We start from the raw sequence: 265259 nt of genomic DNA on the forward strand, positions 1-265259 counted from the left end.
GGAAAAACTAACTAAAATAAAAACGGAAAATGAAGGGCCCTAATGATCTGGAAGCAGTAAAAGGCACAACTCCAGTTTCTAGGAAGTGGGAGATCAGGAAAACAAAGTTCTTTGCAGGGCCTATTAAGAAACGGGAGTGAATCCAGCTTTCAGAATTGCTGACTAGAATTGCATACATGGAGAAAGGCAAACGCTCTGGACACAGCAGTTGCATGTGGAAGTCCGGGATTCATGTGTCTGATGAATCTATTTGAGGAAGTGCCATTGGCGCAGGCAAAATAGAATTCAGAAGGAGAAAACCCACAATCATGGTGCATGCTTAGGGGTCCCAGTCCATCGAAGTCTGTGAATGGACTTTTAAAGGTGCAACTACAAAGAACTGCATGTAGAGCTCGACTAGGGATGGCAAAGTGAGTCATCCATCTCCAGAGCAGGAGCGATCCCAGCTTGTGGCACGTGGGACTGAACTCTTTTTTAATTTTTTCCCTCTTTCTCTCTCCTAGGACATCAGAAGCACCTGGAGCAGGTACGTAGCTCCTTTGCACTCCCCCTTACGCATCATGATGTTGGAAGGGGATTGGACCCCTGGGGTCAGATTTTGCAGGGTATTTAGACACCTGACATGTAGCTAGGCACTTGGTGGAATTTTCCAAAGTGGCTAAGCGAGTTAGGCACCTCCTATTCCAATCAGTGGCAGTTGGGAGCCTAGCTTGGTTTAGATGTTTTTGAAAATCCCAGGACTGTCCTTTTAAAAATCAGGCCTTAAGTGACTTGCCGAAGGTCACGCAGGGAGGCTGTGGCAGAGAAGGGAGTGGAACGTAGGTTTCCAGAGTCCTACAGCAACCAGGTAACTACTGGAGCATCCTTTCCCAAAAGATTAGGCCCTTCTTTCTGAGGGGGCAGCTTGTGGACCCCTTACTCTCTTTAACTCCCATTTGAGGATTTAGGCATTTAAATACTCCAGTGAGGAGGGCAATTGACTCACCAGTGGGAGTCAGAGGCTCACAATGAGCTCACGAGAGAGCAGCCTCTGGTAGCTCATTCTCACAAAAGACAGAACAGATTTAGAGAATGTTTGGGGTTTTTCCCCTCTAGGTGTGAGAAGCTGAAGTTCGAGAAACCAGTGGCTGTGCCAGAGGACCTGAGAGAGAGAGTCGGCGTCTCTTCCCAAAGAAATGTTTGTCTGCAGGAGCCTCTGAAGAAATTCAGAGGTAACTTAACAGTTATCTGGGTTCATGCTACAGTGATCTGCAATTAGGATACTCACCTGCTATGTGGGAAATCCCCAGTCCCCGAGAGAGGAAGAAGGGATTCTAACAAGGGTCTGACGTGGGCCTCTCTCTGTCTCCCGTGTTAAATATTGAGCAGGGGGACAGGCTTCTGGGTCTCCCACCTCCCAGAGGGATGCTCTAGCCACCTGGCTACAGAGATGTTCTCATGAGTTCTTCCCCCACCCCCCCATTGAATCTTTGATTATCCCCAGTGGAACATCTCCCACAGGAGAGCATGAGGGCACCCATGCAAAGGGAGGCACCTACCATGCTACGAACATCCTGAGACGGACGGGGCCTAGGACAACCCCACACTGTGGTACTTCCTGCTGGCTGGCATAAGCAGGGAGTCACCTAGCATGCTGGCTTTTTTGAATCCCATCCCAAGGCGCATCTCTGTCCCCGTTCATGGTACAGGGAGCCTGACTCAGGCTTTGTGAATCACAGTGACTGTCCGAGTGCCTAAATATTGGATGTTGTGATACTGAGTGTCACCTCGCCTGTTTGTGTGAGAATCCAGCCATCCCTAAGTTTTCATGAGGCTGTTTTCGTACAAGAAAGGGGGAAATCACCTCTCTTCTGCTCTTTTCTTTCTCCAGAGACCCTGCCCTATCAACTGAGCTTTCTGATCTCAAAGGCAGAGAAAGAGGGTAAGTTTCCTTGAGGATATTTTTCTACAATTATTAATTAAAATCTCAGGATTAATTTTTAGAAGAAGCTTCTGAAGGCTTTTAACTAGAGTGGTTCAGCCTGCGTCCTCGCTGCAAAGTGGGCAGGTCACGAGCCCGAGTGAAAGTAGAACCTGGCTGTACCTCAGCTCCCCATCCAAGCCAACTGGCCTGGTTGGAAAGCGCCACTGAACTCAGGTGAGGGGTTTGTCTGGACAGGAAGGGCATCAGGGTTAGCAGCCGAGTAAGAGCCTGCGTTACCTCTGCAGTGAAGACAGACCATAATACTCCTCCTGTGTCTCTCTCCCCTCTTGCAGTACAGGCCACTCCGGATCCAGTCCTGGCAATTCCGTGTCCCATCATGTCCACAGATGAGTGTGATATACAAATACCAACACACAGAATTTCTGGAGAAACAGAACAGGTTTCACCCTGCTGCTTGTGTGCTGGGCCATACGGGCTTCACCTCAGGGAGATGTTACTGGGAAGTGGAGGTGGGGAACAAACATCTTTGGGTTTTGGGCATTGCTAAAGAGTCTGTGATACATGAGGGAGCGATAAGCTGTACACCAGAGGAGGGGATCTGGGCTTTGCAGAGTACAGGGAATGAGTACTGGGCCCTCACCTCCCCTAAGACTGCTCTGGACCTACGTCGTAGCCCCAGTAACATTGGAGTTTATCTGGATTATGAAGGGGAGAAAGTTACATTTTATGACATTACATCTTCTGGCAGAGAGCCAATCTTTACTTTCATATCCTCTTTCACTGGGAAGATCGTCCCCTTCTTTGGGAGCCGGCGTGTCGAATATCGGAATCAATTTGTTGTTTATCCCCATCATCTATTCGATTAAACCTGTGACAGAGGTGTGGGTATCACTCTCAATATGAGATATCTAAAAAAGAGCAAAGATGTGGGAAATAGATAAATTATGGCTATCACACATTGCCAGCCTATGAAAATGATGTGTCAGGCTCCCCAAAATCATGTTTCTCTTTAATCCTTTCTACACAAACATGAAGGCTGGAAATGTATCTGTAATATAATCTGATCTCCCTCCAATCTATCCACTCCAGCAGCTGGGACTGTAAGAAAAACACTGAGTGCTGCAAGACTTGCAATAAATTGATGATGAGAGAGGACAAGACTGACTTGCTCAGCATTATACTGGTGACAGGAGTTTCTCAACCCTTTTCCATGCCTGTCTCTGTAACTCTGTGATCCTCCAGGCACACATGGACTGGCCAACCAGGAGCCACTCCCAGGGTCACAGCAGAGCCTGCCTGTCTTAGGGCAGGTCTACACTTAAAATGCTGCAGCGGCACTAACCTACTGGTGCCGCTGTAATACTTAAGTGAAGACGCTGCTATGCTATGCTATGCTTCTCCCATCAGTGTAATTAATCCACCTCTGTAAGAGGCCGTAGCTATGGCAAGGGGAGAAGCTCTCCCATCAATGTGCTGCTGTCTACACCCGGAGTTCTGTTGGTATGACTGTGTCACTCAAGGGTGTGGATTTTCACACCCCTGAGTGACAGTTATACCAAAGTAAGCTTACAGTGTAGACCTGGCCTAAGTTCTGACTCAATCAGGGTCATCTATCAAAGTCCCCTGCTCTTTACTTATGGATGTAACAAGCATAGTGATGTTCTGCATAGCTACCCCCTAGTTCCCTAGCTCAATGCTCCTATTTTGCTGTTTAGTTATTTGGATGCTGTAGATTCAGATGAGAAAATTTACAGAATAAAGTTTACTTCTATCTTCTGGTCTTGGACTTTCTTCCCTTTCGTTTCTTTTTGGTCTCCAAGATCATACCTTAAAACTGTGCCTTTGAAAGCCAATAGATGGATTTAATTAGATGTCATTTCCCCCCTACCCTTTACATAACCTTCCAGTTTACTGAACTGCAAAGAGAGCAGCTCAGATGCACAAAGGGACTTAAACAACTAAGGTCTGGTCTATACTTCAGAGTTAGGTCAAAGTCAGGCAGCTTACACTGACCTAATACTGTCAGCATCCATACTGCAGTGTTCCTCCCACCAACATAACTCACCTGCTACATCCACTGAATAGCTCCACCTCCAAGAGAGGTGCAGCACTTATGTCAACATAGGTCAACGCAGTGGCAGTGTAGACGCTGTGTTGCCCACACCAGCTTAAGTGGCCTCCAGGAGGTGTCCCACAATGCCCCATTGTGACCCACTCTGGTCACTGTTTTGAACTCCGCTGCCCAACAGCCAGGTTCACAGGAACAAGCCCCTCCTGTGTAAAGACTGGGAATATTTGAAATTCCATTTCCTGCTTGCTCTGCATGGAGAGCTCCCCTAGCAACTGCCCAGCTGAGCAGGCCGGCTCCAGGCTCCCAACGCTCTGCGGCCTGCACTGCACAGGAGGTGGTGAATCCCCTGGGTCCATGGGGAGAAGAAGCTCTGCAGGCCCGGCTCCGATCCAGCTGTAGAAATGTGGGTGTCTCTGAGCAGATGGCTCGGAGCGTGGGGGAGAAGGGCTGCAAGAGGCTCCCGCAGCTCTGCCCGGTGAAAGCCACGGAGCTGCGCCAGGCGCACCAGGAGGCGAGGGAGGCCAGCAGTCGCTCAGGTGCGGCTCCACAGACATGCTGCTTTGACAAGGAGCTGCACGCTATCCTCTGCAGTGATGCCGTGCCACACCTGAGCCCCATGGATACTGGAGGAGTTGGAGTCATGGGCCACCGCAGGGAACCCTGAGGATGAGAATGGGAGACAGGCGAGCAGGGGATCAATTGTTGGATTCAGGGCTTAAATTCAGCTGGAGCTGTCCAGAGCGGAACGCTGGTAAATATTTTCAAACCCCCCTCTGGAGTTTTTATAGCATATTGGAAGAGGGTCTGGGGGGGCTCTGGGAAATGCTCTATAAGAATTTAAGCCCTGATCAGATTAAACTCTGTGGCCCAATCTATAGTGGAACAAGACTAACACTAAATAACACCACCTTCATTCTGGGGTTTACATACAGTAGCCCTGAGGTTTAATGCTGTAGAACACTTTCCCCAATCACAAAGGTACTTTATTTGTGTCCAGATTTAAAAGAGAAATGTCACCCTCCTAGCAAATGGTGACAGGAATGCCTCAGTCTGTCATAATGTGCTGCCCCTGGCCCAGAGCGTGAGAAAAGGTAGAGGTAGCACCACTGGGATAGGGGAACCCCTGTCATCACAATTTGTTACCCTGGGACCAGGAGATGGGGAAAGGTGACAGGTAGCAAATTGTGAGGGGAATGCTGCCTCTGGAGTACAGGATGGGGCAAGGCGGAGGCAGCACACTGTTTCATGGCAGTAAAAGAGAGACTAGAGCTGTCAGTAAGTACAGGTAGCAAATTGTGCAGGCAGCAGTTTGTAGTGTTACATTGGCCAGGAGAGGGGCGGTGGGCAGCCTTCAGAGCAGATGGGATGGTGGACTTGGGGTGGGTTACCCAGGGTACAGTGCTGGGTTAATTCAGCCCAACAAATTACAAGAGGAACCTAGGTTCACCCTGGACGCACATGGCAGAGCCAGGTCTCCCAGGCTAGCACCCCAACCCTTGGACCTGCCCTTTCTCTCAACAGGGATACTCAGAACAAGTAGCTGTACACAAGGGAGTCAAAGATAGAACAGATTTAAATGCCCCAGCATCAGGGCACAAGCCAATGACTGACTGAGGGGGTTGGAGGAGTGAGGAGTATGGATTTATTAAGGGGGGACTGGTCGGCCTTTAGCTTGACCTGGGCTGGTATCCACCACCCCGCCCCACTGCCAGCTTCTGGATTCCCTGTTGTTGATGGAAAGCAGGTTCTAGTTCTGGTGCCTGGCCCTGGAGGATGCTGGGGCATCTAGGGACCAGCCCTCAGTGGGGCTCAGAGTCCGCTCCGGCTGTCTGGGGAAGAGACAGCCGAACCGCCCACCTTTCCGTGATATGTATTTTATCAGCTCAATAACCGAGCAAAAGCGTCAAAAAAAACCTCACATAAAAATGAAAAAACATGAATGAACCTGAGTACAGCAACAAGATAATTTAAACCATCCCAAATAAATTAAACGGCACCTTCTAAGCGCTACATAACACTCTGGGAAGGCGGTGAATTCATGGAGCTAGCAGTACCACAGTCCCAGGGCATCCTTCACCTCAAACACCAAACATTTCGGTCCCAGCCAAAGAGTTGATAGAGGGAGGGTCAGACAAGTCTCTGGTTGAAGGGAAAATTGCCTCAGAGCTGTGGGTAACAGCCAATCTCTTCCCCATGTCACACAATGTCATGTTCCAATAAGGCTGGTTGCACTGAACGGTCATACGACAAACGTAGGTGAAAACAACAGGATTTCTCATGGTTAAACGCCTGAAATACCTGCATGCCTGATACCGAGGCTGTTTGACGTAGGGTTGTTTGAGGTACCCGAGCAACTACTCTATAGGCGCTATGCTCGTGAGCTCACATGCACAGGCACCAACTTTGTCATTTCCTGCAGGGTGCTCGACCGCCGCTCCGCCCCTTCCCACCTTCGTCACACCCCTGCCCCATTCTGCCTCCTCCCCTGAGCTCGCCCTGCCCCCTCCCACCAGCGCCTCCTGCACACCACTGAACAGCTGATTGTGGGAGGCGCAGGGAGGGAGGTGGAGGAGCTGATCCAGCCCCAGAGCACCCACAGAGTCAGCGCCTAGTTCACATGTGTTAAGGTCAACGGACTTGCAGGCTCGCTAGCGGTGACTCACTTGTAGGTGTCAGATCTTGGATGCCCCACGTTGCTGACTCCTACCTCTAAGTGGCCAGCTGTGGGGTGAATGAAGCACAGGGCACTTTGTATGGCACGGCCAGAGGCCAGCAGCCAGAGCAAACCAGCCTAACAAGCCAGAACAAAGGTTTCTTCTTTTCCTTTGGCTTTTGCAGATGATGACCCAGCTGACCCCTCCCCCTTGGAACCTCAGGGCTCCTGTGGCCAATCAGAACAGGGCACTCTCCTTCTAAGGTCACTGGCATCACCCAAGGGGGTCTAATTAGGACATATTTATGCAAATGAAGGAGCTCCTCACTCCAGTAATTTCAGGTTGCAATACCTTTGCATCCAAAAATACCTACAGACCTGCAGACTGCGTGTATCTGAGGTATTGGAGGTCATGGGTCAGTCCCCAGAAATCATTTCTTAAAAATGCAAAGCCAGCAAAAGTTGGAACTGGAAAAGAAATAGGGAAAAACCCATTCCACATCCTCTCAGCCACAGCCAGAGAGGGATAGATCCTCATCTTTCCGCAGGTCCTGCTCCACAGAGAGACACTAACAAACCACACTCTGATATCTGGAGACTCAGCAGTTCATATTGGAGCAGATTTTTGTGTGTCACAAAAGCAGGTGGCATCTCAGACTGGAGCTCGGTTAGAGCAAAGAGTCTCCTTCCTACAAACCACAATTTTTGCATTCAGTTTTTTCAAGCGGGCCCATCTGCCTCACAGATGGAGGTGGCATCCCATAATTCCTCACTGGATGGGCAGGGTCACTCTAGACCTAGCTCTGGGCTCCCACGTTCCAGGTGTCTGTTCCTGATGAAAAGTTGGAGGCAGAATCTTCTCCGATTTTTGCTGCTGTACAGAGAGAGAAGAAACTTGTTCAGAGGCGGCTTTACCTGTAGGGAGACCCCAGCTAGGGAAGGAGGATGGGAATTCAGCTCTGGGTTTCCCCCCATCATGCCCCCGATGGACCCCAAACTACACTCTGCACAGAAACCCCCTATCCTGACAATGGGCAGGCCTCCAGGAGAGAGCATAACAACCCCACGCACCATGTTCCAGGGCTACGGGTGCAGGCCTGCACTCCCGTCCCCAGAGTCACACTAAGGGGCGCCCAGTGCGTGCTGAGACGCTGGCCGAGCTTTGGTCTCGGGTGACCTTTGGATGCTGTTTCAGCTCTTTGGGGTTCCCTGGGTTTTGAGCAAAGGCAGTGCGTATTAGAGATTCCCAGGGAGCCAGGGAAGGGTGATGGCTGGGGACGGCATCGCAGATTTCCACAGGCCCAGGACTTGTCAGGCCCAGAGTAACCAGCAGTCGGCGCTCATCTCCAGTCACTGCTCCCCTCCCCCTATAATGCACTGGGGCATCTGGGCTCAGGACACCGAGGGGAGTATCCGCTGGGCCATCCTCTTGGGGCAGCCACAGACCTTTGCCTTGAATCTCTCCCCAAGAGCCTCTGCAGAGGCCTGGCCTCCAGAGGAGAGGAAAGTCTGAGCCAGGAGGTGGACAGGGATGGCGCACAAATGCTGGGCACTCTGCCAGGCACTGCCAGCCCTGCACGTCACACAGCAGCTGGGCCTTTCACTTGTAATGTCATCAGCCTGTGGAACTCACTGTCACTGGATACCACCATGGCCAGAACATCAGATTCTCTGAGGGAGCGGCCATTTCTGTGGGTCACACAAATACCCAGACTAGAACAGTTCACACTGATGATGGGCAGGGATATCAACCCTTCTGCTACAGGGCCTCACCCCATCTCTGAAATTCCTAGAGGGCTGTGCCTTCCCCCTCCTTCCCCCTCCTGGTTAAGGCAGGCTAGTCCCTACCTGTTCTGACACCGCGCTGTGCCCTGGAAGGGAGTGGAGGATGCACACGGGGCTCTGCGCACTGCCCTGCCCCAAGCACCGGCTCCGCATTCCCACTGGCTGGCTCCCGGCCAATGGGAGCTGGGGAGGGCGGTGCCTGCGGGGGAGAACTCGTGGCACTGCTTATGGTCATCCACCTAGGAGCCGGATCTGCTGCTGGCCGCTTCTGGGGTGCATCACGGTCCATGGTGCCAGAACAGGTGAGACGCCTGCCTCTGCACCCCAGCTGCGCCACTGATCAGGAGCCATTGGAAGTAAACCTGAGGCTCTCCCCAAGCCCACCCCAGCTGTAAGCCCCCCCAAACCCAGAGCCCCCTACTGCACCCCAAAGCCTTCATCCCCAGCCCCACTCCAGAGCCTGAATCCCCAACCCAGAGCCCAAACCCACTGCCCCAGCCCAGAGCCCCCTTCCATACCCTGGACCCTTCATTCCCGGCCCCACCCTGTGACCCTCACCCTCTCACCCCAACCCTCTGCCCCAGCCCTGAGCCCATCCCACACCCCAAACCCCTCATCCCCAGCACTGCTGAGTCACAGGCATCGTCAATTTTTTTCAGCTGGGTTGCCAGATAAAAGTTTGAAAACCACCAACCTAGAAGAGTGTGTGCAGTACTGGTCACACCATTTGAAAAAGGCTATTGCAGTATTAGAGAGGGTTCAGAGAAGGGCAACGAGAATGATGAGGGGCCTGGAAAACCTCTTTTGGTAAGAAAGATTCAAAAGAACAGGACTGTTTACCTTGGAAAGGAGATGACATAAAGGCTAAAAGGGTATAAAATAATGAATGGGCCAGAGAAGACTGGGAACGTCTTTTCTGCCTGTCTCATAACACAAGACCAAGAGGACAGTGAATGAAATGGAAAGGGATCAAATTCAAAACCTTTAAGAAATACTTTTACACAAAACCTATAATTAAACTGTGCAACTCATTGCCACATGGAGTTTTTGAGGCCAGTAATTTAGCAAGATGCAAAAAAGGGATTGGATATTTGATATGAATAACTAGAAACCCCAGAGTTATAACAGTTAAGTTAATGCAAATAATGTTTTTGGAAGCAATACATTGATCAAGGCTTTAAATGATCTCTAACTATTGCGGATTAGTAAGGCTCTTATATAGCGTTGTCCCTCACTAGATCTCAAAGTGCTTTACAAAGGAGACCCGGAAAGCGTCTTGGCCTTAAACCTGAATCTGAGCCTGGGTTTATTCTGTGATGTAGAAAAGAAAGCTGCCAAGCCTGCACCCAGCAAGCCTCTGTTGGCTTCTTTGTCTATGTAATTGCCTAGTCATTTCTTTAAGTAGCATCTTGCTTGTTTGGCGGCTTTTCTGGGGGATGGGGGTGAGGAGCTTCTGGTGTGTTGTGTCTGTTGATGGGTTGTTTGTTTGTTTTTAATTTCCCGCCGGAGAGCGTGATTGGCTCCCAGCTGGGCAATCTGCTTTGCAAGGCTGTTTGCTGGGTCTGGCAGGAAACGAAACTTACCGTGTTACACGGTCTGCAGGGAGTCATGGCTGCAGCACGGAATCCTCTGAAAAGACTCCGAGACGAAGCTACTTGCTCCATCTGTCTGAGTTTTTTCACGGATCCAGTGACTATAGACTGTGGGCACAATTTCTGCCGAGCCTGCATCGCCCAGTGCTGGGCGAGACCAGACCCAGACATCGCCTGTCCTCAGTGCAGAGAGACCTTCCCCCAGGGGACCCTGAGGCCGAACAGGCAACTGGGGAACATGGTAGAAATAGCCAAGCAGCTGAGTGTCCCGGCGGCAGCAGCAGCAGCAGGAGGTTTGTGCCACGCGCACCAGGAGCCTTTCAAACTCTTCTGTAACCAGGACCAAGTTCTCATCTGTGTGATCTGCAGGGAGTCCCAGGCTCACCACGCTCACAGGGTGGTCCCCACAGAGGAGGCTGCCCGGGAGCACAAGGTTAGGCCACGGCTGGGCACGGGGCTGGGAGCGGGGCCGGGGGGAGCCCAGGCCACAGCAGATGGGGCTGCAGTGGCGCTGGGACAGTTTTTGGAGTGGGGTGGGGGGTGCTGAGCTACACCCCCCTGACCCCTGTCCGCGCCCCACGGCCCCCCCCCCCCAGAGCTGGGGCCCGGAGCAGGGCCGTGGCTGGAGGGGGGACGTGGACAGCGGTAAGGCGGTCGATCGGGCCCCCGGCGGAGCACCCCGCCCCCGCCGAGCGAAAAAGAGGGACAAGAGGGACGGAAGGGGCAGTGATTTGACCAAGCTCACAAAACAGCTCAGTAGCAGAACCAGGAATGAAACCCTGGCCTCCCAATGCCCAGCCTAGTTCTCTAGCCACTAGACCGCACAGCCTCTCACCGCTCCCGGCAGGCAGGGCTTTACACTCACATTATAAACCGCCCAGCACGGCTGAGTTTCGGCAGAGCCGGTGCTTGCCAGTGCCCGACTTGAGCATTTCATATCTGATGACCGCTGGCTGCTCCCTGGAAGCAGCAGTAAGGTACCATTGTCAGCAGTGTTCTCAGTGGGTTCGTTTTCTGTTACTTTCTGATGCATAAGATGCACTGAAAGATTTCTGCTTAAAACATGATGGTTAATCTGCTTCACTTTTTCCTCAAGGAAAAACCAGGATGATGAATTCTTGTTTTCCCTGTCTTGCTGAATGCTTCAGGAGCAGCAAAATGACCAGCCCAGTGGGGAGTCGGGGGAGGCACAGCCCTGCGTGGCCCTGCCCACCCACCACCCCCAAACCCCTCCTGATTCCCACCAGCGTGCTGCATCTCTTCTCTCACTCGCTGGGCTGGGGCTAGTGGGCGGTTGGCCTGCAGCCCAGGACTCTGGGCACCTGGGGCTGGCGTTGTCGCTGCCTGGGGCTGGGGACGCTGAGGCCTGTGCTGCCTGCCTAGTGCTCTGGGGAGGAGGGACCAGCTGTCACAGTGGGGGGGGGGGCTCTGGTAGGGATGGGGCCTTGGGCAGAAGGGGCTGAACTGGCGTCTAGCCTCCCCGAGCCAGTGATTCACGTCCCACCCGTGCATACATCAGAGTTTTGCTTTGGGTTTACGCGTCCATTTGAACCACACACTCGATGCAACATTCTAGAGCCCATGAAGCCCAAGTGGATTGGAACCTTAAAAGGCCTGTTGGACAGAGCAATCCACTCAGGGCAGAATCCACTGTGCTGTCTGCCACTCTCGCTTTAAGGACAAAGTGGACTGTATTAATGCCACAGTAAGATTAAAGGAAGAAAAAGGCTGATTCCCAGGACCATGTTGAGTCTCAGTACTGGAGCACCTCGGAAGTGCTCCTTTTCCCCCATGCCAAACAATCAAACACAATATTTATGAACCTTGTGAGTGTGTTGGATTTTTAACCAGGAGTCCCTTTCTCCCAATTTTTCATTAGGCTCCAGAGTTTAACATACACTTTTTTTTAAAAAAGTGTTTAAAACACTCTTACCAAAACTCCCTTCCCTGTAAGTGGCTCGGCTCCCTGTCATTGCATGGGAGCAGAACACCCTATCCTGTACTGCTGGAAAATGGATATGACTTTAAGCCCATTGCCCTGCAGCACTTGGCAGTTAGAGGTTTAGGGATCTCTGGAGCATGGGGTTGCATCCCTGACCATCTTGGCTAATAGCTATTGATGGACCTGTCCTCCATGAACTCATCTAATTCTTTTCTGAACCCAGTTAGACTTTTGGCCTTCACAGCATCCCTGGCAATGTGTTCCATGGATTGATTGTGTGTTGCATGAAGAAGTCCTTCCTTTTGTTTGTTTTTAAACCTGTTGCCTGTTAATTTCCCCTGGTTCCTGTTCTGTGAAGGGGTAAATAAACTTCCCCATTCACTCTCTACAGTGTGAATCTGTTAAACAGCACTGGTCCCAGTAGAGATCCTTGGGGGACCTGGTATTTACCTTGCTCCGTTGTGACAACTGACCATTTATTCCTATCCTTTGTTTCCTGTATTTTAATCTTATCTCATGGATCAGTAACCGGTTATCGCTTATCCCATGACTGTTTAGTTTCCTTAAGAGACTTTAGTGTGGGACCTTGTCAAAGGCTTTCTGAAAGTCTAAGTACACTATATCCAGTGGATCATTCTTCTTGATAATAGATTGGTGAGGCATGATTTCCCTTTACAAGGGCTGTGTTGATTCTTCCCCCAACAAATCATGTTCATCTGTGTCTGACAATTTGGTTCTTTACTATAGTTTTAACCAATTTGCCTGGTACTGAAATTAGGCTTTGTCTGCAATACAGCCTATGTCGCCAAAACTTATGTCGCTCAGGCCTGTAGGGCTGAGCTCCATAGCTGGCTCCATAGCTTTTGCCGCCCCAAGCAAAAAAAAAAAAAAAGCCGCGATCGGGAACTCCAAGGCTGCCGCTTCATTCTTCAGCGGCAATTTGGCGGTAGGTCCTTCCCTCCAAGACGGACTGAGGGACCCACCACTGAATTGCCGCCAAAGAGCCAGACGTGCTGCCCCCTTTCAGGGGCCACCCCAAGCACCTGCTTGGTGGGCTGGTGCCTGGAGCCCGCCCTGCCTCCCTGAGTGACATAAGCGTTCATGTGCACAGTGCTATGTCAGTAGGAGAACTTCTCCCGCCACCCTAAGCTTCTGCCACTCGTGGAGGTGGGTTTATTATGCTGACGGGAGAGCTCTCTCCCATCGGCATAGAGCGTCTCCACTGCGTGTGCTGCAGCAGCACAGACATATCGGTACAGCTGCAGTGCTGTACTTATCCACAAGCCTTTAGCCTTACTGGCCTGTAATTGACAGGATTACAATGGGAGATGCTGCTGAGAGGGGTGTGTCCTAAGCCCCGCCCCCTCAGAGTTTGGTGTAGGAATGTGCCTGTCTCTGTGCTCCACACCTGGGAACCCCTCTCCTGGAGTCAGGCGGCTTAGGCATCTAAACTGTTTCTTGCACGATGGAGTTCTGCACTTGTGTCACTCCACACAAATCACCTGGGGAGGAGGCAACAGAACCTTCTTCATAACAGTTAGCCTGGGGGAAGGGCGCTCGCCTGGGGGAAGGGCGCTCACCTGGTAGGCGGGAGACCCCTGGTTCAAGTTCTCCCTCTCCCTGCTGAGGGGAAGGGATTTGAACCGGAATCTCCCACCTCTCAAGAGGCAATTGTGACATTGCCATGACCACTGTCTGTGGGACAGCCTGAGAGGGACATGCAATGTACATAAATGTATCTGTGAGGACAGACTCCTCAGCCCCCTGACCCTCCCAAACATTGTTTGTCTTGCCTCAGGAACAAATTCAAACCCTATTGAACACCCTGATGCAGGAGAGAGAAGAACTTCTGGAGTGGAAACAAGGTGGAGAGATGCAAAGCCAGGAATATCTGGTAGGTGCCCATTGTTATGGTCCAGCAGTTCCGTCAGTCAGAGTTGGTATCTCTGTGTGGGAAGAGTGTCAACCCTGGTCTGTACACAGCACTGCCTGATTTAGCTATGGCTACATCTACACTGCACAGCTCTGGGGGCGACCTGCAGGGCATCTGTAGCTACACAGCACAGGCTGTGTCCCTGCCGTGGTGGGTGAATGAAAAGGCTCCAGCAGAAGAAGGCAGCAGAGCTGCCGGAGCCTTTCCCCACTTCTGGAGCCTTTATTTGTGGTGGGGAAAGGCTCTGGTGGCGTGGGGGAGGGGGCAGCGGGACACTATTCTGCTATTTTTAGCAGTGTAGATGGGGGAGGCCCTGCTTGGGGGTGTATAGAGCCATGTCTGTAGGGTTTATACCCAGAGGGTTCAGGCATATCGCGACTCTACTGGCTTAAGCAATGCCTCACCATCTACACTGCTATTTATGCCCATGTTAGCAGAGGCATATAGTGTACGTCCTCTACACACCACCATAACATTTGTGTAGTACAGCTGTACCTCAAATCACTTTTTAATGTAATGTCTTTATACTGGTGTAAACCCCTGACATGCAAACATTTCAAACCTAATTTAATTTGACCCTAGTGTGGCGTGTAGGGTTCTCCTTGTCCAGTTAAACTGTGATAAAAGGTGCTAACTAGGAGCAAGGTCCAGTTTAGATCTAGGGTGACCAGACATCCCGATAAAATCGGGACAGTCCTGATTTTTAGGCCTTTGTCCCACGTCTCAACGCCGTTTGTCCCGATATTTCGCACTGTTTTTTTGGGGGTTCTTTTGCTCCGCTGGCGACACTCCGTTTTTGGGGGGGGGGGGGTTGGCTCCACCGGTGACTCCCCACATGCGTCCTGATATTTTCTTCCTCTCATCTGGTCACCCTACTTAGATCAGGGTTAGCTGTGATGTTGTAGATAACCTCAAGCACTTTGCCTCTTGTAGACACATCTTTACCGGGTGTGATCATGTTTGTCTTTGTTTATCATCCCTCTGGGCGGATTCCTCCACTAGCTTCCAGTTTCAATTCAAAGCACTGATCTTATTCCCCACACATCAGTGGGTCCAAATCCAGCTACAAACAGTGATTTGAGGGGAAATTGTTTTCAAAGGCATGTATGGTGATTAGGTGCCTAATTCACATTGACTGTCAATAGGACTTAAAAAGAACAGGCGTACTTGTGGCACCTTAAAGACTAACAAATTTATTTTAGCATGAGCTTTCATGAGCTGCAGCTCACTTCTTCGGATGCATAGAATGGAACACACAGACAGGGGATATTTATACATACAGAGAACATGAAAAGGTGGAAGTATGCATACCAACAGGCAGATTCTAATCAAGGGAAAAAAAAAACTTTTTGAAGTGATAATTAAGATGGCCCATAGAAGGTGTGAGGAGAACTTAACATAGGGAAATAGATTCAATTAGTGTAATGACCCAACCGTTCCCAGTCTTTGTTTAGGCCACAGTTAATTGTATCTAGTTTGCATATTAATTCAAGTTCAGCAGTTTCTCTTTGGAGTCTGTTTTTGAAGTTTTTTTGTTGCAAAATTGCCACCTTCAAGTCTGTCACTGAGTGGTTAGAGAGGTTGAAGTGTTCTCCCACTGGTTTTTGAATGTTATGATTCCTGATGTCAGATTTGTGTCCATTTATTCTTTTGCGTAGAGACTGTCCGGTTTGGCCAATGCACATGGCAGAGAGGCATTGCTGGCACATGATGGCATATATCACGTTGGTAGATGTGCAGGTGTACGAGCCCCTGATGGCGTGTCTGATGTGATTAGGTCCTATGATGGTGTCACTTGAATGGATATGTGGACAGAGCTGGCATCGGGCTTTGTTGCAAGGATAAGTTCTTCTTCGAGTGATTGCTCCAATGCATTCCAGTTAGGTGTGCGCGCCGCGCGTGCACGGCTTCTCCGGAACTTTTTTCCCTAGCAACTCCGACGGGCCGGCTGGCGCCCCCTGGAGTGGCGCCGCTATGGCGCTAAATATATACCCCAGCCGGCCCGTCCGCTCCTCAGTTCCTTCTTACCGCCCGTGACGGCCGGTCGGAACTGTGGAGTGCTCCTTGGCCTCCACTGCCCTAGCTCTCCTATTTTGTATATATATAGTTAGTTGTTTAGTTAGTGATTAGAGTTGTTATAATTGTTATAGTATAGTTATCTAGGTTTTAGTAAACGGTTAAGGGGGGTTTCCCCCCCCTTTCCCTTCCCGGTGCGGGCTCATGCCCAGGGCACCGGGCTTTAAGCCCTGCGCTGTGTGCCAAAGGCCGATGCCAATTGGCGATCCACACGACGCTTGCCTCCGTTGCCTCGGAGAAGGACATCGCACCGACAAGTGCGTTATCTGTTCTGCTTTTAAGCCGCGGACACGCAAAGAACGGGACTACAGGCTTAAGCAGATCCTTATGGAGGCGTCGCTCCAACCTTCGGCACCAGCGGCGCCGGCGCCGAGAACCTCTTCGGTGCAGAGCGCACCAGCGGCACCAGCCCGCTCCGGTACCGAGGCCCCGCAGGCTCCGCCTCCGGCGCCGAAGACCCGGCACCGCTCACTTTCGCCGGCAAGGAAGCGCAAGGTCGCTAAGGCAGTAGCTAAGTCCCGGGCTGCAGACTCAGCTAAAGTGCTCGTGCCGCCTGTGCCCACAGTGGTGACTGTGCGCAGGGCAGACACCGTGCCGTTGACTCCGCAAGAGGCGTCGAGTCCGGCACCGCCACGCTCCCCGGCACCGTCCGGTGCTGAGCCAAGACTGCCGACGACGCCGGAGACGTACTCCTCCGCGCGTGAGCTGATACAGCTCGTAGAGGCACCGAGCCTCCGGCCCCCGGCGCCGCCGGTGCGGGCTGTCCCGTCGGCAGGAAAGCCGGCGATGATGGTCCGACCGCCATCCACGGACCGCCGGCACGGTCGACGCTCTCGGTCCCGCTCAGGCTCCAGGAACCGGCGTCGTTCACCGTCTAGCCGTTCGAGATCTCGGCACCGCTCTCCGTCGCGGTACCGATCGCCATCTCGCCGCCGGTCGCAGTCCCGGTACCGATCGTCATCTCGGTACCGGTCACACTCCCGGCACCGGTCCAGGTCTCGATCGCCGTCGCGTCGACACCGCCGGAGGTCCCCGTCTCGGCACCGTTCTCGCCACCGGAACTCCCGCAGCCGCTCCCGGCACCGCAGGTCCGGCTCCCGGTCGAGCTCCCGGCACCGCGGGGACCGATGGTCGCGGTCACCCTCTCGGTACCGGACGGACGGACATCGGGCCTCCATACCGCCTGGTGATATCCCACGGGCCTCGATTTCGGGCTCCGCCCCGCCCTGGCCGTCTCGCCCGGCATCTGTCGCCTCTGGCGCGGACGGCACCGGCTCATTGCCACCAACCCCACGCGACCACCCTCAAGGGGCTCAGCAGTGGGGCTTTTGGGTGCCCTGGGGTCACCATGAAGCGCAAGTCATTCCGCTTCCCCCCAGAGACGTGGCCGCGGAGCGCAGAGTTCCCGAAGCGACGATCAGTCGCCCCCCGGAGTCACCTCTCCGCGAGCCCTCAATGCCGCAGGACCGCCAGTCCCCGGTACAGCCTGCCCCAGCCGAGGCGCCTCTAACGGCCCCTCCCATGGAAACTATTGGACAGGCTATGTCCTCGTCATCGTCCCCGGACGAAGCGGTGGCTGGGACTTCTGCCAAAGACCCGCCCCCCATAGACCTTAAGGCCCACCAGGAGCTACTCCGTCGGGTCGCGACGGCCATGGGCCTCCCGGTGGCAGAGGTCCAAGAGGATGAGGACCCCATTACTAATGTGGTCGGCTGGGACACTCCTGTGCGCATGGCGTTACCTTTTGTTAAGACTATACAGAAGAACGCTGCCACGCTCTGGCAAACGCCCGCGTCCATCCCTCCCACGGCTCGAGGGGTAGAACGGAAGTACTCAGCCCCCCCCACGGGCTATGAGTACTTATACTCGCACCCAACCCCGGACTCGCTTGTTGTGCAGTCTGTGAACGGCCGAGAACGGAATGGCCAACCGGCCCCGGCGCCCAAATCTAAGGACGCTCGGAGGATGGACCTGCTAGGCCGTAAGGTCTATTCCGCGGGCGGCCTGCAGATGCGAATAGCCAACCAAATGGTCCTTCTAGCCAGGTATGTGTTTGACATCATGGCATCCCTGGCAAAATTCACCGAGCTCCTGCCGAAGACTGACCGCCAAGAGTTCTCGGCAATGCTCGAGGAAGGGAAGAAGTCCTCCCGTTCGTCCATTACGGCTGCCCTCGACGCGGCGGACTCGGGAGCGCGGACAATAGCAACAGGGGTGGCGATGCGACGCATCTCATGGCTGCAATCCTCCACGTTACCACAGGAGGTGCAGTATACGCTGCAGGACCTGCCGTTCGACACGAAAGGCCTGTTTTCCGAACAGACCGATTCGCGCATACAGACCTTAAAAGATGGGCGTATTGCCATTCGAACCCTTGGCATGCACACGCCGGCTCCACAACGCAGGTCTTTCCGGCAGCAGCCCCCTCGGTCCTTCCAGCAGCAGCGTTATCGACCGTATACGCCCAGACGTCCTGGCCAGAATCACAGACGGCCTTCGGGTAACCGTCGGAACCAGTCCCAGGCCTCTTCCAAGGGCCCTCAGGGGTCCAAGCAGGCCTTTTGATGGGACGCCCGAGGACGGCACATCACTCTCCCCCTCGGATCCTCCCCGTTTGTTCTCCAACCGCCTCTCCTATTTTCGTTCGGCGTGGTCCCGAATAACATCGGACAGCTGGGTTCTTCAGACAGTCCAGTCGGGATACCGTCTACAATTTGTTTCGCCCCCTCCTTCCCACCCACCCTCCCTGTTCCTCTTCAGGGACCCCTCTCACGAGCAAGTCCTTTTACAAGAGGTACAGACTCTACTGAGCGTGGGTGCCATAGAGGCAGTGCCTCCAGACAGGCGGGGCAGGGGATTCTATTCCCGTTATTTTCTCATCCCCAAGGCGAAAGGAGGGCTGCGTCCTATCCTGGACCTTCGAGAGCTGAACAAATACCTGCTCAAGCCCAAGTTTCGCATGGTCACCCTGGGGACCATCATTCCCTCTCTGGATCCGGGAGACTGGTTTGCCGCCCTCGACATGAAGGACGCTTACTTCCATGTCGCAATTTATCCCCCTCACCGGCGTTACCTTCGCTTTCTCGTCAACAACGACCACTACCAGTTCGCCGTGTTACCTTTCGGACTTGCCACGGCACCGCGGGTATTTACAAAGTGCATGGCAGTGGTAGCGGCGGCCCTCCGTCGTCGTCAGATGCATGTCTACCCCTATCTGGACGACTGGCTGCTTCGGGGGCAGTCACAAGGGCTGGTGCAGCGCCAGGTAGCGGAAATCCTGTCCCTCTTTCAACACCTCGGGCTGCTTGTCAACGCCGAGAAGTCTACCTTGCTTCCGGCACAGCGGGTGGAGTTCATTGGCGCGGTTCTCGACTCCTCTGCGGGCCGCGCCTGCCTGCCGCGGTCTCGACACCTGACAATGGTCTCCCTCATCCGGGAGCTCGTCAACTTTCCGACCACGACGGTGCGGTCGTGCCTCCGCCTCCTGGGTCACATGGCATCGTGTACTTATGTCACCGCGTATGCGCGGCTCCACCTCCGTCCGTTCCAGTCGTGGCTGGCGTCGGTGTACCGCCCGCATCGCGACCACATCGACATGGTGGTCACGGTCACCAAACCGACCCTCGAGTCCCTTCGTTGGTGGCTCGATCCGGAGATCGTCTGCGCCGGAGTGCCGTTCCACCTGCCTCGTCCGTCCGTGACACTGACCACGGACGCCTCGGCACTCGGTTGGGGGGCTCACCTGGGTGGCCTTCACACTCAAGGCCGCTGGTCGCCCCAGGAGCTCACTCTCCACATCAATGTCCGCGAGCTCCGAGCGATCCGCTTTGCATGTCACACCTTTCGGACCAACCTGCAAGGCCGCTGTGTGACAGTGTGCACAGACAACACAGCGGCAATGTTCTACGTGAACAAGCAGGGCGGAGCCCGCTCGTCCCCCCTCTGCAAGGAGGCGATCCTCTTGTGGGACTTCTGCGTGACCCACTCCATTCACCTGGAAGCGTCCTTTCTTCCGGGAGTGCAGAACACGCTGGCCGACCACCTCAGCAGGTCGTTTCTCTCCCACGAGTGGTCCCTCCGTCCCGACGTTGCACACACGATTTTCCAGAGGTGGGGGTTTCCCCGGGTCGACCTCTTCGCCTCCAAGGCGAACAGGAAGTGTCTCCAGTTCTGCTCGTTCCGGGGGCACTCGCCGGGCTCTCTGTCAGACGCTTTCCTCTATCCGTGGCAGACTCACCTCCTCTATGCCTTCTCTCCGTTTCCACTCGTGCACAGAGTGCTCCAGAAGCTTCGGAGGGATCGAGCCACCATGATACTTGTGGCTCCAGCCTGGCCGCGGCAGCATTGGTACACCCTGCTGCTCGAGCTCTCCGTTCGGGAGCCCATCGCCCTCCCATTGTGGCCGGACCTCATCACGCAGGACTTCGGCAGACTCCGCCATCCGAACCTGCAGTCCCTCCATCTTACAGCTTGGTACCTGCGTGGTTGACCCACGCAGAGAGGGACTGTTCGGCGGCAGTACAGCAAGTCCTGCTAGAGAGCAGAAAGCCTTCCACCCGCACCACCTACATGGCGAAATGGAAGAGGTTCGCGCTCTGGTGTGACCAGCAGGGGCTCAACCCTTTCGTGGTACCTGTCACTACCATCCTAGACTACCTATGGTACCTCAAGGAGCAGGGTCTGGCGGTTTCCTCCTTGAGAGTCCACCTCGCCTCGGTGTCCGCCTTTCGTCCGTCGGTGGAGGGTCGAACCATCTTTTCCGATCCGATGGTCTCCCGCTTCCTGAAGGGCCTCGACCGCTTATACCCGCCAGTGCGCCGCCCGGCACCGACCTGGGACTTGAACCTCGTCCTGGCCAGACTCGTGTCCACCATTCGAGCCTATGGCCACGTGTTCTCTCCTCTACCTCTCCTATAAGACGGCCTTCCTGGTTGCCATAACATCGGCACGGAGAGTCTCGGAGCTCCGAGCGTTGACAGTGGGCCCCCCCTACACCGTCTTTCACGCGGATAAGGTGCAGCTTCGTCCTCACCCGGCCTTCTTACCAAAGGTGGTCTCGGCCTTCCACCTTAATCAGGACATCTTTCTCCCGGTCTTCTGCCCGAAGCCCCATGCTTCGCCCCGGGAACAACAGCTCCACACCCTCGACGTCCGTAGGGCGCTGGCGTTCTACATCGACCGGACAAGGTCCTTTCGGCGTTCCACCCAGCTCTTCATCGCAGTCGCTGATCGCATGAAAGGCGAGCCGGTCTCTACCCAGCGCATTTCCTCCTGGGTGACTCAATGCATCAGGTCATGCTATGAGCTGGCTCATGTGACACCATGCCGACTCACCGCTCATTCTACGAGAGCGCACGCATCGTCTGCCGCCTTCCTGAGCCATGTCCCCATCCAGGACATCTGCAGAGCGGCTACCTGGTCTTCGGTCCACACCTTCGCCTCCCATTACGCGTTGGTACAGCAGTCTAGAGACGACGCAGCCTTCGGCTCTGCGGTATTGCACTCCGCCACGTCTCACTCCGACCCCACCGCCTAAGGTAAGGCTTGGGAATCACCTAACTGGAATGCATTGGAGCAATCACTCGAAGAAGAAAAGACGGTTACTCACCTGTAGTAACTGGTGTTCTTCGAGATGTGTTGCTCCAATCCATTCCAGACCCGCCCTCCTTCCCCACTGTCGGAGTAGCCGGCAAGAAGGAACTGAGGAGCGGACGGGCCGGCTGGGGTATATATTTAGCGCCATAGCGGCGCCACTCCAGGGGGCGCCAGCCGGCCCGCCGGAGTTGCTAGGGAAAAAAGTTCCGGAGAAGCCATGCACGCGCGGCGCGCACACCTAACTGGAATGGATTGGAGCAACACATCTCGAAGAACACCAGTTACTACAGGTGAGTAACCGTCTTTTCCTGGGTTAGTGTTTATGTTGTATGGTGTGCGGTTGCTGGTGAGTATTTGCTTCAGGTTGGGAGGCTGTCTATAAGCGAGGACTGGCCTGTCTCCCAAGATCTGTGAGAGTGAGGGATCATCTTTAAGGATAGGTTGTAAATCTTTGATGATGCGCTGGAGAGGTTTTAGTTGGGGGCTGTAGGTGATGGCTAGTGGTGTTCTGTTATTTTCTTTTTTAGGCCTGTCCTGTAGTAGGTGGCTTCTGGGTACTCTTCTGGCTCTGTCAATCTGTTTTTTCACTTCAGCAGGTGGGTATTGTAGTTTTAAGAATGCTTGATAGAGATCTTGTAGGTGTTTATCTCTGTCTGAGGGATTGGAGCAAATACGGTTGTATCTTAGAGCTTGGCTGTAGACAATGGATCGTGTGGTGTGTCCGGGATGGAAGCTGGAGACATGTAAGTAAGTATAGCGGTCAGTGGGTTTCCGGTATAGGGTGGTATTTATGTGACCATCGTTTATTAGCACAGTAGTGTCTAGGAAATGGACCGCTTGTGTGGATTGGTCTAGGCTGAGGTTGATGGTGGGATGGAAATTGTTAAAATCACGGTGGAATTCCTCGAGGGCTTCTTTTCCATGAGTCCAGATGATGAAGATGTCATCAATGTAGCGCAAGTAGAGTAGGGGCGTTAGGGAACGAGAGTTAAGGAAGCGTTGTTCTAAGTCAGCCATAAAGATGTTGGCATACTGAGGGGCCATGCGGGTACCCATAGCAGTGCCACTGACTTTAAGATATATATTGTCCCCAAATGTGAAATAGTTGTGGGTGAGGACAAAGTCACAAAGTTCAGCCACCAGGTTAGCTGTGATATTATCGGGGATACTGTTCCTGATGGCTTGTAGTCCATCTTCGTGTGGAATGTTAGTGTAGAGGGCTTCCACATCCATAGTGGCCAGAATGGTGTTTTCTGGAAGATCACCGATGGATTGTAGTTTCCTCGGGAAGTCAGTGGTGTCTCAAAGATAGCTGGGAGTGCTGGTAGCATAGGGCCTGAGGAGAGAGTCCACATAGCCAGACAATCCTGCTGTTAAAGTACCAGTGCTTGAGATGATGGGGCGTCCAGGATTTCCAGGTTTATGGATCTTGGGTAGCAAATAGAATACACCTGGTCGGGGTTCTAGGCATGTGTCTGTATAGATCTGTTCCTGTGCTTTCTCAGGGAGTTTTTTGAGCAGATGGTGTAGTTTCTTTTGGTAATCATCAGTGGGATCAGAGGGTAATGGCTTGTAGAATGTGGAGTTAGAAAGCTGCCTGGCAGCCTCTTGTTCATATTCCGACCTATTCATGATGACGACAGCACCTCCTTTGTCAGCCTGTTTGATTATGAGGTCAGAGTTGTTCTTGAGGCTGTTGATGGCATTGTGTTCAGCACGGCTTAGGTTATGGGGCAAGTGATGTTGCTTTTCCACAATTTCAGCCCGTGCACGGTGACGGAAGCAATCTATGTAGAAGTCTAGTCTGTTGTTTCGACCCTCAGGAGGAGTCCATGCAGAATCCTTTTTATTATAGCGTTGGTAGGAAGGATTCTGTGGGTTAGTATGTAGTTCAGAGGTGTGTTGGAAGTATTCTTTGAGTTGGAGACGGCGAAAGTAGGATTCTAGGTCACCGCAAAACTGTATCATATTCGTGGACTTAGGTTCCCAGTGGCTGTTTTGTATCTCTGAAATCCTCCCCCTGAATCTCCATCTATAACCACCAGACACGACTGGCTTCCTCTGGGATGATGTAATGTACAAAATGCCAGATGGAAACGTGTAAGAGCTGGAGAAAAAGCATTTTGCACAGTATATGTTGTACCTGGCGTTTTGTGTGGATAACCAGCAGAACTTTCCTTCGGTCGTCTCCGCAGCTCTCTGCCAATGTATTCCTGATACGGAGTCAGATCCCCCCCCTTCCAACCTTTCTGCTATTGGAAGACTCTAGATAATCAGCAGAATATACTAAGCCGCTCAAACCTGAAGACTCATCATTTTAGAGATATTGGGTGACATTTTCAAAAGTGCCTCAGTGATTTTGGAGCCTATAGTTTACAATTTTGCAAGTTGTTAAGGGCTAGATTCTCACAGGTATTTAGGAGCTTAAAATGCAGAGAGAGGCCTATTGAGATTTTCAAAAGCAACTAAGTAGCACCTAACGTCCTCTGTAGTCAAGGGGAATTAGGCACCTAAGTGATACTGAAAATCCCTCTAGAGCAGGGGTAGGCAACCTATGGCACAGGTGCCGAAGGCGGCATGCGAGGTGATTTTCAGTGGCACTCACGCTGCCCGGCTCCTGGCCACCGGTCCGGGGGGCTCTGCATTTTAATTTAATTTTAAATTAAGCTTCTTAAACATTTTAAAATCCTTATTTGCTTTACATACAGTAGTTTAGTTATATACTCTTTCTATAAATCTATAATATATATTACCGGCACACGAAACCTTAAATTAGAGTGAATAAATGAAGACTCGGCACAGCACTTCTGAAAGGTTGCCAACCCCTGCTCTAGAGGCTTATATGCATCTTTAGACACCTCAATAGCTTTTAAAAGCAGCTCCTTATACATTTTTTTTAAAATGGGTTTCAGCTCCTAAATGATTTTTCTGTTTCTGAAAATTTACCCTAAGTTCTATTTTCAAAAGACATTTTCAAACAAACTTAGGCTCCTAAGCACCAAAAGCAACTTTGAAAATAGAAATTGGACTCCTAAGTCACCAAGGTGCTTTCAAACGTGTTATTCATTCAGGCCAGCTGAATCTTCTCTCTAATAACTATCAGGCATATTCTCCTGAAATCTCATCTGTATGTTCGTAGTAGGGTGAAATGAAAAGAGCTGGAAGAACTGTTTCCAGTTCCAGACTCTCTCCATCTCCCTGACAGGCTGTTCACCTTTTTCATTTCTGAAAACCGGACGCTGAGCGCTGGAACCTGCCCCGTCCCAGGCTCTGCCTCTTTCCCTCCAGGCCTCGCCCCCCACTCCTCTTCCCCCGCTCACTGTCACTTGCTGCTCTCTCCACCTCCCTCCCCCTGCCAGCTGAGCGGGGCTCTAGGGTGTGGAGGTGCTTGGGGCAGGGAGAGCCACGCTGCAGGGGTAGAAGGGTGTTTGGGGCAGGACAGGGGAGCTGCCCGTACTATCCTCCCCCAGAGCCATCCCTGAGTGCTCCTCCAGGCTCCCAGCAGCAACTGCTGCTCTTCCCACCACCTGATGGTGGAAGCCAGTTACTGTGGAGAACCGGACTTGTACTGCCAGGTTCCCTTTTCGACTGGACTTTCCGGTCGAAATCTGGACATCTGGCAACCCTAGTCCCTGACCTGTCCTTTCCCTGTTTGTCCCTTCGTTACAGGGAAAGATAGAAGCTGAGAGGCAGAAGATTGTGTCTGAATTTGAGCAACTGCGGCAATTCCTGGAGGAACAAGAGCGACTCCTGCTGGCCCGGCTGGAAGAGTTGGACAAGGAAATTGTGAAGCTACAGGATGAAAATGTCACCAAACTGTGTGAGGAGATTTCCCGTCTCAGTGACTTGATCAGTGAGATAGAAGAGAAGTGTCAGCAGCCAACAAGCCAATTCCTGCAGGTGAGACAGTTAGAGACACCCAGAGCCCTGCCTAGGGAAGGGAGAGATTCTGAGTGATTAACTTTGGCATTTACTAAGTTCTTGGAGAGCTTCCACTCCATAATGGAGACTGTCAGCATGTCCTTTAGCAAAACGAGGGAAAACAACGTTTTGACATTTCTAATATTTCCAGTGTGGAAACAGTTTTGCTATTTTAAAGGCAGATGTCTCGGGCCTTTTTGATACATCATACATAAACCCCTTTGTTTTCAGTTTAAACCAATTTTTACCAAAAAAATCCCGGGTTTTACAAGAAGTAGTAGTCATTTTTTTTCTGATTTTTCATCCTACTTTTGTATCCTTCAAATATATAAAACATACAATACGTTGCATGAGATCTCTGTATTCGGATAATACATTAGTCAGTGTGTATATGCAAAGCTGCCTGCTGAAGTAAGAACATATTGTTCTAGAACAGGGGTGGGCAAACTTTATGGCCCGAGGCCCACATTGGGGTTGCAAAATTATATGGAGGGCTGGGTAGGGAAGGCTGTGCCTCTCCAAACAGCCTGGCCTGCACCCCCTATCCACCTCCTCACACTTCCTACACCCTGACTGCCCCCCGAGAACCCCCAACCCATCCAACCCTCCCTGCTCCTTGTCCCCTAACCACCCCCCCGGAACCCCATCCCCCATCCAAACTCCCAGTCCCCTGACTGCCCTGACTGCTATCCACACCCTCGCCCCCTGACAGGCCCTCCAGGACTCCAACGCTTATCCAACCCCCCACCTGTTTCTTGACCACCCCCCAGAACCTCTGCCCCTTCCAACCGCCCCCAGCTCCCTGTCCCCTGACTGCCCCCGGGACCTTCTGCCCCTTATCCAACCCCTCGGCCCTGGCCTCCTTACTAGGCCACTCAGAGCAGCATGTCTGGCAGCCAAGCCACACAGCCGCAGCCAGACATGCTGCTCCACTGTTCGGCAGGTGCGCACAACACCGCTGCCCATGTGGCGGTGTGGTGGCAGGGGAGAGAGGACAGCAGGAGAGGGGCCGGCCAGCCTCCCCAGCCGGGAGCTTAGGGGCCAGATGTGGCCTGCGGGCCGTAGTTTGCCCACCTCTCTTCTAGAAGATGCACACAATAAATCAACAGGCAGGCACACAAGCTCTGAAGTGTGTGTGCATCTGGACGTACTGATGAATCTGACGCCCACCACGTACGTGTTTCAAACTGTTAGCAGACAATGGGTAAAAGATTTGACACACTAATATGGGAAGAAAATGAAAATCTGTAGCAGAATACGTTTCAGAACACAAGGAAGTATTCAAAAGGGTTAAAGAAACGAAAACAGGAGCCAAGGATGAAGTTGAGTGTATGCGCTGCAAGTAGTGTGGCCCAATTATCAAATGTGAATATTTATAGGCCAATAGTTCTAAGTCTACACCAGTAAACTGTTGGTTCAAATGAGGAGTTTTATTTGGGGATTAGAGATCTATTGTTTTCTTAAACTCAGAGGGGCATTGTGTTTTGAGCTCTGTTTTAGTTCTGCAGCAAACCACAGTGATGAATGGAATTCAAAGCATTAATCTCTTGAATACTCTTTTCCCATCTTTCCATCCACCAAAACAAACCCAGATATTTACCCAGAAAAATTAAGCCTTTTTGCACTGATTTTTCACCTGTTTTTGTTGTGGTAATAAACACTGATAAATTCTCAGGAAAAACTAACTAAGATAGAAACTGAAAATGAAGGGCTCTAATGATCTGGAAGTAATAAAAGGCACAACTCCAGTTTCTAGGAAGTGGGAGATTAGGAAGGCAAAGTTCTTTGCAGGGCCTGTTAAGAAACGGGAATGAATCCAGCTTTCAGAATTGCATACATGGAGAAAGGCAAACACTCTGGACACAGCAGTTGCATGTGGAAGTCCGGGATTCATGTGTCTGATGAATCTGTCCGAGGAAGTGCCATTGGCACAGGCAGAATAGAATTCAGAAGGAGAAAACCCACAGTCGTGTTGCGTGCTTAGGGGTCCCAGTCCATCGAGTCTGTGAATGGACTTTTAAAGGTGCAACTACAAAGAACTGCATGTAGAGCTCGACTAGGGATGACAAAGTGAGTCCTGCATCTCCAGAGCAGGAGCGATCCCCAGCTTGTGGCACGTGGGACTGAACTCTTTTTTTTTTCCCCCCTCTTTCTCTCTTCTAGGACATCAGAAGCACCTGGAGCAGGTACGTAGCTCTTTTGCACTCCCCCTTACACGTCACAATGTTGAAAGGGGATTGGACCCCTGGGGTCAGATTTTGCCGGGTATTTAGACACCTGACATGTAGCTAGGCACTTGGTGGAATTTTCCAAAGTGGCTAAGCGAGTTAGGCACCTCCCATTGCAATCAGTGGCAGTTGGGAGCCTAGCTGGGTTAGGTGCTTTTGAAAATCCCAGGACTGACCTTTAAAAATCAGGCCTTAAGTGACTTGCCCAAGGTCACGCAGGGAGGCTGTGGCAGAGCAGGGAGTGGAATGTAGGTTTCCAGAGTCCTACAGCAACCCCTTAACTACTGGAGCATCCTTTCCTACAAGATTATGCCCTTCTCTCTGAGGTGCAGTTTGTGGACCCCTTACTCTCTTTAACTCCCATTTGAGGATCTAAGCATTTAAATACTCCAGTGAGGAGGGCAATTGACTCACCAGTGGGAGTTAGAGGCTCACAACAAGCCCATGAGAGAGCAGCCTCTGGTAGCTCATTCTCTCAAAAGACAGAAAAGATTTAGAAAATGTTTGATTTTTTTTTTTCCCCCTCTAGGTGTGAGAAGCTGAAGTTCGAGAAACCAGTGGCCGTGCCAGAGGACCTGAGAGAGAGAGTCGGCGTCTCTTCCCAAAGAAATGTTTGTCTGCAGGAGGCTCTGAAGAAATTCAAAGGTAACTTAACAGTTATCTGGGTTCATGCTACGGGAATGGTACATCGAGATGCGCCTCTGACTGTGGAAGGAGATGGACTCTGGCCTATTAGTTCTCAGCTTGTCCCAGCTAGATGTCTTTGTGGGTGGGATGGGGAGGGCTCAGGGCTGATGCCAGTTCTCCAGGCCTCCACTTGGATTGTCTCAGACCCAACCCTCGGTGCCAAAATGGGTCACTCAGAATTTCAGAGACACAATGTCACCAGATGTTATAGAAAATATTGAATTTAACCTCCCTGGCTGGGATTTTCTAGGGGACCTAAGGGATTTAGGCACCCATCTCTCTGACTGTCAATAGGAGTTGGCCACCACATGGCCTAAGCCCTTTTGAAAATCCTGAGTCTGTACCTCACGTTCCTCCATCTTTAAAAAGGAGGAAATAATGACCAACCTACCTTGTTGTGCTAATTAGTGAATGCCCCCCAGTGCTTTGAGATCCTTGGAGGAAGGCGGAAGATGGAAAAGTGCAAGATAATATATTCTGGATGATGATTTCACTTTAGTTTCCAATCTGCCTCTCGTTCTATGGTCTTTTCCTTTGGGCTGTCTCAGCATTACAGCACGGTTCCATCCAGTGCTGCTGTAGCCATCTCAGTCCCAGGATATTAGACAGGGTGGGGGAGGTAACAGCTTTTATTGGACCAACTCCTGTGGGTGACAGAGACAAACTTTTGAGCTCCACAGACCTGAAGAAGAGCTCTCAGTAAGCTCCATTCCTCTGTGATTAGGGAACAGACCTGCAATGTGGGAGACCCCCCAGTTCAAATCCCCTGCCCCCCAGAGGGGAAGAAGAGATTCTAACAGGGGTCTGATATAGGTCTCTCTGTCTCCCCTTTTGAATCTGATCCACTCTGTATCAATAATTGAGCAGAGGGACAGGCTTCTGGGTCTCCCACCTCCCAAGGGCGCGCTCTAACCACCTGGCTACAGAGACGTTCTCGTGATTTCTCTCTGCCTCTGGCCCAATGAATTATTGATTATCCCTGGTGGAAGCTCTCCCCCAGGAAAGCATGTGGGCACCCGGCATCAGAAAATCCTGCAGCCCAGAGGTTAGGGCACTCCTTGAGAGGTGGTAGATCCCATTTCAGACCTTCGCTCCCTCTGTGGCACAGGGTTAACTTGAACCAGGAGTCTCCCCAAGGCCAGCTGAGTGCTCTAACCATTGAGCTTAAAGTTATGAGCAAGGTGGGTTTCCTCCCCCCAGGCTTCTTGCAGAAAAAATGGCACAGGTGCCGGACACCAAGAGGGCTCACAGCTGAAAATCCCACACCAAGGGAGGCACCTACGGTGTTGCCCAGACTCAGTTGCAGATACTCCCTACAAGGGCCGGGGCTTAGCACCCCTGCACCCGCACCTTGGCATTTCCCACTGGCTGGCGTAAGCAGGGAGTCCCCTAGCATGCTGGTTTTTATGAATCTCATTCCAAGGCGCATCTCTGTCCCCGTTCATGGTACCGATTGCCTGGGTGCCTGACTCCTGCTTTGTGAATCAGTGACTTTATAGATTCTTCTAGGACTGGAAGGGACCTCGAGGTCGAGTCCAGTCCCCTGCCCTCATGGCAGGACCAAATACTGTCTAGACCATCCCTGATAGACATTTATCTAACCTACTCTTAAATATCTCCAGAGATGGAGATTCCACATCCTCCCTAGGCAATTTATTCCAGTGTTTAACCACCCTGCCAGTTAGGAACTTTTTCCTAATGTCCAACCTAAACTTCCCTTGCTGCAGTTTAATCCCATTGCTTCTTGTTCTATCCTTAGAGGCTGACACCCTTTTAGATACCTGAAAACCGCTATCATGTCTCCCCTCTCAGTCCTCTCTTTTCCAAACTAAACAAACCCAATTCTTTCAGCCTTCCTTCATAGGTCATGTTCTCAAGATCTTTAATCATTCTTGTTGCTCTTCTCTGGACCCTCTCCAATTTCTCCACATCTTTTTTGAAATGCGGTGCCCAGAACTGGACACAAACACCAGCTGAGGCCTAACCAGTGCAGAGCAGAGCGGAAGAATGACTTCTCATGTCTTGCTCACAACACACCTGTTAATGCATCCCAGAATTACGTTTGCTTTTTTTGCAACAGCATCACACTGTTGACTCATATTTAGCTTGTGGTCCACTATAACCCCTAGATCCCTTTCTGCCGTACTCCTTCCTAGACACTCTTCCCATTCTGTATGTGTGAAACTGATTGTTCCTTCCTAAGTGGAGCACTTTGCATTTGTCTTTGTTAAACTTCATCCGGTTTACCTCAGACCATTTCTCCAATTTGTCCAGATCATTTTGAATTATGACCCTGTCCTCCAAAGCAGTTGCAATCCCTCCCAGTTTGGTATCATCTGCAAACTTAATAAGCATACTTTCTATGCCAATATCTAAGTCGTTGATGAAGATATTGAACAGAGCCGCTCCCAAAACAGACCCCTGCGGAACCCCACTTGTTATACCTTTCCAGCAGGATTGGGAACCATTAATAACTACTCTCTGAGTACGGTTATCCAGCCAGTTATGTATCCACCTTATAGTAACCCCATCTAAGTTGTATTTGCCTAGTTTATTGATAAGAATATCATGCAAGACCGTATCAGATGCCTTACTAAAGTCTAGGTATACCACATCCACCACTTCTCCCTTATGCACAAGGCTCGTTATCCTATAAAAAAAGCTATCAGATTGGTTTGACAAGATTTGTTCTTTACAAATCCATGCTGGCTATTCCCTATCACCTTTCCACCTTCCAAGTGTTTGTAGATTTCCTTATTTACTTGCTCCATTATCTTCCCTGGCACAGAAGTTAAACTATCTGGTCTGTAGTTTCCCGGGATGTTTTTATTTCCCTTTTTATAGATGGGCACTATATTTGCCCTTTTCCAGGCTTCTGGAATCTCTCGTGTCTCCCATGATTTTCCAAAGATAATACCTAGAGGCTCAGATACCGCCTCTATTTATTAGCTCCTTGAATATTCTAGGATGCATTTCTACAGGCCCTGGTGACTTGCAGGCATCTAACTTTTCTAAGTGATTTTTAACTTGTTCTTTTTTATTTTATCTTCCAAACCTACCCCCTTCCCATTAGCATTCACTATGTTAGGCATTCCTTCAGACTTCTCAGTGAAGACCAAAACAAAGAAGTCATTGAGCATCTGTGCCATTTCCAAGTTTCCTGTTACTGTTTCTCCCTCCTCACTGAGCAGTGGGCCTACCCTGTCCTTGGTCTTCCTCTTGCTTCTAATATATTGATTAAAAGTCTTCTTGTTTCCCTTTATTCCCGTAGCTACTTTGAGCTCATTTTGTGCCTTTGCCTTTCTAACCTTGCCCCTGCATTCCTGTATTTGCCTATTATCAGAGGGGTCGCCGTGTTAGTCTGGATCTGTAAACACAGAAAAGAGTCCTGTGGCACCTTGTAGACTAAGAGACGTTTTGGAGCATGAGCTTTCGTGGGTGAATACCCACTTCATCAGATGCATGTAGTGGAAATTTCCAGTGTGTGTGTGTGTGTGTGTGTGTGTGTGTATATATATATATATATATATATATATATATATATATATATATATGCAAGCAAGTAGCAAGCTAGAGATAGAGGTTTTTGCCTATATTCATCCTTTGTAATTTGTCCTAGTTTCCATTTTTTATATGACTCATTTTTATTTTTTAGATCATGCAAGATCTCGTGGTTAAGCCAAAGTGGTCTTTTGGCTTAACTATGAGATCTTTCTAGGTGTCTAAATGTTGGGTGTTATGATGCTAAGCATCACCTTGCCTAAGTTTCTTTGTGACTCAAGTCCCGTTTTAATGAGGCTATTTTCCTACAAGAAAGAGGGAAATCACCTCTCCTCTGATCTTTTCTTTCTCTAGAGACCCTGCCCTATCAGCTGCACTTTCTGGTCTCAAAGGCAGAGAAAGAGGGTAAGTTTTCATGAGGATATTTTCCTACAACAATTATTCATTAAAATCTCAGGATTATTTTTTTAGAAGAAGCTTCTGAATTCAAACTAGAGGTTTCTACCAATACAGAGTTATGGATTCCAAGGTTAAAAGGAATCATTATATCATAAGATCAGCCAGACTGGATCAGACCAATGGTCCATCTAGCCCAGTATCGTGTCTTCCAACAGTGACCAATGCCATGTGACCCAGAGGGAATGAACAGAACAGGAGATCATCCAGTGATCCATCCCATCACCCATTCCCATTTTGTGATGTATGAACGTGCACATACTATTTACATTTGGAAAGTAGGGTACTTTTTTTAGGTCTGTCATGGGATCTCACCCCCACTTTGAGCTTGTGGGTTCAAAGATGGGGACCCGCAGGTATTCTCCCCCCACCCTAACCCTTAGGGTAGGATTCCTTCTCGCTGCCACCAGTCAGGTTAAAGTGTCTGACACACTGCCTGTTCCCCAAGCTTCCCCTGGGGAACCCAGATTCAAACCCCTTGAATCTCTACACACAGGGAAGCAGCCCACTTCCCCCCTCCCTCTCCTGCTCTCTCTCTGCTTGGAGACAACCCTTGTCTCCACAGAGTGGCGCCTAGCTTCCTTCCCCTGAATCCACAGGTAAGGAACTTAACCAAGTCCTGAACTTAAAAGAGTTTATTAAAAGAATAAAAGAAAGAAGAGAAAAAATACACAATCTCTATGAATCCAAGATAGACATTCATAGGGTCTAATCTTACTAATCCCTGGAGAAATTTCTCCCTTTTCCTCAGTACAAACAATACAGGCAAAATTACGAATAATCAATACAAACACATAGAATTGCAGACACAGGATTCTTATATGAAATTACCCCGTACTTCTAATACTCACTAGTTTGAATAGAAGAAATTAGTTCAGAAAGATGAGCAGACTTGGTTAAGCGTCTAGACTGGTGTAGTTCCAGGCGGCTAAGAACTCAGAACAAAGAACACAGAGACCCAAGTTCCCGCTCTCTGGGATTTTCAAATTCTCTTCCCTGATTGGTCCTTTGGTCAGGTGTTTCACCAGGTCTGTGTTAACCCTTTACAGGTAGAACTTAACCCTTAACTAACTACTTATGACAAGGTCCAATAATCAGTCTTTAGGGCACACTCAGGTTACATTTTGCTGCTTCTCTCAGTAATTAGAAGGACTAGAAATTTCCTCTATTTTTATTTTTTATATGAAAGACAAGCTTCGCTGCTGGAAAATGTCATTAACACAGAGTGCAGGTTGACCATCAGTGCCTTGTACTCTTCCAGAATGTGAAACTGGCCTAAGGAAGTGTCTCCCACCAGCTCCTGTGCTATACTTCCCCCTCGCCCTAGTGTCAGGAGCATGGACTCATGTGCTGGGCTCCATCCAGCCCCAGCTGGTGGAAGGTCCCTTTAGGGAGACCATGCTCAAGCCAGTATTGAACCAGGCAGAGAATCAGGACTGCAGCGGCAGTCAAAAAAAGCAAACAATGTTGGGAATCTTTAAGAAAGGGATAAATAATAAGACAGAAAATACCATATTGCCTCTCTATAAATCCATGGTATGCCCATATTTTGAAGACTGCGTGCAGATGTGGTCTCCCCATCTCAAAAAAGATATATTGGAATTGGGAAAAGGAACTGAAAAGGTTAACAAACGATTAGGGTATGGGACAGCTGCCATATGAGGAGAGATTAATAAGATTGGGACTTTTCACTTGGGAAAAGAGATGACTATGGGGAGATATGACAGAGGTCTATAAAATCATGATGGGTGTGGAGAAAGTAAATAAGGAAGTGTTATTTACTTCTTCTCATAACATAAGAACTAGGGGTCACCAAATGAAATTAATGGCAGCAGGTTTAAAACAAAAGGAAGTATTTCTTCACACAACGCACAGTCAACCTGAGGCACTCCTTGCCAGAGGATGTTGTGAAGGTCAAGACTGTAACAGACTTCAAAAAAGAACTGGATAAGTTAATGGAGGACAGGTCCATGAATGGCTATTAGCCAGGATGGGCAGGGATGGTGTCTCTAGCCTCTGTTTGCCAGAAGCTGGGAATGGACAACAGGATGGATCACTGGATGATCAACTGTTCTGTTCATTCCATCGGTGGCACCTGGTATTGACCACTGTACTGGCCTAGATGGACTATTGGTCTGACCCACTAGTTACCTAATGTTCTCTTCTCTCTGCTCCGTGGAGCTGTTGTGCACCAGAGAAGCCAGGCTACTGTCTCTTCTCCGATGTATTCAGAAGGTGAATGGAATTTAACAGCAGGGAATAAGGAGCTCAGTTAGATACATGTATAACTAGATTCTCTAGAGAGCCGTGGTCTGGCAGGGGAAGGCTTTTTACTGGATGAATGGAGAAAGGACCCTAATTGCGACCTCCTTTTCCCATCCATTGACCAGATGCCAGTCTACTGCCTTCCTCCATAAGGATCCCATATCTGCTTCCCTCTGCAACAAATCCCCAAATCAATACTGTAAGAATAATCCACCAGGCACATATAAAACCCCAGTTACATGCAGTGATCATCTGCAATCTGGACTGGGGAAGGAGGAAACACTCTGGGGCCTGAAGCCCCTTTTTGGTGTGTTAGAGAATCTCCAGGAGTCTTAATAGCCCCTCTGAAATCAACAGGGGTGTCGGGATGGACCCCCCACTCCTGGTCCTCACCAGACTAGCTACCACATTAGGTGTGACTAGCGCAGACACAATTTAGTACTTTTCAAATGCATTAGCTGGTGTCCCTGTTACCTTCCTCTGCCTGGTGTCTGCTGCCTCCCCTGCTCTGTTCTATTGCTGGACGTGGAGCACCTCCAGCAAGGGAGAGGGATCGGGGGAGGAGACTGAGATCCCCGCTGCCACGGATCCACAGGATTGGTGTTACTGCCCCAGCTTTGGAACAGTCTCTGGGAGGAGCCCCTTCAATGGGCCAGACCCCCAACATTAGCCCACTCTTCCTGCAGGGTAAGCCACCCGGCTTCACCGACTCCTGAGGCTGGACCTCTGGGCCTTCCGCCCTCCTGCCTCACAACCTGAGCTGGGTTCAGTGCATCCAACTGAGACAGACCCCTGAGGGAGACTTCTGTGATCTTAGGGAGCAACACACCTCTGCAAGCACCTGCAGTGACACTCAGCCGCCGCTGTCACTGTCAAGTCACTGGGTTTTAGTCCACTGCTCTGCACCACAGCACAGGGAGACCTTGGTTAACACAGAAATGAAGGTTACAGGATAATCCGTTCTGGGTAGCCGGTGCCCAGCCCTGCTGTGCAAACCCATTGTTCTAGCTCTGTCTCCCTCCCCATCTGATCTGCTTTTTTAGACTCCCAGGTGTGCCCCCCACCATAGGCATCGTGGGGCTAGAGAACCCACGGAAAAAAAATAGTGGCTCAGCACCCACTGGCATGGATCAGATCCTCCCTTTCCTCCCCTCCCACCCGCCGGCAGACCCCTCCGATCAGCTCCTTCCCCTCCCTCCCAGCACCTCCTACCCACCCCGATCAACTGTTCTGTGGTGGGCGGGGGAGCAGGGGCAGGAAGAGGTGGGGTAGGGTGGAGAGGTGGGGGAAGGGGTGGGGTCGGGGAAGAGCGAGGGTCAAGCACCCCTCAAGAAGTCAGCTCTTCTGCCCCCCGCTGCTTCCTGCAGCCAACACGTAACTTCCACTTCACCCCTCCCCCACCTCTAGTCCTTTGTTCCCGAGCTGGGGCGATGCAGCTCAGCCACAGAGGTGGGGAAGTCCATAGCTCTCCGGGGTGCTGGTTGCTATGTTTCCCCCAAGAGCAAATACTCCCTTTTCACCCACTGGGTAACAACACTGCATATAGGGAAACTGAGGCACATATAGGCTTCATTAAAAAATCCCAGTTTGTCACCCCCTCTTAACAATACCTCCTAGATACCTGGTGGGAACAACAGGGAATTTCCTGCTCAGCTTCAGCCAACAGGCAGCTCCCCAGGACTGACTCTCAGGGCCCAGCCCAGCCAGCCCGGGGCTACTGGGGAGCGTGATAAATGGTCCTTGCGTCCCCCAGGGCTGAGCTCTGCCTGGAAGGGTCTGTCTGCACTGCAGAGTGAACCCTGGGGATCGGCACCCAGGTTAGCCTGGGCGGGGTGCGGGGAGCCATGCTGCTGAGCCTGACCTCACTTACTGTGTCCTCACTGGTGCTGCTGAGTCTCTAGGACTTCTGGGAGCACATCCCATGGCTGATGGAGCCACCGTAAGATGAGCTATTCTGTGTTTCTTTCCCAGTGATTCGTGGGGTACCCGGTCTGTCTTTCACAGGGGAATTGTGGGAAGGCCCTGGAGGGCTATTTTCCCTCAGGTCAGACTGGCAGTGACGTTGTGGGGGAGGGTTTTCACCTTCCTCTGCAGCATGTGGATGCGGGTGACGTAACAGGATTGTTTGGGGGTATCCCACTGAATCATTTCCCTGCATTGTGGGGCCTCGGGCACTGGTACCTCCATCTGTGGCACATAAATAGTCCAGTCTGCTGTAGGCTGTCATGCTTTGGGCTAATGTTGGGGGTTGGGTTAGGTGGGTGCTGGGTGCGGTTGGTGGCCTGTGCTATATGGGGGTCAGATTAGATGACATGGTTCCCTTCTGGCATCGACTTCCCCAGTTCCTGGAGTGGGGGGGTGCTTGATCCTCGCTCTGCCCCAGGCCCCGTCCCAAGCCCCCACCCCTCCCCCTGCCTCTTCCTGCCTTGCTCCATTCTGCCCCCTCCTCTTCCTGGCCCACTCCTCCCCCTCAACCCCAGAACCTCCTGGCCACCTCTGAACAACGGATCCGTGGCAGGAGGAAGGCGCTGGGAGGGAGGGGGAGGAGCTGATCGGTGGGGCTCCTTGGCAGGTGGGAGCTGCTGTGGGGAGAGGGGGAGGAGCTAATCAGCAGGACCTGCCGGTGAGTGCAGACAGTCAGTGCCTGTGCTGGGTGGAAAGCACCCCTGAACTCAGATGAGGTGTTTATGCATCTCTACAAGAAGGCATTAGAGTTAGCAGCTGACTAAGCACATGGGTTAACTCTGCAGTGAGGACAGACCTTAACATTCTCCTTCTGTCCCTCTCTCCCCTCTTGCAGTGCAGGCCGCTCCGGATCCAGACCTGGCAATTCCCTGTCCCGTCCTGTCCACAGATGAGAGTGTGATACAGAAATACCAAGACACGGGATATTTAGTGCCACAGAACAGGTTTTACCCTGCTCCCTGTGTGCTGGGCTATACGGGCTTCACCTCAGGGAGATGTTACTGGGAAGTGGAGGTGGGGAACAAAGATGAGTGGGTTTTGGGCATTGCCAAAGAGTCTGTGACACACGAGGGAGCGATAAGCTGTACACCAGAGGAGGGGATCTGGGCTTTGCAGAGTACAGGGAATAAGCACTGGGCCCTCACCTCCCCTAAGACTGCTCTGGCCCTACCTCGTAGCCCCAGTAACATTGGGGTTTATCTGGATTATGAAGGGGAGAAAGTTACATTTTATGACATTACATCTTCTGGCAGAGAGCCAATCTTTACTTTCACATCCTCTTTCACTGGGAAGATCGTCCCCTTCTTTGGGAGCCGGCGTGTAGAATTTCTGAGTAGGAACATATATAATCGCTGGTAGGTATGCAATTAAGACCTGTGACAGAGCAGCAGGGATTATTCAATATGAGATATCTAAAGTAGACCAAAGACATGGGTAATATACACATTACAGCTGTCACACTTTGCCATTCTCATCACAGTCTTGCCAGCCTCCAGCATTCAAAACCTGTGTCAGGCCCCCCACAATCATGGGATTGGCTTAAACATCTTTTTATATATTATGTTATTTTTCTTTGCTTTCTGGCTTCCCAGCTTTCAGCATGTTCTTGTTTCCAGTTTTCAGTCTTTGCTACACAAACATGAAGGCTGGAAATGTATCTGTAATATAATCTGAGCTCCCGCAAATCTATCCACTCCAGCAGCTGGGACTGTAAGAAAAACACCAAGTGCTGCGAGAGTCTCAATAAAATGGGGAGGGAGAACAAGACTGACTTGCTCAGCATTATTCAGGTGATGGGAGTTTCTCAACCCTCTTCCATGCCTGTCTCTGTAACTCTGGGATCCTCCAGGCCAACCAGGAGCACTCCCAGGTCACAACAGAGCCTGCCTGTCTTAGGGCAGGTCTACACTTAAAATGCTGCAGCGGCACAAACACACTGGTGCCGCTATAATACTTAAGTAAAGACGCTGCTATGCCAACAGGAGAGCTTCTCCCATCAGTGTAGTTACTCCACCTCTGTAAGAGGCGGTAGCTATGGCAAGGGGAGAAGCTCTCCCGTCAACGTACCACTGTCTACACCGGGTGTTCAGTTGGTATGACTGTCACTCAGGAGTGTGGATTTTTCACACCCCTGAGTGACATAGTTATACTAAGGTAAGATTACATTGTAGACCTGGCCTAAGTTCTGACTCAATCAGGGTCATCCATCAAAGTCCTCTGCTCTTTACTTACGAATGTAACAAGCATAGTGATGTTCCACACACCCACTCCCCAATTCCCTAGTTCAATGCTCCTGTTTTGCTCTGTTTAGTTATTTGAATACTGTAGATTCAAATGAGAAAATTTACAGAATAAAGTTTTATTTCTATCTTCTGGTCTTGGACTTTTTTCCCTTTCGTCTCTTTTTGGTCTCCAAGACCATACCTTAAAACTGTGCCTCAAAGCCCCCACTTCCCCAGACATAAGGCTCCCTGTGACCCTGACTGCACCTCGCCCAGGCCAGCCCTACCCCAGTGACCCCCCCACAACAAGACGCCCAGCCAACGACAGAGCCCACTGTGCCCCCAGCAGGGCCAGGCTACGGTGATCGGCCCTGCCCACCTCTCCTTGGGGCTGGGGGTGGGAGGAGCCATTCCCCCTTGGGCTGGCTGGGCTGCCCCATTCCCCAGCCTCCACCCTCACCCCTCCCCACACACACATGCATCCCAGCTCCGCAGGGACCAGCTGTCACCTGCTGATTTTCTCCTCCACAGGGTAACGCTGGACTCTACGGCTCCAGCCAGAACCAGCACAGCCAGGGCGATGGAGGCCAGGACCCAGAGGGGCAGGGGGCCTTCTTCCCAGGGGCTGTGGGATGGAGAAGGGCTCAGGTCACCGAGGGGAGCACCCGCTGGGCCATCCTTCTGGAGCAGCCACAGGCCTTTGCCTGGAACCTCTCCCCAAGGGCCTCTGCAGAGACCTGACTTCCAGAGGAGAGGAAAGTCTGAGCCAGGAGGTGGACAGGGATGTGGCACAAAGGCTGGGCACTCTGCCAGGCACTGCTAGCCATGCACATCACACAGCAGCTGGGCCTTTCACTTGTAATGTCATCAGCCTGTGGAACTCACTGTCACTGGATACCATCAGATTCTCTGAGTGATCGGTATCAGAGGGGTAGCCGTGTTAGTCTGGTTCTGTAAAAGCAGCAAAGAATCCTGTGGCACCTTATAGACTAACACGTTTTGCAGCATGAGCTTTCGTGAGTGAATACCCACTTCGTCGGATGCAAGAGTGATCGGCCATTTCTGTGGGTCACACAAATACCCAGACTAGAACAGTTCACACTGATGATGGGCAGGGATATCGATCCTTCTGCTACAGGGCCTCACCCCATCCCTGAAATTCCTAGAGGGCTGTGCCCCCCCTCCCCTCCCCTCCCCTCCCCAGCCCTCCTATTCGCCCCACCCTTACTCCAGACGAGTGCAGGCTCTGACAGGCTGCTGTCCTCTACTGGGCAGGGAGATCTCAAGGGACGACTGCGTATGGTAGGTGCCGTCAGCATCTTAAAGTGCTTTACAAAGGTACAGAAAGGGTCTTGGCCTTAAACCTGAATCTGAGCCTGGGTTTATTCTGTGGTGTAGAAAAAGAAAGCTGCCAAGCCTGCTCCCAGCAAGCCTCTGTTGGCTTCTTTGTGTATGTAATTGCTTCATTTCTTTAAGAAGCATGTTGCTTGTTTGGGGGCTTTTCTGGAGTGTGTGTGTGGTATGTGGCTTCCAGTGTTTTCCCCAGGAATTGAAATTGGGGGGGGGGGTGTTTGAATTTATGGGGACAGGAGTCAATGCTGGTATGGGGTGAGGGGCTGTATGGCACCATATTAAAAACTGAAAAATGTTTCATGACCATTTTATTAGATTTGACTCGTTTTAAATTCATCACACAAATTAAAGTTGGCTACTCAAGCCTTCTATGGAGCACGACAGCTACATCCTTATTGGTTTCTTGTTATAATTTTGCACAACTCTGTTAATGAACTTCTTGAATGCAATGCTTTCATCTTCTCATGTGTCCAGTACTTCCATTCCTTCACTTGATATGCTCATTAGTTCATTCACAAGATCAGGCAGAAGGCGACTTCTTTCAGAACACAAAATTCTATTCAATGAGGAAAAAGAACCCTCAACTGTAGCTGTTGTGACAGGGAGTAGCAAGAAATGAATTCCTACGTCTTTCATCCCAGGAAACTGCACAAAGATCGGGTCGAGCCACTAGTGATGATAAAAAAGAAATTGAAGTCAAATCTTCATTCATTTGTCGTATGACATTCCACACTGTGTTCAAATTCTCTATTCTGTCCTGAGCACATGGCAGCCCCGTTGCTGGTAGTGCCTCACTCCACTCAACTGTCGGTGTTTTATAGGACAGGGATCTGTAAAAGCTACATAGAGTTTGAGTAGAAGTCGCTGTTGTGGATTTTTAAGAATCAAGTCCATGTACTTTTTCAGTTGTCCAAACACTTCTTGTCCTCTTCACTTAAGGATTCAATATAAATTAGTCAACTTCTGGACTGAAGTCTTTGCTTCTTCCAGTACTTTTTCAGTGGCTAGCTCTCTGATTGATCCAAATGTTGCTTCTATTGCTGGACAAAGATCTACTACTGTTGTAGAAGCTGCCTGGATGCCATTGTTTAATGACCCAAGTGCAGAGGTAAAAGTAAGCCAGTACGCCCCAGAGCCATGCACCATACCGGGGCGGATCAGCTTCCCCTGGTGGCGATTTAAAGGGCCTGGAGCTCCCAGCAGCGGCTGGAGCCCCGGCCCTTTAAATCGCCGCCGGAGCCCCACTGCTAGAGCCCTGGGGAAGCGGCGGTGGGGCTCAGGCAGCGATTTAAAGGGCCCAGGGCGCCTGCCACAGCTACCGCCCTGGGCCCTTTAAATCGTCCCCAGAGCCCTGGGGTAGCAGCAGCAGGGCTCCGGTGGCTATTTAAAGGACCTGGGGCTGTGGCAGGCTCCGGGGATGATTTAAAGGGTCTGGGGATCTGGTAGCCACTACTGCCCTGGGCCCTTTAAATCCTCCCCGGAGCCTGCTGGAGCCCTGGGGTAGCGGCAGTGGGGCTCTGGCGGCGATTTAAAGGGCCAGGGGCTCGACCACCACTACCGCCCTGGGCCTTTAACTTGCTGCCGGAGAACTACTGCCACTACCCCAGGGCTGCCGCTGCTACCTTGGGGCTCCCACTGCCGCTACCCTCCGGGGCCCTTTAAATCGCCACCTGAGCCCTGTTGCTGGAGCCCTGGGGTAGCGGAGGTGGAGCTCTGGTGGTGATTTAAAGGGCCAGGGGCTCCTGGCTGCCGCACCTTACCCCAGACCCTTTAAAGCTCTGCCAGAGGCCAGGACCTCCTCCAATGGTGATTTAAAGGGCCCAGGACTCCGCTGCGGTAGCAGCAGCTGGAGCCCCAGGCTCTTTAAATCACCCCAGGGGCTCCCAGCCGCCTCTGCAGCTGGTAGTTCCAGGGGTGATTTAAAGGGCCCGGGGCTCCCAGCTGCTGCTACCACAGCCCCAGCCCCAGGCCCTTTAAATCCTGATTTAAAGCGCCTGGGGATTTAAAGGCCCCGCCTCTTCTAGTTGAGGCCCTGCCCCCTCCCAAGGACTCCGGACTACCAGCACGTCCTTTAAGTTACTTTCACCCCTGCCCAAGTGGTTTCAACAGACTTACGAGAGAACGTAGTAGCAAAAGCCTCCCTACTTAGATCCATCCTATCTTGGTAGATACTTTCCAAAGCCAGTAATAACGTCTTGAGTAATTTTAAGACAACAGCCAAGGATCTCCCATGAGAAAGCCATGAGGTTTTCCCAGGTTGGACTAATTTGAACTTCAGTCCCAGTGTATCTGCTATATTTTCCAAAATGGTCAGTCTTTTTGGACTTTTGCTGAAGAAAAAATATAATTAAGACATTAAATTTATAGCTTTTTAAATGTCTTTTGATGAGTCTGCAGCTCGTACTAGCGCTAGTTGGAGTAGATGCCCTCTGCAGTGTGTATAAGAGAGATTAGGGTTACACTTTTCTCTGAGCAAAGCTTGTACTCCACCATGTTTTCCAGAGAAGTTTGCAGCTCTATCAAATGCACAAGCAACCATCTGTTTGGGGTCCAGTTGACAAGCATTTAACTCTTCCAAGATGTGGGTTGTCACCCAAGCAGCCGATGTGTCTTCTATAACTTGAACATCTAGAAATGCCTACCACTCACATCAAGATAACGTACACAATGACTTAATACTTGATGCCCATTTGCATCGGTGCATTCATCAGCCATGCATACAATTTTTTTAATGTGGTGAGAGAGTTCTTCACTTTTTCAACTGTTGAATCTTTCACTGTTGCATCACATGTTTCTAGCCAGTCAGCTGAGTTTCTTGTTCGGAACCAGTGTTCAACTTCAGGATGAACAAGTGACAATGCACTTAACATTGGCCTCCAGTTTGTAATGTGTGGTATTTCTTGCTTAAAAGAAAGTATGATGTCACAGCCATGTTTGTTCACATAAACTGTGTTGTGTCTCCAGCATTCTTAACAGCTTCATTAACACTCACCGGTGTTGTCCTTGGTCAGTGGAGACTCAGAGTTCAGGGGTGCTTTCACATGAGTTCACCTCCTGGTGGGGAGCAAGAAAGCACCTTGCTCATTCCTCCAGCTGCTCACTGTTCGTTCTGGCCACTGTTGTTCATTCTGCCACCGTTCACTCCATCGCTCTGTTGCCAATGGCCCTGCACCATCACCTTCTGCTGCCACCTGCGACTGTGACCTCTGTGAGTTGGTCCCTTGAGGTTCCACCAGCTCTCAGTGATTTCAGCTGAGCTCTCAGTGGGGGAACCTTGCAGCTAGTGCAGGCTGGGCCGTCTCTTCCACAGAAACACTGTCCCACAGCAGGACTAAGCACTTAGACCTGATTATCAGTGATTTCAGCTGCAGTGGTCACTTAACAAAACAAAAGACTCTCTATGAAACCTAATCAGCTCTGTCTTTAAACAGTGGAGAGGGGCAGGTCAAATAGTACCTGTGACTCAGGCAGACCATCAAGCAAAACACCTGTCCCCTCCCTCTCTCTTGACGCCCTAAATCATCACAGGCTAAGTACAGTTCTACTGCCCTTTACTCATACAATAAGAACAACATTTCATTACCCCCTCTCATTCAAGTGGTTTGTAACCCAACCCCAGCCAAAAATCGATCACTTGGGCAACACAGCTCTGTTTGTTGGATACCTAGGTAGATTAAGTGTGAATGTAAATACAATCTGGTCCTGAAGCCTTTTCCCCACAGCCCCTAGCTCATCACTAGCTGTCAGGGAGAGCTTATTGAGACTTTGCTTACAAATCATCATTTGAAATTATTAGGCTGGCCAACATCACCAAAATCAATGCACTGACATTGTCATAAAAAACAGCAGCTGTAAAAGGAAGCTAGTCTATGTTCATACTTTTCAAATCTATTACACTTTTTCAGATACACATATTTTATCAGACACTTTATATGCTTCTAAAGTGTGTATTAATGTCTCAATTTCAATTCAAATTTCCAAACAATCACCAAATTGGCAACACTGTATGTAACTAGTTCACAAAACTGGGAAGTTGGGGGAAATTCAGAAGGGGTGTATACACCCCCTGAGGGGGGAGGGGGTGTAGGGAAATCCCTGGTGGCATGTGCAGTTGAGTGTATGCACCACAAAGGGTGTAGCCCAATTATTAAATGTAAATATTTATAGACCAATAGTTCTAAGTCTACAACAGTCAACTGTTCATTCAAATGAAAAGTTTTATTTGGAGACAGATTGTTTGTTTTCTTAAACTCAGAGGTGCCACTGTGTTTTGAGTTCTGTTTTAGTTCTGCAGCGAACTTTGCTGAATGGAATTCAAAGCGTTAATCTACTGAAGGCTTCCCCCCAACACCCCACACCCCGTCTTTCCATCCACCAAAAAAACCCCCAGATGTTTACCCAGAAAAAGTAATAGTCTTTTGCACTGATTTTCACCTGTTTTTGTTATTGTGGGAATAAACCCTGCTAAATTCCCAGGAAAAATTAAATAAAATAAAAACTGAAAATTAAGGACCCTAATCTGGAAGCAATAAAAGGCACAAGTCCAGTTTCTAGGAAGTGGGAGATTAGGAAAGTAAAGTTCTTTGCAGGGCCTTTTAAGAAATGAAAATGAATCCAGCTTCCAGAATTGCTGACCAGAATTGCATACATGGAGCTTTTAGCTTGAGAAAGGCAAATGGTCTGAACACAGCAGTTGCATGTGGAAGTCAAGGATTTGTGTGTCTGATGAGTCTGTTTGGACTAGTGCCATTGGCACAGGCAAAACAGAATTTAGAAGGAGAAACCCCACAATCATGGTGCGTGCTTAGGGGCCCCTTTCCATCGAAATCTGTGAATGGACTTTTGAAGTTGCTAACTACAGAGAACTGCATCTCGAGCTCAACTAGGGATGGCAAAGTGAGTCCTCTTCAGAACAGGAGCAATCACTAGCTTGTGGCACATGGGACTGATCTCTCTCTCTCTCTCTCCCCCTCGTTTACTTCTAGGACATCAAAAGCACCTGGGGCAGGTTTGTGACTCCTTCCCACTCCCCCTCACGCGTCATGATGCTGGAAGTGGATTGTCCCCCCGGAGTCAGATTTTTTCAGGGCATTTAGACACCTGAGATGTAGCTAGGCACTTGGTGGGGTTTTCCAAAGCAGCTAAGTGCTTTAGGAACCTCCCATTGCGGTAAGTGGCAGTTGGGATCCTGACTTGGTTAGGTGCTTTGCAAAATCTCAGGGAAGCACCTTTAAAAATTGGCCCTTAAATAACTTGCCCACGGTCATGCAAGGAGGCTGTGGCAGAGCAGGGAGTGGAATGTAGGTTTCCAGAGCCCTACAGCAACCCCTTAACCACTGGAGCATCCTTTCCCACAGGATTAGGCCCCTCTGTCTGAAGGGGCAGCTTGTGAACCCCTTACTCTTGTTAACTCCCATTTGAGTATCTACGCATTTAAATACTCCAGTGAGGAGGGCAATTGGCTCACCAGTGGGAGTTAACGAGCCCACGAGAGAGCAGCCTCTGGTAGATCATTCTCCCAAAAGACAGAAAAGATTTAGAGAACGTTTGGTTTTCCCTCTAGGTGTCAGAAGGTGAAGTTCGAGAACCAGTGAACATGCCACAGGTGCTGAGAGAGAGACTCTGTGTCTCTTCCCAAAGAAACGTTTGTCTACAAGAGACTCTGAAGACATTCAAAGGTAACTTAACAGTTGGTTCATGCTACGGTGCTGGTACATTTAGATGTGCCTCTGACTGTGGAAGGAGATGGACTCTGGCCTATTAGTTCTCAAATTGTCACAGCTGCAGCTGGTGGAACTCACCTGGGATGTGGGAGACCCCCCAGTTGAAATCCCCTGTCCCCCCAGAGGGGGAAGAAGGAATTCCAACAGGGGTCTGATGTGGGTCTTCCTCTGTCTCCCCTGTTGAATCTAATCCATTGCGTATAAATAATTGAGCAGGGGGACAGGCTTCTGGGTCTCCCACCTCCCAGATGGATGCTCTAGCCAGCTGGCTACAGAGATGTTCTCATGAGTTCTCTCTCTCTCTCTGGCCCAATGAATATTGATTATCCCCAGTGGAACATCTCCCACAGGAGACCATGAGGGCACCCATGCAAAGGGAGGCACCTACGGTGCTACCCAGCTTCAGTCGCCAAACACCCTGAGAGGGCCGGGGCCTAGCACAACCCCTCACTGTGGCATTTCCCACTGGCTGGCGTAAGCAGGGAGTTGCCTAGCATGCTAGCTTTTGTGAATTCCATTCCAAGGCGCATCTCTCTCCCTGTTCATGGTACAGGGACCCTGGGCACCTGATTCAGGCTTTGTGAATCACAGTGACTGTCCAGGTGCCTAAACATCGGGGGTTGAGATGCGGAGCGTCATCTCACCTAAGTTTTCCTTTGTGAATCCATCCAGCCCTCAGTTTTCCTGAGGCTATTTTCCTACCAGAAAGGGAGAAATCACGTCTTTTCTGCTCTTTTCTTTCTCCAGAGACCCTGCCCTATCAACTGAGCTTTCTGATCTCAAAGGCAGAGAAAGAGGGTAAGTTTCCATGAGGATATTTTCCTATGACAATTATTAATTAAAATCTCAGGATTAATTTTTTAGAAGAAGCTTCTGAATTGAAACAAGAGAGACGTTTACCAATACAGAGTCATGGACCCCAGACTAGAAGGGATCATATATCTTAAGATAAGAACGGCCATACCGGGTCAGAACAAAGGTTCATCCAGCCCAGTATCCTGCCTTCCGACAGTGGTCATTGCCAGGTGCCCCAGAGGGAATGAACAGAACAGGTAATCAAGTGATCCATTCCTATTAGCCAGGATGGGCAGAGATGGTGTCCCTATCCTCTGTTTGCCAGAAGCTGGGAATGGGTGACAGGGGATGGATCACTTGATCATTATCTGTTAGGTTTACTCCCTCTGAGGCACCTGGCATTAGCCGCTGTCGGAAGACAGGATACTGGGCTGGATGGACCTTTGGTCTGACCCAGTCTGGCTGTTCTTATATTTTTATTCCCTGTCACCCATTCCCAGCTTCTGACACTATCCACGTCCATCCTGGCTAATAGCCATTGCTAGATAAATTCATGGAGGATAGGTCCATCTGTTAAAGAAGCATGGTCTCTCCCTGGGGGTCAGACATGCTCCCTGTGGTACAAGAGGGTTTCATTCAGGCACCATGCTCACAACTGTGTCATGTTTCCTCCCTCCTTTTCCCATGAGCACTGCTGGAGGCTGAGGAAGGGATTCTCGTCTGCTCCCATAGCTACCTACCTACCTACCTATGTCCTTGTACGGTCGCCCAGCAACAGCATCTGAAAGCCCAGCATCTTTTATTCCCATTGGATAAAAAGGGAAGCTAGAGCATGGAAATAGTCATGGACGTGCCTGAGGTGACACAGCAAGTCAGTAGCGGAGCGAGGAATAGCGCCCAGCAGTCCTGGCTTCTAACCTCGACCATGTTCCCTCCCACAAATCACTGTCGTGTGTTGGATGGACTTTACGCATCCAACTGGTGCAGACATTTAGTGCCACCGAGATGTCTAATTCCCATTGTGCCAGAGACCCTGGTGTCTCTCCAGCAGTGCAGCCCACTCCATTCTCCAGCCCCGGAGCACCCACGGAGTCAGTGCCTATGCTGGCTGGAAAGCACCACTGAACTCAGGCCAGGTGTTTTTGTATCTGGACAGGAAGGGCATCAGGGTTAGCAGCTGTGTAAGAGCCTGGCTTAGCTCTGCAGTGTGGACAGACCTTAACACTCTCCTCCTGTCTCTCTCTCCCCTCTTGCAGTGCAGGCCACTCCGGATCCAGACCTGGCAAATCCTTGTTCCCTCCTGTCCAGAGAAGAGAGCGTGATCTACAAATACAAACACGGAATTTTTGGAGCACAGGTTTCACCCTGCTGCCTGTGCGCTGGGCTGTACGGGCTTCACCTCAGGGAGATGTTACTGGGAAGTGGAGATGGGGAACAAACGTCTTTGGGTTTTGGGCATTGCCAAAGAGTCTGTGATACGTGAGGGAGCGATAAGCTGTACACCAGAGGAGGGGATCTGGGCTTTGCAGAGTACAGGGAATAAGCACTGGGCCCTCACCTCCCCTAAGACTGCTCTGGCCCTACCTCGTAGCCCCACTAACATTGGGGTTTATCTGGATTATGAAGGGGAGAAAGTTACATTTTATGACATTATATCTTCTGGCAGAGAGCCAATCTTTACTTTCACATCCTCTTTCACTGGGAAGATCATCCCCTTCTTTGGGAGCCGGCGTGTCGAATATCCGAATCTACGCAGAAGTGATCCCTGGAAAGCATACCATTAAGACCTGCAGCAGAGGAAACACTCAATATGAGATATCTAAGGTAGAGCAAAGAGATGGGAAATGTATAAATTACAGCTGTCACACCTTGCCATTCTAACCACAGACTTGCCAGCCCCAAGCATTCAAAAACTGTGTGTCAGGCCCCCAAAATCAGGAGATTGGCTTAAAAAAATCTTCTTTAATATTGAGCTATTTTTCTCTGCCTTCTGGTTTCTGGATGTACTTTGCTTCCTGTTTTCATGCTTTTCTATGCAAAAGTGAAGGCTGGAAATGTATCTGTAATATAACCTGAGCTTCCCTTGCAATCTATCCCCTCCAACAGCTGGGACTAAAGAAAAACACCGAGTGCTACGAGACTCGCAATAAAATGGTGAGGGGAACAAGACTGACTTGCTCAGCATTATGCTGCTGAATGGAGTTTCTCGACCCTCTTCCATGCCTGTCTCTGTAACTCTGGGATCCTCCAGACACACACGAACTGGCCAACCAGCAGACACCAGGAGCCACGCTCAGGGTCACCGCAGCATCTGCCTGTCTTAGGGCAGGTCTACACTTAAAATGCTGCAGTGGCACAGATGCAGCGGGGCAGCTGCACAGCTGTAATACTTAAGTGAAGACGCTGCTACGCCGACGGGAGAGCTTCTCCCATCAGTGTAGTTAATCCACCTCCGTAAGAGGCGGTAGCTATGGCAAGGAGAGAAGCTCTCCCGTCAACATACCGCTGTCTACACCGGGAGTTCAGTCGGTACGACTGTGTCACTCAGGGGTGTGGATTTTTCACACCCCTGAGTGACATAATTATATCAAAGTAAGTTTACATTGTAGACCTGGCCTAAGTTCTGACTCAATGAGGGTCATCCATCAAAGTCCTCTGCTCTTTACTTACGAATGTAACAAACATAGTGATGTTCTGCACAGCCAGCCCCCAGTTCTGTAGCTCAGTGCTCCTATTTTGCTCTGTTTGGTTATTTGGATGCTATAGATTCAGCTGAGTAAATTCACAGAATAAAGTTTATTTCTATCTTCTGGTCTTGGACTTTGTCCCAGGGGTAGTAGATCCGTACGGCTCTGCCCTGACAGGCTAGACACACTCACAAGCAAATGCCTGAGGGGGCTTGAGGAAAAGCAGCTGGGTAACCTCTAAGCAAAAGCTCTAAAGGCGAAGCTTGAGGACTGAGTAAATAAAATAAAATCATCAAGTGATGCTTTCCCCGGCATCACTAGCCTCCTCCTTAAAGAAATCTGTTAGCAACCTCCAGCTGCCAGGGAAGAGAGAGAAATTTGCAATCAGGTAGCCAGCTCATATCATCAACTGTAGTATTATGGGCTAGCACCTTGCTGCACCATTGTGTTGCAGCAGCATTTCTTTCCCAAACCAAGTTATCCCTTTTTCTTTAAATTCACACAGAGTCTGATTGGCTAGAAACCTGATACGCCACCCAAGGGCACAGTGTAGTGTCAGGGGTACAAATCTGGAGTCATTTGGTCAAGGGGGAGCCCCTCCCTACACGAGCTGTTTTTAAAACACAGTGAGCTAGGCATGAAATACCAGCAGAACCCTGTCCATGATTGTTGGAGGGGGACTCGTCCAATGCACCCTGGAAACTGCCCTGGGCTGGGAGGTAGAAAAACACAAATTAACCTGTTCTCCTGCGGCTGACCCCTGTTAATATGTCTGTGTATTTCTCAATCACTGAACCCCTTGGCCTTTTGAAAGGAACCTACCCAATCAATTAGCCACACCTGCTGGAATGTTAGGCTTGGTGCATGGCCGAGCCGCACAACACTGATATAAAGATGAATTGTTTCAAGCTTGGAGCATGGCACAGACACCCAGGCCTGAGACTGGCTTGACAGCTGAGACCAGGCAGGTTCAGTGCATGGAACAAGCACAGCCCTGAGACTGGGTGCAGGGGAGAGGTCGGCTCTGTGCGTGTCACAGGCACACAGCCCTGTGAGCGGGCTGGGAGAGCTGACAGCCGGCCAGCGGAGTGTGCACACAGCTGGGGCATGACACAGAGGTAGCACTGACTGGGTCAGGGAAGATGCAAACATGTCTAGTACACAGCAGTGTGGGGGCTGGGGTGGGAGCTGGCACGCTCCCCGCATGGTGCGCACGGGGAAGGTTATATAGCTAAGAAGCAGAAGAAAAAGGATAAGAAATCTCTACCAGATGCAGTCTAAAAGGAGAATCAGGTGAGATTGGGGCATCTGGTGAGAATGGGCAGGCTCGGTGCGTGACACGGACGGTGCCTCGGTTTCCCCATCTAAAATAGCTGGGCTCTTCTAGGGTAGACCCAACCAACCTTTGGCTTGCTTGGAGTTCAGTAAATAAGTTTGTCTTGTACGGGGCTCTGGCAGGGGTTCCACAATCGTCCCCCATGAGGGGCAGACGCTGTGAGGTGCGTCAGAAAGGAGGACACTGCAGGGTTGTGCTTGGTGAGACGAATTTTGGCTGATCTTCATGTGGCCTTGATTCATAGTGGCTAGGAAGGGGAATGACATCGTGTTGGAACATTGTGTCCTGCTGCAGAGCCGGCCTTGTAACCAGCCACATCCCCAGCAGAGCTCCAGTCTCTGTGCTTTTCCCACCACAGTTACATTCCCTGGTCTGGTCCCAGGCAGCTGCCTCTACCTCAGTCTGTGCCCAGATCACCCTCCTGCAGCCAGGATAGACAAGGGGCCTTGGAGACTCTGTGTAACCCTTTACCCTGAACAGGGCAGGGGACCCCACTGCCAGCTCCCCTCACACGCTGTCCTGGGCCATTGGTCCTCTGCCCTGACCTGGGATGAATCTCTCTAAAGGGAAGAGAGAAGCTCCCTCTACACTGTCCATTGAACTCCTGGCCTCTCTGCTCAGCCTCACGTGGAGGGGGACGACCAGTGCAGACTTTACTGGTTACTTCAGTGTGTGATGGAGACGCTTACACCCCGGGAACCAGGCTGGGATCCCAGTGCATTTCACACAGGCCCCCTGAGCAGCTTCCCAATGGACTTTCAGCCACTGCCCCCCTGGACAGGATGTGGGTTATTAATCTGAAACAGACCAGCCGGAAAGAAGCATCGTTACTTGACCCCAACCCCAAGGCTTTGACGCTCACATTGTTCGTGAAAGCCAAGGAGTTGCAACAGGTGTATCAGAAGGTGAGGGAGGCCAGCAGTCACTGTGACGTGGCACCGCAGACATGCTGCTTTTACGAGGAGCTGCATGCTATCCTCTGCAGCGAACCCCCTCCGCACCCCCCAAGGGATCTCGATAGAGACATCAGAGGAGTCGGCAGGCCTGGCTCTAACATTTCTGCCGCCCCAAGCAAAAAAGAAGAGCGCCGCCCTGCCCCACCCCAACGTCGCGGCGCCCAAGTCCCCGCCCCCCCCCGAGCGGCGCGCCGCCCAAGTCCCCCCCCCCCCCGAGTGGCGCAGCGCGCCGCCCAAACCAAAAACAACAAAACCAAACCCAGATCGCCGCCCCCTCCCAAGGTGCAGCCCCAAGCATGTGCTTGGTAGGCTGGTGCCTGGAGCCAGCCCTGGGAGTCGGAGTCATGGGCTGAGGAGGATGAGAATGGGAGACAGGGGAGCAGGGATCCATTGTTGGATTCAGGGCTTAAATTCAGCTGGAGCTGAGGAATGGAGCTCTAGTCAATATTTTCAATCCCCCTGGAGTTTTTATAGCATGTTGGAGGGGGGCACGGGAGGTTCCAGGAAATCTATAGGAATTTAACCTTGATCAGATGCCTCTCTCCTTTGTTTGTGCTGCTTCTGCCTAATGCTATAGAGATCAGCGGCAGGCAGCCTCTTGGAGCACCGGGGGAGGGGAAGGGGGAGAGAGGAGGGGGAATGAGGCACACACGTGCTTGGGGGCTCTCTCCCCTGCCCCCCCGGCACTCACAGGCAGCAGCAGGGGAGGCCACACATGATGGCAACCCCCCCCCCCCCCGCCCAGGTACCCACCTTAGGGGAGGCGAGTGGGCTTTCTGGACTTGAGAGATGCCCTAGGAGCATGTGCAGTGATGGTGGTGCAGAGTGAGTGTGCTGTGGGGGGGAGGGGAAGGGAGAGAGGAGGGGTCCCTCCCCTGGAGCTTGCTGCTGCCAGTAAGGAGGGGGGAGAGTCCTCTCTGGCCCTAGCCCTGGGGCAGCCTGTCTGCATCCCAAGTTCCTTATCCCCAGCCCTGCCCCACCCCAGAGCCTGCACCCCCAGCACCCCAACCCTGAGCACCCTCCTGCACTGTGAACTTCTCATCCCCAGCCCCACCCCAGAGCCCTCACTTGAGGGGGAAAACGTGCAACTTAAATTTGGTGGTCAGTTTGGCGTATCATTGTGTTTAGCACAATACTTGATTATTTTACACCCCTTTAAAGTATATAACTAGTCATATACAGGTGATATGAAGTGGGAATGTTCTTAATGTTTTCTCTGAATACTGTGTGGGTGCCTCAGTTTCCCCTATGCATTTCTCAAGGATCTAGATGGTGGGATAAGGGGGTGTGATTGTTGTAGAGCCCTAGAGTGCCAGTGTGATGCCGTCTGCACAGAGAATGGCCGAAACCCTTTCTCCGGGCAACTGATGGCCTGGGCTGCTCTCCTGCAAGCTGCCAACTGAAGGTGTTGGAGAACAAAGAGATCAGGTGGCCTCCTAATGCCTGGAAAAGAGACAAAGGCCAGAGGAGGGAGTGTCAGTGCCTGTGCGGACTCCGGGAAGCACATAGTGTGGAAGGGGATGCTGGGATGCTTTGGAACTACTCCATACAAAGCCAGTCAGGACTCTGGGGGAGCCTCCTCTCTCTGAGCAAACTGTCTCCAGGGCAAGAAGCTTCCACCTTCCTGGGTCTGACCTCGGAGCATTCAGCATGCCCTTCCACACCGTGTGCTTTCTGCAGCGACTGTGCCCAGGTATGTCCTGGAGCAACCAGAGGTCCCTGCACCCCAACTCTGCAGTCAGATGTGACTCTCAGCCAGCTGGTAAAACAGAAGGTTATTAGACGACAGGATCACAGTCTAAAACAAAGCTTGTAGGTACAGAAAACAGGACCCCTCTGTCAGGTCCATCTTGGAGGGTGGGGAGCCTAGACCCAAGTTCTGGGCCTCTCCCCATTTCCCCAGCCAGCTCCAAACTGACACTCCCTCCTCTGGCCTTTGTGTCTCTTCTGGGCAAGGAGGCCACCTGATCTCTTTGTCCCCAACACCTTCAGTTGGCACCTTGCGGGAGAAACTGAGGCACCCACACAGGAGTCAGAGAAAACATTAAGAACATTCCCACTTTGTCACAACAGGTGCAACAAAATTTAATACCGTATATTGAAGTAGGCAAGTGCTGCTTCTGACTTTCCACTTTTAATTGACCCTTGTAATCTTGTGGTGCCGACGCGTTGTAGCTTCATTTTATATCAGCTTACGGGGCGGGGGGGGGGACCACCATTTTGGGCACCACCAAAAATTATACAAACCTGCCGCCTGTAACCCCAGGTCCCCCAGTGCTGATGGAAATAAATGATCGACGCATAGGTCATCTTTCCTTCAAAAGCCAGCAGGTTCCACGTCCGGTGCCCGTTCCTGGAGGACTCGGGGACAGTTCTAGAGACCAACCTTCGGTGGAGCTTGGATTCTCCTCCAGCCCCTTGACGTCTGGGGAACAAACAGCCAAGCTGCCCACGTTTCCATGGTACGTATTTCGGCGGGTGCTGCACCGCCACCACGGTCCTTCGTCTGGCGCCCACCAGATGAAAAGGTTGGAGACCACTGTTCTAAGGTCACTGGCATCACCCAATGGGGTCTGATTAGAACATATTTATACAAATGAAGGAGTTCCTCATTCCTGTAATTTCAGGCTGCAATACCCTTGCATCGAAAAATACATGCAGTCCACAGGTCTGTAGGTATCTGAGACATTACAGGTCATGGGTCAGCCCCTAGACAATATTGGACCCAGCCTGCAAAAGCAAATTGCCAATTCTGAAACCATTTCTTAAAAATGCAAAGCCGGCAAAAAGTTGGAGGAGCAATACCAAGTTCTCCATGCATCCAGGTCACTTTCCCCCAGGCCTGTGCTGTGAGGCATCAACTGATGGCTTCCCTTCACCTAGAGCAGTGGTTTTCAAACTGTGGGTTGTGACCCAGAACTGAATTGCGGAATGGAAAGGACTGGGTCACAGCCGCTCTGGTCAGCACCGCCAACCGGGCCATTAAAAGTCCTGTCGGCAGTGCTGCCTCGCTAAGGCAGGCTAGTCCCTACCTGTTCCGACACCGCGCTGCGCCCCAGAAGTGACCAGCAGCAGGTCTGGCTCCTACACTGGGTGGGGGGCCACGGGGCTCTCTGCACTACCCTGCCCCGAGCACCGGCTCTTCACTCTCATTGGCTGGTTCCTGGCCAATGGGAGCTGGGGGGGGCGCAGAACCTCGCAGCGCCGCTTGTGACTTGGAGCCGGACCTGCTGCTGGCCGCTTCTGGGGCACATTGCAGTCCGCAGTGCCAGGACAGGCGGGAAGCCTGCCTCTGCACCCTGGTTGCGCTGCTGACCGGGAGCTGCCAGAGGTAAGACTGAGGCATTCCCCAACCCCGCACCCCAATCTCCTGCACCAGCCCTAAGACCCCCCCAACCCAGAGCCCCCTCCTGCACCCCAAACCCTTCATCCCTGGCCCCACCCCAGAGCCTGAACCCCCAGCCCAGAGCCCTGACTGCCCCTGCACCCCAACCCTCTGCCCCAGCCCTGAGCCCATCCCACACCCCAAACCCCTCATCCCCAGCACTGTTGGGTCGCAGGCATCAACAATTTTCTTCAACTGGGTCACCAGAAAAAAAGTTTGAAAACCACCAACCTAGAGTAGTGTGTGCAGTACTGGTCACACCATTTGAAAAAGGATTTTGCAGTATTAGAGAGGGTTCAGAGAAGGGCAACGAGAATGATGAGGGGCCTGAAAAACCTCTTTTGGTAAAAAAGATTCAAAAGAACGGGAGATGACTAAGAGAGGATAGGCTAAAAGGATATAAAATAATGAATGGGCCAGAGAAGACTGGGAATGTCTTTTCTGCCTGTCTCATAACACAAGACCAAGAGGACAGTCAATGAAATGGAAAGGGATCAAATTGAAAAACCAATAAGAAATACTTTTACACAAAACCCATAATTCAACCGTGCAACTCATTGCCACATGGTGTTTTTGAGGCCAGTAATTTAGCAAGATTCAAAAAAGGGATTGGATATTGATGATATGAATAACTAGAAACCCCAGAGTTATAATAGTTAAGTTGATGCAAATATTTTTTTTTGGAAGGAATAAATTGGTCAAGGTTTAAAATGATCTCTAACTATTAGGGATTAGTAACACTCTTTGTGTATGTAATTGCTTCATTGCTTTAAGTAGCATGTTGCTTGTTTGGAGGCTTTTCGGGGGGGCGGGGCTTCTGGTGTGTTGTGTGTGTGTTGAAGGTTTTTTTTGTTTGTTTGTGATTTTGCCGAAGAGTGTGATTGGCTCCCAGCTGGGCAATCTGCTTTACAAGGCTGCTTGCTGGGTCTGGCAGGAAACGAAACTTACCTTGTTACTCGGTCTGCAGGGAGCCATGGCTGCAGCAGGGAATCCTTTGAAGAGCCTCCGAGATGAAGCTACTTGCTCCATGTGTCTGAGTTTTTTTAAGGATCCCGTGTCTTTAGATTGCGGGCACAATTTCTGCCAAGCCTGCATCACCCAGTGCTGGGAGGGATCGGATACAGACATCTCCTGCCCTCAGTGCAGAGAGACCTTTCTCCAGAGGACCCTGAGGCCGAACAGGCAACTGGGGAACTTTGTAGAAATAGCCAAGCAGCTGAGTGTCCCAGCAGCAGCAGGAGTTTTGTGCAACGCGCACCAGGAGCCTTTCAAACTCTTCTGTAACCAGGACCAAATTCTCATCTGTGTGATCTGCAGGGAGTCCCAGGCTCACCACTCTCACAGGGTGGTCCCCATAGAGGAGGCTGCCCGGGAGCAGAAGGTTAGGCCACGGCTGGGCACGGGGCTGGGCATAGGGCCGGGAGCAGAGCCCAGGCCACAGTAGATGTGGCTGCAGTGGTGCTGGGACAGTTTTTGGAGTGGGGGCGCTAAACTACACCCCTCTTACCCCATCCACGCCCCCTCACCGTCCCTTAGAGCCAGGGCCAGATTAATCGTTTGTGGGCCCGGCACCAAACATATTTGTGGGCCCCCCCTGGAGGCAATGGAGCATGGCACGGGGAGGTCAGTCCCCAGAGCGAGGGGCCAGCCAGAGGCAATGGGGTATGGCATGGCAGAGGCGACCCTGCTCCTTTCAGTCCCAGGGCACTATTTACAAAGCGGCAGTTGCCAGATGCACAGTGGCCTGCCTAGCCATGTGCTGCCAGCCTGCCCCTTCTCCTTGGGGGTGAGCTATGCCGTGCCACAGAACCCCCTCTCCCCCTGCCCAGCACCCCCTGACTCCCTATGGCCAGAAAGCCCCCAGACCCACTATGCCCAGCGCTCCCTCAAGATCCACCCACAAATGCAAAGCACCCTGCACAACACCACCCCCAACAAATCATGTTAATCTGTGTCTGACAATTTTGTTCTAAATTAGGCTTTGTCTGAAATACAGCCTATGCCGCCAAAACTTATGTCGCTCAGGCCTGTGAATGTTTCACTTCCCTGAGTGACATAAGCGTTCGTGTGCACAGTGCTATGTTAGCAGGAGAGCTTCTCCCGCCACGCTAAGCTTCTGGTGCTCGTGGAGGTGGCTTTATTATGCCGATGGCAATGGGAGCGCTCTTTCCCATCAGCATAGAGCATCTCCACCGCATGCACTGCAGCAACACAGATGTATTCGTACAGCTGCAGGTTTACAATGGGAGATGCTGCTGAGAGGGGTGTGTCCTAAGACCCGCCACCTCAGAGTTTGGTGTAGGAGTGCGCCTGTCTCTGTGATCCACACCTGGGAACCCCTCTCCTGGAGTCAGGCGGCTTAGGCATCTAAGCTGTTTCTTGCACGATGGAGTTCTGCACTTGTCAGTCCACACAAAACAGCCGAGGAGGAGACAGCAGATCTTCTTCATAATGGTTGGCCTCGTGGAAAAAGTGCTCACGTGGTATGCGGGAGACCCTGGTTCAAGTTCTCCCTCTGCCTGATGAGGAGAAGGGATTGGAACTGGAGTCTTCCACCTCTTAAGAGACAATTGTGACATTGCCAGGAGCACTGTCTGTGGGATAGCCTGAGAGGGATATGCAATGTACATAAATGTATCTGTGAGGACAGACTCCTCAGCCCCCTGACCCTCCCAAACATTATTTTTCTTGCCTCAGGAACAAATTCAAACCCGACTGGACACCCTGAAGCAAGAGAGAGAAGAACTTCTGGAGTGGAAACAGGATGGAGAGACGCAAAGCCAGGAATATCTGGTAGGTGCCTATTGTTATGATCCAGCAGTTCCATCAGTCAGAGCTGGTATCTCTGTGTGGGGAGAGTGTGAACCCTGGTCTGTACACAGCACTGCCCGATTTAGCTACATCTACACGGTACAGCTCTGGCAGGGGTGACCTGCAGGGCATGTGTAGCTACACAGCACAGGCTGTGTCCACGCTGTGGTGGGTGAATGAAAAGGCTCCAGCAGGGGGAGGCAGCAGAGCTGCCAGAGCCTTTCCCCACTTCTGGAGCCTTTACCTGCGGTGGGGAAAGGCTCTGGTAGTGCAGAGGCAGCAGGACACTACACTGCTAAAAATAGTGCAGATAGGGGAGGCCCTGCTTGGGGCTTATAGAGCCATGTATGTAGGTGTAGCAGACCACTGACTCGCTGTCGCAACGCCTCCTGCTGGTCACCTGGGAATTAGCTCTTTCCAGCACTCAGAGCGCCTCCTGCTGGCTAGAATCTCTCCTGCCTCAGGTCCCTGTGTCTCTCCTGGACCCTGGTACCCCTTACCAGGGGGTGCTGCCCCACAGCAGTGCCCCCCCAACCCACTCCCCCTATCCCCACCTTGCCTCAGTGGCTTCTGCCAGTTGTCATCTAGCCCCCACTCACTGGGGCAGCCTGCAGTCTGTAATGGCCACTCATCATCAGCAAGGGGGTTGGACCCTCTGCCTCTGCCTCTCTCCGGGCTGCACCTCTGCAGCCCTAGTACCTCCATAGGCCTTAACAAAGCCTCAGCCTGGGGAGTTGCCAGGCTGGAGCTCCCCAGCTCCTCTTGCACTTCCCCAGCACTGCTCTGCTCTGCTCTGCTCTGCTTCTGGTACCCTGAGCTCCCAGGCAGCTACGTCCCTCCCACTCCAAGGCTGGAGTGAGACTGACCCAGCTCCTCCATTAGCCCTTATATCAGGGCCAGCTGTGGCCTGATTGGGTGTGGCCACAGCTGTGGCCTCCTCCCCAATCAGCCGACCTTTTCCCCCAGGAATGGGGTAGCTGCCCCACTACAGTAGGTTTTATACCCAGAGGGTTCAGCCATATCACGACTCCACTTAAGCCACGTCTCACCATCTACACTGCTATTTATGGGATGTTAGCAGGGGCATATAGTGTACATGCTCTGCACACCACCATAACAGTTGTGTAGTACAGCTGTACCTCAAATCACTTCTTACTGTAATGTCTTTATACTGGTGTAAACCCCTGACATGCAAACATTGTAAACCTAATTTAATTTGACCCCAGTGTGGTGTGCAGAGTCACGTTGTCCAGTTCAACTGAGATAAAATGTACTAATTAGGAGCAAGGTCAAGCTTAGATCAGGCTATTTAGCTATGATGTATTGGGGACCGAGAGACTTTGTCCGTTGGACCTTATGAAATGGAACCATAAACTTACTGAACGTCATATCTCACAAAATGAGGGTCAATCCATCATCATCATCATATCCACTCATTATACTCCACACCTGAAGATAGCTATTATATGAACAACATACCCTCATATCTCAATGTCTGTACATTGACCCATTAACCTTTTACCCCCAATCGGGGATATTGCAGATTATTTATTCCTTATGCCACCCGATCTTAAGCTGAACTTCGCACCCCTTGATAATCTGTACGTTATTCCCTGATATCCAGAAACTTCTACTCCAGGGGTTCTCAAACTGGGGGTCGGGACCCCTCAGGGGGTTGCAAGGTTATTACATGAGGGGTCGCGAGCTGTCAGCCTCCACCCCAAACCCGCTTTGCCTCCAGCATTTATAATGGTGTTAAATATATTAAAAAGTGCCTCCCCAAACAGACTGGCCCCCGCCCTCTATCTGCCCCCTCCCACTTCTCACCTCCTGACTGTCCCTCTCAGAACCTCCAACTCCCCCCCGCTCCTTATCCCCTGACTGCCCCCCCCCAGGACCTCCTGCCCCTAACCACCACCCCCAGGACTCCCACACCTATCCAACCCTCCCCCCGTTGCCCGTCCCCTGACCGCCCCCCCAAAACCTCCACCCCATCCAACCGCCCCGTGCTCCCTGTCTCCTGACGGCCCCCTGGGACCCTCTGCCCCTTATCCAACCTCCCCGCTCCCTTACCATGCCGCTCAGAGCATCAGGAGCTCGCAGCCGCGTGACCTGGACGGAGCCAGCCATGCCACCCAGAGCGTTGGTGGCATGGCAAGCTGAGGCAGGGGCTAGCCTCCCTGGCCGGGAGCTCAAGGGCCGGGCAGGACGGTCCCACGGACCAGATGTGGCCTGCGGGCCATAGTTTGCCCACCTCTGATCTATAACCACCAGACATGACTGCTTTCCTCTGGGACAATGTAATTAACAGAATGCCAGATGAAACATAAGAGCTGGAGAAAAAGCATTTTGCACAGTATATGTTGTACCTGACGTTTTGTGTGGATAACCAGCAGAACATTCCTTCAGTTGTCTCCACAACTCTCTGCCAATGTATTCCTGATACGGAGTCAGACCCCCCCCTTTCCAACCTTTCTGCTACTGGAAGACTCTAGATGATCAGCAGAATATACTAAGCCACCCTGACCTGAAGACTCATCATTTTAGAGATATTGGGTGACATTTTCAAAAGTGCCTAAGTGATTTTGAAGCCTAAGGTTTACAATTTTGCAAGTGGTTAAGGGCCAGATTCTCACAGGTATTTAGGAGCTTAAAATACAGAGAGGCCTAGTGAGATTTTTCAAAAGCAACTAAGCAGCACTTAACGTCCTCTGTAGTTAAGGAGACTTAGGCACCTAAGTAATACTGAAAATCCCTCTCAGGACTTTTATGTCTCTTTAAACACCTAAATATCTTTTAAAAGCAGCTCCTTATACACTTTTTTTTTAAATGGCTTTCAGCTCCTAAATGATTTTGCTGTTTCTGAAAATTTACCCTAAGTTCTATTTTCAAAAGTCACTTTCAAAGATACTTAGGCTCCTAAGCACCAAAAGTAACTTTGAAAATGGGAATTGGACTCCTAAGTCACCAAGGCGCTTTGGAACATGTTATTCATTCAGGCCAGCTGAGAGACTATCAGAAAATCTCTCTAGAAACTATCAGGCATGTTCTCCTGAAATCTCGACCATATGTTTGTAGTAGGTTGATATAAAAAGAGGGCTCTAAGAACTGTTCCCAGACTCTTCCCAACTGGACGCTGAGCGCTGGAACCTGCCCCATCCCAGGCTCTGCCTCTTTCCCTCGAGGCCTCGACCCCCAATCCTCTTTCCCCCTCTCACTGGTGCTTGTTGCTCTCTCCACCTCCCTCCCCCTGCCAGCTGAGCAGGGCTCTGGGGTCTGGAGGGGGTGACTGGGACAGGGCGTGGGAGGGAGAGCCGTGCTCCAGGGGTAGAGGGGTGATTGGAGCAGGATGGGGAACCTGCCCATACTTCTCTCCCCCCAGAGCCATCCCTGAGTGCTCCTCCAGGCTCCCAGCAGCAACTGCTGCTCTTCCCATCTCCTGGTGTTGGAAGCCAGTTACTGTGGGTAACCAGACTTCTAGTGTCCAGTCAGCAGTGCTGACCAGACACTGCCAGGTTTCCTTTTCGAAAACTGAACATCTGGCAACCCTAGTCCCTGACGTGTCCTTTCCCTGTTTGTCCCTTCATTACAGGGAAAGCTAGAAGCTGAGAGGCAGAAGATTGTGTCTGAATTTGAGCAACTGCGGCAATTCCTGGAGGAGCAAGAGCGACTCCTGCTGGCCCAGCTGGAAGAGTTGGACAAGGAAATTGTGAAGCTACAGGATGAAAATGTCTCCAAAGTGTCTGAGGAGATTTCCCGTCTCAGTGACTTGATCAGTGAGATAGAAGAGAAGTATCAGCAGCCAACAAGCCAATTCCTGCAGGTGAGACGGTTAGAGACACCCAGATCCCTGCCCAGGGAAGGGAGAGATTCTGAGTGATTAACTTTGGAGTTTATTAAGTTCTTGGAAAGGTCCCCCTCCACAATGGAGACTGTCACCATTTCCTTTAGCAAAGCGAGGGAAAACAACATTTGACATTTCTAATATTTCCAGTGTGGAAACAGATTTGCTGGTTTAAAGGCAGATGTCTCAGGCCTTTTTGATACATCATACGTAAGTTCCTTTGTTTTCAGTTTAAACCAATTTTACCAAAAAATTGCTGGGTTTTACAAAAAAGTAAAATTCATTTTTTTCTGATTTTCATCCTGCTTTTGTATCATTCAAATATATATAAAATACTTGTTTTATTAGGAAAATACAATACAGTGCATGAGATCTCTGTATTACGATAATACATTAGTCTGTGAAAGCTGCCTGCTGAAGGAAGAACATATTGTTCTAGAAGATACACACAATAACCAACAGGCAGGCACACAAGGTCTGAAGTGCGTGTGCATCTGAGTGTACTGATGAATCTCACACCCACCACGTACACATTTCAAACTGTTAGCAGACAATGGGTTAAAGATTTGACACGCTAAAATGGGAAGAAAATGAAAATCTGTATCAGAATACGTTTCAGAACACAAGGAAGTATTCAGAAGGGTTAAAGAAACAAACAGGCAAACCGGATGAAGTTGAGTGTATGCGCTGCTAATAGTGTGGCCCAATTATCAAATGTGAATATTTATAGGCTAATAGTTCTAAGTCTACACCAGTAAACTGTTGGTTCAAATGAAAAGTTTTATTTGGGGATTACAGATGTATTGTTTTCTTAAACTCAGAGGGGCATTGTGTTTTGAGCTCTGTTTTAGTTCTGCAGCAAACCACAGTGATGAACGGAATTCAAAGCATTAATCTACTGAATACTTTTTTCTCCTGTCTTTCCATCCACCAAAACAAACCCTGACATTTACCTAGAAAAATTAATAGTTTTTTTGCACTGATTTCCGTCTGTTTTTGTTGTGGTGGTAATTTTTCCTGGGAATTTATCAGAGTTTAACTAAAATAAAAACGGAAAATGAAGGGCCCTAATGATCTGGAAGCAGTAAACGGCACAACTCCAGTGTCTAGGAAGTGGGAGATTAGGAAAGCGAAGTTCTTTGCAGGGCCTATTAAGAAATGGGAATGAATCCAGTTTCCAGAATTGCTGACCAGAATTGCATAAATGGAGCTTTTAGCTTGAGAAAGGCAAATGCTCTGGACACAGCAGTTGCATGTGGAAGTCAGGGATTAATGTGTCTGATCAGTCTGTTTGAGCAAGTGCCATTGGCACAGGCAAAATAGAATTTAGAAGGAGAAAACCCACAATCCTGGTGCGTGCTTAGGGGCCCCATTCCATTGAAATCTATTAATGGAAGTTTAAATGTGCAACTACAGAGAATTGCATCTCGAGCTTAACTAGGGATGGCCAAGTGAGTTCTCTCCAGAGCAGGAGGGATCACCAGCTTCTGGCTCGTGGGACTGAGCTCTTTTTTTTCTTCTTCTCCCCTCTCTCTCTTCTAGGACATCAAAAGCACCTGGAGCAGGTACGTAGCTCCTTCCCACTCCCCCTTACGCTTCATGATGTTGAAGGGGATTGGATCCCTGGGGTCAGATTTTGCAGGGTATTTAGACACCTGACATATAGCTAGGCACTTACCTGCTTTGGAAAATTCCACCAAGCAAGTTAGGCACCTCCCATTGCAATCAGTGGCAGTTGGGAGCCTAGCTTGGTTAGGTGCTTTTGAAAATCCCAGGAGGCACCTTTTAAAATCAGGCCTTAAGTGATTTGCCGAAGGTCATGCAGGGAGGCTGTGGCAGAGAAGGGAGTGGAACATGGGTTTCCAGAGTCCTACAGCAACCCCTTAACCACTGGAGCATCCTTTCCCATGAGATTAGGCCCTTCTCTCTGAGGGGCAGCTTCTGGGTCCCTTACTCTCTTTAACTCCCATTTGAGGATCTAAGCACTTAAAAACTCCAGCGAGGAGGGCAATTGACTCACCAGTGGGAGTTAGAGGCTCACAACGAGCCCGTGAGAGAGCAGCCTCTGGTAGCTCATTCTCCCAAAAGACAGAAAAGATTTAGAATAGCTGGTTTTGTTCTGACTTGTTTTGTTTTTCCCCCTCTAGGTGTGAGAGGCTGAAGTTCGAGACACCAATGGCCGTGCCAGAGGACCTGAGAGAGAGAGTTGACGTCTCTTCCCAAAGAAATGTTTGTCTGCAGGAAGCTTTAAAGAAATTCAAAGGTAACTTAACAGTTATCTGGGTTCATGCTACGGTGATGATACGTCGAGATGCGCCTCTGACTGATGAAGGAGATGGACTCTGGCCTATTAGTTCTCAGCTCGTCCCAGCTAGAAGTCTTTTTGGGTGGGATGGGGAGGGCTCAGGGCTGATGCCAGTTCTCCAGGCCTCCACTTGGATTGTCTCAGATCCAACCCTCGGTGTCCAAATGGGTCACTCAGAATTTCAGACATACACCGTCACCAGGTGTTATAGAAAATATTGAATGTAACTTCCATGCCTGGGATTTTCCAAGGGACCTACGGGATTTAGGCACCCATCTCTCTCTCTCTGACCGTCAATAGGAGTTGGCCATCACATGGCCTCAGCCCTTTTGAAAATCCCAGAGTCTGTACCTCAAGTTTCTCCATCTTTCAAAAGGAGGAAATAATGACCACCCTACCTTGTTGTGCTAATTAGTGAATGGCCCCCCAGCGCTTAGAGATCCTTGGAGGAAGGTGGGAGATGGAAAAGAGCAGGATGTGTATTTTGGATGATGATTTCAGTTTAGTTTGGCCTCGCTGGAAAGGTCTCCCCATTCCAATCTGCCTCTCAATCTATGGTCTTTTCCTTCGGGCTGTCTCAGCATTACAGCACGGTTCCATCCAGTGCTGCTGTAGCCAGGTCAGTCCCAGGATATTAGACAGGATGGGGGAGGTAACAGCTTTTATTGGACCAACTCCTGTTGGTGACAGACAAACTTTTGAGCTACACAGACCTGAAGAAAAGCTCTGAGTAAGCTCTAAAGCTTCTCTCTCAAGCACAGTTACATTAATTAACGGTAGGAATGTCACCAGAGTTAATACAACATGAAATCACCTCTTCCAGTCCTTCCTTTCTCTAGAGACCCAGCCCTCTGAACTGGCCTCTGAGCCCAAAGGCAGAGAGAAAGGGTGCAGGCTAGATTCACAAAAGCACTTGGGTGTCTACCTGCCATTTTAGGCACCGAAATCCCAGAATCAGACCACACTGGGATTCACAAAGCCCCCCGCTGAGCTGCCTAAAATCACTCCTCACCTCTGTTTTTGCAGTAAATGTTCCCTAGGCATCTATGTTTCTGCTTCTGTGCATGCGCACTGCAGTTCCAGTTTAAGCTGTCCATACACGTAAGTCCCAGAGAGCTACATGAACTGGGGAAAGAAAGGCGTTCCTCCTCCTAACTCACCTACAGGGCCCCAATCTGAGATGCCTGCTCTGAGCACACTTACTGGCTCAGGCCCTGTATGTGAATTTAACCAAAAGAATCAGGCCCTAGAGACAGGTAAGTTCCCTTATAACATATAGTTCCGTGATTAGGGTCAAGAGCTGGGACGTGGGAGACCACCAGTTCAAATCCCTTATCCTCTGAAGAAGAAGAAATTCCAACAGGGGGCTGATATAGACCTCTGTCTCTACTTTTGAATCTGATCCACTGCATATAAATAATTGAGCAGAGGGACAAGCTTCTGGGTCTCCCACCTCCCAAGGGCGTGCTCTAACTACTGGGCTACAGAGATGTTCTCGTGATTTCTCTTTGCCTCTGGCCCAATGAATTATTGATTATCCCCGGTGGAACCTCTCCCCCAGGAGAGCATGTGGGCACCCCGCATCAGAAAATCCTGCAGCCCAGAGGTTAGGGCACTCCTTGAGAGGTGGTAGATCCCATTTCAGATCTCACCTCCCTCTGTGGCACAGGGTTAACTTGAACCAGGGGTCTCCCCAAGGCCAGCTGAGTGCTCCAACCACTGGGGTAAAAGTTATGAGCAAGATGGGTTTTCTCCACCCCTGCAAGCTTCTTGCCAAAAAAAAATGGCACAGATGCCGGAAACCAAGAGAGGGCTTGCAGCTGAGAATCCCACACTACGGTGCTGCCCAGACTCAGTCGCCGAACTCCCTGAGATGACCGGGGCTTAGCACCCCCCTGAACCTTGGCATTTCCCACTGGCTGGCGTAAGCAGGGAGTCGCCTAGCATGCTGGCTTTTGTGACTCTCATTCCAAGGCGCAACTCTCTCCCTGTTCACGGTACGGGGAGCCTGACTCAGGCTTTGTGAATCACAATGGCTTTCTAGGTGCCTAAATGTTGGATGTTGTGATGCTGAGTGTCACCTTGCCTAAGTTTCTTTGTGAATCCAGCCCCGTTTTCATGAGGCTGTTTTCCTGCAAGAAAGGGGGAAATCAGCTCTCCTCTGATCTTTTCTTTCTCTAGAGACCCTGCCCTATCAACTGAACTTTCTGATCTCAAAGGCAGAGAAAGAGGGTAAGTTTTCATGAGGTTATTATCCTACAACAATTAATTATTAATTAAAATCTCAGGATTCATTTTTTAGAAGAAGCTTCTGAATTCAAACAAGAGGTTTCCACCAATATAGAGTCATGTATCCCAAGGTTAGAAGGAATCATTCTATCATAAGAACGACCATACTGGGTCACACCAATTGTCCATCTAGCCCAGTATCCTGTCTTCCAACAGTGGCCAGTGCCAGGTGACCCAGAGGGAATGAACAGAACAGGGGATCATCCAGAGATCCATCCCGTCGCCCATTCCCATTTTGTGATGTATCAACGTGCACATACTGTTTACAATTGGAAAGTAGGGTACATTCATGTCACATTTTGCTCTTCTCTCAGTAATTATAAGGACTAGAAATTTCCTCTATTCTTATATGAAAGACAAGCTTCGCTGCTGGAAAACGTCATTAGCACAAAGTGCAGGTTGACCATCGGTGCCTTGTACTCTTCCAGAACATGAAAGCAACCGGTATTTCAACCTCTGAAAACTGGGAAATAAAGATTTAAGAAAGCGTCTCCCACCAGCTCCTGTGCTATACTTCTCTCCTCCCCTAGTGTCAGGACATGGACTCATGTGCTGGGCTCCATCCATCCCCAGCTGGTGGACGGTCCTTTGGGGGAGACCATGCTCAAGCCAGTACTGAATCAGGACTGCAACGGCAGTCAAAAAAGCAAACAGAATGTTGGGAATCATTAGGAAAGGGATAGATAATAGACAGAAAATATCATATTGCCTCTCTATAAATCCATGGTACTCCCAGTTCTTGAATACTGTGTGCAGATGTGGTTGCCTCATCTCAAAAAAGATATATTGGAAAAGGTTCAGAAAAGGGCAACCAAAACAATTAGGGGTATGGGACAGCTGCCATATGAGGAGAGATTAATAAGATTGGGACTTTTCAGCTTGGAAAAGAGAGGACTAAGGGGGGATTTGACAGAGGTCTATAAAATCATGAGTGATGTGGAGAAAGTAAATAAGGAAGTGTTATGTACTTCTTCTCCTAACATAATTACTAGGGGTCACCAAATGAAATTAATAGGCAGCAGGTTTAAAGCAAACAAAAGGACGTATTTCTTCACGCAACACATAGTCAACCTGTGGAACTCCTTGCCAGAGGATGTTGTGAAGGCCAAGACCATAACAAGGCTTCTTTTTTGAACTAAATACATTTCTGGAGGACAGGTCCATGAATGGCTGTTAGCCAGGATGGGCGGGGATGGTGTCCCTAGCCTCTGTTTGCCAGAAGCTGGGAATGGGTGACAGGGGATAGATCACTTGATCATTATCTGTTCTCTTCATTCCCTCTGTGGCACCTAGTACTGGCCAGTGTCGGAAGACAGGATACTAATAACCATTGATGGATAAATTCAATGAAGATAGGTCCATCAGTTCAAGGAGCATTGTCTCTCCCTGAGGGTTGGTGCTCCCTGTGGTACTGGGAACTGTACCTTTCAGTGGTTTGGCTTCCCAGTCAGGAAGGAGGAGCATGGCAGAAGCTCTGTGATACAGAACCCTGGATAAAAAGGGTTTCATTCAAGCACCATGCTCCCAGCAGGATCACTGAACACCACAACCGTGTTGTGTCTCCCTCCTTGTCCCATGAGCACCACTGGAGGCTGGGGAAGGGGTTCTCTTCTGATCTCATAGTCACCTATCTGTGTCCTTTTATGGCCCCCAGCAACAGCATCTGAATACCTGGCATCTTTTATGCCCATTTGACAAAAAGGGAAGCTGGAATGCAGCGAGAGGAAGGGACATGCCTGAGGTCACAGAGCAAGTCAGTAGAGGAGTGAGGAATAGAGCCCAGGACGCCTAGCTTCTAACCTCTAGACCATGCTCCCTCCCCAAAGTGAGTGTAGTGCACTGGGTGGACTTTACACATCCCTGTGGTGTGGACATTTAGTGCCACTGAGAAGTCTAATTCCCAGTGCAATTGGACTTGCCATTGTCTTCTGAGGACCTCAGGCCGCAGACAGCGACGTGGGCAGCTTAGCCTGTCCCGAGAGCAAACACTTCCTTTTCACCCACTGGATATAGGGAAACTGAGGCACATACAGGCTTCCTAAAAAAAATTACAAAAAAATCCTGGTTTGTCACCCCCCCACGAACAGTACCTCTTAGATGCCTGGGCGGGAACAACAGGGAATTTCCTGCTTAGCTTCAGCCAACAGGCAGCTCCCCAGGACTGACACTCATGGCCCACCCTAGCCAGCCTGGGGCTACTGGGGAGAGTGATAAATGGTCCTCACCTCCCCCAGGGCTGAGCTCTGCCTGGAAGGGTCTGTCTGCACTGCAGAGTGAACCCTGGGGATCGGCACCCAGGTTAGCCAGGGCTGGGTGCAAGGAGCCATGCTGCTGAGCCTGACCTCACTTACTGTGTCCTCACTGGTGCTGCTGAGTCTCTAGGACTTCTCAGAGCACATCCCATGGCTGATGGAGCCACCGTAAGCTGAGCTATTCTGTGTTTCTTTCCCAGTAATTTGTGGGGTACCCAGTCTGTCTTTCACAGGGGAATTGTGGAAAGGCACTGGAGGGCTATTTTCCCTCAGATCAGGCTGGCACTGACAATGTGGGGGAGGGTTTTCACCTTCCTCTGCAGCATGTGGATGTGGGTGATGTAAGAGGATTATTTGAGGGTATCCCACTGAATTATTTCCCTGCATTGTGGGGCCTCGGGCACTGGTACCTCAGTGTCTCCTCTTCTCTGCCTGTGGCACATAAGTAGTCCAGTCTGCTGTAGGCTGTCATGCTTTGGGCTAATGTTGGGTTAGGTGGGAGCTGGGTGGGGTTGGTGGCCTGTGCTATACCGGGGTCAGATTAGATGACCTGGTTCCCTTCTGGCCTCTGACTCTCAGCACTGGAGCGGTTTAGCCTGCACAGAGGCACCGACTTCCCCAGTTCCCGGGGGGGTTCTTGATCCTTGCTCTGCCCCAGGCCCTGCCCCCGAGCCCCCACCCCTACCCCATCTCTTGCTGCCCTGCTCCATTCTGCTCCCTCCCCACACCTCTTCCTGCCCCTACTCCTCTCTCTCACCCCCGAACCTCCTGGCCACCTCTGAACAACAGATCCGTGGCAGGAGAAAGGCGCTGGGCGGGAGGGGATGGAGCTGATCGGTGGGGCCCGTTGGCCGGTGGGAGGTGCTGTGGAGAGAGGGGGAGGAGCTAATCAGCAGGACCTGCCGGTGAGTGCAGACAGTCAGTGCCTGTGCTGGGTGGAAAGCACCCCTGAACTCAGATGAGGTGTTTATGCATCTCTACAAGAAGGGCATTGGAGTTAGCAGCTGACTAAGCGCATGGGTTAACTCTGCAGTGAGGACAGACCTTAACATTCTCCTTCTGTTCCTGTCTCCCCTCTTGCAGTGCAGGCCACTCCGGATCCAGACCTGGCAATTCCCTGTCCCGTCCTGTCCACAGATGAGAGTGTGATACAGAAATACCAAGACACGGGATATTTAGTGCCACAGAACAGGTTTTACCCTGCTGCCTGTGTGCTGGGCTATACGGGCTTCACCTCAGGGAGTTGTTACTGGGAAGTGGAGGTGGGGAACAAAGATGAGTGGGTTTTGGGCATTGCCAAAGAGTCTGTGATACGTGAGGGAGCGATAAGCCGTACACCAGAGGAGGGGATCTGGGCTTTGCAGAGTACAGAGAATGAGTACTGGGCCCTCACCTCCCCTAAAACTGCTCTGGCCCTACCTCGTAGCCCCAGTAACATTGGGGTTTATCTGGATTATGAAGGGGAGAAAGTTACATTTTATGACATTACATCTTCTGGCAGAGAGCCAATCTTTACTTTCACATCCTCTTTCACAGGGAAGATCATCCCCTTCTTTGGGAGCCGGCGTGTAGAATTTCTGAGTAGGAACATATATGATCGCTGGCAGGCATACAATTAAGACCTGTGACAGAGCAGCAGGGATTATTCAATATGGGATATCTAAAGTAGACCAAAGACATGGGTAATATACACATTGCAGCTGTCACACTTTGCCATTCTAATCACAGACTTGCCAGCCTCCAGCATTCACAAACTATGTCAGGCCCCCCACAATCATGGATTGGCTTAAACATGTTTTTATATATTATGTTATTTTTCTTTGCTTTCTGGCTTCCCAGCTTTCAGCGTGTTCTTGTTTCCAGTCTTTGCTACACAAACAGGAAGGCTGGAAATGTATCTGTAATATAATCTGAGCTCCTGCAAATCTATCCACTCCAGCAGCTGGGACTGTAAGAAAAACACCGACTGCTGCAAGACTCACAATAAAATGGTGAGGGGAACAAGACTGACTTGCCCCGCCTTTTTACTGGTGACAGGAGTTTCTCGACCCTGTTACATGCCTGTCTCTGTAACTCTGGGATCCTCCAGACACACACGAACTGACCAACCAGCAGACAACAGGAGCCACTCCCAGGGTCACAGCAGAGCCTGCCTGTCTTAGGGCAGGTCTACACTTAAAATACTTCACCGACACTGCTGCACCACTGTAATGCTTAAGTAAAGACGCTCCTACTCCGACAGAAGAGCTGCTCCCATCAGTGTAGTTAATCCGCCTCTCTGAGAGGCAGTAGCTATGTCAATGGGAGAAGCGCTAGTGCTTACTTACTCTCACTGTTAGAAATGTACACCTTAATGCTAGGTCTCTGGCTGGGTTGACAGCTGAGAACAGGCAGATTCAGGACATGGAACAAGCACAGCCCTGAGACTGGGGGCAGGGGAGGTAGCTGAGAAAGCTCGGCTCCATGCATGTCCCAGGCACACAGCACTGAGCGGGCTGGGAGAGCTGATCTGGCTGACTTGGGGCATGGCAGACACCCAGCGCTGAGAACGTGCAGAGTTGGGGCATGACACAGACATATCACTGACTGGGGAGGGGAGCTGCAAACAGTCATGCCTAGTACATGGTAGAGACACGCGGTGCCAGGACGGGTGGGAGCAGGCACGCTCTGTGCATGGCGCAGACACCCAGCGCTGACAACAGAGAATCAGGTGAGACGGGGGTGTCTGATGAGAATGGGCAGGCTCAATGCATGACACAGACTCTGTACCTCAGTTTCCCCCTCTGTAAGCTAGCTGGGCTCTTCCAGGGCAGGGCCAACCTCCTTTGACTTGCCTGGAGATCAAGAAACAAGTTTGTCTTGGGCGAGGGTTCCAGGTTCACAATCGCCCCCTGTTGGGAAGTGAGGGGAGGGCGCTGTGGGGTACATCAGAAAGGGGACACTGCAGTGTTGTGCTTGGCCAGATGAATTTTGGACGATCTTCATGTGGCCTTGATTCAGAGTAGCGAGGAAGGGAAATTACAGCGTGTTGGAACATTGTCTCCCATTGCAGAGCCGTCCTTGTAACCAGCCACATCCCCAGTGGAGATCCAGTCACGGCTCTTTTCCCACCATGGCTACATTTCCTGTTCTGGGCCCAGGCGGCTGCTTCTCCCAGGCCCCCTCAGTCTGTCCCAAGATGCCGCCTCCTGCAGCTGGGCTAGACAAGGGGGCTGGGAGATGCTGTGTAACCCCTCACCCTGTACAATGCAGGGGTCCCCGTACCAGCTCCCCTCGCACACACTGTCCTGGGCCATTGGTCCTCTGCCCTGACCTAGGATGAATCTCTCTCTAAAGGTCAGGGAGAAGCTCTGTCCGCATGATCCATTGAGTCCATGGCCTTTCTGCTGAGCCTCACGTGGAGGGGCACAATCAGTGCAGACTTTACTGGTTACTTCGGTGTGTGATGGAGACGCCTACACCCCGGGAACCAGGCTGGGATCCCAGCGCATTTCACACAGCCCCCTGAGCAGCTGCCCAATGGACTTTCAGCCAGTGGGTTGTTAAACTGAAACAGACCAGCCGGAGAGAAACCTCTTTACTTGGTCCCAACCCCAAGGCTTTGACACTCACTTAGTTTCTCCCTGGAAGAAGGGGTTTGGGGACGGCTGAATCTTTCTCAGGTGCCTCCCTGAAGGGAATCCAGAGAGAATCAGGTCAGATGTGAGCAGAGCAGGGGAAAGGAAGATGAGCCCAGGAAACTCCTGTTTACAGATTGGCCTTAACAAGTTTATTTGGGCCTGCAGAGCTACGTCTTGGTGCCCTGTGCTGTCACCATAACACTATTGCCTGGTCCTTCTAAGGCTGCTCTGCAGATGGATGAACTAATGATTTTGCATCTACCCACACAGCGCTCACTGAGGCCTCGCTGGTGTAACTGTTCTGTCTTTTCTCCTGGCTTTCTAATGAGTTTGTCTTTTAAAAATGCCAGCCTCCTAATGGGGATTTTCTGAGCTGTAGCTGACACTAGAGATTGACAAAATTAGCTCCGGCATTTAGTCAAACTTTTGCCTGTGAATTTCACACCACTCCTAGGACATGCTGGGTTACAATTCTTACCATCGCCTGCAGGGGCTGTAACTTTAACAATGGACTGACTCCAGCTCAGGAAATGTGAGTCTCTTCCAGGGTGTGGGGAAAGCCCAGTGTTTACTGCATATGGCGTTTGTGTCCCCAGCACAGGTTGCATGGGATCCAGGAACAGCTCACCCTGACTTTAACCTGTCTGCAGATCAGAAAAGTGTCAGATATGAACACACACTACAGGACCTGCCCAACAATTCTGAAAGATGAAATTGTGCTGTGTGCACTGGGCTCTGAAGGATTCCTGGCAGGGAAACATTACTAGGAGGTGGGGAATGGGAAAAGCCGGACCATTGGTGTGGCCAGAACATCGGTGAAGAGAAAGGGATGGTTCTATCTGAAACCTGAGGAGGGCATCTGGGCTATGAGGTTGTGCTGGAACCAATTCCAGGCTCTCACCTCCCTACAGATCTCTGTGACCCTGAGCATAAGATTCACAAAGATCAGGGTTCATTGGGGCAAGTGGCACTTTATGATGCTGATAACAAGACCCCGATCTTCATGTTCAATTAGTCTTTCACTGAGAAAATCTTCCCTTTCTTTTCTCTTTAGCCTCCAAGATCAGACCTTAAAACTGTGCCCCTGAGAGCCAATAAATGGATTTCATTGGGTGTCCTATTCTCCCTACTGTTTACACAAGCCTCCAGTTTACTAAACTGGAAAGAGAGAGGATTTGAGCAAACTTAAAAGAAAGGCTCAGATTCACAAAGGGCCTTAAGCAACTAAGGCCTGGGCTACACTACAGAGTTAGGTCGAAGTCAGGCAGCTTACACCGACCTAATAATGTCAGCGTCCATACTGCAGTGTTCCGCCCACTGACATAACTCAACTGTTAGGTCGACTGAATAGCTCCACCTCCAAGAGAGGTGCGGCGCTTATGTCAACATAGTTAGGTCAACGCAGTAGCAGTGTAGATGCTGCGTTGCCTACATCAGCTTGTGTGGCCTCCACGAGGTGTCCCACAATGCCCCATTGTGACCCACTCTGGTCACTGTTTTGAACTCCGCTGCCCAGCAGCCAGGTTCACAGGAACAAGCCCCTCCTGTTTCAGGACTGGGAATTTTTGAAATTCCGTTTCCTGCTTGCTGTGCATGGAGAGCTCCCCTAGCAACTGCCCAGCTGAGCAGGCCGGCTCCAGGCTCCCAACGCTCTGCTGCCTGCACTGCACAGGAGGTGGTGGGTCTCCTGGGTCTGGGGAGAAGAGGCTGTGCAGGCCCGGCTCCGATCCAGCCTTAGAAAGGTGGGTGTCTCTGAGCAGATGGCTCGGCGCGTGGGGGAGAAGGGCTACAAGGGGCTCCCGCAGCCCTGCCCGGTGAAAGCCACGGAGCTGCGCCAGGCGTACCAGGAGGCGAGGGAGGCCAGCAGTCGCTCCGGTGCGGCTCTGCAGAGATGCCACTTTTACAAGGAGCTGCACGCTATCCTCTGCTGTGATGCTGTGCCACCCCGGGGCCCCATGGATACCAGAGGAGTTGGAGTTATGGGCCACCGCAGGGAACCGTGAGGATGAGAATGGGGGACAGGCGAGCAGGGGATTGATTGTCAGATTCAGGGCTTAAGTTCAGCTGCAGCTGCCCGGACAAAGCTCTGGTAAATATTTTCAACCACCCTGGAGTCTTTATAGCATATTGGAGAGGGGTATGGGGGTTCCAGGAAATACTCTATAAGAATTAAACCTTGATCAGATTAAACTCTGAGGTCTAATCTAGAATGGAAGAAGACTAATAAATAACACCACTTTTATTCTGGGGTTTATACGGTTTAATGCTGTAGAACACTTTCCCCAATCACAAAGGTACTTTATTTGTGTCCAGATTTAAAACAGAAATGTCACCCTCCTAGCAAATGGTGACAGTCTGTCATAATGTGCTGCCCCTTGACCAGAGCGTGAGAAAAGGTAGAGGTAACGTTGCTGGGGTAGGGGAACCCCTGTCATCACAATTTGTTACCCTGGGACCAGGAGATGGGGAAAGGTGACAGGTAGCAAATTGTGAGGGGAATGCTGCCTCTGGACTACAGGATGGGGCAAGGCGGAGGCAGCACACTGTTTCATGGCAGTAAAAGAGAGACTAGCGATGTCAGTAACAACTACAGGTAGCAAATTGTGCAGGCAGCAGTTTGTAGTGTTACACTGGCCAGGAGAGGGGCGGTGGGCAGCCTTCATCACAGAAGGGATGCTGGACTTGGGGTGGGGTTGCCTAGGGTGCAGTGATGGGTTAATCCCGCCCTACAAATAACCAGAGGAGCCTAGGGTCACTCTGGAAGTGCATGGCAGAGCCAGGTCTCCCGGCCTAGCACCCTACCCACTGGACCTGTCCTTTCACTCAACAAGGATACTCAGAACAAGTAGCTGTATATGGGGATTCAAAGATAGAACAGATTTAAATGCCCCAGCATCAGGGCACGAGCCAGTGACTCACTGAGGGGGTTGGAGGTGTGAAGAGTACAGATTTATTAAGGGGGGACTGGTCGGCCTTTGGCTTGACCTGGCTGGTATCCACCACCCCACCCCACTGCCAGCCTCTGGATCCCCCATTATTGATGGAAAGCAGGTTCCAGTTCTGGTGCCTGGCCCTGGAGGATGCTGGGGAAGTTCTAGGGACCAGCCCTTGGAGGGGGCTCAGAGTGTGCTCCATCTGGGGAACAAACAGCCAAACCACCCACCTTTCCAGCTCAATAACCGAGCCAAGCATCAAAAAAAAACCCACATAAAAATGAAAAAAACCCATGAATGAACCTGAGAACTGTAACAGGATGATTTAAACTATCCCAAATAAATTAATGGCACCTTCTAAGCACCACATAGCACTCTGGGAAGGTGGCAAATCTGTGTAGCTAGCAGTACCACAGCCCCAGGGCATCCTTCACCTCAGACACCAAACATTTTGGTCCCAGCCAAAGAGCTGATAGAGGGAGGGTCAGACGAGTCTCTGGTTGAAGGGAAAATTGCCGTCAGAGCTGTGGGTTCCATGAAGGCAGCCTGCCCAAATTATGGCTGATTAGGTAACAGCCAATCTCATCCCCATGTCACACAATGTCACGTTCCAATAAGGCTGGTTGCACTGAACGGTCATACGACAAACGTAGGTGAAAACAACAGGATTTCTCATGGTTAAATGCCTGAAATACCTGCATGCCTGATAGCGACTGCCGGTTCCTGATGCACCAGAATCATTCTCACTTGAGTCAGACGAGGAAGAGGAAGAGGAAGAGGATGAAACTTCTGGTCCTGAACCATCAATGTCACAGGACCCACATTTTCTCCCATCCTCCTCCTCTGAACCACACCTCATAACACAAGGTGAACTGAATGACCTTGTCAGGGATTTGGAACTACCCAAGAGTAAGGCAGAGCTGTTGGGCTCCAGACTACAGCAGTGGAATCTCCTGGCAGGTGATGTTAGGGTTTCCGTGTTCCGTGACCGTCAAAAGGATCTTGTCCCATTCTTCTTCATGGAAGGTGATCTTGTAGCCTGCAACAACATCGATGGTGTGATGGCAGCCCTCAACATCATTCACGATCCAGATGAGTGGACACTGTTCATTGATTCATCGAAGATGAGTCTTAAAGCTGTTTTACTGCATAATGGCAATGTTTTGCCATCAATTCCAGTTGGTCATGCAGTCCATATGAAGGAAACCTATGACAACATGAAACAACTTTTGAGGTGCATAAACTATGACCAACATCAGTGGCAGCTTTGTGGCGATTTGAAGGTTGTTGCTCTCTTGCTTGGTCTGCAGACTGGATACACAAAGTACTGCTGTTTTCTCTGCGAATGGGATAGTCGTGCAAGAGATTCCCACTACATCAAGAAAGATTGGCCACTCCGACAGTCATTGGAGCCTGGGAGGAAAAGTGTTCAGCATCCACCACTTGTTGAATCAAGGAAGATTTTGTTACCACCCTTATGCATCAAGCTGGGTCTGATGAAGAACTTTGTCAAGGCCATTGACAAAACACAAGCAGCTTTCAAGTACCTCCGTGGAAAATTTCCAAGGTGAAGTGAAGCTAAGATAAAGGAAGGTGTCTTTGTTGGTCCTCAGATTTGTGAACTTCTTCGAGATGATGCATTTGACCATGCACTGCGTGGCAAGGAAAAGACGGCATGGAAAGCCTTCCAGTTAGTGGCAATAAATTTTCTCGGAAACAACAAGGCAGACAACTACAGGTTGTTGGTGGAAAACCTCCTCAAGGCATACAAAAGCCTTGGTTGCAACATGTCACTAAAGATATATTTTTTGCACTCTCATCGAGATTTTTTTCCACTGAACTGCGGAGCAGTGAGCGACGAGCAAGGCGAGCGATTTCACCAGGACATTGCAACAATGGAGAAACGCTATCAGGGCAAATGGAGCCCATCAATGCTTGCAGACTATTGCTGGACAGTGACAAGAGATGCTCCATTTAATGAATACAAGAGACAAGCCAAGAAGCACCGAGTATACACTGAATAGGACTAAACTATGTACATAATAGTTTTTTGCCTTTTGTTTCATAATAACTTTTATTTATATAACCCTTTTGCTGATTTTTAAAGTGTTACATAAACAGGACAGGTGAAATATTATCATGTAAAGCAACCATAAACACATGAAAAGACCTAGGTTTACAATTTATGATTAAAACTCTACTATCTACACAATATACATAGACATAAAATGTAAAAACTTAAATAACTTAGAAACAGTAACCAATCCGTTGTTTTAATTGTCATATTTGAATTCAGCACATCAAAATACATAATAAATAGCACATTTTATCTCTGAAGCAGACGACTTCTCAAAAATTGTAGACCAGTGTTATGGCTGATTAGGTATGTCGGAGAAAAACTCAGTTCTCGCTTTTTCTTTGGGTGCAGCAAAATCAAATACTTTATTATTTCTTTAGTAATTACAATAGAGGGAGGGAGTGCCCTAGGACACAGGGTTGCCCTAGTCCTGGACAGGTCTCTCTACAGGTAAACAATTACAACAAGCATTTATACCTTTGTTACAGACAATAACAAGCAATAATACAGACAATGAGCAACAACTGCATTTTGTTTATACATAAGCCATCCTGCTATCTAATTTTTTTTATTTTTAGGAGACGCCAGTCTACATATTTGGTTTTTAGTTGCAAGGTCATAATAACTTCTTACACAGTTTTTTCCCTCTCGCCTCACACCATCCTCACTTCTACAAATCTTACGTCATTAGGGTTACAGTGTGGCCTAACTCTTGCTAACTACTAGCCTGACTTTTGCTAACTGACTGACATGCATTAAAATCCCCTTCAAATCCTTGTTAATTCTTTCCCTACTTCCACAGGTAACAGCCAATCTCTTCCCCACGCCACACAATGTCACATTCCAATGAGAGAGCATAACAACCCTACGCACCATCTCCCAGGCCTACGGGTGCAGGTCTGCACTCCCATCCCCAGAGTCCCGCCAAGGGGTGCCCAGTGTATGCTGGGACACTGGCCGAGCTTTGCTCTCAGGGGTGATCTTTGGATGCTGTTTCGGCTCTTTGGGGTTCCCTGGCTTTTGAGCAAAGTCAGCGTGTGTGTTAGAGATTCCCAGGGAGCCAGGGAAGGGTGATGGCTGGGGACGGCATCGCAGATTTCCACAGGCCCAGGAATTGTCAGGCCCAGAGTAACCAGACATTGGTCCTCATCTCCAGTCACTGCTCCCCTCCCCCCATAATGCACTGGGGCATCTGGGCCCCGTACCCCGGATTTACTCACCGGCTGCCAGAGCGTAGCCCAGTTTCCATGGGCCTGAAACACAAGCAGAGAATAAGGATCAGTGCAAGGTAGCAGAGTAACCCCTCCCCCATGGTTACCCAACCCCCCACCCCTTCCCCAGACACAAGGCTCCCCGTGACCCTGACTGCACCTCGCCCAGGCCAGCCCTACCCCAGTGACCCCCCCACAACAAGACGCCCAGCCAACGACAGAGCCCACTGTGCCCCCAGCAGGGCCAGGCTATGGTGATTGGCCCTGCCCATCACTACTTGGGGCTGGGGGTGGGAGGAGCCATTTCCCCTTGGGCTGGCTGGGCTGCCCCATTCCCCAGCCTCCACCCTCACCCCTCCCCACACACACATGCATCCCAGCTCCGCAGGGACCAGCTGTCACCTGCTGATTTTCTCCTCCACAGGGTAACGCTGGACCCTACGGCTCCAGCCAGAACCAGCACAGCCAGGGCGATGGAGGCCAGGACGCAGAGAGGCAGGGGGCCTTCTTCCCAGGGGCTGTGGGAGGGAGAAGGGCTCAGGTCACCTAGGCGAGCACCCACTGTCCATCCTCCTGCGGCAGCCACAGGCCTTTGCCTGGAACCTCTCCCCAAGGACCTCTGCAGAGACCTGACTTCCAGAGGAGAGGAAAGTCTGAGCCAGGAGGTGGACAGGGATGGGGCACAAAGGCTGGACACTCTGCCAGGCACTGCCAGCCCTGCACGTCACACAGCAGCTGGGCCTTTAACTTGTAATGTCATCAGCCTGTGGAACTCACTGTCACTGGATACCACCATGGCCAGAACATCAGATTCTCTGAGGGAGCGGCCATTTCTGTGGGTCACACAAATACCCAGACTAGAACAGTTCACACTGATGATGGGCAGGGATATCGACCCTTCTGCTACAGGGCCTCACCCCATCCCTGAAATTCCTAGAGGGCTGTGGCTCCCCCTCCCCCCAGCCCTCCTATTCACCCCACCCTTACTCCAGACGAGCGCAGGCTCTGAGAGGCTGCTGTGCTCTACCCAGCAGGCATAGCGGTGCCTGTCCTCCTCCTGCAGGGAGATCTCAAGGGACGACTGCGTGTAGTAGGTGCCGTCAGTGTTGGGCAGGATCTCGCTGGAATCTTTCCCTGCCAGGATGTCTTTTCCATCCCGCATCCAGGAGATGTGGATGGGACGCAGGTAAGAACCCCTGTCATGGCAGGAGAGGTTGATGGAGCTGTCGGGGGCGTCTCTGCGGGAAACCGAGACCTTGGGGGGCACTGGGAGGAGACCTGGGTTGTTAGCCACATGCCAGGGGCTGAGACCATGTAACAGAACAGGTAAAGGCCCTGCAGTGTGTCTGATAGACTTTAAGGTCAGAAGAGACCTTGTGGTCATCTAGTCTGACCTCCTGCACATCGCAGGCCACAGGACCTCCCCACCTGCTCCTGCAAGTGCAACATGCCCCTAACCTCTGGCTGAGCTATTGGAGTCCTCAAATCATGAATTAAAGATTTCAAGTTACAGAGAAATCAACATTGACACTAGTTTAAACCAGCAGTGAGTCGTGCCCCATGCTGCAGAGGAAGGTGACAACCCCCCCACATGAGAGTCTCTGCCAGTCTGACCCAGGGGAAAATTCCTTCCCGACCCCAAATCTGGGGATCAATTAGACCCTGAGCATGTGGGCAAGACCCACCAGCCAGACACCTAGGAAAGAATTCTCTGTAGTAACTCAGGGCCCTCCTCATCTAATGTCCCGTCTCTGGCCATTGGGGATTTTTCCTACTGGCAGTCGCCGATGGGCCACACACCATCATAGGTGGACCCATCATACCCTCCTCGATTAGGCTAAACAAGCCAAGCTCTTTGAGTCTCTGCTCATAAGGTAGGCTCTCCATTCCTCGGATCATCCTAATAGCCATTCTCTGTACCTGTTCCAGTTTGAATTCGAGTAGTATTCACATGCGTGAGAGACCTGCTGTGCAGCCGTTTACACTGATTTGTAATTGGAGTTAGTTAATCCGGTGTCAATCCTCTCTGTTCTAATCCTTGCTCATATCGGTGTAGCTGAACTGGGTAGTTACCAGCACAAGCCTTTCCCTTCACCTAGAGCAGTGGTTTTCAAACCATGGGTCGTGACCCAGAACTGAGTTGTGGAATGGAAAGGACTGGATCTCGGTGGCTCTGGTCAGCACCGCCAAGCAGGCGGTTAAAAGTCCCGTTGGCAGTGCTGCCTGGTTAAGGCAGGCTAGTCCCTACCTGTGCTCCAGAAGGGGGTGGGGGATGCACACGGGGCTCTGCGCATTGCCCTGCCCCAAGCACCGGCTCCACATTCCCACTGGCTGGCTCCCGGCCAATGGGAGCTGGGGGGGCAGTGCCTGTGGGCGAGAACTCGCAGCACTGCTTGTGTTCATCCGCCTAGGAGCCAGACCTGCTGCTGGCCGCTTCTGGGGCGCATCACGGTCCATGGTGCCAGAACAGGCGAGACGCCTGCCTCTGCACCCAGCTGCGCCACTGACTGGGAGCCACTGGAAGTAAGCCTGAGGCGCTCCCCAACCCCACCCCCCCAAACCCAGAGCCCCCTACTGCACCCCAAAGCCTTCATCCCCAGCCCAACTCCAGAGCCTTCATACCCAGCCCAGAGCCCCCTTCCATACCCTGGACCCTTCATTCGCAGCTCCACCCTCCAACCCTCACCCTAACCCTCTGCCCCATCCCTGAGCCCATCCCACATCCCAAACCCCTCATCCCCAGCGCCGTTGGGTCGCAGGCATTGGCAATTTTCTTCAGCTGGGTCGCCAGAAAAAAAAGTTTGAAAACCACCGACCTAGAAGAGTGTGTGCAGTACTGGTCACACCATTTGAAAAAGGACATTGCAGTATTAGAGAGGGTTCAGAGAAGGGCAACGAGAATGATGAGGGGCCTGGAAAACCTCTTTTGGTAAGAAAGATTCAAAAGAACGGGACTGTTTACCTTGGAAAGGAAATGACTAAGAGGGGAGAGGCTAAAAGTGTATAAAATAATGAATGGAACAGAGAAGACTGGGATCGTCTTTTCTGCCTATCTCATAAAACAAAAACAAGAGGACAGTCAATGAAATGGAAACGGATCAAATTCAAAACCAGTAAGAAATACTTTTACATAAAATATGTAATTTAACTGTGGAACTCATTGCCACATGGAGTTTTTGAGGCCAGTAATTTAGCAAGATTCAAAAAAGGGATTGGATATTTGATATGAATAACTAGAAACCCCAGAGTTATAATAGTTAATTTAATGCAAATAAATTGTTTGGAAGGAATAAATTGGTCAAGGCTTAAAATGATCTCTAACTATTAGGGATTAGTTTTCCTGCACTAGCTCTCAAAGTGCTTTACAAAGGAGGCCCAGAAAGGGTCTTGGCCTTAAAACTCAATCTGAGTCTGTGTTTATTCTGTGATCGAGAAAAGAAAGCTGCCAAGGCTTCTTTATGTATGTAATTGCCTAGTCATTTCTTTAAGTAGCGCTTGTTTGGGGGCTTTTCTGGGGGATGGGGGTGGGGAGCTTCTGGTGTGTTGTGTCTGTGTTGATGGGTTGTTTGTTTGTTTTTAGAATTTCCCGCCGGAGAGTGTGATTGGCTCCCGGTTGGTCAATCTGCTTTGCAAGGCTGCTTGCTGGGTCTGGCCGGAAACGAAACTTACCCTGTTGCACGGTCTGCAGGGAGCCATGGCTGCAGCAGGGAATCCTTTTAAGAGCCTCCGAGATGAAGTTACTTGCTCCATCTGTCTGAGTTTTTTCAAGGACCCAGTGACTATAGACTGTGGGCACAATTTCTGCCAAGCCTGCATCGCCCAGTGCTGGGCGAGACCGGACCCAGACATCGCCTGTCCTCAGTGCAGAGAGACCTTCCCCCAGGGGACCCTGAGGCCGAACAGGCAACTGGGGAACGTGGTAGAAATAGCCAAGCAGCTGAGTGTCCCGGCGGCAGCAGCAGGAGGTTTGTGCCACGCGCACCAGGAGCCTTTCAAACTCTTCTGTAACCAGGACCAAGTTCTCATCTGTGTGATCTGCAGGGAGTCCCAGGCTCACCACGCTCACAGGGTGGTCCCCATAGAGGAGGCTGCCCGGGAGCACAAGGTAGGCCATGGCTGAGCACGGGGCTGGGAGTGGGAGCGGGGCCGGGGGGAGCACAGGCCACAGCAGATGTGGCTGCAGTGGGGCTGGAACAGTTTTTGAAGTGGGGTGGGGGGTGCTGAGCTACACCCCCTGTCCGCCGCCCCCGGAGCTGGGGCCCCAGGGCCGTGGCTGGAGTGGGGACGTGGACAGCGGTAAGGCGGTCGATTGGGCCCCCGGCGGAGCCCCCCCCCTCCACCGCCGAGCGAAAAAGAGGGACAGAGAGGGACGGAAGGGGCAGTGACTTGACCAAGCTCACAAAACAGCTCAGTAGCAGAACCAGGAATGAAACCCTGGCCTCCCAATACCCCGCCTAGTTCTCTAACCATTAGACCACACAGCCTCTCACCGATCCCGTCAGGCAGGGCTTTACACTCACATTATAAACCGCCCAGCACGGCTGAGTTTCGGCAGAGCCGGTGCTTGGCAGTGCCCGGCTGGAGCATTTCATATCTGATGACCGCTGGCTGCTCCCTGGAAGCAGCAGTAACGTACCATTGTCAGCAGCGCTCTCAGTGGGTTCGTTTCCTGTTACTTTCTGAGGTATAAGATGCACTGAAAGATTTCTGCTTAAAAAAATATGGTTAATTTCCCTGGCTTGCTGAATGCTTCAGGAGCAGCAAAATGACCAGCCGAGTGGGGAGTCGGGGGAGGCACAGCCCTGCGTGGCCCTGCCCACCCACCACCCCCAAACTCCTCCTGATTCCCAGCAGCGAGCTGCATCTCTTCCCCCACGCACTGGGCTGGGGTTAGTGGGTGGCTGGCCTGCAGCCCAGGACTCTGGGCACCTGGGGCTGGCGTTGGCACTGCCTGGCGCTCCGGGGGTTGGGGACGCTGAGGCCTGTGCTGCCTGCCTGCCTGGCGCTCTGGGGCAGAGGGACTAGCTGTCACAGTGGGTGGGGAGGGGGCTCTGGTGGGGATGGGGACTTGGGCAGATGGGGCTTTACCGGCATCTAGCCTCCCCGAGCCCGTGATTCACGTCCCACCCATGCATACTTCAGAGTTTTGCTTTGGGTTTATGCGTCCATTTGAACCACAAACTTGATGCAACATTCTAGGGCCCATGAAGCCCAAGTGGATTGGAACCTTAAAACGCCTGTTGGACAGAGCAATCCACTCGGGGCAGAATCTACTGTGCTGTCTGCCACTCTCGCTTTAAGGACAAAGTGGACTGTATTAGTGCCACAGTAAGATTAAAGGAAGAAAAAGGCTGATTCGCAGGACCATGTTGAGTCTCAGTACTGGAGCACCTCGGAAGTGCTCCTTTTCCCCCATGCCAATCGAACACAATATTTATGAACCTTGTGAGTGTGTTGGATTTTTAACCAGGAGTCCCTTTCTCCCAAGTGTTCATTAGGCTCCAGAGTTTAACATACACTTTTAAAATACTCTTACCAAAATTCCCTTCCCTGTAAGTGGCTCGGCTCCCTGTCATTGCATGGGAGCAGAACACCCTATCCTGTACTGCTGGAAAATGGATACGACTTCAGCCCATTGCCCTGCAGCTCTTGGCAGTCAGAGGCTTAGGGATCTCTGGAGCATGGAGTTGCATCCCTGACCATCTTGGCTAATAGCTATTGATGGACCTGTCCTCCATGAACTCATCTAATTCTTTTCTGAACCCAGTTATACTTTTGGCTTTCACAGCATCCCTGGCAATGTGTTCCATGGATTGATTGTGTGTTGTGTGAAGAAGTCCTTCCTTTTGTTTGTTTTTAAAGCTGCTGCCTGTTAATCTCCCCTGGTTCCTGTTCTGTGAAGGGGTAAATAAACTTCCCTATTCACTCTCTACAGTGTGAATCTGTTAAACAGCACTGGTCCCAGTATAGATCCTTGGGGGACCTGGTATTTACCTTGCTCCGTTGTGACAACTGACCATTTATTCCTATCCTTTGTTTCCTGTATTTTAACCGGTTACTGATCCATGAGATAACCTTATCGCCTATCCCATGACTGTTTAGTTTCCTTAAGAGACTTTAGTGTGGGACCTTGTCAAAGGCTTTCTGAAAGTCTAAGTACACTATATCCAGTGGATCATTCTTGTTGATAATAGATTGGTGAGGCATGATTTCCCTTTACAAGAGCTGTGTTGATTCTTCCCTCAACAAATCATGTTCATCTGTGTCTGACAATTTTGTTCTTTACTATAGTTTTAACCAATTTGCCTGGTACTGAAATTAGGCTTTGTCTGCAATACAGCCTATGTCGCCAAAACTTATGTCGCTCAGGCCTGTGAATATTTCACCTCCCTGCAGGGCCGGCTCCATAGTTTTGCCGCTCCAAACAAAATAAATAAATAAATAAAAGCCGCGATCGGGAACTCCGAGGCCGCCGCTTCATTCTTCGGCGGCAATTTGGCGGTAGGCCCTTCCCTCTGAGACGGACTGAGGGACCCACCACTGAATTGCCACCAAAGAGCCGGACGTGCCGCCCCCTTCCACGGGCTGCCCCAAGCACCTGCTTGGTGGCCTGGTGCCTGGAGCCGGCCCTGCCTCCCTGAGTGACATAAGCGTTCATGTGCACAGTGCTATGTCAGCAGGAGAACTTCGCCCGCCACCCTAAGCTTCTGCCGCTCGTGGAGGTGGGTTTATTATGCTGACGGGAGAGCTCTCTCCCATCGGCATAGAGCGTCTCCGCCGCGTGCGCTGCAGCAGCACAGACGTATCGGTACAGCGGCAGCGCTGTACTTATCCACAAGCCTTTAGCCTTACTGGCCTGTAATTGACAGGATTACAATGGGAGATGCTGCTGAGAGGGGTGTGTCCTAAGCCCCGCCCCCTCAGAGTTTGGTGTAGGAATGTGCCTGTCTCTGTGATCCACACCTGGGAACCCCTCTCCTGGAGTCAGGCGGCTTAGGCATCTAAGCTGTTCCTTGCACGATGGAGTTCTGCACTTGTGTCACTCCACACAAATCACCTGGGGAGGAGGCAACAGAACCTTCTTCATAACGGTTAGCCTGGGGGAAAAGGTGCTCACCTGGTAGGCGGGAGACTCTGGTTCAAGTTCTCCCTCTGCCTGCTGAGGGGAAGGGATTTGAACCAGAATCTCCCACCTCTCAAGAGGCAATTGTGACATTGCCATGAGCACTGTCTGTGGGACAGCCTGAGAGGGACATGCAATGTCCATAAATGTATCTGAGGACACACTCCTCAGCCCCCTGACCCTCCCAAACGTTGTTTTTCTTGCCTCAGGAACAAATTCAAACCCGACTGGACACCCTGAAGCAGGAGAGAGAAGAACTTCTGGAGTGGAAACAGGATGGAGAGACGCAAAGCCAGGAATATCTCGTAGGTGCCCATTGTGATGATCCAGCAGTTCTGTCAGTCAGAGCTGGTATCTCTGTGTGGGAAGAGTGTCAACCCTGGTCTGTACACAGCACTGCCTGATTTAACTACATCTACACGGCACAGCTCTGGGGGCGACTTGCAGGGCATGTGTAGCTACACAGCACAGGCTGTGTCCAGACTGTGGTGGGTGAATGAAAAGGCTCCAGCAGGGGGAGGCAGCAGAGCTGCCGGAACCTTTCCCCACTTCTGGAGCCTTTACTTGTGGTGGGGAAAGGCTCTGGTGGCGTGGGGGGGCAGCGGGACACTACACTGCCATTTTTAGCAGTGTAGATGGGGGAGGCCCTGCTTGGGGGCGTATAGAGCCATGTCCGTAGGGTTTATACCCAGAGGGTTCAGGCATATCGCGACTCTACTGGCTTAAGCCGCGCCTCACCATCTACACTGCTATTTATGCCCATGTTAGCAGAGGCATATAGTGTACATCCTCGACACACCACCATAACATTTGTGTAGTACAGCTGTACCTCAAATCACTTTTTAACGTCATGTCTTTATACTGGTGTAAACCCCTGACATGCAAACATTTAAACCTAATTTAATTTGACCCTAATGTGATGTGTAGGGTTCACCTTGTCCAGTTAAACTGAGATAAAAGGTGCTAACTAGGAGCAAGGTCCAGCTTAGATCTAGTGTGACCAGATGTCCCGATAAAATCGAGACTTTCCCGATATTTAGGCATTTGTCCCATGTCCCAACGCAGTTTGTTCCGATATTTTGCACTGCGGTTTGGGGGGGGGGGTTGGCTCCACCGGTGACCCCCCCCCAACATGTGTCCCGAAATTTTCTTCCTCTCGTCTGATCACCCTGCTTAGATCAGGGTTAGCGCTGATATATTGGATAACTCCCAGATAACCTCAAGCACTTTGCCTCTTGCAGACACACTCTTACAGGGTGTGATCATGTTTGTCTTTGTTTATCTTCCCTTTGGGCTGATTCCTCCACTGGCTTCCATTTCAGCTCTAAGCACTGATCTTATTCCCCACACATCAGTGGGTCCAAATCCAGCTACAAACACTGATTTGAGGGGAGATTGTTTTCAAAGGCACTATGGGTGATTAGGTGCCTAATTCACATTGACAGTCAATAGGACTCTGTTACCCAGAGGCTGTTTTGTACCACTGAAATCCTCCCCTTGAATCTCCATCTATAACCACCAGACACGACTGGTTTCCTCTGGGACAATGTAATGTACAAAATACCGGATGAAACATGTAAGAGCTGGAGAAAAAGCATTTTGCACAGTATATGTTGTACCTGGCGTTTTGTGTGGATACCCAGCAGAACTTTCCTTCAGTCTTCTCCACAACTCTCTGCCAATGTATTCCTGTTACGGAGTCAGACCCCCCCTTCCAACCTTTCTGCTATTGGAAGACTCTATATGATCAGCAGAATATACTAAGCCACTCAGACCTGAAGAGTCATCATTTTACAGAGACTGGGTGACATTTTCAAAAGTGCCTAAGTGATTTTGAAGCCTAAGGTTTACAATTTTGCAAGTGGTTAAGGGCCAGATTCTCACAGGTATTTAGGACCTTAAAATGCAGAGAGGCCTAGTGAGATTTTTCAAAAGCAACTAAGTTGTACCTAACATTCTCTGTAGTTAAGGGGACTTAGGCACCTAAGTGATACTGAAAATCCCTCTCAGGACTTTTATGTCTCATTAAACACCTAAATATCTTTTAAAAGCAGCTCCTTATACACTTTTTTTTAATGGGTTTCAGCTCCTAAATGATTTTGCTGTTTCTGAAAATTTACCCTAAGTTCTATTTTCAAAAGTCACTTTCAAAGAAACTTAGGCTCCTAAGCACAAAAATAACTTTGAAAATGGGAATTGGACTCCTAAGTCACCAAGGCGCTTTGGAACATGTTATTCATTCAGGCCAGCTGAGAGACCATCCGAAAATCTTCTCTCTAGAAACTATCAGGCATTTTCTCCTGAAATCTCAAACGTATGTTTGTAGTAGGTTGATATGAACAGAGGGCTTTAAGAACTGTTCCTATCAGGGACATGGGGAGAGTCTGGGATGTCCAACTTTCTCATTTGTGAAAACCGGATGCTGAGCACCAGAACCTGCCCCGTCCCAGGCTCTGCCTCTTTCCCTCCAGGCCTCACCCCCCACTCCTCTTTCCCCCTCACTGTCGCTTGCTGCTCTCTCCACCTCCCTCCTCCTGCCAGCTGAGCTGGGCTCTAGGGTGTGGTGGACGTTACTGGGGCAAGGTAGGGCGGGGCAGGGAGAGCCATGCTCTGCGGGTAGAGGGGTGATTGGGGCAGGACGGGGGAGCTGCCCACATTTCTTTCCCCCATCCCAGAGCCATCTCTGAGTGCTCCTCCAGGCTTCCCTGGTGTTGGAAGCCAGTTAGTCTGCGTAACCGGACTTCCAATATCCAGTCGGTAGTGCCGACCGGACACTGCAGGTTTCCCTTTCCACTGGACTTTCTGGTCGAAGTCTGGACATCTGGCAACCCTAGTCCCTCACGTGTCCTTTCCCTGTTTGTCCCTTCGTTACAGGGAAAGATAGTAGCTGAGAGGCAGAAGATTGTGTCTGAATTTGAGCAACTGCGGCAATTCCTGGAGGAGCAAGAGCGACTCCTGCTGGCCCAGCTGCAAGAGTTGGACAAGGAAATTGTGAAGATACAGGATGAAAATGTCACCAAAGTGTCTGAGGAGATTTCCCGTCTCAGTGACTTGATCAATGAGATAGAAGAGAAGTGTCAGCAGCCAACAAGCCAATTCCTGCAGGTGAGACAGTTAGAGACACCCAGATCCCTGCCCAGGCAAGGGAGAGATTCTGAGTGATTAGCTTTGGAGTTTATTAAGTTCTTGGGAAGGTCCCCCTCCACAATGGAGACTGTCAACATTTCCTTTAGCAAAGCGAGGGAGAACAACATTTGACATTTCTAATATTTCCAGTGTGGAAACAGATTTGCTGGTTTAAAGGCAGATGTCTCAGGCCTTTTTGATACATCATACGTAAGTTCCTTTGTTTTCAGTTTAAACCAATTTTACCAAAAAATTGCTGGGTTTTACAAAAAAGTAAAATTCATTTTTTTCTGATTTTCATCCTGCTTTTGTATCATTCAAACAGATATAAAATACTTGTTTAATTAGGAAAATACAATACATTGCATGAGATCTCTGTATTACGATAATACATTAGTCTGTGAAAGCTGCCTGCTGAAGTAAGAACATATTGTTCTAGAAGATACACACAATAACCAATAGGCAGGCACACAAGGTCTGAAGTGCGTGTGCATCTGAACATACTGATGAATCTCACACCCACCACGTACACATTTCAAACTGTTAGACAATGGGTTAAAGATTTGACATGCTAAAATGGGAAGAAAATGAAAATCTGTATCAGAATATGTTTCAGAACACAAGGAAGTATTCAAAAGGGTTAAAGAAACAAAAACAGGTGAAAAGGATGAAGTTGAGTGTATGCGCTGCAAATAGTGTGGCCCAATTTTCAAATGTGAAAATGTATAGGTTAATAGTTCTAAGTATACACCAGTAAACTGTGGTTCAAATGAGAAGTTTTATTTGGGGATTACAGATGTATTGTTTTCTTAAACTCAGAGGGGCATTGTGTTTTGAGCTCTGTTTTAGTTCTGCAGCAAACCACAGCGATGAACGGAATTCAAAGCGTTAATCTACTGAATACTTTTTTCCTGTCTTTCCATCCACCAAAACAAATCCCGATATTTACCCAGAAAAATTAAGTGTTTTGCACTGATTTTTCACCTGTTTTTGTTGTGGTAATAAACACTGATAAATTCTCAGGAAAAACTAACTAAAATGAAAACTGAAAATGAAGGGCCCTAATGATCTGGAAGTAGTAAACAGCACAACTCCAGTGTCTAGGAAGTGGGAGATTAGGAAAGTGAAGTTCTTTGCAGGGCCTATTAAGAAATGGGAATGAATCCAGTTTCCAGAATTGCTGACTAGAATTGCATAAATGGAGCTTTTAGCTTGAGAAAGGCAAATGCTCTGGACACAACAGTGGGAGTCAGGGATTCATGTGTCTGATGAGTATGTTTGAGCAAATGCCATTGGCACAGGCAAAATAGAATTTAGGAGGAAAGCACACACCACGATTGTGGGTTAAGGGTCCCATTCTCTTGAAGTCTGTGAATGGAATTTTAAAGGTGCAACTACAGAGAACTGCATCTCGAGCTCAACTAGGGATGGCAAAGTGAGTTCTCTCCAGAGCAGGAGGGATCGCCAGGCTCTGGCTCAGGGGACTGAGCTCTATTTTTTTTTCTTCTCCCCTCTCTCTCTTCTAGGACATCAAAAGCACCTGGAGCAGGTACGTAGCTCCTTCCCACTCCCCCTTACGCTTCATGATGTTGGAAGGGGATTGGACCCCCGGGGTCAGATTTTGCAGGATATTTAGATACCTGACATGTAGCTAGGCACTTACCTGCTTTGGAAAATTCCACCAAGCAAGTTAGGCACCTCCCATTGCAATCAGTGGCCGTTGGGAGCCTAGCTTGGTTAGGTGCTTTTGAAAATCCCAGGAGGCACCTTTTAAAATCAGGCCTTAAGTGACTTGCCCAAGGTCACACAGGAAGGCTGTGGCAGAGAAGGGAGTGGAACATAGGTTTCCAGAGTCCTACAGCAACCCCTTAACCACTGGAGCATCCTTTCCCATGAGATTAGGCCCTTCTCTCTGAGGGGCAGCTTCCTGGCCCCTTACTCTCTAACTCCCATTTGAGGATCTAGGCATTTAAATACTCCAGCGAGGAGGGCAATTGATTCACCAGTGGGAGTTAGAGGCTCACAACGAGCCCAAGTGAGAGCAGCCTCTGGTAGCTCATTCTCCCAAAAGACAGAAAAGATTTAGAATGGCTGGTTTTGTTCTGACTTGTTTTGTTTTTCCCCCTCTAGGTGTGAGAAGCTGAAGTTCGAGACACCAGTGGCCGTGCCAGAGGACCTGAGAGAGAGAGTTGATGTCTCTTCCCAAAGAAATGTTTGTCTGCAGGAGGCTCTAAAGGAATTCAAAGGTAACTTAACAGTTATCTGGGTTCATGCTACGGTGATGATACATCGAGATGCGCCTCTGACTGTGGAAGGAGATGGACTCTGGCCTATTAGTTCTCAGCTCGTCCCAGCTAGACGTCTTTGTGGGTGGGATGGGGAGGGCTCAGGGCTGATGCCAGTTCTCCAGGCCTCCACTTGGATTGTCTCAGACCCAATCCTTGTCACTCAGAATTTCAGACACACACAATCACCAGGTATTGTAGAAAATGTTGAATGTAACCTCCATGCCTGGTATTTTCCAAGGGACCTACGGGATTTAGGCACCCATCTCTCTCTTTCTGACCGTGAATAGGAGTTGGCCATCACATGGCCTCAGCCCTTTTGAAAATCCCAGAGTCTGTACCTCAAGTTCCTCCATCTTTCAAAAGGAGGAAATAATGACCACCCTACCTTGTTGTGCTAATTAGTGAATGGCCCCCCAGTGCTTTGAGATCCTTGGAGAAAGGTGGGAGATGGAAAAGAGCAAGATGTGTATTTTGGATGATGATTTCACTTTAGTTTGGTCTCACTGGAAAGGTCTCCCCATTCCAATCTGCCTCTCAATCTATGGTCTTTTCCTTCGGGCTGTATCTCAGAATTACAACACGGTTCCATCCAGTGCTGCTGTAGCCATGTCAGTCCCAGGATATTAGACAAGATGGGGGAGGTAACAGCTTTTATTGGACCAACTCCTGTTGGTGACAGACAAACTTTTGAGCTACACGGACCTGAAGAAAAGCTCTGAGTAAGCTCTAAAGCTTGTCTCTCAAGCACAGTTACATTAATTAACGGTAGGAATGTCACCAGAGTTAATACAACATGAAATCACCTCTTCCAGTCCTGCCTTTCTCTAGAGACCCAGCCCTCTGAACTGACTTCTGAGCCCAAAGGCAGAGAGAAAGGGTGCGGGCTAGATTCACAAAAGCACTTGGGGGTCTACCTGCCATTTTAGCACCTGAATCCCAGAATCAGACCACACTGGGATTCACAAAGCCCCCCGCTGAGCTGCTTAAAATCACTTCTCACCTCTGTTTTTGCAGTAAATGTTCCCTAGGCATCTGTTTCTGCCTCTGTGCATGTGCACTGCAGTTCCAGTCTAAGCTGTCCAGACACGTAAGCCCCAGAGAGCTACATGAATTGGGGAAAGAAAGGTGTTCCTCCTCCTAACTCACCGACAGGCCCCAGTCTGAGATGCCTGCTCTGAGCACACTTACTGGTTCAGGCCTTGTATATGAATTTACCCAAAAGAATCAGGCCCTAGAGACAGGCAAGCTCCCTTATAACGTATAGCTCCGTGATTAGGGTCGAGAGCTGGGACCTTCGGAGACCACTAGTTCAAATCCCTAATCCTCTGGAGAAGAAGAAATTCCAACAGGGGTCCGATATAGACCTCTGTCTCCACTTTTGAATCTGATCCACTGCATATAAATAATTGAGCAGAGGGACAGGCTTCTGGGTCTCCCACCTCCCAAGGGCGTGCTCTAACCACCGGGCTACAGAGACGTTCTCGTGATTTCTCTCTGCCTCTGGCCCAATGAATTATTGATTATCCCCAGTGGAACCTCTCCCCAGGAGAGCATGTGGGCACCCCGCCTCAGAAAATCCTGCAGCCCAGAGGTTAGGGCACTCCTTGAGAGGTGGTAGATCCCATTTCAGATCTCCGCTCCCCCTGTGGCACAGGGTTAACTTGAACCAGGGGTCTCCCCAAGGCCAGCTGAGTGCTCCAACCACTGGGGTAAAAGTTATGAGCAAGGTGGGTTTTCTCCACCCCTGCAAGCTTCTTGCCAAAAAAAATGGCCCAGGTGCCGGAAACCAAGAGCGGGTTTGCAGCTGAGGATCCCACACTGAGGGAGGCACCTACGGTGCTGCCCAGACTCAGTCGCCAAACTCCCTGAGATGGCCAGGGCTTAGCACCCCCCTGAACCTTGGCATTTCCCACTGGCTGGCGTAAGCAGGGAGTCCCCTAGCATGCTGGCTGTTGTGACTCTCATTCCAAGGTGAATCTCTCTCCCCGTTCACGGTACGGGGAGCCTGACTCAGGCTTTGTGAATCACAATGGCTTTCTAGGTGCCTAAATGTTGGATGTTGTGATGCTGAGTGTTGCCTCGCCTAAGTTTCTTTGTGAATCCAGCCCCGTTTTCATGAGGCTGTTTTCCTGCAAGAAAGGGGGAAATCAGCTCTCCTCTGATCTTTTCTTTCTCTAGAGACCCTGCCCTATCAACTGAACTTTCTGATCTCAAAGGCAGAGAAAGAGGGTAAGTTTTTCGTGAGGTTATTATCCTACAACAATTAATTATTAATTAAAATCTCAGGATTCATTTTTTAGAAGAAGCTTCTGAATTCAAACAAGAGGTTTCCACCAGTACAGAGTCATGGATCCCAAGGGTAGAAGGAATCATTATATCATAAGAACAGCCATACTGGGTCACACCAATTGTCCATCTAGCCCAGTATCCTGTCTTCCAACAGTGACCAATGCCAGGTGACCCAGAGGGAATGAACAGAACAGGGGATCATCCACAGATCCATTTCGTCCCCCATTCCAATTTTGTGATGTATGAATGTGCACATACTATTTACAATTGGAAAGTAGGGTACATTTTTAGGTCCAATAATCAGCCTTTAGGGCACACTCCGGTCACATTTTGCTCTTCTCTCAGTAATAATAAGGACTAGAAATTTCCTCTATTTTTATATGAAAGACAAGCTTCAGTGCTGGAAAATGTCATTAACACAGAGTGCAGGTTGACCATCAGTGCCTTGTACTCTTCCAGAACATGAAAGCAACCGGTATTTCAACCTCTGAAAACTGGGAAATAAAGAGTTAAGAAAGCGTCTCCCACCAGCTCCTCTGCTTATACTTCCCTCCTCCCCTAGTGTCAGGAGCATGGACTCATGTGCTGGGCTCCATCCCTCCCCAGCTGGTTGAAGGTCCCTTGGGGGAGACCATGCTCAAGCCAGTACTGAACCTGGCAGAGAATCAGGACTGCAACGGCAGTCAAAAAAGCAAACAGAATGTTGGGAATCATTAGGAAAGGGATAGATAATAGACAGAAAATATCATATTGCCTCTCTACAAATCCATGGTACACCCACATCTTGAATACTGTGTGCAGATGTGGTTGCCCCATCTCAAAAAAGATACATTGGAAAAGGTTCAGAAAAGGGCAACCAAAACGATTAGGGGTATGGGACAGCTGCCATATGAGGAGAGATTAATAAGATTGGGACTTTTCAGCTTGGAAAAGAGAGGACTAAGGGGGGATATGACAGAGGTCTATAAAATCATGAGTGATGTGGAGAAAGTAAATAAGGAAGTGTTATTTACTTCTTCTCCTAACATAATTACTAGGGGTCACCAAATGAAATTAATAGGCAGCAGGTTTAAAGCAAACAAAAGGACATATTTCTTCACACAACACACAGTCAACCTGTGGAACTCCTTGCCAGAGGATGTTGTGAAGGCCAAGGCCTCTAACAAGACTTCTTTTTTGAACTAAATAAATTTCTGGAGGACAGGTCCATGAATGGCTGTTAGCCAGGATGGGCGGGGATGGTGTCCCTAGCCTCTGTTTGCCAGAAGCTGGGAATGGGTGACAGGGGATAGATCACTTGATCATTATCTGTTCTCTTCATTCCCTCTGGGGCACCTAGTACTGGCCAGTGTCGGAAGACAGGATACTAATAACCATTGGTGGATAAATTCAATGAAGATAGGTCCCTCAGTTCAAGGAGCATTGTCTCTCCCTGGGGGTTGGTGCTCCCTGTGGTACTGGGAACTGTACCTTTCAGTGGTTTGGCTTCCCAGACAGGAAGGAGGAGCATGGCAGAAGCTCTGTGATACAAGACCCTGGATAAAGAGGGTTTCATTCAAGCACCATGCTCCCAGCAGGATCACTGAACACCACAACCGTGTTGTGTCCCCCTCCTTGTCTCATGAGCACCACTGGAGGCTGGGGAAGGGGTTCTCTTCTGATCTCATAGTCACCTATCTGTGTCCTTTTATGGCCCCCAGCAACAGCATCTGAATACCTGGCATCTTTTATGCCCATTTGACAAAAAGGGAAGCTGGAATGCAGCGAGAGGAAGGGACATGCCTGAGGTCACACAGCAAGTCAGTAGCAGAGTGAGGAATAGAGCCCAGGAGTCCTGGCTTCTAATCTCTAGACCATGCTCCCTCCCCAAAGTGAGTGTAGTGCACTGGATGGACTTTACACATCCCTGTGGTGTGGACATTTAGTGCCACCGAGAAGTCTAATTCCCAGTGCAATTGGACTTGCCATTGTCTTCTGAGGACCTCAGGCCGCAGACAGCGACGTGGGCAGCTTAGTCTGTCCCAAGAGCAAACACTCCCTTTTCACTCACTGGATATAGGGAAACTGAGGCACATACAGGCTTCCTAAAAAAAAATTACAAAAAAATCCTGGTTTGTCACCCTCCCCCGAACAGTACCTCTTAGATGCCTGGCGGGAACAACAGGGAATTTCCTGCTCAGCTTCAGCCAACAGGCAGCTCCCCAGGACTGACTTTCAGGGCCCACCCTAGCCAGCCCGGGGCTACGGGGGAGCGTGATAAATGGTCCTAGTCTCCCCCAGGGCTGAGCTCTGCCTGGAAGGGTCTGTCTGCACTGCAGAGTGAACCCTGGGGATCGGCACCCAGGTTAGCCAGGGCGGGGTGCAAGGAGCCATGCTGCTGAGCCTGACCTCACTTACTGTGTCCTCACTGGTGCTGCTGAGTCTCTAGGACTTCTCAGAGCACATCCCATGGCTGATGGAGCCACCGTAAGCTGAGCTATTCTGTGTTTCTTTCCCAGTGATTCGTGGGGTACCCGGTCTGTCTTTCACAGGGGAATTGTGGGAAGGCCCTGGAGGGCTATTTTCCCTCAGGTCAGGCTGGCACTGACAATGTGGGGGAGGGTTTTCATCTTCCTCTGCAGCATGTGGATGCAGGTGACGTACCAGGATTGTTTGGGGGTATCTCACTGAATCATTTCCCTGCACTGTGGGGCCTCGGGCACTGGTACCTCCGTGCCTCCTCTTCTCTGCCTGTGGCACATAAATAGTCCAGTCTGCTGTAGGCTGTCATGCTTTGGGCTAATATTGGGGGTTGGGTTAGGTGGGTGCTGGGTGGGGTTGGTGGCCTGTGCTATACGGGGGTCAGATTAGATGACCTGGTTCCCTTCTGGCCTCAGACTCTCTGACTCTCAGCACTGGAGCGGTTTAGCCTGCACAGAGGCGCCGACTTCTCCAGTTCCCAGGGGGGTTCTTGATCCTTGCTCTGCCCCAGGCCCTGTCCTCGAGCCCCCACCCCTCCCCCTGCCTCTTCCTGCCTTGCTCCATTCTGCCCCCTCCCCACACCTCTTCCTGCCCCACTCCTCCCCCGAACCTCCTGGCCACCTCTGAACAACGGATCCGTGGCAGGAGAAAGGCGCTGGGAGGGAGGGGGAGGAGCTGATCAGTGGGGCCCGTTGGCCGGTGCTGTGGAGAGAGGGGGAGGAGCTAATTGGCAGGACCTGCCTGTGGGTGCTGAGCACCACTAATTATTTTCTGTGGGTGCTTCAGCCCCGGAGCACCCATGAAGTCGGTGCCTATGCTGGGTGGAAAGCACCCCTGAACTCACATGAGGTGTTTATGCATCTGGACAGGAAGGGCATTAGAGTTAGCAGCTGTGTAAGAACCTGGGTTAACTCTGCAGTGAGGACAGACCTTAACACTCTTCTCCTGTGTGTGTGTATCTCTCTCCCTTGCAGTGCAGGCCACTCCGGATCCAGACCTGGCAAATCCTTGTTCCATCGTGTCCACAGATGAGAGTGTGTTACAGAAATACCAAGACACGGTATATTTAGTGCCACACAACAGGTTTTACCCTGCTGCCTGTGTGCTGGGCTCGAAGGGCTTCACCTCAGGGAGATGTTACTGGCAAGTGGAGGTGGGGAACAAAGATGAGTGGGTTTTGGGCATTGCCAAAGAGTCTGTGATACACGAGGGAGCGATAAGCTGTACACCAGAGGAGGGGATCTGGGCTTTGCAGAATACAAGGTATCAGTACTGCGCCCTCACCTCCCCTAAGACTGCTCTGGACCTACATCATAGCCCCACTAACATTGGGGTTTATCTGGATTATGAAGGGGAGAAAGTTACATTTTATGACATTACATCTTCTGGCAGAGAGCCAATCTTTACTTTCACATCCTCTTTCTCGGGGAAGATCGTCCCCTTCTTTGGGAGCCGGCGTGTTGAATTTCTGAGAAGGGTACAGCTAGTCATGGTAGGAGGTGGTCACTTTCAGGCCTACCGTTAAGACCTGCGACAGAGGAACAGGGATCACTCAATATGAGGTATCTAAAGTAGAGCAAAGACATAGGTAATATACACATTACAGCTGTCACACTTTGCCATTCTAATCACAGCATTCAAAACCTGGGTCAGGCCCCCCACAATCAGGAGATTGGCTTAAACATCTTTTTAAATGTTGCGTTATTTTTCTTTGCCTTCTGGCTTCCCAGCTTTCATGGTGTTCTTGTTTCCGGTTTTCAGTCTTTGCTACACCAACATGAAGGCTGGAAATGTATCTGTAATATAATCTGAGCTCCCTCAAAGCTATCTACTCCAGCAGCTGGGACTAAAGAAAAACACCAAGTGCTGCGAGACTCGCAATAAAATGGTGAGGGGAACAAGACTGACTTGCTCAGCATTATGCTGCTGAATGGAGTTTCTCGACCCTCTTCCATGCCTGTCTCTGTAACTCTGGGATCCTCCAGACACACACGAACTGGCCAACCAGCAGACGCCAGGAGCCACGCTCAGGGTCACCGCAGAGCCTGCCTGTCTTAGGGCAGGTTTACACTTAAAATATTGCACCAGCGGTGCTATGTCCCTGTAATGCTTAAGTAAAGACACTCCTACAACGACAGGAGAGCTTCTCCCATCAGTGTAGTTAATCCACCTCTCTGAGAGGCGGTAGCTATGGCAAGGGGAGAAGCTCTCCCGTCAACGTACCACTGTCTACACCGGGAGTTCAGTCGGTATGACTGCGTGAAAAATCCACAGCCCTCTGTGAACACAGTTGTACCGACTGAACTCCCGGTGTAGCCAGCGGTACGTTGACGGGAGAGCTTCTCCCCTTGCCATAGCTACCGCCTCTCACAGGGGTGTGGATTTTTCACCGCCCTGAGTGATATAGTTCTACCAGTGGACGTTTATAGTGTAGACCTGGCCTAAGTTCTGACTGACTTAGGGTCATCCATCAACGTCCTCTGCTCTTTACTTATGAATATAAAAACCATAGTGGTGTTTCCCTCTCCCCCCAGTTCCCTAGCTCAATGCTTCTCTTTTGCTCTGATTGGTTATTTGGATGCTGTAGATTCAGCTGAGTAAATTCACAGAATAAAGTTTATTTCTATCTTCTGGTCTTGGACTTTGTCCCAGGAGTATTAGATCTGTACGGCTCTGCCCTGAAAGGCTAGACAGACCGATGAGCAAATGCCTGGAAGGGGCTTGAAGAAAAGCCGCTGGGTAACTTTAAGCAAAAGCACTTAAGCAAAGCTTGAGGACTGAGTAAATAAAATCAAAGAATCAAGCGATGCTTTCCCGGGAAAGAAAAGAAGCAACAACATCCTCGCTGTGAAAGAATCCATTAGCAACCTCCAGCTGCCAGGGAACAGAAGGAAACTGGCAACTGACGTTATCAACTACAGAATATTATGGGATGGCACTTAGCCGCACTATTGTGTTGCAGCAGCATTTCTTTCCCAAACCAAATGATCCCTTTTTCTTTAAATTCACATTCACAGTCTGATTGGCTAGAAACCTGATACGCCATCCGAGGGCACAGGGTAGGGTCAAGGGTAAAAAGCTGGAGTCATTTGGTCAAGGGATTCGTGAGATACAGCCCCTCCCAACACAAGCTCTTTTTAAAACGCTGTGGGCTAGGCATGGAATGCCAGCAGGATCCTGTCCATGGCAGGTTGAGGGAGACTCCCAACACACGCTGTAGCCTACAGGAGATGCCCTGGGCTGGAAGGCAGAAGAACTCAATCTCCTCTTCTGCGGCTTCTCAGCAGTTTGTACTGGCTGAGGCGTCGCACCCTTGGGAGATACTCGTCATCACTACCCCCTTTTTGCAGACGCGATAAGAGGATGCAGAAGGTGACCTCAGACAAAGCGGAAGATGATTCATAGATTCCAAGGCCACTGTGATCTTCTAGACTGTCCTAGAGCATCATTTTGATTTATTTTTCCCAAATCTTGATTTAAAACTTATCAGTGACAGAGACTCTACCACGCCCCTTGGCGAATTGCTCTAGTGGAGGGGTCTCAAACATGCGGTCTGCGGGCTGCGTGCGTTAGAAATGTACACCTTCCTGCCAGACAGCAGACCCACATCTCAATCACTGAACCCCTCGGCCTTTGGAAATGAACCTACCAGCTCAACTAGCCACACAGGCCAGTAGTTCAGGCTTGGTGCATGGCCCAGCTGCACAACACTGAAACAAGGGTGCGGTTGACTCAGGCTTGGAGCACAGCAGACACCGGGCCGGTTCAGTGCATGGAACAAGCACAGCCCTGAGACTGGGGGCAGGGGAGGTAGCTGAGAAGAGGTCGGCTCCGTGCGTGTCCCAGGCACACAGCACTACAAGCGGGCTGGGAGAGCTGGCAGCCGGCCGACTTGGGGCATGGCAGACACCCAGCACCAGTCACTGCTCTTTCCCCACCATGGTTACATTTCCTGTTCCTGCTTCTCCCAGGCCCCCTCAGTCTGTCCCAAGATGCCCCCTCCTGCAGCTGGGCTAGACAAGGGGGCTGGGAGATGCTGTGTAACCTCTTACCCTGTACAATGCAGCGGTCCCCGTACCAGCTCCCCTCGCACACACTGTCCTGGGCCATTGGTCCTCTGCCCTGACCTAGGATGAATCTCTGAAGGTCAGGGAGAAGCTCTGTCTGCACGATCCATTGAGTCCATGGCCTTTCTGCTGCTAGGTCGACTGAATAGCTCCATCTCCAAGAGAGGTGCAGCGCTTACGTCAACATAGTTAGGTCAACGCAGTGGCAGTGTAGACACTGTGTTGCCCACATCAGCTTAAGTGGCCTCCAGGAGGTGTCCCACAATGCTCCATTGTGACCCACTCTGGTCACTGGTTTGAGCTCTGCTGCCCAGCAGCCAGGTTCACAGGAACAAGACCCTCCTGTTTCAGGACTGGGAATTTTGAAATTCCATTTCCTGCTTGCTCTGCATGGAGAGCTCCCCTTGCAACTGCCCAGCTGAGCAGGCCGGCTACAGGCTCCCAACGCTCTGCGGCCTGCACTGCACAGGAGGTGGTGGGTCTCCTGGGTCTGGGGAGAAGAGGCTGTGCAGACCCGGCTCCGATCCAGCCATAGAAAGGTGGGTATCTAGGAGCAGATGGCTCGGAGCGTGGGGGAGAAGGGCTACAAGAGGCTCCCGCAGCCCTGCCCGGTGAAAGCCACGGAGCTGCACCAGGCGCACCAGGAGGCGAGGGAGGCCAGCAGTCGCTCTGATGCAACTCCACAGACAAGCCGCTTTGACAAGGAGCTGCACGCTCTCCTCTGCAGTGATGCTGTGCCACCCCCGAACCCCATGGATACTGGAGGAGTTGGAGTCATGGGCCACCGCAGGGAACCCTGAGGATGAGAATGGGAGACAGGCGAGCAGGGGATCAATTTTCGGATTCAGGGCTTAAATTCAGCTGGAGCTGTCCAGAGCAGAGCTCTGGTAAATATTTTCAATCCCTCTGGAGTTTTTATAGCATATTGGAGGAGGGCCTGGGGGGGCTCTGGGAAATGCTCTATAAGAATTTAAGCCCTGATCAGGTTAAACTCTGTGGCCCAAAATATAGTGGAACAAGACTAACACTAAATAACACCACCTTCATTCTGGGGTTTACATACAGTAGCCCTGAGGTTTAACGCTGTAGAACACTTTCCCCAATCACAAAGGTACTTTATTTGTGTCCAGATTTAAAACAGAAATGTCACACTCCTAGCAGATGGTGACAATCTGTCATAATGTGCTGCCCCTTGACCAGAGCATGAGAAAAGATAGAGGTAGCACCACTGGGCATGGGGAACCCCTATCATCACAATTTGTTATCCTGGGACCAGGAGATGGGGAAAGGTGACAGGTAGCAACTTGTGAGGGGAATGCTGCCTCTGGAGTACAGGATGGGGCAAGGCAGAGGCAGCACATTGTTTCATGGCAGTGAAAGAGAGACTAGAGATGTCAGTAACAACTACAGGTAGCAAATTGTGCAGGCAGCAGTTTGTAGTGTTACACTGGCCAGGAGAGCGGCGGTGGGCAGCCTTCAGAGCAGACGGGATGGTGGACTTGAGTGGGGGTTGCCCAGGGTGTAGTGGTGGGTTAACTCAGCCCAATAAATAACCAGAGGAACATAGGGTCACTCTGGAAGCGCATGGCAGAGCCAGGTCTCCCGGGCTGGCACCCTAACCCTGGCCCGCCCTTTCACTCTACAGAGATACTCAGAACAACTAACTGTACAAGTAGCTGTACACGGCGATTCAAAGATAGAACAGATATAAATGCCCCAAATCTGGGGATCAATTAGATCCTGAGCATGTGGCCAAAACCCACCAGCCAGACACCTGGGAAAGAATTCCCTGTAGTAACTCAGGGCCCTCTCCAGCTAATGTCCCGTCTCTGGCCATTGGGAATTTTTGCTACTGGCAGTCACCGATGGGCCACACACCATCACAGGTGGACCCATCATCCTGGGGGCACCGGTCCTGGGGTGGCTGGAGCAGCTGCTGCTCAGTGGCCCCCGGCAGTTGGTGCTGGCCCCATTCCCCCACCAGCAGCACCCCCGCCCCCAAGATTTAGTCAGGGGTATTTATAGTGTAAGTCATGGACAGGTCATGGGCCATGAAATTTTGTTTACTGCCCTTGATCTGTCCACAATTTTTACTAAAAATACCCATGACTAAATCGTAGCCTTAAACATAAGAAGTGCCATACTGGGCAAGACAAGGTCTCCAACTGTAGCCAATACCAGAGATTCAAGGAAAGTTTTCAGAACAGGGCAACTTTGGAGTGATCCACCTCTGTCTTCCCCTCCCAGCTTCCGACAGTCAGAGGCTTAGGGTCTCCCCAAGCATGGGGTTGCGTCCCTACCCGTCCTGGCTATTAGTCAATGATGGACCCTATCCTCCAGGAACTTATCTAGTTCTTTTTTGAACCCAATTATACTTTTGCCTTCACAACATCCCCTGGCAATGAGTTCCACAGGCTGACTATGTGTTGTGTGAAAAAGTACTTTGTCTTGTTTGCATTAGACCTGCTGCCTATTAATTTCATCGGGTGACACCTGTTTTTTATTATGGGAAAGGATAAAGAACTCTTTTCTATGCACTTTCGCCACAACTGTCATGATTTTATAGACCTCTGTCATGACTCACCTTGGTCATCTCTTTTCTAAGCTCAACAGCCCTAATCGTTTTAGTCACCTGGAAGCTGTTCCATACCCTTGATCATCTTTGTTGCTCTTCTCTGAAACTTTTCCAATTCAATTCTACCCTTTTTCAGATGGGGTGACCACAACTGCACGCAATATTCTAGGTGTGGGCATAAGATTGATTTATACAGAGGCATTATGGTATTTTCTGGTTTATTTTCCATTCCTTTCCTAATGGTTCCTGACACTGTTAGCCTTGGAAAAGGCTGTGTCTGCATAATTATAATTTTTTGTGAGAAAGTGGCAATTTTGCCAGAAAACATTGATTTTGTGTTGGGGAGACTGAAAGGGAAGATCCCAGGGCTTCCTGGCTGCCTGCCAGGGATTCTCCCAAGATGGAATCTCTGAAAAATTCCCTACCCAGGGAAACCTCCCATTTCTAACTTTTCCTTCCGATCGGGAATGAAAACACTTCTGGGAATACCAAATTTTCTGTGGGAAGAAAATTCCTTTTTCCAGCCAGCTCTGGTGTGGGCAGCGAGGCCCCGATCTCCCAATGGGAGTGATTCTGAGTGGGCAGCTCTCTCGTGTCCATTCATAACAATACCTCTCAGACACTCACCACCCGTCTAATTGTGCAGCTACATTCACCATCTTTGTACCTCCAGAACTTCTGGGTCTTTTCCTGGTGATAGTCAGCGCCCACGGCCTGAGCCACCCACTCCTGGCTGATCTCTCATGTGTCACTGCTGTAGTATGAGATCTTAACATCATCCAGCTTGGAGATCATGAAGTACTGATTAGTCCCCTCTTTGTCAATGACTCCTGTGACTAGTATATCCGGGGTGTGGCGCCCTAAAGTAACAGGAGAGAGGTTGAGTTAACCAGAGGCTTCCTCCTTTGCTCAGGGGACCAGCAGACGTCCCATGCCCAGCCACATCCCTCTGCCCTCAACCCCATCCTGGGCAAGGGACAAGCTGGGATCCATCAGTAACTCACACGGCACTGAGCCGAGGGGGAATCAGGAACAATGATCTCTCGGCGTGCACTTCTGAAAGTCAGCGGTTTGATTAGGGGACTCAGTTGGTGGGGGAGGGGGTGCTAACTGCCCCTGATAGAGCTCCTGTCAAGGTTCCCTCCCACTCTGAACTTTAAGGTACAGATGTGGGGACACGCATGAAAGACCCCCTAAGTTTATTTTTACCAGCTTAGGTTAACAATACGCTGCCACCACCATGCGAGTTAACCAAAGATTTAGGGAGAGCCACTTGGAACTCTGCCTTTCCCCAAATATCTCCCAAGCCCCTACACCCCTTTCCCTGGGAAGGCTTGAGAATATCACCTCACCACTTAGTCCTGGTGAATACAGATCCAAACCCTTGGATCTTAAAACAATGAAAAATCAATCAGGTTCTTAAAATAAGAATTGTAATTAAAGAAAAAGGTGAAGGAGTACCTCTGTAAGATTAGAATGAAAGATAATCTCACAGGCAATCAGATTCAAAACACAGAGGGTTTCCCTCTGGGCAAAACTTTAAAGTTACACAAAGAACCCAAATTTACCCTCCCTCTTGTTTGCAAAAGAACTCACAAACAAGAAAATAAAAGTAATCTAACACATTCCTTCTCTAAATACTCACTACCCTAGAGGAGTGGGATGGCTCCTTCTTTCCCTGTCTCCAGCAAAAGCGCACACACAGCACAGACAAAAGACTTTTTCTCCCTTCCAGATTTTTAAAGTCTCTTGTCCCCTTATTGGTCCTTCTGGTCAGGTGTCAGCCAGGTTATGTGAGCTTCTTTACACTTTACAGGTAAAAGAGGAATTAACCCTTAACTGTATGCCCTGAGGATGGGGGGGGGGGCGGATGGGCAAACTGGTTACAGTGGAACCTGGGGCGTCTGTGGCCTGTGTGCATGTCTGTGGTGTGCATGTAGGACGTTATTTGGAGTTTACCAATTTTCACACAATTTTGGCTCACTCGGGTACACGGACGTACTGATTAGGGCAAGAAAATCCAGCCTGTGACAATAGTTCGATGTGTTTCTGTTAATAATGAGTGTAAGTGTAAATGTGAGGCTGTCTGCTAACATCAGGCAATGGAGAGGAAAATATAAACACACACGCGCACACACACCGGGGCCGGCCTTAGGGGAGGGCCACCTGGGTGACTGTCTAGGGGTGCTGGTGGTCTAGGGGGCGCTGTGCAGCAGTGCAGAGGTGCAAGCTGCTAGTGTAGAGTCAGAAACTGCTCCCAGCTGGCAGGGGAGTGCGCGGGGGGGGGGCAGATTTCTCCCTGCTCCCTCCCCGCAGAGAACATGGGGGGGCCATGAGTGGTGATGCACAGATACTCTCTCCCCTCCCCAAAATGTTCCTCCATGCCCCTAGGGGGCTGCGTGGGGTGGGGGGGAGCAAGGAGCAATACCACGTGCTCCGTGCATCCAGGTCACTTTCCCCAAGGCCTGTGCTGTGAGGCATCAACTGATGGTTTCCCTTCACCTAGAGCAGTGGTTTTCGAACTGTGGATCGCAACCCAGAACTGAGTCGCGGAATGGAAAGGACTGGGTCACGGTGGCTCTGGTCAGCACCGCCAACTGGGCCGTTAAAAGTCCCGTCGGCGGTGCTGCCTGGCTAAGGCAGGCTAGTCCCTACCTGTTCCGACACCGCGCTGCGCCCCGGAAGCGACCAGCAGCAGGTCTGGCTCCTATGCTGGGGCGGACGGGGCCACAGGGCTCTGTGCACTGCCCTGCCCCGAGCATCAGCTTCACACTCCTATTGGCTGGTTCCCAGCCAATGGGAGCTGGGGAAGGGAGGGCGGTGCCTGCAGGCAAGAGCCACCTGGAGCCGCTTGCAAGCATCCGCCTTGGAGCCGGACGTGCTGCTGGCCGCTTCTGGGGCAGAGCGCGGTCTGCAGTGCCAGGACAGATGGGAAGCCTCCCTCTGCACCTCTGCTGTGCAGCTGACCAGGAGCCACCAGAGGGAAGCCTGAGGCACTCCCCAACCCCACGCCACAATCCCCTGCCCCAGCCCTAAGCCCCTCCCAAACCCGGAGCCCCCCCCACACTCCAAACCCTTCATCCCTGGCCCCACCCCAGAGTCCTGACCCTCCCTGCACCCCAACCCACTGCCCCAGCCCACAGCCCCCTCCCACATCCTGAACCCCTCATTCTCGGCCCTACCCCACAGCCCTCAGCCCCACACCCTAACCCTCTGCCCCAGCCCTGAGCCCATCCCACACCCAAACCCCTCATCCCCAGCATCGTTGGGTCACAGCCATCAACAATTTTCTTCAACTGGGTCGCCAGAAAAAAAGTTTGAAAACCACCAACCTAGAGTACTGTGTGCAGTACTGGTCACACCATTTGAAAAAGGCTGTTGCAGTATTAGAGAGGGTTCAGAGAAGGGCAATGAGAATGATGAGGGGCCTGGAAAAACTCTTTTAGTAAGAAAGATTCAAAAGAACGGAACTGTTTAGCTTAGAAAAAAAGATGACTAAGAGGGTTATAGGATAAAGGGGTATACAATAATGAATGGGACAGAAAAGATTGGGAACGTCATTTCTGCCTGTCTCATAACACAAGAACAAGAGGCCAGTCAATGAAATGGAAAGGGATCAAATTCAAAACCAATAAGAAATACTTTTACACAAAACATGTAATTTAACTGTGGAACTCATTGCCACATGGAGTTTGAGGCCAGTAATTTAGCAAGATTAAAAAAAGGGATTGGATATTGATGATATGAATAACTAGAAATCCCAGAGTTATAATAGATAAGTTAATGCGAATAATTTTTTTGGAAGAAATAAATTGGTCAAGGTTTAAAATGATCTCTAACTATTAGGGATTAGTAAGGTTTTCCCTCACTAGCTCTCAAAGTGCTTTACAAAGGTACAGAAAGGGTCTTGGCTTTAAACCTGAATCTGAGCCTGGGTTTATTCTGTGGTGTAGAAAAAGAAAGCTGCCAAGCCTGCTCCCAGCAAGCCTCTGTTGACTTCTTTGTGTATGTAATTGCTTCATTACTTTAAGTAGCATGTTGCTTGTTTGGGGGCTTTTCTGGAGTGTGTGTGTGGTGTGTGGCTTCCAGTGTTTTCCCCAGGAATTGAAATTAGGGGGGGTGTTCGAATTTACGGGGGCGGGAGTCAATGCTGGTATGGGGTGAGGGGGCTGTATGGCACCATATTAAAAACTGAAAAATGTTTCATGACCATTTTATTAGATTTGACTCATGTTTTAAATTCATCATACAAATTAAAGTTGGCTACTCAAGCCTTCTATGAAGCACGACATCTACATCCTTACTGGTTTCTTGTTATAATTTTGCACAACTCTGTTAATGTTCTTGAATGCAATGTGTTCATCTTTGGTGGCTTCTCGTGTGTCCAGTCCTTCCATTCCTTCAATTGATTTGCTCATTAGTTCATTCACATGATCAGGCAGAAGGCGACTTCTTTCAGAACACAAAATTCTATTCAATGAGGAAAAAGAACCCTCAACTGTAGCTGTTGTGACAGGGAGTAGCAAGAGATTAATTCCTACTTCTTTTATCCCAGGAAACATAGCACAAAGATCGGGTCGAGCCACTAGTGATGATAAAAAAGAAGTTGAAGTCAAATCTTCATTCATTTGTAGTACGACATTCCTCACTGTGTTCAAATTCTCTATTCTGTCCTGAGCACATGGCAGCCCCATTGCTGGTAGTGCCTCACTCCACTCAACTGTTGGTGTTTTATAGGACAAGGATCTGTAAAAGCTACATAGAGTTTGAGTAGAAGTCACTGTTGTAGATTTTTAAGAATCAAGTCTGTGTACTTTTTCAGTTGTCTTAACAAACACTTCTTGTCCTCTTCACTTAAGGATTCAATATAAATGCCTTCATTAGTCAACTTCTGGACTGAAATCTTTGCTTCTTCCAGTACTTTTTCAGTGGCTAGCTCTCTGATCCATATATAGCTTCTATTGCTGGACAAAGATCTACTACTGTTGTAGCAGATGCCTGGATGCCATTGTTTAATGACCCAAGTGCAGAGGTGAAAGTAAGCCAGTACGCCCCAGAGCCGTGCACCATACTGGGGCGGATCAGCTTCCCCTGGTGGCAATTTAAAGGGCCTGGAGCTCCCAGCAGCGGCTGGAGCCCCGGCCCTTTAAATCGCCGCCGGAGCCCCACTGCTAGAGCCCTGGGGAAGCAGCGGTGGGGCTCAGGCAGCAATTTAAAGGGCCCAGGGCGCCTGCCACAGCTACCGCCCTGGGCCCTTTAAATTATCCCCAGAGCCCTGGGGTAGCGGCAGCAGGGCTCCGGTGGCTATTTAAAGGACCCGGGGCTGTGGCAGGCTCCGGGGATGATTTAAAGGGTCTGGGGATCCGGTAGCCGCTACTGCCCTGGGTCCTTTAAATCCTCCCCGGAGCCTGCCGGAGCCCTGGGGTAGCGGCAGTGGGGCTCCGGCGGCAATTTAAAGGGCCAGGGGCTCGACCACCGCTACCGCCCCGGGCCCTTTAACTTGCCGCCGGAAAACCACTGCCACTACCCCAGGGCTGCCGCTGCTACCTTGGGGCTCCCCCTGCCGCTACCCTCCGGGGCCCTTTAAATCGCCACCTGAGCCCTGTTGCTGGAGCCCTGGGGTAGCGGAGGTGGAGCTCTGGTGGTGATTTAAAGGGCCAGGGGCTCCTGGCTGCCGCAACTGCAGCGGAGCCCCAGACCCTTTAAAGCTCTGCCAGAGGCCAGGACCTCCTCCAATGGTGATTTAAAGGGCTGGTAATTCCAGGGGTGATTTAAAGGGCCCGGGGCTCCCAGCTGCTGCTACCACAGCCCCAGCCCCAGGCCGTTTAAATCCTGATTTAAAGCACCTGGGGATTTAAAGGCCCCGTCTCTTCTAGTTGAGGCCCTGCCCCCTCCCAAGGACTCCGGACTACCAGCACGTTCTTTAAGTTACTTTCACCCCTGCCCAAGTGGTTTCAACAGTAGACTTACAAGAGAACGTAGTAGCAAAAGTAATGCACCAGCCTCCCTACTTAGATCCATCCCATCTTGGTAGATACTTTCCAAAGCCAGTAATAACATCTTGAGTAATTTTAAGACAACAGCCAAGGATCTCCCATGAGAAAGCCGTGAGATTTTCCCAGGTTGGACTAATTTGAACTTCAGTCCCAGTGTATCTGCTATATTTTCCAAAATAGTCAGTCTTTTTGGACTCTTGCTGAAAAAAAAATATAATTAAGACATTAAATTTATAGCTTTTAAAATGTCTTTTGATGAGTCTGCAGCTCGTACTAGTGCTAGTTGGAGTAGATGCCCTCTGCAGTGTGTATAAGAGAGATTAGGGTTACACTTTTCTCTGAGCAAAGCTACTCAAGCTTGTATTCCACCATGTTTTCCAGAGAAGTTTGCAGGTCTATCAAATGCACAAGCAGCCATCTGTTTGGGGTCCAGTTGACAAGCATTTAACTCTTCCAAGATGTGGGATGTCACCCAAGCAGCTGATGTGTCACCTGCCACTGTGACCTCTGCGACTTGGTCTCTTGAGGTTCCACCAGCTCTCAGTGATTTCAGCTGAGCTGAGCTTTCAGTGGGGGAACCTTGCAGCTAGTGCAGGCTGGGCCGTCTCTTCCATAGAAACACTGTCCCACAGCAGGACTAAGCACTTAGACCTGATTGTCAGTGATTTCAGCTGCAGTGGTCACTTAACAAAACAAAAGACTCTCTATGGAGCCTAATCAGCTCTGTCTTTAAACAGTGGAGAGGGGCAGGTCAAATAGTACCTGTGACTCAGGCAGACCATCAAGCAAAACACCTGTCCCCTCCCTCTCTCTTGACGCCCTAAATCAGCACAGGCTAAGTACAGTTCTACTGCCCTTTACTCATACATTAAGAATAACATTTCATTACCCCCTCGCATTCAAGTGATTTGTAACCCAACCCCAGCCAAAATCTATCACTTGGGAAACACAGCTCTGTTTGTTGGATACCTAGGTAGATTAAGTGTGAATGTAAATACAATCTGGTCCTGAAGCCTTTTCCCCACAGCCCCTAGCTCATCACTAGCTGTCAGGGAGAGCTTATTGAGACTTTGCTTACAAATCATCATTTGAAATTATTAGGTTGGCCAACATCACCAAAATCAATGCACTGACATTGTCATAAAAAACAACAGCTGTAAAAGGAAGCTAGTCTATGTTCATACTTTTCAAATCTATTACACTTTTTCAAATACACATATTTTATCAGACACTTTATATGCTTCTAAAGTGTGTATTAATGTCTCAATTTCAATTCAAATTTCCAAACAATCACCAAATTGGCAACACTGCATGTAACTAGTTCACAAAACTGGGAAGTTGGTGGGGGGGGGGGAATTCAGAAGGGGTGTATACACCCCCTGAGGGGGGAGGGAGTGTAGGGAAATCCCTGGTGGCTTGTGGTGTGTTGTGTGTGGTGATGGTTTTTGTTTCTTTTGTTTTTAATTTCCCGCCGGAGAGTGTGATAGGCTCCCAGCTTGGCAATCTGCTTTACAAGGCTGCTTGCTGGGCCTGGCAGGAAACGAAACTTATCCTGTTACACTGTATGCAGGGAGCCATGGCTGCAGCAGGGAATCCTTTCAAGAACCTCCGAGATGAAGCTACTTGCTCCATCTGTCTGAATTTTTTCACGGATCCAGTGATTATAGACTGTGGGCACAATTTCTGCCGAGCCTGCATCACCCAGTGCTGGGAGGGATCAGACACAGACATCTCCTGTCCTCAGTGCAGAGAGACCTTTCCCCAGGGGACCCTGAGGCCGAACAGACAACTGGGGAACTTTGTAGAAATAGCCAAGCAGCTGAGTGTCCCCGCAGCAGCAGCAGCAGGAGGTTTGTGCCACGCGCACCAGGAGCCTTTCAAACTCTTCTGTAACCAGGACCAAGTTCTCATCTGTGTGATCTGCAGGGAGTCCCAGGCTCACCACGCTCACAGGGTGGTCCCCATAGAGGAGGCTGCCCGGGAGCACAAGGTAGGCCAACAGCTGGGCATGGGGCTGGGAGTGGGAATGGGGCTGGAAGCAGAACCCAGGCCACAGCAGATGTGGCTGCAGTGGCGCTGGGACAGTTTTTGGAGTGGGGGTACTGAGCTACACCCCCCTGACCCCTGTCCACGCCCCCTCACCGCCCCCAAGAGCTGGGGCCCGGAGCAGAGCCGTGTCTCCGGGAGGGCAGGGGGGATGTGGACAGCGGTAATGCGGCCGAGCAGGCCCCCAGGCCGGTAGCGTAGCTGCCTGGCCCCCCGCAACTGAGCAGCCCCCCAGGCCAGCAGCCAGGACGCCTGACGCAAAAGCTGGGGGTGCTGCAGCACCCCTTGCACCCCTACTACCTGCACCTATGTGTGGCTGGCACTCCCCTGCCCCCTGTGGGGCCTGGCCTGGTCCCCCCCCATGGCCCCCCGAACATTCCACCACACTCCCCTAGGGGGGCCCACTCCACAATTTGGGGACCACTGGTCTAACCAGTCAAGGTGGACAAAGTGCAGGGGGGGAGCCGAGGTACAGGGAGGCAAAGGCTGGGGATTCACAAAGGTACTTAAGTGCCTAAACTCCAGAGTGAGGTGCATACAGCTGGGGTTTAGGCACCTAAATGGCTCCACTGCAATCCCCAGAGCTACTGCCAAGCCCTGTAGGAGCCCAAACTCACTCAGTGCCTGTGTATTCAGGGTCCAAGTTCTCTCAGTGCCTGTGTTACTATCTCTGGGCATGTGCACAGCTACCTCCCTCTAGAGGCATCTATCTGGCTGCCTATTTCCTGCCAACCCATGAGCTGGGTGAAGACAGGTGTTCTCCTGCCTCTCTCACCTGCGGGGCCTGATCTGTGGGCACCCTCACAGACAAAGACAAAGGACTGGGAGGGACAGAGAGGCACTGAAGGGGCAGTGACTTGACCAACCTCACAAAACTGCTCAGTAGCAGAACCAGGAATTAAACCCTGGCCTCTCAATACCCATCCTAGTTCTCTAGCCACTAGACCACACAGCCTCTCACCGCTCCTGTCAGACAGGGCTTTACAATCACATTATAAACCGCTCAGCACGGCTGAGTTTTAACAGAGCTGGTGCTTGGCAGTGCCCGGCTTGAGCACTTCATATCTGATGACTGCTGGCTGCTTCCTGGAAGCAGCAGTAAAGTAACGCATTGTCAGCAGCGCTCTCAATGGGTTCATTTACTGCTACTTTCTGATGCATAAGATGCACTGAAAGATTTCTGCTTAAAAAATTATGGTTAATCTGATTAACTTTTTCCTCAAGGGAAAAACAGGATGATGAACTCTTGTTTTCCCTGGCTTGCTGAATGCTGGTCACTTTGCTGCTCCTGAAGCAGAGTGGGGAGTCAGGGCCTGCCCAATCTCCTCTCCCAGGCCCCCTCCTGCATCCCGCCAGTGTGCTGCATCTCTTCCCCCGGGCCGGGCTGGGATTAGCGGGGGGCTGGCCTGGCGCTCCTGGGGCTGGGGACGCTGAGAGCTGTGCTGCCTGCCCGCCTGGTGCTCTGGGGCAGAGGGGCCGGCTGTCACGGTGGGTGGGCTCTGGTGGGGATGGGAAGGGCGGGGCCAGGCCTCAGACAGAAGAGGCTGAACTGGGGTCTAGCCTCCCTGAGCCAGTGATTCACATCCTGCCCACGCATGCTTTAGAGTTTTGCTTTGGGTTTATGCATCTATTTGAACCATAAACTCGATGCAACATTCTAGGGCCCATGAAGCCCAAGTGGATTGGAACCTTAAAACGCCTGTTGGACGGAGCAATCCACTCGGGGCAGAATCCGCTGTGCTGTCTGCCACTCTCGCTTTAAGGACAAAGTGGACTGTATTAATGCCACAGTAAGATTAAAGGAAGAAAAAGTCTGATTCCCAGGACCACATTGAGTCTCAGTACCGGAGCACCTCGGAAGTGAGAACAAACCCTTTCCCCCATGCCAAACACTCGAGCACAATATTTATGAACCTTGTGAGTGTGTTGGATTTTTAACCGGGAGTCCCTTTCTCCCATTAGGCCCTGGAGTTTAATATACATTTTTTTAAAAAGTGTTTTAAACAACTCTTACCAAAATGTCCTTCCCTGTAAGTTGCTCAGCTTTCATTCTGTGACATCCAGATCTCTTCATTTACTGTTCCCTCTCATTGCATGGGAGCACAACACCCTATCCTACGCTGCTGCAAAATGGATACGACTTCAACCCATTGCCCTGCAGCACTTGGGGGATTCGCTGGAGGCAAAGGGCCGTCTGGACAAAGTCCCTAAGCCTCTACATCAGGTCTGGGGCCCCCAAGGCCTCTCTGTTCCCTGACAGCATGACACATACAGCATAGAAGTAATGCAGGGCTGAGAGGCCCAGATTCTATTGAAATGGATGGGAGCTGTGCTTTTAGATCCTCTGTGTGGCTCTGCAACACTGCACCTCTGGTGAATTACAGAAGAAGATCCTTGGAGCACATTTTCAAAAGCACCAACTGACTTTAGAGCCAAAGTCTCGTTTTCAAAGGAGATTTAGTCCTGAATCCCCAAAGGGACTTGGGTGTTTTGCTGCTCAGCATTGCAATGCCTAACTTTTAGGCACCTAGAAAATCACTAAGGACGTAAGAACGGCTGCACTGGGTCAGACCAAAGGTCCATCTAGCCCAGTATCCTGTCTTCCGACAGTGGCCAATGCCAGGTGCTTCAGAGGGAATGAAGAGAACAGGGCAATTATCGAATGATCCATCCATTGTCATCAAGTCCCAGCATCTGGCTGTCAGAGGTTTAGGGATCTCTGGAGCATGGGGTTGCATCTCTGAGCATCTTGGCTAATAGCCATTGATGTACCTATCCACCATGAACTCATCTAATTCTTAAACCCACTTATACTTTTGGCCTTCACAACATCCCTGGCAATGTGTTCCATGGATTGATCGTGTGTTGCGTGACATACTTCCTTTTGTTTGTTTTTAAACCTGCTACCTGATCATTTCCCCTGGTTCCTGTTCTGTGAAGGGGTAAATAAACTTCCCCATTCAGTTTCTCTACACCATCCATGATTTTTAGACCTTTATCACATCCTCACCCCAATTGTCTGTTTTCCAAGCGGAACTCTCCATCTTTTTAATCTCTTCTCATATGGAGGCTGTTCCATACCCCTAATGATTTTTGTTCCTTTCGCTGTACGTTTTCCTATTCAAATCTATCTTGTTTGAAATGGGGCCAATAGAATTGCATGACATATTCAAGATGTACCATGGATTTATATAGTGGCGTTATGATATTGTCTGTTATTATCCATCACTTTCCTAATGGTTCTTAAAAGTCTGTTAGCTTTTATGAACAGATGTTTTCAGAGATGAGTCGAAAATCTCTTTCATGAGTGGTAAGTGCTCCTTTAGACCACATCACTTTATATCTATAGTTGGGATGGTGATTTCCAATGTGAATTACTTTGCATTATCAACAGTGAAATTCAGCTGCCATTTTGTTGCCCGGTCACCCATTTTTGTGAAATCCCTATGTAACTTTTTGTAGTGTGCTTTGACTCAACTACCTTGAGTAATTTTGTATTATCTGCAAACTTTGCCACCTCACTGTTTACCCCCTATTCCTGATCATTTGTGAATATGTTAAATAGCACTGATCCCAGTATAGATCCTTGGAGGATCCTGGTATTTACCTCGCTCCATTGTGAAAACTGACCATTTATTCCTATCCTTTGTTTCCTGTATTTTAGCCGGTTACTGATCCATGAGATAAGGTTATCGCTTATCCCATGACTGTTTAGTTTCCTTAAGAGACTTTAGTGTACTTAGACTTTCTGAAAGTCTAAGTACACTATATCCAGTGCATCATCCTTGTTGACACTCTCAGAATTCTAATAGATTGGTGAGGCATGATTTTCCTTTACAAGAGCTGTGTTGATTCTTCCCCCAACAAATCATGTTCATCTGTGTCTGACAATTTTGTTCTTTATTATAGTTTCAACCAATTTGCCTGGTACTGAAATTAGGCTTTGTTTGCAATGCAGCCTATGTCGCCAAAACTTACAGTCGTTCAGAGTTGTGAATATTTCACCTCCCTGAGTGACATGAGCATTCATGTGTACAGTGCTATGTCAGCAGGAGAGCTTCTCCCGCCACCCTAAGCTTCTGCCGCTCATGGAGGTGGGTTTATTATGCCGACGGGAGAGCTCTCTCCCATCGGCATAGAGCGTCTCCTCTGCATGCGCTGCAGCGGTGCAGATGTACAACTGCAGCGCTGTACTTACGACAAGCCCTTAGGCTTACTGGCCTGTAATTGACAGGATTACAATGGGAGATGCTGCTGAGAGGGGTGTGTCCTAAGCCCCGCCCCCTCAGAGTTTGGTGTAGGAATGCGCTGGTCTCTGTGATCCCCTCTCCTGGAGTCAAGCGTCTTAGGCATCTAAACTGTTTCTTGCACGATGGAGTTCTGCACTTGTGTCACTCCACACAAATCATCTGGGGAGAAGGCAACATAGCTTCTTCATAATGGTTAGCCTGGGGGAAGGGTGCTCACCTGGTAGGCGGGAGGCCGTGGTTCAAGTTCTCCCTCTGCCTGATGAGGAGAAGGGATTGGAACCGGAATCTCCCACCTCTCAAGAGGCAATTGTGACGTTGCCAGGAGCACCATCTGTGGGACAGCCTGAGAGGGACATGCAATGTACATAAATGTATCTGTGAGGACACACTCCTCTGACCCTCCCAAACATTGTTTTTCTTGCATCAGGAACAAATTCAAACCCTACTGAAGACCCTGAAGCAAGAGAGAGAAGAACTTCTGGAGTGGAAACAGGATGGAGAGACGCAAAGCCAGGAATATCTGGTAGGTGCTCATTGTGATGGTCCAGCAGTTCCATCAGTCAGGGTTGATATTTCTCTCTGTGTGGAGAGAGTGTCAAACCAGGGATATACACAGCACTGGCCTGATTTGGCTACATCTACACGGCACAGCTCTGGGGGCAGTGGGGGAGTGACCTGCGGGGTATTTGTAGCTACACAGCACAGTGAAAAGCAGGCTGTGTCCACTCTGTGGTGTGTCGCTACACAGGCGAATGAAAGGCTCCAGCACGGGGAGGCAGCAGAGTTTTTACCTGCGGTGGACAGGCAGTAGGACACTACACTGCTATTTTTAGCAGTGTAGATGGGGGAGGCCCTGCTCGGGGGCGTATAGAGCCATGTCCGTAGGGTTTATACCCAGAGGGTTCAGGCATATCGTGACTCTACTTGCTTAAGCCACGCCTCGCCATCTACACTAAGCTGACCAGATAGCAAGTATGAAAAATCGGGACAGGGGGTGGGGGGCAATAGGAGTCTATATAAGAAAAAGCCCCAAATATCAGGACTGTTCCTATAAAATCAGGACATCTGGTCACCCTAATCTACACTGCTGTTTATAAAAAGCAACAAGTTGCCACAGGACTCTTCGTCGCTTTTTACAGATCCAGACTAACTGACTACCCCTCTGATACTGCTATTTATGCCCATGTTAGCAGGGGCATATACTGTACATACTCGACACACCATGATAACTTTTGTGTAGTACAGCTGTACCTCAAATCACTTTTTAATCTAATGTCTTTGTACTGGTGTAAACCCCTGACATGCGAACATTGTAAACCTAATTTAATTTGACCCTAGTGTGGTGTGTAGGGTTCACCTTGTCCAGATAAACTGAGATAAAAGGTGCTAACTAGGAGCACGGTTGAAGTTAATTCAGGGTTAGCTATGATGTATTGGATAACGCCCAGATAAACTCAAATGCTTTACCTCTTCTCCACATACCCTTACAGGGTGTGATCATGTTTGTCTATGTATATAATCCCTCTGGTCTGATTCCTCCACTGGCTTCCATTTCAACTCTAAGCACTGATCTTATTCCCCACACATCCAGCTACAAACAGTAATTTGAGGGGAGATTGTTTTCAAAGGCACGTATGGTGATTAGGTGCCTAATTCACATTGACTGTCAATAGGACTTAGGTTCCCAGTGGCTGTTTTGTATCTCAGAAATCCTCCCCCTGAATCTCCATCTATAACCACCAGACACGACTGGCTTCCTCTGGGATGATGTAATGTACAAAATGCTGGATGAAACATGAAAGAGCTGGAGAAAAAGCATTTTGCACAGTATATGTTGTACCTGGCGTTTTGTGTGGATAACCAGCAGAACTTTCCTTCAGTCGTCTCCGCAGCTCTCTGCCAATGTATTCCTGATACGGAGTCAGACGCCCCCTTCCAACCTTTCTGCTATTGGAAGACTCTAGATGATCAGCAGAATATACTAAGCCACCCTGACCTGAAGACTCATTATTTTAGAGAGATTGGGTGACATTTTCAAAAGTGCCTAAGTGATTTTGGAGCCTACAATTTACAATTTTGCAAGTTGTTAAGGGCCAGATTCTCACAGGTATTTAGGAGCTTAAAATGCAGAGGCCTAGTGAGATTTTCAAAAGCAACTAAGTAGCATCTAAAATCCTCTGTAGTTAAGGGGACTTAGGCATCTAAGTGATACTGAAAATCCCTCTCAGGGCTTATATGCCTCTTAAGACACCTAAATACCTTTTAAAAGCAGCTCCTTATACATTTTTTTAAATGGGTTTCAGCTCCTAAATGATTTTTCAGTTTCTGAAAATTTACCCTAAGTTCTGTTTTCAAAAGTCACTTTCAAAGAAGCTTAGGCTCCTAAGCACCAAAAGTAACTTTGAAAATGGGAATTGAACGCGTAAATCACCAAGGCGCTTTGGAACATGTTATTGATTCAGGCCAGCTGAGACTATCAGGCATGTTCTCGTGAAATCTCATCCGTATGTTCGTAGTAGGGTAATATGAAAAGAGGGCTCTAAGATGCTCCCCATGTCCTTGATAGGCTGTCCAACTTTCTCATTTGTAAAAACCGGACGCCGGAACCTGCCCTGTCCTATGCTCCGCCCCTTTCCCTTGAGGCCTCTCCTCCCACTTCTCTTTCACCCTCTCACTGTCGCTTGGTGTTCTCTCCAGCTTCCTCCCCCTGCCAGCTGAGCGGGGCTCTAGGAGTGTGTAGGTGACTGGGGCAGGGCAGGGGAGCGAGAGCCATGCTTCAGGGGTAGAGGGGTGATTGGAGAAGGATGGGGAACCTGCCCATACTTCTCTCCCCCCAGAGCCATCCCTGAGTGCTCCTCCAGGCTCCCAGCAGCAGCTGCTGCTCTTCCCACCACCTGGTGTTGGAAGCCAGTTACTGCGGGGAACCAGACTTCTAGTGTTCAGTCAGCAGTGCTGACACTGGACACTGCCAGGTTCCCATTTCAAAAACTGGACATCTGGCAACCCTAGTCCCTGACCTGTCCTTTCCCTGTTTGTCCCTTCATTACAGGGAAAGATAGAATCTGAGAGGTGGAAGATTGTGTCTGCATTGGCGCAACTGCGGCAATTCCTGGAGGAACAAGAGCGACTCCTGCTGGCCCGGCTGGAAGAGTTGTACAAGGAAATTGTGAAGCTACAGGATGAAAATGTCACCAAACTGTCTGAGGAGATTTCCCGACTCAGTGACTTGATCAGTGAGATAGAAGAGAAATGTCAGCAGCCAACAAGCCAATTCCTGCAGGTGAGACAGTTAGAGACACCCAGATCCCTGCCTAGGGAAGGGAGAGAGTCTGAGTGATTAACTTGGTTTACTAACTTCTTGGAGAGCTTCCACTCCACAATAGAGACTGTCAGCGTGTCCTTTAGCAAAACGAGGGAAAACAACATTTGACATTTCTAATATTTCCAGTGTGGAAACCATTTTGCTGTTTTAATGGCAGACGTCTTAGGCCTTTTTGATACATCATATATAAGCCCCTTTGTTTTCAGTTTAAACTGATTTTTACCAACAAATTCCTGGGTTTTACAAAAAGTATTATTCAGGGTTTTCTGATTTTCATCCTCCTTGTGTATCATTCAAATATATAAAAAATAACTTGTTTTTTTAGGAAAGTACAATACATTGCATGAGATCTCTGTATTACAACAATACATTAGTCTGTCGGTATATGCAAAGCTGCCTGCTGAAGTAAGAATGTATTGTTCTAGAAGATACACACAATAAACCAACAGGCAGGCACACAAGCTCTGAAGTGTGTGTGCATCTAGACGTACTGATGAATCTCAAGCCCACCATGAACACATTTCAAACTGTTAGCAGACAATGGGTTAAAGATTTAACGCACTAAAATGGGAAGAAAATGAAAATCTGTAGCAGAATACGTTTCAGAACACAAGGAAGTATTCAAAAGAGTTAAAGAAACAAAAACAGGAGCAAAGGATGAAGTTGAGTGTATGCGCTGCAGATGGTGTGGCCCAATTATCAAATGTGAATATTTATAGGCTAATAGTTCTAAGACTACACCAGTAGACTGTTGGTTCAAATGAAGTTTTATTTGGGGATTAGAGATCTGTTTTCTTAAACTCAGAAGGCCATTGTTTTTTGAGTTCTGTTTTAGTTCTGCAGCAAACCACAGTGATGAACTGAATTCAAAGCATTAATCTACTGAATGCTTTTTTCCCCTGTCTTTCCATCCACCAAAATAAACCCTGATATTTTCCTAGAAAAATTAATAGTTTTTTGCACTGATTTTCATCTGTTTTTGTTGTTATAATTTTTCCTGGAAATTTATCAGTGTTTAACTAAAATAAAAATGGAAAATGAAGGGCCCTAATGATCTGGAAGCAGTAAAAGGCACAAGTCCAGTTTCTAGGAAGTGGGAGAATAGGAAAGCGAAGTTCTTTGCAGGGCCTATTAAGAAATGGGAATGAATCCAGTTTCCAGAATTGCTGACTAGAATTGCATACATGGAGAAAGGCAAACGCTCTGACACAGCAGTTGGATGTGGAAGTCAGGGATTCATGTGTCTGATCAGTCTGTTTGAGCAAGTGCCATTGGCACAGGCAAAATAGAATTTAGAAGGAGAAAACCCACAATCATGGTTCATGCTTAGCAGTCCAAGTCCATCGAAGTCTGTGAATGGACTTTTAAAGATGCAACTACATAAAACTGCATCTTGAGCTCAACTAGGGATGGCCAAGTGAGTCCTGTCCAGAGCAGGAACAATCGCCAGTTTGTGGCTCGTGGGACTGAGCTCTTTTTTTTTTTCTCTCCCCTCTCTTTCTCTCTTCTAGGACATCAAAAGCACCTGGAGCAGGTATGTAGCTCCTTCCCACTCCCCCTTATGCTTCATGATGTTGGAAGGGGATTGGACCCCTGGGGTCAGATTTTGCAGGGTATTTAGACACCTGACATGTAGCTAGCCACTTGGTGGAATTTTCCAAAGCAGCTAAGCGAGTTAGGCACCTCATTGCAATCAGTGGCAGTTGGGAGCCTAGCTTGATTAGGTGCTTTTGAAAATCCCAGGAGGCACTGTTAAAAATCAGGCCTTAAGTGACTTGCCCAAGGTCACGCAGGGAGGCTGTGGCAGAGCAGGAAGTGGAATGTAGGTTTCCAGAATCCTACAACAACCCCTTAACCACTGGAGCATCCTTTCCCTCGAGATTATGCCCTTCTCTCTGAGGGGCAGCTTGTGGACCCCTTACTCTCTTTAACTCCCATTTGAGGATCTAGGCATTTAAATACTCCAGTGAGGAGGGCATTTAACTCACCAGTGGGAGTTAGAGGCTCACAACGAGCCCAAGTGAGAGCAGGCTCTGGTAGCTCATTCTCACAAAAGAAAGAAAAGATTTAGAGAATGTTTGGTTTTTTTCCCCTCTAGGTGTGAGAAGGTGAAGTTCGAGAAACCAGTGGCCGTGCCAGAGGACCTGAGAGAGAGAGTCGGCGTCTCTTCCCAAAGAAATGTTTGTCTGCGGGAGGCTGTGAAGAAATTCAAAGGTAACTTAACAGTTATCAGGGTTCATGCTACAGTGATGGAACATCAAGATGTGCCTGTGACTGAGGAAGGAGATGGACTCTGGCCTATTAGTTCTCAGCTCATCCCAGCTAGACGTCTTTGTGGGTGGGATGGGGAGGGCTCAGGGCTGATGCCAGTTCTCCAGGCCTCCACTTGGATTGTCCCAGACCCAACCCTGGGTGTCAAAATTGGCCACTCAGAATTTCAGAGACACACAGTTACCAGGTGTTTTAGAAAATGTTAAATTGAACCTCCATGGCTGGGATTTTCTAAGGGACCTAAGGGATTTAGGCACCCATCTCTCTCACTCTCTGACCATCAATGGGAGTTGGCCACCACATGGCCTCAGCCCTTTTGAAAATCCCAGAGTCTGTACCTCAAGTTCCTCCATCTTTCAAAAGGAGGAAATAATGACTACCCTACCTTGTTGTGCTAATTAGTGAATGCTGCCCGGTGCTTAGAGATCCCTGGAGGAAGGCAGGCGATGGAGAGGTGCAAGATAATATATTTTGGATAGTGATTTTACTTTAGTTTGGTCTCGCTGGAAAGGTCTCCCCATTCCAATCTGCTTCTCATTCTACAGTCTTTTCCTTTGGGCTGTATCTCAGAATTACAGCACGGTTCCATCCAGTGCTGCTGTAGCCATGTCAGTCACAGGATATTAGACAGGATGGGAGAGGTCATATCTTTTATTGGACCAACTCCTGTTGGGGAGAGACAAACTTTTGAGTGACATACCTGAAGAAGAGCTCTCAGTAAGCTCCAAAGCTTCTCTCTCAAGCACGGTTACATTAATTAACGGTAGGAATGTCACCAGAGTCAAGAGAACATGAAATCACCTCTTCCAGTCCTTCCTTTCTCTGGAGACCCGGCCCTCTGAACTGACCTCTGAGCCCAAAGGCAGAGAGAAAGGGTGAGGGCTAGATCCACAAAAGCACTTGGGGATCTACCTGACATTTTGGCACCTGAATCCCAGAATCAGACCCCACTGGGATTCACAAAGCCCCCTGCTCAGCTGCAACCAAAGCCTGTAGGTGCCTAAAATCACTCATCACCTCTGTTTTTGCGGTAAATGTACCTAGGCACCTATGTTTCTGCCTCTGTGCATGTGCACTGCAGTTCCAGTCTAGCTGTCCAGACACGTAAGCCCCAGAGAGATACATGAACTGGGGAAAGAAAGGTGTTCCTCCTCCTAACTCGTCTACATGGCCCCAGTCTGAGATGCCTGCTCTGAGCACACTTACTGGCTCAGGCCCTATATGTGAACTTACCCAAAAGAACCAGGCCCTAGAGCAGGCCTGCACAACATGTGGCCTGGGCAGTGATGAGCTGCCAAAATATTAACAACAGGTTCCCTCCTCCTCACCCCACGAGGGGGTCGTGGCTGCCTCCGCCGGACCCCTGCCCCATCCACCCCCCTTCCCTGTCCCCTGACTGCCCTCTGCCGCCCCATCCAACCCCTCCTCTCATTCCTGATTGCCCCCCAGGACCCCTGCCCCATCCAGCCACCCCTTCTCCCTGTCCCCTGACCGCCCCTGGAATCCCTGCCCCTAACTGCCCCCCCACCCCATCCACCCTCTGCTCCTTTCTGACTGCCCCCCAGGACTCTTGCCCCCATTCAATCCCCCTATTCCCTGCCCTCTGACTGCCCCACCCCTATCCACCCCCCCCACAACCCTCCAAACTCCCCTTCCCTCTTCCAACACCCCTTCCCTGCTCCCTGCCCCCTTACCGCACTGCCTGGAGCCACTTGGCCAGGACAAGCACCAGCAGCGGAGCCGCGGGGCCCGGGCCGGGACCAGCACCGGAGCCACGGGGGCCGGGACCAGCACCGGCGCTGCAGGGGCTGGGCCGGGCTGGAGCCGCGGGGCTGGGACCAGCATCGACGCCGCAGGGGCCGGGCTGGAGTCGCGGGGCTGAAGCTGGGGGTGCTCGGCTGGGGCCGGGACAGGACGGGGCTAGGGGTGCTCAGCCGGGCCCAGGAGCCGGGCCGGAGGGAGCCACGGGGTTGGAGCCGGACCGGGCTGGGGCTGGGGGCGCTCGGCCAGGAGTGCCAGGCTGGAGGGAGCCGCTCGGCCGGACCAGGAGCTGGGCTGGAGGGAGCCGCTGAGCCGGCCGCACCTCCCCTCCCGCCGCGCCCCAGCTTACCTGCCTGCTGCTTGTTTCAGGCTTCCCGCGAACATCTGATTCGCAGGAAGCAGTGGAGGGGAGGAGAAGGGGGACGGAGCATTCAGGGGAGGAGGGGGACGGGGCGGAGTGCCGGAGCTTTTGTTAAATAAAGCCCATATAGAACCGGTTGTCCTCGAACAACCGGTTCTAAAACGGCTTCTAAATTTAACAACCGGTTCCTGCAAACCAGTGCGGACTGGCTCCAGCTCACCACTGGGCCCGGGGGCCGCATGCGGCCCGCGTGGGCTCGCTGTGCGCCCGTGGTGGGTGAGTAGGCAAGTGGCGGGTGAGGAAGGGGGCTGAAGAGGCAGACAGTGGCGGGGGGTGAGGAGGTGAGCCGGGGGGATAGGAGGCTGAGGAGGCGAGCGGGCGGGCAGTGGCGGGGGATGGGTAGGCGAGCCGGGGTGGGGGGGGGCTGAGGAGGCGAGCGAGGAGTCAGTGGCTGACCTGTTCTACTGATCTGGTCTGGCTCCCAGCCCCTCTCCAAGGATTGCAGCTGTCTGGAGGTGCTGCCTTCAGGGGCGGCTCTAGCCATTTCGCCGCCCCAAGCACGGCGGCACGCTGCGGGGGGTGCTCTGCCGGTCGCTGGTCCCGCAGCTCCGGTGGACCTCCCACAGACATGCCTGCAGAGGGTCCGCGGCATGTCGCCCCAAGCACGCGCTTGGCGTGCTGGGGCCTGGCTGGAGCTGCCCCTGGCTGCCTTCCACGCCTTCCTCATTCACATCTCGTTCATTCAACAGGGCAATTGATTACAAAGTGGGGGGAAGATCTTATTCTACTTCTAGCAAAAAGACATTTTTCTTTTACCTTAATTATACTACCTTAGGGGCCCGCTAAAACATATTACCAAGGTTCAATACCACTGTTTCGGTGGGGCAGCGCTGGGGAAGGAGGGTTTGTTTTCGCAGGGTGGGCGGTGCTGGGGCGGGGGGGGGAGTATTTCAGGGAGGCTGGGTAGCACTGGACGGGTGTTATGTTTTGGGGGGGCTTGGCGGTGCTGGGGGGGGTCAGCAGGGGTGGGGGGGTTCGGCCCTCAGCTGTTTTCTTTGGAGTAATATGGCCCTCGCCGCTTTACAAGTTGTGCAGGCCTGGACTAGGGAAAGAGAAGCTCCCTTATAACGTACAGCTCTGTAATTAGGGAACAGACCTGGGATGTGGGAGCCCCCCAGTTCAAATTCCCTGTTCCCCAGAGGGGAGGAAGGGATTCCAACAGGGGTCTGATATAGGCTTCTTCGTTGCCCCTTTTGAATCTGATCCACTGCGTATAAATAATTGAGCAGAGGGACAGGCTTCTGGGTCTCCCACCTCCCAAGGGCGCGCTCTAACCACTGGGCTACAGAGACGTTCTCGTGATTTCTCTCTGCCTCTGGCCCAATGAATTATTGATTATCCCCCGTGGAACCTCTCCCCCAGGAGAGCAACTGGGCACCCCGCATCAGAAAATCCTGCAGCCCAGAGGTTAGGGCACTCCTTGAGAGGTGGTAGATCCCATTTCAGATCCCTGCTCCCTCTGTTGGGATTCATTAGGAAAGGGACAGATAATAAGACAGAAAATATCATGTTGCCTCTGTATAAATCCATGGTACACCCACATCTTGAATACTGCATGCAGATGTGGTTGCCCATCTCAAAAAAGATACATTGGAAAAAGTTCAGAAAAGGGCAACAAAAGCGATGAGGGGTATGGAACAGCTGCCATATGAGGAGAGATTAATGAGATTGGGACTTTTCAGCATGGAAAAGAGACGACTAAGAGGGGATATGATAGAGGGCTATAAAATCATGACTGGTGTGGAGAAGGTAAATAAGGAAGTGTTCTTTACTCCTTCTCATAACACAAGAACTAGGAGTCACCAAAGGAAGTTAATCGGCAGCAGGATTAAAACAAACAAAAGGAAGTATTTTTTCACACAAGGCACAGTCAACCTGTGGAACTCTTTGCCAGAGGATGTTGTGAAGGCCAAGACTATAACAGGGTTCAAAAAAGAACTAGATAAATTCATGGAGGACAAGTCCATCAATGGCTATTAGCCAGGGTGGACAGGGATAGTGTCCCTAGCCTCTGTTTGCCAGAAGCTGGGAATGGGCAACAGGGGATGGATCAGTAGCGGAGTGAGGAATAGAGCCCAGGAGTCTTGGCTTCTAACTTCTAGACCATGCTCACTCGCCAAACTGAGTGTAATGCATTGGGTGGACTTTACACATCCCTGTGGTGTGGACATTTAGTGCCACCGAGAAGGCTAATTCCCAGTGCACCAGAGAGCCCGGTGTCTCTGCAGCAGGGTTCTCCTGGTCTGAGTGGGCGGAGGAGTTCTCACCCCATGTGCTGTCCTCTCGGGCTGGGGACTTTTCACCAGGAGATGAGGGAGGAATAGGGCAGCATGGAAATGCATGAAAAGCTGAAGCTGGTGTCCCTGTTAACTTCCTCTGCCTGGTGTCTGCTGCCTCCCCTGCTCTGTTCTATTGCTGGATGTGAAGCACCCCCAGCAAGGGAGAGGGATCGGGGGAGAAGACAGCGATCCCCTCTGCCACGGATCCACAGGATTGGTGCTACGGCCTCAGCTTTGGAACAGTCTCTGGGAGGAGCCCCTTCAGTGGGCCAGACCCCCAACATCAGCCCACTCTTCCTGCAGGGTAAGCCACCTGGCTTCACCGACTCCTGAGGCTGGCCCTCTGGGCCTTCCGCCCTCCTGCCTCACAACCTGAGCTGTGTTCAGTGCGTCCAACTGAGACAGACCCCTGAGGGAGACTTCTATGATCTTAGGGAGCAACACATCTCTGCAAGCACCTGCAGCGACATTCAGCCACCGCTGTCACTGTCAAGCAACTGGGTTTTAGTCCACATCTCTGCACCACAGCACAGGGAGACCTTGGTTAGCACAGAGAAATGAAGGTTACAGGATAATCCCTTCTGGGTAGCCGGTGCCCAGCCCTGCCATGCAAACCCATTGTTCTAGCTCTGTCTCCCTCCCCATCTGATCTGCTTTCTCCGACTCCCAGGTGTGCCCCCGACATAGGCGCCGATTCTGTAATTGCTCCGGAGCTAGAGCACCCACGGGAAAAAATAGTGGGTGCTCAGCACCCACTGGCATGGATCAGATCCTCCCTTTCCTTCCCTCCCACCCGCCAGCAGCCCCACCGATCAGCTCCTTCCCCTCCCTCCCAGCACCTCCTACCCACCCCGATCAACTGTTCAGTGGTGGGAGGGGAGGCAAGGGAGAGGAGCAGGAAGAGGCGGGGTATGGTGGAGATGTGGGGGAAGGGGTGGAGTGAGCGTGGGGCCTGGGGCGGAGCGGGGGTTAAGCCAGGGCTGGCGCTTCCATTTAGGCGACCGCACCAGGATTTGGGGGGGGGGGTGGCAATTCGGCGGCGGGGGGGGCCCTTCCGCGCTCCGGGTCTTCGGTGGCAATTCTGCGGCGGGTCCTTCACTTGCTCCAGGACCCGCCACCGAAGTGCCCTGAAGACCGGGAGCACGGAAGGACCCCCCCACCAACGACAGGGATTGTGGCAGGACCCCCGCCAGGGCGCCAAAAACCCTGGCGCCACTCCTGGGTTAAGCACCCCCCAGGAAGTCAGCTCCTCTGCCCCCACTGCTTCCTGCAGCCAACACATAACTTCTGCTTCACCCCTCCCCCACCCAAGTCCTTTGTTCCCGAGCTGGGGCGATGGAGCTCAGCCACAGAGGCGGGGAAATCCATAGCTCTCCGGGGTGCTGGTTGCTATTTTTCTATGTCCAGGCAATTGGATTTGCCATTGTCTTCTGAGGCCCTCAGGCCCCAGACAGTGACATGGGCAGCTTAGCCTGCCCTGAGAGCAAACACTCCCTTTTCACTCACTAGGTAACAACACTGCATATAGGGAAACTGAGGCACATATTGGCTTCATAAAAAAATTCCAAAAAAAAATCTCTGTTTGTCACACACACACCCCCAACAGTACCTCCTAGATGCCTTGCGGGAACGAAGGGGAATTTCCAGCTCAGCTTCAGCTAACAGGCAGCTCCCCAGGACTGACACTCAGGATCCACCTCAGCCAGCCCGGGGCTACTGGGGAGCGTGATAAATGGTCCTCGCCTCCCCCAGGGCTGAGCTCTGCCTGGAAGGGTCTGTCTGCACTGCAGAGTGAACCCTGGGGATCGGCACCCAGGTTAGCCTGGGCTGGGTGCAAGGAGCCATGCTGCTGAGCCTGACCTCACTTACTGTGTCCTCACTGGTGCTGCTGAGTCTCTAGGACTTCTCAGAGCACATCCCATGGCTGATGGTGCCACCGTAAGCTGAGCTATTCTGTGTTTCTTTCCCAGTGATTCGTGGGGTACCCGGTCTGTCTTTCACAGGGGAATTGTGGGAAGGCCCTGGAGGGCTATTTTCCCTCAGGTCAGACTGGCAGTGACGTTGTGGGGGAGGGTTTTCACCTTCCTCTGCAGCATGTGGATGCAGGTGACGTACCAGGATTGTTTGGGGGTATCCCACTGAATCATTTCCCTGCATTGTGGGGCCTCGGGCACTGGTACCTCAGTGCCTCCTCTTCTCTGCCTGCGGCACATAAATAGTCCAGTCTGCTGTAGGCTGTCATGCTTTGGGCTAATGTTGGGGGTTGGGTTAGGTGGGTGCTGGGTGGGGTTGGTGGCCTCTGCTATACGGGGATCAGATTAGATGACCTGGTTCCCTTCTGGCCTTAGACTCTGACTGTCATCACTGGAGTGGTTTAGCCTGCACAGAGGCGCCGACTTGACCCTTGCTCCACCCTGGGCCGCACCCCCACTGCATCCAATCCCCCCACCCCTGCCCCATCTCTTCCTGCCCCACTGTATTCTGCCCCCTCCCCCACCTCTTCCTGCCCCCACTCCTCCCCCTCACCCCCAGAACCTCCTGCCCACCTCTGAACAACAGATCCATGGCAGGAGGAAGGCGCTGGGAGGGAGGGGGAGGAGCTGATCGGTGGGGCCTGTTGTCCGGTGGGAGATGCTGTGGGGTGAGGGGGAGGAGCTAATTGGCAGGACCTGCCTGTGGGTGTTGAGCACCACTATTTATTTTCTGTGGGTGCATCAGCCCCGGAGCACCCATGAAGTTGGTGCCTATGCTGGGTGGAAAGCACCCCTGAACTCAGATGAGGTGTTTATGCATCTGGACAGGAAGGGCATTAGAGTTAGCAGCTGTGTAAGTGCCTGGGTTAACTCTGCAGTGAGGTCAGACCTTAACACTCTTCTCCTGTGTGTGTCTCTCTCCCCTTGCAGTGCAGGCCACTCCGGATCCAGACCTGGCAAATCCTTGTTCCATCGTGTCCACCAATAAGAGTGTGATGCCCGAATACACAGAATGTTTTAAGAAAGCGAAGAGGTTTCACCCTGCTGCCTGTGTGCTGGGCTATAAGGGCTTCACCTCAGGGAGTTGTTACTGGGAAGTGGAGGTGGGGAACAAAGATGAGTGGGTTTTGGGCATTGCCAAAGAGTCTGTGATACGTGAGGGAGCGATAAGCTGTACACCAGAGGAGGGGATCTGGGCTTTGCAGAGTACAGGGAATGAGTACTGGGCCCTCACCTCCCCTAAAACTGCTCTGGGCCTACATCGGAGCCTCAGTAACATTGGGGTTTATCTGGTTTATGAAGGGGAGAAAGTTACATTTTATGACATTACATCTTCTGGCAGAGAGCCAATCTTTACTTTCACATCCTCTTTCACTGGGAAGATCGTCCCCTTCTTTGGGAGCCGGTATGTCAAATATCGTCTAAGTTCACTGACAGGCTTGTTATTAAGTGGCAGGAAGCCCCCCACAAGCTGAAGGGCAGGAGAGGGAAGTAGCCCAGGGGAAGGAACCGTCAGTTCAAGTGGTTCACCACTATCCTCAGGGCCCCTGGGCTGGGACCTGGAGTAGAGGGTGGGCCCAGGTCCCTCCCTCTCCACTCCCCTCCTCTAGGACACTAGTGAGGCAGTTAACATTCTGCTGCAGGAGCAAGAAATGGTTCCCTGACAGCCCCCCCCACCAAAGAAGAGAAAGCGCAAGACCCATCAAAATAGTGCTGGCAATTTGCCATAGTAATATACACATTACAGCTGTCACACTTTGCCATTCTAATCACAGTCTTGCCAGCCTCCAGCATTCAAAACCTGGGTCAGGCCCCCCACAATCAGGAGATTGGCTTAAATATCTTTTTAAATGTTGTGTTATTTTTCTTTGCCTTCTGGCTTCCCAGCTTTCAGGGTGTTCTTGTTTCCGGTTTTCAGTCTTTGCTACACCAACATGAAGGCTGGAAATGTATCTGTAATATACTCTGAGCTCCCTCAAATCTATCCACTCCAGCAGCTGGGACTGTAAGAAAAACACCAAGTGCTGCGAGACTCGCAATAAAATGGTGAGGGGAACAAGACTGAGTTGCTCAGCATTATGCTGCTGAATGGAGCCTCTCGACCCTCTTCCATGCCTGTCTCTGTAACTCTGGGATCCTCCAGACACACATGAACTGGCCAACCAGCAGACAACAGGAGCCACGCTCAGGGTCACCGCAGCGTCTGCCTGTCTTAGGGCCGGTCTACACTTAAAATACTGCACCGGCGGTGCTACGTCCCTGTAATGCTTAAGTAAAGACACTCCTACGCCAACAGGAGAGCTTCTCCCATCAGTGTAGTTAATCCACCTCTCTGAGAGGCGGTAGCTATGGCAAGGGGAGAAGCTTTCCCATCAACCTACCGCTTTCTACACCGGGAGTTCAATTGGTACAACTGCGTGAAAAATCCACACCCCTCTGTGAACACAGTCGTACCGACTGAACTCCTGGTGTAGCCAGCGGTACGTTGACGGGAGAGCTTCTCCCCTTGCCATAGCTACCGCCTCTCACAGAGGGGTGTGGATTTTTCACCGCCCTGAGCGATATAGTTCTACCAATGGACGTTTATAGTGTAGACCTGGCCTAAGTTCTGACTGACTTAGGGTCATCCCTCAAAGTCCTCTGCTCTTTACTTATGAATATAAAAACCATAGTGGTGTTTCCCTCTCCCCCCAGTTCCCGAGCTCAATGCTCCTCTTTTGCTCTGTTTGGTTATTTGGATGCTGTAGATTCAGCTGCGTAAATTCACAGAATAAAGTTTATTTCTATCTTCTGGTCTTGGACTTTGTCCCAGGAGTATTAGATCTGTACGGCTCTGCCCTGAAAGGCTAGACAGACCCACGAGCAAATGCCTGGAAGGGGCTTGAAGAAAAGCCGCTGGGTAACTTTAAGCGAAAGCACTAAAAGCAAAGCTTGAGGACGGAGTAAATAAAATCAAAGAATCAAGCGATGCTTTCCCGGGCAAGAAAAGAAGCAACAACATCCTCACTGTGAAAGAATCCGTTAGCAACCTCCAGCTGCCAGGGAACAGAAGGAAACTGGCAACTCACGTTATCAACTACAGAATATTATGGGGTGGCACTTAGCCGCACTATTGTGTTGCAGCAGCATTTCTTTCCCAAACCAAATGATCCCTTTTTCTTTAAATTCACATTCACAATCTGATTGGCTAGAAACCTGATACGCCATCTGAGGGCACAGGGTAGGGTCAAGGGTACAAAGCTGGAGTCATTTGGTCAAGGGATTTGTGAGATACAGCCCCTCCCAACACAAGCTATTTTTAAAATGCTGTGGGCTAGGCATGGAATGCCAGCAGGATCCTGTCCAGGGCTGGTTGAGGGAGACTCCCAGCCCACGCTGTAGCCTACAGGAGACGGCCCTGGGCTGGAAGGCAGAAGAACTCAATCTCCTCTTCTGCGGCTTCTCAGCAGTTTGTACTGGCTGAGGCGTCGCACCCTTGGGAGATACCCGTCATCACTACCCCCTTTTTGCAGACGCAATAAGAGGATGCAGAAGGTGACCTCAGACAAAGCGGAAGATGATTCATAGATTCCAAGGCCAGAAGGGGCCACTGTGATCTTCTAGACTGATTTTCTAGTCTCCTGTGTCACTCTCATAGGTCTCACCCCCACTTAGAGCTGTTGGGTTCCAAAATGGGGACCTGCATTGACTCCCCTAAACTAAAATCCTAGTTTAGATCTGGTGAAAGCTGCCACCACCCAATAATATACGTGTATTGGGACACAGTCCTTCCCCAAAATCCTTGGGGATCCCAAGAGCCCTAAATCCATGGAGTTCTTACACCCAGGAGAAATAAACCATCCCCCCCTGCTTCCTCCCCCCTCCCTTTTCCTAGGAGAGACACCGGGATCTAACTACAGAGGGATGCCTCCCCCTCCCCTTTCCCTGAGAATCCACCCAAGGAAAGATCAACCAAGTCCTTAACAGAAAAGATTTATTAAAGAATAAAAAGAAAGTAACTGTCTCTGTAATGCCAAGATGGAACAATACACAGGGTCTAAACTTATCAATCTCTGGAGAGAATCCCCCCCCCCCTCCTTTCTTTCTCAGTAAAAGCAATAACAGTACAGAATTAAAGAAATTCTATAGCAAAACACAGAATTGCAAATACAGAAATAAAAGTATAAGAATACTAGTTCCTTGCTAATACTCACTAGCTTGAATAGAAGAATTTATTGCAGAAACCTGGGAGGACTTGATTAAGATGTCTGTACTCCCTTAACTCCCAAGAGAGACTCTCTAAAAACAAAGAACAGAAAAAAAACTTCCCTCCACAGGGATTTGAAAATATCTTGTCCCTGATTGGTCCTCTGATCAGGTGTCCACAGGTACTGCTTGTTAACCCTTTACAGGTAGAAAAACCCCTTAACCCTTAACTAACTGTTTATGACATGCCCCCCAAATCGCCAACAGTGGGAACCACTGGCGGTGATTTCCTCCTAGAACTGTAAAATAAACAGATTAATAAAACACATGCAGTATTACATTTACTACTAAGCATGTAACATGTGAAGAACACTTTTTAACCACTTGATTCTGGGAAACTTTCACGAGAGAGTGCATCAGCAACTTTGTTGGAAGCTCCTGAAATGTGTTGAATTTAAAAATCAAAGTCTTGGAGAGCTAAGCTCCAGCGGAGAAGTTTCTTGTTGTTTCCCTTGTTAGTATGAAGCCACTGTAGCGCAGCATGGTCAGTTTGTAGCTGGAACCGCCGTCCCCAAACGTATGGGCGTAGCTTTTCCAGGGCATACACAATGGCGTAACATTCTTTCTCACTGATGGACCAGTGGCTTTCCCTCTCAGACAGTTTCTTGCTGAGAAACACGACAGGATGGAAGTTGTGATCCGGTCCTTCCTGCATTAGAACTGCTCCTACCCCACGTTCAGATGCATCGGTGGTTACTAGGAAGGGTTTGTCAAAGTCCGGGGCCCTTAACACAGGGTCAGACATGAGCGTCGCCTTAAGCTGGGTAAAGGCTTTCTGACACTCATCAGTCCACTTAACTGCATTTGGCTGTGTTTTTCTGGTCAGATCAGTTAGTGGGGCAGCGATTTGGCTGTACTGTGGTACAAATCGCCTGTAATATCCGGCCAAGCCTAAGAAGGATTGGACCTGTTTCTTTGACCGTGGGACAGGCCACTGTTGGATAGCCTCCACCTTGGCCTGTAGGGGGTTTATGGTTCCTCGACCCACCTGGTGCTCGAGGTAAGTCACTCTGTTTTGGCCTATTTGACACTTTTTGGCCTTAACAGTTAGTCCTGCCCGCCTGATGCGCTCAAAGACCGCTTCCAGATGTTCTAGGTGTTCGGGCCATGAATCAGAAAAAATGGCCACATTATCGAGGTATGCAACTGCACATTCTCCCAATCCTGCTAGTAGACCATCTACCAGCCTTTGGAAGGTGGCAGGTGCATTCCGCAGTCCGAACGGATGCACATTAAATTCATACACCCCTGCATGGGTGATGAAGACAGATTTTTCTTTGGCGGGTTCATCTAGTGGTACTTGCCAGTACCCCTTGGTTAAATCTAATGTAGAGATGTACTGGGCACGTCCCAGTTCTCCAATAGCTCATCGGTGCGCGGCATTGGGTAGTTGTCGGGGCGAGTTACAGCATTTAGCTTTCAGTAGTCCACGCAAAAGCGTATTTCCCCATCTGGTTTGGGAACTAGAACCACTGGAGATGCCCATGCACTGGTAGAGGGGCGGATGATACCCATTTCCAGCATGTTTTCAATCTCCCGTTTAATAGCAACTTGGGCATGAGGTGACACCCGGTAGGGTGGGGTTCTAGTCGGGTGAGCATTACCTGTGTCAATGGTGTGGTATGTTTGCTCAGTCCGTCCTGGGTTGGCTGAGAACAAAGGGCCGAAGTGAGTGCACAGCTCCTTGATCTGTTGCCGCTGTAGACATTCCAGGGTTGTGGAGAGGGTCACCTCTTCCACACCACCCTTTCTTTTTCCTTCGTAGTAGACGCCTTCAGGCCACTCAGTGTCATCTCCTCCCTGGGCTGTAAACTGACAGACCTGTAATTCTCTGGGGTAAAAGGGCTTTAGAGAGTTAACATGGTACACTTTAGGCTTTAAGGAGGAATTAAGAAATGCTATGAGGTAGTTAACAGCTCCCAGGCGCTCCTGGACCGTGAATGGTCCTTCCCATGACGCTTCCATCTTATGGTTCTGTAGCGCCTTCAAGACCATGACCTGGTCTCCTACCTTGAAGGAACGCTCTCTGGTATGTCTATCATACCAGACCTTTTGCTCCGCTTGAGCATCCTTTAGGTTCTCTTTAGCAAGGGCCAAAGAGTGTCGGAGGGTGTTTTGTAGGTTGCTTACAAAGTCCAGAATGTTAGTTCCTGGAGAAGGTGTAAACCCCTCCCATTGTTGCTTTACCAGCTGTAATGGCCCCTTAACCTCATGGCCATACACCAGCTCGAATGGTGAGAATCCTAAACTGGGATGTGGAACAGCCCTGTAGGCAAACAGCAACTGCTGCAACACTAGATCCCAATTATTGGAATGTTCATTTACGAATTTACGGATCATGGCCCCCAAAGTTCCATTAAACCTCTCCACCAGGCCACTGGTTTGGTGGTGGTACGGGGTGGCAACCAAATGATGCACCCCATGAGCTTCCCACAGGTCTTTCATGGTCCCTGATAGGAAATTTGTTCCCGAATCTGTAAGAATGTCGGAGGGCCAACCTACCCTGGCAAAAATGTCACTTAAGGCCTGGCACACAGTTTTAGCCCTGGTGTTGCCTAGAGCTACTGCTTCCGGCCATCTGGTAGCAAAGTCCACAAAAGTCAGTATGTACTGCTTTCCTCTGGGGGTCTTCTTTGGGAAAGGACCCATAATATCCACAGCTACTCGCTGAAATGGGACCTCAATTATGGGAAGTGGCTGGAGAGGGGCCTTGACCTGGTCTTGGGGTTTTCCTACCTTTTGGCATACCTCACAAGACCAGACATAATTGGCAACCGCCTTGCCCATCCCCTCCCAGTCGAAGGACCTTCCCAACCTGTCTTTGCTTCGGTTCACCCCAGAGTGGCCACTGGGATGATCATGGGCTAAGCTTAAGAGCTTTTCCCAGTACTTAGTTGGAACAACCAACCGTTTGTGAGGATGCCAGCCTTCATGGTGTCCACCAGAAAGAAGCTCCTTATATAAAAGTCCTTGTTCTACAACAAACCGGGATCGGTTAGAAGAGCTGAGAGGCGGTGGGTTGCTCCGTGCCACCGCCCAAGCTTTCTTAAGGCTGTCATCGGCTTCCTGCTCAGTCTGGAACTGTTCCCTTGAGGCAGGAGACACCAGTTCCTCCGCAGACTGTGGACTTGGGCTTGATCCCTCTGGAAGCGATGTAGGTGATGAGGTTGTTTCCGTTGACTGTGGACCGCTCTCCGCTGGTGCACTAGGTGATATTTCAGGCTCTGGCTGAGCCTCTTGGGTAGAGTTGTCTGCTGTTTCTGCCAGTTCAGGCCCGCTGGCGCCCTCTGGCGCTGGCGTCAGTGCTGGCGCTGGTTCTGCCGCTGGTTGCTCTTCCAGTTCCGGTCCTGGGACTGGATGTACTATGGCTGCTGTAGTTGTTGGCATGGGATCCGGTTCCACCACTTCTGTCTGGGTCTCTGGTAACACAGACGGGGTCCTGGTGGATGGCTCTGGAACAGGGATGGAAGTACCTGCTCGTTTGGTCTGGCTGCGGGTGACCACTCCCCCCCTCTTGGCCAGCTGCACATGGTTGGCCAAGTCTTCCCCCAGTAGCATGGGGATGGAATAATTGTCATAGACAGCAAAAGTCCACTGTCCTGACCAGCCCTTGTACTGGACAGGCAATTCAGCTGTAGGTAAGGTTACAGATTTTGACATGAATGGAGAAATTGTGATTTTGACCTCTGGGTTGATGAATTTCGGGTCCACTAAGGACTGGTGGATAACTGACACACTCGCTGCGGTGTCTCTCCACGCAGTAATCTTCCCGCCCACTCTCAAGGTTTCCCTGCGGTTCGGGGGTATTTGAGAGATATCTGGGCCTAGGGATCCTTGGTGGGATGCTGGGGTAATGGACTGTACTCGATTTGGGTTCTTGGGGCATTTGGCCTTTATATGTCCCAGTTCATTACATTTAAAACATCGCCCAGCTGACGGGTCACTGGTCCGAGGTGGATTACTGGAGACTGGTGAGGTAGTTTGCGGCTGTCCTTGGGTTGTGGGTGTGGGCTTGATTGGCCCTCGATGGTAGGGTTTAGTGTCTGTGTGTACCCTGTGGGGTTCGCTCCCCGTGACAGTAGCTTTCGGGGTTTCTGCCACTGCCATCCATTTGGCTCCAATCTCCCCTGCCTCAGTGAGAGTTTTTGGTTTTCCATCTTGTATGTAGCGACTAATGTTCTCAGGAACACCGTCCAAGAATTGCTCCATCAGTATCAGGAGGTTTAGTTCGTCCATGGTGTTAACATTGGCTCCTGACAACCAGGAAAAATACTGAATTTTCAAGATAGTAGGCGTGTTTTGGAAATGACACCTCTGGTTTCCATTTCTGGGCTCTGAAACACTGACGGGCGTGATCAGGGGTTATGCCCATTCTGTATCTAGCCTTGGTTAGGAACAGTTTATAGTCATTCATTTTGTCCTTAGGCATTTCAGCTGCCACCTGTGATAAGTCTCCGGAGAGCTGTGACCTCAGCTCTACCATGTACTGGTTTTCAGGGATGCTGTACCCAATGCAGGCCCTTTCAAAGTTTTCTAAGAAGGCCTCAACGTCATCACCTGTCCTGTAGGTGGGAAATTTCTTGGGATGGGGAACAGTGGCTGGAGAAGGGTTGTTGGGTTGGGCTGGAACAGGTGGAGTAGCCCGTGCTATTTCCAGTTCTCTGTCTTTTAACTGCATTTGTCTTAGGTGCTCAGCCTCTCTGGCTGCCTCTGTGGCTTTTTGGTCAGCTTCTTTTGCTTCCATCGCCCTCCTGTGGGCAGCTTCCTCCCTCTCCCTTTCTGCAGTAAGTAATTGTAATTGCAATCTAGCAAAGTCCAGTTTTTCCAGTGTTTCACTCATGTCTGTGCCCTCTGGTGCTGACCACACCCTTCTGCAGTAAGGGAATGTACTGTGTTGCTTGCTTCAGTTCCTAACCCTGTCTATCATCGACTAAACAAAGAGAAATCAAATCTATTGTTTTGCAAATTGTGTTCTGCGGGACTGACTGTTCACAGCCACTGACTGTGCTTTTGACCGAGAAAGAAAAAAAAAATTTTCCCCCTCCACCCAAGAGCAAGACAAACTGGTTTAACCAGTGTCTCTCGCCCTTGCTAAGTAGCTCTCACTATGGGGTCTCTTGTAACAAAGCCTTGCCAGAAAACCCTCATTCCCTCCAGCCAACGTAGCTGAAAATTCCTTCTAACCCTGAAAAACTGCTTTAAACCCCCTTTGGTAGAAAAGCCTTGCCTCTGTATGGCTCTCAGGTTCGTCACCGCTGCCAACCATGTCATAGGTCTCACCCCCACTTAGAGCTGTTGGGTTCCAAAATGGGGACCTGCATTGACTCCCCTAAACTAAAATCCTAGTTTAGATCTGGTAAAAGCTGCCACCACCCAATAATGTACGTGTATTGGGACACAGTCCTTCCCCAAAATCCTTGGGGATCCCAAGAGCCCTAAATCCATGGAGTTCTTACACCTAGGAGAAATAAACCATTCCCCCCTGCTTCCTCCCCCCTCCTTTTTCATAGGAGAGATACCGGGATTTAACTACAGAGGGATGCCGTCCTCCTCCCTCCTCCCCTTTCCCTAAGAATTCACCCAAGGAAAGATCAACCAAGTCCTTAACAGAAAAGATTTATTAAAGAATAAAAAGAAAGTAACTGTCTCTGTAATGCCAAGATGGAACAATACACAGGGTCTAAACTTATCAATCTCTGGAGAGAATCCCCCCCCCCTCCTTTCTTTCTCAGTAAAAGCAATAACAGTACAGAATTAAAGAAATTCTATAGCAAAACACAGAATTGCAAATACAGAAATAAAAGTATAAGAATACTAGTTCCTTGCTAATACTCACTAGCTTGAATAGAAGAATTTATTGCAGAAACCTGGGAGGACTTGATTAAGATGTCTGTACTCCCTTAACTCCCAAGAGAGACTCTCTAAAAACAAAGAACAGAAAAAAAACTTCCCTCCACAGGGATTTGAAAATATCTTGTCCCTGATTGGTCCTCTGGTCAGGTGTCCACAGGTACTGCTTGTTAACCCTTTACAGGTAGAAAAACCCCTTAACCCTTAACTAACTGTTTATGACAGTCACACAGGCCACTGAACTTACCCCAAATAATTCCTAGAGCATCATTTTGATTTATTTTTCCCAAATCTTGATTTAAAACTTATCAGTGACAGCGACTCTACCACGCCCCTTGGCAAATTGCTCTAGTGGAGGGGTCTCAAACATGCGGTCTGCGGGCCGCATGCGCTAGAAATGTACACCTTACTGCCAGGTCTCTGTCCAATACAGCAGACCCACACCTCAATCACTGAACCCCTCGGCCTTTGGAAATGAACCTACCAGCTCACCTAGCCACTCAGGCCAGTAGTTCAGGCTTGGTGCATGGCCCAACTGCACAACACTGAAACAAGGGTGCGGTTGACTCAGGCTTGGAGCATGGCAGACACCGGGCCGGTTCAGTGCATGGAACAAGCACAGCCCTGAGACTGGGGGCAGAGGAGGTAGCTGAGAAGAGGTCAGCTCCGTGCATGTCCCAGGCACACAGCACTGCAAGCGGGTTGGGAGAGCTGGCAGCCGGCCGACTTGGGGCATGGCAGACACCCAGCACCAGTCACGGCTCTTTTCCCACCATGGTTACATTTCCTGTTCTGGCCCCGTTTGCTGCTTCTCCCAGGCCCCCTCAGTCTGTCTCAAGATGCCCCCTCCTGCAGCTGGGCTAGACAAGGGGGCTGGGAGATGCTGTGTAACCCCTCACCCTGTACAATGCAGGGGACCCCGTACCAGCTCCCCTCACACACACTGTCCTGGGCCATTGGTCCTCTGCCCTGACCTAGGATGAATCTCTCTCTAAAGGTCAGGGAGAAGCTCTGTCTGCAGGATCCATTGAGTCCATGGCCTTTCTGCTGAGCCTCACGTGGAGGGGGCACAGTCAGTGCAGACTTTGCTGGTTACCTCGGTGTGTGATGGAGACGCCTACACCCCGGGAACCAGGCTGGGATCCCAGCGCATTTCACCCCTGAGCAGCTGCCCAATGGACTTTCAGCCACTGCTCCCCTGGACAGGATGTGGGTTGTTAAATTGAAACAGACCAGCCGGAAAAAAGCATCTTTACTTGGTCCCAACCCCAAGGCTTTGACACTCACTTTGTTTCTCCCCGGAAGAAGGGGTTTGGGGACGGCTGAATCTTTCTCAGGTGCCTCCCTGAAGGGAATCCAGAGAGAACCAGGTCAGATGTGAGCAGAGCAGGGGAAGGAGGGGATGTGGGCCCAGGAAGATGAGCCCAGGAAACTCCTGTTTACAGATTGGCCTTAACAAGTTTATTTGGGCCTGCAGAGCTACGTCTTGCTGCCCTGTGCTGTCACCATAACACTATTGCCTGGTCCAGGCTCTCACCTCCCCACGGACCTCTGTGACTCTGAGCCTAAGACTCACAAAGATCAGGGTTTATCGGGACGAGTGGCAGTTTACGATGCTGATAACAAGACCCCGATCTCCATATTCAATTATTCCTTCACTGAGAAAATCTTCCCTTACTTTTCTCTTCAGCCTCTGAGATCATACCGTAAAACTGTGCCCCTGAGAGCCAATAAATGGATTTCATTGGGTGTCATTTTTTCCCTACTGTTTATACAACCTCCAGTTTACTAAACTGGAAAGAGAAAGGATTTGAGCAAAGTTAAAAGAAAGGCTCAGATTCACAAAGGGCCTTAAGCAACTAAGGCCTGGGCTACACTACAGAGTTAGTTCGAAGTCAGGCAGCTTATGCCGACCTAATAATGTCAGCGTCCATACTAGTGTTCCTCCCACCGACATAACTCAACTGCTAGGTCGACTGAATAGCTCCACCTCCAAGAGAGGTGCAGCGCTTACGTCAACATAGGTCAACGCAGTGGCAGTGTAGCTGCTGCGTTGCCTACACCAGCTTAAGTGGCCTCCAGGAGGTGACCCACTCTGGTCACTGGTTTGAGCTCTGCTGCCCAGCAGCCAGGTTCACAGGAACAAGCCCCTCCTGTTTCAGGACTGGGAATATTTGAAATTCCATTTCCTGCTTGCTCTGCATGGAGAGCTCCCCTAGCAACTGCCCAGCTGAGCAGGCCGGCTCCAGACTCCCAACACTCTGCAGCCTGCACTGCACAGGAGGTGGATCTCCTGGGTCTGGGGAGAAGAGGCTGTGCAGGCCCGGCTCCGATCCAGCTGTAGAAATGTGGGTGTCTATGAGCAGATGGCTCGGAGCGTGTGGGAGAAGGGCTACAAGAGGCTCCCGCAGCCCTGCCCGGTGAAAGCCACGGAGCTGCGCCAGGCGGCGAGGGAGGGAAGCAGTCGCTCTGATGCCGCTTTTACAAGGAGCTGCACGTTATCCTCTGCGGTGATGCCATGCCACCCCCAAGCCCCATGGATACTGGAGGGGTTGGACTCATGGGCCACCACAGGCAACACTGAGGATGAGAATGGGAGACAGGCAAGCAGAGGATCGATTGTCAGATTCAGGGCTTATATTCAGCTGGAGCTGTCTGGACAGAGCTCTGGTAAATATTTGCTGCTTGGGCCACAGCCTGTCTCCATGCGCATTCCCACACCTTGCCCTCTCTGTCTACTTCCCTTTCTATTAACCATGCTAAATTAAGGGGCTTTCCATGGGTAGTGGATAGAGATTTAAGGTCTGAATTCTTAGTGGCACAGTCTTGCCAATCCCAAACTTTTAAAAATCATGAGTCAGGACCCCCACAATGATGTGATGCCTTTTGTGAGAGATAAAAATAATAATAAATGCTGAGTTCTTTCAATTTGCCTTCTGGTTTCTCAGACCTTTAGGCTACACTCAGATCACATTTATAAGTTTTTCTCTGCACCCAAGAGAGCTAGAAACTTCCTTTGTTAGGAAAGGAAAGCCAAGAGTCTCACCTCATCCCATGCTTCCAGGAGCTGGGGTTTTAACAAACGCACCAAATATCATCAGGCTCATTATAATATCATGACTGTTGGTGATACTGCGGCCCCTTTACACTGAGCCACAGCAGCGTTAGTGTACATGAGAATCAGGCCTTTGAAACATCGATTCCAGCTAAACCAAGTTTTTGGCCGTGAATTTAAAATGACTCGATTTGGAAGGATTAGATTATATCAATAGGTGTCTTTAATCGTTGATTTCACTTTGTACACACAAACTGATGAAAAAATATTTCCATTGATAACTTAAATTTACAAATAGGCACAGTAAGAAAAATGCGGCATGAGAACTTCTTAGAGTTTGATTGAAGGATGTTTTCTTGGTATATGTTGAAATGTGGTGCTGACAATTTGTGTTTTAATGGTTACAAAGTTTGAACTTTTTGAATCTCAGTATTGACTGTCATTAAATAATTATTGCACGACCAAAATATTCTCTGACCCCCCCTATAAATTCCCACAGCTGTGAACATTTAAATTGATCAAAACTGTGCAACTGTGAAAGTTGAAATAGATAAATATAAAAAATATTTAATAAATTTTATCTGTCAAAATTTTATATTAAATAAAATGAACTCTGCCCAAGCCTAAATATCACTCCTCAGACACACAGTTCTGCAAGCTCATCAGGACGGGGGATGGATTCTGATGTCCTCCATGGGAAGCCCCAGTGACCCTCCACACCAGCACAGGGGGCTGATTGCAGGACCAGAGCCCTAGTAGGGTACATTTTTCATGAAAGCCTCCAGGGGGGTAATGTTTACCAATTGGAAGTTGGCTCTTTCCAATTCAGTAAACAGAGTGAGTCAGTTCCAGGAAGGGAAACACCCCCTTGCTGCTGCAGGTGGGGCATAGTGTGAACTCAGGAAATTGAAACTTACCTGTTACACTGCCCAGAGGGAGCCATGGCTGCAGAGAACCCCGTGGAAAGTCTCCAGGAGGAAGCTACATGTCCCGTCTGTCTGGAGTATTTCACAAAACCTGTCACTCTGGAGTGTGGGCACAATTTCTGCCGAGCCTGCATCGCCCAGTGCTGGGAGGGATCCGATACAGCCGCCTCCTGCCCTCAGTGCAGAGAAACTGTGCAACAGAGAAACCTCAGGCCCAACAGGCAGCTGGCAAATGTTGTAGAAATAGCCAAACGGCTGAGTTTACAGGCAGCAAAGGGAAGAGAAGGGGAAGGGGTGTGTGAGAGACACCAGGAGGCTCTGAAACTGTTCTGTGAAGAGGATCAAGCCCCCATCTGTATGATCTGCCGAGAGTCCCAGGCTCACAGAGCTCACACGGTGGTTCCCATAGAGGAGGCTGTCCAGGAGTACAAGGTAGGGAATTGCTGTCAAGTTTAAGGGGTAATAACTTTGGATTTTAATTACAGGCTGATTTCACTGAAAGTTACCTGGCATCATCCAGCTCTGTAAAGCCTTCATTGTGTGGGTGATGTTATAAAAAATAAATGATCAGCTAGTGTGGCAAGAAGGGCAAAAAATTATGTCTTTAAAATCTCTGCTGTGGGAAGCTTTTCTCTAAGATTCTCAATCCTTTTCAGAACTACCGTCCACTGTTAATTGAAGCTGTTAATTGATCAATGAGGTTTAAATCACAAGAGTTGCAGGCCAGTCTGTGTGGGCGTGTTACCTTCAGATTGGAAAAGGGGAGGTACAAGCTGTTGTTACAGATTTGTTTAATAGAATTTATTATCTTTATTGGCATCACAGTAACTCTAATACACCACAAATGAAATCTGGGCCCTGCACAAAACACGGTGAGGGACAGTCCCTGCCCTGAGCTGTTTACAGTCTAAATAAGCAAGACAAACAAAGGGTGGGAAGGGAAACTGAGGCACAAAGAGGGGCAGTGAGTTGCCCAGGGTCGCCCAGCATGTCATTGGTTGAGCTTGGAAGAGAACCCAGCTCTCCCCTGTCCCAGTCCAGGGCCTGAACCACTAGGCCATGCTGCCACTTCAGTATCAGCCCTCTGTGAAGAAGTTTGTCCATTAGGAGGGAAAGACTCCTTGATAAAGGTTCCAGGCCCAGCAGGGAAATGAGATTTCTTACTGGGATTCTGAATTCCTGTGTTGCTCCATCAGGGGTTAAACTCTGATGCCGGCCTGCACTAGAGGAGATCACTGAGCTAAATACTGGGTGGACCCCAACACCTTGAGTCCACCCACAAAAGGGCTCCAGACAGCACAGGGCTGGGCCAAATACCATGAGGATTAGCCTGGATTGTAGCAAATAATTCCTGGGCAATGCTGACAGGTGTCAATCTGACCTGTTCTGTTGTGTACGTTGACAAGGACCAGCCAAAGTGGTTCCATTAGCCCCACCAGGCAGCCTTTTGAAATCTCCCAGAATCCACTGCTTCCGGGATCTTTACCAGGGAATGAGACAGTGAGGTACCTGCCTAGAGCACATTGCCTCTGAAAAGGTTTAGCACAGCACTAGGGCAATCCCCAGCTGCTGTTGATACAAATCTGCATTTCTAATAGGGTGGCCACAGATACATCCCCAGAATATGGGACATCCCCACACCTGCCTGCATGGACCCACCCTGTCTTTGTCATTCTGCATGGAGGTGCCCCTCCTCCCCCACTCCCTGCTGGGCACTGGAGAGTCTGTGTGGGGCACTGGGAAGTTTTGGGGGGCTGTGCAAGGGACGCTGGGCAGTGGGTGCCTAAATGTTAAAAGTGGTGGTACCCCTACTGCCCGTGGGGGCTAGGAGCTCCAAGTCCCTGCAGGCAGGGGAAGGGAGCTTGGACCCAAGGCCCCTGCAACTGCCCAGCCACTGAGGGGACCCTCAAGCTGTAAATCCAGCTCTGTTTCCTCCTCTCTCATTTTCACCGGACAAAGCCACACCCAGTGCTGGGTCCCTACCGAACAGGGACAGCGCTCCACAACACTGGGACCGTGCAGCTTCAAGCCAGACGAACGGCCTCCTGACATCTCATGGGGTTTGCCCTGGTGCTTAAACCAGCTCTGTCCAACCAGTGCAGCCCCAGGGCTTCAGGGCTGAAATCCCAGCCCATATTGAAACCCTGGTGGCTTCTGGAATTTGTATCACTTGGTTCATTAAGCCTTCTCGAACACAGGTTTATTGTTTTAGTTTTAATGGAGATATACCAATCTCGTAGAGCTGGAAGGGACCTTGAAAGGTCATCGAGTCCAGCCCCCTGCCTTCACTAGCAGGACCAAGTGCTGATTTTGCCCCAGATCCCTAAGTGGCCCCCTCAAGGATTAAACTCACTGTTATATCCTTGGGGCAGCCGGTGTAGGAAGCAATCACTTGAGGCCAGAGAGCAGGCAGCTAACCAAAACCTCCATTTTATTTACAGATATACAGAGAGCTCACTCAGCCGGTTGAAACCGGTTGAGCTAACCCATAATAATCTAACTCAGTTGCCATAGCAACAAAAAACATGACAACCAAATACACAACACTCACAAGGCTGGGTTTAGCAGGCCAATGCTCAAACCATTGAGCTATATTGATTCACCCGCAAGTGACTCCAGCATCCTGTTACACACTACACTACTAATCAATTCACAAATACCAATAAAGCTTGGTTACAAATGAGATCTCTCTCCAATTTAAAAAAAAAATTGAACCTGAATTGCTGACAAGTCTGAATATGACACACTCCCAGTCTCCATTAATAAGGTTTCATCTCCTTGGTGGTCCTGATGTCACAAAGTGATTAGAACCAACCAATCTGGGGGTTTGGTTGGAAAAACACCCAGCTCCACACCCTTCTCAATACTCCAGATAAAACCTCCCAAATCATTTCTGTTTCTTCAGGAAAAAATCCAGGCCCATTTGAAAACTCTGAGGGAAGAGCAAAAAAAGCTGCTGGGATTTAAAGTGTCTGGAGCGGGGAAAAGCCGGGAGCATCTGGTAGGTGTTGTAGGAGCAGCAGTAATTTGTATGCTCTCTATAACCTGGATGCTCAAAAGGTCTGTTACACTTTCCTCCCCCAACTTTTGTCTCTGCTCCCTCTTTGAATACCTGTGAAGTGGCTTTCCCCCTCCCCCACCCTCCTGGAATGCTTGGGGGATGAATGAGCTGCTTGAACAGCTGGAAGTTCAGGAGAGCTCCCAGGTAGACAAGGTGTCTGGGACTCTAATTAGGCAGCGATCACACACCCAGTGCATGGACACTGCATGGACACTGCCCGAGGTGGAGTGTGACCAACCAGACACGTCCTCTCTAGTCGCAGGCCATGAGGAGCAGGTCCTTAAAAGGGGAAGGGGCCATGTGCTCAGCAGAGCACTCACAAGCTTGTAGCTCCCGTAAAGGCCCTTCGCCCGGACCGCCTGGCCAGTGGTTCGCCGCGTTACATTCCATCGTGCCTCGGGAAGACTTTCCTTCATCACACCATCCATCGCTGCGCTGTGGGACACTTACCTTAAAGGATCCTGACATCTCCAGTGCTGTACCTGTCCTGGGAGCATGAGTATGCGAGTGTGAGTGTGACCCCCCCCCCTTCTTTTGAGCTTAGCTGTCACTATAATAAATGTGCTGCTTTCTGCCAAAGTCTGGTGGGTCATTAGTCCTCCCTAAGCTTACTAGCTGGCCCAATTTCAGGTAACAGTAGGTGCCTGTTGTTATTAACCAGCAGGGATTGGCAGTGGGAGGTCTGTTTATAGGCAGATTCCTCTGTGGCCTTGGTGAACGTGGGCTTGTGTGTGTTCCTCCCTAATCATGGATTGCTGGGTTAGATCCGTGTGTAGACAAGCCCTAAGCTTCCATTGCAGTTGATTAGTTAATGTCTAGCCCGTGTGGCTTTCACAGAAATCCCCCCAAGTGAACTGAATGTCACCCATGAAGTGCTGTCCGCTGTGTCTGGTCATTTCTTCATTGTTAAAATGTTTGTTTCTTTTAACTCCCCTGGCATCTCTGTCAGTGTAGTGCTGAGACCTGCCACCTGCTGCTCTGGATCTGAGTTCCCAGAGACCATGAATAACACAATATGCTGACCATGACAGGCATGGAAATATCCCTTCAGAGACACAGGGGCCAAAGGGGGAGGTGTGAGAGAATCCTCTCTCTAGTACCCATAGGGTAGAGTCAAATGTCAGAAATCAGGATTTTCAACCAAGTTCTCCTTCCTGCACACTCAGCTCTCCATGAAAGGTCCCCAAGCGCCCATCCATGTCCCTGACCAGCTTTTTCCCTATTTTCATACAGAGGCAAATACAAACCGAGAGGCAAAAGATTGTGTCTGAATTTCAGCAACTACGGCAGTTCCTGGAGGAACAAGAGCGACTCCTGCTGGCCCAGCTGGAGATGCTGGACAAGGAGATTGTGAGGATCCAGAATGAAAATTTCAGTGAACGCTCAGAGATTTCCCGTCTGAATGAGCTGATCAGTGAGCTGGAGGGGAAGTGTCAGAAGCCAGCGAGTGAATTCCTGCAGGTGAGACTGAGTGAGAAACAGAGATGCCGACTCTGTGGCTCCATGGCTGGAGCACCCATGTAAAAAAAATTAGCAGGTGCTTAGCACCCACTGGCAGCCAGCTCCCCCCCTCTCCCCATAGTGCCTCCTGCAGGCCAGCCGCCCTGCAGATCAATTCCTCCCCCCTCCCTCCCAGCGCCTCCTGTCTGCCACAATCAGCTGTTCTGAAGTGTGCAGGAGGTGCTGGGAGGGAGGGGGAGGATTGGGAATGGGGTGTGCTCGGAGGAGGGGGCAGAGAGAGGCGGGGAAGAGGCAGAGTAGGGGTGGAGTGGGGGCAGGAAGAGGCGGGGAAGGGATGTGGCATTGGGGGAAGGGGTAGAGTCGGGGCAGGGCCTTGGGTTGAGCACCCCCAGGGACATTTGGAAGCCGGCGCCTATGTTAAGAAACATTCCAGATCCCTACATGGGGAAGGGAGGGCTCCTGAATCATAAGCACTGGGGCCAGCGGTCAGAGATCTGAGTGTAACTCAGCGTGTGCATTCCTGACATGTGAGTGACTATTGTTCTTTGCAGAGTTACAGACACATTGATATTAGAGAGGAAAAGCCCCATTAGCTCAGGGAATCCATGGCCCTGGGGTCAGGGCAGGGTCTCTCCCCCATATTTGCAGAATCCCTTTCCTGGTATCCCCTGTGTGTGCGTGTCAGATGGGACTGAAATTCCCCCAATCTCTCTCTCCTCTAGGACGTCAGAAGCACCTTGAGCAGGTATGTGGCTCTCTCTTTCCCCCTCACACTTCACAACGCTGGGAAAGAGCTTGGTGGTGATGTTAGTTTGACTTCCTATACCTTGGGGGAGCACTCTGCAACCCCAGAGTCCTCATTTACGTATAATGGTGATATTGCATATACAGCATGCCATGTGAGGTATCCCGGGAAAGGTTATGATCTGCTGAAACCCATTGTTCCATCTAAATGTGTATATCATCAATACTAAGTTATGAGAATGTGTTGTATGCTTGTCACTAAAATATGCTGTGGGTTTGGGAGGGGCCCAGATACTAGCTTTCCAGAGAGAGTGACAAGGGAGGTAACCAACTCCCGGGTGTGTACTGAACAGACAACACCAGCCCTTGTCCAGCAAGGGAGCTACAATGCAGTGACTCACCTGCATAAGGCCACACCAGGGCAATTGCTCAACCTTGCCTGGGGACTCAGCAGTGCCCATCAGAGACATGCCTGGGCTTGTGTTCTCCAAGCACATGGGCTAAGGGTATAAAACAGAACAGGGGGGCCCATGCTTGGCCTTTCTCCTGCCCCCACCTATGCTGCAAGCAACTAAGACTTAAGACTCCAACAGAGCAGACTGGCCCAGATTTTTAAGGGTGAAATCTGTGTACTATGAACTCCAGTATACAGTGGGGTGAGAAAAACTGCTTAATCTAGATGTTGCCTAGTCTAATAGTGTTGAGAGTTTAGACTGCGTGCTTATATTTTATTTTATTTTGGTAACCCACTCTGACTTTTTGTCTATCACTTATAGTCACTTAAAATCTATCTTTTGTAGTCAATAAACTTCTTTTACTGCTTATCTTTACCAGTGAGTTTGTATGAAGTGTGTGGTAAATCTGCTCAGGTTTTGCAAAGGCTGGTGTATATCCACTTTCCCTTGATGAAGTGGTGAACCAGTTAATAAATTAGACGGTATATTCCTGAGGTAAAGTGCTGGAAGCTGGTATGTGGGGTGGGGGAATTTGGCTGGTGCTTTTCTCTGGGTGATTTGTGAGTGACTCTGGGAGCATTCAGGCAATCTAGCTGAGTGTGGAGCTTGCTGCTTGTCACTAGCAAGGCATTGTGAGAGAAATCCAAGGCTGGAGAGAGTTAAGGGGGGCAGTGATCCCACAGTCCCAGGCTGCACCCCAGGGAGCCCATCATAGTTTAGCCCCACATCTCCCCAGGGCTCTACAACAAAATGTGTGGTGAACGTCACATGCTGGATACAAATTTCTCTGATCAACTTCATCCTGAGGTTCTCACCTTTATAAATAAGACTCTGGAATTCTCCATTCAGTGGGAAGGACTGACCTCAAGTATTTCCTAGCGGTGTCACCTCCCTGGGAGACTGGCTGCCTCAGGATAGTGGAGATGGTGGAGCCTGTCACTGCTGGGGCCCTGGTTACCATTCAGCCCAGGGCAGCAGTGGTCAAGGGTCTTTCCACCCTGAGGGCTGTTTGGAGACCTGTGTGGAATGAGGTGGAGAGGGGGGAGTTGGTGTCTCAGTCTAGTTCCTAGAGGCAGATTTCTACAGCACTTCACCTGGGAACCTCCTGACCCTCAGAGCATGGGGGCCAAGGAGTGAATTGGCCATGGAGACTCAATTCCCCTTTTATCCCCAGAGCTGGTCTCTCCAGACCAGAGTTGAAGATTAATGGGTCCTTGGAGGGGAAAGCTGCATGGACATGGGCTGTGCTGCACCTGCTCTGAGGCTGGGAGAAATAGAGGAATTCTAACTCCAGGCCCATTGGAGCAGCGACTTCCTAGCAACAACTTATAATGTATCACTAAATGAAATATAATCGTGTGAAATTGTTTCTCTCCAGGTGTGAGAAGTGGAAGTTCCAGCAGGCAGAGGAGATTTCTGCTGAACTGGAAGAACGAGTCCGTGGTTTCTCCCAGAAAACGATTGTGCTAATGGAGGCTCTGAGGAAGTTCAAAGGTACCTAGAAGGGATCTAGGCGGGGAAACTGGGATCAGTGTCTGAGACTGAGAATGGTGCTGGTCAATTGGTTCATAATTAGATTATGCTTCTATTTAACTGTTGGGTGAGAATGCCACGCGCTTGGGGTCCAAGTTACTCAGGTTGATTTATTCAACCCGTTATTTGTTCCAAAAGCATGGCTTGCTATTACAATTACTATTCAAGTAAGAAATGACAGAGATACTGAAAGAAATACTGCCCAGCTACCTTCTCCTGGGGCATAGGCAGGTCATGATGCATTTCTCCTATGATGCTCCATCTACCCTTTACAATGTCTTACATATTATACACATCCAAATTATATATTTATTAGTTCTTTCCCAATCACCTTTGTATGTTATTAATAGTATCTTGTATAACTCACACACTACACATGCATGAACTTTCTAATTGGCAGGACTTTTGCTGTCCAAGCTATTTTCAAGTTATTCTCTCTTGTGATTTGTTCATTACCACTCAGTACGCACTGATGTGCACAGGTCACTTTGACCCCTTTCTCCACATGGGGAGTTTTGGACTTTGCTAACTGCTCCTTGGCCATACGTTTTGGGTGCCTGTTGTCTTTAAGCACATTGTGTGTGTGATGTTGCACTCCATAAGATTTTATGAAAATATGCTAATGTAACTGGAATAGTTCCATGCATAAGGTCTCTTGTATCATTACAAAGCTTATAATCTACAGAGTATCAGAGGGGTAGCCGTGTTAGTCTGGATCTGTAAAAGCAGCAAAGAATCCTGTGGCACCTTATAGACTAACAGACATTTTGGAGCATGAGCTTTCGTGGGCGAATACCCACTTCGTCGGATGCATGTAGTGGAAATTTCCAGGGTCAGGAATATATGTCAGTTCAATGGAACTAACCTCATTATCTCTAGCTTGCTTCTTGCTTGCATATATATACCTGCCCCTGGAAATTTCCACTACATGCATCCAACGAAGTGGGTATTCGCCCACGAAAGCTCATGCTCCAAAACGTCTTGTTAGTCTATAAGGTGCCACAGGATTCTTTGCTGAATCTACAGAGTGTGATCATCCTATTTGTATAAATGTACCACTCTTGTATCTGAAACTAGAAACATGAAATAGAACGCAAAGTGTGGGTCATTAATAGTGGTTTGGAATCTTGATGACTCCAATTAACCAGGACAATTGACTGCAGATGGCTCTGTTTTACCTGTGAGGCTTCCAGTATACTTGTGTGCTGGCAAGTGGGTAATGAAGTCTTGCAGTGACATGTGATCATGTCACCTGAACTGGAGTCCATCTTTAACCTGGTGCTTTTCCATTGAGAAGTTGGGGGTGGGAACCCAGAGGGACAAAGGATTCTCGCCTTATGCAAACGATATATAAGTGGGTGGAACAGAGAAAAGGGAGGCAGCCATCATGAGAAATCCCCTAGCTACCACCTGAGCTGGAACAAGGGCTGTACCAGGGGAAAGGATTGTGCCCAGACTGGGAAGGTGTCCAGTCTGTGAAAGAGACTTATTGAAACATCTCCGAGGGTGAGATTTTATCTGTATTCTGTTTCTTAGACATAGACTTGCGTGTTCTATTTCATTTTACTTAGTAATTCACTTTGTTCTGTCTGTTACTACTTGGAACCACTTAAATCCTACTTTCTGTATTTAATAAAATCACTTTTTACTTATTAATTAACTCAGTATATATTAGTACCGGGAGGGGGGGGGGAACAGCTGTGCATATCTCTCTATCAGTGTTATAGAGGGCAAACAATTTATGAGGGTATGTCTACACTATGGGATTATTCCAATTTTACAGAAACCGTTTTTTTAAAACAGATTGTATAAAGTCGAGTGCACGCGGCCACACTAAGCACATTAATTCGGCGGTGTGCGTCCATGTACCGAGGCTAGCGTCGATTTCCTGAGCGTTGCACTGTGGGTAGCTATCCCGTAGCTATCCCATAGTTCCCGCAGTCTCCCCCGCCCATTGGAATTCTGGGTTGAGATCCCAATGCAAAAAACAGTGTCGCGGGTGATTCTGGGTAAATGTCATCACTCAATCCTTCCTCCGTGAAAGCAACGGCAGACAATCATTTCGCGCCCTTTTTCCCTGGATTGCCCTGGCAGACGCCATAGCATGGCAACCATGGAGCCCGTTTAGCCTTTTGTCACTGTCACCGTATGTGTACTGGATGCTGCTGACAGAGGCGGTAATGCAGTGCTACACAGCAGCATTAATTTGCTTTTGCAAGGTAGCAGAGACGGTTACCAGCTATAGCACCGTCTGCAACTGGAAATTGGTGATGAGATGGCGGTTATCAGTCCTTTTGTACCATCTGCAATTGGAAATTGGTGATGACGTGTATCAGTCATTTTGCACCGTTTGCAATTGGAAATTGGCGATGACGGTTATCAGTCCTTTTGTACCGTCTGCTGCTGTCATGGGTGCTCCTGGCTGGCCTCGTTGAGGTTGGCCAGGGGTGCATGGGCAAAAATGGGAATGACTCCTCGGGTCATTCCCTCCTTTATGTTTTGTCTAAAAATAGAGTCAGTCCTTCCTAGAATATGGGGCAAGTGTACTAGAGAACCAGAGAGCACAGCCGCTCTGGGTCAGAGCCCCAGAGATCCCGCAGAAATGATGAGCTGCATGCCATTCTAGGGGGTGCCCCTGCAACAACCCCACCTGTTGCTTCCCTCCTCCCCCAACCCTCCTGGGCGACCGTGGCAGTGTCCCCCCATTTGTGTGATGAAGTAATAAAGAATGCAGGAATAAGAAACACTGACTTTTTAGTGAGATAAAATGAGGGGGAGGCAGCCTCCAGCTGCTATGATAGTCCAGACAGTACAGAATCTTCTTTAGACATGAAAGGGGGGGGCTGATGGAGCTCAGCCTCCAGTTACTATGGTGAGGACGGTTACCAAGCCTTTTGCACCATCTGCCAGGAATAACCGGGAGTCACTCCCATTTTTGCCCAGGCACCCCCAGCCGACCTCACCAAGGCCAGCCAGGAGCACTCATGGGATGATGATGAGGACGGCTATCAATCATTTTGCACCATCTGCAACCGGGGGGAGGGAATGCTGCTGTTCAGCACTGCAGCACCCCGTCTACCAGCAGCATGCAGTAGACATAGAGTGACTTTAAAAAAAGGCGAGAAATGATTTTTTTCCCTTTTCTTTTTTTTTGGGGGGGAAGGGTGTAAATTGACGACATACACCCTGAAGCACCCGGGAAAATGTTTTTGACCCTTCAGGCATTGGGAGCTCAGCCAAGAATGCAAATGCTTTTCGGAGACTGCGGGGACTGTGGGATAGCTGGAGTCCTCAGTCCCCCCTCCCTCCCTCCATGAGCATCCATTTGATTCTTTGGCTTTCCGTTACACTTGTCATGCAGCACTGTGCTGAGTCCCTTCTGTGGCCTCTGTCTATCATAGCCTGGAGATTTTTTCAAATGCTTTGGTATTTCATCTTCTGTAACAGAGCTCTGATAGAACAGATTTGTCTCCCCATACAGCGATCAGATCTAGTATCTCCCGTACGGTCCATGCTGGAGCTCTTTTTGGATTTGGGACTGCATCGCCACCCGTGCTGATCAGAGCTCCACGCTGGGCAAACAGGAAATGAAATTCAAAAGTTCGTGGGGCTTTTCCTGTCTACCTGGTCAGTGCATCCGAGTTCATATTGCTTTCCAGAGCGGTCACAATGGTGCACTGTGGGATACCGCCCGGAGGCCAATACTGTTGAATTGCGTCCACACTAACCCTAATCCGACATGGCAATACCAATTTCAGCACTACTCCCCTCGTCGGGGAGGAGTGCAGAAATCGGTTTAAAGAGCCCTTTATATCCATATAAAGGGCTTTGTTGTGTGGACGGGTGCAGGGTTAATTCGGTTTAATGCTGCTAAATTCGGTATAAACGCATAGTGTAGACCAGGCCTGAGTTTACCCTGCATAAGCTTTATATAGGGTAAAAAGGATTTATTTGGGTGTAGATCCCATTGGAAGTTGGGCATCTGAGTACTAAAGACAAGAACACTTCTGTAACCTATTGTCAGTTAAGTCTGCAGCTTTGGGGCACTTGGATCAGACCCTGGGTCTGTGTTGGAGCAGATGAGTGTGTCTGGCTCAGCAAGACAGGGTGCTGGAGTCCCAGGCTGGCAGAGGGAAAGCAGGGACAGAAGTAGTCTTGGCACCTCAGTTGGCAGTTCCCAAGGGGGTTTCTGTGATCCAACCCGTCACAGTGTGGTCAAAACATCTTTGTCCCACATAGCAACTTATAGACACATCACATAATAACAAGATCACTTAAGGCAACATTTCCCTTATGCCCAGCAAACTGCTCACCAGGCCTAAGTGAAGTCAGTCAGTGCAAACGCACAATCTCCATCTGTCCAAACTTCTGCATAAGAAATGACCCTTGCACCCATTCTCAAAACTTAACCTAATAACCAGTGGAAAGCAGATACTTTGAGCAGATGGAGCAGAGGCCCAGGCATCAGGGTGTCTCACAATAATTTCATGACTTACCAAAGGTCACAGCATTAAAGCTCACGAATAGCAAAATGGCCCAATTTGGGGCACCTGGGTTTCTCTCTCCCAACTGGAGAGCTGCAGGGCAGGTGCTCCAGAGCTGTGCAGCCTCCACAGCTGCAGGTGGAGTCAGTGGCGCTGCAGGTGCCCAACCCCTCTGAGAATAAGGCCCCAGGTGCTTAAAGGTCGGCACTCAAAATCTAGACCCTAAATTAAAGGCCACTTGTTAAAGCAGGACCCAGCCCATTACTGGGCTCTGGTCCCATGTGGCAGCTCGTCTGGGCACATGGGCTGCAGGGAAGGAGAAAGCCCCTCCCCCACTATCAGGGATCCCTCCAGCACAGGAGCCTCTTGTGCCTCCTCCCCAGCAGCTGCAGGCACAAGGCGTGTTCCTGAGAGGGCTGGGAATGGGGTGGGGGTGGTGAGGGCGGGTGGAAGGGGGGTGGTGAGGGCTGGGAATGGGGTGGGAGAGGTGAGCCGTGTCAAGCTGGGCCTCTGACACTCTGCACGCTGGGCAAGACACACGGGGCCCATTGTCACAGGGATGTAGCTCTGGCTGGTTCAGAACTTCCTCAGCCTGTGCCAAGGTCTGCACCGGCCTCTGCAGCCAATGAATAGCGGAGTCACAAACGGCCCCTCCCCTCTCTCCTTTTGCCTGTAGAGCGGTGAATCTGGCCCATGGATCCAACCTTCCCCCCGTCTCAATTCCCACATGGATAAAATGATTTTATTATTATTCCTATTCCTGCCTAGGGAGGATAAGGCCCCGTCCTGCTGCTCTCTGTAGAGACACTGAGTAAACAGACCCAACAGCTCACAATTAGAGCTGGAATTTCACAAATTCTGAACATCCCATTAGTGTCAAAGGGGCCCAAGTGGGTAAAGTTACTTTTATGCCAAAGTCTTTGCATGATCTGGGTCTAGGTTATGACAAAAGGCAGCAAGTCAATGAGACAAACCAACTGGAGTCTGAACAGTGGGGGGCAGGGAGGGGATGATGAGGGGAAGAGTAAATCACATTTACAGATTTTGTATCCTGGGATGGTTGTGAGCTTCATGGATGTTGGCTCCATTGCTGGGAGAGGCCTGAATGAGAGAGGAAATAGAAGGTTTCCGACCTTCTTATATTAAATACCTGAGTGCGTCTCTGTCTGTTTCTCTGTCCTGATGAAAACACAGATCTGTGAATTCAGAGTGCTGATGCTGTTATAATATAAAAGCCTGAAATCTCATCTCTCTTATTTCCCCTCCAGACACTCTGCCGTCTGCACTGGAGGGAACAAGAGGGAAATACCTACGAGGACACAGACAGGGTGAGTTTGCAGCTGGAGATTGTCTTTAAATTATGAGAAAATTCCAGTGAAAACATCTTCATGAGATTGTAGCTAAAGTTACCGACCAAACTGGCAGTGACTATGGCACACACAGCCCTACAAATAACTCATTAAACAGTGAGGATGGTCAGGCCTCCCTACTTTTTTAACATGGGCATAGTTTGGAGACAGGCAATGGTGGTTTTAGAGTTAGTGGGGCCCTGTGCACAGCTTCATTTTCGCCCCCTCTGCCCCCCAGCCCCTCGGGACCAAGCCAAGAAAAAGAACATTCTTTTTTCTTCACTGTCCTCCTATATTATAAGTAATAGGAAGTAAAGGAAAATAATGTGAGGTACCTTGATTGGGGCAGGGGGGTGGGGTGAAGGAGGAAGTGCGGGGGTCGGGCTCAGGGAGGGAGTTTGAGGGCTGGGTTTTGGCTCTGGGCTGGGGCAGGGGGCTGGGGTGTGGCAGGGGGTGAGGGGTGCAGGCTCTGGGAGGAAGTTTGGGTGCAGGCTCTGGGCTGGGGCAGGGGGCTGGGGTGTGGCAGGGGGTGAGGGGTGCAGGCTCTGGGAGGAAGTTTGGGTGCAGGCTCTGGGCTGGAGCAGGGGATTGGGGTGTGGGAGAGGGTCGGGGGGTGGCGCTTATCTTAGGCGGCGCGGCTCCAAAAGTGACTGGCACACCCCTCTGGCAGCGGCTCCTTGGCAGGGGGTCTCTGCATGGTGCTGCTCGCAGGCACCACCCCGCAGCTCCTTTGGCTGCAGTCCCTGGTCAATGGGAGTTGCGGAGTCAGCGCTCAGGGCAGGGGCAAGGCGCAGACACACCCCACCCCCACTGGCTGCAGGGACATGCCGGCCACTTCTGGAAGCGGCGCAGTATGGAGGGAGAGAGGGAGGCAGAGCAGGCAGGGAGCCGCCTTAGCCTTGCTGTGCTGTTAATGGCACGTCTCTGCACGCCCCTTGGGGGAAGGGAGGCAGTGGCTCAGGCAGTGTGTGGAGTCACCTTCCACCCTCCTCCCACCCCCCCGCACCAGGGGCGTGCAGGGGCATGCCAGCAGCCATCCACTTCCAGGAGTGGCACGGGGCCACTGTCTGCCTGAGCCCTGCTGCATTGCTGCATTTTGGGGGCCCCCCGTCACTGGGGACCTAGAGCATCACAGGCAGGGGCTGTGCTTCGTGGCAGGGCAGCTGATCAGCTTCCCCCCGAGGAACACAGCCCCTGCCCGCGGCACCAGCCTCTTCTCGGTCCTGGCCCCTCTCAGTAGCTCCTATCCGTGCTCCTCTTTCCCCAAGGCCCTGCCCCCTGGCCAGGCCACAAGCTAGAGCTGGGCTGTCACCCACAGAGCCCGGGCTGCAGCGGGGAGCCCTGCCTTGGGTGGCGCACCCTGGGGAGCAGGGACACTGACCGGGGGCTGCTCTCAGGCCCCCTGGACCTTGGCCCAGGGCAGGTGGAGGGTCAGGGGCTCTCCACAGTGGCCAAGGCTCCCAGCCTGATCAGGGAGCAGATCCTCGGTGGGAAGAGGAGGTGTAGGTGGCCATGGAGGGGGTGGGGTCACAGGCTGCGGGGCCTCGTGCCCCCACTACCAAGGGTCCGGAACTGCTGGGGAGATCCCAAGTTGACGTCACACAAACAATCCTGACACCAACCATAGCACTGAGTTCATCCCACGCTGATGAACAGAAACACTCACTGAGCAGACTGTGAACAGAGCTCTCTGCCCTGAGGGCTGCCACATCCCTCTGCTTTACCCTAATGCAGGGGGTCTCCCCATCACTCTTCTCCAACATCCTGCCTTTCCTTTGGGCAGAGCTGGGCTCTCCCATTGGAGCTGCTTCCTGGATCAGGGAGATGCCAGGAGCGCAGCCAGCTTTTTTTGCGCCCTAGGTGGCGGAAGGTCCCGCCCCCGAAATACTGACGATGACTGGGGCGGCAGAAGATCCGACCTCCACCCCCCAAATGTTAGTGCCCTAGGCGACCACTTAGGTCGCCTAATTGGTTGTGCCGGCCCTGGGAGATGCTCTCCCTGTGACGCTGCCAGCTCCTCCCTTCTCTCTGGGCTGGGGATGGGGTTACCTCACTCAATGCCACCTCCTACTTTCTGGTGTTAAGCAGCTCTTCCCCCACACTGCACCTTCCTCTCTGTTCCCTGGCCTGGGAGTGGAGGCTGCATTAGGGGAGGGAGTTTCCCTCTGGGGTATAAAGCTGGTACCGGCCTCCTCTGCTCCCTTCTCAGTCAAAGCTTCTGATACCTTCCTGGCTGTGTCTCTGCTGCTGGAAATAGGGCAGCGTCAGCAGGGGGATGTGGGAGCTGAAGCCTCTGCAATAAATGAGAAACTAGTGAAGTGGGTCCCATTACAAAGACAGAGGAACTGCAGTGAAATCTCTGCTCAGTCTCAGGTGCCCAGGGCAGAGGCAGCTCCCTGGGATCCAGGCCTGTCCCAGCCAGGACGGGGGCTGCTGGGGAGTGTGAGCAATGGTCCCAGCCTCCCCCTGGGCTGAGCTCTGCCCCTAACGCTCTGATTCTCCCTTCCCAGCGAATGTGACTCTGGATCCAGACACGGCTCATCCCAATCTCGTCCTGTCTGAGGATTGGAAAAGTGTGAGATGGGGAGACACACGGCAGCATCTGCCTGACAACCCTGAGAGATTTGACACTGAGCCCTGGGTACTGGGCTGTGAGGGATTCACCTCTGGGAGACCTTGCTGGGAGGTGGAGGTAGGGGCTGGGCGATACTGGGCTGTCGGGGTCGCCAGAGAGTCTGTGGGGAGGAAGGGACGGATCAGCCTTAGCCCTGAGGGGGGGATCTGGGCTGTGGAGCAGTGGCTGGGTCAGTTCCGGGCTCTCAGCTCCCCTGTGACCCTCCTGCCCCTGAGCCGGGTCCCCAGCAGGATCCGGGTTTGTCTGGACTGTGACCGGGGGCAGGTGACATTTATCGATGCTGGTGACGAGGCCCCGATCTTCACTTTCCTGCCGGGGTCTGTCCCTGGGGAGAGAATCCGACCCTGCCTCCGGGTGTGGAGATCCCAGCTCAGACTGTGTCCCTGAGACACCTGCAGGGGAGGATCGGGGAAATATTCCACTGGAGACCCTGAGATTAGCCTCACACACCCTAGTCTCTGTGAAGAGCCCACTGGGAATGAAACAAGGGGCTTCTCTAGCCACAGTCATCCCAGCCCCCATGGCCTGGAGGACTCCTGTCTACCCAACCGTCTGGCCTCTTAGCTCCATGACCCCTGGAAGCTCCTCCCCACTCCCTCTGTGCAACACCAGGGATGGGAGGGGGAGGGGGAAGAACCCCTGGAGCAGCAGGAGGAGCAGAGGGGCCCTGAGGGGCAGATGTGGGAGTTGCAGGGTCAGAACTGAAGGAGGGGCTGGGGGCAGAAGTGATGTGGGGTAGAATTAACAGCCGAGCTGGGGACAGGCAGATGTGGGGGTGGCAGGGACACAGAATTAATTGGGATTTGGGGGAGAAACTGGAAACTCCGCACCAGCAGAGATACTAGTGGAGGGAGAGCCAGGGACTGGGGAGTGTGCATCACCCCAATATCCAGTAGAAATGCATGGCTAGCATAGACACGTCCTACACTGATAGAGAGGCAGTAGTTAGGGCAACAAAGAATTCTTCCCTTGACCTATCTGCATCTACATGGGGGTTAGATCGACCTAACTACATCACACAGGGTGTGCCATTTTTCACAGGCCTGAGTAATGTAGCTAGGCTGACCTAAGGTTTAGGTGTGGACTAGGCCTCAGGATGGACAAGGGTATGTCTACACTACAGTGACTAGAGTGGCACAGCTACAATGCTACAGCTATGTCCCTGAAGGGCCCTAGTGTAGATGCATCCTGCCTTGACAGAAGGTTTTTCCATTGTAGATAGCTCAGTGGTTTGAGCATTGGCCTACTAAACCCAGGGTTGTGAGTTCAATCCTTGAGGGGGCCATTTAGGGAACAGCAGTTTAAAAAAAAACAAAAAAAAACTGGGGATTGGTCCTGCTTTGAGCAGGGGGTTGGACTGGATGATCTCCTGAGGTCCCTTCCAACCCTGATTTTCTATGATCCCCCTTTCTGAGAGGCTGTAGCCAGGTCACCGGCAGAATTCCATTGTCTGCACCAGGGGTTAGGTCGATCTAGCTGTGGCACTCAGAGCACACAAAATGTTTCACAGCCTTGAGTGATGTCACCAGGTTGATCTAAGTGTTAAGTGTAGAGCAGGCCTAAGAGGGGTTTCCCTGGAGCTGGCTGAAAACACAGACTCTGAGGGACTGGCTGGCAGCTTGGTGTGTGTGTGTGTGTGTGTGTGTGAGGCAGAAAGCCAAGAGAAGCAGTCCTGGGTGTGAACCCGGGAGGACACAGAGAGACAGAGCTTGCTTCAGGCACAGGGTTCCCTAGGCAGGGCTGCCGGGGGTGGGAACAAGTGAGGCAATTGGCCCCGAAGCCCTGGCCCGGTGGCGATCCAGGTCTTCGGCGGCCCTTCAGTGCTGACGAAGACGCGGAGTGACTGAAGGGCCCCCCGCCGCCAAAATGCCGCCGAAGACCCGGACCACCGCCAGGTGAGTACAAGCGCCGCAGCTCCCCCACTTTGCCCCAGGCCCCCTGAATCCTCTGGGCAGCCCTGTCCCTAGGAACGCAGACGTGGAGTCCTGAGTAAGGAAACTGCCAGCTGCTGGCTGTTTGTACCGTGTTCAGGGCACAGGAATGTGTGGACATTGTTTGTAACTAATAAAGGTTGCACCACAGAAATACCTGACTCCTATAATCCATTTCTCCTGCCAGTGGAAGAACCTAGCAAGGCCCCAAACACTGGCTAACTGCTGAGAGGTCAAAGGAGCAATGGTGCAACCTGGGTCAGAATCTAGACCTGTGGAGGCAAATGCGTTGGTGGGAAACATTTGTGGGGAGCTCCAGCAGCAAAGAGCCTGTGCAGAGGAGCAATTGCTGCTAACTGTGGACTTGAGCACGTCCAGCTTTGTGTGCTGAGCAGTCCCCATTGTCCCTTCTCTCAGGCCTGACACTCCTCTGCCCAGAGTCAGACAAAGCCCAAACTGGCTCGTATTCCCCCCCAGCAGAACCGGTCCACACAGTGATTACAGGGTCAGTATTGGGCCAAGGGATTAAAAATGACAGGAACAGACTGGGGCAGCTGGAACAGGTTGGAGGATGGGGGTGGAGGGAAGGGTAGGATTGTTACTTTCCTTTCTGTGCATGGAGTTTTACAAAGATTAAACCTAAAATCTTTCCAGCTCTTAGCTGGTGTTTTGAAGGGGCTGGGCTGTGACCTTTAGACTGTAACATCATAAAGCTTAGCGGATTTACCAAAATATCACCCTTCAACTCAAGGATTGCTCCTGATTAATGAGCTGTTTACGTTTTCATGCCTTGTCACTAGCACACACCAGCTGCCTCTGACCTTAACCCAGGGAGCCCCTGTATCCCGGCTGGTCCCGGGGGTTGGGAGGGCGGCTAGATGTTCAGCAACACGCAGCCAAGCGGAGGCTTTTCTACACCCCCATTGCGTTATTTCAGTGACAATGCGCTTTAGTTCTCACCTCGTGTTGTTTCAGTGCAAGTCTGTGTGTGACTGTGGACACCCTCACTGTGAATGACGAATGGCCTGGTTCGATTGAGGGTGCGTCTACACAGCACCTGGGAGGTGTGATTCCCAGCCTGGGTAGACGTACACATGCTGACTGCTGGTTCGACCACACTACCAACAGCAGTGTGGCCGTGGCACCAACGGGGCGGCTTGTGCTAGCCACTGGAGTAGAATCCAGCCCCACCCCTGCCTGGACACCTACTGTGCAGACAGACCCTGACTCTAAGTGTTTGTGTCCTTGTTTGTTTCCTTCCCCTCTTTTCTTTTCATTCCCTTTCTGCTTCTTTACACCCCGCTGCTCCCATTCCCTGCCTATGTAGTTCCTGCTTCCTTCTTTCCTTATCTTTCTCCTGCTCCTCCTCCTGGGCTCTCCTTTCTCTTCACCTCATTCTGCACCCGTGCAGCTGATATGAGGTGGGACATTTCTGATGCAGAGAGAACAGAAGCCCAGAGATCCCAGCAGCCATGGCCTCAGTGGCTCCTGTCCAGGAAATCCAAGAGGAAACCAAATGTCCCATCTGTTCACAATATCTGACAGACCCAGCGACCACACACTGTGGGCACAACTTCTGCCGAGGCTGCATCACTCGGCACTGTGAGACATGGGCAGTGCTGGGCTCTGACCCTTTGTGCTGCCCCAGCTGCAGAGCCTGAATCCAGAAAGTGCTCTCCAGAGTAATTATCAGCGAGCAAATATAGTGGGAAAAATCAAACAACTGGATTTCAAACCAGGAAAAGAGAATTTGTGTGAGAGACACGGCAAAGCCCTGGATCTGTTCTGTGCAGAGGACGGGGAAGCCGTGTGTGGTTTGTGAGAGATCCCCCCAGCACAGATCTCACACGGTGCTTCTCATGGAGGACGCTGCCCAGAAATACAAGGTAGGACACACTCAGGGTCTCTGAGAGCCACAGAGTCTCCCAGTTTCCCAGATTTTCTCCCCTGATTTCTGGTTCCCCCTAAATCTCTGCCCTGCAGGCTCCTTCCTCTGGGCAGGTGCAGGGAGCCCTGGCCAATGATGCTGCCCCAGCCTGTCAACCCTGCACTGTTCTTTAGAGAGAGGTGGGCACCAGAGCTCTGGTTGAGGCACTTTCCTTGCACAGAAGATTGAAGAAAGATGTGTCCGTCCTGCTACCAGGCAGGAATGGAAGGAACGAGCTGCTCCCACGACACCCCTGACAGCCCAGGCCCTGCCAGCAGGGCATCCACATTAATTATGGACACAGCCGCCCTCGCTCCGCTGCATGGAACATACATGAGTGGGTTTAAACACAGGCACTATGGGGTATTCCCTAGGGACCCATCTCTGGAGTCACAAGATTAAAACATCCTCAGGTTTCATCATAAAAAAATCAGCAACCAAAAAGGAGCCTTCTGGCCCCTATGACTGAAAAGATACATTTGAAAATGTGGCCTGAGTATAACTGACATGGAGATCCTGAGCCTGTAGCGCTGAGAAGAGGGAACTGCCCCATCCATTGCAATGGGCTTGTCTACTCTGCACAAATAGGTTGACTTAGGTTAGGTCGCAGTTACTTAAGTTACAGGCACTGCAGGAATTAAACCGATTGTTGATGTCCACGCTGCCCTCCTTCTGCCACTGGTGCAGGGGTGCTTTCACCGACTGACGTTTGGTATTGTGGGGCACTGACAGCTGCTCGGGGCTCACAGCTGGAGCCCACCCCCACCCCCACCCCGTCCATGGACTTGGAGAGGAAAAGTGAAATACTAACAGCCGTGAAACTAAGAAAGTCAATTTCGTGGCTTGTAGGCTCCCTGCTGTGAAACTGAGCCCTGTCCCATGGGGTGGGGGCTCCAGCTGTGATCCTAGGTACCAACTGACAGCTGGGGGCCCCAGCTGTGAGCCTGGAGCCTGGCTGACATCTCAGGATATCAGCACTGGGGCGGGAGGCCTCCAGCAGTTAGCCCAGCTGTCAGCTGCGGGCGGGGGTGGGGGACAGCTGTCAGCCCTGCGCAGATGTGAACAACTGCTCTGGGGTCCTCATCCACCATAGGGGCCAACTCTGCTCTGCACCCAGCGGCAGCTCCCTGCCCCACCTCCCCACCCCCAGCTTACCTCCGCTTCACCTCTGCCTCCTTCCCTGAGCATGCCACGTTCCCACTTCTCCCACTAGCTCCCAGTGCTTGTGCCGTGAAACAGCTGTTTTGCAGTGGCAAGCACTGGGAGGGAGGGGGGAGGAGGGGGAACGCGGTGCTTTCCAGGAAGAGGCGGGGTCAGGGCAGGGATTTGGGGAAGGAGTCCAATAGGGGCAGGGAGGGGATGGAGTTGGGGCAGGAGCTTTGGGGGAAGGGGTTGGAATGGGGGTGGGGCAGAGGTGGAGTCAGGGCAGGGCTGTGGGGGTCGAGCACCCACCGGCACCGGGAAAAGTTGGCACCTGTGTCATCCACCACTCTCCAGCTGAGAGCTAGGGGCGTGTGGCAGGCAGGGAAGAAGGCAGTGTGCCCAGCTCCCCGTTGCAAGAAAACAAACATGATACACAAATCGTCAGCTGACAGATACTGAGGTCCCTGCCCCAAGGAGCTTGCAGTCTATAAAGATGAGTAGAGACAAATTCCCCCTCCCCTCTAAATAAGCATTTGTGCATGGACTTTATTTTCTAACATAATTTGAGAAGCTTTTGAATTTTCTGTTGTTCTAAGAGTGCATTTACCCAAAATAAATAACAGCCCTTTGACAGAGGCAGGGCCCCCTTTTTTAAAAAATCTGATTTCTACCCAGAACCATGGTTGAACTCAGTGTCTGTGTATTACTCGGGTTCAATGGCTGCAAAATTCACTTTTGACGCTCTCTGAGTCATTGTTAGCTACCTTTCAACCAGGGCTGCCCAGAGGATTCAGGGGGCCTGGGGCAAAGCAATTTCAGGGGGCGCTTCCATAAAAAAAATTTGCAATACTATACAATACTGTATTCTCATGGGGGCCCTTGCGGGGCCCGGGGCAAATTGCCCCACTTGCCCCCCACGCCCCTCTGGGCGGCCCTGCTTTCAAACCCCTACGCTTCTGTCTCTCCACATGCTCAGTGTAGACCAGCCCTAAGATTTAAGGGAGAATGAGTGAAAAAATAAGACCAGGAGGTTACACATCAAACACCAGGTATAACAGGATTTGGACAGGTTTCAGAGTAGCAGCCGTGTTAGTCTGTATCCGCAAAAAGACCAGGAGTACTTGTGGCACCTTAGAGACTAACAAATTTATTTGAGCATAAGCTTTTGTGGGCTACAGCCCACTTCTTCGGATGCATAGAATGGAACATATAGTGAGGAGATATATATACACATACAGAGAGCATGAAAAGGTGGGATTCAGATAGACTCATAGACTTTAAGGTCAGAAGGGACCATTATGATCATCTAGTCTAACCTCCTGCACAATGCAGGCCACAGAATCTCACCCGTCCACTCCTGTGACAAACCCCTAACCTATGTCTGAGCTACTGAAGTCCTCAACTTGTGCTTTGAAGACCTCAAGCTGCAGAGAATCCTCCAGCAAGTGACGTGTGTCCCACGCTGCAGAGGAAGGTGAAAAAACCCCAGGGCTTCTGCCAGTCTGCCCTGGAGGAAAATTCCTTCCCGAACCCAAATATGGCGATCAGCTAAACCCTGAGCATGTGGGCAAGACTCACCAGCCAGCCCCCAGGAAAGAATTCTCTGTAGTAACTCAGATCCCAACCCATCTAACATCCCATCACAGACCACTGGGCATAGATAGTCTGAGTTTAACATTAACAAGTAAAACCCATGGCTAAAACATTCTCCCAGGGTCACCAGCCACCGTTGCTGGGATCCCCCTTTTCATGAATGCAAAACGCGCTCTCCTGTTTGCTTCCTGCAGGATTGCAGGGTGCGGTTCTTGTCCCTCAGTTATAGGCCAGTAAACCGCTGAAGCGGCCTCCCCCCACCCTTGTTTGTTCTCCAGTGTGCTCTCGCTGTTGGTTCTATGTGCCAGTGGCTCTCAACCCTTCCCAACCACTTTAACCCTTTCAGGAGGCTGATTTGTCTGGCCTACCCCCAAGTTCCACCTCACTTAAAATCTACTTGCTTGCAAAATCAGACATAACAATACAAAAGTGTCACAGCCACACTACTACTGAAAAACTGGTTCCTTTCTCATTTTTACCATATAATTTTATAAACTAAATCAATTGGAATATAAATATTGTACTTTCATTTCAGCGTATAGCCTATAGAGCAGTATAAGCAAGTGTCTGTATGACATTTTAGTTTGTCCTGACTTTGCTAGTGCTTTTTATGTAGCCTGTTTTTAAACTAGGCAAATCTCTTGATGAGTTGATGAACCCCCTGGCACACCTGGGGTGGGGGGAAAGGGGGCACGGACCCCTGGCTGAGAACCACTGCTATATGCAAACAGGACTTCAACTGTGTTGGCTTACAATGCTTCATCTACATGTGAACTGTGGGGGAGAAATGACTAGATATCCCTTGGTCTGGCAAAACTGGTTTGTCAACCCTGCCTGGATTCAGACTTTAAAACAGTTTCTGGTATACAAACAGAGTTCATCCTCTGCCCACGTGTCTTGCAATGATCCTGAGGACTAGTGTGACATGACCCTTTATTAGCAACCTCCCATGATCTGTGATGGATAAATACTATGAAAGCCATGCATGAGGAGTGGTGAGTTTGTCAGGCCTGATCCACGTAGCCCTCAATAAAACAACGCATCCTTTCCCCTTCAGCACTGAAGGGCTCTTAGTGTCATACCCATGGGTGGTGGGTGAACCCCCCCTTCGGGGATGCTAGTCCCCTGACCCCACCCCTTTTGCCTGAGACCCCACTCCTTCCAGCTCCCCTCACCCGCAGGAGCCCCAAGCTCTGCCACGCAGGGCCGGCGCTTCCATTTAGGCGACCTAGGGCACCAGGATTTGGGAGGGCGGCATTTTGCTGCCCTCAGTGGCAATTCATCAGGGGATGGGGGGTCCTTCCGTGCTCTGGGTCTTTGGTGGCACTTCTGCGGTGGGTCCTTCACTCGCTCCGGGACCCACCGCTGAAGTGTCCTGAAGACCGGGAGCGCGGAAGGACCCCCACCTAGGGCGCCAAAAACCCTGGTGCCGCTCCTGCTGCCACGCCCACTGTGGCTGGAGAAGCGCTGGCCTGAGCAGCAACCTGACCCACAGGCCGCTGAGGCGCTTGCCCCCACACCCTTGAGGAGGGACACAGGGAGCAGTGGGAACCACCCAGGTGGGGAGGTGGAGCAGAGAGGAGGGACTCACCAGGCAGTGGCGGCCTCAGGAAAGGAATGAAGCAGGGAGAAGAGGCACAGAAAGTCGGGACCACCACAGCCCAGGCGTCCGGTGGCAGGTTGGGATCACCACAACCAAGGCGTCTCCCCTGGCCTATTATACCCGCTGCCCATGCTCAGACCAGAGCTGCCAGCTCTTAAGATGGTTAAATAAAACACTTTGACAGCATTCTGTCTGGCAAGCAATCGCATCTCAATAGTTGTGGTTGTGAAATCCTCATTTCCTTAGTGTCCCCACTTCTCTATTCCTTATCCGTATGGTCTCTGTCTGGTTCTTTGATTGTTTCTGTCTGTTGCATAATTAATTTTGCTGGGTGTAAATCAGTTAAGGTGGTGGGGTATGACTGGTTAGAGAAATTTGTTACACTATGTTAGGATAGGGTAGTAAAATTTTAATAAAATGATTGGTTAAGGTACAGCCAGGGGCGGCTCTAGGCACCAGCAAAACAAGCTGGTGCCTAGGGCGGCAAAATCTAGGGGGCGTCCCCTGCTGCCGGGGGGGCGGCAGGCTGGGCCGGCGGACCTGCCGCAGTCATGCCTGCGGGAGGTCCACCGGAGCCCCGGGACGAGCGGACCTGCCGCAGGCATGACTGCGGAGGGGGCGCTCGTCCCGCGGCTCGGCTGGTCCACCCGCAGGCCAGACTGCGGCAGCTCAAGCAGACCCGCCGGACCCGCGAGCCGTCCGCAGCCGCGGGAGGTCCAGCCGAGCCACGCGGGACCAGCGGTCCCTCTGCAGTCATGCCCGCGGGAGGTCCGCTGCTCCCGCGGCTCCGGGGCGCCTCCCGCGCATGACTGCTTGGGGCGGCCAAAAAGCTAGAGCCGCCCCTGGGTACAGCTAAGCAGGAATCAAGTTTCACTATATAAACTGGGGTCCAAAAGGAATTTCTTTGGGAACCAACTTCAGGACACAGCTCAAGATCAGAGCTCCCAGACCTCAACACCCTGCCAAAGCTGGAGTTCCCCAGTTGACCTGACCCAGACTGGCCAGCAGCAAAAGTTTGTCTGGCCTGTTGGGAGTGATGAGCATTGTCTGCTTAGCGTGTGTGTTCTGACTGTTTTGGTCATTGCTAATTGTGGTAAACCCAGGACAAATAGCTATGGGGGTGGGGGAGTAATTAGTCCCAGGGGGTTAAAAGGCCTCTCCCAATCCACTGAGGAGAAAGAACCAGGGAGAAATAAGGGACAGCTGGAACAGGAGTTACTAGGGAACTAATTAGGTTCAGCTGGCACCAACTGCTTGTGACCTTTTTAAACCCTCCCCTGCAGGGAAGTGGGTAGGAGCCCGAGCCTGAGCCCTCCCAGGAAGGAAGGAAGGAAAAAAAAATGCACAAGGGATGGACTGGGGAAAGGAATAGCTGGACCCTGTGCTACCATTAAGGATTTGCTTTGCCCAAGCCTGCGTCTCCAAGGCTAAAAAGGGCTGGGCCTGCTGAGGAGAGGAAGGTACTTTGCCACATAATAAGTAGAGGATAAAGCTATTATTGTGTGTTTAAAAGGGATCTTTAATGGCCCACAACTGGGCAGAATGTTTACCAGTACAGTGAACAAGTCAGATTCAGGATACTCAGTAAGAAAACCTTATACTGCTTGTGTAATTCTATCCAATGCACATCTCCCTAGTGAGCTTCAGTTCCCCAAGCATAAACTCTCAGTACTTATGCTCCACTCAGTATTCCGATTGGCAAACAAAGCGGGTATAGCTACCAATCTAGACAAGGATTTCTCTCTTTTCTTGTCTTCTCCTCTCAGGCACCTGATCTATCAAAGATTCCCCTGAGGCAGAGACTTGGCTATCCTGGGACCCTCTGTCTTACAGCATCACAGACCTCTTCAGATGTTAATTAGGGAACCCTTCTTCTCTTCCTCTCCTCCTCTTCTTTAGCTAATTTGCTTGACTTAACGTTTATACCTTTTTGCTCTCAAAGGAGTCACATGTCCTAGAAACATGTCCTGTGGGTATTTTATTACTAATTTTCTCCTAATTAATATTTTGGAAGGGACTGCAGAAGGGATACAGACCAGACTTCACCCCACATTTACGCTTTCATCAGTCATTCACTCAAGCTCTCAGGGTACGTCTACACTACGGGACTATTCCGAATTTGCATAAACCGGTTTTGTAAAACAGATTTTATAAAATCGAGTGCGCGCGGCCACACTAAACACATTAAATCGGTAGTGTGCGTCCATGGTCCGAGGCTAGCGTCGATTTCTGGAGCATTGCACTGTGGGTAGCTATCCCGTAGCTATCCCATAGTTCCCGCAGCCTCCCCTGCCCCTTGGCATTTCCGGGTTGAGATCCCAGTGCCTGATGGGGCAAAAATCATTGTCGCGTGTGGTTCTGGGTACAGCCTCACCCCTCCCTCCCTGAGCAGCAGACAACCGTTTCGCGCCTTTTTTTGCTTGGTGAACTGTGCAGACGCCATAACACAGCAAGCATGGACCCTGCTCAGCTCAATACCGCAATCGTGGATGTTTTTAAACACCTCGCGCACTCTCGTGCAGTATATGCTGAACCAGGACCTTCAATCCGAGGCGAGGAGGAGGCGGATACGGCAGCGCGGCAATGACAGTGATGAGGACATGGACACAGAATTCTCTCAAACCGCGGGCCCCTGCGCTTTGGAGATCCTGATGGTAATGGGGCAGATTCTATCCATTGAACGCCGATTTTGGGCCCGGGAAACAAGCACTGACTGGTGGGACCGCATTGTGTTGCAGGTGTGGGACGATTCCCAGTGGCTGCGAAACTTTCGCATGCGTAAGGGCACTTTCATGGAACTTTGTGACTTGCTTGCCCCTGCCCTGAAACGCCATAATACCAAGATGAGAGCAGCCCTCACAGTAGAGAAGCGAGTGGCGATAGCCCTGTGGAAGCTTGCAACGCCAGACAGCTACCGGTCAGTCGGGAATCAATTTGGAGTTGGAAAATCTACTGTGGGGGCTGCTGTGATGCAAGTAGCCAAAGCAATCACTAAGCTGCTGCTACGAAAGATTGTGACTCTGGGAAATGTGCAGGCCATAGTGGATGGCTTTGCTGCACTGGGATTCCCTAACTGTGGGGGGGCGATAGATGGAACCCATATCCCTATCTTGGCACCGCAGCGCCAGGGCACCCAGTACGTAAACCGCAAGGGGTACTTTTCAATGGTGCTGCAAGCACTGGTAGATCACAAGGGACGTTTCACAAACATCCACGTGGGATGGCCAGGGAGGGTTCATGACGCTCGCGTCTTCAGAAGCACTACTCTGTTTAAACGGCTGCAGCAAGGGGATTACTTCCCAGACCAGAAAATAACAGTTGGGGATGTTGAAATGCCTGTCGTTATCCTGGGGGACCCAGCCTACCCCTTGATGCCATGGCTCATGAAGCCATACACAGGCAGCCTGGACAGTGGTCAGGATCTGTTCAATTACAGGCTGAGCAAGTGCAGAATGGTGGTGGAATGTGCATTTGGCCGTTTAAAGGCGCGCTGGCGCACATTACTGACTCGCTCAGACCTCAGCCAAACCAATGTCCCCTATGTTATTACTGCTTGCTGTATTCTCCACAACCTCTGTGAGAGTAAGGGGGAGACCTTTATGGCGGGGTGGGAGGCTGAGGCAAATCACCTGGCCGCTGATTACGCGCAGCCAGACACCAGGGAGATTAGAAGAGCACACCAGGAAGCGGTGCGCATCAGAGAAGCTTTGAAAACGAGCTTCATCAATGGCCATGGTACAGTGTGACTGCTGTGTTTGTTGATGAACACCCACCCCGCCTTGACTGACTCATTCCCTGTTAGCAACTCACCCTCCCCCTTCGAGTACAGCTTACTTATGCAAATAAAGTCACTCTCATTTAAAAAGCATGAATTCTTTATTGATTCATTATAAAAAGAGGGAGAGAAGTAAGGGTGTGGTTTGGGAGGAGGATAGGAGGGATGGAGAAGGCCATTAAAAAAAATTCACAGTAACGACATCCTTCTGGTTGGGCTGTCCACGGGGGTGGAGTGGGCGGGTGCACGGAGCCTCCCCCCACGCGTTCTTACACGTCTGGGTGAGGAGGCTAAGGAACATGGTGAGGGTTGAGGGTGGTTATACAGGGGCTGCAGCGGCACTCTGTGATCCTGCTGCCGTTCCTGAAGCTCCACAAGACGCCGGAGCATGTCAGTTTGATCACGCAGCAGCCCCAGAGTTGCATCCCGCCACCGCTGATCTTCCTGCCGCCACCGCTGATTTTCCTGCCGGTCTTCCTGCCGCCACCTCTCATCTCGGTTGTCCCTCCTGTCCTCACGTTCACTGGCCTCTTTCCTGTAATTTGAAACCACGTCCTTCCACTCATTCAGATGAGCTCTTTCATTGCGTGTAACTTCCATAATATCCGAGAACATCTCATCTCGCGTCTTCTTTTTCCTCCGCCTTATCTGTGCTAGCCTTTGGGATGGAGGAGGGATGGTTGAAAAATTTGCAGCTGCATGAGGGAGATAAATATTTAGAAAGATACATTTTACAGAACAATGGTTATACTATTTCACAGTGAACAGCAGTATTCACCACCTAGCACATGTGATTTCCCTACAAGGTCGCATTTTTTCATCTTAATAGTGAGTGCCTGCAGCTCTGGAGTTACAGATCTCACAGACGCAGGTCCAGGCATCAGAATTCAGCTTGCATGCGGCCATGGTAAGCCACTGTCTTTCGGCTTCTGTAGTGATTTAACCCTTCCCCCCCAACAACGCATGGCTAATACCACGCTAGCTCCCTGCTAATCAACAACCTTCCCCCCCCCCCCTCACCCACTGCGTGTCTGGTGCCTTGGGGAAGATCGCCGGTGACCAAACACAGAAAAGATCATCGGCATTTCACTCCTCCCCTCCCCCCGCTTCGCTACGTGCAGGAAAGTTTTTTTTTAAGCTGATGCAGTCCACGAACCCAGTAGAAAAATGGCCACCCCCCCCTTACTTAAATTCCTGATTTTTAACCAGGTTATCCTGAACGATATCACTTTGCTGAGGATAACAGAACAAGATAAAGAACGGATGCTTCTTGAATGCCAGCAGTCACCGGGACCATACGCTGCTATGCTTTGCCACGCAATGATACCTGATTACTTGCTACATGCATGGCGTGGTAAAGTGTCCTACCATGGTGGGCGGAACAAGGCTGCCTTGCCCAGAAACCTTCTGCAAAGGCTTCTGGAGTACCTACAGGAGCGCTTCATCGAGATGTCCCTGGAGGATTTCCTCTCAATCCCTGGACATGTTAACAAACTTTTCTAAGTAACTATACTGTCTGCGAATGCATCCCAAGACCTCAGGGCAAATCAATCATTAAAAAAGGCTTGCTTAAAAAAAAATGTTTGATATTTGCAAAGGTACACTCACCAGAGGTCCCTTCCATGGCGTCATTGTCTGGGATAGTGGCTTGTGAGGGCTGGGAGGACGGTAATTCCGTCAGGGTGATAAAAAGCTCCTGGCTGCTGGGGCTCACGGAGTGCTGTGTGCTCTCTGCTAGGTCTTCCTCCTCTTCTTCCTCTTCCTCTTCCCCGTCTGCATAATCCTCAGCCATGGCAGAGATTACAACCCCCACCTCGGAATCCACGAACAGGGGTGGGGTACTTGTGGCGCAGCCCCCTAAAATTGCATGCAGCTCAGCATAGAAGCGGCATGTTTTTCGACCTGCCCCTGACCTTCCGTTTGCTTCTTTGGTTTTCTGGTAGCCTTGTCTGAGCTCCTTAACTTTCACTCTGCACTGCACTGAGTCCCTGCTGTGGCCTTTATCCGTCATAGCCTTAGAAATTCTTTCAAATACTTTTTCATTTCGTCTTTTGGAACGCAGTTCTGTTAGTACTGAATCCTCTCCCCAGATAGTGATCAGATCCAGTACCTCCCGTGTAGTCCATGCTGGGGCTCTTTTACGATTCTCAGCAGACTGCATTGTTAACGCTGATGAGCTGTGCGTGGTCACCTGTGCTGATGAGATGAGATCTCCACGCTGGGGAAGCAGGAAATGAATTTCAAAAGTTCGCGGGGCTTTTCCTGTCTACCTGGCCAGTGCATCCAAGTTCAGAATGATGTCCAGAGCGGTCACTGGTGCACTGTGGGATAGCTCCCGGAGGCCAATGCCGTCGATCAGCGTCCACACTAACCCTAATCCGATATGTTAATACCGATACTAGCGTTACTCCTCTCGTTAGGGAGGAGTACAGAAACCGGTTTAAAGAGCCATTAAAATCGATATAAGGTGCCTCCTAGTGTGGACGGTTGTGGCGTTAAATCGGTTTTACGCTCCTAAAACCGATTTAAACGCCTAGTGTAGACCAGGCTTCAGTGTGATGCCTTCCAAAGGGGTCATTTTGCCCTGGGTCAGCTTGTGCCAAGCTCACTGATCTTGTGATTATACAATTTCTTTACCTGGTGAGCTGGCATATTGACTGACAAAGGAGGGTAATAGAACAGACACACAGAATAGAGAATTTCCACATTAACTATAGAATCATAGAAGATTAGGATTGGAAGAGACCTCAGTCCAGTCAATTCCCCTCAATCTCCTGCTCAACGCAGGACCACCACCAACTAAATCATTCCAGCCAGAGCTTTGTCAAACCTGACCTTAACTTCTAAGGATGGAGATTCCACCACCTCCCTAGATAAGCCTCCTAGTGAAACCTAGACCTCCCACACTGCAGCTTGAGACCATTGCTTCTTGTTCTATCGTCTGCCACCACTGAGAACAGCAGAGCGCCATTCTCTCTGGAAACTCCCTTCAGGTAGTTGAAGGCTGCTATCAAATCCCCCCTCACTCTTCAATTCTGCAGACTAAATAATCTCAGTTTCCCTCAGCCTCTCCTCGTAAGTCATGTGCCCTGTCCCCCTAATCATTTTTGTTGCCCTCCGCTGGACTCTCCCATTTGTCCACATCCCTTCTGTAGTGGGGGGACCAAAACTCCCGCCTCCGCCCCTCTCCTGGAGCCCTAGCGCATCAAGCGCTGTCCTCAGACAGCGCCGCAGCGTCTCTCCGCCGGGGCCCCTGAGCCCCGCCCCACTCTGAGCCGCGTGGTGAGGGGGCGGGGCTGGGAGTTCCGGACTGAGCTCAGCTGCCTCCGCTCGGTGTGGAGCTCGCAGCCCCACCCCCTCACCACGTGGCTCTGAGCGGGACGGAGCTCAGGCCCCGCCGGAGACACACTGCGGCTGTCGGGCGAGGCGCTGAGACTCCGGGTGAGGAGGGAGCCGGGGGTAAGAGGCTGGGGCCGGGGGGGTTGGCGAAGGGGCAGGGAGTCCTGGGGACAGGGAGGGGGCAGAGGTTGGGGGCGGAGGTTGGGGAAGCGGTCGGGGGGCAGGGAATGGGGGGGGTGGATTGTGGGTGTTCTGGTGGGGGGATAGGGTCAGGGCCACCCAGAGGGGGCGGGGCAAGAGGGCGCAGGAGCTTCTTCGCTCCCGGTCTTCGCCGGCGGGGGGTCCTTCCGCCCCGGAGCGGAAGGATCCCCCAGTGGTGAATTACCGCCGAAGCGGGAGCCACGCCGACGTGCAGCCCGGTCTTCGGTGGTAATTCGGCGGCGGGGGTGGCCCTTCCGTTCTGGGACCCGCCGCCGAAGTGCCCCGAAGACCCCCACCACCGCCGAATTACCGCCGAAGACCGGGCTGCACTTCGGCGGCGGGTCCCGCTTCGGCGGTAATTCGGCGGCGGGGGGCTCACGCTGCGTGTCTTCGGGGCACTTCGGCGGAGGTCCCGGAACGGAAGGGCCCCGCGCCGCTGAAGACCCCGGGCCCCCGGAATCCTCTGGGCGGCCCTGTATTGAGTTATGGAGAGTGTGACACCCCAGCACCCTCTTATTTACTTCTGTTATATATTTAGGATGTGTTTTGCACAAAGTATGCCTTGTGAGGTAGCATTCTAAAAGTCTTGATCTGCTAGACATTATCTCATTGGATTGTATGTGCTATCATCGTGTGTGAAGTTATGTTTGGCTGTGTGTGTGTTACTGAAACATTGTTGTGAGGTTGAAAACACCCACCAGCAGCCTTTCAGGTACAACAGTACAAAGACCAAACAATGTTAATTGCTTATTGAGGAAATGCACAAACCACAAGGATTACCCCAGGAATTGTGGACAATAGAAACCTCTCAGAGATAGCACACACAATAGGAACTGCTTGACCCAAGTCACAGCCGAAGAGCTATCCAGCAAGAGGGGAGAAGATATAAAAAGGGGGAAATTACATCATGAGGTTACCTCACTCTCCCTGCAACAACACACCTGGAAACACCTGAAGAAAAAGACTAAACTGTGAGAAGTGATGGTCCCAGGCTACAGAGTGGTAGCTGTGTTAGTCTGTATCAGCAAAAACAATGAGGAGTCCTTGTGGCACCTTAGAGACTAACAAATTTATTTGGGCATAAGCTTTCTTGGGCTAAAACCCACTTCATCAGATGCATGGAGTGGAAAATACAGAGGCAGGTATAAATACAAGTGGGAGGTCAATGCTAACGGGCCAGTTCAATTAAGGTGGCTATTCTCAACAGTTGACAAGAGGGGGTGAATACCAAGGGAGGAAAATGCACAGGTTAGAGAGATTTCTAGCCTGTGTATAAAAACTTGGGGAAACCCAAGCTACAAAGTCAAGGCAGCGTGTGCCTTAAGAATCTGCCTGCCTGTTTATCTCACAGGGTGAGAATTTGCTAATATATATCTTACCTATTTAACATGTAAAGTTGCAGTTTGGTTTATTTACCAGATAATCTGCTTTGATCTAGGGCCACCTGGGAGGTGGGGGGGGAGAAGTGGGGCAATTTGCCCCAGCCCCGCTAGCCCTGGCCCGGCAGCGGTCTGGGTCTTTGGCAGTGGGGGGGGGGCCATTCAGTGCTGCCAAAGGGTGAGTACAAGCACCGCAGCTCCCCCGCTTTGCCCCAGACTCCCTGAATCCTCTGGGCGGCCCTGCTTTGATCTGTTTGCTACTACCCAGAATCACTCAAAATCTATCCTTTATAGTCAACAACGTCAGTTTTGTTTTGTCTAAACCCAGTGTGTAAATCCATAACAGGGGCGGGGAGAAGCTGTTGCATATCTTCCTCCACGCTGAGGGAGCGGGTGGACATCATGATGATTTTATTCCCCAGAGGGGGCTGTGCACTTCAGTAGCTGGGAAGTCCCCCATGCAGAGCTGATCTCTTCATCTGTATGACGCTTTAGCTGGGTGCGTCTCAACCTGCATGTGTGCTGGTAAAGTGCAGTCCGAAGCCAGGGGAAGGCTTGGCAGTGAGCACAGAAATACAGTGAAAAGGGAATCCAGACTAGGGAATTAGGAGGGCTCAGTGGTACCCCAGTTCCAAGTGGCATCTTGGGGGAAACTTGTGACAGTTTCCAGTACAGAAATCTGAAGAATCGGCTGTCTGGATAGAAATGTCTATCTCCTTTTACGTTGCTTTTTTCCAGCCTTCCTTTTCCCTCTGATCCTGGTTGAAATAAACACCGCTAAAGTAAGCATTACCGGGGAAACAAGGGGTTGCTTCCAAATTGTTGCCCACAGGAAGGTTTACTTTGGCTGGGACTTTGATCAAATCTGCACTGTTATCTACCCCAAGACTGGAATTTAGACTTTCCAAAAGCTCTTTCAAAACTTTTTCCTCAGAGAATTAACCCTAGAGGCTACTTTCAGGTTTGGGGATTTTTCTTTCATATTTAAGTACATAAGAAGCCTGCTACACAACCAGTGATTAAGGTTTCTTTAACACCTTGGAACACTTGATAAGGTTATTGCAGAAAAACGAAATGAATTCTTTGCATCCATCTTTACAAGTGGAAAAACTATAGTGAAAAGCAATTTACTAGAATTTTTAGGGGGTTAACAAGCATTATGTACGGGGAGATTTTGGCAAACCAGTAAAGTGCCTGAAACCACTATGGCTTATTGCTAAAAGCAGCCTGGTCAGCAGGCTTAGCTTAACCAAATCAGGAGGGGAGGAGGTTTTGGGTGCCACAGAAAGGGCAGCTTGACCCCGCGCCCTTCCTGATAAGAATAGTGTTGAAGTTGCTGATACGTGCATTTTAGAAGAGCAAGATGTGCCCCAGGAATGTCTATTGGGGCCTCAGGCTGCAAACTCTGGAAAAATCCACACCTGGTTAATCAATAATCAGAAGGAGCCTCTTGCTTGACCATTGAAACTGCTTACTTAAGTTTTCTTTAAGGGACATGTCATTCTATTACTAATGTATAAATAGGGGGGAAAAGTTTGAGGTAGTTGGACTATTTTTGGATTCATCCTCTGGATACATCTTGCGGTCCCCACCGGCAGACGGAAGATTTGGCCACCGGAAGCCTGCTGCTGTGTCACTCGAGAGCCACACTCAGCTTTGGTAACTATCCAGGGTTGGGGGGTGTTTTACTAACCTGTTGCGGACGGATGTGTGTAAGTGCTTGAGACTAAAGTTTAGCTTTAAGTGAAAGCACTCTTGTGTTGTCCTGTTTGTGCAGCCATCGATCGGTCGGACGGCCGTGTCTCCCCTGATTTATTTCCTGACATCTCAGAGTAAAAGTTAACCAAGGGCTTTGGGTTGAAAGAACCCCGGGTGACACATACACAAGATGATCCAGTGAATATGGTTTACTTAGATTTTCAGAAAGCCTTTGAACCCTTGCTAAAGGTTTTTAAACAAAGTAAGCTGTCATAGGATAAGAGAGAGGGTCTTTCTGTGGATGAATGATGGTTAAAAGATAGGAAACGAAGAATAGGAATAAACGGTCAGTTTTCAGAATGGGGAGAGATAAATAGTGGTGTCCCCAAGGGGTCTGTACTGTGCCAAGTACTGTTAAACATTCATTAATAATCTGGGGGAGGGAAGGAGGGAGCGGGGGTCTTAAAGTAACAGTGCACTCACTGTGTCACACACACACACACACACACACACAGAGTCCCTCTCTGACACAGACTGACACATACACCCTGAAGTGCCCCCTCTCCCCATTGTTGATTCTCCAGTGTGCTCTTTCTGTTGGTCCTATATGCCAGTGGGTTTCAACCTTTCATCACTACTGTACCCCTTTCAGGAGGCAGATTTGTCTTGCCTACCTCCAAGTTTCACCTCACTTAAAAACAACTTGCTTATAAAATCAGACATCGAAATACAAAAGTGTCACAGCCACACTACTACTGAAAAATTGCTTCCTTTCCCATTTTTACCATACATTATAAAATAAATCAATTGGAATTAGGGATGTCACGTGATTAAAAATATTAATCGTGATTAATCACACTGTTAATAATAGAATGACATTTATTTAAATATTTGGATGTTGTCTGCATTTTCAAATATATTAATTTTAATTACAACACAGAATACAAAGTGTACAGTGCTCACTTTGTATTTATTTTTTATTACAAGTATTTGCACTGTAAAACAAAAAAATCGAGAAATAGTCTTTTTCATTTCACCTAATACAAATACTGTAGTGCAATCTCTTTATCATGAAAGTTGAATTTACAAATGTAGAATTAGGTAAAAAAAACAAACCCTGCATTCAAGGTAATGCTGCCTTCTTCTTGTTTACAATGTCACCTGAAAGTGAGAACAGGTGTTTGCATGGTATGTCTGGCATTGAAAGATATTTACCTGCCCGATGCGCTAAAGATTCATATGTCCTTTTATGCATCAATCATCATTACTTAATCTACCCTGGCCTGTTATACCTGCTGCCCATGCTCAGACCAGAGCGGCCAATTCTTCAGCTTTTCAGACCCTTCTAGGAGTCTGTGGGGAAATTTTTTCATCTGCCAGGGAAATCTCCTCTGGCTGGCATTTCCCATTTGCCTGCCTCCTGCAGAAGGAGACTCAATCTGCCTGAGGAGGCTTTATTATTATTATTATTGGAGCTTCTCCCATGGACATAGCTGCCATCACTCATTTGGGGTGGATTAATTAACTCTTCTGCGGTGGCCACCAGCTCCCATTATGTGCAGGGCATGGGAAGCCAGCCCGTGCCATGCTGGGGGTTGGTACAGCCACACCTGGGGAGGGGGAAGGGGGCTGAAGCGGGGTGGGGGGCTTAGATAAAATGGGATTGAGGGGGGATCAGGGATGTGTGAGCGGCAGGAGGGGCCGGGATGGGAGCAGAGGATGTACTGAAGGGATGATGGGGCAGATAATAGGGGAACAGGAGTGTATGAGGGGGCAGGAGGGGGTGAAGGGGATGGGGTGCTGAGGGAGGATGGGGCAATGCAGGGGAATCAGGGGAGACTTATGAGGCGGATGGGAATAGGGCTGCAATAGAGAGAAACTCTGAGTGTTAGGCTGGGCTGGAAGCGCCGTAGCACTGTGGGAGGGGAGCTGGGGCTGGAGCTGGAGCAGTCTGGAGCCGGGTGTGGTGAGCAGCTGGGGAGAGTGTGGTGGGGGACCCTGGGCAGAGGGCCTGGTGCAGGGAGACACCACCAGGCAAGAGACCTTGCAGGCGACACTTGGGGAGGGACTCATAACCCCAACAGAAGGAAGGGGGATGCTGGAAACGGGGCCGGCTCCAGGCACCGCACCAGCATTCCAAGCAGGTGCTTGGGGTGGCAGTCTGCAAGGGGCGTCAGTCTGTGTGTTTTTGCCCCAAGCAGGGCACTGAATTGCCGCCGCGGACCGCGGGGCGGTCCATGTGCCATTAAGGTGGCACACGTTTTTCCATGGCAGCGGCAATTCGGTGGCAACTTCTGTCTTCAGCCCAAAGACAGAAGCTGTGCCGCCGCAGACAGCAGCTGACCATAGACGCTGCCGCCAAATTGCCACTGCCATGGAAACGCGCGTGCCGCCCTAACTCCTGCCGTCAGGGCGGCTCACGCGTGTCCACAGCGGCGCAGCTTCTGTCTTCCGGCTGAACACAGACGCTGCTGCTGAATATCCACTGCCCTGGAAACGCATGTGCCGCCCTAACGACACACAGACTGCCCCCACTGTCCGAGGCGGCAATTCGGCACGCTGCTTGGGGCGGCAAAAACACTAGAGCCAGCCCTGGCTGGAAAGAGGGGTTCTGCCACCTAGAGCCTGAGGGCATGTGGCCCATGCTAGAGCACATGTCCAACTTGCATCATCCCTGTAGCACAGCCAGGGACTGGGAGGGAGGCCTGGGACGTGTGAGGAACAGACGGTGAACTGCCCTGACATTCCAGAGATGGCAGTTTGTGCTTCCCCCGTACCCACAGAGCGGGGTGATGTGTTTTCCTTTAACCTTTCCCTTTTTTCCCTTTTTTTTTTTTTAAGTTGCTGTTTAATAAATTGTATTTGCTCTGAACTCTATGCAATGGTCAGGGAAGGATCCAGGTTGGAGTGAGAACCTTGGATTTGGGATACCCTAGCCCCTGTCCTGAGTGACAAGATTGGGGGTCGAGTCCCCCAGCAATCCTGGGCACAGCGTGGTTGGCTTACAAGGACTCTGCCACACAGGAGAGTGGAAGGGAGGCCCTCGAGGTCTCTGGGTAAAGGGAGTGGGAGTGAGGACTCAGATCCTTTCGCTAGCCAACTCCACCGGTGATGTGTACAAGCCAGGCAAGTTCCTCACAGTAGCAGGACCATTCCCCCGCTTATGCATATTTATTGCATATTCTCCTAAAGGTAATTAAGTATTTTAGGAAAAAGCATTAGAGTGACTCTGGGGGAAGAGGTGGAGCAGGACAGGTTCCAGAACTCCTGCTGGAGTGTCTAGGTTTCATATTACCAAGTTGGTCACCCAGGTAGCTACCTGAGAGGCTGTGAAAAAGATAAACAAACATACAAATAGCAGACTTACTAGCTAGCAATAAATAAATGTTGATGTGTGGGGGACAGCCTAGCCCCTGTCCTGAGTGATCACAAGGTTCGGTGTCGAGCACCTCAGGAATCCTGGGCCTACCCTTGTCGGGGTTACAAGGACTCTGCTACACAGGAGAGTGGCCGGGGAGTCCTCGAGGGCAGGCAGGCCTGTGGGTATAAGGAGTGGGAGCGAGGACCCAGATCCTTCTGCTATTCCAGGCCACGGGGGAAGTGTATAAACCAGGAAAGTTTCCCACTGTTCCCTCGCTTACCTCTGTGCATATGTATTATTTTTTTCCTAAAAGAAATTATGTATTTTAGGAAAAACCATCAGAGCGGCCATCCCAAGAGCTGCTGGCTGCACTGATGCCATCAAAAATTTGGTTGTGAGAATCCCTGGGCTAGATGATCATGATGGGCCCTTCTGACCTTACCGTCTAACACAGGGGTAGGCAACCGATGGCACGCATGCCGAAGGCAGCACACGAGCTGATTTTCAGTGGCACTCACGCTGCCCGGGTCCTGGTCACCAGTCCTGGGGGCTCAGCATTTTAATTTAATGAAGCTTCTTAAACATTTAAAAAACCTTTTTTACTTTACATACAACAAGAGTTTAGTTATATATTAAAGACTTATAGAAAGAGACCTTCTAAAAATGTTACAATGTATTGCTGGCACGCGAGACCTTAAATCAGAGTGAATAAATGAAGACTGGGCACAGCACTTCTGAAAGGTTGCTGACCCCTGGTCTAACAGAAGCCAGACACAGAGAGGCAAAGCGCCCTCCAGGGGCTATCGCTAGGACCCAGGAGCTGCTGCGTGGGAGCGATACTCGGGTCGCTCATTCCCCGGCAGCAGGAAGAGAATCGCAGCCGCTGCAGTGACCTTTGGACCCAGGCTCCAGGCGAGATCCCCGAGCCCCGGGGGGCGGCTGGTGCTGGGAGCCCGGAGCCCTGGCTGCAGCCGGGAGAGGGGAATCTCCAGCAGGGCCCTTCCCGCTGCTCCCCCCGCAGGAGCCTCTCCCAGGGCAGAGCCCCCAGCCCGGCCCGGCCCCTGCCCCGGGGGGCCCCGCTCGGAGGGAAGGTGAGAGAGACCCGCCTCCCACCCCCGGGCTGCAGGGGGAGGTTTGGCCCCAGGCTGCTCCCCGCGGAGCTGGCTGCGATTCCCGCCCGGGGCCCCGGAAAGCTGCCGCCAGCCCCGGTGGGGGCGGGGCGGGGGGAGTCCGGCCGGGCCGGGCTGGGGGTGGGGCAGTGACACGGGAGCGGGGGGGAGGGGTCTGGAGAGGGACCGTGGGTGGGAGACAGGAGGGGACTTATAGGTGGGAAGGGCTGTGGGGGGGGGCAGGAGGAGAGTGAAGGGGGATGCAGGGGGCAAGATGAGATGGGGCAGGGGGCGCTGAAGGGAGGATGGTTCGATGCAGGGCAATCGGGAGACTTATGGGGCGGATGGGAACAAGGCTGCAATAGAAGGAAACTCTGAGTGGGGGGCGCTGCTAGGGAAAGTGGGGATGTGGGGAGGGGAGGCTGGGGGGAGACAGAGCAAGAGCAGACTGGCTGGGGAAGGGCCGGGTCGGGGAGAATAAGAGGGGGAGATACAAGAGCAGCTCCCCCACCCCATGGGACAGCAGAGGGTGAGGGGCTGCCCCACCCCCCAGCCAGAGGGGAATTCCTTTACCACAAATAGCTTGGGTGAAGGAGGCTTCAACCTAAGGGCTCAGAAGCTACAAGGCAAATATCCAGACCCCGCCTCCACCACCACCACCCCGCACCCACACACCCTGTTCCCAACTTATGATTTTCAGACCCGCTCGTGATTTTGGCGTCTTTCTCTTGAGTGTTGGGGGCTGCCCAGGGCCCTGGCCTGATTTCCGGGCAGGATTCAGCTCTCAGCCACACCAGTGTCAGACCGGAGTCACTGCTCACTCTGCCAGGGGGTGAGTGTGGATGGGCCAAAGAGGTCAGCCTCTGCCTGCCGGTTCCTGGGGGCTGCAGAGGTAGCACAGGGAGGCTAGGGTGACCAGACATCCCGATTTTATCGGGACTGTCCCGATATTTGCTTGTTTGTCCCGCGTCCCGACCAATGTTAGGTCGGGACACTGGACAAACAAGCAAAGGCTCCGGAGCCCGGAAGGGCTCAAGCCCTCCCCCGCCCTGACTCTGCCCCCTCCTTCCCCCATTGGCTCACTCCCCAAATCCCCGCCTCTTGCCAAGCATGCCATGCCCAGGAGACGCAGGGGAGTGCAGGGGAGTGCGGGGGCCGGGGTGAGTGTGAGTCTGGCCTGGCCCCGAGCAGGCAGGACTCGGTACCTGAAGGGAGAGTAGGGGGGCGGCCCGCGGGGCCAGGCGGCGGCTGTTCTCCCAACCTGGGCAGCAGGACTCAGGAGCAGCCGCTGCTGCAGCTCCCACTGCCGCGCGGGGAGGAAGCGGCCAAGCACGTGGCGCTCAGCGGCTGCGGCTTTGGCGCCCGGGCCCGAACCCCCCGAGCCCGGGCCTGCTGCAGGGACCCAGCAGCGCACGCTGCGCCCAGCCCCTGGCCAGTCGTGTCTGGGCTGGCTGCCCGGCTGGTGCAATCCCGCGGCGGAGGCATTGGCAGCCCAGCCCCATTCGTTCTCCTGCGGGACCCAAGCGGGATGGCGGGGCTGGGGCCTGCTGCCCCCACTCCGGGGCCACCTGCGGGATTGCACCAGCTGGGCAGCCAGCCCAGACGCGACTGGCCAGGGGCTGGGTGCGCGCTGGGTCCCCGCAGCGGGCCCGGGCTCGGGGGGTTCATGGGTGCTAGAGCCGCAGCCGCCGAGCTTGGCCAGCGGCCGCTTCCTCCCCCCGCAGCAGTGGGAGCTGCAGCAGCGGCTGCTCCCAAGTCCCGCTGCCCAGGTGGGGAGAACAGCCGCCGCCTGGCCCTGCAGGCCGCCCCCTACTCTCCCTCCAGGTACCGCGCCCGAGTCCTGCCTGCTTGGGGCCAGGCCAGACTCACACTCACCCCAGCCCCGCGCTCCCCTGAGTCTCCCGGGCCTCCCTCCAGCGCTTGCGGAGGGAGGAGGAATTGGGGGTGGGGGATTTTTTTTTTTTTTGCTCTGCCGCCATTTTTTCCCCTCTGTCCCTGTCCCGCCCCTCCCCCCCCCATGTCCCGATATTTGACCTGGGTGATCTGGTCACCCTAAGGGAGGCTCAGTCATTAGCCAGAGGGCTCTGGCTATTGCTCAGGGAGAGGAGGCGGCTGGTGTGTGCCTCTCTCTGCTCCTGATATTAGAGCTCTTGAATTGAGCTGCCTGGCTCAGATACTGCTGCCTCCAGCGGCGCCACCAGCGGCGGCTCCAGCGCTCCAAGTGCATGCCTGGGGCGGCAAGCCACGGGGGGCGGCGCCCTGCCAGCTGCCGTGAGAGCAGCAGGCAGGCTGCCTTCGGTGGCGCACCTGTGGGAGGTCCGCCGGTCCCGCGGATTCGGCGGTAATTCAGTGGTGGGTACGCCGAAGCCGTGGGACTGGGGACCTCCCGCAGGCGTGCCACTGAAGGCAGCCTGCCTGCCGTGCTTGCGGCGGCAAAAAATGCTGGAGCCGCCCCTGGCTGCCTCCTATAACTGAGAGCTCAGACTGGGAAATTACTGCTCCCCACTGGGGTCTGTGCCACAGACAGACCTTCATTAAAATCCCCCCCTCTGTGCCCAGCCCAGGTGGGCACTTTCTCCAGTGGCTGGAATCAGCTCCCTGGGGCAGACCTGGGCTCAGCCCACACTAGCGCTTGAGCTGCCTGGGACTGGGAGAGACCCTGGGGAAATGGCTGGGGCCGGGCAGGAAAGTGACTCTGCACAAAGGGCCCCTTTCAGCAACCTGCTAGTGAGTTTGTACTGGAGGGGGAGAGGGGAGGGGCTCCCTATGAGTCTGTGGGTCCTGGAGCTCCTACCCCCAGTGACACAGCCAGGCTCACACTGGAGAGCCAATGCCCATGGGAATGGGACAGTTCCCGGTTCTCCCAGGCAGCGGGGAGAGGGAAGGAGACAGGAAGGGGAGGGGTGAGACCAAAAGGGGCAACAGGAGAAAGAAATGGGGAGGGAGGTTCCCAGCTCCCAGCCCTGCCCGGATCCATTCCCTGCACCCCCTGAGCCGACTGACTCTCCTGGGAACAAGGGGAGGAGCTGACAGAGGAAAAACCAGTTCCTGTCTCTGCCTAGTCCCCATGCTGCTGCGGGATGTGCTGCCCTTGGGGCCAATGTCAGGAGGAACCCCCCAAAGTGTTTCCTTTGATTCTGCTCTTTTCTAACCTTTGTCTTAGTGACTCTGTCCCTGGGGGGGATTAAAAGTGTCTCAGGGGTTCAGTGCTGGCGGGGAGGGGCCAGGTTTGTGTGGTGATAAAGTGACTGAGGGTTTTCCCAGCATGGCAGAGTCCAGAGTGTCTGTCTGCAGGGAGAGAGCCTGGGGGGAATCGGGGTGTGAAATGGACTCAAGCCCTTTCTGAAACCTCCCCCATCGCCCCTCTCGCCCCGACAGGCTGAGGAATCACGTCCACGTTTCGCTCCAGATCCTCCGTCTTCCAGGGGACAGGGAAGGGAAATGGCTGTGATGGAGCCAGCTCAGGTAGGGGATTTTCAGGGAGCTGCAGGGAGTTTGTTGTGGAGAGTGAGGGGTAGGAAGCACCCAGGGGGAGGCAGGGATGGGACAGGGTGTGATAAATCTGCTGGGACATGTTCAGTTTGGAGCCTGATTTTCTGAACAGAACCATTTGCAGATGCTGGAAACATCCCCCCATTTCTGAACCAGGAAACACGTCCCCTGGCAGGGCTGGGGAAACTGACCAGACTCCCAGTGCTGGACCCTGAACCCACTGGCCAGAGGCTGCTGTGAAATACGCAGGGAAGCTGTTGGGATTCCTGTCCCTGTCCCAGGCTCAGAGCTCTGCTTCCCGCATCAGCCTGTGGCTGGCAGGCGTGTGGGAAATGAGAAGACCCTGCCCTGCTCCGTGTGCTGGGGGGACAAGGAGCTCTCACCTTCTCCCACCCCCTGAAGCCTCCTGGCTGCTCTGAGCAAGGTGGGGGTGGGATTCTGCTTTTCTGGGCCTCCTCTGCCATGAATAGTGGGACTGTGGCTGGGGCAGCAGGTGCTGAGTGGGGAACTCTTGTTGTTTCAGATGCCGGTGACCTTCGAGGAGGTGGCTGTGTATTTCACCCAGGGGCAGGGGGCTCTGCTGGACCCCGCTCAGAGAGCCCTCTACAGGGACGTCATGCAGGAGAACTACGAGACAGTGACCTCGCTGGGTAAGCGATACCCGTCCCCTTGATTATTAGAAGCTGTGGGATCTGCATATCTGACTCTAGTCAGATTTTTCCCTGGTGAGTTAGTTTGGAGTGGGAGGGTCGCATAATTCACAGCTCCAGTGTGAGAGACCCTTTATCTCCACACCCCGTTCTAGCGAACAGGGGATACAGAAACCTTATGGACAGGCTAATTCATCCCCATCTCTCCAACTTTCAAGGGGCCAGGAGCAGGGTATTGCCCTGTCTGTATTATTTCTCCTTCACACACCATTCACCTTCCTTCCTGGGACTAGCTCCACCCATGGGGAGGGCTCTCCATTCTGCAGGCTTGGAAATAGGCAGGTGTTTAACACCCGAGCTGAGCTGTGCGTGTGTTGGTGGGTCCACAGAGAGCATCTACCCTGAGACCTCCTAGTGAGGGAGTGACAACAAATCTGCGACCTCAGATGTCTGCTGCTCCCAAGGGGTCTGAGTTACCACAGTTCCATGTAGGGTCAGGTTAAACTCAGGGAATGTTCCACGTAACAAATACTCTACCAAGACGCCATGAGCCCTGACCTTGCCTAATTTCACTGCTCAGCAGGATTCCCCGTTCCCAAACCTGACCTGATCGCCCTGCTGGAAAGAGGGGAAGAGCCGTGGGTCCCGGATCTACAAGCCACCGAGGAAAGGAAGAGCCCGAGAGGCACCCGCACAGGTGAGGAACGAGGGAAACAGATAAACATCTGGCAAGTGAAGGAAAAAGCTGGGAGTACCAAAAGCTTTCTGTGACTAAGAGCCCTCAGTTCTGCCCCATCTCACCTAGGTCAGAGCTGCAGTCAGCAGGTGTTGTAGCATCAAAACAAAGATCAGTCACAGCTTCCCACCCATCCCGTTAGCTATCGGGAATTTCCTACCTCATTTTCCTTCCCTGGGAGTGTTGGGGTGGGATGTGGAGGCAGAATCCAATGTCTCCAGCTCCCCAACAGTCACTGTGTTGTGTTTTCCCTCTTTGCTATTCCCCTTTCTGTCCTTTCTCCCCGGCACAGGCAGTGACTCCTGTCTGGATTCTCTCTCCCAGCAGGTGATAGGACAGTGAGTGAGAACAAGGAGGAGAATCAGCAGCAGGAAGGTCCTGAGCAAGTGGAACTGCAGGAGAGGTTTATGAGAAGAACAGAAGGGAATTTTTCCCAGCACTTGGAGCAGGGAAATGCCTGGGGAGATCGACACAGATCAGAGATGCAGCTGGGAAACCATCCCGGGAAGAAACTGAACAAATCAATTCAACGTGGCAGAGGATGCAAGGATCCCAAGGAAACCACAGTCCGGCAGACAAGTCACAATGAAGAGAAACCCTGCAAATGCCTTGACTGTGGGAAAAGATTCCGTTTCAGTGGAAACCTTCTTACACATCAGAAAACCAACACAGGAGAGAAGCCTTATAAATGCTTGGACTCTGGAAAAATCTTAATTCAGAAGTCACAATTTATTATACACCAGAGAGTGCACACAGGAGAGAGACCTTTTAAATGCTGTGAGTGTGGGAACAGTTTTAGTCAGAGTGCAACGCTTATTACACATCAGCGAACCCACACAGGAGAGAGACCTTATAAATGCCTTGAGTGTGGGAAAGGTTTTAGTCAGAGTGCAACACTTATTGCACATGAGAGAACCCACACTGGAGAGAGACCCTATGAATGCCATGAGTGTGGGAAAAGTTTTAGTCAGAGCTCAGCACTTCTAACTCATGAGAGGACCCACACAGGAGAGAGACCCTATAAATGCCATGAGTGTGGGAAAGGTTTTATCGCAAGTTCAGCCCTTACTAATCATAGGAGAATCCACACAGGAGAAAAACCCTATAAATGCCCTGAGTGTGGGACAAGTTTCAATTTGAAATCAACCCTTACTACACATCAGAAAACCCACACAGGAGAGAAACCGCATGAATGCTTGGACTGTGGGAAAACTTTCCGTTTCAAATCAAACCTTAAAGCACATGAGAAAACCCACACAGGAGAGAAACCCCATAAATGCTTGGACTGTGGGAAAACGTTCTGTCTGCGCTCATACCTTATTAAACATGGGAGAATCCACACGGGAGAGAGACCTTATAAATGCCTTGAGTGTGCGGAAAGCTTCAGTAGGAGCTCAGCGCTCACCAATCATCAGAGAATACACAGGGAGGAGAGAACCCAGAAATAGCTTGACAGGAAAAGGTTCAATTTACTTTACACATCTGTGACCCACACAACAGAGACACCTTGATGTGGGGGAAGGTTCATTTGGGATCAGGCATCCGCACAGGGAAGAAACCTCTGAGTTGTTCTCAATGTGGAAAATGCTCCAAGTGGAGCTAACACCATACTGGACATCAGAGACTCCTCCATGCACGGGGGAAATTCTCTCAGGGCCCTGACTGGGGCTGGCTGTGGCGACAAACCCATTTCCTCGTTCCCACACACATCAGGGGCATTTGGCTCCCAAGGATCCAGCTGCGCATCGCTGGGGCGATGATCCAGCAGCAGCTGAGCATCAACTGGTCTGGGATCCTCTGGCTCTGCCTGGTCTCCACAAACCCCAGGCAGAGGAGAAGCCTTGATCAGCCCCTCCTCCCTGCTGCAGCCCTGGCTGCTGAGCTGATGAGCCACAGGTGGGGAAAAGGAGAGAGAGAAACTCCTCCAGCCGCTCCCTCTGCCTGGCTGAAGGTCCCCCCTCTCCCTTCCCCTCCTAGCTGGGATCCCCCTGCCATGGAGATGAGGAGAAAGACACTTGGGCCAGGCCCCACCTTCACTCTAGACCAGGGGTAGGCAACCTATGGCACATGTGCCGAAGGCGGCACGTGAGCTGATTTTCAGTGGCACTCACACTGCTCGGGTCCTGGCCACTGATCCTGGGGGCTCTGCATTTTAATTTAATTTAAAAAGAAGTTTCTTGAACATTTAAAAAACCTTATTTCCTTTACATACAACAATAGTTTAGTTATATATTATAGACTTATAGAAAGACATCCTCTAAAAACGTTAAAATGTATGACTGGCACACAGACCCTTAAATTAAAGTGAATAAATGAAGACTTGGCACAGCACTTCTGAAACGTTGCCGACCCCTGCTCTAGACCCCTGTCCCCACCCCCACATCTTCCACCAGCCCCTGGACTGGGCTCCCCCGCTGACCTGGAGCTGTTCCCTGCAGGGCAAGTGTCCCTGGGGGCTGGTAACTCCTCCTCTCCCCAAATCCCTTTGGGCTCTGGGGGATCAAAGGTTAAGGGACCAGGGCGATGGGTTCTGGGGAGGACACTGGGGATTGAATGGCTGGGGCTGGAGTAGCTGGGAAGCAGGGGGAGCTGGGTGCTGGGCTATCGAGTGTTTGGGGATGATGGGATAAGAGGTGAGGGAGAGCACAGGGGTAGAGAGGTGCTGCCTCATCACTCACCCCCTCTGCCCCTTCTCCCTGCCCCCGGTGCATTCAGACAGCACCATTAGCAGAGACTGATTCCCACAGGGCCTTTTGTTGGCAGTTTGGATTTCTCACCTCTGCTAAGGCAGCATCAGCCTCTGAGAGGGAAACAGCGTTACCTAGTGGATAGAGCACTGGCCTGGGACTCAAGAGATCTAAGATCTATTCCCAGCGCTGCCAGCAGCTTGCGGGATGACCTGAGACAAATCTGTGCCTTCCAGAGAGGGAATGAATGGGGAGTGATAATATCAGCCTCCGAGCGTGTGTCTAGGGCAGGAGAAGTGGTTGGGATTAGCTGGTGCGTCTCCTTTGTTCCTCCACCTCTTTTTCTAGTCTAGACTGACCCTGAGCAGTTTATTCCAATCCCCCATTAGCAAAATGCTTGTTAGAGTCACTAAGTCCCCCCTTTGCAGTGAGATTGTCTCATGCCCAGACAGCCTCACATTGCTCCAGGTTCTGCTGAAAAGCATTTCACTTTTTGTGCTATTTCTCCCTTATCTGCCAGCATTCAATAGAGTCTAAAAAAGCTGGAGGAGGAATAGCAAAATAATGTGGTGTTTTAACTTCTGCGTTATTTGAGGGGACGGGGTGAGTCCAGGGGATTCCCTCCCGCCCCCATCAAGCTCACACATCTTCTCTCACAGAGCAGCCTCTGCCCAAGCCGTGCAGAGTTTATCCTTTTCCCTTTCTACCCCTCCACCTTCACGTGTGTCATTTACCACAGTGTCCTTTGCCCACCATGCTTAGGAACCAGGCTTTGATTTCTTTGATCCTCAGTCAGGCCCCTGAGGGCTGGAGAAGAAAATGGCCCATTCCTGAAGGGGGAATTGAAATGAACCCCAAAGCACAGTTTGAGCTTAAATCTGTAGCCCAGGTTACTTCTCTAGCTTGCGGTATTGGCTAGAGTGCTTCCTTCACTGATTTGATTGATTCTGTTGTTATCTTCAGGGAGTTTGGTTTATACTGGATCTCAATATATATTACTCAGAATGGTTGGTTGTAATGCAGGGGAGCCTACAGGCCTGTATCCTGGAAGAGGAAGCTTAGCTTGAGTCAGTTAGGATAAGTGATTGCAACCTTTGAAATAGATAAATGTCCTATTGGCGACCCCTTTGTCTCTGGGGGAACTGAACAGAGAATCGAATGAAGAACCGAAGGTGTTCACCTTAAGTTTGGACCAGGCCGGTAACCACAGGGTGCACTGCAGCAGAACATGGAAGTTATGATTAATGTCAAAAGTAATGATTTCAGGGATGAGATAATCAATATTAACATGTCTGAATATATGTCACAATATGTTAGCCTATAGAATAAGCATATCCGAAGATTTCTCTGCGTGAGGAAGTAAGATTTGGGCATGGCAGATTGGGCACGGCTATGAATATTCATGCCATTAGGAGGACCCTATAAAAGGGCCAACACCCATGCAGAGGGGTCGCTCGTTCGTCCCTCTTTATACCTTCTGTTAAGCTATCAGCTCAGCCTGGCAACATAGCTACTCCTCCGGTCCTGACTTCGACCTAGACCATCAAATCTGTTGGGCATGCCAGAGACAAGGCTGGTCCTCTGTCTCCTACTACCCGGTCTTCAGGAAAGGGTGTGAGCATGCTAGCTTAAATAGTCTTTAGAGCAGGAATGTTACCACCAGGAACTTTAGAATTGTATTACTTATTTGTGACTGTGCCTTGGAGCTTTGATTGCTTTTTCACTTGTTTTAATAAAGATCTTAAAACTCTGGTATTGTCCTCAGTTTCAGTGCCCTTGCCACACACCCCAGGAGTCTGCTCCTGGGAGCCTGAATTGGGACATAAATCTAAATTCTTTTAATCAGATCAGTGGCGAGCCATAACAAACTAGCCCCCATAAATTCAGGTCTACAAATCCCAGCTTCCATCTATTGGTAAAGTGGCATCTGGAGTTTTTCCAGCCAAATCCAGATCATTTGTAGATAGGAAATTTTTGGTTAGTTTGTCTTGTTTTCCTCTTTCTTTCATGATGATGATGCTTAAAACTTTTGTCAGTAACCCAACCAAGTAATGCAGCGGTGCTGAGTAAAGCAGGTTTGGCCTGTTCATAAGGAAATGGGCAAATTTGTTCTCCAGTTTTCGAATCTTAAGATTCTCTGGGGTTTCACTTTATGAATGGGAAAATGGTTTGTAGCCCTCCCTGGACTGAGGGTTTTTCCCTTTTTGGTTCAGGCTGTTCTGTTACATATTTTGATATTAAATTATTCTGACAAAATGGAGTTCAGATTTATTGGGGACGTCAAAAGACAAATGATCACTTTCCAAAATAGTCCTTCCTGATTTTCTTTTCACGTTTCCCTAGCCTTTGTCATGAGATTTTTCTTGTTTTTAGAACAATGAAAATGACCAGTATCTGTCAGCAAAAACAATGAGGGTGAGTGCTGGATATGCACTCCAAGAGTCAGAGACTGAGGGTATGTCTACACTGGCAAGTTTGTGTGCAGTAAAGCAGCTTCTTGCACTCCAACTGCAGAGGTGTACACACTGCCAAGCCGCTTTGTGCGCAGAAACTGCGCACTTGCAGTGCTGTAAAAAATCCACCCCAACGAGAGACTTTCTGTGCCAGGGCTATAGCGCTGTGGTGCCGGTGTAGACACTGTGGTGATTACTGGGAGGGGTCCCATGATGCCTGTTCTCACCTCTGGTCATCGGTTTGAACTCTACTGCCCTGCCCTCAGATGACCAACAATCAGCCCTACCCTTTAAATTCCTTGGGTATTTATTCCAGTGGTCTCAGCGCATCCGTCCAGGTGACCATGGCTGCTGCACGCACCAGGCGCTCCCCTGCTTGGAACAATGCAGAGCTGCTGGACCTCATCAGCATGTGGGGAGAGGAGACTGTTCAGTCTCTGTTATACTCCAGCTGTAGGAATTATGATACATATGGACAGATATCACGCTTCATACCAGAAAGGGGCCATGACGGGGACACAGTGCAGGGTCAAAGTGAAGGAGCTGCGGAACACCTACCTAGGGTGACCAGACATCCCGATTTTATCGGGACTGTCCCGATATTTGCTTGTTTGTCCCGCGTCCCGACCAATGTTAGGTCGGGACACTGGACAAACAAGCAAAGGCTCCGGAGCCCGGAAGGGCTTAAGCCCTCCCCCGCCCTGACTCTGCCCCCTCCTTCCCCCATTGGCTCACTCCCCAAATCCCCGCCTCTTGCCAAGCATGCCATGCCCAGGAGACGCAGGGGAGTGCGGGGGCCGGGGTGAGTGTGAGTCTGGCCTGGCCCCGAGCAGGCAGGACTCGGTACCTGAAGGGAGAGTAGGGGGGCGGCCCGCGGGGCCAGGTGGCGGCTGTTCTCCCAACCTGGGCAGCAGGACTCGGGAGCAGCCGCTGCTGCAGCTCCCACTGCCGCGCGGGGAGGAAGCGGCCAAGCACGTGGCGCTCAGCGGCTGCGGCTTTGGCGCCCGGGCCCGAACCCCCCGAGCCCGGGCCTGCTGCAGGGACCCAGCAGCGCGCACGCTGCGCCCAGCCCCTGGCCAGTCGTGTCTGGGCTGGCTGCCCGGCTGGTGCAATCCCGCGGCGGAGGCATTGGCAGCCCAGCCCCATTCGTTCTCCTGCGGGACCCAAGCGGGATGGCAGGGCTGGGGCCTGCTGCCCCCATTCCGGGGCCACCTGCGGGATTGCACCAGCTGGGCAGCCAGCCCAGACGCGACTGGCCAGGGGCTGGGTGCGCGCTGGGTCCCCGCAGCGGGCCCGGGCTCGGGGGGTTCATGGGTGCTAGAGCCGCAGCCGCCGAGCTTGGCCAGCGGCCGCTTCCTCCCCCCGCAGCAGTGGGAGCTGCAGCAGCGGCTGCTCCCAAGTCCCGCTGCCCAGGTGGGGAGAACAGCCGCCGCCTGGCCCTGCAGGCCGCCCCCTACTCTCCCTCCAGGTACCGCGCCCGAGTCCTGCCTGCTTGGGGCCAGGCCAGACTCACACTCACCCCAGCCCCGCGCTCCCCTGAGTCTCCCGGGCCTCCCTCCAGCGCTTGCGGAGGGAGGAGGAATCGGGGGTGGGGGATTTTTTTTTTTTTTGCTCTGCCGCCATTTTTTCCCCTCTGTCCCTGTCCCGCCCCATGTCCCGATATTTGATCTGGTCACCCTACACCTACCACAAGGTGTGGGAAACAAACTGCCACTCCAGTGCACCGTGCTGCATCCACGAGCTGCTGGTTCTACAAAGAGCTGGACACAATACTCGGCGGTGACCCAACCTCCACTGCAGAGACCACCGTGGATATTTTGGTGGCTCAGGGGTCAGTCAAGAGTGGACCGAGCCAGGGGCGGCTCTAGGCACCAGCAAAACAAGCTGCTGCCTAGGGCGGCAAAATATAGGGGGTGGCAAAAGGCTGCAGCCAGGCGGGGCCGCGCTACCGGCTCCGCTTGGGGGAGAGGGGGGGCCCCTTACCGGTAGCGCGGCCCCGCCTGGCTGCAGAAGACGGGCAGCTCCTCCTCCGCTTGTTCCCCCGGTCCTAGCCCGGCAGCAGCTTGGCTGGGGGGGGCGGGGCTGAGCTCCGCCCCGCTCAGAGCTGCGTGGTCAGGGGGCGGGGCTACAAGCTCCGGGCCCAGCAGAGGCAGCTGAGCTGAGCCTGGAGCTTGCGGCCCCGCCCCCTCCCCACGTGGCTCTGAGCGGGGAAGAGCTCAGCCCCCTCCGGAGCCATGCGGCTGCTGCGCTGTGAGCCGGGGGTAAGCAGGCCAGGCCGGGCGGGGCGGGGCGGGGCGGGGGCTCGGGCTGCGGGCCGGGTCTCGGGGGGGTGGGGGCTCGGGCCCGCGCCACTCGGGGGGTGGGGCTCGGGCCGCGGGCCGGGTCTCGGGGGGTGGGGGCTCGGGCCGCCGGCTAGGGCCGCGCTGCTCGGGCGGGGGCTAGGGCGGCGCGCGCCGCTGGGGGGGGGTCGGGCCGCGCCGCTGGGGGGGGGCTAGGGCGGTGCTGCGCCGCTTGGGGGGCGGGGGCTGGGGGCCGTGGGCCGCGCCCCTGGGGGGGGTGGGGGCTCGGGCTGCACTCCGCGCCGCTGGGGGTGGGGCGGCGCTCTCCTTTTCTGCCTGGGGCGGCAGAAATCCTAGAGCCGGCCCTGGACCGAGCCAAGAGAAACTCATGGATGGGGGTGTGGTGCAGGAGGGCGAGCCAGAGGCAGAAGATGACTTGGTGTTCACAGATGTATGAAGCCAGGCGCTCTTCTCTGTTCCATAGGAGGCTAGCCAGTTTGGCGAAGCAGACACAGGACAGGAGGCCCCTGATAAGTGGTTTTGATTTTGGGAGTGGCTGAAGGGAGTTGCTGGGGAAAGGAGGGTTGCAGAAGGCCCACTTGTTTCTTTGTGCTGAGCTTGCAGGAGGGATTTGCAGAAGGCTGCCTTGTGTCTGTGTGATGCGTGTAAACCTGGTTGAGAACCGCTGCTATATGCAAACAGGACTTCAATTGTATTCGCTTACAATGCTTCATCTACATGTGAAGTGTGGGAGAGAGATGACTAGATATCCCTTGTTCTAGCAAAACCTGTTTGTCAACCCTGCCTAGATTCAGAATTTAAAACAGTTTCTGGTATATAAATGTAGTTCATTAAAGATCATCTGCCCAGGCTTCTTGCAGTGATCCTGAGGACCAGTGTGACATGAGCCTTTATTAGAGACCGCCCATGGCCGTGGTGGATGAATACTATGAAAGCAATGCCTGAGGAGCAGGGCGTCTGTCAGGCCTGATCAGCGTTGCCCTCACAGAACAATGCGCCCTTTTCCCGTCAGCGCTGCAGGACTCTTAGCGTCATAGGGGGCAGGGTCTGGGACAGGGGCTGCAGCGCGCTGGGTTGATCGCTAGGACCCAGGAGCAGCCGGGAGGCGGTTCTGGGCAGCGAGCGCCGGGCTCGCTGCGTCCCGGCCGCAGGAAGTGACTCGCAGCCGCTGCGGTGACTCTGGCTCCCAGGCTCCTGGCGAGATCCCCGAGCCCCGGGGGGCGGCTGGTGCTGGGAGCCCGGAGCCCTGGCTGCAGCCGGGAGAGGGGAATCTCCAGCAGGGCCCTGCCCGCTGCTCCCCCCCAGGAGCCTCTCCCAGGGCAGAGCCCCCAGCCCGGCCCGGCCCCTGCCCCGGGGGCCCCGCTCGGAGGGAAGGTGAGAGAGACCCGCCCCCCCCCCGGCACCCCCGGGCTGCAGGGGGAGGTTTGGCCCCAGGCTGCTCCCAGCGGAGCTGGCTGCGATTCCCGCCCGGGGCCGGGAAAGCTGCCGCCAGCCCCGGGGGCGGGGGCGGGGCGGGGGGAGCCCGGCCGGGCCGTGCTGGGGGCGGGAGAGTGATACGGGGGGCGGGAGGGGACTGAGGCGGGAACAGGGTGTGCGAGGCCGGGGGCAGGAGGGGGGCAGGGGCGGTGGTTGCACTGGAGGGAGGCTGGGGCGGTGCAGGGGGATGACGGGGCTGAGGGGAGATGCGGGGGTGGTGGTGTCACTGAAGCAAAGGGGGGATGTGGGGAGCGGAGGCTGGGAGGAGCCTGGCGGGGCAGGGACCAGGCGGAGGGCGGGGGAGACACAAGGCGGCTCCCCGCCCCATGGGGTAAGGGCGGGGGAGGGGGGTGCCCTGCCCAGCAGCCAGCGGGGATTGGTTCCCCTAGGAGCGGCCAAACCAGCGGGGGGATGGGCAGGGGACCGTGTGCCCCGAAGTGGCGGGACTCGGGCTAAACAACTCCAGGACTCCCGGTGCCAGGGCTCTGCGCATGCGCGAGGCTCGGCGTAGCGCCCGCCTGTTCCCCAGGGGTGGGACTGAGGGGGCCTTAGCCCCCCCCCTTCTCCACGAGGCCCCGCCCCTTGGTGCCCCCCCAAAGCCCTTCTCCGGCCAGCCAGAGGCTGGATCCCGGCCATAGGAGCCTCCCAGTCTGCAGTGGGGAGACCCAGACTCGCCACCTGCGCTGGGGGGCCGGCAGGGGGGCGGGGGATGCTCTGGGGTTCCCAGCTTGGCCGATTCCCGCCTCTGCCCCCGCACCTTTCGGTGAGGCCCCGCCCCCGCTCGCTTCACCCCCCCCCCCTTTGTTCACTATCCCCCACCCATTTTCCCTGCAAGGCCCACACAGGTGCCAGGAGAAGGCCAGGAGCTGCCACAGTTGGAATGTGGGAGGGGCCCACACTTGCCTAACCAGAGACTCCTTCTCCCCCGCCCCCGTAGGGCCCCCAGATCAGGGTCGGCCTTGCGTTATGGTGCCCCTGGCCCCTGTGGGCCTGGAGCATTGTCACCGCAATGGCCTCCCCGCCCTCCCTTCACCCCTGACCCCTGCACTGTGCCCCCTTTGTCCCTAACCCCTGCCCCCTCCTGCACACTAACCCCTACATTGTGCCCCCTTCACCCCAACTCCTACCCCACTCCTGTGCCTCTAAGTTCTGCATCCCCCTCCGGCACCCACGTGGGGAAACTGACCTGGATGCAGGGATGGAGCAGCTGGCCTTGCTGCTCGCTCCCCCATTGGACTGCTGCTCCTCTGCCCCATGCACCCCTAGGGGGCTGTGAGGGGAGGAACGAGGTCGGGGCTCCCTGCACCCAGGTCACATTCCCTGCCTGGGCTGTGTAAGAACAGGGCAGGAGAACAGCAGCTCCTGATGCTGACCTCCTAGCACTGTCTCTTTCAGAAAGCACTCAGGGTCGGTCAGGCACCTGAAGGCTTGTTCAGACATAAACAGCTGGACCCAGAGAGGCAACAGCACACACAGATTCCCCCTGTCCCGTGTCACCCCAGCTCAGGGCCGGTGTAACCACCAGGCGAAGTAGGCAACTGCCTAAGGCGCCAAGATTTGGGGGTGCCAAAAAGCAGTGCCCCAATTATTTTTTTTTACGCTACAGTGGAGTCACATCGTACAGGGGGTTAGGTTCTAAAGTCATCGCATAAGAGGAAAATCGTGTGCAGTGAAAATTACTATAAAGTACAATACACAAGAGTATACAGTAGAACAGGAGTCCTCAACCTATGGCACGCATGCCAAAGGTGGCACGTAAGCCGATTTTTTTTAATGGCAGGCTGCAGATCCCAGCCGCCGCTGAGCCTGCTGCCGACCTGGGGTTCTGTTCACTCAGCCACCAACCGCCAGCCGCACTCAGCCTGCTGGGGTCCCAGCCAGCTCCGCTCAGCCTCCTGCCAGCCCGGGTGCACGGTCTGGGTTCTGTTCGCTCAGGGTTCCATCCGCCGGCCTGAGGTTCCGTTCGCTCAGGCCGGCAGGAGACTCAGCTGAGCCGGCGGCTGGGACCCCGGCTGGCAGCGGGCTGAGGTCCCAGCTGCCGACCCCGCTCAGCCCGCTGCTGGTCTGGGGTTCCGGCTGCCGGCCCCTTGTCAGCCAGGGTCTCGGCCACCAGCCCCTCTCAGCCTCCTGCTGGCCTGGGTGAATGGCAGGAGGCTGAGCGGAGTCGCTGGCTGGGACCCTGGCTGGCAGCTGAGTGAACGGAACCCCAGGCCTGCACTGCAGCAGGCTCAGCGGTGGCCGGGACTCGCATCCTGCCATTAAAAAAAAAAAAAATAATCAGCTCTCGTGCCACCTTTGACAAGTGTGCTATAGGTTGAGGACCCCTGTTCTAGTGTACACTGTACTTTATGGTAATTTTCACTATACACAATTTTCCTCTTACGCGCTGACCTTAGAACCGAACCCCCGTGTAAGATGTGACTGCCCTGTATTCATTTCTGAACATTTATAGTAAGTGATTCTCCGGGGTGTGTGCGCCTGGTGGAAGTTTTTCCTAGGATGCAAAATATCCTTGCACCGGCCCTACCCCAACTTAGTGTAAATTGGGTACATGGGAGCGGGACACCTCAGCATCAGCCTCCCCCCACCCCACACAACAGAGAGGAGGACGCTTCCAGTCCAAGTGGCCGAGGGCTCCGGGGAGGAAGGAGGCGGGGGACAGGAGCAGTGGTGGCTGCACAGGGCAGTGGAGCAGGGGGAAGTAGGGGCAACCATGCTCCTGAGAAGTCACCTGGCTCGGCTGATCGTCCAACTGCCCCTTGCAGCTCAGGTCCTTCCCCCCCTACTGCCCTCTCACCCAGAAGGCCGGCCCTGTTCTCATTCTCCTCCCCTCCCCGCCAGCAGCCTCACTCCCAACACTCGGAGATGAGGATCTATACCTCGAACTCCTGGGTGGCGGGGGATGGGGCGACAGACCGTGAGGTCACTGCAGGGGTAGGTGCCGCAGCTGGAGCCCAGCCACATGAGCAGCGTGAGGAGAAGAGGGCCGGCAGCAGCGGGAGAAGCACGCACCATGATCCCTCAACAGCCACCTGCTGAGCAATCGCGAGTGGGGCTAGTTCGCCCCCTGCCCTGACCCAGCTGGCCACTGGGAGCTGCGCCTGCAGGCGGGAGGTGGGGGCATGCGCAGAACCCCCTGGCCGTCCCTAAACCTAGGAGCTGGACATGCTGGCTGCTTCCCCGGAGCTGTGTGGCGCGAAGGCTGGCTGGGAGCCTGCCAGCCCTGCTGCGTGGTGCTGCCAACAGGACAGTCTATGGCCCGGTGAGCGGTGCTGAATGGAGCCTCCAGGGTCCCTTTTTGACCAGGTGTTCCAGTCCAAAATCAGAGACCTGGTCACCCTATTCGGCAATCTAGCCCCATGCTCAGGGCAGGTGGAGGGTCCGGGGCTCCATGCAGTGGCCTGGGCTCCCTGTGCAGGTGTTATCACGGCCCAGCCTCTGGTCTGGCCAGGGGGCAGGACCTCAGAGGAAAAAGGCGGAGCAGGGGGTGTGGCCTTGGGAAGAGGAGGGGTGGGGCTTCTGCATGGGTCCCGCTTTTGCCTTTAGAAAAGTTAGTCATCCAGAGATAGGGGCGGGCAGGAGTTTTACCCAAAGGGCTGAGCATTTACCAGGCAAATGTCCACCCAGAGTCCCTACACGCACACACCCAGCTTCCAATTTCATATTTGTGTTTAAAGACAATTTCCTTATTTTCAGGCTGGGGTGGGGGGGGCGCAGTCTGATTCCTGGGCTGACAGCACTGAACAGGGGCTGGTCTGATTTCTGTGCAGGATTCGGTGTCCAAGCAGAGTCACTGTGAGCCGCAAGGAGTGGAATTGGGGTTTGGTTTGGGTTCAGTGGCAGTTGGTGTGTTTGGTTCCTGTTCCGTTACCGGGCTGTCCCCAGAAGTGGGGAGGGGGGTTGGGAGTGAGCCCTATGACTTGCTTCGCTGGGGAACTGAATTTGGGGCATGGGGCCTGCCTCAGGTGGGGCAATGGGAGGGAGGAGCAGCCCCGGGCTCTGCCCACACCGGCCCCTGAGCCGGAGCCTGCAGGGGATGGAGAGACCTGGGGGAAAGGGCTGGGGCCGGGCAGGACAGTGACTCTGCACAAAGGGCCCCGTTCAGGGACCTGCTGGTGAGTTTGTACCGGGGGGGAGGGGCTCCCCTTGTGCCTGCCTCCCCGAACTGCTGCCCCCAGTGACACAGCCAGGCTCACCCTGGAGAGCCAACGCCCTGGGAACGGGACAGTCCCCAGTTCTCCCAGGCAGAGGGGGAGGGAAGGAGACAGGAAGGGGAGGGGTGAGACCGAAAGGGGCAGCAGCAAGAAGTGGGGAGGGAGGTTCCCAGGTCCCAGCCCTGCCCGGATCCATTCCCTGCACCCCCTGGGCCGACTGACTCTCCTGGGAACAAGGGGAGGAGCTGACAGAGGAGAAGCCAGATCCTGCCTCTGCCTAGTCCCTGCGCTGCTGGGGGATTTGCTGCCCTCGGGGACAATGTCAGAAGGAATCTCCCAAAGTTGCTCCTTTGATTCTGCTCTTTTCTAGCATTTATCTCAGAGACTCCCACAGTATTCTTGCCAGCAAGTGAAAGTAGTATGGGCTGGACGATTGGACTGTAAGGTGGATAGAAAGCTGGCTAGATCGTCGGGCTCAACGGGTTGTGATCAACGGCTCCATGTCTAGCTGGCAGCCCGTTTCAAGTGGAGTGCCCCACGGGTCGGTCCTGGGGCCGGTTTTGTTCAATATCTTCATTAATGATCTGGAGGATGGCGTGGACTGCACTCTCAGCAAGTTTGCAGATGACACTAAACCTGGAGGAGCGGAAGATACGCTGTAGAGTAGGGATAGGATACAGAGGGACCTAGACAAATTAGAGGACTGGGCCAAAAGAAACCTGATGAGGTTAACAAGGACAAGTGCAGAGTCCTGCGTTTAGGACGGAAGAATTTCATTCACTGCTACAGACTAGGGACTTAATGGCTAGGAAGCAGTTCTGCAGAAAAGGACCTAGGGGTTATAGTTGAGGAGAAGCTGGATATGAGTCAACAGTGTGCCCTTGTTGCCAAGAAGGCAAACGGCCTTTTGGGCTGTATCAGTAGGGGCATTGCCAGCAGATCAAGGAATGTGATCATTTCCCTCTATTCGACATTGGTGAGGCCTCATCTGGAGTACTGTGTCCAATTTTGGGCCCCACACTACAAGAAGGATGTGGAAAACTTGGAAAGAGTCCAACGGAGGGCAACAAAAATGATTAGGGGGCTGGAGCACATGACTTATGAGGAGAGGCTGATGGAACTGGGATTGTTCTGCAGAAGAGAAGAATGAGAGGGGATTTGATAGCTGCTTTCAACTACCTGAAAGCGGATTCGAAAGAGGATGGATCTAGACTGTTCTCAGTGGTAGAAGATGACAGAACAAGGAGTAATGGTCTCAAATTGCAGTGGGGGAGGTTTAGGTTGATATTAGGAAAAACGTTTTCACTCAGAGAGTGGTGAAGCACTGGAATGGGTTACCTAGGGAGGTGATGGAATCTCCTTCCTTAGAGGCTTTTAAGGTCAGGCTTGACAAAGCCCTGGCTGGGATGATTTAGTAGGGGATTGGTCCTGCTTTGAGCAGGGGTTGGACTAGATGACCTCCTGAGGTCCCTTCCAACCCTGATATTCTATGATTCTATGACTCTGTCCCTGGGGGATGTCTTAGTGCTGGTGGGAGGGGCTGCATCTGTGTTGTAATAAAGTGACTCAGGGTTTTCCCAGCATGGCAGAGTCCAAAGCATCTGTGTGCAGGGAGAGAGCGTGGGGGGAACCGGGGTGTGAAATGGACTCAAGGCCCTTCTGAAAGCTCCCCCATCGCCCCTCTCGCCCTGACAGGCTGAAGAATCACGTCCGTCTTCCAGGGGACAGGGAAGGGAAATGGCTGTGATGGAGCCAGCTCAGGTAGGGGATTTTCAGGCAGCTGCGGGGTGGGGGGGAAGTTGCTGTAGATAGGGAGGAGCAGGAGAAACCTGCTGGGACACATTCAACTTGGAGCCTGATTTTCTGAACAGGCCCATTGGCGTGTGGGAAAGGAGGGAACATTCCCCTATTTCTCATACAGGAAACATCCCCCTGGGCAGGGCTGGGAAAACTGAGCAGACTTCCAGGGCTGGAGCCTGACCCCACTGGCCAGAGGCTGCTGTGAAATATGCAGGGAAGCTGTTGGGATTCCTGTCCCGGGCTCAGAGCTCTGCTTCCCGCATCAGCCTGTGGCTGGCAGGCGTGTGGGAAATGAGAAGAACCTGCCCTGCTCCGTGTGCTGGGTGGACAAGGAGCTGTCACCTTCTCCCACCCCCTGAAGCCTCCTGAGTGCTTTGAGCAGGGTGGGGGTGGGATTCTGCTTCTCTGGGCCTCCTCCGCCATGATTAGTGGGATTGTAGTTGGGGCAACAGGTGCTTAGTGGGGGACTCTTGTTGTTTCAGATGCCGGTGACCTTCGAGGAGGTGGCTGTGTATTTCACCCAGGGGCAGGGGGCTGTGCTGGACCCCGCTCAGAGAGCCCTCTACAGGGACGTCATGCAGGAGAACCATGAGACAGTGACCTCGCTGGGTAAGGGATTCCCGATCCCCTTAGTTATTGGAAGCTGTGGGGTCTGAGTATCTGACTCTGGTCAGGTTCTTCCCTGGTCAGTTAGATTGGGGGAGGAGGAGGGTCCCATAGTCCACAACTCCAGTGTGCATAGGCCCCGACTCCGTGGGTGCTTCTGGGCTGGAGCACCCAGAGGGATAAATTAGTGGGTGCTCTGCACCCTACAGCATCCAAGCTCCCCTGCCCTACCTCCTCCTCTGCCCCGAGCGCACAGTGTCCCCGCTCCTCCTCCTATCTCGCAGTGTTTCCCGCCCAGCCGGCGCCAAACAGCTGTTTGCATGCTGGGAGGGGGGGCGGGAGAGGGAGCGGGAAGATGGTGCACTCAGGGCAGGGGGTGGGGCCGGGGCAGGGATTTGGGGGCAGGAGTTAGAATAAGGGCAGGGAGGGGGGAATTGGGGTGGGGACTTTGGGGAAGGGGTTGAAATGGGAGCTAGGATGGATCGGGGTCTCATGGAAGAAGTGGAGTGGGGGCGGAGGCAGAGGTGGGGTTGAGTCGGAGCCTATGCCAGTATGAGAGACACTTGCATCTCCATACCCCATTCAAGGGAACCAGGGAGTCAGAAACCTAACGGACAGGCTAATTCATCCCCGTCTCTCCAGCTGTCCAGGGGCCGGAAGCAGGGGATTGCCCTGCCTGTATTATTTCTCCTTCACACACCGTTCACCTGCCATCTTGGGACTAGCTCCATCCGTGGGGAGGGCTCTCGGTGCTGCAGGCTTGGAAATAGGCAGGAGCTTAGTACCTGAACTGTGAGTGTGTGTCAGCAAGTCCCCCAGAGCATCTACTCCGAGGCCTCCTAGTGAGGGGGTAACAATACCTTCACGGCCTCGGCTATGTGCTGCTGAGTTAGCACAGTCCCATGTAGGGTCAGTTTAATCTCAGGGAATGTTCCTTGTGGCAGATACTCTACCAATGCTCCATGCGCCCTGACCTTGCCTGATTTCACCTCCTGAGCAGGATTCCCCGTTCCCAAACCTGACTTAATCGCCCGGCTAGAACGAGGGGAAGAGCCTTGGGTCCCGGATCTCCAGGCCTCTGAGGAAAATGTGAGCCTGAGAGGCACCTGCACAGGTGAGGAGTCAGAGAAAGGGAGACAGAACCATCTTGAGAGTGAAGGAAAAAGATGGGACTCGCCATGAGCGAGAGCCCTCAGTTCTGCCCCATCTCACCCAGATGAGGGCTGCAGTCAGCAGATGTCGTATCATCAAGGCAAATATCAGTCACAGCTTCCCACCCATCCTGTGAACTCTGGCGAACTTCCGTGCCGAGTTTACTTCCCTGGGAGCTCTTGGGTGGGATGTAGAGGCAGGATCCCGTGTCTCCATCTCTCCAACAGTCACTGTGTTGTGTTTTCCCTCTTTGCTATTCCTCTTCCTGTCCTTTCTCCCCGGCACAGGCAGTGACTCCTGTCTGGCTTCTCTGTCTCCCAGCAGGTGATAGGACAGTGAGTGAGAACAAAGAGGAGAATCAGCAGCAGGAAGGTCCTGAGCAAGAGAGGTTTTTGAGAAAAGCTGAAGAGAATTTTTCCCAGGGCTTGGAACAGGGAGAAGCCTGTAGAGATGGACACGGATCAGAGATGCAGTTGGGAAACTATCCCAGGAAGAAACTGGATAAATCCACTGAATGTGGCAGAGGATGGAAGGATCCCAAGGAAAGCACAATTCAGCAGACAAGTCACAATGAAGAGAAACCTTACAAATGCCTTGAGTGTGGGAAAAGATTTAATGCGAGGTCACAGTTTATGTCACATAACAGAATCCACACCGGAGAGAGACCCTATAAATGTTTTGAGTGTGGGAAGAGCTTCTTACAGAAGTCAAGGCTTACTGTACACCAGAGAGTACACACAGGAGAGAGACCCTATATATGCTGTGAGTGTGGGAAAGGTTATATTCGGAGCTCAGAGCTTATTAGACATGAGATCACCCACACAGGAGAGAGACCCTTTAAATGCCATGAGTGTGGGGAAAGTTTTAATCATAACTCAAAGCTTATTATACATCAGCGATCCCACACAGGAGAGAGACCTTATAAATGCCTTGAGTGTGGGAAAGGTTTTAGTGTGCGTGCAACACTTATTGCACATGAGACAACTCACACTGGAGAGAGACCCTATAAATGCCTTGAGTGTGGGAAAGGTTTTAGTGTGCGTGCAACACTTATTGCACATGAGACAACTCACACTGGAGAGAGACCCTATAAATGCCTTGAGTGTGGGAAAGGTTTTATCGCAAGTTCAGCCCTTACTAATCATAGGAGAATCCACACAGGAGAAAGCCCCTATAAATGCCAGGAGTGTGGGAAAAGTTTCAGTGTGAAATCAACTCTTAATGCACATCAGAAAATCCACACAGGAGAGAGACCCCATAAATGCTTTGACTGTGGGAAAAGCTTCATTCAGAAGTCAAAGCTTCGTGAACACCAGAGAGTACACACAGGAGAGAGACCATATAAATGCCTTGACTGTGGGAAAAGCTTCATTCAGAAGTCAAAGCTTAAGGAACACCAGAGAGAACATACAGGAGAAAGACCATATAAATGCCTTGACTGTGAGAAAACTTTCATTAAGCGCTCAGACCTTATTAAGCATCAGAGTATCCACACAAGCGACAAATTCTATAAATGCCAGGAGTGTGGGAAAAGTTTCAATTGGAAATCAACCCTTAATGCACATCAGGCAATCCACACAGGAGAGAGGCCCCATAAATGCTTCGACTGTGGGAAAAGCTTCATACTCAAGTCCAGGCTTATTGTGCACCAGAGAGTGCACATGGGAGAGAAACCCTTTAAATGCCATGAGTGTGGGAAAGGTTTTAGTCAGCGTGGAACACTTATTACACATCAGCGAACTCACACAGGAGAGAGACCCTATGGATGTCTTGAGTGTGGGAAAAAATTTACCTCAAGTCCAGCTCTTGCTCACCATAGCAAAATCCACATGGGAGAAAGACCTTATAAATGCCATGAGTGTGGGAAAGGTTTTAGTCAGCGTGCAGCACTTATTACACATCAGCGAACTCACACAGGAGAGAGACCCTATGGATGTCTTGAGTGTGGGAAAAATTTTACCTCAAGATCAATCCTTGCTAACCATAGCAAAATCCACATGGGAGAAAGAGCTTATAAATGCCACGAGTGTGGGGAAACTTTCAGATACCGCTCAAACCTTACTAAACATGGGAGAGTCCACATTGGAGAGATGCAGTATAAATGCCTTGTGTGTGGGAAAGATTTTGTTGACAGAACAAAACTTACTGTTCATCAGAGAATCCACACAGGAGAGAGACCGCGGGAAAAGCTTCATTCAGAAGTCAAAACTTATTCTACACCAGAGGGTGCACACATGAGAGAGACCTTATGAATGCTTGGAGTGTGGGAAAAGCTTCATTGAGAAGTCACAACTTATTCTACACCAGAGACTGCACACAGGAGAGAGACCCTTTCAATGCTGTAAATGTGGGAAAAGTTTTATTCGGAGCACAACGCTTATCTCACATCAGAGAACCCACACGGGAGAGAGACCTTATAAATGCCTTGAATGTGGCAAAAGTTTTAGTCAGAGCTCAAATCTTATTGCACATAAGAGAACCCACACAGGAGACAGACCCTATACATGCTTGGACTGTGGGAAAAGCTTCAGTAAGAGCTCAGCGCTGACTAAACATCAGAGAATGAACAAGAATGAGACCCTGTCATAAACAGATAGTTAAGGGTTAATGTCTCTTTTACCTGTAAAGGGTTAACAAGCTCAGTGAACCTGGCTGACACCTGACCAAAGGAGCAATCAGGGGAAGTCTTTGTGCTTTTTGTTTTGTTGTCCATTCTCTCTTGGATCTAAGAGGGGCCAGACGTGCATCCAGGCTCTCCAAGCTTCCTGAAATAGTCTCTTCTGTTCAATAGAATGAGTATTAGTTAAAAAGGCGGATTAGTCTTTTGGTTGTTTTCTGTATTTGCAAATGTGTATTTGCTGGAAGAATATTTTATTTCTGTTTGCTGGAACTTGTACTTATGCTAGGGGGGAGGGAGTCCCTTTAGCTTTTATAAGCTAGACCCTGTAATATTTTCCATCCTGGTGTTACAGAGATAGAAAATAAAATAAAAACTTTCTTTTAATAAAAGCTTTTCTTCTTAAGAACCTGATTGATATTTTTCCCCCTTGTTTGAGACCTCAGGGGATTAGTCTGACTCACCAGGGATAGGTGGTGGGAAAAGAGGAGCTGGAAGGTGAATCCCTCTTTGTTTTAGATTCAAGGAGTTTGAATCAAGGTATGACAGACCCCCTGGGAATAGCTTGACTGCAGGAAAAGATTCAAGTTGACTTCACACGTCAGTGATCCACACAACAGAGACCTTGAATGTCGGGGAAGCTTCATTTGGTGCTCCTGGAGTATCAGGTGTCTGCAAATCCCCAACAGGAAGAAACCTTTGAGGTGTTCTCAGTGTGGAAAATGCTCCAAGTGGCGCTAACGCCATGTTGGACGTCAGAGACTCCTCCACACAGCAGGGAAATTCTCTCAGGGCCCTGACTGGGGGCAGCCATGGTGACAAACCCATTTCCTCGTTCCCACACACATCAGGGGCGTTTGGCTCCCAAGGATCCAGCTGCCTGTCGCTGGAGGGAGGATCCAGCAGCAGCTGAGCATCAGCTGGTCAGTGACCCTCTGGCTCTGCCTGGTCTAAGCAAACCCCAGGCAGAGGAGGAGAAACCCCCATCAGCCCCTTCCCCCTGCTGCAGCTCTGGCTGCTGAGCTGATGGGCCACAGATGGGGGAAGGGAAAGAGAGAAACTCCTCCAGCTGCCCCCTCTGCCTGGCTGAAGTCCCCCCCCCCTCCCTTCCTCTGCCAGCTGGGATCCCCCTGCCATGGAGATGAGGAGAAGGACACTAGGGCCAGGCCCCACCTTCACGCTAAACACCTCTCCCCATCCCCCATCTTCCACCATCCCCTGGGCTGGGCCCCCCACTGACCTGGAGCTTTTCCCTGCAGGGGGAGTGTCCCTGGGGGCTGTTAACTCCTCCCGTCCTCACATCCTCCACTGGATCACTCACCCCCTCTGCCCCTTCTCCCTGCCCCCTTTGCATTCAGACAGCACCATTAGCAGAGACTGATTCCCACAGGTGCTTTAGTTGGCAGTCTGGATTTCCCACCTCTGCTACTACAGCATCAGCCTGTGAGAGGGAAGCAGCGTTGCCTAATGGGTAGAGCACTGGCCTGGGACGCAGGAGTCGTAAGCTCTGTTTCCAACTCTGCCAGCAGCTTGCGGGATGACCTGAGACAAATCAGTGCCTTCCAGAGAGGGAATAAATGGGCAGGAGAAGTGGTTGGGATTAGCTGGTGCGTCTCCTTTGTTCCTCTGCCCCTTTTTCTAGTCTAGACTGACCCTGAGCAGTTCATTCCAATCCCCCATTAGCAAAGTGCTTGTTAGAGTCACTAAGTCCCCCCTTCGCAGTGAGATTGTCTCATTCCCAGACAGCCTCACATTGCTCCAGGTTCTGCTGAAAAGCATTTCACTGTTTGTGCTGTTTCTCCCTTATCCGCCAGCATTCAATAGAGTCTAAAAGAGCTGGAGCAGGGATATTGAAATAATGTGGTGTTTTAACTTCTGTGTTATTTGAGGGGACAGGGTGAGTCCGAGGGATTCCCTCCCGCCCCCATCAAGCTCACACATCTTCTCTCACAGAGCAGCCACTGCCCAAGCCGAGGAGGGTTTATCCTTTTCCCTTTCTACCCCTCCACCTTCACGTGTGTCATTTACCACAGTGTCCTTTGCCCACCATGCTTAGGAACCAGGCTTTGATTTCTTTGATCCGCAATCAGGCCCCTGAGGGCTGGAGAAGAAAATGTCCCATTCCTGAAGGGGGAATTGAAATGAACCCAAAGCACAGTTTGAGCTTAAATCTGTAGCCCAGGTTACTTTTCTAGCTTGCGGTATTGGCTAGAGTGCTTTCTGCACTGATTTGATTGATTATGTTGTTATCTTCAGGGAGTTTGGTTTATACCGGATCTCAATATATATTACTCAGAATGGTTGGTTGTAACACAGAGGAGCCTACAGTCCTGTATCCTGGAAGAGGAAGCTTAGCTTGAGTCAGTTAGGATAAGTGATTGCAACCTTTGGCATAGATAAATGTCCTATTGGCGACCCCTTTGTCTCTGGGGGAACTGAATAGAGAATCGAAGGAAGAACCGAAGGTGTTTACCTTAAGTTTGGAACAGACCAGTAACCACAGGGTGCTCTGCAGCAGAACATGGAAGTTATGATTAATGTCAAAGGTAATGATTTCAGGGATGAGATAATCAATATTAACATGTCTGAATATATGTCACAATATGTTAGCCTATAGAATAAGCGTACCCTACCGTTTAAATTCCTTGGGAATTTTGAAAGTCCCCTTCCTGTTTGGTGATGCGTGCAGTGGTCTCAGTGCATCCATCCAGGTGACCATGGCTGCTGCACGCACCAGGTGCTCCCCTGATTGGAACAATGCCGAGCTGCTGGACCTCATCAGCATGTAGGGAGAGGAGACTGTTCAGTCTCTGTTATACTCCAGCTGTAGGAATTATGATACGTATGGACAGATATCACGCTTCATGCCAGAAAGGGGCCATGACGGGGACACAGTGCAGGGTCAAAGTGAAGGAGCTGCGGAACACCTACCACAAGGTGTGGGAGGCAAACTGCCACTCCAGTGCACCGTGCTGCATCCACGAGCTGCTGGTTCTACAAAGAGCTGGACACAATACTCGGTGGCGACCCAACCTCCACTGCAGAGACCACCGTGGATATTTTGGCAGCTCAGGGAATAGTCAAGAGTGGACCGAGCCAGGAGAAACTCATGGATGGGGATGTGGTGCAGGAGGGGAACCCAGAAGCAGAGGACGACTTGGTGTTCACAGATGCATGAAGCCAGGAGCTCTTCTCTATTCCGGAGGAGGCTAGCCAGTCACAGCAGTCAGGTCAGAGTTTAACGAAGTTGACACAGGACAGGAGGCCCCTGATAAGTGGTTTTGATTTTGGGAGTGGCTGAAGGGAGTTGTTGGGGAAAGGAGGGTTGCAGAAGGCCCACTTGTTTCTTTGTGCTGAGCTTGCAGGAGGGATCTGCCTTGTGTCTGTGTGATGCGTGCACCCTTGGTTGAGAACCGCTGCTATATGCAAACAGGACTTCAATTGTATTCGCTTACAATGCTTCATCTACATGTGAACTGTGGGAGAGAGATGACTAGATATCCCTTGGTCTAGCAAAACCTGTTTGTCAACCCTGCCTAGATTCAGACTTGAAAACAGTTTCTGGTATATAAATGTAGTTCATTAAAGATCATCTGCCCAGGCTTCTTGCAGTGATCCTGAGGACCAGTGTGACATGAGCCTTTATTAGAGACCGCCCATGGCCGTGGTGGATGAATACTATGAAAGCAATGCCTGAGGAGCAGGGCGTCTGTCAGGCCTGATCAGCGTTGCCCTCACAGAACAATGCGCCCTTTTCCCTTCAGCACTGCAGGGCTCTTAGCGTCATAGGAGGCAGGGGCTGGAGCTGAGTTGATCGCTAGGACCCAGGAGCCGCCGGGGGGCAGCTCCGGGCAGCGAGCGCTGGGCTCCGGCCCGGCCGCAGGAAGTGACTCGCAGCCGCTGCGGTGACTCTGGCTCCCAGCGAGATCCCCGAGCCCCGGGGGGCGGCTGGTGCTGGGAGCCCGGAGCCCTGGCTGCAGCCGGGAGAGGGGAATCTCCAGCAGGGCCCTTCCCGCTGCTCCCCCCCCAGGAGCCTCTCCCAGGGCAGAGCCCCCAGCCCGGCCCGGCCCCTGCCCCGGGGGCCCCGCTCGGAGGGAAGGTGAGAGAGACCCGCCCCCCCCCCGGCACCCCCGGGCTGCAGGGGGAGGTTTGGCCCCAGGCTGCTCCCAGCGGAGCTGGCTGCGATTCCCGCCCGGGGCCCGGGAAAGCTGCCGCCAGCCCCGGTGGGGGCGGGGCGGGGGGAGCCGGGCCGGGCCGGGCCGTGCTGGGGGCGGGAGGGGGCTGAGGCGGGAACAGGGTGTGCGAGGCCGGGGGCAGGGGCGGTCGTTGCACTGGAGGGAGGCTGGGGCGGTGCAGGGGGATTACGGGGCTGAGGGGAGATGTGGGGGTGGTGGTGTCATTGAAGCAAAGGGGGGATGTGGGGAGCGGAGGCTGGGAGGAGCCTGGCGGGGCAGGGACCAGGCGGAGGGCGGGGGAGACACAAGGCGGCTCCCCGCCCCATGGGGTAAGGGCGGGGGGGGGGGGATGCCCTGCCCTGCCCTGCCCTGCCCTGCCCTGCCCTGCCCAGCCCAGCAGCCAGCGGGGATTTGTTCCCCTAGGAACGGCCAAACCAGCGGCAGGATGGGCAGGGGACCGTGTGTCCCGAAGTGGCGGGACTTGGGCTAAACAACTCCAGGATCTGGGCCGGCTCCAAGCATCAGCGCTCCAAGCGAGTGCTTGTGGCGGCATGCCGCGGGGGGCGCTCTGCCGGTTGCCGGGAGGGCGGCAGGCGGCTCCGGTGGACCTCCAGCAGATGTGCCTGTGGAGGGTCCGCTGGTCCCGTGGCTCTAGTGGAGTTTCCGCATGCATGCCTGCAGGAACGCCTGTGGGAGGTCCACCGGAGCCGCGGGACGGGCCAGAGGCAGAGCGCCCCCCGCGGCATGCCGCTGTGTTTGGGGCGCCGAAATTGATAGAAGGAGCAGAGAGTCCTGTGGCACCTTATAGACTAACAGAAGTTTTGGAGCCTGAGCTTTCATGGATGAATACCCACTTCATCAGATGCATGTAGTGGAAATTTCCAGGGGCAGGTATATATATGCAAGCAAGAAGCAGGCTGGAGATAACGAGGTTAGTTCAATCAGGGAGGATGAGTCCCTCTTCTAGCAGTTGAGGTGTGAAAACCAAGGGAGGAGAAACTGCTTTTGTAGTTGGCAAGCCATTCATAGTCTTTGTTTAATCCTGAGTTGATGGTGTCAAATTTGCAGATGAACTGAAGCTCAGCAGTTTCTCTTTGAAGTCTGGTCCTGAAGTTTTTTTGCTGCAGGATGGCCACCTTAAGATCTGCTATTGTGTGGCCAGGGAGGTTGAAGTGTTCTCCTACAGGTTTTTGTATATTGCCATTCCTAATCTCTGATTTGTGTCCATTTATGCTTTTCCATAGAGACTGTCCAGTTTGGCCGATGTACATAGCAGAGGGGCATTGCTGGCATATAATGGCATATATAACATTGGTGGATGTGCAGGTGAATGAACTGGTGATGGTGTGGCAGATCTGGTTAGGTCCTGTGATGGTGTCGCTGGTGTAGATATGTGGGCAGAGTTGGCATCGAGGTTTGTTGCATGGATTGGTTCCTGAGTTAGAGTTACTATGGTGCGGTGTGCAGTTACTGGTGAGAATGTGCTACAGGTTGGCAGGTTGTCTGTGGGCGAGGACTGGCCTGCCACCCCAGGCCTGTGAAAGTGTGGGATCATTGTCCAGGATGGGTTGTAGATCCCTGATGATGCGTTGGAGAGGTTTCAGCTGGGGACTGTATGTGATGACCAGTGGAGTCCTGTTGGTTTCTTTCTTGGGTTTGTCTTGCAGTAGGAGGCTTCTGGGAACACGTCTGTCTCTGTTGATCTGTTTCCTTACTTCCTCGTGCGGGTATTTTAGTTTTGAGAATGCTTAGTGGAGATTTTGTAGGTGTTGGTCTCTGTTGCTTTCTTTTTTCTTGTCACTGCAAATTCCATACAAGTGCTTGTTTGTTGTTTTTAAGAACGCTTCTAAGATCTTTCCATATTTTTTTTAAAAAGCTAGTAGCTCATTATCTTCATGACAATCCTTGGAACTTGCCAAACCTATCCTCTCCACCAGTATGTCAGATTCCCGGTGCCAGGGCTCTGTACATGCCCGAGGCTTGGGATAGAGTCCGCCTGTTCCCCAGGAGTGGGACTGAGAGGGGCCTTAGCCCCCCTTCTCCCTGAGGCCCGACCCCTCGGTGACCTCCCCCCCAAAGCCCTTCCTCCTTCCCCCTGCCAGCCAGAGGCTAGATCCCGGCCATAAGAGCCTCCCAGTCTGCAGTGGAGAGACCCAGACTCGCCGCCTGCACTGGGGTTCCCAGCTTGGCTGACTCCTACCCCTGCACCTTTCGGTGAGGCCTCACCCCCGCTTGCTTCCCCTCCCCACCCTTTGTTCACTCTCCCTCACCCATTTTCCTTGCAAGGCCCAAACAGGCGCCAGGAAAAGGCCAGGAGCTGCCACAGTTGGAATGTGGGAGGGGCCCACACTTGCCTGCCTTGAGACTCCCCCGTGTAAGATGTGACTGCCCTGTATTCATTTCTGAAAATTTATAATAAGTGATTCTCCGGGGTGTGTGTGCCCGGTGGAAGTTTTTCCTAGGATGCAAAATATCCTTGCACCGGCCCTGCCCCAGCTTAGTGGAAATTGGGTACATGGGAGCGGGACACCTCAGCATCAGCCTCCCCCCACCCTGCACAGCAGAGAGGAGGACGCTCCCAGTCCGAGTGGCCGGGGGCTCCGGGGAGGAAGGAGGCGGGAGACAGGAGCAGTGGTGGCTGCACAGGGCAGTGGAGGAGGGGGGAGTAGGGGCACCCCTGCTCCTGAGAAGTCACCTGGCTCGGCTGATGTTCCAACTCCCTTTGCAGCTCAGGTCCTTCCCTCCTACAGCCCTCTCACCCAGAAGGCCGGCCCTGGTCTCATTCTCCTCCCTTCTCCGCCAGCAGCCTCACTCCCAGCACTCGGAGATGAGGATCTATACCTCGAACTTCTGGGTGCTGGGGATGGGGCGACAGCCCTTGGGGTCGCTGCAGGGGTAGGTGCCACAGCTGGAGCCCAGCCAAATGAGCAGCTTGAGGAGAAGAGGGCCGGCAGCAGCGGGAGAATCACGCACCATGATCCCTCAACAGCCACCTGCTGAGCAATCGCGAGTGGGGCTAGTTCCAAGCAGAGTCACTGTGAGCCGCAAGGAGTGGAATTGGGGTTTGGTTCGGGTTCAGTGGCAGTTGGTGTGTTCGGTTCCTGTTCCGTTACCGGGCTGTCCCCAGAAGTGGGGAGGGGGGTTGGGAGTGAGCCCTGTGGCTTGCTTCAGTGGGGAACTGAATTTGGCGCATGGGGCCTGCCTCAGGTGGGGCAATGGGAGGGAGGAGCAGTCCCAGGCTCTGCCCACACCGGCCCCTGAGCCGGAGCCTGCAGGTGATGGGGAGACCCGGGGGAAAGGGCTGGGGCCGGGCAGGACAGTGACTCTGCACAAAGGGCCCCGTTCAGGGACCTGCTGGTGAGTTTGTACCTGGGGGGAGGGGCTCCCCCTGTGACTGGCTCCCCGAAGTGCTGCCCCCAGTGACACAGCCAGGCTCACCCTGGAGAGCCAACGCCCTGGGAACGGGACAGTCCCCAGTTCTCCCAGGCAGAGGGGGAGGGAAGGAGACAGGAAGGGGAGGGGTGAGACCGAAAGGGGCAGCAGGAGAAAGAAGTGGGGAGGGAGGTTCCCAGCTCGCAGCCCTGCCCGGATCCATTCCCTGCACCCCCTGGGCCGACTGACTCTCCTGGGAACAAGGGGAGGAGCTGACAGAGGAGAAGCCAGATCCTGCCTCTGCCTAGTCCCTGCGCTGCTGGGTGGATTTCCTGCCCTCGGGGACAATGTCAGAAGGAATCTCCCAAAGTGGCTCCTTTGATTCTGCTCTTTTCTAGCATTTATCTCAGAGACTCCCACAGTATTCTTGCCAGCAAGTGAAAGTAGTATGGGCTGGACGATTGGAGTGTAAGGTGGATAGAAAGCTGGCTAGATCGTCGGGCTCAATGGGTAGTGAGCAACGGCTCCATGTCTAGCTGGCAGCCCGTTTCAAGTGGAGTGCCCCACGATCGGTCCTGGGGCCCGTTTTGTTCAATACCTTAGTTAATGATCTGGAGGATGGCGTGGACTGCAGTCTCAGAAAGTTGGGAGATGACACTAAACTTAGAGGAGTGGTAGATACGCTGTAGAGTAGGGATAGGATACAGAGGGAGCTAGACAAATTAGAGGACTGGGCCAAAAAAAACCTGATGAGGTTAACAAGGACAAGTGCAGAGTCCTGCATTTAGGACGGAAGAATTTCATTCACTGCTACAGACTAGGGACTGAATAGCTAGAAAGTAGTTCTGCAGAAAAGGACCTAGGGGTTATAGTGGAGGAGAAGCTGGATATGAGTCAACAGTGTGCCCTTGTTGCCAAGAAGGCGAACGGCCTTTTGGGCTGTATAAGTGAGGGCATTGCCAGCTGATCGAGGGATGTGATCGTTTCCCTCTATTCAACATTGGTGAGGCCTCCTCTGGAGTACTGTGTCCAGTTTTGGGCCCCACACTACAAGAAGGATGTGGAAAACTTGGAAAGAGTCCAGCGGAGGGCAACAAAAATGATTAGGGGGCTGGAGCACATGACTTACGAGGAGAGGCTGAGGGACCTGGGTTTGTTTAGTCTGCAGAAGAGAAGAATGAGGGGGGATTTGATAGCTGCTTTCAGCTACCTTAAAGGGGATTCCAAAGAGGATGGATCTAGACTGTTGTCAGTGGTACCGGATGACAGAACAAGGAGTAATGGTCTCAAGTTGCGGTGGGGGAGGTTTAGGTTGATATTAGGAAAAATGTTTTCACTCAGAGAGTGCTGAAGCACTGGATTGGGTTCCCTAGGGATCTCCGTCCTTAGAGGTTTTAAAGGTCAGGCTTGACAAAGCCCTGGCTGGGATGATTTAGTAGGGGATTGGTCCTGCTTTGAGCAGGGGTTGGACTAGATGACCTCCTGAGGTCCCTTCCAACCCTGGTAGTCTATGATTCTATGACTGTCCCTGGGGGTGTTTAAAAGTGTCTCGGGGATGTCTTAATGCTGGTGGGAGGGACTGCATCTGTGTTGTAATAAAGTGACTCAGGGTTTTCCCAGCATGGCAGAGTCCAAAGCATCTGTGTGCAGGGAGAGAGCCTGGGGGGAACCGGGGTGTGAAATGGACTCAAGGCCCTTCTGAAAGCTCCCCCATCGCCCCTCTCGCCCTGACAGGCTGAGGAATCACGTCTGTCTTCCAGGGGACAGAGAAGGGAAATGGCTGTGATGGAGCCAGCTCAGGTAGGGGATTTTCAGGCAGCTGCGGGGTGGGGGGCCGGGGGGAAGTTGCTGTAGATAGGGAGGAGCAGGACAAACCTGCTGGGACACATTCAACTTGGAGCCTGATTTTCTGAACAGGCCCATTGGCGTGTGGGAAAGGAGGGAACATTCCCCCATTTCTCATACAGGAAACACCCCCCTGGGCAGGGCTGGGAAAACTGACCAGACTCCCAGTGCTGGAGCCTGACCCCACTGGCCAGAGGCTGCTGTGAAATATGCAGGGAAGCTGTTGGGATTCCTGTCCCTGTCCCGGACTCAGAGCTCTGCTTCCCGCATCAGCCTGTGGCTGGCAGGCGTGTGGGAAATGAGAAGACCCTGACTTGCTCCGTGTGCTGGGGGGACAAGGAGCTGTCACCTTCTCCCACCCCCTGAAGCCTCCTGGCTGCTCTGAGCAGGGTGGGGGTGGGATTCTGCTTCTCTGGGCCTCCTCCGCCATGATTAGTGGGATTGTGGTTGGGGCAACAGGTGCTTAGTGGGGGACTCTTGTTGTTTCAGATGCTGGTGACCTTCGAGGAGGTGGCTGTGTATTTCACCCAGGGGCAGGGGGCTCTGCTGGACCCCGCGCAGAGAGCCCTCTACAGGGACGTCATGCAGGAGAACTATGAGACAGTGACCTCGCTGGGTAAGGGATTCCCGTCCCCTTGGTTATTGGAAGCTGTGGGGTCTGAGTATCTGACTCTGGTCAGGTTCTTCCCTGGTCAGTTAGATTGGGGGAGGAGGAGGGTCCCATAGTCCACAGCTCCCAGTGTGCATAGGCCCCGACTCCGTGGGTGCTTCTGGGCTGGAGCACCCAGAGGGATAAATTAGTGGGTGCTCTGCACCCTACAGCATCCAAGCTCCCCTGCCCTACCTCCTCCTCTCCCCCGAGCACACAGTGTCCCTGCTCCTCCACCTACCTCGCAGTGTTTCCCACCCAGCCGGCGCCAAACAGCTGTTTGCATGCTGGGAGGGGGGGCGGGAGAGGGAGCGGGAACATGGTGCACTCAGGGCAGGAGGTGGGGCCGGGGCAGGGATTTGGGGCAGGAGTTAGAATAAGGGCAGGGAGTGGGCAATTGGGGTGGGGACTTTGGGGAAGGGGTTGAAATGGGAGCTAGGATGGATCGGGGCCTCATGGAAGAAGTGGAGGGGGGCGGGGGCAGAGGTGGGGTTGAGTCGGAGCCTATGCCAGTATGAGAGAAACTTGCATCTCCATACCCCATTCAAGGGAACCAGGGAGTCAGAAACCTAATGACAGGTTTCAGAGTAGCAGCCGTGTTAGTCTGTATCCGCAAAAAGAACAGGAGTACTTGTGGCACCTTAAAGACTAACAAATTTATTTCAGCATGAGCTTTTGTGAGCTATAGCTCACTTCTTCGGATGCATAGAATGGAACACACAGACAGGAGATATTTATACATACAGAGAACATGAAAAGGTGGAAGTATGCATACCAACAGGAAGAGTCTAATCAGTTGAGATGAGCTATCGTCAGCAGGAGGAAAAAAAACTTTTTGAAGTGATAATTAAGATGGCCCATAGAAGGTGTGAGGAGAACTTAACATAGGGAAATAGATTCAATTACTGTAATGACCCAGCCGTTCCCAGTCTCTGTTTAGGCCACAGTTAATTGTGTCTAGTTTACATATTAATTCAAGTTCAGCAGTTTCTCTTTGGAGTCTGTTTTTGAAGCTTTTTGTTGCAAAATTGCCACCTTCAAGTCTGTCACTGAGTGGTTAGAGAGGTTGAAGTGTTCTCCCACTGGTTTTTGAATGTTATGATTCCTAATGTCAGATTTGTGTCCATTTATTCTTTTGCGTAGAGACTGTCCAGTTTGGCCAATGTACATGGCAGAGGGGCATTGCTGGCACATGATGGCATATATCACGTTGGTAGATGTGCAGGTGTACGAGCCCCTGATGGACCTAATCATCATAGGACCTAATCACATCAGACACGCCACATTTCTCATATAGGAAACAGTCCCATGTAGGGTCAGGTTAATCTCAGGGAATGTTCCTTGTGGTAGATACTCTACCAATGCTCCATGCGCCCTGACCTTGCCTGATTTCACCTCCTGAGCAGGATTCCCCGTTCCCAAACCTGACTTAATCGCCCGGCTGGAACGAGGGGAAGAGCCGTGGGTCCCGGATCTCCAGGCCTCTGAGGAAAGTGTGAGCCTGAGAGGCACCTGCGCAGGTGAGGAGTCAGAGAAAGGGAGACAGAACCATTTTGAGAGTGAAGGAAAAAGCTGGAACTCCCAAAACATGCCATGAGCGAGAGCCCTCAGTTCTGCCCCGTCTCACCCAGATCAGGGCTGCAGTCAGCAGATGTCGTATCATCAGGGCAAATATCAGTCACAGCTTCCCATCCATCCTGTGAACTCTGGCGAACTTCCGTGCCGAGTTTACTTCCCTGGGAGCTCTTGGGTGGGATGTAGAGGCAGGATCCCGTATCTCCATCTCTCCAACAGTCACTGTGTTGTGTTTTCCCTCTTTGCTATTCCCCTTTCTGTCCTTTCTCCCCGGCACAAGCAGTGACTCCTGTCTGGATTCTCTCTCCCAGCAGGTGATAGGACAGTGAGTGAGAACAAGGAGGAGAATCAGCAGGAGGAAGGTCCTGAGCAAGAGAGGTTTTTGAGAAAAGCTGAAGAGAATTTTTCCCAGGGCCTGGAACAGGGAGAAGCCTGTGGAGATGGACACGGATCAGAGATGCAGCTGGGAAACTATCCCAGGAAGAAACTGGATAAATCCACTGAATGTGGCAGAGGATGGAAGGATCCCAAGGAAAGCACAATTCAGCAGGCAAGTCACAATGAAGAGAAACCCTACAAATGCCTTGACTGTGGGAAAAGATTTAATGCAAGGTCACAGCTTATGTCACATAACAGAATCCACACAGGAGAGAAGCCCTATAAATGCTTTGACTGTGGGAAAAGCTTCATACAGAAGTCAAGGCTTACTGTACACCAGAGAATACACACAGGAGAAAGACCCTATACATGCTGTGAGTGTGGGAAAGGTTTTATTCGGAGCCCAGAGCTTATTAGACATGAGATCACCCACACAGGAGAGAGACCCTTTAAATGCCATGAGTGTGGGAAAAGTTTTAATCATAACTCATTGCTTATTATACATCAGCGATCCCACACAGGAGAGAGACCCTTTAAATGCCTTGAGTGTGGGAAAGGTTTTAGTCAGCATGCAACACTTATTGCACATGAGAGAACTCACACTGGAGAGAGACCCTATGAATGCCATGAATGTGGGAAAGGTTTTAGTCAATGTGTAACACTTATTACACATCAGCGAACACACACAGGAGAGAGACCCTATAAATGCCAGGAGTGTGGGAAAAGTTTCAGTGTGAAATCAAGCCTTAATGCACATCAGAAAACCCACACAGGAGAGAGACCCCATAAATGCTTTGACTGTGGGAAAAGCTTCATTCAGAAGTCAAAGCTTAGTGAACACCAGAGAGTACACACCGGAGAGAGACCATATAAATGCCTTGACTGTGGGAAAACTTTCATTAAGCGCTCAGACCTTATTAAGCATCAGAGTATCCACACACCAAGTGACAAATCCTATAAATGCCTCGACTGTGGGAAAAGTTTCCCTGACAGATTAAAACTTACTGCACATCAGAGAAACCATACAAGAGAGAGGCCCCATAAATGCTTCTACTGTGGGAAAAGCTTCATGCACAACTCAAGGCTTATTGTGCACCAGAGAGTGCACACGGGAGAGAAACCCTTTAAATGCCATGAGTGTGGGAAAGGTTTTAGTCAGCGTGTACATCTTATTACACATCAGCGAACCCACACAGGAGAGAGACCCTATGGATGCCTTGAGTGTGGGAACAGTTTTATCTCAAGTTCAGACCTTGCTCACCATAGCAAAATTCACATGGGAGAAAGACCTTATAAATGCCATGAGTGTGGGAAAGGTTTTAATCAGCGTGTAACACTTATTACTCATCAGCGAACCCACACAGGAGAGAGACCCTATGGATGCCTTGAGTGTGGGAAAAGCTTCATTCAGAAGTCAGAACTTATTCTACACCAGAGACTGCATACAGGAGAGAGACCCTTTCAATGCTGTATATGTGGGAAAACTTTTATTCGGAGCACAACGCTTATCTCACATCAGAGAACCCACACAGGGGAGAGACCTTATAAATGCCTTGAATGTGGCAAAAGTTTTAGTCAGAGCTCAAATCTTATTGCACATAAGAGAACCCACACAGGAGACAGATCCTATAAATGCTTGGACTGTGGGAAAAGCTTCAGTAAGAGCTCAGTGCTGACCAAACATCAGAGAATGCACAAGAATGAGACTCCCTAGGAATAGCTTGACTGCAGGAAAAGATTCAAGTTGACTTCACACATCAGTGATCCACACAACAGAGACCTGGAATGTGGGGGAAGCTTCATTTGGTGCTCCCGGAGTATCAGGTGTCTGCAAATCCCCAACAGGAAGAAACCTCTGAGATGTTCTCAGTGTGGAAAATGCTCCAAGTGGCACTAACGCCATGTTGGACGTCAGAGACTCCTCCACACAGCAGGGAAATTCTCTCAGGACCCTGACTGGGACCGACAATGGTGACAAACCCATTTCCTTATTCCCACACACATCAGGGGCATTTGGCTCCCAAGGATCCAGCTGCCCGTCACCGGGGAGAGGATCCAGCAGCAGCTGAGTATCAGCTGGTCAGTGATCCTCTGGCTCTGCCTGGTCTAAGCAAACCCCAGGCAGAGGAGGAGAAACCCCCATCAGCCCCTCCCCCCTGCTGCAGCCCTGGCTGCTGAGCTGATGGGCCACAGGTCGGGGGAGGGAAAGAGAGAAACTCCTCCAGCTGCCCCCTCTGCCTGGCTGAAGTCCCCCCCCCCTCCCTTCCTCTGCCAGCCGGGATCCCCCTGCCATGGAGATGAGGAGAAGGACACTAGGGCCAGGCCCCACCTTCACGCTAAACACCTCTCCCCATTCCCCATCTTCCACCATCCCCTGGGCTGGGCCCCCCACTGACCTGGAGCTTTTCCCTGCACGGGGAGTGTCCCTGGGGGCTGGTAACTCCTCCCCTCCCCACATCCTCCACTGGATCACTCACCCCCTCTGCCCCTTCTCCCTGCCCCCTTTGCATTCAGACAGCACCATTGGCAGAGACTGATTCCCACAGGGCCTTTAGTTGGCAGTCTGGATTTCCCACCTCTGCTACTACAGCATCAGCCTGTGAGAGGGAAGCAGCGTTACCTAGTGGGTAGATCACTGGCCTGGGACTCAGGAGTCGTAAGCTCTGTTCCCAACTCTGCCAGCAGCTTGCGGGGTGGCCAGAGACAAATCTGTGCCTTCCAGAGAGGGAATAAATGGGGAGTGATAATATCAGCCTCCGAGCGTCTGTCTAGGGCAGGAGAAGTGGTTGGGATTAGCTGGTGCGTCTCCTTTGTTCCTCCACCCCTTTTTCTAGCCTAGACTGACCCTGAGCAGTTTATTCCAATCCCCCATGAGCAAAGTGCTTGTTAGAGTCACTAAGTACCCCCTTCGCAGTGAGATTGTCTCATTCCCAGACAGCCTCACATTGCTCCAGGTTCTGCTGAAAAGCATTTCACTGTTTGTGCTGTTTCTCCCTTATCCGCCAGCATTCAATAGAGTCTAAATGAGCTGGAGCAGGGATATTGAAATAATGTGGTGTTTTAACTTCTGTGTTATTTGAGGGGACGGGGTGAGTCTGGGGGATTCCCTCCCGCCCCCATCAAGCTCACACATCTTCTCTCACAGAGCAGCCTCTGCCCAAGCCGTGCAGAGTTTATCCTTTTCCCTTTCTACCCCTCCACCTTCACGTGTGTCATTTACCACAGTGTCCTTTGCCCACCATGCTTAGGAACCAGGCTTTGATTTCTTTGATCCTCAGTCAGGCCCCTGAGGGCTGGAGAAGAAAATGTCCCATTCCTGAAGGGGGAATTCAAATGAACCCCAAAGCACAGTTTGAGCTTAAATCTGTGGCCCAGGTTACTTTTCTAGCTTACTATATTGGCTAGAGTGCTTTCTGCACTGATTTGATTGATTATGTTGTTATCTTCAGGGAGTTTGGTTTATACCGGATCTCAATATATATTTCTCAGAATAGTTGGTTGTAATTCAAAGGAGCCTACAGGCCTGTATCCTGGAAGAGGAAGCTTAGCTTGAGTCAGTTAGGATAGGTGATTGCAACCTTTGGCATAGATAAATGTCCTATTGGCGACCCCTTTGTCTCTGGGGGAACTGAATAGAGAATCGAATGAAGAACCGAAGGTGTTCACCTTAAGTTTGGACCAGGCCGGTAACCACAGGGTGCTCTGCAGCAGAACATGGAAGTTATGATTAATGTCAAAGGTAATGATTTCAGGGATGAGATAATGTATGAATATATGTCACAATATGTTAGCCTATAGAATAAGCGTATCTGAAGATATCTCTGGGTGAGGAAGTAAGATTTGGGCATGGTAGATTGGGCACGGCTATGAATATTCATGCCATTAGAAAGACCCTATAAAAGGGCAAACTCCCATGCAGAGGGGTCGCTCATTCGTCACTCTTTATACCTTTTATTAAGCTATCAGCTCATCCTGGCAACATAGCCACTCCTCCGGTCCTGACTTCGACCTAGACCATCAAATCTGTTGGGCATGCCAGAGACAAGGCTGGTTCTCTGTCTCCTACTACTCAGTCTTCAGGGAAGCGTGTGAGCATGGTAGCTTAAATAGTCTTTAGAGTAGGAATGTTACCACCAGGAACTTTAGAATTGTACTACTTATTTGTGACTGTGCCTTGTAGCGTTATTGCTTTTTCACTTGTTTTAATAAAGATCTTAAAACTCTGGTATTGTCCTCAGTATCGGTGCCCTTGCCACACACCCCAGGAGTCTGCTCCTGACATAGAACTGTCTGTGTTTTTTAACCCCCTGGGAGCCTGAATTGGGACATAAACCTAAATTCTTCTAATCAGATCACTGGCGAGACATAACAAACAAGTCCCCATAAATTCAGGTCTACAAATGCCAGCCTCCATCTATTGGTAAAGTGGCATCTGGAGTTCTTCCGGCCAAATCCAGATCATTTGTAGATAGGAAAATTCTTCTTCGAGTGATTGCTCCTATGCATTCCAGTTAGGTGTGCGCGCCGCGCGTGCACGGCTCTTCGGAACATTTTTACCCTAGCAACTCCGGCGGGCCGGCTGGCGCCCCCTGGAGTGGCGCCGCTATGGCGCCTGTTATATATCCCAGCCGGCCTGTCCGCTCCTCAGTTCCTTCTTCCCGCCCGTGACGGCCAGTAGGAACAGTGGAGTGCTCTCTTTCCTCCACAGCTCTAGCGTTCTCCATAGCTTTAGTGTACATAGTTGTTAGTAGTTAGTTAAGTTAGTGGTTATAGTTGTATATATAGTTGTATAGTATTGTATAGTAGGGAATTAGAAGGGTTAGCCCCTTTTCTTCCACACCCGGTGCAGGCTCATGCCCAAGGCACCGGGCTTTAAGCCCTGTGCGGCTTGCCAGCGGCCCATGCCAATAGGCGACTGCGCTGCCTCGGGGAATCGCACAGGACAGATAAGTGCCCCATTTGCACGGCATTCAAGCCGCGCACAAGAAAGGAGCGAGACTCTCGACTCAAACAGCTCCTTACTGAGGCGGCACTGCAGCCCCCCGATCCGTCCCCGGCACCGCCGAAAACGTCCTCAGCGCGCAGCGCACCCGCGGCACCGAGCCGTCCCAGTACCGACGCTCCTAAACAGAAGCAGACGGCACCGAAGTCCCGGCACCGTTCCCTCTCCCCACAGAGGAAACGCAAGACAGCGCACCCGACTCCTAAGCCATCGGCTTCGGGACAGTTAACCCAGCCACCACCGGAACCTCCGGCACCGGCTGCGGTACTGCACAAGGAGTGCACGGTTCCGTTGACTCCGGCACCGCAAGGGCCGTCGAGTCCGGTACCTCCGTGCTCCCCGGTACCGACCGTGGTAGAGCTGCATCTCCCGTCTACGGCTGAGACGTTCGTGACGGCGAGAGAGCTTATTCAGCTCACAGAGGCGCCGAGCCTCCGGCCCCCGGCACCGCCGGTGCGGGCTGTTCAATCTCGGGGCAAGCCTGCAATGTTGCGGCCTCCGACCCCTGATAGACGGGACACCACCAAGCCTCGGACCCGGTCCCGCTCCAGGCAACGGTCACCGTCTCGTCGGTCCCGGTCTTGGCACCGACTCCCATCTCAGCACTGATCTCCATCTTCTCGGCACCGGTCTCCATCTCGGCACCGATCTCCATCTCGGCACCGGTCGCAGTCCCGGTACCGCTCAGTTTCGCGGTACCAGTCGCACTCCCGGCACCGCTCACGGTCCTGGTCACCGGACCGCCGGTACCGTCCCAGGTCCGCCTCTCGGCACCGATCTCGACGGCGCGACTCCCGAAGCCGCTCTCGTCACCGACGGTCGAGGTCACGCTCCGCCTCCCGGTACCGAAGGGATCACTCGTCCAGGTCTCCATCCTGGCACCGTGACGACCGGCACCGCTCCGCGGCACCGTCCGGGAGCAAGCTGCCTCCATCTGCACCGCAGTCCGTCAGCACCTCTGCTCCCCCGTGGCCCTCGCGCCAGCCATCGGTCGCCTCACAGGCGGGCAGCGAGACGGACCCCGGAGCTGCCCCCCAGAGTCAACACCTGGGTCATCAGCAGTGGGGGTTTTGGGTTCCCTGGAGCTATCATGAGGCCCAAGGGCTCCCCTTTCCCCAGCGCCCAGTGGGGGCTGAGCGCAGGGTGCCGGAGGCAACAGTGAGCAGGCCTCCCTCTACACCACCGGGGGAGGCGGTACCGTCGTCAGACCCGGCAGGGCCGCCATCAACCTCCCAAGCTCAGGAACAGCCTCCGCTTGATGTGGGAGTACAGGCCTTGTCATCCTTTTCCTCCCCCGATGAGGCGGTGGCGGGTGCCACTACAGCAGACCCTCCCCCGATTGACCTTCGGTCGCACCAAGACCTGCTCCGCAGGGTGGCCAAAGCCATTGACCTCCCGGTGGCAGAGGTCCCGGAGGATGAAGACCCCGTCACCAATGTCATTGGCGCGGAGGCCCCGATGCGCGTGACCCTCCCATTTATTAAGACCGTCCAGAAGTCTGCCAAGACCATCTGGCAGACACCGGCGTCTGTTCCTCCCATGGCAAGGGGCGTGGAACGTAAGTACTCGGTCCCCCCCCACGGGATACGAGTACCTGTTCACTCACCCCACTCCGGACTCACTAGTAGTTCAGTCTGTCAACGACCGTGAGAGGCATGGACAACCGGCCCCGGCGCCAAAGTCAAAAGACGCCAAGCGCATGGACTTGTTGGGCCGTAAGGTGTATTCCGCGGGAGGTCTCCAGCTACGCATTGCAAACCAGCTGGCCCTCCTAGCTCGGTACGTCTTTGACATTTTCGTGTCCCTTGCGAAATACTCGGAGCTGATTCCGACGGCTTCTCGTCCGGAGTTTTCGGCCCTGGTCGCAGAGGGCAGACTGGACTCCCGCTCTTCCATCCAGGCTGCTCTGGATTCAGCGGACTCCGGGGCCAGAACTTTGGCATCTGGCGTAACTATGTGGCGCATCTCCTGGCTGCAGTCCTCCACCTTGCCGCCGGAGGTGCAGTACACTTTACAAGACCTGCCCTTCGAGACTCACGGCCTGTTCTCCGAGAAAACGGACTCGAGAATACAGACCCTGAAGGACGGTCGTGTAGCGATCCGCACTCTGGGTATGCATACACCAGCTACCTTCCAGCGGCAGCAGCCCTTCTGGCCTTTTACCCAGGCCAGGTCAAGGCCATATAACAGTCGGCGCAACGGCCTCAACCGCCGTAGACCTTCCGGAAGCAGGCGCAATCAGGCCCAAGCGTCGTCTAAGGCCCCGCAAGGCCCCAAACAGCAATTTTGATGGGACGCCCGAGGACGGCCCACCAGCCTCTTTTCAGGATCCAACCCCTTTGTTTTCCAACCGCCTTTCCCACTTCCTCCCAGCATGGTCCCACATAACAGTTTGACTATCGCCTGCAGTTTATTTCGCCCCCTCCTTCCCACCCACCTTCCCCGTCCCTCTTCAGGGACCCCTCTCACGAGCAATGCCTCCTACAAGAGGTCGACATGCTATTGAGGATGGGTGCCATAGAGGAGGTGCCGCACCACAGGCGCGGCAGGGGATTTTATTCACATTATTTCCTCATCCCCAAGGCGAAAGGCGGCCTCAGACCAATCCTGGACCTCCGGGAGCTCAACAAATATATGGTCAAACTCAAATTTCGGATGGTAACCTTGGGGACCATCATTCCCTCCCTGGATCTGGGAGACTGGTTTGCCGCCCTCGACATGAAGGACGCGTACTTCCACATCGCGATCTACCCTCCCCATCGACGCTATTTACGGTTCATGGTCAAAGGTGCCCACTACCAGTTTGCCGTGCTGCCCTTCGGCTTGTCCACCGCGCCAAGGGTATTCACCAAGTGCATGGCGGTCGTAGCGGCGGTCCTCCGCCGTCGTCGAGTTCACGTGTATCCTTACCTCGACGACTGGCTGATTCGCGGACAGTCACGGCTAGTGGTAACAAATTGCCGAGGTACTCTCCTTGTTTCGGGCACTCGGCCTTCTCGTCAACACCGAGAAGTCATCCCTGATTCCATCGCAAAGGATGGAATTCATAGGAGCGGTCCTCGATTCCACGGTGGCAAGGGCCTGCCTCCCGCGCGCTCGCCACCAGACCATGGTCTCCCTCATACGAGACCTGCACGACTTTCCCACCACGACGGTCCGGTCCTGCCTCCGCCTTCTGGGCCACATGGCATCATGCACATTTGTCACAGCCCACGCGAGGCTGCGTCTTAGCCTGTTTCAATCCTGGCTGGCATCGGTGTACCGCCCGCACCGCGACTCCATAGACATGATAGTCACGGTCACGAAACCAACCCTCGCTTCGCTCACCTGGTGGCTAGACCCAGTCATAGTATGTGCAGGGGTTCCGTTTCGCCCTCCTCGACCGTCCTTGACTCTGACGACAGATGCCTCGGCGCTGGGGTGGGGGGCCCACCTGGGCGACCTTCACACCCAGGGCCTCTGGTCGCCCCAGGACCTCTCCCTCCATATCAACGTCAGGGAGCTGAGGGCCATTCGTTTGGCATGCCACGCCTTCCAAGCCCATCTACAAGGCCGATGTGTAGCGGTGCTCACAGACAACACAACTGCTATGTTTTATGTCAACAAGCAGGGCGGAGCCCGCTCCTCACCACTCTGCAGGGAAGCGATGCTCCTGTGGGACTTCTGTGTGACCCGCTCAATTCACCTCGAAGCGTCCTTTCTCCCGGGAGTGCAGAACACTTTAGCCGACCATCTCAGCAGGTCGTTCCTCTCCCACGAGTGGTCCCTCCGGCCAGACGTCATATACACAATCTTCCGGAGGTGGGGGTTTCCCCTGATAGACCTATTCGCCGCCAAGGAGAACAGGAAGTGCCACCTGTTCTGCTCGTACCAGGGTCGCTCGCCAGGCTCCCTATCCGACGCCTTCCTTTACTCCTGGAAGGGTCACCTCCTCTATGCATTCCCTCCGTTCCCACTTGTGCACCGAGTGTTACTGAAGCTTCGGAGGGACAGGGCCACAGTCATACTCGTGGCTCCGGCCTGGCCGAGGCAACATTGGTACACCCTGCTGCTCGAGCTCTCCGTTCAGGAGCCCATCGCCCTTCCGTTATGGCCGGACCTCATCACGCAGGACTTCGGCAGACTCCGCCATCTGAACCTGCAGTCCCTCCATCTTACAGCCTGGTACCTGCGTGGTTGACCCACTCGGAGAGGGACTGTTCGGCGGCAGTGCAGCAAGTCTTGCTTGAAAGCAGGAAGCCTTCCACCCGCTCCACCTATCTCGCGAAGTGGAAGCGCTTTGCCCTCTGGTGTGACCAACGAGGCTTCAATCCCTTTGTAGTCCCTGTCCCTACCATCCTGGACTACCTCTGGTACCTTAAGGAGCAGGGTTTGGTGGTATCCTCCCTGAGAGTTCATCTGGCAGCAGTGTCTGCCTTTCACCCATCTGTAGAAGGTCGCTCTATCTTCTCCAACCAGATGGTTTCTCGCTTCCTTAAAGGCCTGGACCGCTTGTACCCGCCAGTGCGGCGTCCCGCCCCGACCTGGGATTTGAACCTTGTCCTGCCCCAGCTGATGGGTCCGCCCTTCGAGCCTCTGGCAACGTGCTCTGTGCTCTACCTCTCCTGGAAGACAGCCTTCCTCGTCGCCATTACATCTGCAAGACGGGTATCTGAGCTCCGTGCTCTAACGGTGGGTCCACCATACACCATCTTCCACGGAGACAAGGTGCAGCTTCGACCACATCCGGCCTTCCTCCCTAAGGTAGTCTCGGCCTTCCACCTCAACCAGGAGATCTTCCTCCCGGTCTTCTTCCCGAAGCCGCATGCCTCGCCTCGGGAGCAGCAGCTTCACACCCTCGACGTCCGCAGGGCCCTCGTGTTTTACATCGAGCGGACGAAGTCCTTCCGACGTTCGCCCCAACTCTTTGTAGCAGTCGCCGACCGCATGAAGGGTGAGACGGTCTCCTCACAACGGATTTCCTCCTGGGTAACGGCATGTATCCGGACATGCTACGAGCTTGCTCGCGTGCCACCATGCCGCATCACTGCTCACTCGACCAGAGCACATGCCTCGTCGGCCGCATTCCTGGCCCATGTCCCAATCCAGGACATCTGTCGAGCGGCCACCTGGTCTTCGGTCCACACCTTCGCCTCCCATTATGCGTTGATGCAACAGTCTAGAGACGACGCAGCCTTCGGCTCCGCGGTATTACACTCCGCCACGTCTCACTCCGACCCCACCGCCTAGGTAAGGCTTGGGAATCACCTAACTGGAATGCATAGGAGCAATCACTTGAAGAAGAAAAGACGGTTACTCACCGTAGTAACTGTTGTTCTTCGAGATGTGTTGCTCCTATCCATTCCAGACCCGCCCTCCTTCCCCACTGTCGGAGTAGCCGACAAGAAGGAACTGAGGAGCAGACGGGCCGGCTGGGGTATATAACAGGCGCCATAGCGGCACCACTCCAGGGGGCGCCAGCCGGCCCGCCGGAGTTGCTAGGGTAAAAATGTTCCGAAGAGCCATGCACGCGCGGCGCGCACACCTACAATGGAATGGATAGGAGCAACACATCTCGAAGAACAACAGTTACTACGGTGAGTAACCGTATTTTTTGGTTGGGTTTGTCTTGTTTTCCTCTTTCTTTTTTGATGATGATGCTTAAAACTTTTGTCAATAACACAGCCAAATAATGCAGCGGTGCTGAGTAAAGTAGGTTTGGCCTGTTCAGAAGGAAATGGGCAAATTTGTTCTCCAGATGTTGAATCTTAAGATTCTCTGGGGTTTCACTTCATTAATGGGAAAATGGTTTGTAGCCCTCCCTGGACTGAGGGTTTTTCTCTTTTTGGTTAAGGCTGTTCTGTTACATATTTTGATATTAAATTATTCTGACAGGATGGAGTTCAGATTTATTGGGGACTTCAAAAGACAAATGATCACTTTCCAAAATAGTCCTTTCTGATTTTCTTTTCACGTTTCCCTAGCCTTTGTCATGAGATTTTTCTTGGTTTTAGAACAATGAAAATGACGAGTATCTGTCAGCAAAAACAATGAGGGCAAGTGCTGGATACGCATACCCTCAGTCTCTGACTCTTGGAATGTCTACATTGGCAAGTTTGTGTGCAGTAAAACAGCTTCTTGCCTTCCAACTGCAGAGGTGTACACACTGCCAAGCTGTTTTGTGCACAGAAACTGCGCACTTGCAGTGCTGTAAAAAATCCACCCCAACGAGAGACTTTCTGTGCCAGGGCTATAGCGCTGTGGTGCCAGTGTAGACACTGTGGTGATTACAGTGTTGTGATTGGCCTCCGGGAGGTGTCCCACGATGCCTGTTCTCACCTCTCTGGTCATCGGTTTGAACTCTACTGCCCTGCCCTCAGATGACCAATCATCAGCCCTACCCTTTAAATTCCTTGGGAATTTTGAAAGCCCCTTCCTGTTTGTTTTGTGATGTGTGCAGTGGTCTCAGCGCATCCATCCAGGTGACCATGACTGCTGCACACAGCAGCTCCCCCGCTTGGAGCAATGCCGAGCTGCTGGACCTCATCAGCGTGTGGGGAGAGGAGACTGTCCAGTCTCTGTTGCACTCCAGCTGTAGGAATTACGATGCCTACAGACAGATATCACGCTTCATGACGGAAAGGGGCCATCATGGGGACACAGTGCAGTGTGGGGACACAGTGAAAGAGCTGCAAAATGCCTACCACAAGGTGCGGGAGGTGGCCGCTCCGGTGCACTGTGCTGCATCCATGAGCTGCTGGTTTTACAAAGAGCTGGACACGATACTCGGCGGTGGCCCAACCTCCACTGCAGAGACCACCATGGATATTTTGGTGGCTCGGGGATCAGTCAAGAGTGGACTGAGCCAGGAGAAAATCGTGGATGGGGATGTGGTGCAGGAGGGGGACCCAGAGGCAGAGGATGAGTTGGTGTTCACAAATGCATGAAGCCAGGAGCTCTTCTCTATTCCAGAGGAGGCTAGCCAGTCACAGCAGTCAGGTCAGAGTTTGGCGAAGCAGACACAGGACAGGAGGTTTTGATTTTGGGAGTGGCTGAAGGGAGTTGCTGGGGAAAGGAGGGTTGCAGAAGGCCCACTTGTTTCTTTGTGCTGAGCTTGCAGGAGGGATTTGCAGAAGGCTGCCTTGTGTCTGTGTGATGCGTGTACCCCTGGTTGAGAACTGCTGCTATATGCAAACAGGACTTCAATTGTATTTGCTTACAATGCTTCATCTACATGTGAACTGTGGGAGAGAGATGACTAGATATCCCTTGGTCTAGCAAAATCTGTTTGTCAACCCTGCCTAGATTCAGACTTGAAAACAGTTTCTGGTATATAAACGTAGTTCATTAAAGATCATCTGCTCACACTTCTTGCAGTGATCCTGAGGACCAGTGTGACATGAGCCTTTATTAGAGACCGCCCATGGGCCGTGGTGGATGAATACTATGAAAGCAATGCCTGAGGAGCAGGGCGTCTGTCAGGCCTGATCAGCGTTGCCCTCACAGAACAATGCGCCCTTTTCCCTTCAGCACTGCAGGGCTCTTAGTGTCATAGGAGGCAGAGGCTGGAGCTGAGTTGATCGCTAGGACCCAGGAGCAGCCGGGAGGCGGCTCTAGGCAGCGAGCGCTGGGCTCCGGCCCGGCCGCAGGAAGTGACTCGCAGCCGCTGCGGTGACTCTGGCTCCCAGGCTCCTGGCGAGATCCCCGAGCCCCGGGGGGCGGCTGGTGCTGGGAGCCCGGAGCCCTGGCTGCAGCCGGGAGAGGGGAATCTCCAGCAGGGCCCTTCCCGCTGCTCCCCCCCAGGAGCCTCTCCCAGGGCAGAGCCCCCGGCCCGGCCCCTGCCCCGGGGGGCCCCGCTCGGAGGGAAGGTGAGAGAGACCCGCCCCCCCCCCGGCACCCCGGGGCTGCAGGGGGAGGTTTGGCCCCAGGCTGCTCCCCGCGGAGCTGGCTGCGATTCCCGCCCCGGGCCCGGGAAAGCTGCCGCCAGCCCCGGTGGGGGCGGGGGGCGCCAGCCCGGGCCGGGCTGGGGGTGGGACAGCGGCATGTGGGTGGGAGGACGAGGAGCCGGGAGGATGCTGGGAGTGCAGATAAGCGGGGACTGAGGGGGGAACAGGGTGTGTGAGGCCGGGGGCAAGAGGGGGGAGCAGAGGCAGGGGCGGTGGTTGCACTGAAGGGAGGTTGGGGCGATGCAGGGGAATTATGGGGCTGAGGGGGACGAGGCTGGAATGGAGGGAAGATGTGAGGAGGGGTCACTGCGAGGGAAAGGGGGATGGGGGGAGACTGAGCGCTAAAGGAGCTGGTGGGGAAGGGAGAGCCGGGGGGCAGGGATAAGGCGGAGGGGGGGGAGAGATACAAGGCAGCTCCACCGGCCCATGGGGTAAGGGAGGCTGAGGGGGCTGCTCTGCTCAGCAGGGAAAGCTGGATGTGATATATCTTGACTTTAGCAAAGCTTTTGATAGGTCTCCCACAGTATTCTTGCCAGCAAGTTAAAGTAGTATGGGCTAGATGAATGGACTATAAGGTGGATAGAAAGCTGGCTAGATGGTCAGGCTCAATGGGCAGTGATCAATGGTTCCATGTCTAGTTGGCAGCCGGTATCAAGCGGAGTGCCCCAAGGGTCGGTCCTGGGGATGGTTTTGTTCAACATTTTTATCAATGGTCTGGATGATGGGATGAACTGCAACCTCAGCAAGTTTGCACATGACAATAAGCTGAGGGGAGAGGTAGATACACTGGAGGGTAGAGTGACCTAGACAAATTGGAGGATTGGGCCAAAAGAAATCTGATGAGGTTCAACAAGGACAAGTGCAGAGTCCTGCAGTTAGGACAGAAGAGTCCCAAGCACTGCTACAGGATGGGGACCAACTGGCCAAGCGGTAGTTCTGCAGAAAAGGACCTGGGGATTACAGTGGATGAGACGCTGGATATGAGTTGGCAGTGTGCAGGGGCGGCTCCAGGCCCCAGTACGCCAAGCGTGTGCTTGGGGCGGCATGCCGCGGGGGGCGCTCTGCCGGTCGCCAGGAGGGCGGCAGGCAGGCTGCCTTCAGCGGCATGCCTGTGGAGGGTCCACTGGTCCCATGGCTCCACCGAAGCCTGCGGGAGGTCCACCGGAGCCGCGGGACCGGCGACCGGCACAGTGCCCCCCGCAGCATGACAGCATGAAATGTCTAGAGCCACCCCTGGCAGTGTCCTTGTTGTCAAGAAGGCCAACGGCATATTGGGCTGCATTAGTAGGAGCATTGCCATAAGATTGAGCAAAGTTATTATTCCCTTCTATTCAGCATTGGTGAGGCCACATCTGGAGTATTGCATCCAGTTTTGGGGCCCCCACTACAGAAAACATGTGAACAAATTGGAGAGTTCAGCGGAGGGCAACAGAAATGATCAGGGGGCTGGAGCACATGACTTACGAGGAGAGGCTGAGGGAACTGGGCTTGTTTAGTCTGCAGAAGAGAAGAGTGAGGGGGGATTTGATAGCAGCCTTCAGCTACCTGAAGGGGGGTTCCAAAGAGGATGGAGCTCGGCTGTTCTCAGTGGTGGCAGATGACAGAACAAGGAGGAATGGTCTCAAGTTGCAGTGGGGGAGGTTTAGGTTGGATATTAAGAAACACTATTTCACGAGGAGGGTGGTGAAGCACTGGAATGAGTTCCCTAGGGAGGTGGTGGAGCCTCCATCCTCAGGCTTTTAAGGTGCAGCTTGACAAAGCCCTGGCTGGGATGATTTAGTTGGGTTTGGTCCTGCTTTGAGCAGGGGGTTGGACTAGATACCTCCTGAGGTCTCTTCCAATCCTAATCTTCTATGATTCTATGACTTGTTCCCCTAGAAATGGCCAAATCAGCAGTGGGGGGTGGGCAGGGTGACTATCCATCCCGAATTGGGCAGGACAGGCCTGAAATGCAGAGTTCAAGTCCCGGTCCTGGGCTGAATGACTCCGGGACACCATTTGTCCCGGATCCCTGTGCCAGGGCTCTGTGCCTGCCCGAGGCTATGGGGCAGCGCCAGCCTGTTCCCTTTGGGCGGGGCTGAGGTGGGCCTTAGCCCCCCTTGGCCATGAGCCCCCGCCCCTGCTCCTTCTCTTCTCCCTCCGAGGCCCTCCCCACTGGAGATCCTGGCCATAATAAGAGCCACCCAGGGAGCCCAGGCTGCAGTGCGGAGCCCCAGACCCTCCACCTACCCTGGGGGGTGGGCACATTGGCCAGGGGATGCTCTCGAGCACCCCTGCCCAGGGCAGGTGGAGGGTCTGGGCTCCCTGCAGTGGCCTTGGGCTCCCTAGGCGGCTCTTATCATAGCTTGGCTTCTGACCTGGCCAGGAGGCAGGACCTCGGGGAAGAGGCGGAGCAGGGGAAGGCGGGCAGGGGTCCTGTATGTGTCCCACTTTTGCCTTTTGAAAGATGGTCATACTAGGGGGGTGGGCAGGAGACTTCCCCCAAAGGGCTGAGAATTTACAAGGCAAATGTCCCCCCTTCCTCCCTTCCCACCCCACGCACACACCCAGCTCCCAATTTCATATTTGTGTTTAAAGACAATCTCCTTATTGGGGCAGGGGGTGTCTGACTCCTGGGTTGACAGCACTGAACAGGGGCTGGTCTGATTTCTGCGCAGGATTCGGTGTCCAACCAGAGTCACTGTGAGCCACAAGGAGCGGAATTGGGGTTTGGTTCGTGTTCATTGGCAGTCGGTGTGTTCGATTCTGGTTAGGGCTGGGAGTGAGCCCTGTGGCTTGCTTCAGTGAGGAACTGAATTTGGGGCATGGGGCCTGCCTCAGGTGGGGCAATTGGAGGAGCTGCCCTAAGGGGTGGGTGAGAGGAGGCCTGTCTAAGGGGAAGAAGAATTGAGCAGCCTTTTTCCTTGGCCTTGAAGAGTTCATGTTAACTTCTGGGACAGGGAGCCCCACTTCTCTCCCCTCCCTCCCTGCTCCTGTGGGCTGCCCCCTTCTCTTCTCCTACTGGGACAGGCTGTTCCGGAGTGATCACATGCCTGGGGGTTGTTTTGTTGTCTTGTTTTATAATGAAAATGAGATCAGAGTAGGTTTTATTTTATTTTGACAAATATTGAGCTGAAAAATTGCTGAAACTTTATTTTAACTGGTAGCCATTTTTCCCTGAGTTTGATTCAGATTCACGAAGAGGAAAAATGATGGTTTAAGTCTGGTTCCAGTTTAGTTAAGCATATTGGTTCAAGCTGGTTCTCTGGTTCTGTCTGGTGTGAGTCCAGGTGGGCAAATGAAAGCTGCAGCCACTGGATTGTCCTCATATGGGGTGGGGAGGGTTGGTTTTTGCTAAGGCAGAGGAGGCTGGTGTCTCTCTCTGTCTGCTCATGATATTAGCGCCCGGGAGTTAATTGAGCTCCCTGGGTCAGTTGATGCTGCCTCCTGCAGTGTGATCTGGTGCCCAGACTGAGCAACTGCTGCTCCCTCAACGGGGTCTGTGCCAGGGACAGACCTTCATTACCCCCCTCTGTGCCCAGCCCAGGTGGGGACTTTTGACAGTCCTGGGGCAGCCCAGGCTCTGCCAATCAGCTCTTGAGCCAGAGTTTCCAGGTGAGGAGGGGAGGGAAGGGCTGGGCAGGCAAGTGACTTTGCACAAAGGGCTCTTTTCAGGGACCTGCTGGTGAGTTTGTACTGGAGGGGGAGGGGCTCCCCCATGCCAGCGGGTCCCAGAGCTGCTGCCCCCAGTGACACAGCCAGGCTCACACTGGAGAGCATGGGAACGGGACAGGCACCAGTTCTCCCAGGCAGAGGGGGAGGGAAGGAGACAGGAAGGGGAGGGGTGAGACCGAAAGGGGCAGCAGGAGCAAGAAGTAGAGAGGGAGGTTCCCAGCTCCCAGCCCTGCCTGGATCCATTCCCTGCACCCCCTGGGCCGACTGACTCTCCTGGGAACAAGGGGAGGAGCTGACAGAGGAAAAGTCAGTTTCTGCCCCGATGCTGCTGGGGGGACATGCTGCTCTCAGGGACAATGTCGGAGGAGTCCCCCACAGTGGCTCCTTTGATTCTGCACTTTTCTAGAATTTGTCTTAGAGACTGTAGCCTTTTATTTTATTTAAAGTGAATTTAGTAATGTGGGATTACACCACCGTGGGTTTGGCTCTGGTGGCTACAGTTTCACACTTAATGGAGTAAAAGTCACCTCTGGTACTTGCTTCGGATTTACAGTCTCTAGGGACACATAAAGACCAAGGGCAGTGACCACACAGACATTCACAAGTGCAAAGTCTAGTCTGGTTTACAAGCTTTATTAAAGTTACGAGTACCCAGGCATATGGAAATTCCATACAGACCTATGCACGAGTTACAGACATAGTTATACTCCCATCCTCCTAGATACTGTTACGGACTATGGGTCTCTCATGGATTGATCATGAGTGGAGGGATGGTTCCTGCTGGAGTTTTCCCATATATCACGGTGTATGGACATCCCGTCCCGAAAGGGGATGGGAAGTGGGTGCGTGGACACCACCGGTAAGTTTACTTGGCCGTGTCCAACCCTGCTAGCCCAGGGTCCAAGGACAAAAGCAAAGGCGATAGCCCCAGTGCCCAGGGAAGCATGGCCTAGTGGCCAGAGTTAATACGCCCTTCAGTGCAGGGCATTGGGGGCCTAGTGGCCAGTACCCACCAGCAAGGGGGGCTGGCAGCCAGGGTCGGCCCAACCCATTAGGCGACCTAAGTGGTCACTAGGGCACTAACATTTCAAGGGCGGCGACCGCAGCGGCCGGCTCTTCAGCCACCCTGGTCGTGGGCGGTATTTCGAGGGCGGGACCTTCCACCGCCTCTGTCGGGGGCAGGAACCTTCCGCCACCTAGGGCACCAAAAAAGCTGGCGGCGCTCCTGCTGTCAGCCCAGTCAGGGGGGGACCCAGAGCCACTGTCTCAGCAGGGAATGCTACCAAAACATGCTGAGCTTACCCGGATGGGAGATACCCTTCCATCACCTTCCCTGGGTCACTTCCTGCTGTTGACTGCCTCACCAGAGACCATGAGGCTTCTGGGTCTCCAGCACATGTAGCTTCCTGGAACTCCATCGGTCGCAGGGGTCCAGGCCGGTTCTTGGGGCCTCCGATCTCTGCAGGTGGTGGGTGTAGCTAGTCCGCAGCAGGAGCATCCAGCCCACATCCTTCCCCCCAGCCTCCAACCTGGAAAGAGCTTGGCTTCCTCCCTCTAGACTGCTACAGCATCTGGAGCATGCCGAGTCTGGCCTAGTGGGTGGGACTTTTGCTGTCCGTAATGTGGGTTTAACCCTGTCTTGGCTACAGTGGGGGATGCACACCCCGTCACACTATAGAGAACTCAGTTTTCCTAATCTGGGCACCCTCTTTTTATATGGTGATTCCGACTATACCTACATTCTGTGCACGTTCATGAAAGTGTCAACGCTCTTTGTTCTTATTGGTCTGGTGTCCCCCAGAAGCATGAGGGACCCCAATTTCTATTGGTCGGATAGGTTCTATTTAGTCTCATTAGCATTGACACACAATTTATATCCTGTGGTTAAGACACGTATTGGAAAAAGTTGTGCCATTATAACATTTTTGTGATTTAAAAATTAATCTTCTGGCTAATTTTTCACAATATTACCCTCTGGTACATCTTTGCCCGTAATCTTGTGGCATCGGGTCATTCTTCAGTGATGTACTTCGGTCAGCATTTCTTAGCCATATTAGGCCTTGGTGCTAAGCTAAAATCTTACAAGCTTCAACCTGTAGGCCTTGCGTTTCAATCCTACTTACTTAGATACCTAATGCAAACCTGTCCCTTCTACTACGAATCAATCTTATACTTTTATAATCCTACAATTTAACTCTATTTAACAAAATGATTATATATGATGTAACATATGAATTAATCATAACATCACACAATAAATGACCAAAAAACTAAAATAATTGGCTACAGGACTCTGTCCCTGGGAGGGTTTAAAAGTGCCCCTATGGGTTCAGCCCTGGTGGGAGGGACCAGGTCTGTGTTGTAATAAAATGACTGAGGGTTTTCCCAGCGTGGCAGAGCCCAGAGCATCTGTCTGCAGGGAGAGAGCCTGGGGGGAATCACGGTGTGAAATGGACTCAAGCCCCTTCTGAAACCTCCCTCTCGCCCCGACAGGCTGAGGAATCACGTCCACGGTTTGCTCCAGATTGTCCCAGCTTCAAGGACACAAGGAAGGGAAATGGCTGTGATGGAGCCAGCTCAGGTAGGGGATTTTTCAGGGAGGTTGTTGTAGGGGGGGTAGGGGCAGGAAAAACACAGGGTGAGGCAAGGAGGGGACAGGGTATGATAAACCTGCTGAGACACGTTCGGCCTGGGCCTGAGTTTTCTGAACAGGCACATCCCATTCCCCCCATTTCTGAACCAGGAAACACCCCCCTGGACAGGGCTGGGAAAACTGACCATACTCCCAGTGCTGGAGCCTGACCCCAGTGGCCAGAGGCTGCTGTGAAATACGCAGGGAAGCTGTGGGATTCGTGTCCCCGTCCCCGGCTCAAGAGCTCTGCTTCCCGTGTCAGCCTGTGGCTGGCAGGCGTGTGGGAAATGAGAAGACCCTGCCCTGCTCTGTGTGCTGGGGAACAAGGAGCTGTCACCTTCTCCCACCCCCTGAAGCCTCCTGGCTGCTCTGAGCAGGGTGGGGGTGGGATTCTGCTTTTCTGGGCCACCTTCCCTGTGACTAGTGGGATTGTGGCTCACGCAGCAGGTGCTGAGTGGGGGACTCTTGTTGTTTCAGATGCCAGTGACCTTCGAGGAGGTGGCTGTGTATTTCACCCAGGGGCAGGGGGCTCTGCTGGACCCCGCTCAGAGAGCCCTCTACAGGGACGTCATGCAGGAGAACTACGAGATGGTGACCTTGCTGGGTAAGGGATTCCCGTGTCCTCAGCTATTAGATGCCGTGGGCCGTGGGGTCTGTACATCTGAATCTCATCAGGTTCTTCTCTGATCAGTTGGATTTGGGGGAGGATCACGTAGTCCACTGCTGCAGTGAGGGAGAGACTTGCATCTCTATACCTTCGTCAAGGGAACAGGGGAGTTAGAAACCTAATGGACATGCTAATTCATCCCCATCTCTCCAGCTTTCAGGGGATCAGAAGCAGGGGATTGTCCTGCCTGTATTATTTCTCCTTCACACACCGTTCACCTTGCACCATCTGTGGGGAGGGCTCCAGGTTCTGCAGGCTTAGAAATAGGCAGGAGTTTAACACCCAAACTCTGTGTGTGTGTCAGCAAGTCCCCCAGAGCATCTACCCTGAGACCTCCTAGTGAGGGGGTAACACCACCTCCCTCCCAGCCCCGAGATGTCTGCTGCTCCCAAGGGGTCTGAGTTACCACAATCCCATGTAGGGTCAGGTTAAACTCAGGGAATGTTCCTTTTGACAAATACTCTACCAATGCTCCATGCGCCCTAAGCTTGCCTGATTTCACTCCCTGAGCAGTATTCCCCATTCTGAAACCTGACCTGATCGCCCAGATGGAACAAGGGGAAGAGCTGTGGGTCCCAGATCTCCAGGCTGCTGAGAAAAGGGAGAGCCCGAGAGGCACCTGCACAGGTGAGGAATGAGGGAAACTGAGACAGAAACATCTGGCAAGTGAAGGAAAAAGTTTGGACTCCCAAAAACTTACTGTAGGTGAAAGCCCTCAACTGGGTGCCCCATCTCACCCAGGTCAGGGCAGCAGTCACCTGGTGTCATAGCATCAAGGCAAATATCAGTCACGACTTCCCACCCATCCTGTTAGCTGTGGGAATTTCCTCCCTCACTTTGCTTCCCTGGGAGTGTTGGGGTGGGATGTGGCAGTAGAATCCAGTGTCTCCATCTCCCCAACAGTCACTGTCTTGTGTTTTCCCTCTTTGCTATTCCCCTTTCTGTCCTTTCTCCCTGGCACAGGCAGTGACTCCTGTCTGGATTCTCTCTCTCCCAGCAGGTGATAGGACAGTGAGTGAGAACAAGGAGGAGAATCAGCAGGAGGAAGGTCCTGAGAAAGTGGAACTGCAGAAGAGGTTTTTGAGCAGAGCTGAAGGGAATTTTTCCCAGCACTTGGAACAAGGAAATGCCTGGGGAGATCGACACAGATCAGAGATGCAGCTGGGAAACTATCCTGTGAAGAAACTGGATGAATCCTCTGAATGTGATGGAGGATGGAAGGATCCCAAGGAAACCACAGTCCAGCAGACAAGTCACAATGAAGAGAAACCCTACAAATGCCTTGAGTGTGGGAAAAGATTCCAGTTCAGTGCAAACCTTATTAAACATTGGAGAACCCACACAGGAGAGAAGTCCTATGAATGCTTGGACTGTGGGAAAAGCTTCAGTGAGAAGTCGCACTTCATTACACACCGGAGACTGCACACAGACGAGAGACCCTATAAATGCCTGGAGTGCGGGAAAAGCTTTAATGAGACATCACACCTTATGTCACATCACAGAACCCACACAGGAGAGAAGCCCTATAAATGCTTAGACTGTGGGAAAAGCTTCAGTAGGAAGCCTTATCTTATTAAACACCAGAGACTTCACACGGGAGAGAGACCTTATAAATGCTTTGAGTGTGGGAAAGGTTTTATCGAAAGTTCATCCCTTACTAAACATGAAAGAATCCACACAGGAGAAAGACCCTATACATGCCTTGAATGTGGGAAAAGCTTCATTCAGAAGTCACAACTTATTATACACCAGAGAGTGCACACAGGAGAGAGACCTTATAAATGCCTTGAGTGTGGGAATGATTTCAGTAGTCGCTCCCACCTTATTAAGCATCAGAAAATCCACACAGGTGACAAACCCTATAAATGCCTTGACTGTGGGAAAAGTTTTGTTGACAGAACAAAACTTACCACTCATCAGAGAATCCACACAGGAGAGAGACCCCATAAATGTTTAGACTGTGGGAAAAGCTTCATTGAGAAGTCACAACTTATTCTACACCAGAGACTGCACACAGGAGAGAGACCTTTTCATTGTTGTGAATGTGGGAAAAGTTTTATTCGGAGCTCAGTGCTTATTACACATCAGAGAACCCACACAGGAGAGAGACCTTATAAATGCATCGAGTGTGGGAAAGATTTTAGCGAGAGCTCAAAGCTTACTACACATCAGAGAACCCACACGGGAGAAAGACCCTACAAATGCTTGGACTGTGGGAAAACTTTCAGTCAGCGCTCATACCTTACTAAACACGGGAGAATCCACATGGGAGAGAGACCTTATAAATGCCTTGACTGTGGGGAAAGGTTCAGTAAGAGCTCAGAGCTGACCAAACATCAGAGAATCCACAAGGGTGAGACACCCTAGGAATAGCTTGAGTGCAGACACACATGAGTGACCACACAACAGAGAAACCTTGAATGCGGGGGAAGCTTCATTTGGTGCTCCCAGAGTATCAGGCATCCGCAAATCCGCACAGGGAAGAAACCTCTGAGATGTTTTCAGGGGGAAAAATGCTCCAAGTGGAGCTAACACCATGTTGGACATCAGAGACTTCTCCATGCAGCAGGAAAATGACTGGGGCTGGCAATGGTGACCAACCCATTTTCTCGTTCCCACACAGATCAGGGGTGTTTGGCTGCCAAGGATCCAGCTGCCCATTGCTGGGGCGAGGATTCAGCAGCAGCCGAGCAGCAGCTGGTCAGTGATCCTCTGGCTCTGCCTGGTCTGAATGGTTGGGGGTGGTGGAGCTGGGGAGCAGGGGGAGCTGGGTGCTGGGGCTATCGAGTGTTTGGGGATCAGGAGATAAGAGGCGAGGGAGAGCACAGGGGTAGAGAGGTGCTGCCTCTCCTCACTCAGCCCCTCTGTCCCTTCTCCCTGCCCCCGCTGCATTCAGACAGCACCACCGAGAGGGACTGGTTCCCACAGGGCCTTTTGTGGGAGGCCTGGAGATCCCACCTCTGCCTCCGCAGCATCAGCCTCTGAGTGTGTCTATGGTAGGAAATGTGGTCAGGATTAGGCAGCACATCTCTGTGACCCTGCACCAGATTTTCTAGTGTAAACTCTTCTTGAGCATCTTATGTGTAAAGCTAAGATTTTGTCATGGATATTTTTAGTAAAAGTCACAGACAGGTCACAGGCAATAAAGAAAAATTCACAGAAGCCTGTGACCTGTCCATGACTTTTACTACTAATATCTGTGACAAAATGGGGAGGGAGAAGGCTCCAGCACCTATCACTGCTGGGGCTCTGGGGTCCCATGTCAGGTGGGGAGGTGCAGGGGCTCTAGCTGGGGTCTCAGAGGGCCTCCCCTCCCCAGCCACCTGCAGCATGGTGCTCCGGAGGCGCCCCGCAACCCAAGGCAGCTGGGAGCTATGGGGGGCCACAGCCGCCTACAGTGACTCAGAGCTCTGGGAGCCACCCATTGCAGCCAGGAGCTGTGGGGTGACCCCATGGCTTTCAGCAGGTCAGAGCTCCAGGGGGCAGCTCTCGGCTGCCATGGGTGGCAGAGGGACCTCGCAGCTCTGAGCTGCCACGGGCTGAAGTCACGGAGGTCTCTGGAAGTCACAGACTGCCTCAGTTCTGCGACCTCAATAATAAAATCGTACCCTTACTTATCTGTTCTGATCCCCTCCCATTCGCAGAGTGATTGTTAATCCCTGAGTTCCCCCGTTGGGGCTGGATTGTCTCATTCCCAGATAGTCCCACATTACACCAGGCCCTGCTGAAAAGCATTTAGTGTTTGTACATTTTCTCCCGTACGCACAAGAATTAAGTACATGCTAAAAAAGTGGGGAGCAGGGACAGTAAAATGTGATGTTTTAGCTTCTGTGCTATCTCAGGGCAATGGGATGAGTCTCAGGGATTCCCTCCTTCCCCCATCACCATCACGCTCCACTCTCAACACAGCAGCCTCTGTCCAAGCGAAAGAGAGTTTTATCCTGTCCCCGTTCTACCCCTCCAGCTCCTAAGGTGTCACTTTACCACCGTGTCCCTGGCTCTCCGTGCTTAGGAATCACAAATTTGATGTCTATGATCAGAGGGCTGGAGAGGGAAGTGTCACAGACCTAGGAGTGGGTGGGGAAATCCCATTGAACCTAAAGCACAGTTTGACCTTTCAGATCTTGTAGCCCTGTTCCCATGGTTGGTAAAATTGCTTCCCGGCTTTTTCTAGGCTAGTCCAGATCATTTGTAGATGGGAAAATTTGTCTTTCTTTCTCTTTCTTTAATTATATTGATGCTAAAACTTTTGCAACTAGTACAACCAAATAATGAGGTGAGAAGTGAAGCCAGTTTAGCCACTTCAGAAGAAAATGGGTAAATTTATTTTCCTGATTTTGAGTCTTGAGATTGATGATTCTCTGGGATTTCACTTTATGAACGTGAAAGTTTTTTATAGCCTACCCTGGATTGTGGGTTTTTCTCTCTTCGTGAAGACCATTTAGTCTCATACTTTGATATTGGTTTAGTTTGATAGGATGTAGGTCAGATTCATTGAGGCCTTCACAAGACAAATGATCATTTGCCAGAATAGTCCTTTTTTAGATTTTATTTTGATCTTTATCTAACCCTTTGTCATGAGATTTTTTTTTTGTATCGTTTGAACAGTGACTGTGATCAATGTTTCTAAGCACAAACACTGATGGTGCGAGATACATTCACAGTGTGCGAGCCCGAGTCTAAAACAGGGAATGAAGTTACTGCCTGATCCCTGAAGTGATGTGAGATACCGTTTGGAGGGGGGGAAGATGGGGGGAACAGAGCTGGGAAACTGCTGGGTTTGCTCCTCAGAGCTAGACAGCAGAGGCTAAGAACTGTGAACTCACTGCAGCAGTGCCAGAGAGAAACTTGAATTGGATCGTGAGTGTCGTGTGAAGCTGCCCCTGAAATTTAAAGGACCATGAACGACACCCCCAAAAATGATAGGGGGAGGGGCAGCAGCTCCCTATTGCTGAGATGCCGAGGTTGGGCACCGGCAAGAAGGGAGCCAGGGATGTCAACAGAAGCCAGGCCAACACCCAGCATTGAGGCCAAAGGGAGATGGGGAACCTGACAGTCCAGCTGCTCAGTGTGACACTGCATCGCATATTCTTCACAGAAATACTATTATGATATGATTATAGCATAACTATGATATATTTTTTACAACATAGGTCATGTGACAGATCATTGAAAAGGTTATGATTTACTGATTAGGATTATCCTATTCGTATGCATCTATTATTTTTGTATCTCAAGTTAGGAATATTGGCTACGCATCTGTATTAGAAATGTGTTTACACTTGGGGAACGCTCACTAGTCAAAAGATTGTCAATAGGGCTGTCAAGCAATTTAAAAATTAATCATGATTAATCATGCGATTAAACAAATTAATTGCAGTGAATCGCAAGATTAACAAAATTAATCATGTAATTAATTGAACTGTTCAACAGTTATAGAATACCATTTATTTAAGTATTTTTGGATGTTTTCTACATTTTCAAATATATTGATTTCAATTACAACACAGAATACAAAGTGTACAATGCTCACTTTATATTTATTTTTATTACAAGTATTTGCAGTGTAAAAAAAACAAAAGAAATAGTGTTTTTCAATTCACCTAATACAAATACTGTAGTGCAATCTCTTTATCATGAAAGTTGAACTTACAAATATAGTATTATGTGGAAAAAAACTGCATTCAAGAATAAAACTGTAAAATTTTAGACCCTGAAGTCCACTCAGTTCTACTTCTTGTTCAGCCAATCGCTCAGACGAACAAATTTGTTTACATTTGTGGGAGATAATGCTACCTGCTTCTTGTTTACAGTGTCACCTGAAAGTGATAACAGGCGTTCTCATGGCACTGATGTAGCCACTGTCACAAGATATTTATGTGCCAGATGTGCTAAAGAGTCTTATGTTCCTTCATGCTTCAACCACTGCTACAGAAGACATGCATCCATGCTGATGACAGGTTCTGCTCGATAACAATCCAAAGCAGTGTGGACCAATGCATGTTCATTTTCATTATCTGAGTCAGATACCACCAGCAGAAGGTTGATTTTCTCTTTTGTTGGTTCAGGTTCTGTAGTTTCCATGTTGGAGTGTTGCTCTTTCACGACTTCTGAAAGCATGCTCCACACCTCATCAGATTTTGGAAGGCACTTCGGATTGTTAAACCTTGGGTCGAGTGCTGTAGCTATCTTTAGAAATCTCACATTGGTACCTTCTTTGCATTTTATGAAATCTACAGTGAAAGTGTTCTTAAAACAAACAACATGTACTGGGTCATCATCCGAGACTGCTATAACATGAAATACATGGCAGAATGCAGATAAAACAGAGCAGGAGACATACTATTCTGTCCCAAGAAGTTCAATCAAAATGTAATATATATATATATATATATTATGTTTAGCATATCTGGCACTTAAATATCTTGCATTGCTGGCTACAAAAGTGCCATGTGAACTGCTGTTCTCACTTTCAAGTGACATTGTGAATAAGAAGCCAGCAGCATTATCTCCTGTAAATGTAAACTTGTTTGTCTTAACGATTGGCTGAACAAGTAGGACTGAGTGGACTTCTAGGCTCTAAAGTTTACATTGTTTTGTTTTTTTAGTGCAGTTATGTAACAAAAAAGTCTACATTTGTAAGTTGCACTTTCACGATAAAGAGAATGCACTTCAGTACTTGTTGAGGTGAATTGAAAAATACTATTTCTTTTGTTTATCATTTTTACACTGCAAATAGTTGGAATAAAAATAATATACACTTTGATTTCAGTTATAACGCAGGATAGAATATATATGAAAATGTAGAAAAACATCCAAAATATTTAATGCATTTCAATTGGTATTCTCTTGTTTAACAGTGCAATTAAAACTGTGATTAATCATGATTAATTTTTTTTAGTTAATCATGTGAGTTAACTGCAATTAATTGACAGCTCTAATTATCAGTCTAAATGGCTGGCTGGGAAGGGCCATTAGGGAGAACAATAGGTTTTAAAATAAGCTAATCTCCCACCAGGAAGCCTTCCTGAATTCCTGGAGTCATGACTGTTGTGACACTGCAGGGTCATGTGACTAGATTACCTGGTACTGGACTCCATCTTGGAAAACCAGTGTTTTTCCACCGAAGGGCGTGAGAACCAAACTTGGAGACAAAGGGTTCCCATCACAAAAAGCTATTTAAGGCAGAGGAGAGACATCATCATGGTTCTTCACTGACTCTCCACCCAAAGGAGACTCTGGGAAACATCTGAGGAAAAAGGACTGAACTCGAGGGAAGTGCTGAAGCCAGGCTAGAGGGGTTTCTAGCCTGTGAAAGGAATACCTGGGTTTTTTAAGCTGCAAGCAAGGGCAGCAGGTCCCTTAAGAATCTCTGAAACCTGCTTAAACCATTATTTAGGGTGAGAAGTTGCTACTCACATCCAATCTCTTTAGTCTATAAAGCTTAGATTGTGCTTTGTTTATTTGCTGATGATCTGCTTTCATCTGTTTGCTATTCTTATAATCCCTTAAAATCTATCTTTTGTAGTTAATAAACTTGGTTTGCTTTGTCTAAAACAGTGTGTGTGAGAGTCATAACTTGGGGCAGAAAGCTATGTATATTCCTCTCCGCATTGAGGGAGGGGGCAGATTTCATAAGCTTACACTTAAATTTGAAGACGGTATACGCTGGGTTTACACTCCGGTGTGGGGGAGGGGTGTGCCTCAGGAAGTAGGAGGAGCCTTAGCTGTGCCTTCCCATGCAGAGCTGATCACAGTCTGTATGAACTCCAGCTGGGTGTGTCCCTACCTGTATGTGTGCTGGCAAAGTGCAGACTGAAGCCTGGGAGAGGGCTTGGCAGGCTGGTCACAGCAGTACAGGGTATAGGAAGCCAGGCTGGTGGGTCAGGCGGGCTCAGTGGTACCCCAGTTCCAGGTGGCACCCCAGGAGGAACCCATCACAACCTCCTCCCTATCTACCGCAGTGTCCTGTGTGGGGATGAGAGAGACTGTCTCTGCCCCACTCACCCCACACTGCATCCCTCTTGTAACTAACCCCCTGTGCCCCATGCTCACCACTTGTCTTTGGTTATGGTATATAGTGTACAACGTATGCCTGGTTAGGGATCATTGGAAAACTCATGATCTGCTGAATATTACGCTGTTGAAATGCGTGTAACACCAGTGCATGTAGAATGGTGAGATTGTACTCTGTGTTGGTTACTAGGGTGACCATATTCCAGGTTCCCAAAAAGGACGCTGATGAGGAGGGTAGCTGGGGGAGGGTGAAGTTTTGGGTGCTGGAGGGGGTACTCACAAGGTGAGGGCAGTGTCAGGGCGCTGACACAATCTCAGAATGTAGTGACAGCTGTCCCTCAGCACCTACCTGTGGGACCCCCTCCCCAGGGCTGGGAGCTGGGGTATGGGCTGTTCCCCTCCCAGTTTGACACCAGACCATTGGTAACTACTCGGAGTACAGTCTTTCAGCCAGTCGTGCATCCACCTTACGATAATTTCATCTAGATCAACGAATTCCTCCCTCCTGGTCAGAACTGAGCCTAACCCGGTTGCCACAAGATACCTCCCCCACCATAAGAAAGCAGAAGTTGTCCCCAACGTGTTCCCAGAACTTATTGCACGTTGGGCGCTACTTGAGTGGCCAGGTGCCTGGTTTTCGACCAGAAAGTCCAGTCGAAAGGGGGAGCTGATGGTGTCTGGTCAGATCTAGTGACTGGACACCCAAAGTCCAGTTACTGGGAGAGCCTTGTGGGGGAAAGGCAGGGCAGAGGCAGAGCCTATGGGGAAGAGGTGGGCAGGGTGGGACCTCGGGGAAGAGATGGAGCAGGGTGGGACCTCGGGGGAAAGAGGTGGGGCAGGAGAGGTTCCAGCACTGCTGCTGGTGTGTCTGCTTTTTAAAAATGACCAAGTTGGCCACCCAGGTAGCTAGCTGAGAGGCTGTGAAAAATATGAACAAACATACAAATATCACTTTTCACAGCAGCAGCCTTACTATCTAGCAATAAGTAAATAACAACTTTGATGTGTATATGGGTAAGGGGACTGTTGGCCTCAAGATCCGGAGACTGACAATGGGCAGGGGCCAATGCTCCAGGTCAGCCTGATGGACAGGGCGGACAGGCCAATGAGGAAGTCTGGGGTCGCATCCTCTCTGTAAGCTGGAGGGGCCAGAGCAGGGCAGGAGCTGCTGAGGAGAGAGCAGAGCGGTGCTGGGAGCAGAGCAGCAGCAGCCAGAGCCAGAGAGGTGCAACCCAGGGAGCTGAGCTGGAGGCAGAGCAGCAGCAGCAGCAGTGATGAGGCAGAGGGGAGCTGGGGCTGGAGCAGTCCGCAGGACCACCCAGAGTGGCGGGCAAGTGGGGCAATTTACCCCAGGCTCCGCAGGGGCCCCCACGAGAACAGCCGAGGCTCCCGCCTCTGCCCCTCTCCCGGAGCCTCAGCGCATCCAGGAGCGTCCCTAGATAGCGCTGCAGCGTGGCTCTGGCAGGGCCTGAGCTCCGCCCCGCTCAGAGCCGCGTGGTAAGGGGGCGGGGCTGCGAGCTCCAGCGGGGTCTGAGCTCCCTCCGCTCAGCCTGGAGCTTGCAGCCCCGCCCCCTGACCATGCGGCTCTGAGTGGGGAGAAGCTCAGGCCTCACCGGAGACACGCTGCAGCTGTCGAGGGAAGCTCCTGGATGCACTGAGGTCCCGGGTGAGGAGGGAGCTGGGGGTAAGGGGCCAGGGCTGGGGAGGTTGGCTAAGGGGCAGGGAGGCCCGGGGACAGGGAGGGGCAGAGGTGAGGGGGGCGGTCAGGGGACAGGGAACGAGGGGGTTGGATTGTGGGCATTCCGGGGGTCTGTCAGGACTCAGCACGAGGGTGGATAGGGGTTGGGGCAGTCAGGGGACAGGGAGCAGGGGTGGGGTCCCGGGATGGTGGTTGGGGGAGGTCTCTGGGGGACGGTGAGGGGACAAGGAGCAGGATGGGACAGGAATTCTGAGGGGGGTGGGCAGTCGGGGCAGGAAGTGAGTGGGGGTCGGACAGGGGGCAGAGCCAGGCTGTTTGGGAGGCACAGCCTTCCCTACTGTAAAGTCTTTCAGCAGTTTGAGGCTTGCAGAAGAGCCAAGCTGTTAGCTTTTCCTTTAGGGCTGCCATCTCCTTCACTTCTCAAATGCCAAATTATAGTCTGTATTTAATTTCAGTGCCATAGGGAGATTCATGTCAGGGGAGGGAAGCTTCATTTAAAATTAGCCACTGGGGGAGGGATCACACGAGAAGAGCAATATCCTACACCACCTAGCTCCTTCCCAACCCTACCAAGGGAGACCCCCCTCCCCTGCATTCCCTGAGGCTCCAGAGGGGTTAATTCAGTGGTTCTCAAACTTTTATACTGGTGACCCCTTTCACATAGCAAACCTCTGAGTGCGACCCCCCCCTTATAAATTGAAAACACTTTTTTATATATTTAACACTATTATAAATGCTGGAGGCAAAGCGGGGTTTGAGGTGGAGGCTGACAGCTCATGACTCCCAGCAATAACCTCGTGACCCCCTGAGGGGTCCCGACCCCCAGTTTGAGAACCCCTGGGTTAATTTAATTTTAGCACCCTGTGTCCATTCACATGCATGTGCTATTTTGAGCATTTCCATTTTCACAACATAGGCTCATCCCAGATTCTGGAACAAGCTCAAATGCTCAGTTTGTGGTGTATGTACATAGTCTATACTAAAGACAAACCCACAGCAACTGTCTCCAGTTTGTGAGGGACCCCATGGAGCCAGTCTCTAGGAAACAGATAAATGCATGGAGGTTAAGTCCATTAATGGCTATTAGCCAGGATGGGTAAGGAATGGTGTCCCTAGCCTCTGTTTGTCAGAGGGTGGAGATGGATGGCAGGAGAGAGATCATTTGATCATTACCTGTTAGGTTTACTCCCTCTGGGGCACTTGGCATTGGCCATTGTCGGTAGACAGGATACTGGGCTGGATGGACCTTTGGTTTGACCCAGTATGGCTGTTCTTATGTTCTAATCTAAATGAACCCAAAGTTATGGAGACAGATGAGAGTCAAGGAAGCCAGCAGAGTATCAGAAACCTGGAAAAAATCTCTGACTGGATGGGCTCAGGCGTTTGGTCACAAACTGAGGTGGTTCAAAAGTTGTGGATTTTTTTTAAGTAGAATTTTTTTATTGCTTCTTTAAACAATCAAACACAGCAAGCAGCAAATATTTGGCCACACACTTCTGAAACCCCAAACCATATTCAGGTTATGGCAGACTAATCTCAGCTTTTCAATTAAAAAACCCATAACAAATTTTGAAGGAAAGCAGACATTGTCCGTGATTTTTTTCTGCTTTTTAAAAACCCCTAGTTTTCGATCCAGAAAAAGTTTTGATGGAAAATATTTGTTCAACCCTTTTAATGAGCTTTAGTGTCTTTTAGCACTAGCTGATGCTGAGAACCAGTGATACCGTGTAAAGAAGTTTTCTCAAAACTGGGTTTGTACCGAGATGCATAAGGTTTATTTTCCCAGGGCCACCCGTGGGTGCGGAGCAAGTGGGGCAATTTGCGCCAGGCCCCGCAGGGGCCCCCATGAGAATATAGTATTGTATAGTATTGCCATTTTTTTATGGAAGGGGCCCCCGAAATTGCTTTGCCCCAGCCCCCCTGAATCCTCTGGGCGGCCCTGGCAGTCTGGAGCTGGGTGCAGTGAGCAGCTGAGGAGAGCGAGGGGGGGATCCTGGACAAGGAACCAGTGCAGGGAGACATCTCCAGCCAAGAGGGCTTGCAGGACTTTTGTGGTTCATCCCACAGAGCGGTGATGGTTTTTCCTTTAACCTTTCCCATTTTTTCCTTATTTGTTGTTGTTTAATAAATTGTATTTGTTCTGAACTCTATGCAATGGCCAGGGAAGAGGTCAGGTAAGCGTCTGGAGTGGAGAGAGCACCCCAGGAGTGGGGACGCTCTAGCCCCTGTCCTGAGTGATCACAACAAAATGGGGGATTGAGCCCCTCATGAATCCTGGGCCCAGCCTTGTCGGGGTTTCAGGGACTAGAGTGGAAGGGGAGTCCCGGGGGGCAGGCAGACCTCTGGGTGAAGGGAGTAGGAGCGAGGACTCAGATCCGTCTGCTACTAGATTCCAGCAGGGTGGTGTATAAGCCAGCAAAGCTCCCCACCATATCGGGACCAGTCCCCTGCTTACCTCTGTGCATATTTATTGTTTTTCCCTAAAGTTAATTAAGTATTTTAGGGGAAAATGTCAGAGCGGCCACGAGCGAGAGCTGCTGGCAACACTTTGAGGGCATCAAAAATGTGGTCATGAGAACCCCTGGGCTAGATGGTCAGGACAGGCCCTTCTGACCCTAATGTCTACAAGTGTAACAGAGGCCAGACACAGAGATGGGAAGCGCAGTGTGCTGGGTTTATCGCTAGGACCCAGGAGCAGCTGGGTGGGAGGATCGCTAGGCTCAGGCCCGGCCGCAGGAAGTGACTCGCGGCCGCTGCAGTGACCTTTGGACCCAGGCTCCTGGCGAGATCCCCGAGCCCCGGGGGGCGGCTGGTGCTGGGAGCCCGGAGCCCTGGCTGCAGCCGGGAGAGGGGAATCTCCAGCAGGGCCCTTCCCGCTGCTCCCCCCCAGGAGCCTCTCCCAGGGCAGAGCCCCCAGCCCGGCCCGGCCCGCCCGGGGGGCCCCGCTCGGAGGGAAGGTGAGAGAGACCCGCCCCCCCCCCGGCACCCCGGGGCTGCAGGGGGAGGTTTGGCCCCAGGCTGCTCCCCGCGGAGCTGGCTGCGATTCCCGCCCCGGGCCCGGGAAAGCTGCCGCCAGCCCCGGTGGGGGCGGGGCGGGGGGAGCCCGGCTGGGCCGGGACAGACACGCGTGGGGGGCTGAAGATGGCCGGGGGGGGGTCAGGGTAAGGGGGGATGCAGGGGGCAGGATGGGATGGGGGTGGAGGGGCGCTGAAGGGAGGATGGGGCGATGCAGGACAATCGGGAGACTTATAGGGCAGATGGGAACAAGGCTGCAATAGAGAAAAGAGGGGAGGGGAGGCTTGGGGGAGACAGAGCAAGAGCAGACTGGCTGGGGAAGGGAGGGGTCGGGGAGAGGGGGAGATACAAGAGCAGCTCCCCCACCCCATGGGGCAGCAGAGGGTGAGGGGCTGCCCCACCCTGCAGCTAGAGGGGGATTCTTTTACTGCAACTAGTCAGTGATGCTTTGGGGGTCGGTGGAGACTTTGCCTAAGGCCTCAGAAGCTACAAGGCAAATATCTAGACCCCCCCACACACACACGAACACGCCCCCGCACCCACACCCCCTGCTCCCAGTGTATTATTTTCAGACACACTCATGATTTTGGGGTCTGTCTCCTGAGTGTTGGGGGCTGCCCAGGGCCCTGGTCTGATTTCTGGGTAGAATTCAGATCTCAGCCACACCGGAGTCAGACCGGAGTCACTGCTCACTCTGCCAGGGGGTCTGGGGGGGCTCTATGTATTTTGCCACCCCAAGCACGGCAGTCAGGCGGTTTTTGGCGCGCCAGCAGGAGATCCGGCTGGTAACGCAGATTCGGCAGCATGCCTGTGGGAGGTCCGCCGGTCCCGTGGCTTTGGCGTACCTGCCGCCGAATTGCCGCCACAGCCGCGGGACCAGTGCACCTCCCGCAGACATGCCACCGAAGTCTCCCTGACTGCCGCTCTCACAGCGACCGGCACACTGCCCCCATGGCTTGCCGCCCCAGGGATGAGCTGGTGCCTGGAGCCGCCCCTGCAGGGGGTGAGTGCGGATGGGACAGTGGGATCAGCCTCTGCCTGTCCCTGGGGGCTGCAGGGGCAGGACAGGGAAGCTCAGTCATTAGCTGCTGCCCCCAGAGGGCTCCGGTTATTCCTAAGGAAGCAGAGGAGGCTGGTGTGTGTCTCTCTCTGCCCATGATATTAGAGACCTTGAGTTGAGCTGCCTGGGTCAGATGCTGCTGCCTCCTCTGCCTGAGAGCCCAGACTGTGACACTGCTGCTCCCCAGCTGGGGCTGCGCCAGGGACAGACCTTCATGAACCCCCCACTCTGTGCCCAGCCTAGGTGGGCACTTTTGCTGGACCTGGAACTAGCCCCTGGGGCAGCCCCAGGCTTTGCCGACACCAGCTCCTGAGCCAGAGACCTTCAGGTGATGGGGCAAGGGCTGGGGCCGGGCAGGACAGTGACTCTGCACAAAGGGCCCCGTTCAGGGACCAGCTGGTGAGTTTGTACTGGAGGGGGAGGGGCTCCCCGGGTGCCTGCGGGTCCCAGAGCTGCTGCTCCCAGTGACACAGCGAGACTGATTCTCCTGGGAACAAGGGGAGGAGCTGGACGAGTTGCCCTCCTCAGGGGGATCCCCCACCTGGCTCCTTTGGTTCTGCTCTTTTCTAGCATTTGTCTTACTCTGTCCCTGGGAGGGTTTAAAAGTGTCTCAGGGGTTCAGTGCTGGTGGGAGGGGCCAGGTCTGTGTTGTGATAAAGTGACTGAAGGTTTTCCCACCTTGGCAGAGTCCAGAGCGTCTGTCTGCAGGGAGAGAGCCTGGGGGGAATCGGGGTGTGAAATGGACTCAAGCCCCTTCTGAAACCTCCCCCATCACCCTTCTCGCCCTGACAGGCTGAGGAATCACGTCTACGTGTCACTCCAGATCCTCCCGTCTTCCAGGGGACAGGGAAGGGAAATGGCTGTGATGGAGCCAGCTCAGGTAGGGGATTTTCAGGGAGCTGCAGGGGGGTTTGCTGTAGAGGGGGAGGGGACAGGGTGTGATAAACCTGCTGGGACACATTCAGCTTGGAGCCTGATTTTCTGAACAGGCCCATTGGTGAGGGCGGGAACATTCCCCCATTTCTGAACCAGGAAACACCCCCCTGGGCAGGGCTGGGAAAACTGACCAGACTCCCAGTGCTGGAGCCTGACCCCACTGGCCAGAGGCTGCTGTGAAATACGCAGGGAAGCTGTCGGGATTCCTGTCCCTGTCCCCGGCTCAGAGCTCTGCTTCCCGCATCAGCCTGTGGTTGGCAGGTGTGTGGGAAATGAGAAGATCCTGCCCTGCTCCATGTGCTGGGAGTAGGGTGACCAGATGTCCCAATTTTATAGGGACAGTCCTGATTTTTGGACCTTTTTCTTATATAGGCTCCTATTACCCTCCACCCCAATTTTTCACACTTGCTGTCTGGTCATCCCAGCTGGGAGGGACAAGGAGCTCTCACCTTCTCCCCACCCACTGAAGCTGCTTGGCTGCTCTGAGCAGGGTGTGGGGTGGGATTCTGCTTTTCTGGGCCTCCTCCCCCATGACTAGTGGGATTGTGGCTGGGGCAGCAGGTGCTGAGTGGGGGACTCTTGTTGTTTCAGATGCCGGTGACCTTCGAGGAGGTGGCTGTGTATTTCACCCAGGGGCAGGGGGCTCTGCTGGACCCCACCCAGAGAGCCCTCTACAGGGACGTCATGCAGGAGAACTATGAGACGGTGACCTCGCTGGGTAAGGGATTCCTGTGCCTCAGCTATTAGAACCCACGGGGTCTGCGTGTCTGAATCTGGTCAGGTTCGTCCCTGCTCAGTTGATTAGAGGAGGAGGGTCGCGTAGTCCAGAGCGAGATCTATACACCCCGTTCAAGGGAACAGGGGAGTCAGAAACCTAATGGACAGGCTAATTCATCCCTGTCTTACCAGCTGTCCAGGGGCCAGAAGCAGGGGATTGCCCTGCCTGTATTATTTCTCTTTCACACACCGTTCGCCTTGCTCCATCCGTGGGGAGGACTCTAGATTCTGCAGGATTGGAAATAGGCAGGAGTTGAACACCCGAGCTGTGTGTGAAAGTTAGTCCCCGAGAGTGCACCTATCCTGAGACCTCCTAGTGAGGGTGTAACAACACCCCCACCCCAGGATGTCTGCTTCTCCCAAGAAGTCTGTTACCACAATCCCATGTCGGGTCAGTTTCAACTCAGGGAATGTTCCTTGCAATGTTTTCTCTACTTTTTTCCATCCATGTGCAGAATAAGTTTTGTTATGTGCAGATGTGCGTCACCAGTAGAAACAAAAAACCTAGATATAATATATATTTTTAAAAAGTTACCATAGGGATAATTACTCCAGGCAGGACAGATTAGGCATTTTAGAACTAACAACTCAAAAAATTAAATTTAAATGTGAGAGAGAAATAAAAATTATGAAATGCATAGACCAGTCAAAATACTAAAATAACACGCTTTGAAAGAATAAAATTACAGAGCATATATGTGCATTGCAGGAAATACGAAGGAGTAATAATAAACAACAATAACACGTGTGTGTGTGTGTGTGTGTGTGGACACACAGACTGTGGAGACCGTGTGTGTGTATGTTTGTAGAGACACTCGGTGTGTGTAGAGACAGACACTTGGTGGGTGTGTGTGTGTGTAGACAGACACAGAGATTGTGTTTGCTGGGTGCTGGGGAAACAGACTCTGTGTGGGGTTCAGACCTCAGACCCTCTCCTGCTCAGAGCGCTGAGCGAGGCTGTTCCGTCTCCCTTGCTGGGGTACAAGGGTGGGGGGAAGGGTTACCCTGACATCAGCACCCCTTTTCCCCTGCCCCTGCTCTGCACAACCAGCAGGAGGGTCCCAGGAGGCACAGGGGCTCAAAGGCAGAGGGCTGCCTTGCGGGGCCGGGGGGTGGGGTGGGGGGAGGACCTGAATTCACGCTACCTGCAGGATGGGAGCGGCTCTGGAGCCTAATCAACTGCGCAGCACTTCAATCACTCCAGGGAGGCCGCTCCAGCACGCAGCTTACAGGGAACACGGGTTCCTTGTGACAAATAATCTACCAAGACTCCATGCGTCCTGAGCTTGCCTGATTTCACCCCCTGTGCAGGATTCCCCGTTCCCAAACCCGACCTGATCGCCCGGCTGGAACGAGGGGAAGAGCCGTGGGTCCTGGATCTCCAGGCCGCCAAGGAAAGGGAGAGCCCGAGAGGCACCCACACAGGTGAGGAGTCAGGGAAACTGACAGAGAAATCGTCTGGTGAGTGAAGGAAAAAGCTGAGACTCCCAAAATGTGCTGTGAGCGAGAGCCCTCAGTTCTGCCCCATCTCACCGAGGTCAGGGCTGCACTCAGCACGCAATGTTCCCTCTAATTTTTTCCATTCATGTGCAGAATAAATTTTGTGTGTACCGAGAAATGTGCCTATGTGCACTACCAGTAGAAACAAAAAACCTAAATATAATATGTATATTTTTTAAATGTTACCATAGGGATAATTAGTCCAGCCAGGACAGGTTAGGCATTTTAGAACTCACTACTCAAAGAATTACATTTAAGTGTAAAAGAAATAAAAATTATGAAATGCACAGACCAGTCACCACACTAAAATAACACTTTGAAAGAATAAAATTACAGAGAATATATGTGCATTGCAGGAAGTACCAAGAAATAATATCAACAATAATACAAATATGTGTTAGGAGGTGAGTGTCACACAGAGACTGTGTGTGTGAGAGAGAGAGAGTGAGTGACACAGAGACTGTGTGTGAGACAATGACAGAGACTCTGTGTGTGTGAGACACAGACAGTGTATGTGTGCTGGCTCCTCAGAGCGCTGAGTGGGGCTGTTCCGTCTCCCCTGCTGGGATACAAGGGCAGGGGGGAAGGGGTACCCTGACATCAGCACCCCTTTTCCCCTGCCCCTGCTCTGCACAACCAGCAGGAGGGTCCCAAGAGCCACAGGGGCACAAAGGCAGAGGGCTGCATGGCGGGGACCAGAATCCAGCTGGCTCCTGTCTCTTTAAGACACTCACTGAAAGCTCTCCTACTCCATCCTGAGCCCTGTTGTCTACCTTCCCCTGCTCTGCAGAGATGTGGTATGTGGGTAGGGGAGAGAGATATTGTGTGTGTGAGAGAGAGAGAGAGAGAGAGAGAGAGAGAGCTGGCTGCTGGGGAAATCTCAGGGTATGGCTACACTTACGGTTTGCAGCGCTGGTAGTTTGCAGCGCTGGTCATCCAGCTGTGTAGGAGCAGCGCTGGTGTGTGGCCACACTCACAGCTACCAGCGCTGGTGTGTGGCCACATTTGCAGTATTAGCAGCGCTGTTGGGAGTCCTGCATTATGGGCAGCTATCCCAGCATTCAAGTGCAACAACGTGCTTTTCAAAAGAGGGGGGTGGAGGGTGGTGTACTGTGACAGGGAGCGGGAAAGATAGAGAGTGGATTTTTGGAGCCAACACTGTGTGTTAGCTTCCTGGATTGGAAAAATCACAAAATGTTCATGAGCCCTTAGTCTTAACTCTTAATTGCAGTCAGCCTGCCTCCAACACGGACTCCCCGCTGTTTCACTCACTCCCTGTGGTGTACTGTGACAGGGAGCGGGGAAGAGAGAGATTGGAAAAATCACAAAATGTTTGCGAACCCTTAAAGTCTTGCAAACAGCCTGCATCCAACTCTGTTTCCCCTGCCTCTCATTTGATCGTTCACAGCCAGGTACGGATAGCTCCTGTTTGCTGTGATCAGTGTTTGTTTTTTTAGATAAGCAGTTCAACGGAGCTTCGATCGGCTCCGTTCTGTTTGCCTGCCTCTCATTTGATTGTTTACAGCCAGGTACAGATGATCACAGCAAACAGGAGCTCTGTTCGGAGCTCCGATCGGAGCTCGTTCACAACAAAACAAAGAGAGGCTGCATAACAAAACAAAGAAAGTAATTTATAAAAGCATTCTGGGATACACCTTATACCCTGGAGGCCAATCACAGCGCTGGTGTGTGGCCACACTTGATGACCAGCGCTGCAGCACCAGTGCTGGAATCCTTATTCCCCATGCCGAGTGAGGTGTACGGCCAGCGCTGCAGCCAGGGAGTTGCAGCGCTGGAAGTGCCCTGCAGGTGTGGCCACTTACTAATTGCAGCGCTGGTGGAGGCTTTCCAGCACTGCAAATCGCCAGTGTAGCCATACCCTCAGAAACAGTGCATTGTCTCTTTAAGAAAGGCACTCAGCCACTCACCACCATTCAGACCTCAGACCCTAGCAGCTCTGAGTCTTCCTGAGCCAGGCTGTCCCTTCTACCCTGCTCTGCAGAGATGGGGTACAGGGGGAGGGAGAGGGGGGGACACCCTGACATCAGCACCCTCCCACCCCTGCTCTGCACAGCCAGCAGGAAGATCCCAGGAGCATCTGCAGGATGGAGCAACCTGTGGGGAGGGGCATCTGAACACATGCTGCCAGCTGTGCTCGCATTGGAATCGCTCCTTCGCGGCAGCCTAAGCCCGCAGCTTACAGGGAACACAGGCAGATGTCGTATCATCCAGGCAAATATCAGTCAGCGCTTCCCCCCACATCCTGTTAGCTGTTGGGAATTTCCTCCCTCACTTTCCTTCCCTGGGAGTGTTGGGGTGGGATGTGGAGGCAGAATCCAGTGTCTCCATCTCCCCAACAATCACTGTGTTGTGTTTTCCCTCTTTGCTATTCCCCTTTCTGTCCTTTCCCCCCAGCACAGGCAGTGACTCCTGTCTGGATTCTCTCTCTCCCAGCAAGTGATAGGACAGTGAGTGAGAACAAGGTGGAGAATCAGCAGCAGGAAGGTCCTGAGCAAGTGGAACCGCAGGAGAGGTTTTTGAGCAGAGCTGAAGGGAATTTCTCCCAGTGCTTGGAGCAGGGAAATGCCTGGGGAGATCGACACAGATCAGAGATGCAGCTGGGAAACTATCCCAGGAAGAAACTGGATGAATCTGTACCATGTGGCGGAGGATGCAAGGATCTCAAGGGAGTCACAGACCAGCAGACAAGTAACAATAAAGAGAAACCCTACAAATGTGTTGACTGTGGGATAAGTTTTAGCAAAAGTTCATCCCTTATTCAACATGGGCGAATCCACACAGGAGAGAGACCCTATAAATGCATCGAGTGTGGGAAAGGTTTTATCGAAAGTTCATCCCTTACTAAACATGAAAGAATCCACAGAGGAAAAAGACCCTATACCTGCCTTGAGTGTGGGAAAAGTTTCAGTGTGAAATCAGCCCTTCATACACATGAGAAAACCCACACGGGAGAGAAACCCCATAAATGCCTGGACTGTGGGAAAAGGTTTGGGCAGAACTCATACCTTACTGAACATAGGAGAATCCACACGGGAGAGAGACCATATAAATGCCTTTACTGTGGGAAAACTTTTAGTCAGCGCTCACACATTATTAAGCATCAGAGAATCCACACAGGTGACAAACCCTATAAATGCCTCAATTGTGGGCAACGTTTTGTTGACAGAACGAAACTTAATAATCATCAGAGAATCCACACAGGAGAGAAACCCTATAAATGCTTGGACTGTGGGAAAAGCTTCATTCAGAAGTCACAACTCATTATACACCAGAGAGTGCACACAGGAGAGAGACCGTATCAATGCCTTGAGTGTGGGAAAAGTTTTAGTCAGAGCTCAAAGCTTATTACACATCAGCGAACCCACACAGGAGAGAGACCTTATAAATGCCTTAAGTGTGGGAAAAGTTTTATTGAAAGTTCATCTCTTATTCGACATGGGCAAATCCACACAGGAGAAAGAGCCTATCAATGCCCTGAGTGTGAGAAAAAATTTACAGAAAATCGATCCCTCATTAAACATAGGAGAATACACACGGGAGAAAGACCCTATACATGCCGTGAGTGTGGGAAAGGTTTTATTGAAAGTTCATCCCTTACTAAACATGGAAGAATCCACACAGGAGAAAGACCCTATAAATGTCTTGAATGTGGGAAAAGTTTCAGTGTGAAATCAGGCCTTAATATACATCAGAAAACCCACACAGGAGAGAAACCCCATAAATGCTTGGACTGTGGGAAAACTTTCAGTCAGATCTCGTACCTTATTAAACATGGGAGAACCCACACGGGGGAGAGACCCTATAAATGCCTGGACTGTGGGAAAACCTTTAGTCAGCGCTCATACCTTATTAAACATGGGAAAATCCACACAGGAGAAAGACCCTATAAATGCCTTGACTGCGAGAAAGTTTTCAATGAGCGATCAGCCCTTATTAGACATGAGAGAACTCACATGGAAGAGAAACCCCATAAATGCTTGGACTGTGGGAAAAGCTTCATTCAGACATCACAACTTCTTATACACCAGAGAGTGCACACAGGAGAGAGACCCTTTAAATGCTGTGAGTGTGGGGAAAGTTTTATTCAGAACTCAAAGCTTATTACACATCAGCAAATCCACACAGGAGAGAGACCTTATAAATGCCTTGAGTGTGGGAAAGGTTTTAGTCAGAGTTCAACGCTTATTACACATCAGCGAACCCACACAGGGGAGAGACCCTATGGATGCCTTGAGTGTGGAAAAACTTTTATCGCAAGTTCCGCCCTTACTAAACATAGGAGAACTCACACAGGAGAAAGACCCTATAAATGCCTCGAGTGTGGGAAAAGTTTCAGTGTGAAATCAGCCCTTAATATGCATCAGAAAACCCACACAGGAGAGAAACCCCATACATGCTTGGACTGTGGGAAAAGTTTTAGTCAGCGCTCACACCTTACTAAACATGGGAAAATCCACACGGGAGAGAGACCTTATAAATGCCTTGACTGTGGGGAAAGCTTCAGTAAGAGCTCAGAGCTTACCAAACATGAGAGCATTCACAAGAGTGAGAGACCCTAAAAACAGCTTGACTGCAGGAAAAGATTCAGTTTTACTTCACACATCCACACAACAGCGAGACCTTGAATCTGGTTTCATTTGGTGCTCCCGGAGTATCAGGCATTCACAAATCCACATAGGGTAGAAACCTCTGAGATGTCCTCAGTGTGGAAAAGATGCCAAGAGGAACTAACTCCGTACTGTACATCAGAAACTCCTATGCACAGCAGAGAAACAGGGCCCCGATAAAGGGTGACCAAAATCCATTCTCTTTGTTCCCACACACATCAGGGGCATTTGGCTCCCAAGGATCCAGCTGCCCATTGCTGGGGTGAGGATCCAGCAGCAGCCGAGCATCAGCTGGTCAGGTACCCTCTGTCTCTGCCTGGTCTAAGCAAACCCCAAGCAGAGGAGGAGAAGCCCCAATCAGCCCCTCCTCCCTGCTGCAGCCCTGGCAGCTGAGCTGATGGGCCACAGGTGGGGGAAGGGAGAGAGAGAAACTCCTCCAGCTGCCCCCTCTGCCTGGCTGAAGTCCCCCCCCTCTCTTCCCCTCCCAGCCGGGATCCCCCTGCCATGGAGATGAGAAGGACACTTGGGCCAGGCCCCACCTTCACTCTACACACCTGTCCCCATCCCCCATCTTCCACCAGCCCCTGGGCTGGGCTCCCCCACTGACCTGGAGCTGTTCCCTGCAGGGGGAGTGTCCCTGGGGGCTGGTAACTCCTCCCCTCTCCAAATCCCCCAGGGCGCTGGGCTCTGGGGGATCAACCGTTAAGGGACCAGGGCGCTGGGCTCTGGGGGATCAACCATTAAGGCACCAGGGCGATGGGTTCTGGGGGTCAAATGGTAAGGCACCAGGGCACTAGGTTGTGGGGAGGACACTGGGGATTCAATGGCTGGGGCTGGAGTAGCTGGGAAGCAGGGGGAGCTGGGTGCTGGGGTATCAAGTGTTTGGGGATGATGGGATAAGAGGTGAGGGAGAGAACAGGGGTAGAGAGGTGCTGCCTCATCACTCACCTCCTGTGCCCCTTCTCCCTGCCCCCGCTGCATTCAGACAGCACCATTAGCAGGGACTCATTCCCACAGGGCCTTTTGTTGGAAGCCTGGATTTCCCACCTCTGCTACAGCAGCATCAGCCTCTGAGAGGGAAGCAGCGTTGCCTAGTGGATAGAGCACTGGCCTGGGACTCAGGAGACCTAAGCTCTGTTCCCAATGCTGGCAGTAGCTTGCGGGATGACCTGAGACAAATCTGTGCCTTCCAGAGAGGGAATAAATGGGGAGTGATAATATCAGCCTCCGAGTGTCTGTTTAGGGCAGAAAAAGTGGTTGGGATTAGCTAGTGTGTCTCCTTTGTTCCTCCGCCCTTTTTGCTAGCCTAGACTGACCCATAGCATTTTATTCCCACCTCTATTAGCAAAGTGATTGTTAGAGTCACTAAGTCCCCCTGTTGGAGTGAGATTGTGTCACTCCCGTATATTAAATTAGTTTGACGGAATATAGCTTGGGTTTATTGAGGGCTTCAAAAGACAAATGATCACTTACCAGAATAGTCCTTTCTGATTTTCTTTTCACATTTCCCTAGCGTTTGTCATGAGTCTGTCTTGTTCTCTGAACTGGGAAAATGACCAGTATCTATCCGAGAGTCAGAGACTGAAATGGGGAAGGAAGTTACTGCCTGATCCCTGCAGAGATGTGAGATATAATCAGGAGGGGGGAGAGGGTTGGTGTCCTGGGCCTTGAAAGGGCACTGTTTGATCTTGCGAGCCAGAGAGCTGAGAACTGTGAACTCACTGCACAAGTCCCAGAGAGAGAGGAAGTGTCCTACAAGTGCTGGGTAAAGTCGTCCTTGAACGCTAAAGAACTGCCAATGATGCCCCAAGAGGCCTGATGTGGAGAGGGGTCGGCGACTCCCCATTGCTGAGAGGAGGAGGCCGGGCAAATGCCTCTCTCATGGATTGTTAGCGCTTTTCTACCAGCTTTAACTTGTTCTTCTTTCCCTGGGGCACGTATGTGGCTGGAGCACCAGTGTGCTGGGCTGGGGCTGAAATGCACCATGTGGGGCTGAGCGTTGGATTGGGGAGGGGAGGCGGAATTTAGCTTTTATTTCTTGCTTTGAAAAGAATAAAGTAGAATTTAGTTTCTCAAACTCTCAGTGTCCCTTGTCTTTAATAATGGGGGTGAGGAGGAATGGTCTTTAATGGACTCCACAGCTTTCTGGCGGTCACCCATTGACGCAGCTGGGGCAAAGGCTGGTATCATTCTGGGGTGTATTAACGTGAGTGTTGTAGGAGGTCATTGTCCTGCTCTGCTCGGCCCTGGGGAGACCTCAGCTGGAGTCCTGTGTCCAGTTCTGGGCACCACACTTTAAGATGAGGAGAAATGGGATTGAGTCCTGAGGAGAGCAACAAAAATGGTAACAGGTTTAGAAATCCTGACCTGTGGGGGGAGGTTAAAAAAGGTGGGTCTATTAGTCGTGAGAAAAGCAGACTGGGGATGGTCTGCAGCCATGCCAAGGGCTGTTATAGAGACTGGGGAGCAGTTGTACTCCATAGCCACTGAAGGGAGGACGAGAAGTAAAAGTGTTAAGCTTCAGCAAGAGAGATGTAGGTTCGATATTAGGAAAACTTTCTAATCATACAGGTATTTGAGCTCTGGAATAGCTTCCAAGGGAGCTTGTAGTGTCCCCACCATTGGAGTTGGGTTTTCTTGTTTGTTTGTTTTTGTTTTTTTAAGCCCCTTGGAGGTGTTATTTCACCATCCCCGAGCTCCACACACTGCAGGTTCCGGCTGTGACATCTTCTCAGGGTGCCCAGGACTGTGAATCTCCTTGTTACCCCCCAGCCTCAGTGCGAGGGGGACGTGTTGCTGCTGAACTGGGTGTCAGTTCCCTGTCACCTCCAGCCTTCAGCTCCCCACACAAACTCCCCAGGGCTCTGCCAGGCCTTACTCTGCCTGCAGGTTAACACTAGGTGCAACCTCGTCCTCCAGCTCCTCTGACGTTTCCTTGTGCAGTGTCCAGCCCCTCTCCACTGGACACTCAGAAATTCCCAGGTAAGCTGGCCCCAAAGGGACCATACCAGCTTGTTTGAGATTCAGTTGAGGATCAGCGCCAATAATAACATCACAGCACTAAGATATATTTGTAGTGAAACAGGAGTTTATTAACTAAGATTTAAGAGAGAGTGAGCGAAGCAATAAGACCAATAGACTGACACATCAAACATCACGTATAACAGGATTCAGATAGTCTGAGTATAACTGTAACAAGCAAATTCATGGCTAAAGCATTCTCCCAGGGTCACCAGCCACCGTCACTGGGATCCTCCTTTCCATGAATACAAAGTGTGCTCTCCTGTTTGCTTCCTGCAGGATTGCAGGGTGCAGTTCTTGTCCCTCAGTTATAGTCCAGTAAACCGCTGACGTGCCTCTCTCCCATTGTTGGTTCTCCAGTGTGCTCTTTCTTTTGGTCCTATGTGCCACCGGCTCTCAACCTGTCCCGACCACTGTACCCCGTTGTCTGGCCTACCCCCAAGTTTCACCTCACTTTAAAACAACTTGGTTACAAAATCAGACATAACCATACAGAAGTGTCACAGCCACTAGTACTGAACAATTGCTGACTTTCCCGTTTTTACCATATAATTTTATAAAAGAAATAAACTGGAATATAAATATTGTTCTTACATTTCAGCGTATGGTACACAGAGCAGTATAAACAAGTCATTGTCTATTCAAAATTTTAGTTTTTCCTGACTTCACTAGTGCTTCTTATGTAGCCTGTTGTAAAACTGAGTTAATGTACCCCTGGAAGACCTCTGCGTACCCCTGGCAGGGGGCACTTACCCCAGGTTGAGAACCATTCCTATATGCAAACAGGGCTTCAATTGTGTTCCTTACAATCCTTAATCTACACGTGAACTGTGGGAGAGAGATGACTAGGTAGCCCTTGGTCTGGTAAAACGGGTTTCTTAACCCTGCGTCTATTCAGACTTTAAAATAGTTTTTGGTATATAAGTGTAGCTGTTTAAAGATCATCTGCCCACACTTGATGAACAGTGTGACACATAAGCATGGGAACTAGAGGTGTGGGGGGTGCTGCAGCACCCCCGGGCTCCCAGCCCTGCACCCGGGGTCCTGGCTGCTGCCCTGCATGCTTGGAGATCTGCTGTTGGCCCCGTGCCCGGAGCTTTGCTCCCGCCTCAGCTCTGGGAGGGGGTGTGTGGACAGGGGTAAGAGGGCTGGTTTCCAGTACCTCCACCATTAAAAATGTTCCAGTACCACTGGTGTCCATGAGCCTTTATGAGAGACCTCCCATGGCCTGTTGTGGATAAATACTATGAAAGCCATGCATGAGGCGTAGTGAGTTTGTCAGGCCTGATAGGCGTTCCTATCAGAGAACAATGCACCCTTTGCATTGAAGGGCTCTTAGTGTCATACCCATGGGTGGCGGGTTAAACCCCCCTTCGGGGATGGGGAGTGCATCAACCCAGTGTTCTCTCTAATTTTTCCCACACGTGCAGAATGAATTTTGTGATGTATGACACATCGCCTTCATATTGGTGCACATAACAAAATTCATGTCGTAGGGATGGGAGCCAGGGGCTCAGAGCGTGGGAGGAGGCTAAGGGCTGGGGCAGAGGGTTGGGGTTCAGGGGTGTGGGGGTGCAGGCTCTGGGGTGGGGTTGGGGATGAGAGTTTTGGGGTGCAGGAGGGTACTCAAAGGCTATGGCGGGGAGAGAGGACTCCCTCTAGTCCTCTCTCCCCACAGCAACACCTGGGCTGGCGGGGAGAGGCACCTCTCCCTGCCACGGCAGCTTCGGGGCTGAGGCCATGGGATAGGCACCTTTTCCTCGTCCATGGGCACCCCTCCCCTGGCCGTGGCAGGTCCGGGGCTGGGTTGGTGCCGGGGGAGGGGCGCCCCAGCCGCAGCAGGTTCGGGCCGTGGCTGAATTCATACCGCACCACCCCTGGCCGTGGCAGGTCCGGGGCTGGGTTGGGGCCGGGGGAGAGGCGCCCCTCCCCCGGCCGTGCCAGGTCACGGCTGGGCGGGTTCCCTGAGCACCTGCATGGCACTTAAATGGCTGCTGCATGGCCATACAGCTTACAAGGAACTTAGCCAACCACTGAGTGGTAGGATACTCTTCTATGAATTTCTCTCAGTCTCTCTTGTAGAAGCCATTCCACTTCATTGAAATTAATAAATATTAATTGGGTCTGAGACCAAATGCAAATCATTGTATAGCCCAGAATACCCAATGGTCCGGTGCTTAGGGTGTTTTAAAGATGGGGAAAATGAGGAAAGCAACTTGCTCTCCATACACAGCAACACAGTAGCAGAACCAGGACTCAAACCCAGAAGTTCTCACTCCACAAACACGGCTCTCGCTGCTAGATAATTCTGTAGACAGCAGGCTGTCCATCACTGCTGGGAGGAGATTTACACACTAGACAGAAAGGGTCAAATTTTCCTCTTATTTACAGCGGAGTAAATCTGAAGTAAATCCAGATCAGAAGTTACCCTCCTTGTTCCAGATTTGCGCTGGTGTAGCTGAGAGCAGAGTGCAGCCCATAAAACATAGCGGGAGAGCCCTTGTTCTACAGAGACAAACAATCTAAGGATTTGGATTGGTTATAACTCCTAGCCAATGGATGGAGAGAAAAACATACATTGCAGATGGATGGATAAATAAACAGAGAAATCCCAGCTGGACTTAGCCTGCAATCATCCGAGGGTAGCTATTGCATTGCCCTTGTGTTCGTACAGCACCAAACACACTGTCATAAAAATCATACTAAGAACATAAGAATGGCCATACTGGGTCAGACCAAAGATCCATCCAACCCAGTATCAGATCTTCTGACAGTGGCCAGTGCCAGGCGCCCCAGAGGGAAAGAACAGAACAGGTGATCATCAAGTTATCCATCCCCTGTTGTTCACTCCCAGCTTCTGGTAAACAGAGGCTAGGGACACCATCCCTGCCCATCCTGGCTAACAGCCATTGATGGACCTGTCCTCCATGAACGTATCTAGCTCCTTTTTGAACCCTGTTATAGTCTTGGCCTGCACAACATCCTCTGGCAAAGAGTTCCACAGGCTGACTGTGCGTTGTGTGGAAAAATACTTCCTTTCTCCACACCAGTCATGATTTTATAGACCTCTATCATATCCCCCCTTAGTTGTCTCTTATCCAACCAGTTACCAATCCATGAGAGGACCTTCCCTCTTACCCCATGAGAGCTTACTTTGCTTAAGAGCCTTTGGTGAGGAACTATTTTTTAAAAAATAAATTAAAAGGAGTGAAACTGCAGTTCCTGTGGGTGACAGGAGAGGGAGTCCGAAACGGGCAATCTAGCACAGCGGATAAGCCCATTTGGAGAGCTGCTCTGAGGCCCTGTGCAGAAGTTTGACACCTATGGAAACTGAGCAGGAATTTATTGAAGCATCAGAAACACACATGAAGAGTATCTGTTTGTTTTATGGCATGTGTGTAAAACATTTCCCTGAATCAAGGTTCCACCGGCAGATCAGTCTGTTATTGCAGACGGAGAGGAGCTGCTGTAGGTAGCCATGAGGCTGTGCAGTGCTGGGGTTGGGGTCCTGGGCTGGACAAGCCAGGATCTCAAAGCCACCCATACCCTACATTGGCAACCACAGCAGATGGCTCACCCCATTTGTGATAACTTTGATACCCTTGGCACCTCCCTGTCCTGGGATTTCACCCTGTGCTACTGTCTGGCTGGGCATCTCCCCTTTTCTGAACCTCACCTCCCGCACTCTGTCCCTGATTTTGCCCATCTGCCCCCTTCTTCCCCTGTTTCACCCTCCTCTGGACATGCTTTGACCCCTGCAAAAATTCTGCCCATCCTTCCAACTTTTCCCGTTTGATTGCAGAACATAAGAACGGCCATACTGGCTCAGACCAAAGCTCCATCTAGCCCAGTATGCTGTCCTCTGACAGTGGCCAATGCCAGGTGCCCCAGAGGGAATGAACAGAACAGGTGATCATCCAGTGATCCATCCCCGATTCTCCTGTCACCGCAGGGCCGGCCTTGGGACTGGGGCGGGGGCCCAGGGAAGCTCGCCAAAGGGGGCACCGTACACAGGATTTGCCTGATTCCCACCTGACCCACTGAGAGCCGGCTGGGCTGGAGGAGGGGGCAGGCAGGCAGGTGACGCAGCAGCGTATGGGGGAAGGGGACCTGAGCTGTAGGGGGCAGTTTGAGGAAAAGTCAAGCCAGATGACTCCTCCAGAGGAGAGGTGCCCCTCCCTCGCCCTGCTCCATGTGTGCAGCCCTTGCTGTTCCTGTCCCATCCCTGCCAGACCCCACAGTTCCTCCCTGGAGCTGCCCCTGGCCACTCCTGACTGGGAGCATCCTCCTGTCTGCTGTGTGTGTGTGTGTGTGTGTGTGTGTGTGTGTGTGTGTGTGTGTGTGATGTCAGGGTGCCCCCCCCATGTACCCAATTTCCACTAAGCTGGGGTGACAGGACAGGGGGAATCTGTCTGTGCTGCTGGCAGCTGCTTGTGTCGGAACAAACTTTCAGGCACCTGACCCCGAGTGCTTTCTTAAAGAGACAACGCGCTCACACACTCACTCAGGCACACACACAATCCCTTCAACACAACACACAGTCACATATGGGCTTTGCTGTGAGGCATCAGGAGCTGCTGCTCTCACATGCTCTCCTGATGCAGCCCAGGTGGGGAGAGTGACCTGGATACAGGGACCCCTGCCGTCATTCCTTGCTCCCCCATCACAGCCCCTAGGGGTGCACGGGGCAGGGGAGCAGCAGTCCAGTGTGGGGGAGCGAGTGCCAGCTGCTCCATCCCTGCATCCAGCTCAGTTTCCCCATGTGGGTGCCGGAAGAGGATGCAGAGTTTAGGGGCACAGGAGGGGGGCAGGGGTTAGGGTGAAGGGAGGACAGTGTAGGGATTAGGGACACAGGAAAGGGAAGGTGTTGAGGTGAAAGGGGCACAGTGCAGGGGTTAGGGGTGCAGGAAGGGGAGTGCAGGGGTAGGAGTGCAGGGGTTAGGGGCACAGGGTTTGGGATGTAGGAGGGGGCAGGGGTTAGGGTGAAGAGGGCACAGTGCAGGGGTTAGGGACACAGGAAAGGGAAGGTGTTGGGGTGCAGGGGGCACAGTGCAGGGGTTAGGGGTGCAGGGGTTAGGGGCACAGGGTTTGGGATGTAGGAGGCGGCAGGGGT

General features: G+C 51.7%; 8 protein-coding genes and 1 pseudogene across 17 annotated transcripts; all 9 read left to right on the top strand.

Annotated features, from left to right (window-relative positions):
• The window catches only part of LOC123345254, a 12653-nt pseudogene extending 8955 nt beyond the window's left edge, over window positions 1–3698 (top strand).
• Window positions 3699–9962: 6264 nt separating this feature from the next.
• LOC123345251 (zinc finger protein RFP-like) lies at window positions 9963–70558 on the top strand. Of its 3 annotated transcripts, XM_044981997.1 has the most exons (8): window positions 54107–54128; window positions 56019–56432; window positions 57749–57844; window positions 61455–61685; window positions 63249–63271; window positions 63854–63969; window positions 66193–66243; window positions 69636–70558. In XM_044981997.1, exons 1-8 carry the CDS (start codon window positions 54126–54128, stop codon window positions 70169–70171), a joined length of 1470 nt encoding a protein of 489 aa, XP_044837932.1. In that variant the 5' UTR covers window positions 54107–54125; the 3' UTR covers window positions 70172–70558. The 3 variants fall into 3 exon arrangements, with proteins under 3 accessions (XP_044837931.1, XP_044837930.1, XP_044837932.1); XM_044981996.1 differs by lacking the exons at window positions 54107–54128; window positions 56019–56432; window positions 57749–57844; ... (3 more) ...; window positions 66193–66243; window positions 69636–70558 and adding exons at window positions 9963–10458; window positions 13766–13861; window positions 25241–25471; ... (2 more) ...; window positions 32263–32313; window positions 37430–38962; XM_044981995.1 differs by lacking the exons at window positions 54107–54128; window positions 56019–56432 and adding an exon at window positions 9967–10458.
• Window positions 70559–82028: 11470 nt separating this feature from the next.
• Window positions 82029–128967, top strand: LOC123345253 (zinc finger protein RFP-like). Its single transcript, XM_044982001.1, has 8 exons — window positions 82029–82498; window positions 85726–85821; window positions 88391–88621; window positions 90169–90191; window positions 90773–90888; window positions 93109–93159; window positions 96654–97278; window positions 128381–128967. The coding sequence occupies exons 1-7, from the start codon at window positions 82088–82090 to the stop codon at window positions 97202–97204; spliced, it is 1479 nt and encodes a 492-aa protein (XP_044837936.1). The 5' UTR covers window positions 82029–82087; the 3' UTR covers window positions 97205–97278; window positions 128381–128967.
• On the top strand, window positions 109867–128349 carry LOC123345276 (zinc finger protein RFP-like). Its single transcript, XM_044982033.1, has 6 exons — window positions 109867–110307; window positions 115041–115136; window positions 117663–117893; window positions 119447–119469; window positions 120034–120149; window positions 127571–128349. The coding sequence occupies exons 1-6, from the start codon at window positions 109882–109884 to the stop codon at window positions 128113–128115; spliced, it is 1437 nt and encodes a 478-aa protein (XP_044837968.1). The 5' UTR covers window positions 109867–109881; the 3' UTR covers window positions 128116–128349.
• Window positions 128968–138891: 9924 nt separating the features above from the next.
• Window positions 138892–175165, top strand: LOC123346695 (zinc finger protein RFP-like). Its single transcript, XM_044984168.1, has 8 exons — window positions 138892–141148; window positions 143622–143717; window positions 145011–145238; window positions 145961–145983; window positions 147816–147931; window positions 153723–153782; window positions 156314–156652; window positions 175107–175165. The coding sequence occupies exons 1-8, from the start codon at window positions 140732–140734 to the stop codon at window positions 175163–175165; spliced, it is 1338 nt and encodes a 445-aa protein (XP_044840103.1). The 5' UTR covers window positions 138892–140731.
• Window positions 175166–183585: 8420 nt separating this feature from the next.
• On the top strand, window positions 183586–186533 carry LOC123345268 (zinc finger protein 239-like). Of its 5 annotated transcripts, none has more exons than XM_044982018.1 (3): window positions 183586–183639; window positions 184220–184336; window positions 184700–186533. In XM_044982018.1, exons 1-3 carry the CDS (start codon window positions 183606–183608, stop codon window positions 185821–185823), a joined length of 1275 nt encoding a protein of 424 aa, XP_044837953.1. In that variant the 5' UTR covers window positions 183586–183605; the 3' UTR covers window positions 185824–186533. The 5 variants fall into 5 exon arrangements, with proteins under 5 accessions (XP_044837953.1, XP_044837954.1, XP_044837955.1 ...); XM_044982019.1 differs by having other exon boundaries at window positions 184703–186533; XM_044982020.1 differs by having other exon boundaries at window positions 183587–183639; window positions 184223–184336.
• Window positions 186534–199566: 13033 nt separating this feature from the next.
• On the top strand, window positions 199567–203920 carry LOC123345246 (zinc finger protein 260-like). Of its 3 annotated transcripts, XM_044981987.1 has the most exons (4): window positions 199567–199854; window positions 200852–200965; window positions 201325–202032; window positions 202117–203920. In XM_044981987.1, exons 1-4 carry the CDS (start codon window positions 199728–199730, stop codon window positions 203253–203255), a joined length of 2088 nt encoding a protein of 695 aa, XP_044837922.1. In that variant the 5' UTR covers window positions 199567–199727; the 3' UTR covers window positions 203256–203920. The 3 variants fall into 3 exon arrangements, with proteins under 3 accessions (XP_044837922.1, XP_044837920.1, XP_044837921.1); XM_044981985.1 differs by having other exon boundaries at window positions 199568–199854; window positions 201325–203920; XM_044981986.1 differs by having other exon boundaries at window positions 199568–199854; window positions 201328–203920.
• Window positions 203921–213430: 9510 nt separating this feature from the next.
• Window positions 213431–219915, top strand: LOC123345247 (zinc finger protein 420-like). 2 transcript variants are annotated; one of them, XM_044981988.1, is made up of 3 exons: window positions 213431–213628; window positions 215068–215181; window positions 215548–219915. In XM_044981988.1, exons 1-3 carry the CDS (start codon window positions 213502–213504, stop codon window positions 217326–217328), a joined length of 2022 nt encoding a protein of 673 aa, XP_044837923.1. In that variant the 5' UTR covers window positions 213431–213501; the 3' UTR covers window positions 217329–219915. The 2 variants fall into 2 exon arrangements, with proteins under 2 accessions (XP_044837923.1, XP_044837924.1); XM_044981989.1 differs by having other exon boundaries at window positions 215551–219915.
• Window positions 219916–235376: 15461 nt separating this feature from the next.
• On the top strand, window positions 235377–257634 carry LOC123346696 (zinc finger protein 585A-like). Its single transcript, XM_044984170.1, has 9 exons — window positions 235377–235431; window positions 236008–236121; window positions 236492–237847; window positions 238118–238194; window positions 248117–248166; window positions 250077–250164; window positions 250812–250938; window positions 252309–252422; window positions 254952–257634. The coding sequence occupies exons 1-9, from the start codon at window positions 235398–235400 to the stop codon at window positions 257075–257077; spliced, it is 4086 nt and encodes a 1361-aa protein (XP_044840105.1). The 5' UTR covers window positions 235377–235397; the 3' UTR covers window positions 257078–257634.
• The last annotated feature ends 7625 nt before the right edge of the window (window positions 257635–265259 follow it).

This window comes from Mauremys mutica, chromosome 12 (genome assembly GCF_020497125.1).
Source record: "Mauremys mutica isolate MM-2020 ecotype Southern chromosome 12, ASM2049712v1, whole genome shotgun sequence".
NCBI lineage: Eukaryota > Metazoa > Chordata > Testudines > Geoemydidae > Mauremys > Mauremys mutica.

Excerpts from the sequence above, each read along its gene's own strand:
- LOC123346695 (XM_044984168.1), top strand. The coding sequence starts at position 140,732 with ATGGCTGCAGAGAACCCCGTGGAAAGTCTCCAGGAGGAAGCTACATGT. Across the intron at positions 145,239-145,960 it reads CAGCGAGTGAATTCCTGCAG|GACGTCAGAAGCACCTTGAG; the intron begins GTGAGACTGAGT and ends TCTCTCCTCTAG. Across the intron at positions 145,984-147,815 it reads GTCAGAAGCACCTTGAGCAG|GTGTGAGAAGTGGAAGTTCC; the intron begins GTATGTGGCTCT and ends GTTTCTCTCCAG.
- LOC123345247 (XM_044981988.1), top strand. The coding sequence starts at position 213,502 with ATGCTGGTGACCTTCGAGGAGGTGGCTGTGTATTTCACCCAGGGGCAG. Across the intron at positions 213,629-215,067 it reads TGAGACAGTGACCTCGCTGG|GATTCCCCGTTCCCAAACCT; the intron begins GTAAGGGATTCC and ends CCTCCTGAGCAG. Across the intron at positions 215,182-215,547 it reads CCTGAGAGGCACCTGCGCAG|CAGGTGATAGGACAGTGAGT; the intron begins GTGAGGAGTCAG and ends TCTCTCTCCCAG.
- LOC123345268 (XM_044982018.1), top strand. The coding sequence starts at position 183,606 with ATGCAGGAGAACTACGAGACAGTGACCTCGCTGG. Across the intron at positions 183,640-184,219 it reads CGAGACAGTGACCTCGCTGG|CAGGATTCCCCGTTCCCAAA; the intron begins GTAAGCGATACC and ends TTCACTGCTCAG. Across the intron at positions 184,337-184,699 it reads CCCGAGAGGCACCCGCACAG|CAGGTGATAGGACAGTGAGT; the intron begins GTGAGGAACGAG and ends TCTCTCTCCCAG.
- LOC123346696 (XM_044984170.1), top strand. The coding sequence starts at position 235,398 with ATGCAGGAGAACTACGAGATGGTGACCTTGCTGG. Across the intron at positions 237,848-238,117 it reads ACATCAGAGAATCCACAAGG|ATCAGGGGTGTTTGGCTGCC; the intron begins GTGAGACACCCT and ends GTTCCCACACAG. Across the intron at positions 250,939-252,308 it reads TGAGACGGTGACCTCGCTGG|GATTCCCCGTTCCCAAACCC; the intron begins GTAAGGGATTCC and ends CCCCCTGTGCAG.
- LOC123345253 (XM_044982001.1), top strand. The coding sequence starts at position 82,088 with ATGGCTGCAGCAGGGAATCCTTTTAAGAGCCTCCGAGATGAAGTTACT. Across the intron at positions 90,192-90,772 it reads ATCAAAAGCACCTGGAGCAG|GTGTGAGAAGCTGAAGTTCG; the intron begins GTACGTAGCTCC and ends TTCCCCCTCTAG. Across the intron at positions 93,160-96,653 it reads CTCAAAGGCAGAGAAAGAGG|TGCAGGCCACTCCGGATCCA; the intron begins GTAAGTTTTTCG and ends TCTCCCTTGCAG.
- LOC123345251 (XM_044981995.1), top strand. The coding sequence starts at position 10,042 with ATGGCTGCAGCACGGAATCCTCTGAAAAGACTCCGAGACGAAGCTACT. Across the intron at positions 61,686-63,248 it reads CAACAAGCCAATTCCTGCAG|GACATCAAAAGCACCTGGAG; the intron begins GTGAGACGGTTA and ends TCTCTCTTCTAG. Across the intron at positions 63,970-66,192 it reads AGCTTTAAAGAAATTCAAAG|AGACCCTGCCCTATCAACTG; the intron begins GTAACTTAACAG and ends TTCTTTCTCTAG.
- LOC123345246 (XM_044981985.1), top strand. The coding sequence starts at position 199,728 with ATGCCGGTGACCTTCGAGGAGGTGGCTGTGTATTTCACCCAGGGGCAG. Across the intron at positions 199,855-200,851 it reads TGAGACAGTGACCTCGCTGG|GATTCCCCGTTCCCAAACCT; the intron begins GTAAGGGATTCC and ends CCTCCTGAGCAG. Across the intron at positions 200,966-201,324 it reads CCTGAGAGGCACCTGCACAG|CAGGTGATAGGACAGTGAGT; the intron begins GTGAGGAGTCAG and ends TCTGTCTCCCAG.
- LOC123345276 (XM_044982033.1), top strand. The coding sequence starts at position 109,882 with ATGCAGGGAGCCATGGCTGCAGCAGGGAATCCTTTCAAGAACCTCCGA. Across the intron at positions 110,308-115,040 it reads AGGCTGCCCGGGAGCACAAG|GAACAAATTCAAACCCTACT; the intron begins GTAGGCCAACAG and ends TTCTTGCATCAG. Across the intron at positions 117,894-119,446 it reads CAACAAGCCAATTCCTGCAG|GACATCAAAAGCACCTGGAG; the intron begins GTGAGACAGTTA and ends TCTCTCTTCTAG.